The sequence below is a fragment of the Amblyomma maculatum genome, chromosome 3 (assembly GCF_055883805.1).
Source record: "Amblyomma maculatum isolate TAMU_Amacu chromosome 3, ASM5588380v1, whole genome shotgun sequence".
Taxonomy (NCBI): domain Eukaryota; kingdom Metazoa; phylum Arthropoda; class Arachnida; order Ixodida; family Ixodidae; genus Amblyomma; species Amblyomma maculatum.
The window spans coordinates 107,601,027-107,850,545 of NC_139346.1; the positions used below are offsets into that span (position 1 = coordinate 107,601,027).

General features: G+C 45.3%; 4 protein-coding genes and 1 pseudogene across 8 annotated transcripts; 2 read left to right on the forward strand and 3 right to left on the reverse strand.

Moving 5' to 3' along the window:
• Positions 1-25,524: 25,524 nt before the first annotated feature.
• Positions 25,525-36,157, reverse strand: LOC146195506 (uncharacterized; annotated as a pseudogene).
• A 42,026-nt stretch (positions 36,158-78,183) lies between these two features.
• On the forward strand, positions 78,184-102,943 carry LOC146195507 (evasin P1243-like). Of its 5 annotated transcripts, XM_084597836.1 has the most exons (8): positions 78,196-78,354; positions 82,919-82,990; positions 85,764-85,838; positions 88,742-88,777; positions 90,277-90,327; positions 97,625-97,674; positions 101,974-102,042; positions 102,658-102,943. In XM_084597836.1, the coding sequence occupies exons 3-8, from the start codon at positions 85,796-85,798 to the stop codon at positions 102,847-102,849; spliced, it is 441 nt and encodes a 146-aa protein (XP_084453962.1). In that variant the 5' UTR covers positions 78,196-78,354; positions 82,919-82,990; positions 85,764-85,795; the 3' UTR covers positions 102,850-102,943. The 5 variants fall into 5 exon arrangements, with proteins under 5 accessions (XP_084453965.1, XP_084453966.1, XP_084453964.1 ...); XM_084597840.1 differs by lacking the exon at positions 101,974-102,042 and having other exon boundaries at positions 78,188-78,354; XM_084597838.1 differs by lacking the exon at positions 82,919-82,990 and having other exon boundaries at positions 78,194-78,354; positions 85,773-85,838.
• Positions 102,944-121,995: 19,052 nt separating this feature from the next.
• LOC146195508 (uncharacterized) lies at positions 121,996-149,022 on the reverse strand. The gene is made up of 7 exons (XM_084596248.1): positions 148,886-149,022; positions 146,222-146,251; positions 141,542-141,583; positions 140,537-140,602; positions 135,340-135,395; positions 134,429-134,497; positions 121,996-122,348 (listed from the first exon to the last, which is right to left on the reverse strand). The coding sequence occupies exons 1-7, from the start codon at positions 148,926-148,928 to the stop codon at positions 122,085-122,087; spliced, it is 570 nt and encodes a 189-aa protein (XP_084452374.1). The 5' UTR covers positions 148,929-149,022; the 3' UTR covers positions 121,996-122,084.
• Positions 149,023-150,819: 1,797 nt separating this feature from the next.
• LOC146195509 (uncharacterized) lies at positions 150,820-182,665 on the forward strand. The gene is made up of 7 exons (XM_084596823.1): positions 150,820-150,853; positions 152,753-152,794; positions 156,323-156,427; positions 159,347-159,412; positions 165,827-165,879; positions 166,800-166,868; positions 182,450-182,665. Exons 1-7 carry the CDS (start codon positions 150,820-150,822, stop codon positions 182,567-182,569), a joined length of 489 nt encoding a protein of 162 aa, XP_084452949.1. The 3' UTR covers positions 182,570-182,665.
• A 19,298-nt stretch (positions 182,666-201,963) lies between these two features.
• LOC146195510 (evasin P1180-like) lies at positions 201,964-221,079 on the reverse strand. The gene is made up of 6 exons (XM_084597841.1): positions 221,004-221,079; positions 218,477-218,518; positions 211,436-211,501; positions 207,504-207,559; positions 203,445-203,513; positions 201,964-202,378 (listed from the first exon to the last, which is right to left on the reverse strand). Exons 4-6 carry the CDS (start codon positions 207,537-207,539, stop codon positions 202,115-202,117), a joined length of 369 nt encoding a protein of 122 aa, XP_084453967.1. The 5' UTR covers positions 207,540-207,559; positions 211,436-211,501; positions 218,477-218,518; positions 221,004-221,079; the 3' UTR covers positions 201,964-202,114.
• Between the last annotated feature and the right edge of the window lie 28,440 nt (positions 221,080-249,519).

The following is a 249,519-nucleotide window of genomic DNA, read 5'->3' on the forward strand; positions in this document are numbered from 1 at the left end:
GTCGCAAAAACAAGTTCACAGCATTCTGCTTGAAGTCCCCCCCGGTCTTCTGGCGCCACGGCTCCAATATCTACCAGTCCACCATGCAGGTTGCCTTCTTCGGAGCCATCGAGTGCGTTAGTAGTGCCGCAACCCTTGAAGGAGTGTGCTACTGTTTCTTCGGGCACAGCAGCCCACGCCTCAGAAACGAAGTCAAGGACATGCTGCCGCGACGGCTTCTTCAGGTTCCCTTTGGGTGTCCTCTCTTCTTCACGCATATATTCCTCGCACAAGCGCCGTAGGGTGGACTTGAAAGGCTTATTCCAGAACACATCGGCCGGCTGCAGGATGCTTGTGCACCCTGCAGGCACATAGAGCACGTCGGTATCGCGCTCCTGAAAAGCATTTTTGGCAGCTTGCGTTTTATGAATGGGCGCCTGGTCCAGTATCGGTAAACGCCGGACTTCATCGACGTTTGGGCCCCAGACTCTCGGCAGCCACTCCTGCATTTTTTCTGAAGTCATCCAGCCATTTCTCATGGCGGTGAGACGAACATTTGCTACGAGTGAAAGAAAAAAAAAAGTCAGCATTTTCATAGAATGAACTCAGACGACGTAATTTCTCGCCCCACTGAAGAAAAAGACGTAAACCTAAGTTCTGTATTGGGTCCAGTCGTTTTAACCCTTTCAGCCCTGGATTTTCTATTTTTTGCATATATATTTTGGCTTTGTATATTTTATATCACAAGGACTCAAGAAGCATGCCTGAACAAAAAGTAATTGTGTTATTATTTGCCGATTGAGAGTCATATCGTCAATAGTGCACATCAGGGCTCAATCGCAAGGCAGTGAAAAGCTAATTTATTCAGAGGTGGAAAACACAATCATTGCAAACACAAACTTCACTAATTGTTCACACGTGGAAGCCTCTGAAGCAGTTTTAGCCTTGGCAAGACACAGCTGGATGTTACATGTTTCGCACATGATAGGGGTTTGTCCTGTGCATCCCTCGAGCTTATAATGCTGTTCTCTGCTGTCGGTACGAAGAGGCCAGTGTCCCACTTTATCAAATCTGACGGCTTGTACAGGCCTATTTTCAGCATATCTTGCTTTTTTTCAGTCACCAGAGGGGAGAGTGATGGCCTTCCTCGCTTTCGCGTCCTTGGCAGGCTATCTGCTCGTGCAAGTGCTTCACTAATATGGAGGGGGAAGTCAAATAAGTCCAGCTGCTTGGCAGGCGTCAGCCTTCATGCAGCTGCATCACGTCTACACGCCGATTGATAACGTGAAATATCCTCAGTGTCCACTTTTGCGACCAGATTTTTGTATGGTACAAGGCTACAAGGTAGTCGGTTTTATCGACTCCACTCATGCTGTGGTTGTACATCGTTACGACAGCTGGGCATTTCACTTCAATGTAGCACTTATCTGTCTTGCTCCATCGCTTGGCGGTGTTCTTTTCATCAATGACCACAAAGTTCGATGTCATTGTCCCAGCTGTGTTGACATATCGTCGCGTCACTACTTTTCCGTCCTTGCTGGCCACGGAAACTGAAGTTTCGCGGCCTTTTTTTCTTTAGAGCCTTCTCCGACTGCAGTGGGCATTTTTCAAACCGGTTGGTTTGAACACTTCCTGCCGCAAATATTTTCTCATCTAGCAGCGCGTGCAGGAGAGGTAGCAATGTACAATAATTGTAAAAATATTGCTTGTCCCTTGTCGCAAGGAATTCGGTGAGCCAGCTGTTGCATTATAGCATTTGTCACACCATATTGTTGCTTGAAGGTTTCTTCTAATTGTGTTGCTGACCCCTGATACGGCAGCGAATACTTGATGCCAGACTCTCCACAAAGTATGAAGATTTTTATACTCCAGGTGTGGGGTTTCCCTTTCACGTACTGTTCTATATCCAGCTTTTCTTTGAAGGGAACAATTTATTCATAAGAGCATAACAGCCAAAGCAATACACCTGCAATGACAAAATGAAGACTAGAATTAGAGTAAGGATTGCAGCATCACACTATATTTTCTTTCATACCAGTGCCATACCTGCCAACACAGCAAGATCAAAAATCAGGAGATTTTATTCAGAACGTGAAAGGGGGGGGGGGAGGCAGCGTTAACTTTTCATGTAGTGCCAGAAGAGTCCTTCGCAGGGCTTTTGCGGTGGCAGATTTAGCGAGCTTCAAAAATTCATCAGAATAGTTTTGTTCAAAGCATGGCTCAGACTGCTTGGGCCCTTCACCAGCAGCAATTGTCCGAGCGTTGTGTTGCACATCGATGAATGGAATTCAGTTCTTGTTTTCCTCACTGTGCTAAAAATCCTCTCGCACTGTGCATTGCTGTGCGGTATTACAAGAAAATCAAGTACCACCTTTGCAACTCGGCCAAACAGGAGTTTTCCATCACTGTTTTGCATTTTACCGACTTTTGCCCACTGGACATCACACCTTTCTTCCTTCAGAATGTGCTCCGGAAGATTGTACGCCTGCAGCACAGCAAACTCAGCTTCCAGGGAATCCAACACATCTTCAGCAGTCTCACTGCAGCTGTGAGGCAGCAGCTGAGGGAAGCTTTGAACAAAAAAACGAAGACTTGAGAAAGATGCTTCAGAAATAAGATTCAGGTTGGCAACTTCAGCGTGCTTCGCAGCTTGGTTCTCAAAAGGAAATGTATGCCTGATGTAGTCGCACGCAGTGCTGAAATAACTGCGCACAGAAGCAAAAAATTCTGTCATCATTTAAATTAAGTTTCTCGACCAACGCTGTGGTGCGACTTCCGATGACCAGGTCATTGTCTCCTTTCTGGCAGCTAATATCTTGATGTAGAACATCAAGCGGAGAAGCAGCAGTCTTTACAGCTGTCGGCAGCACAAACCTTGCCAAAAGCTCTGTGAGGAGCTGCAGTAAAACAGGCTGTAGAATATGTATTTGTGGTGCCTGCGACTGCAGCTGGCAGTTAGCTTTCTCAAAAAGCGGGACCACACTTTTCAAAAAATATCCAAAAACCAAGTTGATGTCACATGTCAAAAAATGGAGCAGTCTTTCCTCACGAGATAAAGCAGCTTCTCTTGCAGTTTCAGATATAACTGGCTTTTTTTGCAGGTAGAACATCTTTCTTCTTTGTTATTGCTTTACGCTTGTGACTCGCACCATCGGGATTTTCACCTCCTGTTGATGTGGGCCTTCGAGGAATATGATAAGAATCTAAGAAGCATGGGCATCGCTTTTTTGTTTTTACCTCATTCAAGAAAAAACTGACCAGAGGTTTCCATTGGTCAAGCATTCTAGTGAGGCACTTGCCTAAAGACAACCAACGAGTTGGCACATGTTTCAAAATTTTTCGCACCTCCATATTGTGCATGTCCTGAAATTCTGAAAGTTTGTCTTTGCATTTGGCACTTTTCTCCAAGTAATAAAATACATCAACGAGGACCTCGTCGAACTTCACTGGCAAACACGTTGCTCCTTTCTCAGCAGCCAGATTAATCAGATGACACGGGCAGCCAACAACAACTAAGTTTTCTTGAGCTTCCTTTGAGACTGCAGCGACGCCGTTTTTTTTCCCTAACATAACGTTTGCATTGTCGGCGCAAAACGCAATGCAGTTGGATACAGGCACGTCAACATTTTTCAATGCCTCCAACACGAGGTTACCCATAGTTGCCTATGTGCCAAAAAACCCAACCCAACCCAACCCTATTTTTCGTCCAGTTGCCTTCCCATGAAGTTCTTGAAGGCTCATTAGCCTACTGTCGATCTTCGAGCATTCTTCTACTTAGTACGTCACTACAATCGGGTATATCTGTGCAGCACTGTCATTGCTACCGTCCACAGCAACAGCAAAAGCACGGTGTTTCAGGGCGTTTAACATCGTGCTTTGCACCTCTGAGGCCATTTCGCCCACGATTGCAGTCGCCTTGGTGCGTCCGCATCCATACCACTTTGCTTCCTCAGACCGCGGAAACATTTTTCGTAAAAGAGGCCCAACATGGTCGCTGACACTTAGCGGCAGGTTATGTTCGATTAGGAAACCTGTAAAAAGGCACTCCGCACGTATCACACTTTTGCCGCAGTCCTTTTGCAGAACATTTGCTATGTTCCCTTGCTGGTCAGTGGCGCGAACGTTGCTCACATGCTTCGCTGTGGAAACTTGATGTGTCAAGTCACCTTTGCCGCCGTGACACACACTGACGTCGCATCCACACGTTGTGCAAAATGAGAAATGTTTGCCTTTTCTTGACGTCACAAAACAAGGAAAGTCAGAAGTATACGATCTCAAAAACTTCTGCAAATATTTCTTTTTCGGCTTTGAGAGCGCCATGATGTCGCGAACAACATAAGGATGTCGATCGTCACACAGTTGACCGCAGACACGCTAAGCCTACACACAGAAAGCGACAGCAATGGTGCACTCAAGGGAAGACCTGAGAAAACATGTGCAGCCAAACGGCACCACTGGCTTTTGCTTTGATTTGGCTTTGGCTCGCTGCTAGCCAATGATGCTGATGGCGTTGCTGCTGCCGTTAACTTTGATGGGGGCGTTACGACACGGCTGCAGATTCTGCGCCGAGATGTTTGCAAAAATGATTTCCGCGCGGGCTGAGGCAACTTTTCAGGAGATTTAGGCTAGTGATCGTGCAATCGGAAGGTGCAGTGAAAAATCGGGAGTCTCCCGACTGAATCAGGAGAGTTGGCAGGTATGCAGTGCACATAAAATACATTTTCGCATGCAAAGAACAGAAGCCACAGAACGGTTGTGATAAACATGTAGTAAATTACTTTTGAATGGTTCTCTTTTGTCCCAAGTTCACTCATTTCTTGCACAAATGATTGCAAGAAGAGAGTCATGTCGGCATGAGTTTGTCCATGCCACATAGCTGGTATTAATATGTTTCTGCAGCGGAGGTGTGCTGGTAGCTCGTTGATGGCGACCTGAATAGGCCAGATAAGATACTTTGACGATTAGAAGATGGGCGCTCTATCGACATCAAGTGTCAACGTGGTCATACCTGGAAAGACTGGGTTGGGTTTTTTTGTATCGCTCATGCCCTCCACTCTATTTTCTGCAATATCTTAAGCCAGCCAAAAAAGGGCGTATGACATTTCTTTATTGTCGAGCAGAGATCAGCTACAACTTTAGCGGCAGCATTAAGAAATGGCCATCTTGAAGTAGCTTCCTGCCACATTAGTTTTTTTTTACATACTGTGCAGCATCCTTGCACGCTGCTCCTTTCCGAGAAGTTCCCCGACATTTCTTGCAATGACGTCATGCACTCTGCACAGTAAAAATGAAACCGCGCAGCCTGGACTCCGGAACTGACATACTTTTTTAACTGATATTTTATTCTAAGAAGGTCCTGCTGGCAAAGGACATGTGAGATTAAATTCGACGCCTTTCCACAGCAGCCTGATCTCAGTGGCAAAGTTGAGCGTTAGCGCCAGCAGATTGTGCAGCGAAACTATGTTTGCACCGGCACTACCTTCATCGATTTGGCGGTTTCATTGGAATTAGTCACAGGACTGACCAGGCTCCAAGTATATTGCTTCATGAGCACTGTTTGGGCACTGTTGGGGAGGGGGAAGATGGTTGAAGCTGTTTGATTTGTCTCAACGGGTAGCATCGCATCAATTTTAATTTAATGATTTTATTTGGTTTGTTTTAGACGGCCACCAGGGAAGTGATCATTTACCTACGGTATTAAAGCCAATTTCATCTACATCCATCATCGCAACAAGGCCACGACACTATAAACTTCACTTCGTTGATTGGTCAGTTTTTTAAATTAATGCCACACTTGAAAAAGAATACTGCAAAGTGTAGGATACAGAAGAAGTAAATGAAAGGCTTACTAGATGTATGATAGCAGCTTTACTAGCCATGCCCCAAATATCAGGACATGCAAAGAAAAAACACAAGGTATGATGGATGGAGGAATGTAAAACAGTGAAGAAGCAACAAAACAAAGCTTGGGCCTCCTTCGTAGATATCCGAGAACAGAGAACTTAGTTAATTATAAAAAGGCTAGAGCCAGAGCACGATATGTTCAGAGAAGCGCTGAGAAAATCTCATGGCAAAAATATGTCTTCTATTAACAGCTCAATACCCTCAAGAAAGATGTGGGAACAGGTCCGGAAATTAAGTGGAAATTATAACCCATTCACATTCCCAATGTTGACACCACTCGACACACAGACGTCATTAGAAGAACAGGCCAATATTTTGGGGGAGCATATTGCAGAAATATCAAGTTCATCCAACTTGCATGCACACATTCCAAAAGCACAAAACAATCGTAGAAAAAAAGCTTCCTTCTGCAGCAGGTTTACATGAAGAACACAACCGGCTTTTCACGATACACGAACTAAACAGAGTGTTAACCTCAGGAAAGAAAGCACCAGGCCCTGATAATGTGCACTGTGCAATGCTCGCCCATCTCTCAGGCTGCCGTAGAGACATTGCTAAAATTCTTTAATGAAATTTTGACAACTGGCAAAATACTGGAAACGTTGAAAAAGGCCATAATAGTACCCTTTCTTAAACCAGGTAAACCCCCCACAAATCCTAACAGTTATCAACCCATAGCCCTTACCAGCTGTATTGCTAACTCCTTTATAAGCATTGTAAACATCCTACTTTTTTCTCAAAACCCAACAACTTCTGGATGCATATCAGTGTGGCTTTAAAAATCATGTTAAACAACAGATCATCTTATCTGTCTTGAAAATACAATTCGGGAGGCGTTCACAGGCAACTCTGCATCGGGGTCTTCGACGTGGAGAAATCCGACATACGTGGAGGTTTGGTATCCTGCACGACCTAGCAGATCTGTCGACTTACCTTCCACGGGGTGTGCCCGCTGGACCAGGATCTGCCAGAGGTGTCATTAGAAACGGCTGGCAGGTGTACCCAGTGTTCCTCGTATAGGACAGGCACCTGGGAGTTGTCGAATATACGACTGACGTGCACGGACCCAGGCCAGCTATCTACTATGTCATAGAATTGCACCTGTGGTTCGATGATGGCCTGCATCAGATTAGCAATACGTTGATGAGCACAACCATTTCTACTTCCTAGCCCTATAAACTATCGTGTCGTAGGGTTGCTTCCTGTTACGTAACTCAACGTGAATGCGATATTTTCTTCAAGGAAGTGTTCTCTAACTTGAGAAACCTGCTATATCATGTGCCATTGTGAAAAACAAATATTGCAGATCAACAGCAGAAAGGCAGAAGCAGGCTGGTTAAGAGTGCAAATAGTGGTGCTATGTATAGCAAAGGAAAGTACTTTTCGAAGCAAACGCTGGGTTACATAGAAAATGCTTCATCTCGAGCACAGTCACAGAGACATAGAAGCACGGCGTTATACTTGCATTTAAATTTGACCCATCATTCACAAGCGAAAGTTTGCACGCATACATGCAAATAGCTTGCTGAATTCCAGAGGGCATCAGTGCATGCATGCACGTTAACAGAAAAGTATCCCTTTCTATTCCGGAATACCTCCGCATTCGGACCACTGGGGCTCTTTATGCGCACATGGGTGCAGTCTATGCACCCTGTGATGCTGGCGACTTCGCCAAATTCGTAGAATTCTCCCATTACCTCTCAAAGTTTGGAGGCATGTGGGCAGTTAACGAGCATTGGACGCAGATGTTTCGCAGTGAGGAGGGTCACCTTGCCCACGGCACACTGTTGATGTTTCGCAGTGAGGAGGGTCACCTTGCCCACGGCACACTGTTGATTGAGGGATCTTGACGAAGTCGCCTGTGACTGTCTGGAACGTCCCTGCCCTGTAGAACCATAGTGTCATCAACAGATGCAGCAGGGGAGGCACTGGCTGTCCCTCTGCTTTGTAGATGTGCTCCAAGCCCATTTGGGACTAATGGTTTCCATTCAGACTACAAATTTCCCCACACTTGGTTTCTAGCAAGATCAGTTGATCCCACTTTTCTTGCCAAGGGAGTAAAGGTTGGTCCCCTATTTGACTAAACACTCACTCAATGGGGCCATTTGATACCAGTAGGCTCACAGTTAGCACCCAATTGGGGCTCTAACTGGAACCACTTGCTTTCCCAATGGGGCCAGTTGGCTTCCATTGGGGACCCATTATGCCCCATTGAAACCAGTTGGTACCAGTTAATCCTAGTTGCATTCCCCACTGAAGATTTTTACCATGGTAGTTCCTTCAAACTGTTGAATGCACTTTGCTGTTCAGTGGTCCAGGCTCTTTCTGTGTTCTTGGCTGTGCGCCTTCCCAGGTGAAAATTTCCATTTGGGAATCTGATGGTCCCGCCACTGATGGTTTATTAGCAGAATCCCAACAGGTGTTGGGAAACCGGTAGATGTTGAGGCCAGCAAGTTTTGGGACCAACAGGTGCTGCTGGAACCAGTTCTGATCTTGAAATGTGCACTAAAATGCCGCCAGTAGAAGAAATACAAATACGACAAACCGCTGTCTGTACTCGTTCTACTGGTCTTAGCAGTTTTCGAGAAATCGACAAGCTTGCCACAGTTCTGATAATCCAATTTGGAGAAAACATATCTCTGTATACGTGCACCCAGTTTGCTGCTCTAAGGCATGTAATAGCATTTGCACTCAGCAGCAGGGCAGGGCAAGAGTTCATCTTCTGTGACTATACTTCTTTTATTAATATGTGGTGAACTGAGCCGACTTAGATCACAGTTGGTGCTGTTTTTCGCTGCTGAGGTTTAACTACATCTTGGATCTTCTTGACGAGGAATCTCCTGAGATTTCTGGCAACCAGGCCACATCTACACTTTTCTGTTGGCCCCAGTACCTTAGCGTGGCTGAAAAAAGTTTTGAGGTAGACTAAAAAATTAGACATGAAGGGAGGCAGTTGATGCATTATTAGTAGTGCTCTTGGAGGTGCTTGAATATATATTGTCCTACATTTGCAGTAGCATACAGAACTACTCTCTCAGATATATCTGTCACTTCAGTGTAGAAATATTTCTGGAGCATGCACAGTCATTTAAACTTATGCCATTCTGATGATATGCACTTTATAGCTGTTAAATTTGTACTGAGCTACAGGTCTTCCTGAGTGACACGAACATAATGAAGGTGCATTGACTTGCCAAAGTACTTCTAAATTGAGGCGTACCTTGAATGATGTCAACCTCTTCTGGAGTTAATGGCTGCTTCGGCTCCCCTCTGGGGGTCTTCTTTGTAGCAGCAACCACCCCTGTCATGCTCCGCGTCGCCAGGATGTCTGCACGCCAGATCACCTGAATGGCATCTTTGTAGACCAATGTCTTGTTCTTAGCAGCAGCTTTGCTGCCACAGCTGCACTAATTGTGATACCCCTTTGCAAGGGAAACTCTGAGGAAGTGTAGGGGTGAAATTTAAACTAAGCTTTAAAAAATGATGACAAACAAAAGCAAGCATACGATGCATAAACTTTCAACATGCAATGTAGCTCAAAACAGTGCACACACTACATACTCTTTTTTCACATTATACAACTTGCAAATAAAGTGAGAGCTTAGAAATTAACATAAAGGGAAAAAAAATAAAGAAGACAGCTTTTTATGAAACAAGTTCAGACAACAAACAGCACTGCCACCCACAGAGCAGTCTTCCAGGTATGAGAAATCTTGTTTCCCTGCTGCAGTGAAAAGCAGATATTTGTGAGCCATCATTTCCTTCAATTAATTTGCATGAGCCATGGTAATCTGTACAATGACATTACTGGAGAAGCTGCTGATTAGCACCGCGTAAAGCTGCTGCTTGTGATGCTGCCTGGCATGTCATCATCATTGCCTCGTCGTGCCACGAGCTTTTGCTGTGCCTCTACCACTGCGATCAACCCGCGCACATGATCCGTTGTAACAATTGTGTGCGAAATCAACATCTATTCTTAAGATTCATCTTTGCTCTCCAGTAGGGTCAAAAGGCAAGATTTCATGTTTATACCAAGCGTTTAATGAGTGCATGTGCCAGCAGTCGACAAAAGTATTCACTTCTTTTTCATTCATCCTCTATGCAGTCTGTATTGAATAATGTGTTTATGGATTGTCAGTTAAGCTTAGAAAAGGGTAAGCCATGTTATGTAGTGTACACAAAACAACAAGGTTGTGAATTGCAGTTGTGCTCTACTGCCTCCCATTCTGTATACCTGTCATGCATTGTGTGTAGCTACAAGACATTATTGCTGTGTATTTGTTATTTTGCTTTATGAAATGAATAATCTGTGAATTCAAGAAATTCAAGCTGCTTAGCATTTTTGGGACATGCTCGTGGTCTGTGGGCCATGTGCCCACACAGGGTAGGTTGGTCTCTGTCCATCAGTACCTTATCTGCGTCGTCGTCAAATGTGTAATTCTTTAGGAATTCCAGCAGATCAAGCTGCATTGTCTACTTGAGGTGCCTTGGACATGCTCATAGCTTATGAGCTACCAGCTGCCCATACACAGAAGCTTCATGCCTATCTTCTGTGATCAAGGAATCTACCTTGTCGATATCTTTTTCCCACCGTGACTTCCGAGCCTCCCTGGTGGTACAAGAATGCTGAATTTCATTGCAACGCTTGGCTCTGGGCTGCTTGCTGCTCATTTGATGTTGATGGAGCACTGGTAAGCTCATCTTGCTTGCTCTACCAGTGTGTCTGAAGAAAGAAAACAATGGCCAAGCTAAGGCACTGTAACTTTTTTATATTATGGTACAAATGCAGTTCAGGAGAGCAATATGACCCAAAGCTTCCTGTGCAATGTTTTTTCATAATGATGAAGCATGTATTTCTGAGCTGAGCCTACATTACTTTGGCTAACGTGGATTTCAGCAGTCAGTATTACAGTAGTATGCAGTTTTGTAATGTTTCTGCATGGTACTTAAGGAAGGCACTACATTTTGCATATGTGTGACGATTCACTGTTGGCTACTTCTGAACGAATATACACTTGTTTGCATCTGAAAAGCATTTTAACTGGAATGTACATTCTTACCTTCTGTGTCACTATAGATTGAATGCAGCATAAGCTTCAGCCTGACTGTGGCTGTTTGAGATTGTGCTGAAAAAAAAAAAAAAAAAGACATGTCACCTTGAACAGCACACACTGCTTTGCTTTTTACATCTCAGCTTTACAAATACTTCTCTTGCATGCTTGAGAGCACAGGAAGGACTCTTGTGGGAATGTGGAGTTATATAAGGTGTGCTTTGCCAGTTTTTATTTGGCCTTGTCATCTCAACAGTTGTGCATAAACGCTTGTTCAGTAACAAAGTTTCCTGCCTTTTCTCACGATGCAAAAAGCAAGGCAACCAAGCCTCCTGTTATGATTTTGAAAGGCGAGCATTGAGCAGTGAGAACTTAAATGCCAAAGTCCACCTGATCCTTTAGAAACATGTGGAAGTAAGCCACCGCACCCGTATGGCATCATTTGCACCTGATCCACTCAGTGCGCCATTTGTCCAGGCACGGTGTATTTTTGTGAATGTCACGTAGGCTCTTCCAGCATGCCTGGATGTTGGTGCCTGCAAGTTGTTTCACAGCATTAAACCCTTCACCATCATATATTCCATTATGCACGGCTGTCAGCCTTGAACACTGCCCTGTCACACAAAGGCAGTGAATTATTTAGATATTTACTCAGCTCTACAGATGATGGTTGCACTGCAGCAGAGGCAGAGAGAGTGGATTTGCCTTGGCAATTGCATGCTACCTGTTATAAAAGACCTAAGTATAGATTTGTCTTCCTGTGAGCCATTGCACACTACTGCACAAGAGGATTGTGCCAAGAACTATACAAAGATAAACACATTTTTGGTATAATTTTCAGCATTAGTTGCCACATTACTGCTAGCTCTACTGCCATTGCAATGAGAAAGAGAAATAGGGAAAAGGTACGCCCTTGTAAGCATAGTTGCTGCACTTATCTCCCAATGCTTCACCATTTCCATGATAAAATTTCTCCTCTTGCTGTCATCTGGCATGCCAACATTACTAAGCTTGTCTTTCGCAGCATTCTTTGTAGTCTGTGGCTTGTATGCTTTCACAAGCGATATTTGCACAACAGCTTTCCCCCGTCGTCGTATACCGCATAGGCTATTGTGGAGCTTCCATGCAATGCGACAAACTGCTTGCAGGCAGCGACTGGCAAATATGAAACAATGAATACTTGCATACAACTTGATGTCAGAGCACCGCACACAAACACCGCCATTATTGCAGACTCCCTTGACCACAGGAATGCCTAAAGTATTTAATGACTCTGGCTTCGTTCGATTTGCGATGTGGTGTTGTCTGCTAGTAAGTTATTGTCTTCAGGCAGCAAAACCGGTTAGTTCTGAGATTTGTCATGCAGTTTTTAACAGATAAACACTTGCTGCAATTTAAAGTAAAGAAAATTATCATTTTATTACTGATTTCCACTAAGGTCATATGGCCAAAGGAAACAGATATACACTGTCATAATGAAGGAGGTTCATAGTTATGTCAACATGACCATGCTTGCATGTTACCCCAATGTGCATTGGTGGAGGACGTGTTGCTTTTTAATGTGTGCATTCGTAGTAGCATACATACTACTGCTGTATTATATCGTGTGGTGCAAATTTTGCGCTATTAGAGTTTCTTTTTGTGGCCACCACATTACTGCGAAAGGGCGGAAGACTTGCCACCCGGCATAGAATAGGGCTGTCTTTTAACTTGAAGTAAGTCATCGAGTCTATTTTCTTAAGAAACCAGAATGTTAAGTGGGCAAGCACATTTGCAGGTGGGCCTGAAGCAATTATACCATATAGTTTATATATCTCGTTATTTTTTTCTTTTTACCCACCCTGTCTTTCTCTGTCGCTAGTTTTTGATTTCCTCTACCGCTTCTTCACTATCCCTTTATTTTCGCTGCCTCAGCCATGTGCTCAGATATTAGGTAGCAGATGCCAGGGCTAGCAAACATCTTTTCCTTCCTTTTTGGTATCTAATGATAAATAACCACATACTACTATTTAATCTTTATGGCACAGTATGTCGATTCAATGTCGTTACCAGCGTAATGTTGCAGTAGATCTAAGTGCCCTGGCATATGCTAAGTTCAGTATCCCTGCATTGAATGTACAGTCCAATATCATCACAGCCAAAATCGAGGGGTTGGTCCCCCGCTTGGCCTTCAGAATGGCGTAAGCTGTAACGAGGCCCGGCAACGAAGTGTTGTCGCGGTTCATGCCTTTCTATTGTAACGTAGATGCACGGATGTATTGCCGCGAAACCTTCAAAACTGTATTTGTTGTTTTTTTTAACAGCCGCCGGCATGCAGCCTTATCATTGTGATTCTGGCACGCGTATAAATTCTGTAACCCATGTTCATGCTCGTTGTCGCGATACGACGCGTCATCATTTTCTTTGTCGCGAAAGATGCGCCGAGATCTGTCTCGAAGATTTCGATCACTTGCTTATGTTTCCACAATGTTCCAGAGTGTACTAGTAGCAGTTTGCGACGTCATCTAGATTGTTCTGAGCAGCCTTTAAATTGAGCTTTGACGAGTTTGACGGGCATTATTTGTTCGACGATCAAGAGCACATTTGTTGCTATCGCGTCAGACCACTGGACTATGAAGTCATTCCCGACGGAACGTCGGCATCACAACGGCGACGCGCACGCCCAGAAATTGTACATGTTGTATGACTGAAGCCATATTACGCGCGTTAAAGAATCTGTGGTGTTTAAACTGTGCATTGTTTATGTTTAAGTTGCTTTGTTTTGGAACATCGAGGCGATGTTTTTCTAAGGGGGGAGTAATGCCGCAAAACCTTCAAAACTGTATTTGTTGTTTTATTAAAAGCCGCCGGCATGCGGCCTTATCACTGTGATTCTGGCACGCGTATAATTTCTGTATCCCGTGTTCATGCTCGTCGCGATACGACGCGTTATCATTTTCTTTGTCGCCAAAGATGCGCCGAGATCTGTCTCGAAGATTCTGATCACTCGCATATGTTTCCACAATGTTCGAGGGTGTACTAGTAGCAGTTTGCAAATGGGCAATCTGTGTTGGCAGCTCTTCCCAACTTCCGGATGTCTCGTTAGACCACACAAACCATCACAGGAGGTGTGTCCGGCCATGCCACCTGGCAGCTTCATGCTCATGATTGTTCGCTCATAATGCCTGCACCGACACCAGAGTTTAGAATAACGAGCCCTTTAACGCTACAGAGTTAAAATCAAAAGGTCAAGAAATGATGTGTCGTAGAACCATGCTTGAAAAGCCAGTTTTGCGATGCATTTTAATGCACAAGAGATCTGACACATTAGGCAATGTATGGAATACACTCCTCCGTGGTATTATTCAAGATGTGTGGAAAGCACACCACAGATTATCTACTCTACTCAAGGGGGGGGGGGGGGGGGTCAGGCTGTCGGATGTTGGTAGAGGGCCCATCAGCTGTGTGATGGATGTCGAGAGCTTTTGTAAAACTGCAGGCTGCCTCAATAAATTTGGAGTAATCCACTTTTGTGTCCCTCATAGCCGATGTATCACTGGGACTTAAACCCCCATACTATACCATCTTGAGGACATGTGTGTATGCACTTTTTTCACCCGTATTAGGCAGGAAGACAGTAGCCAAGTTACAGCAGTTTCTCAAAAGCCTCTGGCAGTACTTCAGTTAAAGAGGATTGTATGCACTGATCAGCTTACATTTTGGCTTAAAATGTGCATCCCAACACTTTTTGAGCCACACTTGCCAGGCTGACGCAGTTTCAGTAAAAGTTGTGCATTTCTTTCTCTTATGGCAAATTTCAGCCTACAGAGGAAAAAATGGCTTATGGCCTTTGATGCCACATTGTGGCATGAAGAGAAATTGACGGACTGAAATTTGGACTCTGCTGCCTTTTTCAGTCAATACTGCATTTAGACTCCAACAAAAACACCTCATTGGCACGGAAGAGCTGCTGACACCATAAAAATATAACCTTCCAGGCCCGAGAAGTTACGGCACAAGCGGGATGCAAAAATCAGCATTTTTAGTACCAAAACTGGAAAAACAGGCGCCATTACTGCTCACCGGAAGTGACGCTTGTTTGAGACAGGAAGTGTGCGTCGTCTGCTGGGGGTGGCTGTTGCAAAGCGCTGACAACGGTTGCGCGTGGTGCTTTTTGCTTTTATACGACTATTATATGTAAACGAACACGCGATGCCGCCTGTGAACACCTACATTCGGGTAAAATACCTGTGGTTTATGCACGACAGATTTGAAAGCATTTCACAGTGGCCAAAGTGCTCGCACTACACGTGTCACGCAGCTATATCACCTTATAGTTTTAATTGGAGCTTATGCGGAGTTCGGATCACATTTAGCAAATCAAGCATAATCCAGTACAACCCGAGAGCAAATAGCCGTTTGCTTCAAGCCATTTCTACAGGCAAACACGTCTATTGTGTGGCAAATCAGAGCAGGGGTAAAAAATGCGAGGCGATTCAGTGACAGTACGGTGCGTCCAGGCCGATTACATAAGAAGAATAGATGTCCTTTGTAAAGTGAACGAAGAAAGCAGGAAAGTTTTATGTGCTTCAAAATCAGAATCTCCTCTTTATTCCATGAGCACGAAATGAAGCTGGTGCCGTTGATGGGAAGGTGTTTTACTTCAGAGCATCATGCCGCTGTATAGAAATAAGTTTAGTAGGTACGGTACACAAAAACGTGCCATATATGAAGCGTGTTTATTAATGCAGTTACCTAGGACCACTTGAAGCCCGTGTACTCAACCGATGGGAATATTTTCCTTATCAGTGTTATGACACAGGTGGGCAAGATAACGCGGTTCCTGGAGCCTAGCCGACCATACGCCCACCACGCAAACTGTCGGTACGCTGTGTACCTGTATCGACTGAAAATAATGCTGAATATAGTAAAAATTACATTGTGTGCATTTGGAAATAATCACTGAAATAGCTTATGCATTCACTTCAACGTCGTCGTGAAACCGTGGGTGGTAATGTTGTAGTTTCTTGTACTTGACCTCGAGAATGAATGGCGTGAGGCAGTATGTCACAAATTCGGCGTTTTCAGTGACACTAGTCTAGCCATTCATTATTTTTAACAGGACCTGCATATCTTCGCTGGAGCACACACATTCCACGCAGGTTGGCATTACAATGCATTGGGTATATGCATTTCCAACGAAGCAGTCCAACATGCACATGCATGAATACGTACCATACCGTGCTCATAATCCTGTCTAAATTAGGGGGGCTTCAAGCTGAAGGCGGGCGCTGTGAACTACTGTTGTGCTCGGCGGAATTGCTTCTCGGCTCGAATTGATATGGAACGACCCCATATCTGGTTTCTTGATGCGGAGACACTTCGCCAGATTCGCGATCGGAGCTAATATCCAACATGTTTGCTTGTACAATGAAGCATATGTCACGTATATGGTAGGTTGTCATGTATCCCAAAAGCCGAAAGGCAAAACATGCGTTTCAGTTTCGTTTTCGCTGATAAAACTAATTGCCTAGCTTTGTTATGGCAAAAGTAATATCTAGAGCCATGAATCTTCGTCAAACAAGTTAAAATTTTTCCTCATTCGCGGAACGAACGGCCCGACGATGCACTAAACACGGCTGGCCAGTGGGCAGATGAACTGATCTAAATGTTTCTCTGTATACGCTACTATGCTTTATTTAAAGTGAGCCTGAAACAGTGGCTATCCAAACAAAAGGAACAATATGTAATATTGAAAAATAAACTTTGTCATAGTGTACAATAGCAGACGTGCCAATGTAGAGAAGTGCAACATCAGGTGCTAATGAGAAACTAGAGATGCCATTTTCCAGAACGTGGAGACAACTACAGGTAACAACAGCCTTTATTAGAATAAACAATGGACACACAAAATGTATAAACCGGTAGAAACAACAATTGAGTCTGTACAGCTAACAAAAGTGGTATTGCAGTAAGACCAATATAATGAAATGTGAACGAAACTACAAGCTCAGATAGGTGCTGGAAATCGAGGGGTCGAGATGCACTGTGACACTGAAGGGACCAGGAATGTGCCAGTAAACAATTTTTTTTAAATTTTTTCCATGTGTCACTTGACGATACATCACTAAATGTGCCATGGCCATTGTGGCCAATCTAAAGCTATTCCTTGTAAACAACTATTCACAAAAATTGAAAATGCTGCAACGAAAATGGCGGTGAGCTTTTCTTAATTCAACCATTCTTTTTCTCAAATAAATCTACCTTCAAGCAGCAAGTTCTAAAGCAAACATTGCTTATTCCAATGTACTGATATGAGTGACTGCTATTTTTTTAGCATGTTTTTCATTAGCAAATGCGTTAAACTTCTATAATTATTTGTTTTAAAGAGACCCAGTCATAAAAATATGCAGCGTAGATGCAAAAGTTTCATTTTCAGTCGATTCCTATGTCAACAGTTAAAATGGCAAAAAAAGCAAGTGTACAAAACACAGCCACAAAAAATGCTACATATTACTAATATTTTAATTATCCTTATCAATTAATCATCAACCAATAGGCAAGAGGGAACCAGTAGCAGAGGTACAGGTCATACAAACAGCAATGGTTGAACTCACATAAAGCAAAAAATCATATTCCAAGAATATTCTAAGCACTTCTAGGATCAACTTAAATTTTGGTAGTCTGTAGAAATACAATTTTATGCCTGTATGATAAGAAATCAACTGAAATATGGTTTTCATAAAGCACTGTTAACTGACCAAGATGGTATGCACCTAGACATTCTCTCCTTGTCACAGTTCGTGAGCACAAAAAAAAAAGTAATTGTGGTTTAGCTCTGGTTAGCCCTAGTTGAATTGCAAAAGCAGTGGTGGAAGCTTCTTTTGCCTGCTACATTATTCCCCTATCACGCCCTATCAGGTGCTACATTATTGGGGTACTTAAGCTCATTCTGACGCGAGAGCGTAAGCTCTCACATATAAATTCAAGCTTCAACTAAGCCGCATGGACGTGCCTGCGTGTCGTAGGGGTAACAAGAATGCAAACGGTACTGGCAGGCTGATTCTGCCTCCCGTATGAAAGGAGCGACCCGAGTTGGCAGCTCCTGCCCGTAGCATAGGGTAACGTGTATTCAATATCATGACAGGCTGTTTTTTTTTATAAGGAGGCCGTGGCTATGCCTCTTCCTGCATAGTTGCAGCCACCCAAGGTCTCGGTCTAGCTTTCGGAGTTTTGCTTTCACAACAAAATGAATACTTCTGGTCATGAGTGGCCTCACAGGCAGAGTGAAATGGCACAACAAATTGCAGTGAAACATAAGATGGCTAACAGAATGAACAAGCAACAGAATATTTGGTTTAGAAGGAAAGGAATTTAGCACTGAGCTATCTTCCACATTATCTCATAACACCTAAAAGCATAGCTGACTTTGGAATGGCTGCAATACACCTTCAAGTCGATGAATCCCTAACACCTCTCATCAGTAAGAAGCAATGACAGCAGATATGCATTGGAACAAAGCAAGAATGAAATAAGAACACCTAGCGCGGCGGTGCAGTGGTTATGGCGCTCAACTTTGTGCCCAAGGATGCGGGATTGAATCGCGGCCATGAGTGCCTGTGTGCTGTGTGGTGTCGACCCCACCCAGGTGGTCGAAACTTCGGAGCCCTCCCCTATGGCGTCTTTCATAGTCTTAGTCACTTTGGAACGTTAAACCCAACAACCGAATCCAAACCATAAAATAAGAACCTCTCTTTGCACTATGACAGAGATATTTTAAAGGTGAAACTAAACAAAGTAAAAACAATAAAAACATCACAATAAATGGTTACAAATTAAGAACTGAATTGAAGTTACTGTAACAGAAACACTGCAAATGAATATACAAAAGTGAAAGCTCCATCTAAGTGTACTCAACACGAAAACATACTGCTGGCAAAATAGGGAATACAAGGTGCAGTAGAATCACATTACATGATAGAGACCCCATGCGACAATCACCTGAAATCCTTCATTACATCACACTTCACACCCTGTCCACAAACAGGGACACAAAAGTTGACGTAATGGATTATATTACACCTGGTTGCACTGCCAAGTTAGCATTGATTAAACCTGGTGCGGTGCAATGTCAAGAGCTCATCCTGTGATGGCTTTTCACGCCCTGCCGTAGTTGCAGGAGGAGAAGGCTCAGAACCTCCGCTGGCTTGCAGGGTTTCCTTGTAGGTTTTGTGCAGTGGACACAACTCCAGTGCCTGCTCCAAGAGCAAACGCTCATAGCCTGAAAAAAAAAAAAGGAAAAGAATGAGAATGCACTCATATTAAACGTTTCTGCATAGGATGGTTTGTGGATCTGTGAACATGCACACAAGCACTGGATAACCTCTACTGATGCCTATAATACCAAGAGAAACCCTGCCCCAGCTATATGACAATGAGACCTTGCACTCTACTTAAAAAGAAGAAACAAGTAGTTTCAGTAATACCATGGTGAATTCACTTTTTATATTTGGTTTTAACTGGAAAAGGGTGTTCTTGTGATGCATGCCCCATCTTGCAGTTTTGAGTATAAGTTGCAGGAAGCTTTGAACAAATTAACCAAATCCAAGAACCAGTCATAGTGTCAGGTAATTGATCATTTGGTTGAGTGGTGCTATTATGTTACGAGACACTTTGTTTTGAAGGCCAGAGGAGCTATTTTCCTCAACCTTCTCAGAGATGTGCTTGTCTTGCAATGAGCTTTAACCAGCTAATGGTGACCAGAAATTGTTCTTCTCAGTAAACTTTGAAATGTGTGGGTCTAGCAGAGAGAATATGCTTTTAATAAAGACTAAAAGAGGATGTTATTGTTTCAGCTGATCTGTATTTAAAATAGATACAATTACCTTTATGTGTAATAACGAGCACTTACCATAAGATGACTTCACTTTCAAAGATGAAAGGCTAGCTTCTCCATTTCGGCCCTTTCGAAACCGCCTGGCAAACCGCTTTTGGCCATCAGCTCGGACTGCCTTAGGAGGCTCATGGTTCTCGTTGTAATGCAACGCTGCGATGCAGACTCTGCAAGCAACATTAATAATTTTTTTAGAAAAGCATTAGATGATACATGATAAAAAAATAACAATCTTATAGACATATGCACTTCTGCACTACAATATGAGAGTGTTATGACTTGCTTCAGTGAATAAAGCATGGCACTTACCTAGCTCGCATTCCAGCATAACTGTAGTGGTATGTCTTGGGTGCAAACTGGTTTATTAGGCTGTGAAAAGCCTCACAACCAATTCAAGAGTGATGGGGCCTGTACAATTTCACACAGCTTGCGGTGGGCATCCGATCCTTAAAAGCAAAGAAATTCAAATGAAAACCTGTCCAAAAACTACCAATCTTTTCTATTAGCTACCTTCAACCAGCCAGAGTCTTCCATCTTCACTGAGGTTGTCATGGGCACACTCTGGAAAAACTTCAGGCTCGTGCTGGTGTACATTTACCACATGTCTGGTCAGCGAACTCCACTTGGGAACAATTTGCTCTGGGTGCCCATCGCTTGAAGCAGCTGACCAATACAAGTGGTTTATAACAGCACGAGCCCAGTTTTCAAGCACCTCTGTGCCACGGCTCTTTGTGGCTGCAAGGAGCTGCTTTTTAATTCCAGAAATGACATTCAACAAAACAAAATTTATTTTGCCTCTAAGTGCCAGGTTATGACAAGGGTGACAGAAATGTTCTTCCCAAGCAGAAATTTTATGCTACTGCTTAGGCCAGCCACTTCCATCCGCACGCTGCTGCCAATTTCATTCACCTATATGACATAAACATGCTTTACTGAAGCTGACAACAAACATTTGAATCTTGCAAGGTATGAAATGAAACAAACCTGCACAAGCTTCGTGTGTAAAATTACATCCTGTTCGGCATCAGTCAGTCAGGAAGCAGGCTCAAGCATTTTGGAGCAGCTGTGGAGCAGTTTTGGAGCAGCAAAACGAGCGTTTTGGAGCGATTTGGAGCAAGTTTCTAAGGTCAAACACCTTTGATAATTGCAGTTTTTTCTTCCTGAAATACAAAATCTGTTATCTGATTCCTTTTTGTTTAAGTTCAATGCCTTTCCAACTTCGCATTCATCTCTGACAAGACAAGCAGCCGAAGCATGTAAAGATATATAACACAGGCTGGCTTTAGCAAGAACTTGGAAGAGACTAGCAGCAAACGAATGGCACGCTTCATAACTGAGCACTTACTGTGATCCTAAAGCGTTTGCCTATTTTGACTTCAAATGTCGAGTCTACCACTTGAATGTGCTCAAGCAGTGCCGTTAATTTAAAGTTCAGATTAATGGGCACGACGTTTGCGCTCTCTATCTTGTGCATATCCTTTTCGATCTTATGTCTGTACTGATAATTTCCTGAGCACTTGTCAGTAGTGCAGTGCATTCAGGAACTGTAGATGGCACTGAAGGGCAGCTTTTCATCCTTCAGCGTTTTTCACTTCACTGCCCTCTGCCAATAGTTCATCATTTTTCTCTTGAGCATACCTGGGGCTCATTTTTAGCACCTTGGCATAGGCCCTGTATGGCTTTTCAACACTCTTGAGAAGCTTCCTAGTGATTCACACTTTTGGCATACCAATGCATAATGCTTCAAGTATGATTTTATCTGCCGTAAGCCTGACAAGCTTTTCATTGACAAAGAGGCTCGATGGTGAAGTCTTCTTACAGCAGAACCATTAGAATAACTCATGCAGTTTTTGCAGTTGTACAACTTTCCTAGCAGCTCACAGTAGTTTGCGCTATCTCTTCGCTTGCTACTCTCGCATCTCTCTCCACCAGCAATTCAAAAGGTTGGGTAGAGGTGCTATGTCACATGCACAGTGCATTTTTTTTCGCAATTAATTCCCTCCAATTGCCAGTGGCTCATACTAAATTTGCTTGCAAGAAAATATTTATTATGCTCCATGCTTCCCTCCTTTACGAAAATTTAATTTGCATTAAGCCAGTGCAATATATGTTATATCCTTGCCCCCAGTGCAGTGACATTGTTCCCGTTTTCTGCTAAATTTGATGGCAAAACCTCGAGGCAGCCAGTTTGGAGCAGTATTGCATCTTGGAGCATGATGGAGCTGAAAAAGCAGTTTGGAGCAGAATGAAGCAATTGGAGCAGCACTTCCACCCCTGGTCAGTGTGTAGGTCATATATTTTGCATTGAATTCTGGGGAGTCAAATCTACCGTCCCCCGTCAGGCTCAGGCTTCTTTGAAGCTTTACTGAGGTGGGCACCCTGTGCATTGTTCCACACCTGTTTAAAAATATAGTTACCTTGCACTTTTTCTTTACAAATAAATAATTTCACTTACCTTTGCACAGAAGGGAATAATACACACTACTGAATTTTGAAGAATAGGTCCTCCCCCGGTGTTGCAACTCCAATGCACGAAAGGAGTTGCAGTGCCTTTTTTGGATTTTACCCTGTGAACAATATAGCACCTAGAGAGAATAAAGGACATTATATGATTTACAATAGGCATGCTGTAAATCAAGAGTATCTATGCAAGAAAAATGTGTGTTGGCAGGTAACAAATTAGTACAAATAAATGCTGCAACACGAGCAAATTTAGCCTTCAATAGTATACTGACTGAAATGCATGGTGCAGCTGCAGTGTAAAATATATTCCAGCAAGCCCGAAATGTTCATGATTATCGGAACCAACTGTTTTCTCCTTAACATAGTAAGATGGTATAATGTAGGGATGTACAAAACCAACCAGTGCTTCAGGCTTGTAATATTTCTTGCTGCCAGAAGAAGTGTAAGCAGAGAGGCATTATATGCTATACTGTGGCTGATGTGAGCAATCATGGTGCATGTCTATACATGAATTTCAGAAGGAATCAGTTGAATAGAGCAACTCTATACTAGCCTTTACAACTGTTGCCAAATCAAAGTACCGCATTTTTGTTATATTACACAATGATCTGGGAAATATAAAGTGCTTGCCCCATGTATGCACCTATTGTCATAAGAATTAGTGCATTACAGCTCATTCCAGTCACAGGGTACATGAACAAGAATTATACACCAATCAAAACAATCAAGAGTAATCCATTATACCTTTAAATAATTTGCAGTCATGAAAGTAAAGCTACCAGTTGAATTGAAGGGTATGCCCACTGATGTTTCACTTATTATAACCTAAAAATGAGCACTACAAAGCATTATGCACACAGTAGATACAATATTATATTAGCAAACTATCAAAAGATGCTGCCCCAAATGCTGTATTCAGCTAGAAGGATTTTTCCAATAGCCTTTCTGTGTAGAGATGGCTGACCCTCCCATGATCACACATGCCCACGTAGGCAGTTTGCTGTAGCTTGCACCAGGCTCCCAGACCTCTGGATTTCCGTAGTGCACTGGGCCAAGCATGTCCTGCAGGGTCCAAGGAGCTCTAACAGGCAGCTCTCAAAGACGATATAATTCGTCTCTGCAACAGCATCAGTAGTTGTAGCCCCAGTTGTGCTGCAAGAATGTAACAAAGTGCATATTAGTGAACAAGGAAAATGAAAAAGGTATTTGTCGCACAATCTACTCACTTGCTAGCTTCTGATAATGCAAAACTTTCACGTTTGCGTCGATCTCAGCCGTTCACACACTGTTAGTCACTTTCATCAGAAGCATCACTGCTGGAATCGCTGTCTCCTAGGTAAGATGCAGGCAAATAACGGTCCGGAACATGGTCTGTGATAGGCATAGAGCACTGATCAACCATCCCTAAGCTTGACTCTTCAATCTGCACACCTTCAACAAGAATAAAAAAAGTCACGCCTCGATGAAAAGTAGATAAACTGCCAACATATACCACAGCGCCTGAGCCGTCTGCCTGTCAGTGTTCATTTGTTGCATGTAGCCTTTGGTAAGTCCACCTGAATATATTTGGAAGACTTCGAGGTTGTTGAGTGGCCACAAGCAGAGCACCTGAAATTAGTGCCCATTTGGTCATATCCATCTGAAAACAAGCAAAAAAATGCAAATCGATGCATGATTACACACTGATGAAATTAATACTGTATGTGCTACTAGTCACACAAAAACTCGGGATACTCAGGATCAGTTCCTTCAACCTCATTGCTTATGAGGTATACACAAAAATATTTGACTATATTTCAGCTTACGCATTTCACCGATAACGAGAAATGTCATCACAGCCTAACTATGGCCGCACTAAGTCATACTCTGAAGCTACTGAGCTACATGAGTTAACTGAATTGAAACTCTTACACAATTCACCTAGAGGTATATTGAACAAGTGAATATGGAAGTATCGGAAACCTAGCTGCTTAAAATATCTGGCATCAAAACAGGCAAACAAAGTTCTAGTGAGGTTTCTGTCAAGCACCAAACGTCAGTGCTTTTGCGCGCCGCGGCCACTTATACAGCTGCAGTGTCCTATAGCTGTTATCAATATCACACTAAAGCGTCTTTTTTGAAGTAAGTTCATACGACTTACCATCACATGTTGACACTGCAGGGTTACTGCAAACATCGAGACAGAGATCTGGGTTGCTTTCAGGCGCTGCGATGATTGCCGCAGACGAGCCCACGCTCGCATTAGCAGACGCCGCTAAGGCGTAATTCACGATCTACAAAAATTCATACAAAATGATAAAGGCTGCTATGGTGCAACACTGTAATATCAACTGTAAAGAAGCATAATCACCTCCATACGATGGCGCTTCTCGAAGGCTGGCCGAAGGTTCTCGCGTTTGCAGTGTGCGAAAATTGAAGGCAACGCATCGGGCTTCAAGTCTTTTCAGCTGCTTGCACGGCAAACTTGCGGCGATGTCGGCGTCATGCACAAAGTCCTCAGTTTTGAAGTGCGCCAAACAAAGGACACTTGTCTTGCTCAGCTCCCAACGGTCTCGCTTCAATGCCAAGACCCATAACTTGCGCAGCTTACTGCTCTTCGGAAACCGGTGAAGGCTGATCCCCGGAACCGAGTGCGTATTGGAGCAACCAACTGCGATGCATTTTGTTCGCATGGCGTCAGAAATTCAGATATTGACATCACAGCAGCCAAGCCAGCATTCGCAGCGAGACTACCGAGATGCAGCAGTGCAAAAGGAACTGGCACGCGAAGGTAGAAAAGCGAAAGGGCTGCTCGCGCACGGGTAGTGGCAGTAGTAGCGGAGCCGCGGAGTGGAGCGGCGTCTCAAATGTACACAATTTCTGGCTTGATGCTTAGTTGCTTAGCACGCCGTTAGAGGGATGCGTCGTCTGCTACCGAAGCTTTTAATCACAAGCAACTATAATACCCAACACTTTACAGCGTTAAAATCGCAGTTTAGTAATGGTGGTTACATGGCCGATGCATTGGGAGCATAGTTAACCGGCGAGGATTTTTGGTCAAGTAGGCCTTTAAGGCCACCAGCTCAGGCACCTCCTTGTTCTTATCAATAATGCTGGCATGGCACTGCTGGCATAGCTTGTATTTGTGGATGACAGCATATGCAACATAACCAGCAAAATACTCAAGGCTGTCTTCTTCCTCTTTGCAGAGCTCTATAACTCCATCTAAACAACTCTTGTCGGTTTGCTATGAAGGCCAGAAGATCCTGCGTGTCGTCAGCAGAATATGAACTGTGGTGAGATGGCTGCGAAAACTGTATGAGCACAATTATCCTAAACGTTGACTTAAACTGTCTTGCCCTCAGCATGAGAAACCTGAAGTTATGTTTAACAATATAATACTCCCTGAGCTGCAGAGCACACAATGTTGACAGTACAATTCCTGTTTGCACTGGTTTCCAACACCCCTTACCCAGCTTGTCTGTGATCTGCAGGTCACTAAACATGCTAATAAACTCTGCGAGAAAGCCTTTTGCCTCACCTGCTTTCTGAGGGCAGATTTCACTCAGGGCAGATTTTCTTGAATGCGAGCTAATTATAGTGAGCCACTGGAACACCTACTAAATGAAAAATGCAGTTGCGAGGGCCTCCTTGGCCAAGTGGTCATTCTGCACCAGGTACCGCAGGCCCGGATGCCACATTCATTTTTTCGAATTGATTTGGATCCAGGTCTCGCAACTTCAAGTTAGGCATAAATTTGAGCTTGTGCCTCAATTTCGCAAGCCTGCTTGAGGTACTCCAGGGAGACCTGCAGGAACCATAGAACTTCTTCATAGTGCAGGCAAGTCATAAATTATGCATGCTTGTCCCCCATGCTGCTTTACTGAATAAACATTTCTTAAATTATGCTACTCATCTGCTCTCTTTACCTATTGTAAAAAGAAAAGGCTACTAGTTTGAGTAAGCATACAGTACAAAACTATTGCTACAAAACAAAAGCAAACATCCATAGCACAGAGAAAACATTTGCGCTTAAGTTAGAAGAATACAAAAAAAGTGCCTGAAGCTACTTGCTAATGTGCTATCACACTAGCAGGACGCAATGCCAATTGGGTCTGCCAACACCTTGTCTTTGTGATTTCTGTATCTATGTCAACACTGTGCCATTTCAATTGCAAGACTGCCGCTTACCGATGGTCCCCCATCCTGTGTCACATTAGCGAGACAGCCTGCATAACCCCAAGCCAACTTGGCCCTCTGTCATTCTCACTCTCCTTCTTTTGTCATTCCTTTTCTTTTTCTTCCCCGCAGGGGGCACCTGTTAAAGCAGGTGTTTGTGTGTTTTGTGCGACACCACGGACCCCGAGCACCCACGCTTAGCCGTGCGTGGCATCGTCGTGTCTGGGGAAAAGGGGATCCTGGTGGTTGAGCCGATGCCGAGTGTTTTGGACCTTTTAAGGCCCCTCGGCGGAGGCAACACACCACTTTGGCCCACGCTTCCCACAGACGGCACCTCCGGGCTGACCCACCCGGGGGATATCGGCAGTCGCCTTTTCCTGTCCTCCCCTCCATCTTTCACTTTCCTATCCCCTCTCTTACAACTTTCCTGTCTTCTCTTACCTTTCTTCGTTTCTTCCTACTTCCAGGCGGCGAGGGTTAACCTTGTGTGGCTAACCACCCTGAGTTACGCCATATTGGGTTATAGTTACGGTGTACAGCTGGCGTGGGCAGGACTTGATTGCCAATTCCTGTCCCGTCCCCTCGTTGGGCTCCATGGTGGGTGGCTGGCACCGCAGCCGAACAATATACATTTTTTATGGCTTCCTCTTCTTCTTCAACTGATCGCCCTCCTTCGAAACGAGGGCGCACCGACCAAACTGCCCAGTTCTTTTTGAAAACAAAGAGCACCTTCCCACACTTTCATGTAGTTCATAGTGAGCACTCAGAAAAGACAGCAAGACAAGCCTCACCGTTCATTGTTGCAAAGACACTGACTGAAGCTATAGGCAAGGGTTACAAAATCAAGAAGCTTGCAAATGGAGACCTGCTGTTAGAACTTTTATATCATCATCAGTATGAGAAACTCTCAGGAGTCAGCGCTTTTGGTGACATTCCTGTTGTGATTAGCCCACATCGTTCTTTGAATACTGTTCGCGGTGTTCTTTCTGACCAAGATTTAAAGTACATGACAGAGGAGGAATTGCTGGAAGGGCTGAAAGAGCAACACGTGACAAATGTATACCGAATAAAAATAAGACGTGACAACAAAGAAATCGAGACTAAACACTTTGTCCTTACCTTTGCACTGAGCGTACTCCCCGAGTCTGTGGAGGTGGGGTACACAAAACTCAACCTGAGACCATACATTCCGAACCCACGACGTTGCTTTAACTGCCAGAAGTACGGTCACGGTGCTCAGAGCTGCCGAGGCCGACTCACTTGTGCAAAGTGTGCTGCACATGAGCACCAAACCGATGACTGCCAAGCTCAACCCCATCTCTGTGCAAACTGTCAGGGCAACCATCCTGCTTATTCGCGTAGCTGTCCGGTGTGGAAGACTGAAAAGGACATAATCACTCTAAAGGTAACAGAAAACATCACGTTCACCGAAGCACGCAAACGATATTCAATCCAACACCCTTCCTATTCCTCTGTGGCGCAGCAGGGCGCGGCACCACAGGAGTCTTCAGCACCTACCCAGACCACGAAAAATGAGTCTGGGGTGGTGCCATCCGCGCCCCTGGTGGAAGCAGCTGGTGCTGCTCCACTACCCCCCAAAACAGGCTGCGCTGACCCCCAGGTCAGCGGGCCCGAAGGCCTTGTTCCAAGGGGCAAGGCCTAAAACAAGTGCACCCGTGCCTTCTGCACGAACGTCCAACACATCTGAGGATGTGATGGACACATCTCCCTCATCGCCGCCGCGTCAGCGGCGGCAAAGCTCTCTCGAGCGAAAACGAAGGGACAAAGTCCCAATAACAGGTCCAAAGGACCCAACTGCCTAGGTTTTTAAACCATCCTCAACTAATATTTTACTATGGCATTTTTAGTTCACTGGAACTGTCGTGGACTTTTAAACAATTACACTGACATAACAGATATATTAGGTTCTTTTTCCCCAGTCGCATTGTGTCTCCAGGAGACAAACCTTGGACCACAGAATAAAAACATCCTTAAAAAGCATCAAGTCTTTCGTTGCGATCGACAAAACCCAAGCAGACTCTCAGGTGGCACTGCTATTGTGGTCCAAGGTGGTTTTCCAACCCGAAAAATCGACCTTAAAACTACATACGAAGCAGTTGCAGTCACAGTGCTCCATTTTAAAGCCATAACAATATGCTCCATTTACATTGATCCTCATCAAACCGTTACACTTCATGACTTAGAAACTCTTTTAATACAACTACCAGAGCCATATCTTTTAGTTGGGGATTTTAATGCTCACTCCTATTTTTGGGGAAGCAGACAAACCGACGTCAGAGGTCAGGTTTTAGAAAATTTTATTCTGTGCAACAATGTCTGTTTGTTAAATACGGGGAAACACACATACTGCTCTCCAAGCACTGGCAAATTCAGCTGCCTAGATTTGTCTTTTTGTTCACCAAGTGTTTTTACCGATTTTAAATGGGACGTCCTTGACAACCCCTATGGAAGCGATCATCTTCCAGTCATTATCAGCCTAGCATCATCACCATCAATCACCCTAACAAAACCACGGCGCTGGAAGCTAAATTTGGCCGACTGGGCGCTCTTCCGCGAGGAAGCTGCCCTAGAAGAAATCTTTTCGGAGAGTTCTGATGTGGATAAATTAAATGAAACTTTCACAGCACGTATTATTGCCGCCGCTTACCTAGCCATTCCACGGACTTCTGGTGTGGTGAGACAAAATCGTAAAGCATGGTATACGCAAGAATGTAGAAAGGCAAAAAAAGAACAAAATAAAGCATGGGGAATTTTACGCCGCTACCCAACACATGAAAACCTGATAAATTTCAAGAAGGCAAAATCTAAAGCTCGGTATATCCGCCGCACAGCTGAAAAGCAATCATGGCAGAGGTATGTATCTTCTATCAACAGCTCAGTTACATCCAAGGACATGTGGGAAAAAGTACATAAACTAGATGGAAAGTACTCCCCCTTCACAGTTCCATTTTTCACAACCTCTGGTGCACAAACCAGTATAGAGGAACAAGCAGACATATTGGGAGAATATTTTGCTGCAGTTTCAAGCTCTACGCACTATACACAATCTTTTTTAAAGTATAAATCAACAGTTGAAAAACAAAAACTCCCAATGACTGGTAGCATAAATGAACCTTTTAATGCTTTAATTACACTAGAAGAAATACATAGAGTACTGTCAGCTGGCAAACACACTGCACCAGGACCTGATGATGTGCACTACGAAATGTTAGCCCATTTATCAGAAACCTCTGTAGAAGCATTGTTAAAACTGTTTAACAAAATCTGGATATCGGGGAAAATTCCTGAGTCCTGGAAAAAGGCCATTGTAGTGCCACTTTTGAAGCCTGGAAAGTCTCCAAATTCTCCAGGTAGTTACAGGCCAATAGCCCTGACGAGCTGTCTTGCAAAGTGCTTTGAAAGTATCCTAAATATAAGATTGATGTTTGTCCTCGAATCCCAAAAACTGCTTGACACTCACCAGTGTGGCTTCAGGAAAACATGTTCCACTACTGACCACCTTGTCCGCCTCGAAAATACAGTTCGAGAAGCGTTTCTACATAAGCAACACTGCCTTGCCGTCTTTTTTGACCTTGAAAAAGCCTACGACACCACATGGAGGTTTGGGATCCTGCGAGATTTGGGAGAGCTTGGAATTCGCGGCAGGATGCTAAAATGTCTAGCTGACTTTCTACATAATCGATCCTTCCAAGTACGTCTTGGTTCCGTACTTTCTAAAAACTTCACACAAGAAACTGGAGTGCCCCAAGGGTGCATTTTAAGTACCACACTTTTCATAGTAAAAATGAACTCTATAGCTAAAGTAATACCGAAATCCATTATGTATTCAGTTTACGTAGACGATTTGCAAATTGCGTGCACATCATCAAACGTAACTACATGTGAGAGGCAGATTCAGCTAACTGTAAATAAGCTGGCATCATGGGCAGATAAAAATGGTTTCAAGTTTTCCACGCAAAAGTCTGTGGCTGTTCTCTTTTCTCTCAGACGAGGACTGCACACTGACCCCACCATCTACCTAAATGAAATCACACTACCAGTAAAACACGAACACAAATTTCTAGGTTTAACATTTGATAGGAAGCTCTCTTTTCTTCCTCACATAAACGTCCTGAAAAAGAAAGCTTCCAAATCTCTGAATATACTCAAAGTCCTCTCACGCAAACACTGGGGGTCTGACCGGACGTGCCTTTTGCACATCTACCGCACAGTCATTCGCTCTTGCCTAGACTATGGCTGCATTGTATACGGATCAGCAAGACCTTCATATTTGAAGCGCTTGGACCCTGTACATAATTCAGGCTTGCGTCTTTCTACTGGTGCTTATAGGACATCACCTATCGCAAGCCTTTATGTAGACACCAACGAACCATCCCTAGAACTTAGAAGGACCATGCTCACATTTTCATATATCCTGAAAATACGCTCCCTACCAAAACATATATGCTACCCCATTGTCACTAAATGTGCCTCCAGAATATTGTCCAAAAATAGGCCTCAGTCAATCAAACCCTTGTTACTTCGATTTGAGGATAAATGCAAAGAATTAGGAATACTAAACGCCCTCCCCAATATTGCATCAAGACAAAATTCACTGCCACCATGGTACAGCCTTCCTGTTGTGTGCGATTTCACACTAACTCAGTTTTCTAAACATAAAACACCACCTGAACACATCCTGCAAGAATTTCTAGCTCTTAAAGGAAAGTATGACAATTGCACACAATTTTACACGGATGGATCCAAGACAACAAAACACGTAGGAAGTGCAATAGTGCATGGAAAATGGGAAAAAACTGTGAGATTACCTCAGTGTGCAAGTATTTTTACAGCTGAATGTTATGCTCTGGCAGTGGCTGTAAGCAAAATAGTAAATGAGAACATTACAAACAGTATTATATACACAGACTCCTTAAGTGTTCTCACAGCCCTTCACCACAAAAATGCAGTTGTACCACTACTCGGGGAAATCATACACAACATATCAACAGCCTCTGCTCGAGGACATAAAATAACGTTTTGTTGGGTCCCGAGTCATGTCGGCATTGGAGGCAATGAGAGAGCAGATTTTTGCGCTGCCCAGGCCCATGGAAAACGAATAAAGAACATAGACATGCCATACAGGGACTGTATGATGCTGGTGCACAACAAACTAAAGGACGAATGGCAGTCATCATGGAGTAAGGAGGTAAATAATAAACTGCAGTTGGTGAAGCCCACTTTAGGGGAATGGAAATCATGTCGCAATCAAGAACGTTTTATAGAAGTGATTTTATGCCGTCTCCGCATTGGCCACACGCATATGACGCACAATTTTTTGTTGAGAAAAGAAAACAAACCTCTGTGTGAAGAATGCGGACAGCAACTCACCATAAACCACGTTTTACTTTCATGCACAAGATTTGAAATGCTAAGGAAAAAGTATTTTACTCAATTTTATGATGAACACATTCCTTTCCATCCAGCTTTGATTTTAGGTGAAAGCGGACTTGTCGATCTAACATGTGTTTTTAGCTTTTTAAAGGAAGCAAATGTTTTACGGAAACTGTAGAATAAATAGTGTACGCCATTTACAACCTTGTGCTTGGCGCATGATAGCCTGAGCTGCTTATGCGCCATTAAACCCAACACAACACAACACAACACATTTTCTTTTTCTTCATCATTTTATTTTTACTGCTACGAAAAATTCTAGTTACAAGCTTCTCTCTTTCTCGGAGAATATGCACTGCCATGTAACAATTATACTTTAAGCAAAATATGCCTCACAGCTTTCTGAGTGAAGCAACAAATTTCTCTTCACAGCAAAATTATGTGCCTTTGTACAGAGAACCAAACGTACAAACATTCAAAGTACTCTCTTTCATCAGTCGGTAATTGCACAACATCCCAGTGGGCTTGCAGTTTGTGACTGTAATCCAACATATCTTGTGTACTGCAGCTCACACTGAGCCTGATATTACATTAGTATTGTTTATTGATATTATATCACCTCTTACTACAAAAATGATGCTTGCTTTATAGTGAGGCATATAAGCATTATATTGTACAAGCTTTAATTTCAATAAACTTGATGAGTGGTACTAATACTAGTTGACGTAATCTAAATTGGCAAATGATGAAAGTTGTAAGCACAGTTAAATTCAAATGCAAGGACATTAACAAAAAATGCACCCATGTATATGCAGTCCAGATGCATGTCAACAGCTTCTAATAGAGGCTTTACAAAAGTTAGCACCATCTAGTGAAAGAGACGGAAACTGTGCGCGGCGGCCATGTTTTGTTCAGTCTGCCCGCTTCTTCCATCGAATATGCTGTCAACGTGCGCCTTCGTAGAACCAGTGCTTGCACAGCAAGGTGTAATGGAATGATCACAAGCGATTGTTTCATTTTTTAACATTGCAGCAGTCGCTGCTTGCATCAAGCTCTATTCGGAATGATGCTAGCATATTGCTGCGTACCCTTCTGCACAAGCGCACCATCGTAGACGTGCATGGAAACAAGGTATACGCGTGTATGTGACCGCTCGTTTGCAATCCTAATCGGCTTTATAAGTGTCACTTGCATCATGTAAAGCATTACTTCACGTCCCTCTGACTGGGAGCTAGCTCACAGAACGTGCTATCACCTAAAACAGCAAGGTTGTTTTGCGTGCTATGGAGCCTTGGTAACTTGAAGGATAAGCTTATGCTTCGATGAAGGACATGGGAGGAGCAATGCATCTATTACGAACGCTATAGTTCAAATTCGTTCTTTGAAATCTTTTGTACATAGGTTGCATTTACCATTGTGTATTTAAGACAAGGGCATGATTACCGAAACTACTATTCACAGTCGTACGAAATGGTAGTGCTTGGTGTAGAGAGCAATACGACTGTCTGGTGCGCCCGAGGTGCGTGTTTCATGCTGCAAAAGCCGCTGCCAAACCCGCGGCGTCTAGTAAAGCAGGAAAAGATGACATCCCACTAGTGTGTTGTAATATGCTCACGTCCAGCCCGTTTCGAAAGATGTTATCACGTGATAATGCGTGCGAAGTCCGGTCCGCGTGTAGAGCGCGCAGCTCAGGTTTGCATTCTGTCCCTTCATAGCTGCCAGCGCGGCCGATAAAATAACGAAGCGTGCGCTTCACTTTTGTGTTTTGTCGAGTCACCCGATGGTTCGCTAATTGACAGCCACCTGAAATTCTGTTGATTTTTGTTTATTCTTTCTTGTTTATTCCTTCTGTCAGATAGTAGACATTTGAAGCCTTAGTCTCATATGAAAGCACTGTCATGGAAAGCTTCGAGGAACTCGCAGAAAGAGGAACTCTGTTGAAACGAAAATAAATTTGAAAAGTCAACTCATTACTGCGAAGTATCTGTGCTTGGTGCAACTGGCTGTGTTCATAAAGTCAGATTTATATTATTACGGACGGCATCAAGGAAGAAGAAGCGGGCAGTGGCGCGGACAGGAGCGCTCGCGCTAGGCCCGGCAACATTTTCATTAAACGCCATCTCACTGCCATCAACCATCTCTCTGTCCTCTGTTCTCCTGTTTTCATCGGCTTGCCGTATCGTAATATTTGGTTGGAGGTGCTGGTACTTCATCATCACCCCGCCCCATCCTGGTCCGGAGCATCAGCGCCCTGCGACTTCTTGCGCTGTCGGCGAAAGGGTAGGAGGCACTGCATGGCTGTTCCCCAGCCTGCCGGACCCAGCAAGACCTTGCCGTTCCTCCGCCCCGTCCCCCCCGCCCCGACCACAAGACACGACGAAGGAGAGACTGACCCGAGACGCCCCACAAGACACAAGGAGAGACCCGAATGCCCTAATGTAACCCCACTGACCTGATGTGCCGACCAAGAACCCTACGACCCAAGACACCGCTACACTTGAAGACATTCTCCCCTGCCTATGCCATGCGGTGCGTGCCTTGGCCTCCGCCATCGAGTCGTGGCAACGTGTGGCCCGAGAGTGTCCTGCCAAGGTTCATCGCGAATCATTATGCTGGCAAGCCATTCTATTCTTCCTTCTTCCTCTTCTTTTTCAAGCATCTAGACACGCCCATCATTATGCCATGGAATCATCAACATCGTGCATTTCCTCGTCCACGATCGGGACGATCGCTCGGTGGCCCCGGGTCATGTTACGGACGACATCAAGGAAGAAGAAGCGGGCAGTGGCGCGGACAGGAGCGCTCGCGCTAGGCCCGGCAACATTTTCATTAAACGTCATCTCACTGTCATCGACCATCTCTCTGTCCTCTGTTCTCCTGTTTTCATCGGCTTGCCGTATCGTAACAATATTATATTTTTATAATATAATAATATATTATATTATATTAATACTGTTATAAAAAATTAGGGGGACACTTAAGCTCCGCCGTTAAGGCTGTGACGCGATAGCGTCTCTTTCGCACACACACACACGATATTTTCTTCCTTCACGTTTTAAATTTTTAGCATTTATTTATATTTCTATCATTTGCTTCTTTATTTTATTTAATGTTTTATATTTTTGTACACCAATACTCAGGTCAGCAACAATTGCCTTTCCACTCTGAGTAATTTGACACCTCTGAATGCATTCTTCAATTATTTAAATTAATCAAATACACATTCTAAATTTTCTTCATTTGCATCACCAAGCACTGGTTTTTCATTCTAGCATTTTAACACCTTTAAACCCTCAATTTTCATTTTTTATTTCATCAATTGATCAATTAATTACAAATATTTTATTAACTCATCATCGCCTATCGCACACCAATCAATCTTCACTCACTGGAACCAGAAATTACCATGATATTTTTTTTTTACGCAGCCCCCGATTATTTCCGAGACCTGTGCCAACTACTGCATTGACGGCATAGGCAGGAAAGTGCTAAGCGCCATTCCAACTTATGTCAAATTACACACGATTCTTTCATCTCAAAATTGCATCCCCGCTCATTTCACCAACAAGAATCTACCAGTGGGATGAGCGACAGTAATGTGCAAATCAAGCAAACTCTCGATCATCTCTCATAGTCGTTCAAGTAAATAGCAAAGGCACAAAGACAAAAAATTGTGCACATTACAAAACTCTGGATACTGTACCTGGATAGGGATGACGCTGCTCGGATCGACGAGGGGCCCATGCAAGACTCGTAGAGCAGTTTGTAACTGCGGTGGGCCGCGCTACGCCTCGGCTGTCAAAATACGCCTCTTGGTGTCGCTAACAGACACCACCAGGGACAGAAGAGAGGTCCAAGCACAGCACACTAGGTTACAACGTGAAAAGCGCGGACAGAACTGCGGACGATTACGGACAGACACGAAGCGAACGGATGGAGCGAACAAAATATGGCAGCCAGCGCGGGATCAGCGTGCCGCTCATGGTTGCTAGACTTACTTTGTAAACCCTCTATTGGCTTGCTCTATTTTGAAGTTTGCACAAGCATGTGCAGAGCAAGTGTTCACAACAATAAAATCACAGTATAGATGGCACACAATCTGTGAGGCTTGCCTTGTTGCTGGGGAGGCTATGCTTTTTCACTGTGGATATGTCCAAAGTTATCTGCTGCCCTCGTACCAGTGACCTCTCAGGTTTTTAAGCAGATGTGGACAGTCAGCCAAGAAGTAGAGTTGCCTTCCTCCACCACAAGGGGGAGGGCATGACACACTTGGTTTCCTATATTTTGTCACTTGGATGCCACAGAGTCGCCAAATGGCCGTGTTGCCTGGTCCCATATCGGTTGGTTACTACTGCACCGATGGTAATGCCAATATCTTCCGCACGACGAATGATTGTGGAGGCAACTTTTCACCTCTGCATTGAATGAGGAATCTGCAAGGAACAAACTTCACAATGAATAATGTATCAGATAAAAAGTAACCTGCAAATAAAACTGGACACTAGACGAAGGAACAAAAACGACAACACGGGTGCAGTTTTTGTTCCTTCATCTAGTGTCCCACTTTATTCATGCAGTTTACCTTTTATCTGCAATGAATCAACTCTCCCACAGAAATATTCTACTCCAATAGTGTATCAGATAGCATATGACATTTTAAAATACCCTCACATCCCTATCGCAAAATGCAGCACCCTCCAGCATCTTCCAGTATGAAACCAGTATTTTTTCTCATTAGTTTTTACTACAAATGCTGGCACTCTGCGAGATTCACTGGAGCTGTGCTGTGAAGACACTGGTATGATGGGAGAAAATGCTGGGATTTGCTTTACAAACTGGGTGTGCCACTGGTACTTTTCACTTTTCATGACACTCGGAAGTGTGCTGTACGCGCATGCTTTAGCCACACTGCTCCCAGTATCATTATGAAAATAATCGGAAGTCCGAAATCTGGGGAGCCGAGACATATTTTCCTGCTAAGTGCTGTTTTCATGAAACACATTGGGCACCTGAGTTGAAAATGAAGGCAGATTTTTCTTCGTTCGAGTGTTTAGATGGGGGAGTCTACCTTTCTTAAGCAACCTCGATCGACGCAGCTGTGATCTGCTCGTCACTCACTGTGTCGAGCAATTAACTGACAACTGAAAAAAATAAACGATTAATGTAGGCTACTGTCAAAAACTTGATCATTTTTCGTGAAAGCGCTGGAACACTGTGATTACCGTCAAAATGCTTACTGTGGCTCAATCGTTGGCTTCAAACAAGGTCTAAGCATTGGCTAGCGTACCCTGTACCGGCCAAGTAAAAACAGCTGATTGAAAGAATGTAGCGGGGAAAAAATAGCCTGCCAAACGGTGAACAACTGGGTGAATAAAAGAACATACAACGCTTGCAATGTAAATCCAGTACGAGTTTTTAAGTTTTTTTGTGCTCTTTCCTGCACTACGTATGAAGCAGCTAGCCGAGCCCTCGGTCATTACCACGCTTTCTTTAATGTTGACATATGACTAAGATTTAGTACAACCAAAATATGACTCTCGCCGCTCCGTGTGCCAGTTGTGAAGCTTTTTTAGGCAATATTCCTTGAAATTTTGTGCTGGAGCTTAGTGTTTAGCAACAATTACGTGCATGGTAGCAGAGCATGACCAAACAACCGACGCTGTACAACACGACATTTTAAAATGTTTTGCATGCATATCATAGTGCACATAGACATCCAGAATATTACTGTCAAGTTTCGAGAGCTAGCAGCATGCTCCAGTGCTCAAGAAGTTGCAGTCGTTATAGCGGTGGCCATAGTCTCTACACTTCGAAACGTGGAAGTCCCAACCCCAAAATATCGAGGTGGACTTAAAATGAATGATATGCATTTCAGTTATCTCCATTGTGTAGTGGTTAGCGTCTATTGCTGGTAAACCCAGGGTCCCTGGTTCGAATCCTGTCAGCGCTTGGCACTGAAGTTTTTTATTACTAATTCATTTTTTTTTATTCTACATGAGCGACTTTATTGCTTTCAGTTTTTATTCAAGCTTTTTTTTTCCTGGGCGACCGCTGCCGCCCGTATGAGCGTGCCAGCAAACTGCGTGTCAGTTAAGCCGCGTCCAAGTATGCATCATCCCAGTCTCCAACGCCACACTGATCCAATAATCAGGTATGGCGCTGAGACGCTGGGCCCCAGTGGCAATGGGTTTTGCAATAGGGATATCAATGCACTGCTGGAATTGCATTAGAGAAAAGCATAACAGTTGGTCAATGCGGTCTGTCAACAGCGTGTTCGCGTAGTGTTGGCAACCCTGTCACATCGCGCCAACACGAACTATTCGAAAACATGTCATTGTCGCCCGCCAACAGCTGCCGCGAACTTGTTTGACAGTTGAGCGACATCGTGTCACACCGCGGAAACTTGTTGCTTGTTGCGACTGATTTCAGAGGCCGCTCGTCTCGCTACAATTTAGCTTCTTTTAGCTACTTCGAACTTGTTCTTCTAGGGGTTTTTAAATGTGGAGAGCAGGTTTTTTTTTCCTTGGCGACAAGCTTTTCAAGCAAACCGAAGTAGCGCTGCGAGCGCTGCAAGAGCATTCCGGAGTGTTGCCCTGTTTTTTCAGCAGAGATCTCGCGATGGAAGACGACAGTGAAACCTCAGTTGCCGCAGCTGCTGCTTTGATCCTTTTGTACGCAGTTGATTCAGTGGATAAGCCACCACAGAAAAAGCCCCGATCTAAGTGGGTGAGCGAGTGGTTTCACAAAGCTCCTCAACAAGGTGTGTATGAAAATCTTATGCGGGAGCTGGCACTTCAAGTTGGTGATCCCTACCGGAACTGGATTCGAATGGACACCGGCACTTTCGAAGAGTTGCTTGGAAGAGTGCAGCCACTGATTGAGAAGAAAGACACGAACTTCCGGCTGTGTATCCCTGCTGCCAAGCGACTGGCTGTCACTTTACGATATCTCTCAATGGGTGAGTTTGGCAAATGTTGCATGATCTTATGTTTTTCCTTGACTGAATGCTTGATTTCGTCTTTGCAAACAACCAAAATTTATTTTAGGATCGAATTAAGCGGCACATGAGCTTATGAATGGAAGAGAACCACTTGTACAAATAATATTTGAAGCGCAGATGTTATCTGACGCTGATTAAACGTGCTCCAAATTAGAGCTCTAGAATGGCATTTGATGTGTGTCAGCGCCGACAGTGGTGGTGCATGCAACTTTCTGAAATGGAACTTGTTTTTAATCTCAATTTGCAGGGGACAGCCAAGTGTGTCTTCAGTGGCTGTTTAGAAGAAAGAGCAATACAATTTCTGGGATCATATGGGAAGTATGTAAAGCAATTTATGTCACCCTGTAGCATCACAGGAACAAAACATGCAGAAGTAAAACGGACAGGCCAAAGTTCTTTCTGAAGTTAATACATAGCTGCATTGCTGTGTGAGCTGTGTAGCTTTAATATTTATCATAACAAATGGTTCATTGCAGGTGCCCAGCAGTCACGCTCAATGGAGAGCTATTGCTCAAAGCTTTCAAGACCTATGGCAGTTTCCCAACTATGTAGGAGCATTGGACGGGAAGCACCCTTTCAGATAAAGTATCACCCTATGTAATTGTAGGGGATGAAGGCTTTGGCCTAAAGACTTATTTGATGAGGCCATATCCCGTTACAGAATTGAGCAGAGAGAAACCGATCTTCAACTACAGGTACATAAAACAAAGTACTCACTGTCATCTGCTAGCATGTTCTTATTACCTACGTTATGAAGGGTACAAGCACATTCTGTGTTAAGTCAATAAATTAAATATGACTCATTAATCAACAATATCAGAACAACCAGTCAACAATTTGGTGTGCCACTATTTGATAGGTGTGGACAGGATGTCAATGACATAGTGTCTTTTGTGAGACATTTATTGGCTCAGTTTACTGAAGTTAACAGCACGAACTTCACACAGTCATTTTTGTAAGGAAGACTTGAATTGGAAACTTCATTACACGGGCATCAGCACACAATTTTGAATCTTCAGGATTAATCCTCCTACTGCTTGCTTTTCAATTTTTCGGACTCTCACGTGCTAGGCACACAGCTGAGAATGTGTTTGGCATACTGGCAAATCGCTGGTAAGTGTTCCGATCGCCACTGCGCCACGAGCCCGAACGAGCGATTGATGTGTTTGCAACTTTAGCGCTCCACAACTTCTTGAGGTCAAGAAAGACAACTCAACTTCTTTATTCCCTCACAGAGAGCTTGGATGTTGAGGACATCTTGACTGGTCAATAGATCTTGACTGCCATGTTAAACTTGCAAGCGCCTAATTTCCTTTTAGTATAATTGTAATGTATCAAAAGAAGTCTTTCCATGCGATAGCACATTCTTAGCTCTAAACATAAATAAAAGTCACCCATTGACATTCCCAGCATATTTTCGTTCCTAAAAGAAGCAAAGGTTTTAAATAAGCTATACAACCTGTAATGGTCTTTAAAGCCTTTTAGCTAAGTGGAGATTTTATACCTTGCTTTTGGCGAATGATGGCCTGAGTTCACCTGTGCGCCATAAGACACATCACGGGGGTTTGCATCTACTGCCCTCATCTAACTTGTAACATTTTGACATATTCAACCGAAATCCTAAATTACAGGAAATGTGCGTCCTGGCTCATGGAGAGAAGGTGTAAGTCCAAATGGAGCTATGAAGCAGTTCCGGAGACTTGGGGCAAACAGCAGTGCTGACCCCAATGCAGTCCGCAGCCTGTACACGGAGTATTTCATCAATGAAGGACAAGTGAGCTGGCAGTGGCGTGTTGTTGCATTAAACAGTTGGTGCCAGTCAACAGGCCTGTACAGTTTCATTCCCACTTATGCTTGTGAGGCCTCCAGCTTTGACCATGTTCATCATGCATTATGTCTAAATAAAAAGTTACCCCAGATCACTTTTCTGAAATACTTTGCTCATTTATTTATCAAATATTGCCGGCTGCCCATTAGACAATTATTATGCGGCATGGTCTTTCTGATTATTCTGATGATTGCGGGATTACTTCTACCTCTGTAAGATTGAGGTTCATGAGGTACTTCACGATAGCCTCGTATGCCAAGATGCTGGCCATCTGCCTGTGTTGGCCTTGCGGTATTTGTCGGAGAGCGTTGGCCACACTGACCCCAAAATCATCACATTCATCTCGGTCCCTTCGTGGCCGGCTGCATGATCTGTTTAAAACAGCTGATTCCAGCAGCTGCCTTTTTGGGCTGGGGGCGGTTTTTGCCGGCTTCGGCTTTGTTCCCTGGCTTTTACGAACATTGCTGCTGGCACTGGCATCGGCGCTGCTGCAAGAAGGTTGTGGATTATCCAGATCCAAGAGGTTTGGTGTTGGCGTGTTTATATTTCCTCCGTCTTGCAAAGTATCTTCATTGCACTGAATAGGCGAACAGTCAGTCTGGCTCAGCAGCTCCACAATTGTTCATAATTAGATATATTTTGGTTCACAAAAAACAACAGTGCTGCTTGGCAGAGAGTTTACATTTGTTAGACTGTAGGATCAGCTGACTTATTGTGCCGGGAATTCCTGCCTGGGAGGCGGCTGTGTAAACCTTGAACCACACGTGAGCATCCCGTGAGTGCGTCTGGGACCACGTAAACCGACAATCCCCACACCTGCAGCATGCCTCCGATGAGAATGCGTTTGGGACCATGTAAACCGACAACCCCCACACCTGCAGCGTGCCTCCGACTAATCGGCGCCACGGTGGCTGGCGTCGTCGTGCCATCTGTGTTTATTGTGAGCATCGGGTGACTGCATCTTGGATCATGTAAACCGACAACCCCCACCTGCAGCGTGTGTCCGATGGGTCGGCACCGCGGTGGCTGGTGCCATGACGTTCGTGTTTATTTACCTCATATTTCGTTTTGAATGGGCCTAGTGCGCAGCGAATACTGCAAGAGAGTGCGAGCACAAAAGTCGGGACTCCGAAGTCCGAACGGCAGTGCGCTGTGCTGCGTCAACAAGAGCGGACGCTCGACGAAGGAAATATGTGAAAGTGCGCGACGAAGAGTGAATTTGTAATCGAGTTATCGTTTTGTAACTTGATACGTTTTTTTTTAATGTGCGCCGAGTGTTTCCTTTCCATATTTTCTTTTTTTTTCTAACAATACACACTGTGCAAACTGTAGCAATTTATATTTAGAGGAGTTGTTTCTAACACTATTTTAAGTGCAGAAATGCTTCACCATAACAGGAGTATAATTATAGGAAGTATGTATTTGAAGTTACATTTGGAGACTCCGTATAATTAGAACGGCTGTCACTCTGTGATCATCGTAGTGTACCCAACGTGGCACGTACAAGTCTTTGGAACTGGCCCCAGACTTTTGCGAGGCCTTCACTTTTCTTGTCTCCGTTGAAACTGCGATCACAGATTGGAAAATTGTGCCTTGACATCCGCCACTGCACAAAAGACAAGACACAGCTTTACCAAATGACGAAGGGTGCGAATAGCCGCTTTATTTCCTGACCATTTTTTCTTGAGAGCTAGCTGTAGCTACTGCGATCAGTGGCAAAACGGCAGTGCGCGCTTTCCTCGAGACTGGCCGCGGCATATAAAGCCTCTCGCGCCTACCTCACAGTTTCCACGTAGAAATTTTTATGTGTGGTAGAGGTGGTATGTCGAGTTATAAGTGCGAAAGAGCGATAAAAGACGCAACACTCAACATGCATGTCAGTGAATGACGAATCATGCGGATTACCGCTTATTTAGCTTGACCCTTTCGTGACAGGTAGCTGTGACACCGCGATCAGTGGCAAAGTGGCGGCGCACGCGCTTTCCTCGAGACCGGCTGTGGCACAAGCAAGCCTCCCGCCGCCATCTATCTCACTGTCTCCTGGTAGGAATTTTAACATGTGGTAGAGCGAGTTAATCGTGTTACAATTGCGAAAGAGTAATAACAAAGCAACACTGAACATGCATGCCCACCTGTGACATCAGGTCCCAGCGCTGCTGCGATCTCGTCATAGGCCTTCTCTTTTAGGTCACTGCAGTGATAGCTGTTATCTACTACATCCCATAAATAGCGCAGCTTTTCGACCATGGCTATAAAATCTTTTTTATTGGCCAACTTGAAGTACGGCGAGTTAGAAGGCATCTTGATATGAATCGCAAACTACAGCAAACTGGTCTAGCCAAGGCAGCCAAACGACAATACAAGGGATGATCTCGATTGCAATGGGGCTCACCTAAGTTGCTCTGTTGTCGCCCAGAAATTCGCCCCGCCGGCGAACGGGCCAAACAGCGTTAACGGACACTGTTTCCTGCTTGTTTTGGTTGCCGAACACTGTCAAACCGAGGCAATACTGCAGCAACCTGTTCGGTTTCCCGGTTGTTCGTGCGGTGTGACATGCTGTTGGGGAACAAGTTGGTTTGAAAACTTGTTGGCGGCTTGTTTGGCGAACTTGTTCGGTTGAACACTGTCACACCGAGGCAACACTACAGCAGCCTGTTCGGCTTTCCGGCTGCTCGTGCAGTGTGACATGCTGTTGGGGAACAAGTTGGTTCGGAAACTTGTTGGTGGCTTGTTTGGTGAACTTGTTCGGTTGATGTCGCTGTTGTATTTCCGCAGTGTGACTCCGGCTTTATAGGACACAGCTGCACAATATAGTACATTGATAGCATCAGCAAAAATCTCCAGTCTTTATTATACGCCAATGTCCTGTACAAATTTCTGCCGGTTCATGACCCTGCTGTCCATGTTTTCCTCCAGGCTGACCTCAACATATGTCAGCATTGGACTGAGGAATTCAAATTTCCTGTCAATGCAAATAAGTCCTGAACAATGACACTCACTAGACTTTGCTCTCCTCCTGGCACGCTGATCCTTGCTCTTGAACATCATGAAATCAGAGTTGTAACATCTGTGCTCGATGTTGAGCTAGATGTGCAACTGTCATTCACAGCCGACGTCCACCAAAAGTTGGCAAGCCATGCCTTCCGCACAATTAATGGAATACCACTAAACATGTTTCAGCAGCTGTACACAGCTCTCGGTTTGCTGCTTCTCAATTATTTCATTATTGTATCATTGGTAAAGGTACTATAGAGTTGAAAGGAAGAAAATATGACTCTTTTTCAGTATGCTGATGCGCCAACTTACTAATAAAAATAAAGCAGCAATTTAGTTTGGCTAAGCATAGATGTACATGCAGAAGTATTTTTTTCACTCGTCTAGCTAAGTTTTGCATCGCTTAGCTTTGTTTTACACGACTTGCCACATTAGGCAAGTACTTACTGGGTGCTCTAGTCTTTTATCAAGATGAAGGAGAACTAATTAAAGGTCCACGGAAACAGCCCCCAAGAAGGCACTGACAAACGTGTTGAGTATGTAGAATACATCCTTTTGAGCACTAACGCAAAGTATAACTCCTTGGAACAAAGCCAGCGATTTATTAATTTTTAAAAACAGCGTTTTTTGAAATTCGCGGGCAAAGAGAATGTCGCTTGGCGGTGTCGCATGGAACTATTTCCTTTACCCTTGACGTCACGGGTAAGTTGACTGGCAAGGCTTGCTAGAAGCTGCCATTCGCTGCGGCCACTGCAGCCATGACATCACGGACACACTTCCGGTAGCTGCGAAAGTCGTCTGCTCATGTGCTGCTCGAACTCTGTGTGGGCTGTTACACAGCTCGCCGCCCTTATCGGTTAGGTGGCCATTAAGTACAACAACCGAAGCGATGCAGGAATCGGCAGAACGAAGCTGCATTTACAAATATCTTATTTATATAACGTAGTTTCAGGAGTACCGGAGTGTCGTCCGACGAGGCGTCAACAGCACGGTCAAGCACCGCATGATGGCAGCACCTCCTCGACCGCCGTAAACACTGCCGCTGTGGCCCCTCCTCCCGCATACCGTTTGTGAACGACACGGCAGATCGTTAGCACCGATGTCCGATATAAAGCGTGCTAAAATTTGTTGGCGTATGGAATACTGAGCCGAATATCAAGTATGAAGCCCTCGTGAGGATCGCTGACCAGCAGCAAATTGCTGGTAAGAGCGATAGCCGTGATACAAGCTAGTTTCTCCTCAAGCCAGCTGCCGCTGGTGCATTTCGGCTGATCCGATCTGCTCGTACTAGCTATGCGTCGGCAGAGTTAATCCTATAATTATTTTACTATGGCAGGAAATGATTCACTATAAGGCAGTTTCATAAGTAGACGATTTTCGACGGCGTTGATCATGTTCCAAAGCGTCGACCGCCGCGGCTTCGAAGCGAAACAATTTAGGCCTAGCGTTGACTAGGGACGGTCACGCACGGCGCCGTCGTTCGCCGCGCTCGCACGTTCCACCCCCGCGGTAATTGTGTAACGTACCTCAGCCTGCTCGCGGCATCCCGTGCTGCAAGCGTTGCAAACTTGTGTACTTTCATAGCTAAGGCCGCGTATTTTTTGACGTTCTGCTCAGTAACAAGCCGTTCAAACGATACTGTAGGCAAGACAAGGCTTCAGTACACAGTCGCTGCGCTGTCGGCCGTAATCGAAGACGTCGGGCGGCACATAATCTATGCATCGATCTTTAAGCGTGATACAGTGGGCAAATGAATAACTTTGTGAAGCAGACCCGCTCGTACGTTTCGCGCACTTGGGCGCCGACGAGTAGCTTCCGTCAACAGACGCCGTCATAACCTCAGTTAAACGACGCAAACCGAGGTCGATAACCGCGGTTAGTGGTGTAACCATGGTTTGGTCCGCCGTGTAACATCCCACACGGCATTTGATGTCCGACGGACGACCGTCGGTACGCCCGCTTCGGACGTTCGGACCTCCGTCGGTCGTCCGGTTTTTGTCCTGAAGCCACCTCTCGGACGTCCTAGGGACCATCCGATGCAAGACCGCAGAACATGTACAGTTCATCCAGCGGACGTCCGAGCGCGGACAAACGGACTATTCTTGGACGTTTCGTAGTAGCATGCATACCTAGCAAATCCGCGTGGTTTTTACATGCATTTGTTTATAAAACGGTGGCAGGCCACTATTTTTATTAAAAGAACTAGTCGTAAGTGAAATGAAGGTTTTATTTCACGATATGTACATACATCAAGAACGTGCTTAGTCAGATGTGCTCTTGCGGGTTGAGCTGACCGTTCCGATGAATGCCTCGGCCACGATTTCGCGACAGCCTCAGAGGTGCCCCTTGAGTCCGAGTGTAGGCTCCTCACTGCAGCTAGAAAAAATGCAGTTCAAAATACCACAATGAGAACTCGAAATTGTTTGGTTGCGCAAAACATTTGCACAGCGAATGACAATCATGGGATGAGATTACTACTACTATCTATCTAAAAAGATAAAAGCAGTGCCTCTGGGAGCAAACAGTAGGAACGTATGCGATTTTAACCAGAGCTGCGTTCTAACTGTTGCAACTTGTAATGCTAAACGCGAATCGTAACATCTTTCTATCAGTTAATCCGCTCGCTTATACGGCTGTTATTTGCCAGATAGTACATAACTATCGTTTTTTAATATCAGTTTCGGCAATTTACTTGCCTGATACGGTTAGAATCAAGCTGAAGCATGTGTCTGCAGCATCGGCGGTCGGCGACCCAGATAACGAGGCTTGGCTGCTTATGGGTCGCCGCGACAACGATGCTGCAGAAGGATTTCAAATGATTTGTGGTCGAATCAGGCAAGTACATAATCTAAACTGGTATTAAAAAAGACGGTTGTATGCTATACGTGTGCCGAATTTCAGCGTGAATAAGCGAGCGGTTTAACCGACAGAAGCAATTTGCGGTCCGTGTTGACCGTTGGAACACTTGTACCAAATGAACCACTCCCAAAACCAAAATTTGCGCTGTTAATTACTAGACAGATTGAAGAGCACTTAAATAACCCTGATGGGTGCCTTAAAAGATGTTTACTTACCCTGACACGGCTAGATGCACCGGATTGTGACTCGCACGCCGACGAGCGAAGCTACGGTGAGAACACGGCCACTCGTGCTGAGCGGATAGCGGCTATGGCTGGCGTAGGCTTAGGCTGGCTTAGCCGAGACTGGCCGAGCCGCCAGTAACGCATATTTGGCATGTTACCCCATTATGCCAAAATAAAACTTCCAGTTAAAATTTTAACGTGTCACAATAAATAATATGCAGCATTTTGTACTAAAACAATTTTTTAACAGCAGTTTATTATTATTATTTGTACACTTTGAGTCAAGACAAGCCGAAGCCATCTATGATATGTAAACAAACATCGCGAATAAAAGGTGGGTAATATGTAGTGCGTTCGAAGTGCTGGCTCAATGCATGTGCGATTGAAGTTAATGAACTGAGGACGTTTCTTTGCGGTTAGTGACATCATAAATGTTGTAATTAGGATCACAGCGCTGTGAGTGCGTCCAAGGAGCGGTGCGGAAAAGCCAGTGCACTGCTGAACACCGCAGAACTGCCCTGACAGCTTCTTAAATGGATAGCTTTTCGCGAGGAAACGCGACATTGATAACTTCATATAAATTGCAATGACTGGCAGGGACTATTGCTTTTTTACTGGTACATTGATGTTATAATGAGTGCGCTCAATTCCCTTGTAGCCCATTCCACTAATGAGTGCAAGTGCCCACACATGAACTGATGAGCGCGGGTTCTGTTGAGGTCTGTATCGAGACTATTTTTCTGAAATATATGTTTGAATGTTGATCCGAGAAAGATGATCCCTCGTAAATACTACGGACATCCCAATAGGGATGTCTGTTTTCGGCTGTGTTTCGTTCCTACCGGTTTATGTCCCAATTCGGATGATCCGTTTTCGGATGTGTTTCGTTCTTCCGGCGGACGTCCCGCTCCGGCTTTGGACGTGCGGACTTTAACCGGCCGTCCGACGGACATTACTGGCCGTGTGGGATAGGGTAACCACGGGTTCGCGGTTACACTAACCGTCGCTGCGCGAACTCCTAAGGTGTGTGCGAGCGAGGACGGGTTGACGCGAGTTGCGCCAGCGAGCGAGCGCACGGCAACCGGAAGTTCGTCGAAGTGACGTATGTCTGGGCAGAGCTTTGAACTTGCTTGTATTCTTTATTTTTTTTTATGGCTCCCTTCGCCGTACGAGTTGAGAGGGAAAATTGGAAGTCATTTTTAATCGCCGATATCTCTGGTGTTGCAGAAGCTAGATCGAAAAATTTTGCGGGAGAATGATGGGTGGTTCAATAACTAACAGTGTTATGGCGTTGTTTATCCTCCTTGGTGACCCCTTTCAGTGGACCTTTAAGGTCAATTGTGCAACTTTGTCACAGGAGAAGACACATAAGACAACTTTCAAAGTGCAGCATGAAATACTGGCAGCTTAGCATGTAAGGAAACGCTACCATGATGGCACAGTGGTCTAATGCAGTAGCCAGCAAAGCTGATCTTTCTGTTTTGATCCGAGTTGGAAACACACTGGCACCGAGTTTTTTTCGTGCAGTTGCACGAAGGAGGCTTTATAGCTACGCCAGCAAAATTCATGAATGTGGGTAGAAATGCTTCTCTGGTAAGTTTTTTAACTTGTCCAACCCTGCATGGCAACATGCTGTTGCTTTCAGCCTGACCATATGTAAAACCATTGATTGAAATAAAAAGCAACTATTCAGTCACATGTGAAGTGGTAGGCCACTGCCTGTTTCCATCTGCTTGGGATGCCAGCCAGCATAAATACCAGTGCATGTGTACCAAGTTCCTCTTTGGCAGATGGATTTGATGGGCCTATTGTTGGCTATCCTGAAAAATTCAAGCACAGTGTCATATCAAGGTGCGTGCATGCTAGAGACCAATTAAGGAGAGTATAAACTGAAAGCAATATTCTGTTTCAATTTAATGCATTTAGATGGTTCTTATTCTCACAAAACATAAATGCATTAAAAGTGCGACAAGACTGATGCATTCAAAGTGCAAAATGTCACTCTGAAAACGTAGTTCATTATATTCCATGACAAGCATTTTGTCCGAGCACCTTGGACTAGTCCCAGCATGCAAAGGACTTTTGAGGTTCCCAGTCTGTATACACAATACTGATCTGATGTACTATCAATGCAAAGATTCTGACAAATATTTGCCACACCTAAAATACATCCTGATGATGCATCATAATCCAATCCAGGCGAAATCTGCATTTCATCCATCAAAAGGCAGGCATGCCTTTCTTCTTGAGCCATGGCAGCCACCTTCTCATTCAGGGCAACAAAACCTCATCCAGAATCCCTGTGGAAGCAGTCATGGAGCAAATACAAGTGAGATTGTTGTGAGCTTTAAAGTTAAAAAACTGAAATTTACCTGGTCTGAACTTGATGTGCTCAGTGTGGTTCTTAAGGTCCTTACTGATGACAAGAGGACAACATTCTCCTTCACAAATTCGTACCCTTTGTTGCCACAAGCAACCTTCACGTGGAGAGCTTTTTGAAGTGTACCAGGAGACCACGAGCCTCCTCTCATTGAGCCCTTTTCTAAAGCCCTGATTTGATCATTTGAAACGATGTGGCCCAGGGACTCACGGAGCTTATCGTTTTCACTTTCTGCTTTTGGACGCCGCTTTTGCTCCAGGTTAAGTCGTCGCTCCAGCTCCAGCACCCAGTCTTCTTTCAAGGTTCCTGCACACAGATAAAAGTGTGCTGCCTGAAGACACACTTCATGCTTCATGCGGATTATTGCTCAATTTTTAATTAAATCATCACGTCAGAAAAGGTCAAAGCAATTACTATGAGCAGGCATGCACAAAAAATGGCACTTTTGGCAGTGAATCCGACACTTCACTGTGCATCCTTCACGATGGCAGCACTGCGAGTTCAGTGTGTTGACATGTTCTGGCAAGTGGTTGTAGCCATCATACCTAATGGTAGCATCAGTATCAAATGCGGTTTAGCCTCCATTGCGACAGGCACTGGGCATTCACTACATGGCCGACCGCACTATTTCTGAGGTGTCCTACTGCACGCAATTAGGCTGTTCGCGACGTCAGTTTGGAAGGCCGTCATGCCCAAAATAATTTACTGTGCAAGCTCCTCAGCACTTCCGTCTCACAGGTACTTGTTGCACAGCACAAAAGATAGAAAGTGAAAAAAATACCTTCACCGCCCACTTTCTAGTTTTTGACTGAAGAGGGTACAGCGACATAAAGAAGTTGAGTTTGGCTTGTTTTGAAAAATTCAAAATGGCACTTTTATTGCCTTTTTGCACAGCAGGGAGCACAAAGTAAGAGTGACGCCCAACCCTCAGAAAAAGGAGTGTTCTGGCAGAGGCAGTGTTGAAGTGCCCTGTCCCCGAACAGGGACGCTAACATTCGGAAGTGCATGCAAACTTGAATACGCCCGTAACAAGAATGATAGCCATTATTTCACAGTCACCTCCCCTTTCTTCGACAAATAATTGCTAATATTTTGGTCAGCAAAGATTCTTAAGTCCAAAATGACAAAAACAAAAAGCAATTGCTGTCAGCGGTATAGAACATAGCCGTGTTCATTTTTTGCCGCGCTTTTCAGGCAGGACGTTTTTTTACTTCGTGAAAGATAGTGCCAGTTGTTCAATAAAGTCCATTTCCCAAATAAGATAAATACCAAACCAGAAAAGTTTGTTGGTTACCATAACATTTAAAATTATCATTTTTGGACAGCTCACAAGGTATAGAAATCTTCCCCTGAGGCTCATTTGAATGTACTGATGAATGGAACAAAGGCTTCTCCATACTAAGCACTTAACCACATATACTACTAAGTCAAAACAGTAAATTTCTACCAGAAGTGCAAAGACTAAAATCTGAATTTACCTTCATCAACAGAAAAGCTGCTGGAACCCTTATCTGCAAATGGAAGAACAAGCAGCCAAACTGTAGCACTGAATGTATAAATTTCTTTATAAAACAAAAAAAATTGAAGCAAAATCCATCACTTTACATTTCACAATGTAACTATGCAAACTGCCAGCACAAACGGGCCAAGTGAGGTAGTGCAGAGTAGGGCTTAACCCCGGGTAGACGCTTGGCCAGCGTCACGACGCTTTAACCCGTCGTTTGCCGGCTCCCTAATAAAGTTATACATACATGGGTGGAAATGCGACTACATTGCAGTGCCTTTTACGCCAAAGTATGCAGTTAAACATGGGTGTAACACTATACTGGCCACTGTAACGCCTGCTTTTTTATACATGTTTCCGCTCTCAGGCCTCCCGTCGCAGTGCCTTTAGGAATGGACTCCTTTTGCATCATCAGTGCTGTCGGCCATCCCCGGTGCCCGTGCGTTAGGTTTTTGCACTGGATTCTCAGGATGAAATGTGCAGTGAAGATGGGTACACAGGCTCACATCTTTTTGTCATATTTTTGCTGCTTTTGAGCATTAACAGTAATAATTATTGCTAGTGCAAAAGGGAAAGCAGTGGAGACTACTGCATCTGCCATATAGATGTGGCAACCGTGCTGGAATGCGGTGCATTGGACCAATTTCAGTCCTTCCCTGATATTGCAGATGTTCCTCTCATTTTAATTCACGCCATACAGTGATGAAACTTCCACGTGGTTCTGCTAAATTTCCAGCAACTCAGTACTAGCTAACAGATAGTTGGCACACCAAACTTCTTATATCAAAGTCAAACATCGCAACACCTTCACTAGTTGGAGCTCTCAAATAAACATGCTTGAATAGAAGCGGTTATGGGAGATTTAGAAACATCATAATATCAAAGAATTCGCTAAATGGAGGTTCATTAAATTCAGGTTTAACTAGTTCACTGAAACATAGTGTACCTCTAGAGCAGTGTGATGACACCACAGCATCCGAAGAAGTACTCCAATAAACACTTCAGAAAAATCCTGGAACAGCGGCATTAACTCACCTTTATCTGAAGGATCACGGTCGCCAAAGGATACCAGCTGCAGGCAATCATCTGGAGAGCGAAAAAACAACTAGACATTACACCACTGTTTGGCTACACAACACCAGAAATTCTCCACAAATTTTACCCATATTCTGCACAATGGTGAAGCCTTGACCAAAACAACTTGCACACTTTTATGTCGGATTCATAATTGCTACCCATAACAATGCAAATGCTACATGCATTTCAAAAGCTGAAAAAATTCAAACTTCCTAGTGCTTATTGCCCAAGTGTAAATGAAATGCAAGCATGGTCATGAATTATACAAAGCTAAGCAAAGCAAAGTAATCTAATCTGTCCGAATCTTAGCCATATTCTTCTGCCACACTCACTTTGCTTTGCCACATCGACAACCTCTTCCATCTGCCTCAGATGAAGAGTGAAATGACCAATTTTTGAAGTTATCTTAGCTAATAAATCTGTGTAAACCTTTCATCTATGTATTTCACATTTAGTTCTACAATTATGCAAACACAATAGGGCCTTGCCAAAGACAAAAAGTTACTTAAGCAAATTAGCCTATCATATCATGATGCTGGTGTAAAAGTTTCACACATAATACGTCTATTTCTGCTCACGAAACACTGATTTGCATAGTATTTGGTATGTAATACGAGATATAACACCCCAAGCAATATGAAACATGCAGCATGCTATAGTGAAGTGCTTGGTATTAATATGAGCCACCTGGGGTTCTTCAATGTCTGCTAACATTGCACAAGGCATGAGCACCTTGCATTTCGCCTCCATCCACATGCATCCACTGCAGCCTGGATCACTGTTATGTATCACTGTTATGTATTCGGGTCCAGGAGTTAAGTGCCCTAACCTCCAAGCCATCACATCAGGATGCTATGTTTCAAGTGGCAAATTCTTCATTGACCTAGTCCTTCATTCATTAAAAAACAGAAGCCTAGGAAAGTACATACAAGCAGTTTCTGCCCTATGTGTGGTTGTTTCATCACCTGGATTAGTACAGAAAGAGTGTGTTCTTTTAAGTGGCTAACTATAATTTACCCGTTTCTGCCCTTATGCGAGTTGGGTAGGACAAATCAAAAAGGAAATAAATGAAAACAGATTCCCCACTTGCTTACCCTCACTGTGTGTGGCGTTCTGTACTGCACTCTGTGGTGCTTTGCACAGCACTCAGTCACGGTGCAAGGCAGACTAGAGGAGAGACCTGAAAAGAAAACAAAAATAATGTTGCCTATGATAACTATAACAATGCAGCCACTTAGCATTTTTCAAGTGAATGAACAATAACCTTGAGGAAAGTCATATGGCACTTATTGAACGTTCGTCACATGCTGCACTTTTACCTTGGGGTAGTCTGATTCTTCATCATCAGACCATGCCTGGGGTGGCCTTCTAATCCTCTCTTGTGGCACTTCAGTGTCACTACTAAGCTCAGAAAGACAGTACCCCCGGGCTGACCCACCCGGGGGAAATCGGCAGTCGCCTTTTCCTGTCCTCCACTTCATCTTTCACTTTCCTATCTCTTTTCTCAGCACTGTCCTGTCTCCTCCTCATTTCTTGTTTTTCCTTTTTTCTTGGCGGCGAGGGTTAACCTTGTGTGGAGTAGCTACCCTGAGTTGCCCATATTTGGTTATAGTAGCGGTGTACTGCTGGCGTGGGCAGGACTTCTTGCAAGTTCCTGTCCCGTCCCCTCGTTGGGCTCCATGGTGGGTGGCAGGCACAACTACCGAAAACACAAACCCTTTCATGGATTCTTTCTCCCAAACAAATGATCGCCCTCCAAACAAAAGAGGGCGGACCGATGCTACAAGCCATTTCTTTGTGAAAACAAAAGAGACTTTCCCAAAGTTCCATGTCATACATAGCGAGGAGCTAGAAAAACCCGCTCGAAAAATCTCCCCTTTCATAGTGTCAAAGTGTCTCACTAAAGACCTCGGCCCTGGATACAAAGTATCAAAACTTGCAAATGGTGACCTCTTGCTAGAAGTACAAACCAAGTGTCAGTCCTCCAACCTGAAAAACATTGTGTCGCTTGGGGACACATCCGTCGTCATCACCCCCCACCAATCCTTGAACATTGTAAAAGGAGTAATATCTGAGATAGACTTCATTGCTCTCACTGAAGATGAAATGGCAGAAGGACTAGCAGACCAAAACGTCATCGCGGTTCACAGAACAAAAATCCGAAAGGATAACAAGGAGATCCCTACAAAACACCTGGTTCTGACTTTCAATAGCTGCACCCTCCCAGAGTCAATTGAAGTCGGATACATCAAAATAAACGTCCGACCGTACATCCCAAATCCGAGGAGATGCTTCAACTGCCAGAAATACGGCCATGGCTCGCAAAGTTGCCGTGGCCGCAGAACTTGTGCGAAATGTGCTGCGAACGACCACAACTCTGATAACTGCACCGCAGACCCACGCTGTGCAAACTGTGAGGGGGATCACCCCGCATACTCTCGATCCTGCCAAAAATGGAAAGAAGAAAAGCAGATCATAACACTAAAAACAACAAAGAACATCACATACAAAGAAGCACGTACCCAGTACAACAAAACCAAGAACACATTTCAGTATTTCAGTTCACAGCGAAACCAAATCTCGCCGATGTGGTGCGACAGGGCGGGGCACCATAACGGCCTTCGGCACCTACCCAGACCTCAAATGAGGCTGAGGTAGTGCCATCCCCTGCCCCGGTGGAAGCAGCTCCCGCTCCTCCACCACCCCCAAAACAGGCTACGCGTCCCTCAGGGTCGGCGGGCCACAAGACCTCCGCCCACGAGGCAAGGTCTAAAAAGAAGGAACACGTGCCTCTGGCACGTTCGTCCAGCACCTCAGACGAGGTAATGGACATAAGCCAGAACAGCTCTTTGCCGTCTTCGTCACAGAGACGGCGGAGCTCCTTGGAACGAACCAAAACAGACAAGGCCCGAATCACGGGCCCTGGAAAAAACCTAACTTAATTTCCAAGCTTTCAACAAAATAAGATGGCATTCCTGGTACAGTGGAACTGTAGAGGACTTCTAAAGAATATTAATGACATAAAAGACATTCTAGATACAGTCTCGCCAGTTGCACTGTGCGTACAGGAAACAAATTTAGGTTGCACGCACTCGAATATACTGAAAAAATATCAAGTCTTCCGCCGAGATCGACAGCAAGCAAGCAGGCTTTCGGGTGGTGCGGCCATCATATTGCAAAGTAGAGTTCCAGCTCAAGAACTGAAATTAAACACCCCCTTAGAAGCTGTAGCAGCCACAATAATTGCCTTTAAAACTCTTACTGTGTGTTCTGTCTATCTTGAACCAAATCTTAAAATAACATTCCATGATCTAGAAAACCTTTTTTGCCAACTACCAGAGCCATACCTAGTAGTAGGAGATTTTAATGCACACTCTCCTTTGTGGGGAAGTGAAAAAAGTGATACACGTGGACAGCTTATCGAGGATTTTATTCTTAGTTCAGACATTTGCTTATTGAACTCCTGTAAGCCCACGTACTGTTCACCAAGGTCAGGAAAAATGAGTTTTTTAGATTTGGCTTTTAGTTCACCTTCCCTTTTTAATGATTTTAAATGGGATGTTCTGAACAACCCGTATAGTAGCGACCACCTGCCAGCAATAATCAGCTTATCATCCTCACCATCAGTCATGCCGACCAAACCGAAACGGTGGAAACTTCACTTAGCAGATTGGGAGCTTTTTAAAGTAGAGGCGAATCTAGGAGCAGTTTTTTCAGATGCCCTTAGTGTCAACAGACTAAATGAGTTGTTCACGACTTGCATTATCACTGCCGCTCACCTGACCATTCCACAGTCCTTAGGTGTGGTGCGACAAAAACACAAGACGTGGTGGTCTCTGGAATGTAAGGAGGCGAAAAAGCGGCAAAATAAAGCATGGGGTGTTTTCCGAAGGTACCCTACACACGAAAATCTTACAGCTTTTAAAAAGGCCAAAGCTAAAGCTCGATACATTCATCGCAACTCTGAAAAAGAATCCTGGCAGAAGTATGTCACGTCAATAAATAGCTCAATGACGTCTAAGAAAATGTGGGAACAAGTTCGTAAACTCAGTGGAAACTTTTCCCCGTTTACAATTCCCATCCTCACAGCCCCTGGTGTTCAGACTAGCATAGAAGAACAGGCCAATATACTAGGCGAACATTTCACACACGTTTCAAGTTCGTCACACTACACAGAAACATTCTTAAAATACAAAAACATAGCTGAGAAACAAAAACTCCCAACAAGTGGTGGCAGAAATGCATCATATAATAGTTTTATTACACTCCAAGAAGTAAAGAACGTCCTTGCTGCTGGAAAGCAGACTGCGCCTGGCCCTGACGAAATTCATTACGAAATGCTGGCTCATTTATCCGAATCCTCTGTAGAGGCACTTGTGAAATTCTTTAACAAAATTTGGACTCTGGGTAAACTCCCCGAGGCTTGGAAACAAGCCGTTATTGTTCCGTTTCTGAAAACAGGAAAGCCGCCGACCTCAGCGGGCAGTTACAGACCCATAGCTCTGACCAGCTGTTCAGCAAAATGTTTTGAAAGTGTTTTAAACATCAGACTAACTTTCACCTTAGAATCTCATAAACTTCTTAATGTTCATCAGTGTGGTTTTAAAAAAGGGTGCGCAACGACCGACCACTTAGTGCGTCTTGAAAATACTGTCAGGGAAGCGTTCATACATAAACAAAATTGCCTGGCCGTTTTCTTTGACATGGAAAAGGCATACGACACGACTTGGAGGTTCGGGATCCTACGCGATATAGCAGATTTGGGCATCCGAGGCCGGATGCTTAATGTTCTGAAGGACTTTCTATCAGGTCGTTCATTTCAAGTACGTCTCGGTACCACCTTTTCGAGGAACTTTATTCAAGAGAATAGGCTACCTCAGGGGTGCATTTTAAGTCCAACTTTGTTTATTGTAAAAATGAATTCTATTAGCTAGGTAATCCCAAAATCCATTATGTTCTCGCTGTATGTCGACGACCTTCAAATAGCCTGCACATCCTCAAACATATCAATTTGTGAAAGACAAGTACAATTAACACTAAATAAACTAGACTCATGGGCTTTTAAAAATGGGTTCAAATTTTCCCCGCAGAAAACAGTGGCAGTAATGTTCTCGCTGAAACGAGGTATACAGATCAATCCCAAGCTACACCTAAATGGGATTGAGTTGCCAGTAAAGAGCGAACATAAATTTTTGGGTGTAACGTTCGACAGAAAACTGACATTCCTGCCTCACATAAACATCCTAAAGAGGAAAGCCATAAAATCTCTAAACATACTGAAGGTTCTCTCTCAGAAACACTGGGGGTCTGATAGGGCGTGTCTTCTACATATATATCAATCTGTTGTGCGGTCTAGCTTGGACTATGGATCCATAGTCTACGGGTCAGCTAGACCATCATATCTAAGGAAATTGGACCCGGTACATAACCTAGGTTTACGCCTTTCTTGTGGCGCTTACAGAACATCCCCTGTTGATAGTCTGTATGCAGAGACGAACGAGCCTCCGCTGAAAGATAGAAGGGCTTCACTCACATGTGCTTATGTCCTTAGAATAAGGTCACAGAAAAAACACCTCTGCTATCCAATAGTCTCAACATGCCGCTCACGAGTAATTTTCACAAATAAACCACAAGCAACGAGGCCACTGATAATGCGTTTCGAAGACATTTGCAGTGAGCTAGAAATTCTGGACACCTTGGCCGACACTGCACCAAAAAACAGCCCCCTACCTCCATGGTACAAACTTCCAAATGTCTGTGATCTCACTCTAACACACTTCAACAAAAGCCGAACTCTTAAAGAGCATATAATACAAGAATTTCGCACAATAAAAGAAAAGTACAGTAATTGTATACAGAGTTTTACACAGATGGATCAAAAACTTCTACTTATGTTGGCTGTGCCGTAGTTGAAGAGAACTGGGAACAAATAATTAGGCTTCCTCAGTGCGCATCAATCTTTACAGCTGAATCTTATGCTATCCTGACAGCTGTAGAAAAAATAGTGAATGAAGACATTGGGAAAAGTGTCATCTACACCGATTCGTTGAGTGTACTGATGGCTTTAAATCACAGAAATGCTGTCATGTCTCTAATCGGTGACATAATACATAATGTAAAAATGATCACGACACAAGGACATAACATAGTGTTCTGTTGGGTCCCTAGTCACGTAGGCACTGACGGCAATGAAAGAGCAGACAAATGTGCTGCACTTGCCCACAACAAATTGATTCAGATGGTAAACATACCACATAGTGATTGCTTGAAATTAATAAAACATAAACAGATGAATAAATGGCAGTCCAGATGGAACAACCAAGAAAATAATAAGTTGCGTCTCATAAAGCCTGTACTAGGAGAATGGAAATCGAGCACACATCAACAACGTTTTATGGAAGTGATAGTATGCCGTCTTCGTATTGGACATACACATCCTACACATAACTTTCTGCCAATGAAACATAACAAACCGACCTGTGAAGAAGCGACGAGATACTCACTGTAAACCACATTCTAATTACATGCTCAAAACTTGAGGCACTACGGAGAAAACATTTTACTATATTTTACAATCATACCATCCCATTTCATCCCACCTTGCTTTTAGGAGAAAGAGCACTTGTAAACCTAGCATCTGTTCTCAGTTTCCTAGAAGAAGGAAACTTTTTAAATAAACTATAGATTTAACATTAACCTTGCTCTTGGCGCATGATAGCCTTAGTTGCTTATGCGCCATAAAACCCAACACAACACAACACACACTAAGCTCAGAAGTATATTGACTTCTGTCGAGCTTCTTTCTATCCAAATCATAAGTACCTGGAATAAATTTTCAAATATACAGTGCTGCAAGCTATGACAAGCAAAAGTGCTATGCCAACTGCATTTGCCAAACAGCCCCTTCAAAGATACGTCAAACAGTTGCCAAGATGAGTCCAATGGTGCTGCTTTTCGAACTAACGACACAATCCTGTCCCCTTTTACATGAAGAGGCCAAGCACACTGCCTGTCACTGATCCGTGAGTGAGTGAGTGAACTTTATTAACTGCTCGGGGATCTTTTTTTTCGCCTCTTCAACAGAGGCTGACGAGTGGTTGGTGCCCCCAGTCCAGGGCACCACTGGCTTTTGCCAGTTTGCGAGCTCTTGTGACCAGGTAGAGCTGAGCCTCCAGGTCAGAGCTGGCCAGCAAAGCCTCCCACTGTCTTTCATTTGGGTTTGCAATTTTTTGTAGTTGATGTGAGCTGCATTCCCATGTTATGTGGTACAGAGTAGGGGTCTTCCCGCACCACGGGCACTCGTCTCTGAATGTCGTAGGATGCATCATGTGTAACACGTGTAAATTATTGAAGATGCCCGTCTGTAGCCACCTCAGATCTATGGCCTCCTCGTTGCTGAGCTTTTTATGTGGCTCCGGATATACTTTCCGCAAGCCTCTGTAGTGTTGTAGTATTGTGGTGTAGTCAGGGTCAAGCAGAATCAGGTCCTCTGTCGCGAGACTGTTGGGTGCACGGTAGGTTGCATGTCCTCGGGCTACCCTGTCTGCGTACAAATTCCCCATGATCCCTGCATGCCCCAGAATCCACACTAGTGTTGAAGACAGAACAACCTCCACTTGGTCATGGTGCAAATATTCAACAATGGCATATGCCATCTGAAAATGAGAGAAAAAGAAAAGATAAACCTCACACACACATAAACAGAGAGACAACTGAGACTGCTTTTCAAATTGTTAAAACATGCACTAACCAATATTTGTCAAAGAAACAGGCAATAACAGTAGTGAAATATGGTTAAGTGGCATGTTAGTTGGCCGTGTGTAGCTCCGGCACCACTAAAAACTTGTCACCCATTGGCAGTTTCACCATCTTTTGCAACCTATGCATGTGTCGTATCTTTGGTGATGAGGGGGACGATACAAGACAGATGCCAATCCTGGAGGAACTGAAGGGCATGGTGTGCAAGTCCTTTTTAACCAAGAACTCATAGCCAATAATGCACAGCTCATTTGAGTCTTTCAGGTGTGCTATGTTTTTGGCTACAATGACATGGCCATCTTGCAGAAAGCAGCTGTCTTTGTCATTTAAAGATCCAGAACTTTTCAAATTTCACCGTTCTGTACTCAGGAGGGAAGCACTCTGGCAACAGCAGACATTGCGTGTGCTGATGGAGTGGAAGAAGTGTTTCACTACTCAATGGCTCCCAGTTGCATGGCTTGAGATCTGCCTCAGCCATCCTGTTCTGCCCCGCAGGGGGCATCTGTTAAAGCAGATGTTTGCGTGTACTGTGCGACACCACGGACCCCGAGCACCCACGCTTAGCCGTGCGTGGCATCGCCGTGTCTGGGGAAAAGGGGATCCTGGTGGTTGAGCCGATGCCGAGTGTTTGGACCTTTAAGGCCCCTCGGCGGAGGCAACACACCACTTTGGCCCACGCTTCCCACAGACGGCACCTCCGGGCTGACCCACCCGGGGGAAATCGGCAGTCGCCTTTTCCTGTCCTCCCCTCCATCTTTCACTTTCCTATCCTCTCTCTTACAACTGTCCTGTCTTCTCTTACCTTCTTCGTTTCTTCCTACTTCCAGGCGGCGAGGGTTAACCTTGTGTGGCTAACCACCCTGCGTTATGCCATATTTGGTTATAGTCGGGGTGTACGGCTGGCGCGGGCAGGTCTGCTTTGCGAGTCCCTGTCCCGTCCCCTCGTTGGGCTCCATGGTGGGTGGCCGCCACCCCGGCTGAACAAAAACTTACTGCATGGCTTCTTCTTTGCTCTCCAATGATCGTTCCCGAAAAAGGGGACGGACCGATGAAACTGCAAACTTCTTTCTAAAGAATGCAAACAGATTCCCACGCTTCCACGTGGTGCACAGTGAAGACCCTCAAAAAACAGCTAGGCAAATATCTCCTTTTGTCGTGACCAAGACATTGACTGAAGCAATAGGCCAAGGATACAATGTCAAAAAACTTCCAAATGGCGACCTACTCTTGGAAATTATGTACCATCATCAAAATGAAAAACTTCCTACAGTAACCAGCTTTGGGGAATGCCCAGTTAATGTCACCAAACACCGCTCTCTAAACATGGTGAGGGGAGTCATTTCAGATGACGACCTAAAGTACCTAAGTGAAGAAGAACTCCTTGAAGGACTAAGAGAACAAAATGTCATCAATGTGTTCAGAATTAAAATCAGACGGGATAACAAAGAGATACCGACCAGGCACTTAGTCCTTACCTTCGAATCGAGCACACTGCCCGAGGCTGTGGAGGTAGGGTACACGAAGATAAAACTGAAACCGTACATACCTAACCCGCGTCGCTGTTTCAAATGCCAAAGGTATGGCCACGGCTCACAGACTTGCCGAGGCCAACTTACATGTGCGAAGTGTGCCTCCCACGAGCATCCCACTGAGAACTGTGAATCCGAAACGCATCTTTGCATCAACTGTGAGGGCAGCCACGCTGCTTACTCACGAACCTGTCCAACATGGAAAGAAGAGAAAGATATCATCACACTGAAAGTCAAAGAAAACCTCACTTACAGGGAAGCACGTAAGAAACTCACGTCCACTCACACCCCAACTTATTCTGTTGTGACGCAAAAGGGGGCGGCGTCACAACAGTCTTTGGAACCTGCCCAGGTGACACACGGTGCACCTAAGGCAGGGACCTCTACGTCCCCGGTGGAAGTAGCTGGGGCTGCTCCACCACCCCCAAAGCAGGCTGCGCGGGCCTCTAGGTCAGCTGGCCCCAAGGTCTCTCCAGTAACGGCGAGATCTACCACAAATGTGTCTGTGCAGTCTGCACAATCGTCCAGCACGTCCGAGGACGCAATGGACACAACAAACGACGACCGTCCGGGGCCGTCAACATCTGACAGGCGACGGAGCTCCTTGGAGCGAACTAGAAAAGAAAAGGCCCGAATCACCGGGCCAGAAAAAACTTAGTCTCTCAACCTTCCTCATATAAAATGGCGTTCTTAGTTCATTGGAACTGTAGAGGACTTTTAAGAAACTACAGCGATATAAAAGACATTCTTGCTTCATTCTTACCCGCAGCACTGTGCGTTCAGGAAACCAATCTCGGTGCGCAGCATAAAAACATACTAAAAAAATATAAAGTTTTTCGCCGCGACCGAGAGCACGTTAGCAGGCTCTCGGGTGGTGTTGCTATCATTGTAAGGAATGATATTGCAGCTAGTGAATACAAACTTGACACTCAGTTTGAAGCAGTGGCAGCCACCTTGCTTACATTTAAAAGAATCACGGTGTGCTGCGTGTATGTTGAGCCACATCGAAAAATAGCTCTCAATGACTTAGAAAACCTTATAAATCAACTACCGGAACCTTATGTGGTAGTTGGTGATTTTAATGCACATTCTCCTTTCTGGGGAAGCGAAAAAATTGATGCGCGAGGCCTAATTATTGAAGATTTTATTCTATCTAACAACATTTGCTTACTAAACGCGGGTAAACCGACCTACTGCTCTCCGAGCACGGGAAAGATGAGTGTTTTAGACCTGTCATTTTGTTCACCTTCTCTCTTTAATGATTTTAAATGGGAAGTTTTAGAGAATCCATATGGGAGTGATCACCTACCAGTACTAATCCGCATGTCATCATCACCAAAAGTCACCCCAAGCAAACCGCGACGATGGAAGCTCCATTTAGCCGACTGGCCACTTTTCGAGTCCAAAGCCAATCTGGAAGAAGTTTTCTCAGAGGAGCTCACTGTAGATGAATTGAATGAAAGGTTTACTAATTGCATAATATGTGCAGCAAAACTAGCTATTCCACAGTCTTCGGGAGTTGTGCATAGCAGTAACAAAGCCTGGTACACGCAAGAATGCCGGGATGCAAAAAAGAAACAAAATAAGGCCTGGGGAACTTTCCGCAGGTACCCAACCCAAGGAAACCTTATAGCATTTAAAAAGGCAAGAGCAGAAGCACGATTTATTCGTCGAAAGGCTGAAAAAGAATCGTGGCAGAGGTATGTAACGTCAATAAATAGCTCAATGACGTCTAAGAAAATGTGGGAACAAGTTCGTAAACTCTGTGGAAACTTTTCCCCGTTTACAATTCCCATCCTCACAGCCCCTGGTGTTCAGACTAGCATAGAAGAACAGGCCAATATACTAGGCGAACATTTCGCACACGTTTCAAGTTCGTCACACTACACAGAAACATTCCTAAAATACAAAAACATAGCTGAGAAACAAAAACTCCCAACAAGTGGTGGCAGAAATGAATCATATAATAGTTTTATTACACTCCAAGAAGTAAAGAACGTCCTTGCTGCTGGAAAACAGACTGCGCCTAGTCCTGACGAAATTCATTACGAAATGCTGGCTCATTTATCCGAATCCTCTGTAGAGGCACTTGTGAAATTCTTTAACAAAATTTGGACTCTGGGTAAACTCCCGGAGGCTTGGAAACAAGCCGTTATTGTTCCGTTTCTGAAACCAGGAAAGCCGCCGACCTCAGCGGGCAGTTACAGACCCATAGCTCTGACCAGCTGTTTAGCAAAATGTTTTGAAAGTGTTTTAAACATCCGACTAACTTTCATCTTAGAATCTCATAAACTTCTTAATGTTCATCAGTGTGGTTTTAAAAAAGGGTGTGCAACGATCGACCACTTAGTGCGTCTTGAAAATACTGTCAGGGAAGCGTTCATACATAAACAAAATTGCCTCGCCGTTTTCTTTGACATGGAAAAGGCATACGATACGACTTGGAGGTTCGGGATCCTACGCGATATAGCAGATTTGGGCATCCGAGGCCGGATGCTAAATGTTCTGAAGGACTTTCTATCAGGTCGTTCATTTCAAGTACGTCTCGGTACCACCTTCTCGAGGAACTTTATTCAAGAGAATGGGGTACCTCAGGGGTGCATTTTAAGTACAACTTTGTTTATTGTAAAAATGAATTCTATCAGCAAGGTAATCCCAAAATCCATTATGTTCTCGCTGTATGTCGACGACCTTCAAATAGCCTGCACATCCTCAAACATATCAATTTGTGAAAGACAAGTACAATTAACACTAAATAAACTAGACTCATGGGCTTTTAAAAATGGGTTCAAATTTTCCCCACAGAAAACCGTGGCAGTAATGTTCTCGCTGAAACGAGGTATACAGATCAATCCCAAGTTACACTTAAATGGGATTGAGTTGCCAGTAAAGAGCGAACATAAATTTTTGGGTGTAACGTTCGACAGAAAACTAACATTCCTGCCTCACATAAACATCCTAAAGAGGAAAGCCATAAAATCTCTAAACATACTGAAGGTTCTCTCTCGGAAACACTGGGGGTCTGATAGGGCGTGTCTTCTACATATATATCGATCTGTTGTGCGGTCTAGCTTGGACTACGGGTCCATAGTCTACGGGTCAGCTAGACCATCATACCTAAGGAAATTGGACCCGGTACATAACTTAGGTTTACGCCTTTCTTGTGGCGCTTACAGAACATCCCCTGTTGATAGTCTATATGCAGAGACGAACGAGCCTCCGCTGAAAGATAGAAGGGCTTCACTTACATGTGCTTATGTCCTTAGAATAAGGTCACAGAAAAAACACCTCTGCTATCCAATAGTCTCAACATGCCGCTCACGAGTAATTTTCACAAATAAACCACAAGTGACGAGGCCACTGATAATGCGTTTCGAAAACATTTGCAGTGAGTTAGAAATTCTGGACACCTTGCCCGACACTGCACCAAAAAACAGCCCCCTACCCCCATGGTACAAACTTCCAAATGTCTGCGATCTCACTCTAACACACTTCAACAAAAGCCAAACTCCTAAAGAGCATATAATACAAGAATTTCGCACAATAAAAGAAAAGTACAGTAATTATACAGAGTTTTATACAGATGGATCAAAAACTTCTACTTATGTTGGCTGTGCCGTAGTTGAAGAGAACTGGGAACAAATAATTAGGCTTCCTCAGTGCGCATCAATCTTTACAGCTGAATCCTATGCTATCCTGACAGCTGTAGAAAAAATAGTGAATGAAGGCATTGGGAACAGTGTCATCTACACCGATTCGTTGAGTGTACTGATGGCTTTAAATCACAGAAATGCTGTCATGCCTCTAATCGGTGACATAATACATAATGTAAAAATGATCACGACACAAGGACATAACATAGTGTTCTGCTGGGTCCCTAGTCACGTAGGCATTGACGGCAATGAAAGAGCAGACAAATGTGCTGCACTTGCCCACAACAAATTGATTCAGAAAGTAAACATACCACATAGTGATTGCTTGAAATTAATAAAACATAAACAGATGAATAAATGGCAGTCCAGATGGAACAACCAAGAAAATAATAAGTTGCGTCTCATAAAGCCTGTACTAGGAGAATGGCAATCGAGCACACATCAACAACGTTTTATGGAAGTGATAGTATGCCGTCTTCGTATTGGACATACACATCTAACACATAACTTTCTGCTAATGAAACATAACAAACCGACCTGTGAAGAATGCGACGAGATACTCACTGTAAACCACATTCTAATTACATGCTCAAAACTTGAGGCACTACGGAGAAAACATTTTACTATATTTTACAATCATACCATCCCATTCCATCCCACCTTGCTTTTAGGAGAAAGAGCACTTGTAAACCTAGCATCTGTTCTCAGTTTCCTAGAAGAAGGAAGCTTTTTAAATAAACTATAGATTAAACATATCCATTTCCTCTTTTGCAACCAGAACATACATTAACCTCGCTCTTGGCGCATGATAGCCTTAGTTGCTTATGCGCCATAAAACCCAACACAACACAACACATCCTGTTCTGCAACTGCTCTAGTGGCTTCCCATATTTGCAAAGGCATTTCTTAATAGCCTGCGTGTTGTTCTCAAATGGAAATGCACTGAAGGAGTCCAGCTCACCATGTCTTTCAACATCAGAAGACAGATGTATTAAGCAATGTACATTGAAGGAAATATGCTCTCCATGTAGATCACCAAAATCTGAAACAAAGCACCTCAGAAGCTGACCAGCATATGCAGCATGATGGCGACAGAGAACCTTGTTAGCAAGGATGGAAAGGGAAGCATGACAAACAAAACTTCGGGATTACTGGGCCAGTGTAGAAGAAAAAAAGCCTGAATTCAGAAGCCTTCCAACGCACTAGATCTTCAAGCCCTCGTGATTTGCGAGGAAATTCTCAAGGTATGAAGCTACGCAACTGACTGCTCTGTTCACCGAAATTTTGACGATTAAATGGTACGAACACTGTTGACTGATTTTGTATTTTAAAAAATTGGCAGTGGCTTAGCTTGTTTAAGCCTGGTAATTGCGAAAGCAATAGCTATGGCTACGCCTAGGTTCAGCTGGTGGTGTAGCTGGTTGTGGTGCTTGTGGTTATGCTTATGGTTATGCAGTGATTCACTCTGGCCACGGCATATGGTTCAACTATTGTTTATTGCAGGGTGCTACCTGGTTATTCTATGTATAACTAGTAACGAGGCAAGGAGTGCTGTGGCTGCAACGATATACTTGGTTGTGGGTGAGGTTAAGACAGAATTTACAACTGCCGCTCCGGCACCGGCTGCAACAGCATTCTTTACGCCAGCAGAAATGAAAGCATCCCTGGAGACTATGTTGGTTCCACCTGCTGCTAGGCCACCTCCTATAGTATCCAACATTGCACCCCCGGCAGTAGCTGCGGTAGGAGCAGAAGTTAGGCCGTGGTTGGTAGCTACCGCCTCGCGAGTTGACGGAGCGAGTTGGGGGCCCTGTTTTTGCGGCAGATGGGATGACGTCACTCCGGCTGTAGCACTCCCTCATGGAGGGAGTGGGAGTTAGGCCGCATTTGGTAGCTACCGCCTCGCGAGCTGACAGCGCGAGTTGTGGCCCCTGTTTTTGCGCAACTGTGCTTGGCGGCGCACCAAAGGGCACGCTAAAGGTCAATGGTAGCTACCGCCTCGCTACGCGAAGGGCTGAAAAGTGAAATATTGCTTTCACAATAAAAAGGTCCATGTGCAACAGGTGATGCACAGTGTAATCATGGTTGGTTTGTGAGGTTTAACGTCCCATAGCGACTCAGGTTATGAGAGATGCCACAGTGCAATCATGAATTCATGGCCAATTTCTTATGACCGCCGCAATGGGAGTATAAAAAAAATAGCAGTAGTTATGCATTACCACATACCGCGCGATTTTCCACCGTTCTCACAGGTGAATTTACGACCAGAACTTTTACCACAGCTTTGCGGTGAAGTTAACTGTAGTACACTGGTGAATAAACGGCACCAATGACACGCAACTGAACCGCAAGAAAGAAGATCGAGACATTAAAATTACGGCAAAGGATGCAGTTTATACCTGTTAAAACCACAGTTGACCAGAGAAAAAGCCAGCACAACAGGTAGTTTTCATGCAAGTTATGAACCAAGTTGTTTAGTTACCTTCAGACGTACATTAGCTTCACATTAAATTCTGCACTTCACTGTCGTTCATGACCCCCTTCATTAAACGGCAATGCCAGAGTGAAAACAGCCGTACAGCAGCGGAAAGTTAGGGGGAAATATAAGGAAGGCCAGTAAAATATTGCACCAGAAGTAATAACGTGGTTAACTAAATGATGAGACTACAGTCAGTAAAAGCAGGAGATGCAGCATTATATACCGCCAGCTAACTTGACACTTAAGCCACAGAAATGCCACTTTGGCTACCGAGAGCTTAAATTTCTCGGCCATGTCGTCAGCGCCGCCGGCGTGAAGCCCGACGCTGACAAGATTGCTGCTGTTGCGGAATTTGCGATTCCACGTGACAAGAAAGCTGTTCGCCGATTTCTCGGCTTGTGCAGTTACTACCGGCGTTTTATCGATAACTTCGCTGATCTCGTTGAACCGCTGACTCAGCTCACCCGGGGAGACACCCCTTTTGTTTGGACGCACGAACAAGAAGCTGCTTTTGCCGAGCTGCGTCTCCGTCTCCAATCGCTGCCTGTTCTAGCCCATTTCGATGAGCAGGGGGAGACAGAAATACACACCGACGCCAGTAACATTGGCCTTGGGGCGGTTCTCGTGCAACGTCAAGAGGGTGTTGAACGAGTCATCGCCTATGCCAGCCGTACTTTATCCCGCGCCGAGACGAACGAGACGAGACGCCGAAAGGGGGAAATCAGCTGGAGAGGATCGGATAACTACAGATTTGCTGAAGGACGGGGGGGATATCGTGCTAGAAAAACTGGCCACCCTGTATACGCAGTGCCTGGTGTCATCGACGGTACCGGAAGCATGGAAGAATGCAAACATTATCCTCATTCACAAGAAACATGGCAAGCTCGCAAACGAAAGTGTCGTCGGTGCGGCGAAGTGGGCTATTTGGAATCTGTCTGCAAGTCGTCTGATCGTTCTAGTGAAGTGCAGAAAGTCGAAGATGGACCTTAAAAATTACAGACCAATCAGCTTACTGTCTGTTACGTATAAGGTATTTACTAAGGTAATCGCTAATAGAATCAGGACAACCTTAGACTGCAATCAAGCAAAGGATCAAGCAGGGTTTCGGAAACGGTACTCTACTATCGATCGTATCCATGCCATCAATCAGGTGATAGAAAAATGCTCGGAATATAATCAGCCCTTATACATAGCATTCATTGATTACGAAAAAGCATTTGACTCAGTTGAAACCTCGGCGGTGATGCAGGCATTGCGAAATCAGGGGGTAGACGAGCCGTATGTGAAAGTGCTGGAAGATATATATAGTGGCTGCACAGCAACCATAGTTCTGCATAAAGAAAGTAACAAAATTCCCATAAAGGAAGGTGTTAGGCAAGGAGACACAATCTCCCCAGTACTATTCACAGCTTGTTTAGAGGAAGTATTCAGAGACTTGGAATGGGAGCAGTTAGGGATAAGGTTAGATGGAGAATACCTCAGTAATCTGCGATTTGCTGATGACATTGGCCTTGCTAAGCAACTCGGGAGATGAACTGCAAATAATAATTGATGACCTAGACAGGAAAAGTAGAAAGGTAGGCTTGAAAATCAATATGCAGAAGACTAAGGTAATGTTCAACAGCCTCTGGAAGGAACAGGAGTTTACATTAGGTAGCGAAATACTGGAAGTAGTAGGCGAATATAACTACTTAGGACAGGTAGTAACCGCAGATCCGGACCATGAAAAGGAAGCTTACCGGTATCGCTCAAGAGGAAAGTATACAACAGTTGCATCTTGCCTGTACTCACCTATGGGGCTGAAACGTGGAAGCTAACCAAGAGAGTTCTACTTAAGTTAAGGACAACCCAGAAGGCTATGGAACGAAAAATGGTAGGGGTAACAAGAGATAGAAAACGTGCAGAGTGGGTCAGAGAAATAACGCAAGTTAACGACGTTCTAGTGGAAATTAAGAAGAAGAAATGGACATGGGCAGGACATGTAGTGCGAAGAGAGGATAACCGATGGTCGCTGAGGGTAACAAACTGGATTCCAAGGGAAGGAAAGCGTAGCAGGGGGCGGCAGAAAGTTAGGTGGGCGGATGAGATTAAGAAGTTCGCAGGGGTCAAGTGGATGCAGCTAGCACAGAACCGGGTTAAGTGGAGAGATATGGGAGAGGCCTTCACCCTGCAGTGGGTATAATCAGGCTGATGATGATGATGAGACGAACTATTCAACTACTGAAAAGGAATGCCTCGCCATTATTTGGGCTGCTGCGAAATTTCGCCCCTATCTTTATGGTCGCCCATTTAAAGTTGTCACTGACCACCATTCTTTGTGTTGGCTGGCCAACCTGCGTGACCCATGCGGCCGCCTGGCGCGATGGAGCCTTCGCCTACAGGAGTTCGATCTCACTATTGTTTATAAGTCCGGACATAAGCATGCAGATGCTGACACGCTCTCCCACGCGCCTGTCGAGCTCGCTCCACCAGACACGGATGACGCTGACAGTTTCCTCGGAGCTGTTGATGCTTCAGATATGTCACATCAGCAGCGTGCAGATCCAGATTTACGAGCACTGATTGATTATTTAGAAGGTCAGCCAGCCACCATACCTAAGTGCTTTTCTCGGAGCCTCTCAACTTTCTGCCTGAGAGGTGGTGTGCTTTATAAGCAGAACTCTAGATCCGAGTCAAGAACCTACCTTCTCGTGGTACCCACAGCTCTGAGAGAGGAAATCCTTTCCGCGTGCCACGATGAACCAACATCTGGCCACTTGGGCTATTCTCGCACACTTGCTAGGATACGACAGACATTCTACTGGCCCAACCTTGCCACTGTTGTTAAGCGCTATGTCAAGAGCTGTCGGCAATGTCAGCGTCGGAAGGTTCCGCAATCAAAGCCTGCGGGCCTCCTCATGCCCATAATACCACCACGAACACCATTTGATCAAGTCGGCATGGACCTTCTCGGTCCTTTCCCTCGGTCCTCTGGTGGCAACCGTTGGATAATCATCGCCAAAGACTATCTGACTCGCGTCGGGACAATTCAATGTCGACGGCAGGTCGGAGTGAAGCAAGCGGTGCGGCGGCGGAAGCTGGGCGGCAGTTGTGTGGTCTGCGTCCGGGCGATTTATGCGACACGGTGGTGATAACTGGTCGGCGATGCGGACGACGTCGGGGCGATTTGGTCTGTGCGGCGAAAACTGGACAGGAATTCGTCGTTCGACGTCGCGGCGAATCGAGCGGTTTGGCGGTGGAAGCTTTGCGGCGAATCGGTGTGCGGCGGCCTCGCCCCCAAAGGTCGCCGGAACTAGTTTTCCCGATGAGGGCTCGAAGAACCATGGCGTCCAGCGGTATACCGTGGCCTAGAGGGCGAAGAGCGACGAGGCGAAGGCGAGCGCGACTCGCGACGAGGAGAATGTGGCAGACTACGCTGGCGGGTGACGTACTCGGCGATGTTCTGAGGCCGCTGACCAGGCCGTGGACGAGGGCTGTCGGGGGAAAATCCTCTAAGGCCCATCTGACGATAAGGGCACTGTCGGTAGAGGTGACCTGCCTCGCCACAGTGGTACCAGAGAGTGCGGTTATCTGGAGCGTGCCAGAGATCAGTCTTCCGGGGCGCCTGGCGCCGATCTGCCAAAAGGGGCAGCGGTTCCGCAGCGTGCACAGCGACCTGAGGCGGCGTGTAAGGCAAAGGGGTAGGTAGCAGGCCTGGGCGGCGTGTGACATCAGCATAAGTCATCCGCTGGGTGAGGCCTGGGGGTGGTGGCGGAACGACTGTACTTGTGTAATCAAGAGTTCGACGAAACATCGTCTGGTCAGGTGGTGACATAAAGAAAATTATAGGGTCACTGACCAAGTCAAAGTTTAATAAAAAAATTACCGACGATTACGTTACTTCCTAATGCGAAATTTGAGCGCAGCAAATAAGCTGTTTCACCTTTTCGATGGATTGAGGCAAAGAAATCGAGCAACACATGTATGCGCTATCACAGAATTTTTTTCTCTGGCAGCTCGTTTAGCAGCAGCAGCAGCAGCAGCAGCAGCAGCAGCGGCAGCGGCAGCGGCGGCGGGCAGCGGCGGCGGCAGCGGCAGCGGCAGCAGCAGCAGCAGCAGCGGCCGCCGCCGCCGCCGCCGCCGCGGACTTCCACCGGTCGTCTCGCTCATGGCTCAGAAAGAACTGGCAGATAATTTCGCAGTGGCGAACGGTAGCGGCAATTTCGGCTCGGGCGGTGCACATATACAGATCATCCGCCGCCGCCGATCTGGCTCTCTGATTGCCACCGCACAGGGGCTGCATTGGAGGAGGAGCGAAGAAAGGAATTAAGTTCGATCCGGCGCTTTGACAACCGGAGACTCGCAGGAAGAGGGGGGAGGGGGGCAGCGTGTACACCCAGCGGCAAACGATGGGGGCAGAAGCGCGTGCAGCAAGCGGACAACGCGATAAAGGGAGGAGGGAAGAGATAGCAGCGACTGACTGATGCTGCTGACGCCGATAGTGAGTCAACCCCAGCTGCGGAGTTGGTTTCAGGGACAACGCCGCCGATGCCGACGCAAACAATATGATACCCTCGATTCCGCAACGCCAAGAACCAGGTCTAGCCGTGGGAAGGTGGTCACGTATTCGTCGACGTGCCGGGGCCTACGTGAAATAACCGGCGCGTCGGCAACTGAAGAGCACCCTATCCGCCACACAGGAACAGGGGGGGGGGGGACCCTCCCTTCCTCTTTCTGCATGGCGGCGACGGTGTTCTATGCAGTCACGTTATCTTGATTCTCTAGCGGCGTCAGCGGCATCCAGCGGTATCAGTCGGTCGCTGCTAGCGCTGGGGGGATGAAAGGGGGGCGGAGCTGGTTACGAGGCCGACGCCGACTCGAAACCCAAGAACGGACGCCAAAGAGCTGCGCTCTAAAACGAAATGACGTTTCGGAAGCCCTACGGCTTCCTTGTTCACAATGGGGAAACCAGACATAAAGCATGCGTTTATAGCTTCTTTAAAACGCATCATAATGATCTAGCATAATCAGATGGCAGATTCCCCTGCGTCCGATTGAGCGTGCCATGAGAGGTCTGAATCATCAAAGACTGTAGATACAATCGTCTTGCAGCGATCCGTTCTCTGGCAAGCACACGCGCCCCGTCCCAACTGATGGCGTGTCCAGTTTCTTGCACATCCCTATTGCAAAAACCAGCGTCTCCAGTGCGAAACCAGTAAGATTTTCGCGCTGGTTTTGCACTGGATCTGCTGGGCACGCTGGAGGTCTGCGATATTCACTGGAGCAGTAACGGGAAGACATTGGCTGCACTTGCACTGGATCTGCTGGGCACGCTGGAGGTCTGCGATATTCACTGGAGCAGTAACGGGAAGACATTGGCTGCACTGGTGCGATGGGAGAAAAACGCTGGGATTAGACTTTTGACGCTGGGTGTGTCGCTGGCATCCGCGATGCACTGGGAGAAGCGCTGTATGTGCGCTGGGCCGCACTGGTCCCAGTGCCCCAGTATAGCCGGTGCGGCCTGCGGCGTCAGCCGGAGTAGCATCCCTCAGGGGCCAAAAGGGCAACAGGGTACTTTCAATCGACCATCGGGGGGCATATGAAAAATATGGTTCAAGCAAGCGCTTTTTGCTGCGAAGTCGTTGCGCATTTGTAAGAAAACAAAGGCAGTATCTTTTTTCTAGAGTTTCCATGTTTCGATAGGTCGTTTCGAGCGTTTCGAGAGCGACAACGATCGCCGCACCTCGATCTCATGACAGACTGACGATTAACGCACTACTAAATCTGGAATTGAATAATGTGGGCTCCCATGCATAACCAACTTCACAGCTGATCTTAAGGGCACTCTAACACAATGATTACTGCCAAAATGTTCAATGCGGGCTCAATCGCAGGCGAGCGTAGCCTGCACCACGGCCCAGTATCAACAGCAGAAAGAAAAACTAAAACGAGGAAGAGAGTAGTTCACCGAGCGATGGGTCCATGAGAGAAAAAGCAACAACATACAGCGCCTGTAATACATAATATTTGGCGTGTTTCTCAAGCTTTTGCGCTCCTTCTTACTCTGCGTATCATGCAGCATCGCAACGCTTCCTGCAATGTTTACATACAAATAAGGTTTAGTTACACGCAATTACGGTCATCGCTGCGGCGCTTGCCGGTATTGAAGCTTGGTCGCACGTTTTTCCTTGAAGGCTTCTACTAAAGCTCCGTGTTCAGCGAAAATTACGCCCACGGTAGCAGAGCACCACCCAAGAGCCGGCGTTGGTAAATTTGCCAGCGATGTCAAACTCCACATGTTAAAATGATTCCAGTGCACAAAATAGCGCGCATATGCACCCAGAACATTAGTTCCAAGTCGTGAGAGCAGACAGCAAGCTAAAATGATCAAGAAGTTGCAATTGTTAGAGCGGTAGCAATGGCCTGTAGACTGCAAAACATGAAGTCCCAACCTTATAAATGTGGGTCATGACATAAAAGGCAAAAATGTTTACAGAAAATACAGTTTTCGGCGTGGCCGAGTGGTTAGCGTGCTGAGCTAGTGATTGGTATGTACTTAGGGACTTAGTTCGAGGCGCGCTTGGTGCATTAATTTTTTTTTCTTTTTTTCTTTTTTTTTTACGTTTTTTTTTTTGTTTTTTTATGTGCGTAACTTGTTTCGTTCCTTTTTAGTTTTTATCCCACGCCTTTTTTTCTCCGGACGAACAGTGCCGCCAGTGCGGAGCGTCCCAGTATGCCGCGTCCCAGTCCGCCCAGTGTCCAGCGTCATACTGGGACCATAATCAGGTATGGCGCTGGGGCGCTGGCTCCCAGTGGCACTGGTTTTTGCAATAGGGATGTTCGGCCAGAGCGTTAGTAGCACTGTGTCCTTTCGCCACATCATTTTTGTGCTGCTGTATCCGTTTGCACCAGTTTCCTGTTTCTCCGACTGTACTTGTCGGTGGCGTGAGTGCGTTCTGGACCTCCTCACGGATGATGCTGGCCAGGGAAGCCGCACCAGGAGTAAATGATCCATGAAGTTGCTGGAGCTCCTCGCGAACCACGGTGCGAATGAGGTCGCGAAGGGAGCTCATATATCTGCCCCAGGATTGTAGTCTGTTCGGTCAGACGGCGGTAGTGGGGAGATGGAATTCAGCGGCCGAGCGTACTAGCTGCATCGCTGCTGTAGCAGTTTCTCCATGATCACAGCTTCAGCCAGAAACGCCGCGACAGTGGTGGGCGGGTTCCGCACGAGGCCGGAAAAAAGCTAGTCTTTGACGCCGTGCATCAGGTGCCGCACCTTCTCCTCACTCATGGACGGGTCGGCGTGATGGCAAAGGCGCATGACGTCTTCAACGTACATTGCGACCCCTTCGTTCTGACGCTGAACTCGAGAGGTCAGGGCACGCTCGGCGTTCTCTCGGAGGTCACTGTTGGCGTACGTACCGAGGAGCTGGCTTCGGAAGGCCGGCCACGTAGAGAACGTTCCGCATTTTCGCAGCGTCGTCCCAGCCGTTAAACGTCGCGACCCTTTCGTAGTGAGCTAGGCAGTCCTCGGCGTGTTCAAACTGCTCACCGTGAAATGGTTTAGGGGTACGTGGGGTCTGAAGGATGAGACAGGACGAAGGGGTGGAAGGGACAGTCATGGTACGGGCGGGCGGTGTCGTTGCCACAGCTAGGGTCTCTTCGTCAAGAGGGAAGGCCTCGGGGGGCAAGCCTCGGAGTCGTCGGCTGGTACGATAAACAGGAGTGGTCACGAGAGGCGGCCGCCTAGGGTCGTCCGCAGGAGAAGGGATCATCGATGGCACCTCCACCAGTGTCACGACTCAAGTCACAGGGAGCCGTGAAGGTACACGTAGCCGAGGACCCGAGAATAAGGTCGGCTTGTAGTTCCGATCACAGAGTCCAGCACCAGGGCGCCGCTCGTGCCAACAACCACTTCGTCGTCGTCGGCACCAAGCGCGGTTGTCGCGCGGCGCTAGGCACGTGGCAATATAACCTGGAATTCAGGGATTCGAGGATTGCTTGCAGAAACACGGTCAGTGACCCTCTTGGGCTGTATATTTCTGATCCAGTCTGTACACGCAGCGGATACACGCCGTTATAGTCCTGTGTTCACATACAAATCACGGTGCAGAGGTCTTTCTGAAGGTAAATACTGGGTGCCTATTAAAAACGGTAATAAAAGTTTTTTTGCAGTGTAGAAATTTACGCTGCATACGCGCTTGCGATAAGCCTTAATATGTATTTACTACTGGACCTCTTCAGCCTAAGTTTAAATACTTCGATTTTGTTGCTGCGGACTGGATCAAATAACAGCGTAGGCGATACATTCTATGCATAGTGCCTGTGCCGAAGCCGGATGTGCGTCTATGCCACGTCGTTGCCTCTAATACTTAATAAGTGTAGCTTCGATAATCACTTTCCTTGCTCACGTGGTTCTTTACAAATGAATTTTGAACAGAATAAGGTTACTGCATTACCTTCCTTGGCTTTCCGAATCCACAATACTGACAATTGCTTTCCCTGGTTTCACTGCTGAGGTTCACTCCCTAAACTGCAATGAGTCTCAATGGCCCACGGAAGCGATAAATGAAAAAAAAAAAAAAAACGCACCGCAGTGTTCAGAATCGTTAACGGTACTCTTTTTGGTTCCGCGATAGGGATATTACATATAGCTAATCGAATTGAAAACCTTTTTCCATATTTTGTGCCATTCACACCCCACAACCACGGGACTCATAGCCGCCGAAGTTGCGGGGATATTCGAAGAGTTTCCCATTGGTGCGTTTAAATTTTTTCGGTTCTCTAAGTTGAATTATGTGTAAAATGGACACTTGTAAATTTAAAATGTTAACTTGTACGTCCTGTTACACTATTTTTTTTTTTGGCGCCCCTTCTTGATCGCTCGCTGTACTAAGCAACAATAGTTATTTCTGTGCCCCCGTAGCCGTGGTAAACCCAATAGGAACGGCAGGTCATCTTCCTGGTTTGTAACTCGGTTTGTGTTCTACTGCGCTGTTTGATTTTTCGTCCATTATTGCTTTCATAACGTGAGATAGATTCGTGTGCTGCTCTTATTAGAGAGCACCTGCACGCGTGGCGGTTCACGTCAATGTGCTATCATACTCCATTTTATTTATTTCAGGCGTCATATTTGGACCAGTTGTTGGCGGTTAACTGGCTGTGTGCGTGCCTAAACTGTGTTAAACCTCTCTGTGAATTCTCCTTACAGGAGGGGCGACTAAGCTGGGCTCATAAGATGCCCCTGTACGATATCTTGCTGATCGGCCGCCGCAAACTCCATTTATAGCAAGCGGTGTAAACTCTAATATATGATAAGTGGCGGAAAAAGCGTCGCCTGACTAGTTTATTAGAAATGCGTTGTTTTCTTCGGTGCCGTCTGGTCGAGCGCTAATATTTTCTGTTTATGGCAACAAGTTATCTTTGTGTTTTCAAGTATACCGCCATGACAGAAATGGCCTTTTACGTTTAGGAGTTAATGTTCTATGATACTGATGAGGAAGTAGTTTTTGTATTGTATTGTTTAAAATAATAACATAACAAAGTGTTACGCGTGAGAACTACACTGCCAAGTTGATAACCTAAGCTAAGCCTTTACTTGGCTTGCATAATGACCCATGTTACAGAATACAGATTAAACTACACACTGTGGTCCTTGAACATATAGACAGATGACAAATGTAATAAAGAACATGACAAAGGTTGCTACGTTTATTAAAGAGCTGAAAAATGTCTAATATACCGAGGCTAAATTTGTTTCAGCGATCACAATATTTATGCTTCAATAATAATTTCAGATTGCCTTTGGATGTGCAGAAGATGTCATCCAGTAGCTTTTGAGCATCAGCGGAACATAAGCAGAGCAAGTGGTCACGCGTTGCCGTGCGCGTAGTAGGAACCAAATAATGCATGCGTTCTAAGCTCCTCCTTCGCGATATCTTTCTGTTCTAAACTCATTATTGCAAAAAAAAAATCGGTATTGCAAAAATGCATAACAAAAGTTTAAATTCTTGAAGTCTTTGTTAAATGATGATATTTGCAGCTAGCAGTCATGCAGAAACCTATGCATGTTAAAAAAAAATATTTTGACAATGCCATCGACCCGGTGCCTCCAACGTTCCAAACAGAAGCGAAAGACCTTGATGCCATATCTTAACGCACTCCAAATAAAGCCTGCGCTCTCATTTTCATCTCAATGTGTTACGTAATACTATGGATTTTGTACACGAGTCTTGCTACTGAGCTCAGTTTCGGGAAAACAAATGATGAGTGATGTTGCCAACCATTTCTAAGATAGACACTCTAGCTTAGATAATTAAATATACATGTCAGCGAAGAGGGAGGGATTGCGGTTGTGTTTTAGGGAATTAGCATTCGGAATCTCGCTGAATCAGCACATGGTATTCTACATGGCGTTTGCAGCATAAAATTTTCTTAACAGTGCCCATTACACCTTAGATGGGCTAAAAACGATATATGGTAAATTACTTGCTTCAAAATAAAACAAAAGCTATGCTACTTTTCCCTGCAACCCACGTGCCAGGTCACCTGCTGAGAATGTCATGCGTTGGTTTTTCTATGAAGCATAAATGAAATTTATTTTAGATGCCCATATAGCTTGGGGTTCTGCTTGCACAGCTTTGTACGCAGAAACTTTGGACGCACATTAAAGCTACCATTTTCTTTTTATTAGCTCGATTTGTCGCCACAGCGGTAGCATCATTCACTTCTACAGCTTAAGTTTACCTCTAACCTTCAAGCGATTAAAAACTTAAGCTCCTAACCACGAAAGGTCGCTCGCAGATCTTGTACGGCGACATACTGTTGTCGTCGGCTGCTTGCACCTGAAAATGAATGTATAATAAAAAGTTGGAAAAGGTATTTGTTTTCGACATCTATCAAGACGGCATCGTCGCTCAGGGTGAGTGATTTCTCAAGTACAAGATCTGCTGAATTCCGAATTCTTTTTTCATCGCTGTCATTTCAATGGAAATAATGTGTCTATGCACGTGGCGTCGGCACAAGAACGTTTTTAAAAACAAAAATCACAAAGCTAAGACACAATAAATGCCCGTCGCACTTTTGCTATTTTTTGTTGCCTTCCAGTCGGGAGCTCGTAGGCGTCAAACGCAAATTGATTTTACTCTCGATTACAGCGAATTTAGCGCGTCAGCCGTTCCCACCTCTCGCTAGTGCATGGGAACGTATAAACACGCCTATTCCTAATTGTATTTGAAGTGTATGCATCTGTGCTGTTTCCGATACGGTGAGTAAGATCTTTTTGTGCGTGTCATCACTAAAAGGAATGCTCTTAGCAAAATGCACGAAATCGGAACTTTAGCTGCGGAGACATTAACTATGCGTTATCCCTGTGGTATGAATCCTTGTCAGTTTAATTAAAGCGCTACCAGGAATCCTCGTTAAAGTTTATCATTGGTTACTCAACCAAGCCCGTTAGTGAAAGCCATTCTACCGCAGTTTCTGTTCGCAACAAAATTGGCATGGTCAGGATGGTGTTTTTCCCTGGTTGGACTCAAGGACAGAGGTACTGATGAGCCCAAGATTGGTTAATATGGTAGTAGGAGACTTGTTTCTACCTGCAGCATTGAGCGCAGTGCTGCATGCCGTAAGCCCACACATGTCTAGAGAAACTTGGATGAACGTTCTGCTTTACGTAATAGGGTGTGCAAAAATTTGGTATTATACACATAGCCTGACGAAGCTATCGCATTGGGTGACTAAGGATAATGGCCGCATAATAAAAGTACATTGGAAAAAAAGTACTACGGCGTTTTATTTCCTTCATCCCTGTTTCATAGTATATTTTCTGCTTCTATTCAACATGGTGACTTTCTTGCTCGGGCCGTTTCTTCCTTGCTATAATTCTCGCATGGTCCAGATAAATATGTACTGAAATGATCAACAACAGAAATCAACACCTCCTACATTGTGGGGCCGTTTTTACAGCAATAGGCTATATCCGTGAAGCGCGAATTTTTGTGCGGTTCATGAAATTCAATACTTTTTTACCAGTTACGAGAAGCGCATTCGCCTTAAGCGGTAACCGCTTGAGGCGACAGCCCCTAGCGATCTGTCGCGCGACGCCGCCGCCAACGCCTGTCGTTGTCGCTGGTGCATACCGCACGGAGCGACGGGGCTCAGCGACAGAGAGGCGCGTTTTCAGCGTTGCTCTGTTACCGCCGCCTCGTCATTCGGTCAAGGGGAATGCAATCTGGCTATATTCCATTTCTTACACTAAACTGCATGAAGTACGATAAAACAGTGATGAAATTTCTTGTAACTCATCGCATTTTAAAGGGTCACAGCGCAGCGGGGCGCTACTACACTGTGATGCCGACTTGCATTACAAGCAGTGACTTTCTCCTGCTCCTTTCGAAAATTGACAATACCTAGCAAATAGCCCTGCATGCACAAACTGTGAGTGCGAGACTATAGGCCACATTCTTTATGAGTGCCCCATATACAGCGAGGAAAGACAGTGCCTATGCCGTGCGCTGGAGCGTCTAGATGGACGCCCACTAACTGAAATTAAGATCCTAGATCCCTGGCCACGGCGATCGTCTGCGGTGAAGGCCTCCCAGGCACTGCTCCGCTTTATGAAAAGCACAGGACTGATCAAAAGGCTATGATTTTTATTTTACGTGATATGTGATTTGACATGTCTGTGATGTAACTGTACTGTCATCACCCATCCCTCTCTCACCCACAACTTTTATACCCATCTACCCCTCTCCGCCAGTGAAGGGTAGCAAACCAGTTCCTTTATCGGTTAACCTCCCTGCCTTTCCCCCTCATCTTCCTCCTCCTCCTCTAGCCACACTAGACTGTGTTTTTACTACCCTTCTAAGGTTTTACTGATTTGTCTCGATGCACTCATATATACATCGATCAGTCGAAATGAGCTCGTGCAGGCACCAGGGTCTTCGCCCAAACCGGACTACGAAAACAAACTTCATACGCAAAAAAAAAAAAAACACAAAAAAAGAAAGCCAGAACGGAAGTTGAGCAGCGCAAAGCCTTCTGCGATTGGCTGCCTCGCGAGCTGCTTCCGGGCGACACGCAAAGTTTTCTACAAACCCAGAAACTGAGCGACAGCAACGAGCGGCAATTCTTTGGCGGCCCTCAGCCCGTCGCGCGATGGCGTTGCTGCGCGGCATGCCGCCGCGAATTGTTGCCTCATGCGGTTAGCGCTTTAGTTCGGAATGTTATTTATTTCTTACTAATCTTAATTATTACCTGACATGCATTTCAACCTCTTGCGCAGCACATTCGCATCTATGTCTGAAACGCCTGTATTTTTGCACTGGCAAAATAATCACTCAAAATTACATTAACGCAGAAGAACAGGGGAACCGAGAGTAGTTAGCGAGCCTTGACACAATGACGTCAATACCATGCCTCTAGCTTCTACAACATCAGTGCCTAACTTATTCCTGCAGTAGGCGACCAAGCGTTACAAGAGGTTTAAGAGCATCCGTAAACTATTCTTTGAAATACGCACAAGATATTTGATAACTTTTATGCGTTGTCTTTGCTTCGTGAGCCAATAGCAGTTTTCGTTTTTATAGAAGGCGCATTTTTGGCACAGAAAGTTTAAACGAATTTTTTTAAGAAATGCCATCTGGCTTAGGTTGAGCCGCGCACCCCAACGCGACCAAGTTTTGAAGATGCAATAATATCAGAGATATACACTTAAGACTGCTTACGCGTGGGAAGGCGAAAGCATCATGCTTTCGTGGCAGCATTCTCGCTGCCAATGAGTCTAAATTCAATAGCCATTTCGTATGTGTTTCGCGTCTTTGTTGCACACTATACAGGAAATTTTAGGATATGCAGGACGTTGTCATTAGAAAGAGATGAGAGTGTTCAAGTTGGCTTTACTTAAGTAGCAAGGCGTAGCCAACGCGCATTGTGTAGACGGTATTACGTAGACTCTACCACATCCACAGAATAAAGTGGACACCTGAATTCGAAGGAGTAGAAGGAAATGGGGCAGCAAATTATCTAGCTTGAGCTCCCACGACCGCGCGCGTCTCCCTCTTACCCCACCCCATCCCATCCCAGGACTGTACAGACGTAGCCAAAGCGCATTGAGTAGACGGTATTACGTAGACCATACCACATCCACAGAATAAAGTGGACACCTGAATTCGAAGGAGTAGAAGGAAACGGGGCAGCAAATGATCTAGCTTGAGCTCCCATAACCGCGCGCGTCTCTCTCTTACCCCACCCCATCCCATCCCAGGACTGTACAGACGTAGCCAAAGCGCATTGAGTAGACGGTATTACGTAGACTCTACCACATCCACAGAATAAAGTGGACACCTGAATTCGTAGGAGTAGAAGGAAACGGCCGGGGCAGCAAATGATCTAGCTTGAGCTCCCACAACCGCGCGTCTCTCTCTTACCCCACCCCATCCCATCCCAGGACTGTACAGACGTAGCCAAAGCGCATTGAGTAGACGGTATTACGTAGACCATACCACATCCACAGAATAAAGTGGACACCTTAATTCGAAGGAGTAGAAGGAAACGGGGCAGCAAATGATCTAGCTTGAGCTCCCATAACCGCGCGCGTCTCTCTCTTACCCCACCCCATCCCATCCCAGGACTGTACAGACGTAGCCAAAGCGCATTGAGTAGACGGTATTACGTAGGCTCTACCACATCCACAAAATAAAGTGGACACCTGAATTCGAAGGAGTAGAAGGAAACGGGGCAACAAATGATCTAGCTTGAGCTCCCACAACCGCGCGCGTCTCTCTCTTACCTCACCCCACCCCATCCCATCCCAGGACTGTACAGACGTAGCCAAAGCGCATTGAGTAGACGGTATTACGTAGACTCTACCAAATCCACAGAATAAAGTGGACACCTGAATTCGAAAGAGTAGAAGAAAACGGGGCAGCAAATGATCTAGCTTGAGCTCCCACAACCGCGCGCGTCTCTCTCTTACCCCACCCCATCCCATCCCAGGACTGTACAGTGAGACACTAGAACACCTTATGCTAGAAAGAAGGCGTTTTTGAGTATCACGTGAACAACTATCTACCTCTGGCGCTATGCAGTGAAGGACTGTAACTAACTCCTACACAAGGAAGTGGCCTTTGCAAAGCAAAGCCCGCGCTCTATTATACTTCTGCATGATGCCAGGGCGGTAAGACCAAACGGTAAATATGCGAAGACCAAAAAACGTGCAGTAGGAGAGGCGGCCCCTATCCAGAGGCAATCTGTACCAGCAAGCCTGGATCATCAAGATAGTTCGAAAGTCAGCTGCCGCCACAGGAGACGTGGTAGGGCCGCCAAGCCGCTCCTAAAAATTCTGGTTTGATTTATGAGGTTTAGCGTCCCAAAACGACTGAGGCTATGAGAGACGCCGTAGTGCAGGACTGCGGAAATTTCGATCCCCTGGGGTTTTATAACGTGCACTGACATTGCACAGAACACAGGCGCCTGGCTTTCGGCCGCAGCCGAAAAGCGGCCGCCCAGGCGGGAATTCGATCTCGCATCCATGGGCATAGTAGTCGAACGCCCTAGACACTGCGCCGCCCCTGCGGGTTTGAAAAGTTTTCTACTAGCTTAGGAAAATTTCATTTTTTCTGTCTCCCTCCCATGCACGCGTAGAAATAAAATGTGCACGTGTGATATGTTTTTTTTCTTTTATATTCGCCATTTGACGCACGTAAAAGTTTGTTCGTATTCGCCCCTTTTGGTATCGCTGATGCATAAACAGTACGGAGAATAGACGACTGCTAAAGTTAATGACTTCCATGACAGGATTACTAATTTGAACTCTCTTTTTTACGCAGTATTTGGCAGGAGGTCGGCGCTGCTCTTGCTTTGAATCAAGTATTTGCAGTATTGCGTTTCCTTCTCGTGTGGTATGCAGTATTTTGGATTTCCAATGTTTTTAAGCCTTCTTTTTCACCAATTTTAATCGGCGGTGAAAGCGTTTGTCACTAAATCACTCGTTTTAACTGCGATCCACTAAGGCATAGACTAGAGTTTTGCTTTTTTCTTAAATACGCGAGAGGGATGATTTATGATCTGATATTAATGTAATATTTCCGCACTTGAAAAAGATGAATAAGCTGGATTTGCTATGCAATGAGGAAAACGAAAAAAAAAAAAGAAATTGAAGGGACTCTCACTTTTGTGAAAATGCAAGTATCAATGGTTACTCGCACTCTAACCAATCAAAGTGGCACATTCCAACAATATCACTCACGACGTGGATGTGTCATGAACAAGTAGTCGTTGTAGCGCGCTGCACCTGTCGTGTAATGACGACGCCGAAGTAGAAGCGGAAATCATGGCATAAACAGCTCTCTTTTTATAAAAGTACAGTCGATGGCTTTAAGTCTCCCCTTTTGCGTGAACTTGCCTCGCCCTCGTTGTCGGCGTACCCCACGAGAATTCGTAGCGTGCCTCCGCAGACGACAGTTCATCATCATCATCATCAGCCTGATTATACCCACTGCAGGGCGAAGGCCTCTCCCATATTTCTCCACTTAACCCGGTTCTGTGCTAGCTGCATCCACTTGACCCCTGCGAACTTCTTAATCTCATCCGCCCACCTAACTTTCTGCCGCCCCCTGCTACGCTTTCCTTCCCTTGGAATCCAGTTTGTTACCCTCAGCGACCATCGGTTATCCTCTCTTCGCACTACATGTCCTGCCCATGTCCTTTTCTTCTTCTTAATTTCTACTAGAATGTCGGTAACTTGAGTTATTTCTCTGACCCACTCTGCACGCTTTCTATCTCTTAATGTTACCCCTACCATTTTTCGTTCCATAGCCCTCTGGGTTGTCCTCAACTTAAGTAGAGCTCTCTTGGTTAGCCTCCACGTTTCAGCCCCATAGCCGAGTACAGGCAAGATGCAACTGTTGTATACTTTCCTCTTGAGCGATACCGGCAAGCTGCTAGTCATAATCTGAAGTGCTTGCCAAATGCGCTCCATCCCAATCGTATTCTTCTTGTTATTTCCTTTTCGTGGTCCGGATCTGCGGTTACTACCTGTCCGAATTGGCCGAGATATCAAAGCTAATCAATAAGCGCAAGGTGGCCGATATAAGGAAGTATAACATGGAGAAAATTGAGCATGCTGTAAAGAACGGGGGAAGCCTTAAAGCGGTAAAGAAGAAATTGGGCATAGGCAAAAACCAGATGTATGCGAGAAGGGACAAGGCGGGCAACGTCATCACTAATATGGAAAAGATAGTCAAAGTAGCCGAGGAGTTCTATACAGATCTCTACAGTAGCCAAAGTAGTCAGGACCGTAATGAGATTGCTGGTAGGGAAAAACAGTCAGACGTTCCGCCAGTGACGAAGGACGAGGTCAAGAAAGCACTAGAAACTATGAAAAGGGGGAAGTCAGCTGGAGAGGATCAGATAACTGCAGATTTGCTGAAGGACGGGGGGGATATCGTGCTAGAAAAACTGGCCACCCTGCATACGCAGTGCCTGGTGTCATCGACGGTACCGGAACCATGGAAGAATGCAAACATTATCCTCATTCACAAGAAAGGGGACTCTAAGGACCTTAAAAATTACAGACCAATCAGCTTACTGTCTGTTACGTATAAGGTATTTACTAAGGTAATCGCTAATAGAATCAGGACAACCTTAGACTGCAATCAAGCAAAGGATCAAGCAGGGTTTCGGAAACGGTACTCTACTATCGATCATATCCATACCATCAATCAGGTGATAGAAAAATGCTCGGAATATAACCAGCCCTTACACATAGCATTCATTGATTACGAAAAAGCATTCGACTCAGTTGAAACCTCGGCGGTGATGCAGGCATTGCGAAATCAGGGTGTAGACGAGCCGTACGTGAAAGTGCTGGAAGATATATAGTGGCTGCACAGCAACCATAGTTCTGCATAAAGAAAGTAACAAAATTCCCATAAAGAAAGGTGTTAGGCAAGGAGACACATTCTCCCCAGTACTATTCACGGCTTGTTTAGAGGAAGCATTCAGAGACTTGGAATGGGAGCAGTTAGGGATAAGGGTAGATGGAGAACACCTCAGTAATCTGCGATTTGCTGATGACATTGCCTTGCTAAGCAACTCGGGGGATGAACTGCAAATAATGATTGATGACCTAGACAGGAAAAGTAGAAAGGGAGGCTTGAAAATCAATATGAGAAGACTAAGGTAATGTTCAACAGCCTCGGGAAGGAACAGCAGTTTACATTAGGTAGCGAAATACTGGAAATAGTAGGCGAATATGTCTACTTAGGACAGGTAGTAACCGCAGACGACAGTTGGCAGATGACAAAGCCGGATGCTGCTTGGTCGGCGGATTGTCTTATGTCACGAGACCTCATGACATGGCCGAACTGCCTACTCAGGCAGCTCTTGTGAGTTAAGGGTGGAATGGGAATCGAAAATTCCAGGATTTCTTGATGCCACTACCCTTTGTACTTGTCAAAGCAGGTTTTATATGTATATCGGTGGTTTTTAACATAGCGAGTATTTGCGGATAGAGTTGTAAGAAATTAGGAGATTATTGAATAAGGGAGTAGCACGTAGGTAATCTAGAATCCATAGAGGGAACCGCCGAAAGGAACAACTGATGTGGTCGGGTACTTGGCCCTTACAGGCAAATTTTAAGAGTATCCTGTAATTTTTTTCCGTCACTCCAAGGTGCTCCAGAATAATAGAGCCAGCTGAATGCAATGACCACCACAACATCAGCAACCCTCATCTTTCTCCTTTACTGTAAGTTATCATCTCCTTCCGTGAGAAGTTTCCGCAGACTGTTTCTATATTGTGCGAGTAGACGTGCGCCTATTGCAAGTAACTGCACTTTGTATGTTTGAATAGTACGAGCGACCCTCCGATGTGAAGAGATTTTGCGATAACGAACACTAACGTTAATAACGCATGTGTCAAAAAATTAGGTATGATCCAAGTATTGCGCTGACAGAAGAGCTGTCGTTGCATGCATCGTAAAAATATTGTCGCTTTAGTCATGGAATACTGCGGCCGGGCGAGCTTTCAAATGCTGTATAAACGGTGTTGTCGATAAGAAATCTTTTCTTCGCTGTCGAATGTGAGATATAGGAATGTAAAATACAGACATACACATTGACGTGTAGTTCTTGAAGTCACTCGTCATTGTTTCGAACATTGCGGGAAAATGTATTAAGAGAATAAGACACCTATATACTCGGCACAGAATAAAATATTGTTTTGGGGTCCTTGTGCAAAAACAAAAAAAAAAGTGGGCCCTTTTTCCTAAATTCTTAAGAAAAGACGGAAGCGAAGTGCATTCTCATGACTGTTTTTCAGTCAGTGAAAAGCAGGTGATGCGCCCCTTGAAGTTGTTTTGTTTTCGTAGACGATTAAAATGAGGTCATTGCTAATAATTGCCATGCAATAAAGCGCAATTTTGAAGCAGATATGATCCTTTTCTTTCTGATTTCAATTTGAAATCCTCCTCAGCTTATCACCTGTGAAATATTTCCTATCAGTGGAATGTAATTGTACTGCTGTGTCGCAGTGCTCCCTAGAGTCCCTAGAGACCGACATGTTGTTTCTTCTTATGAAATTCTGATCTACCAGTATGCTAGTGGTACAACATCAAAGTTATCTACAAGGACCCCGCTGCACCAATTGCAACGCTTCGTTTTCATTTTTAGCAGAGCTTATGGGACAAGGCCAACCTTCGCTGGATCATGGAAAAAGCAAGAGAGTTCCAGAAACCCATTTACTTCTGCTTTATTGATTATGCGAAAGCGTTTGACTGCGTAGATCACAGCAGATTGTGGCAAGCTCTCCGAGAGATGGGAGTTCCAATTCACCTCATCTGTCTCCTCAGGAACCTGTATGAAGGGCAAGAGGCCACAGTCAGAACTGGGCATGGTCTTACTGATTGGTTTCCGATTGAGAAAGGGGTGAGGCAAGGCTGCATACTGTCGCCCTGCCTATTCAACCTATATGCAGAGTGCATCATGAGGAAGGCCGGTCTGGACGAGTCTTCAGCTGGAGTGAAGATTGCTGGAAAACGTATCAACAACCTTAGATATGCGGATGATACCACTTTAATGGCAGAAAGTGAAGTGGAACTCAAGAGACTTCTGATGCGCGTACAAGAAGAGAGTGAGAAGTTTGGGCTTAAACTGAACATTAAAAAGACGAAGATCAAGGCGTCTTGCCCTATCAAGTCCTGGAGCATCAATGGACAAGAAGTGGAAGCTGTGACAGATTTTCTGTTCTTGGGCGCCAAGATTACCTCGGAAGGAGACTGCAGCCATGAAATTAGGAGACGCCTGCTTCTGGGAAAGAGAGCAATGGTTAGCCTTGACCGCCTAGTAAAGAGCAGAGACATTAGTCTGCCAACCAAGATCCGTATAACCCGTACTATGGTCTTTCCAGTTGTGATGTATGGATGCGAGAGTTGGACTGTGAAAAAGGCTGACCGCCGAAGAATTGACGCGTTTGAATTGTGGTGCTGGCGAAGACTCTTAAGAGTTCCTTGGACTGCCAGAAGATCAAATCAGTCGATATTGTCGACCATAAACCCTGACTGCTCATTGGAGGGTCAAATTCTAAAGTTAAAGCTCAGCTACTTTGGTCATCTGATGAGAAGAGAGGAGTCGCTGGAGAAAGATTTGATGTTGGGAAAGGTTGAGGGTCGCCGGAGAAGGGGTAGGCAGCGAACGCGATGGTTAGATGGCATTCTCGAGGCATTGCAGATGAAGCTATGTGATGTTAAGAAGATAGTGAGAGACCGGAAAGCGTGGCGTGACATGGTCCATAGGGTCACGAAGAGTCGGACACGACTGAACGCCTGAACTGAACTGATGGGACAAGGCTTGACATATTTTTTAATCAGAAGTAAATCGATGTAGTGTTCAGACGCGTAGTTCCTCCATCACAGATGCATGCATTGTTGATAGTTTTCTAGAATCACGGTATTCGTTTTCAGTGCGCTTAAAGAGACGTTTAGAACAATTCCATATATTTAATTCTTTCAGCAAAAAATGTATACCGGGCTTTCGAGGCCTTTGTTGAAATGTATCCGATTGCAGAATACAAATTCATCGCTGAGAAAAATTGATTAAATTATTCGTATAGGTCAATTAAAAATCTCAGTTGTTTTTAGGGAAGAAAAGGTGGTTTTGACCATCTCGTGGGTCCTGACAGTGTAAGCTATCGTGGCCTCCTGGATAGCGCTCGTAATTGTTGTCGACTTTTAATTGCGAAACTGGTCGGTGAGTGCGATGCCAGCATTTAGTTTGTTATTGTTATTTAGAATCGTTGAGCCTTCTATTTTTTTTAAATATAACTGAGTGCTATTTACCCAGGCCTCCTTACATTAGTCCTCTATGACCCTCCAACGCCTTTATGCGCGCGCCATATTCCCGGTTATCTCGTGGTTGAGTTTGTGTTCACGCTGCGGTTCAGCCACTTGCTCCTGAATAAACAATAAGAATCTTTCAGAGATGTGAGTGCTTTGCGTGTGCAGCTCAAATACACGCATACTGAATTCTGCAATTTCTGTTCGCACCCGCGAGGCTATTTTAAACCTTTTGAGCATTACTGACTACATACATGGATAACGCTTAGCGCGAATTTGTTAATAATAATGTACTTCGGCACCGGCTCCTTTTTTTCAGTATCCCAATTACTGGTTGGCTTTTCTCGAAATGAAGGTAAGTAGTTTCAAGCTCTGACCTAAAACGTTGTCGGAAAACAGTTTGCCCTCTCTGATTTCTGAGCTGCTTCTCGCGAAATGAGTAAAACGTTCTACCTTCATTTCGTTATAACTTGACTCACTAAGTCAGGTTAGCATATACACCGCCTTTGCTAAAACTAACCAAGCAACGCGGTGTCTTAAGTGTAGCTTAGTATTTAAGGATCTCTTTAGGTACTATACATACGTCAGATAAAGACATCATTCGACCTACCCTTTCGAAAGTTTTTGGGCTTAGGGTTGCCATAAGAGCTGCAGCGCAGGCATCAGAAGCAAACATCATATCCTGTTTGCTTTTCGCAAAAGCAGTACCGCGTGATGCGTGCACTGATTTCAGGCTTTTGCCAACCGTAAGACTCAAAAATTTAAATCTTTAGGCGAAAAAAAGCGCGCCTTTTTAAGAATAATTAAAAAAGAAAACACAAATTAAAATAAGGTAAGAAAAAGGATTAAGTTTTTATAGGTTGAAAATACAATCTGGGTTTTAGCCTTCATACATTATCGCACCATGTGTGCACATAACCAATTTAGGACGACACGCCGAGGGCGACAAAATACGGCTTGAGGGATGTCATCATCATCGTCGTGATCATCAGCCAGATTATACTTACGGCAAAACGAAGGACTCTTCCGTACTTGTCCGGTTTACCCGGCCCTGTGCTAGTTGCATCCACTTGACTGAGGGATGTGAAAGCCACAAAAGCATCACACCTCCACGGTCGTGCTGCGGTTAGGGCGCTCGACCGCTATGCCCAATGATGCGGGATCGAATCCCGGCCGCTTTCTGATGCAGGCGCCCGTGTGCTGTCCGATGTCAGTGCAGGTTAAGAGCCTCAGGAGGTCGAAATTTCCGGAGCTGTCCACTGTGGTATATCTCTCATAGCCGCATTCCCTTTGGGATTGTCAACTATATAAACCAAACCAAACTAAAACATCAATTCAGACTTGTATAGCACAGTGCTTATTCTAAAATTGGGAAGCAAAAACTATGCCTGTTAAAAAGCTCTTTACCATCTGAAGTGATCTTCAAGCAATGAAAAAAATTGAACTTTTATGCGCTAATTTAAATTTCGTCGGCTCGAATGAGGCGCCTGATTACCGTAAGAATAATTCAGTTTCAGAGGTTTGGCTTTTCCGTTTTGTTAATAGCTTATCTTTCAAATTGGCTTTTTCTTCTTTCAGCAGGCAAATGCAAGGAAAATAAGGAGCGTAGTTATGGCATACATAAGAAGGGATGAGCCTCAGCTGCATGCGCTGTTTTCCCATTTCTAATCATTAACCTCCACAATTAATTAATACTTCAAATCGATAAAAAGGACTTCCCCTCTGCTTTCCTTAGTGTCATTGGCTGTTGGCTCCCTTCTTATGAACTCTTTTCGTTTTGTCTTTACCGAAAAAGGTATCAAATGTGGTTCCTTGAGATAAAAAAACAATTATGTGTGTGTTTCTCGTTATCAGCATCGGATTCACCACAAACAGACGAAGATTGTGAATACTACGACCCTTCCGGTGAGTGCAACGTTCCGAAAAAAAAAATTTGCCTCTTTATTTTTAGCAGATAACTTCTTTCTGTCCAGTTAGCTTTCATCCTTTCTCTCTTTGGGCTCTTTGAACATAATGATGAGGAACAGGACGAGGGTCACACCCTAAGGGTAACGTCCCAATATATTACTCCAGAGGCTCACGTACAAATGCTTCGAGGACGAAGTCAAAGCTACCTCCTGCCATCTGTGGAAGTGAACTGATGTAAACGCCCACAAACATGACATCAATAAGTATAAATCGAATTCTCAACGGCCTAGATTCTTGCATCCCTGATCGCAGGTTAATATGCTTAAACAGTAGAAACATATGCGTTTTTTGCCTGCATTTAAAAATGGTGATGATCGGTTGTCTCCTCTCCAGAAGCACCTCTTTATCGTTACGTGCTAATGTTTTGCAAATGCTGTCGTTTCACGTACCTGGCCCTTACTATTCATAGCGCTAGGCACAGTCGTTTAGATAAGAAGCTTTAAGCACCTTACGAGTGGGGTCAGTTATTCCGAGGTAGCTTTGGAGGTGGTCAGAAACTTTATAAATGGAGTGGCTACTATTGGATTGCGAACCAAGCATGGCTTAAAAGGGAATAACGGAAACAGGACAAACAAAGGATAGAAAACAATCGTTTTTTTTTCCTGAGTACGGAGAGTTCCTTTTAAGCAATGTTACAGCAAAAAAAGTTAGGCAAGGCTGTTTCTCGTTGGTAGAGTTTACTCATTTTGGCGAAGCCTGAAGCGCAAAAAAAAAAAAGGCAGATACGGACGTGAGAGACACAGGACAAAGCACTAACTTGCAATAGAATTTTATTTGAAGCACGGAAGCATATATACAAAATAAGGCGCTCTAAAAAGGAAGCAAGATGAGACTCATCGCACGCTCATGCCATCAGCACCGAGGATCGCGATTTTCTTTCCTGACAGATTCACCGATGAGGTCCCGACGCACACAGCTGCAACCAAGGAAAGGCAACTTATCAGAACACTGCTATGACTGCCGTAGTAAAATCTGCAAGCCATTGTTCGGGGAGTGCACTGATTAGGCGAAGAACAGAGATCGATGCATCCGTGAAACAATATAGGTAGTTTTGATTCGCTAGAATGCAGCTCTGTGCGTCGGGACGTCTGTCGGTGAGTCTGTCAGAAGAGGAAATCACGTTCCTCAATGGTCATAACGTGACCGTGCGATGAGTCTCATATTTCCTTTTCGGAGCGCTTTCTTCTGTATATATGCGTCCGTGCTCCAAATAAAACTCAGTTGCAAGTTAGAGCTTTGTCCTTTGTCCCTCTCACGTCTATATCGTTTTTGCGCTTCAGGCTTTGCCAAAATAATTTACATCAAGTAGCCGCAGCCACACCCTCGCGAAAGAACCTAGCAGACTCAGACCACTCGGTCGGAACTTTATTAAGACAGCCTAGGAATACTCGTTATATGAATTATTTCAACCAGGTTTCGCATGGGCGGATCCTGGTTGGAGCTGTGAAAGAGCAACTCGTTCGTATATTGAAAGAAAGAATGGTACCATCGGATGGAGCGTCAAGAAAAGGTAGGCAAGTGATAATATTCTTGATGCGAGTTAATTAGGTAAATATTTAGAGGCAATTAAGCGTGTAATTGAGAGCCAAGATGGCCGCAGCCAACTTCCGGTTTCGATTATCAGCTTTCGGTCACAGAGGAACGCCCCTTCTCGTTCCTCTGAACGCATCAAAGTTCACCGGTGTTCTATAAGAAAGGAAAGACGCCGTATACGTCACTCGCGGAATCCCGCGGCCACATCTACTGGCCAGAAGCCTTGCCGCTTCCGTCGAGACCCTACCCTTTACAAAATTCCAAATAGCCGTTTTGCTATCGCTGATTATGAAATTGGCTTGTGTTCCGACGCAAGCGAGCGCTATTGCAACTTCTTCAGTCGTTTCGGCGTTGCGGCTTCTAATGGCGGCGGCTGATACCGGGGCACCTCGGCCGTCGACCACCGAGGCGACCGCCGCCCCCGTTTTGCCACTTGCCGCATCCACGTACGCAACCGACTTGCTGTCCATCGAATCGAAGCGTCTGATTAGTGCTTCTGCTCTCTTCTCCCTCCTCTCTGTGTTGAATATGGGATGCATGTTACGAGGGAGGGGGGGAATGATTAGATTTTCTCGGCAGTCCTGTGGGATACTTGATTTTTCTCGTAGTCCCCTATCTGTCTGCAGGCCTACCATTTCGAGTATTGTTCTGCCCGTGGTCGTTCGACTTAATCTTTACAGCTGCGAAACTCTGACAGCCTCCGCTATTTCGTCCCAGCTATTGTGCACTCCCATAGAAAGGAGCTTCTCTGTGGATGTGGTAATTGGTAAGCCTAGGGCCCTCTTTATGCATCGTTGAATGAGAGAGTCTAACCTCTTCTTCTCCTCCGACCTAATATTTAAGAACTAAACAGGAAAATTCGCCTAATTTGGACCCCTGCACACACGTCCGTTCCTGGCAACGAAGCGGCCCACGAGTTAGCCCGAGCTCTCTACTTCCGGGTAACTGTGGAGCCGCCCGATTGCCGGAACATGGACGAGCGTCTGCAAAATTATACGGAGATTCTTCAAAATTACAGGTTAAGCAGGAGACTGGTGCCACCACCGGATAAAAGTCTAAACAATAAGGAGGCAGTCGCATGGCGGCGCCTGCAAGCTGGGAACTTTGCACACCCGGTCTGGGCATATTATATCCAAATGGAAGATAGGAGAAACGATAAATGCAAGCACTGTGGGGAGAGACGGACCCTCGACCATATAATCTGGGAATGTACTAGCTCCCCAGGGGCTAAAGAAATATAAATTGTAGAGAAGCCTGGGAAGACCTGCTGCAGAGCGAGGTTCCTGCTCCACAGCTACAAGCCATCCGCCTGGCGGAAGAAGCCGCGAAGAGCCAAGACCTCTTTGCCTGCTTCTGATCGCGGAGGTCTCTGCTCCCGTCCCTTAGGCCTGCGTGCCGGGGGCGGGAATCGAGGGCCTCCTAATCTGGTGGAAAATAAAGTTGTTATCATCATCATCATCATCATCATCCCGCGGCCACATCTCGCAGACAACACTGCAACATTCAGGCTTACACATTTCTCCAGTGCAGATTCGGTAGTGACCTTGGAATATTTTTTTATATGCATACGGCCGTTCAAAGCTATCAGGACGATATGAAAAGTTATGGTCACTGCCTAGTAATAGCTGTGCGGATGCCCAGTCATAATTATTCATTACTGGGATCTCACAGAAGTTGAGATTGATGAAAAAGAAATTGGACAGTACTTAAGCTTCGCTTTTAAATATATGATGCGACGGCGTCTATGGCTCCGGTTTGCCACTCCTTGTACGAATTCTCGTTCGCGCACGTGCATTTCGCTATTCTCTTAATCAGTACTGGCTTAATTTGGGAGTCTTATCTCACACGTGCTCGTTACCACAGGGTTGTAAGTTAAAATATTATGTGAACTACCATCCAACATGTGTATAAAACACTGCGTTAATCACATCGTTCGAAAAGCCTGACATCCTTGGGTCCTGCATTTCGGTTCCGCCCTTCTATCTCAAAGGCGCAGCTTGAGGTACGAGCGTGTACCAAATTGCCCTAAACATATGATCTCGTAACGTCATACAACCCGATGACCGTGTCAGTGCGCTTCCATGCCACTTGCCAGATAAAGGCTGCCAAAGCGATTCCCGTGGTATTCCGCCCACAGTGCCTGCAGGACCCTGGCATTCACGTTACCCCTATAGGTCACTAAGACACGTTCATACGGCTTAGTTAAAGAAGGGCTTTATATGTGGGCGAAGGAAGAAGAAAAGGAGAAGAAGAAGAACGCTAGGTCCCCCGCAGCTAACGCTTTCACTCAATGTTTGGTTCAGCAGCGTTGAACACTTGTAATTTTTTTCCTTATTGCCGGTCGACAATGTACATACAGGCGTAAAAAGTGTTAGTCTACCCCTGGCTAAAGCAAGGTATAAAAATGTTTTCACTTTGATCAATCTGTCTACCACATCTATCCACTGAGTCTTCTCAGGCTATGAGGAACATATCTGAGTAATGTTACACTTTCAATGAAGTTGTCCCTGACCGATCGTACACTTTCTTCTGCGTGCCTAAATGCCATCCACGTTTTCCAAATGCTGTGGAGGCCCAGCACCATAATCATGTCTTACGGAACCTCGTCACTTTGTGCGGGTAGAAACCGAATACCGCAAGGTTTTTGTATTATATCCCAGTGAAAAACAGGATGCCAGCAGTCTATAAAAACGTGATCGATCATCTCTGCCTTTTGTTTTTGCAGATTGTGCAGTTAAGCGTCAAAGGTACAAATATACCCTTATCATAAAGGCACGTTTTTACGGGAATAATACCAGTGTGAAGCTTGAAGAAAATCGATTTGACGGTCGGCTTAGCCTGTATCTTCCTAACTCTCTTTAGGACATCTTGTCCTCGGCCTCCACAATAGATGGATTTTTATAGGGGGACGGGTACAGGCAGATTGAGTAAGTGCTTATACAATATCTTCCTGGGTACATTACTAGATATTCCACCGAAAAATGGGCACGCAAAATTTGTAAGGCAAAAACAACTTCTCTTAAAAATCCAGCGAGAGCGCGATTTCTGGCCAGATAACTAGGCACAACAAAGTCCAGTATCACATTACCTAAGCTCATCTGCATCATTGTGCATGCGTAGGGAGTCATTCCTGTACAGACATAGGTTTCATTCAGTCGTCATATGCGCCGAAGTTGTTGAAACCGCAACTAGCGAGTGTTTCCTGCCCGTGACTGCGTTCTTCCGACACTCCGGAGCCGGCGCTGTGAGCACCAAATCACAATCATGCCTGAGGCAGGTAGTAGTTGGCAAGTGAGGTGCCACGGTACTGATTGGTTGATGCGCTGAGTGGCATCACGAGAGCACATGACTTGGTCGGGCGGGCAAGAGCTACCAACCCGGCCAGCTCGCATAGGTGGTAAGAACAAATGGTGGCCGAAATCGCTGACCCTAATCCCGAGTCAGATAGGCTAGCCTAAGGCCACGGAGCCATTCGTATGGCTTGGATAAAGCAAGGACGTCATATCTGTGTGGAGTTTCTTTTCCCATAATGTGGTAGCGTACAAGTGCATGCTAATGGCCGTGTGTGATACGTAAGTATGGATAAAGGGATCGGTGGCAGAAAGGGGAACAAAATTCTCGTACGCCAACGAGTGTGCAGATGGCAGCATTAACACTGTCACCTCATATCCTTGGAGACGGAGCTTAAGTTTCCTCGCTGTTTCTCTCAGTAACGAAAACTGCGAAAACTCAGCTCGTCGTCATGATTACGTGATTCCAGTGTGAATGAACCAAAAAGAGTGGTGGGTTACGGGCAGTGGGAAAATATGCAACTTTGTTAATCAGTGTTAAGTATTGCTAAAATGTCTTAAAGTCTGAGGATCGTTGCACGTTTCGAAAACGTTGAAAGAAAGAGGTGAAATGCGGAGAAAATATATGGAATCAACTTCAGGTTGTCCTTTAATACAGTGCTTTTGATGTACGGGAGGTAAAATTTAACTGCATCAGCTCGAGGCTGAAAAAACACAGTTGTCAAAGTATCAGGATATAAAGCTGACGCGCGAAGAGAGAGAAGTTTGGGCTCAAACTAAACATTAAAAAGACAAAGAAAATGGCGTCTTGCCCTATCAAGTCCTGGAGCATCAAGGGACAAGAAGTGGAAGCCGTGACAGATTTTCTCTTCTTGGGCTCCAAGATTACCCCAGAAGGTTACTGCAGCCATGAAATTAGGAGACGCCTGCTTTTGGGAAAGAGAGCCATGGCTAGCCTTGACCACCTAGTGAAGAGCAGAGACATCGGACTACCAACCAAGATCCGTATAACTCGTGCTATGGTCTTTCCAGTTGTGATGTATGGAGGCGAGAGTTGGACTGGGAAGAAGGCTGACCGCCGAAAAATTGACGCGTTTGAATTGTGGTGCTGGCGGAAACTCTTGAGAGTTCCTTGGACTGCCAGAAGATCAAATCAGTCGATATTGTCGACCATAAACGCTGACTGCTCATTGGAGGGTCAAATTCTAAAGTTAAAGCTTAGCTACTTTGGTCATCTAATAAGAAGAGAGGAGTCGCTGGAGAAAGCTTTGATGTTGGGAAAGGTTGAGGGTTACCGGAGGAGGGTAGGCCGCGAACGCGATGGTTAGATGGCATCCTCGAGGCGCTGCAGATGAAGTTATGTGATGTTAGGAAGATAGTGGCAGACCGGAAAGCGTGGCGTGATATGGTCCATAGGGTCACGAAGAGTCACATACCACTGAACGACTAAACTGAACTGAAAGCCTTGTAAATACGTAAGCGCTATGCGACATTTCATGCTCTTTTTCCTGGACTGCTTTTATCTCATTCATTCAAATTAGCTTAAACTACTAACCTGGTTATGCATATTTTGCTGGTCGTCTAAACAACAATCCGGAAGCGAACACTGGAGATTATCTACGCTCTTCGCAGTTAGTATTGTTGTTAAAAAAAGGCTAATGTGCCGAAGCCTAACAGTGAAAATTTCAATGCACAAGTGTTACACAACCGCTTAAGGTATCGCCTTTGTGCATACCATGGGTAACTTTGCCGCTGAGAAATGTATATTCGAATGGGGACTTTGCGTATGAAACCTTCTAAAACAGACTTTCCAGTGATTTCAGAATTGCAATTTCGTTTATTACCGTTAATGTACTGTTGCTTTTTCTAAAAATCACATCGAAAAACTGGTACTTTTTAAAGTGTAGCCTGCTGTGCATAAGCGCGACATGAAGTTGGTATGCGAGTTCTGAGATGAGTGAACTGGCTCGTTCTGAGTTTATTTCGGTCATTGTTCTATTCCCGAGTCCGGTTTTGCGATAACTTTAACGTACCACGAATTGTAGAAATCACTGGTACTGAAAGGATTCCACAAAAAAAAAAAGTGAGAATGCGGTTTGTTTCCCTTTCTGACCGCCCCTCTTGCAAAGTAAGACCTAAAGAGCGCTTACAAAAGGAACAGGAGGAAAGGCAGACACACGCGTTCTCTTTCCGACGGATCATTCGCGCATGAAGACAGCATGTGAATCATCTTGTGCACCATTCTGTGTTGTCTTTAAGCGATTTTTCACTTTTGTGTCTTAGGCGGAAACCTGCTAGCCAACATCAAAGGTTTATCGCACTTTTACTTGCATTAAGGGACACTAACTTTTGTAATTTATCCCATGATGCCCTGTACTAATCTGTTTTGCTTTTCTCTATAAATTCACCAGTGGACAACATCACATGCACCATACAAAGCCTAAACACGACAGGAGACCCGGTAGGTTTCTGTTGGTACAGCATGGAGGCTGCAGTAAAAACTGCCTATATATAAATATATAACGCGTCTTTACCAGTGTTGCCAAATGTTGCAAGCGGAAAAAACTGGGAGAACGCTTCGCCCCTAAGGCTAAATACGATAGTGCCTTTAAAACAGGCTCTTTTAATTGCGTGAATACTTTTTAGCTGGCTTGCTTTTAGGGGAAAGGAATATGTACGAACTGTCCTACTTCTCGGTGTACATCTGTGTTTACTATTAAGGCATACAATTGGAGGTACGTATGTCGCTCGTTCTAATCCCTGCCACAATTTTGACTCGAACGGGACCAACAGGTGGGCGCTAAATGGGAAGCAGTATTGTATCACACCATCCTAAATTCTGTGTCGCAACTTCCTTAAGATATCACGCCCGTATGTTTCTAAGACATGTTTTTCAATTCTGCGACATATCTCTTCTAGGGTGCGGGGACGGCTTTCCGCTTGAACGAGCCCTTTATGCTTTCGCGTAAAATCAATCCGGAGTCACTTGTCCTCTTATTTTGCATTGGCGGCTAGTTGACAGAAAAAGGATGAAATAACACAAAGTCCCAATTATAGCTTGTTTTGTATAACCTCACAGCAACGGGAAAGAGACAAAAACTTGGAGAAACCTGCGCTTCGATGAAGCTGCTCCTTTAAAGTGAATTTCCTGTGCCAGAAGGAATTCTATTATGGACGTCATTTGACGGGGGCGGTGTTTTTTCTTGCAACTGAAACAAGCGTTTTTACAGCGAGGTTCGGCTCCATAATTTAATCATTTAGGCTTCCATGTTGAAGATACAGGACACTGCTAGTGCTGTGCATTGAGCCATCTGGTGCGGAGGCAGTTAGAGTCACTCGATAATTTTCAGAGTACTGCGATTCTTGTCCCCGCGCTACTGTGCCACCGATTGGTCAGCATGGGTCACATGGTGCGCCGTGGCCCGCACTCGCCATCAAGCTTCCAAACAGTCTCAGCGTTGACGCCTTTCACCACAGTGTGTGTGCAGAGATTGCTGTATTTCGCGTCTGGGGTTTGTTGCTCGGGTTTTTTTTTTTATGTAAGAAGTACTTAGCAGCAGAATGCCGGGCTACAGCGACTTCGCCTGCACAATCTGCATAAGTCCGGAAAAATTTTTCAAGCGAAAGTCTTTCTAGGCTACCTCGTTTAGCGAAAATGTGTTCGTGTGTTCTGTGTGTCGTATCTGTGCGCTAATGTCGCTTGCGAATATCGAACGTGTGCGAGAGAAATTAAGAATGAAAAGAATTAATGGTGATAGGTAATGAATAAAAGTTTAAATAGACTACGATATATTTGATGACTATTGCTAATGGCTAATAATGATGATAGATAATGACTTGTAATGACCAATATGTCAAACGACGAATTGTAATGAACGCAATTGATTGAAAATGAATAAAAAGGCTTAGCGATGAGTGGCAATGACTACAATGACTAGCCATGACTCATCATGACTGCTAATGATTACAAAAGAACCAATATGTCAAACATTGACTTGTAATGACTGCAGCTGATTGGAAACGAGCAAAATGCTTACCTATGTGTAGTAATGACTAGAATGAGTAAGTATGACTCACCATGATTACGAAACAATAAATATGTCAAACGACGACTTGAAATGATCGGCACTCATTAGAAATGAGTAAAATGACTAGGCCTAACTCAACATGACTGCTAATGCCTATGAAATGACCAATATGACAAGCGATGACTTTTAGCGACCACAACTGATTGGAAATGAGTAAAAATGCTTAGTTATGACTAGACATGACTCATCATGACTATAAAGGACCAATATGTCAAACTACGACTTGAACGGCGCAATGACTGGAAATGAGTAACAATGCTTAGGGATGAGTGGTAATGATTAATGATAACGATTTTGACTGCATCAATAAAAATGTTTAACAAGCAAAAGCAAGCAGAAGTGAGCTGGCATCGAAGATTATGCGCGCATGTGCGATGGCGTACAGTTAGTTGGCATCTGCATAGCCATTCATAATCGCTCAATGTGGTAATTTACGGTGCTAACCGAAGAAGGCAAGGAAGTGCGAGTGATTAGAATACCACAAAGATCACAACAGAATACCAAGGTGTAGAATTATTCTATAGGGCTCTTTGGCAGGACTGGAATAATCCTAATGCAGACCGACGCTCAGCCTTCTGTACAGGCTTACCGTTCACAATTGGCAAATTCTACTCTTTCTAGAGTAGCTGCGGTACACTTCAAGGTAATGCACAGGCTAATTTTGCCCATGTTGCTTTCAAAATATGCTCTACATTTGACTGAATATAGCCGCGCCAGAAGCGCGCCTCGAGCAGTTGGAAGCTTTATGGCCACACCGGTCATGGTTTCCAGCACGCGATTGGATCTTCTCGGTACTCTGAGAATTATCGAGTGACTATAGAAGCAGCCGGATAAAGGCGGCGCCCTGGGAATGAATGAATGCTGTTCCGGAATTGTGATTTGTGTTAGAGTTTGGTGTGGAGTGTTTGCTCCTTAGGCGTATTGGATACGACAAAGTCGGGTGGCGCGCCACCAGACTGGTTTTGAGCAAATCTTCTTAAACCTGTTATGGCCACACTAACATGCTGCTGATAAAAGTTGTTACGTTGCAAGTTTCATTCACACGTGGTTTCTTAACATCAAAACTATCAAAAGAGATGTGATGAACTAGTATTTATTAGTTAAAAAATCGCGTCACATATGATACAAGCTGCATATGGAAAAATAGCTTCGCCTTTCGATAGCTTCTACTTGCACGTGGTTGTCTCCTGGTTCGCCAAAGGTCATGTTTCATTTTTTGGTTCGTCATCTTTTGTCACTTGATTTTAAGATCACATGTGTCACCTCGTTTATACAAGTCATCAATATTTTCAATCAAATTTCAGTCCCAAGTACCGCCCTGTGTCGTCGTCTCTCTCTGCCCTGAGTCTGCTCCTGGTTTTATTTTTGCAATGCCTCATCAACTGGCCTACCTACGCACTCTCCCATAAACTAAACTAATCTAAACTTTAAGGGCGAGGTACCCTAACCTTATACTGTTTATATGGCCTTCATCCACAGCTACAACTATTTGGAGAAACACGATCTCATTTCGATGTAATGCAGAGTAGCGCAGTCAGCAGTCGCACAAGGTTCGAAGATATAGATTCGCTGAAGATTAAATTTTTTGATATTCGCCAGAAAACGTCAGATTGTCTGAACAAATGGTCAAGGATGCCATTCTGTGCTCGAGCCGAGAAGACTCTCGACTGCTTATTTCAGCATTTCTATTCTTTTCCCACTGCATCAGGCCTACAGCGGTCACATTGGTGTAGCTTAGCTGTTCAGCTGAATCATGCGAGCCATCTACGTAAAATATTAAGCGTCCAGTTTAATGCAGCGAAAGAAACACCCGATCAGGATTGGTGATCAATGCAAAAAGGCGAATTTCGATAGACTAATAAAAGTTATTTTTTGTGGGACGATATTTGTAGTATGTCAGGCTAAATTGACTTAGAGGTGGGAACGGAACGACTTGAGGCTGATTCTCTATTCGTGAAGTTGGTTTGCTTCGCCGCATTCGTGACCCCACGAGTAAAAAGGGCAGCCGGAGGACGCTTGAAATGATATATGCTTCAATAGGCTAGCAAGAATCTGAGCTTTAGGTGTGGTTTGCAACAAAACGAATGTCTGAAAGCACTTTTCAACGCCTGTGAAAAGTTTTGAGAGGCGAGTCGACCTTATGGAGGGCTCATGCCCTTTAAGCCCTTCTGCTATGGTAATTTCAGTTGAACATGTTTTTGAGCAGGCTTCCAATGCACATCGATGGGTAAAAGAGCCAGCTTGCGCTTGTTTAGCAGCGTGCGGTTCCTGGGTGCTCAAAGCAGTGCTCAATAAAAGGCTTGCGTTTAAGTACTTGCGGCGGGAGATTGTTTTGAAAAGCATTATTTTAATTGATGCCTAGGTTTATAATAAAAACTCGTCGCTGATGCTCTGCATGAGAGCAGAAAGTGGTTATTGAGTAAATTTTTCTGGAACAGAACTACGGCCTATTATAGTGGTAAACTTGGTCGCTACTATGTATAACGGTTTACACTCATCATTCTTATGACAAAGTTTATTGCGATGAAAGGTGTAGCTTAAAAAACTAAATAATATGGCCTTTTTTTGCTTGCGGCTCTACGAAGCTAAGGCTGCACTGCACGCCCTTGTGCTCATATACTTGTTTCGCGCAGTCCGGATTACCTCCACATAAATGATCTCTCTTTTAACAGATTCCTGTTGGGTGTTTAGCCATGTGCGAGAATTCTACACGACACTTACCTAACGAAACAGAATGCTTAGTAAGTCCTATTTTTGTTTACTGCAATGAGAATACGTAGCGTTAGAAGTGCGTCATGCACGCTCCGGTCATTGCTAGCGCTAGCGCTCGCCAAAGATTTCAAACGTGATGCAGTGAGCATTCTAGAGCTTCCAAACCTACCGTAGTGCACATCAGTAAAAACGTAAAGCTGTACAAACGCCTCTACTCTTGCAAAGTTGTGATGAATTCATAAAGCACTGCCACAGACCATGGGATTACGTCAGTGTTCGGACGCGTAAAGTTTCAGTGCCTCTGTCGTGCCTTTTCAGTGCCTTTTTGTGGCTCTTCCGCTATCTTCTCATGTTTGTTATGCCCTCGCATTCCCATATCCTACCTTACAGTTGCGGATGTTTGAGAGCGTAGGAAAATGACCATATTTTTTGCCATAAACGTATAGATAAGAAGAACAAGGTTACGTGGAGGATAATACAATTTAAGAAATATTTCTAACTCATTTTGTAAACGCAGTGGTGTTTTCCTTCTCTCTCTCTACCAAATGCATCTGGAAACAGCGTTTTTTTTTTTTAAGGAGCAAGGAGCAATTAGACAAGGAAAGATGCTTTAAATCACTTTGTTTTCTCTCACTTCTTTATAGGGAATTTCACAGCACGTTGCAAACCGCATGCAGGGAAACGTTAACTACACCTGCCCTGTCGGTTTGTGCTATCGAGGTGTTTGCCAGCGCAATGGTCTTATGATTGACTGCTGGCATGATACGTCGCCACCAAATTCTACAAATGTGACCACAAAAGCTCCAACAACACTTACGAGCGGCCGTGATCTTTGACGAAAATTTCCGGATCAGTGATCTGTTACCAGGAAACGTGGCTGCAACCTTTCTTGAATCTGCATCTGAATAAAATCTTTTATTTTTGTTGGTCTAGGGTGCAGTTTTTTTTTTTCATATCGTTTTCATGTTTCTGGGTTGCTTCTTTTTTAGTAATTTTGACATGTAAAACCGCTTCCTCCTCTTTTAAATCGTGCTAAAATTGCGGCGATCGAGTTACTGTAAACAATCGCAGATAAGTGTAAAATCGAAATGTGCAACCATACTCCTACCGGTATCTCCTCTTTCAGTAGTACTCACATCCTTGAGTCCAGGGAGGCGAAATTTGTATTGTGCAAAGAATGACAAATGGATGACTAATTTAAACTCCGATATTTCGACGTATTTTTGTTTACTGTGTAGTTTAGCTAAAATCACTAATTCGGATAGTATGGTGCCACAAATCTCATTCACCCCAACACGCATTATTATGCAGCTATCATTAGTTTTCGGCACGTTTTATAACTTGAAAAGCTGTTCGTGAAGCCTGAGATCACGCTTGCTCCCTCCCCATACTTATTAGCCGAATATTTAGGGGAACTGCCCAAGGCGGAGTAGACTTGTAATAAGGGCGTAATTGTACTCAGCATAATAAGTACAATTATTTCCTTATTACATACTTGTTGGCACGTAGCTACTGCATTCTTGCACTCGACCTTGTTCTGTTCACTAAAACTGTTGACGATCCTTGTCCACCACTCTCTTCAAAGAAAAAAAACGAAAGCAGGAAACATTGCGGTTACGGAAAGGGTATCTTCACGCATGTTTCACCCTTGGTAGGCGAGAGTAGCAGATAACACATCAGTAGAATTTAACTGACGTGTTATCTGCTACTGCCGCCTACCAATGAGAATGATATTTCAGTAGATGAACCCCCCCCCCCCCCCCCTCCCCCTCCTGAATATTGCAGGATTAAGTGTGACATGTACTCCACCCATTCTAATCTCATGATATTTTGTTTTGCGCGCTGATAGTGACAACAATCTTTTAAGTGTTGTATATTTCTTTCTTTGTGCAAAATATTAAGATGCATGACCTAAGCGTAACACGTGTCATTCTGTCTATATACCTTGCACCGCCATTACATCACTCGTGTGAAGTTTTGTTTTTGATATTTTGATGTTTATTTGTTGATAGTGGCTGGTAACGTGTTCTACGATTGTGCATGTATATAAGAAATGGGAACCGACAGCTTCTTTCTACAATCCTTGACAAAGGCCGAACCCCGGCCAAAACGTCGGAATAAAGTGTTGTTTTTTCTACCATGTGTCACCTACTTTAAGTTTATATATATATATAACGAGCTTAAGGCTTCTCCGGTAAAAAATTAAACACCTTGATCAATGTTACGTCACCATTCATTGTGCTCGTAGCCCTGCATTTTCTGTAGACAGTTAAGTCTTCCTCCAAAGCATGGAACATCCCAAAACGGACGTCACCCAGACTAGCAGAGATCTTAGCGCGGTGGTTGTACACTGTGAAAATTACCAACGCAAGGATGGGTTGAAAAAAACAACAGAATATTGTGCTGAATACAGAGCCGCGTTCATACAGGAGACTCTGGCTGGAATCATAGTAGGCGCAAGGAAACCTAAAACTATATACAGGATACTTCCATGCCCCCTCCCCCCCCCCCACCTCCCCATTCTATTCCATATACGGGCTACGTTCGATGACCTGGCGGATGACTAATCGCGGGAGCATGAAAGCACCCCCAATGGCAAGTCCGTACCAAGCCACACAAAAACCCGGTTGTGCCTCGAAGATTAACACGCATGTGACGACCAATTGTGCGTTATGGCATTTATGATTAGCAAAAAGGTTGGGTTGTGTAACACGGCCCTGTATTTCCATCAGCATCGCTTATCATCCACACAAACACACAACCCATGTTCATCACCCTATAAAAGGGGGACTTCATCAACAAATTTAGTTCCACCCTGGCATCCGCCTTATACACAACACAATGTAACGTAACATTGCTGCTTTGAAAATAAAATCCCAGTAATTGCGTGCGAATGCAATCTTTGGCCTTTTCATCTCGAATCAAACACGATACACTGAGGCTATTCAGGTATGTTTGTTTGCCTTGGCTAACTTGAGTTCTTTTCCTTGTAATAAATAAACATATTAATTATGCCTTTGTTGGTCACCTAACTTACATAGAGGGTCCCCAGGGCATTAACGGGCTCACTAAGGATGACGCATCCCACCTGTATTGCGTAGTGTACGTTTCCTCGATTTCTGTTTGTCATTTTTGCCTAGTTGTAATTCATAAAGAGCCCATTGCATGAAACCGTTTACGTGTGTAGTTCCTGCTTTTTTACAGTAAACTCTGAAAGATAAGCAGCTCTATATGTTATCCTGGTACATGTAATCCCAACCCTGCTGGGCTAGTTGGCGCATTGGTTAGTCAAACGAACCAGGAAACGACACATTCATATCACAAATAGTAGGCATGAGGTCTGTCGAAGCAACTTGGTCTGAAGGAGATTTTACAGAGGCTGAGCAATCCCTTGTTCAGTGCTGTTACGCCCGGGTGCTTGCAGTATCGCCATGTCTAATTGTTTTATTCCTTAACCCGGGCTTATCCACGTGTGGAGCACGAATTAGAACAACGGCAACTGTTCTTGAAAGGAAGCGCCGAAGAAGCTCAAATGGAAAGGAAATCGCGTAAGCCACGGTGGTCTGGCTGTGGCTGCGACCCAAGACTTCGTATTTAAAATGTTACGGAAAGATTTGAAAACAGGCTTCTTTAGTCATGTAATCCGCAAGCACAACATTGCGGCGCCTTATAGTGCACGTATTAGTACGTGTGCTAAATGTTTTCCTCCTGCACGAAGTTTTCCTCCTTCAGTGGTAAACAAAATTTCGATTATGTTTATATTTTGCTAGCGCTGCTCATGAGAAAACTCATCTCTCCCGTTTTCCTGCTTCTTGGTGTAGTGGTAAGACGCCCGACTACTGTGCCGGAGTTCCCGGGATCGAATCCCGGCCTCGGAGGCTGCGTTTCCATGGAGGCGAAACGAAGTGGCGTCCGTGTGCTGTGCGATGTCAGCGCACGTTAAAGATCCCCAGGTGGTCGAAATTACTCCGTAGCCCTTCACTACGGCCTCCCTTTCTCTCTATCCACTTTCACTCCCACCTTCATCCCTTCCCTTACGGCGCGGTTCAGGTGTCCACAGAGCAAGTGTGACAGATACTGCGCCTTTCCCTTCCTATGAACCAACCAACCAACCAACACAGAAATAGAGAAGTCTAGATTTTCAATTTTTGTGAATTCATTACATGATTCGCTAAATAAGTCTTTCGTACTCTGTAAGCCTTTACTGCTTTCTGTAAACACGTGCTTCAGTGCCTGGCTACAGGAAAAGATCTCTTAAGAGGAATAAGTGGAAAGCTTTTGAGACTGCTTCTACTGTAGTGTTTATTTGACAGAACGCCGCCGATCACAGAGTGCAGGACAACGGCTTCTCCCGTTCCGGATTCGACTTGTGTAGCTCCGCTCGACAGTGATGGCTCGCGACCTTAGCATCGCTTGGTTTTTATAGCTGGAATCTGATGGCGTGCGCCCCGCTCACTCCTGGAGTCCGGGTTTAAGGCGTCTTCGTCGTGCCCCTACATTGCCATAGAGACGGCGGGAATGCTGTACAAGGAGCAGTGAGATATGTTTCTCACTTGCTCGGCGTGGTATAGTCGGTTATCGTGCTGTTGATGATCGGAGGCTTAGGAGTTCGTTTCCCTTTAAGGGACATTTTTTTTTTGTTGAAAGGTTAGACATAAACCCGCCGATATCCAGCGAATTGCGGACATATGTCGCGGACAGATGTCACCTACGCGAGATTTTCACCATTAGTAATTAAGGAGTTCGCCTTAAAAAAAACAAAACAAAAACAAGTAGTGCCTTATGCTGTGGATGAAAATTATCATGGTAAGTATTATTTTATGGGTTTAGGGGAAACGCTGTGCTATAACATATCAACATGGAATTACCTATACTTCATTGCCTCTTTGGTAGGCACATGCAGCCTCACGCCAGGAGCTGCCATTTATATTAAGTTTTCCCTCGATGCACGTGTGGAAATAAAAAGTGCACGCATGGCTACATGTTTCACATGTTCGTCTTTTCGTCCTTTGACGCATTTACATTTCATTGACATTAGCCCTTTTTTCGCTGCCGACGTATAAACAAGACGGACAGTAGATGGCAAATGTGGCTAAGTGGTTGCCATTACAAAATTAGGGATCTCAGGCCTGTTATTTTAATTTATTCTCATAAAGGTTGACATTCTTCTAGTCTGGCGTGAGTCGTAGTGACGTTGGTTTTCTTTCTGGTGTTGTAAAGAAAAGAGCTATTTGTATACGTTATTTTGAAGACATATCACAGAGTCTTGGCCAAGAATTTCAAGCGCTTGGTACCAGATCCCTTTTTTACCACTGCGCTTTGCTTGTATGTTGTCAATATTGAACATTCAAGCGAAGTCAATTCTGACTCTTAGGCAGGTCAGCAGCTTTCGCTGTAACGTTGTCATTATAGAGGGACTCTGTAATTCAAGGAATTATATAAGAGTTGAATACGATCCATTTGTTCTATTGAAAAGAAAAATTGAAGGGACGTTTATTCCTTTTAAAATGAGAATTCCAATGATGCCTCACATTTGGACGAGTCGATGTGGCATGTTTCAGTGGTATACAGCTCACGATGTTGCTATGTGCATACCAATAGACATGGAGCATTGCAGCCTTCGTGTAAAGCCGACTTATTTAAAGAAAGAAGGACATTGCGATGATTGGACTCATAATAAAAGTGCACCTTATAATGGGACTCATTCAACGAAAAATCCGGTGTCCGCGTAGTTGGCGAAAATTCCAAGCATAACTCTTGCAGTCAGATACTAGATGGCGGGTCGCATGTGTGGGCACTGATATATCGATGGGCCGAATAATATCACAAGACCACACGCAATGACGAAGTTGCCAGGAGGTGCCTGGTCGTGTAGCTCCCGTTAACCACAATGGTGTAATGGGGCCCGAACACACAGAGATGGGACCTGCCGCGGCGGCTGCTTGCCTGCGCTGCTTCCTTTTGTAATCAAGGTTTTGCCCAAGGGCTTAGAATAATTCCCTGTGTAAGAGAATGAGCGTCCAAGCGACGGAGTGTAGCAGCAGGGAGGTCAAGCTCTCGCTCAAACCGTGGGCAGTCACAAAATATGTGTCCGATGGTTTACTAACACTCACGTCGTTCGCACTCTGGACAGTTTGCCTTGGCGATGAGATGGAGATATGTGTTAGTAAACCCATATTCCCCCCATATTCATAACTAGCCACTTGTGGAAGTCGGCACATACCGTACGACAGCCAGGAGACACCAGCTTTTGTGCTGCCGATGATCCGAGCCACGCACTGGATGGCTTGAGACAGATCTCTGCCGGGGGAGGTGGTCTGTACTGGAACTTCGACAGGAAAGACACCTCGATGCGGGAAGTCTGTAAACAGGTGGCGCAGAAGATATGGCTGGTACATTGAATGGCATCGATGTATGCCATGAGCCATCTTCTCTGCTTCCGCAGCTCCAGGATTAGATCGCTTATGCAAGTCGACACAATTGCTGTGCTGCTTGACGCTCAGCGATCACTATTGTAACCGGATAGGAAAAACTTGCATAGCACCAACAATGCAGGAAGCACAGCGCCTGCCAGCAGCTACGGCCGCTACTTAGAAACTGATGATTGGTTTCTCGTGCGGTATATACCCGCTGTGAAGACAGAAAGTAGTGCGTCGCCATTCCGTGTTGTTGCTTCGAAGAGCCTCCGCAGGTTCTTTTTAGAGTACTTTCATGAAACACACCTCACAGGGCACAAAGATGACAACAAAACTTGCAACATATTGTGTCATGCCGTGACATGGCCCCGCGTGAGAAAAGGTGTCCTGACATACTTCCGTACTTCTCTTGCATGTCATACTGTGAAGCAGCAGAGAGGAAAACGGCCGGGCTTTATATAGACCACAAAGAGGAGATACCATTGGGAGATTGTTGCCTGAGATGTGACAGGTCCCTATCTTATGTTAGTGAAAGGGAATTGGTGCTTGTTAGAGGTCACTGATCGTTTCTCGAAACGGGTAGAATTATAAGCGCTGCGTAAACTTGGCTCAAAGTAGTCTGAATAAGCTACTAGAAACATTCATTCGGTTCTGCTTCCCCGCTCAGCTGATCAATGAAAATGAGACGTATTTCACAGGCAGGATATTTGCTAACACCTGCAAAGCTCTTTGCAAGCAGCAGAAAAATACTATGCCCTGCCACCCTCAGACCAACATCACAGAGCGGGTCAACCGAAGCCCTAAAAATATGATCATGGTTTTCAAGGAGTGTCAGAAAGGCCGAGATACCCGTGTGCAGGAGATGGTCTTCGCCGCAAGTACTACGGTAAACCGGTCAACTAGTCTTGCGCCAGCGACTATTCTTAGTCGTGAGCTCCATTTTTTCATTGAGCATGCCTTTGCACATGCCTCTGAATTACAGGAAGGCGTCTTTTGCAGTTCGAGGTTGGGGATAAAGTACGCTGCCGCTAGCACCCAATAAATGATGATGCAAGTGTGCCACCTCTCCCGCTAATCGGTGGACTGGCCTTTTCGTGGTAATAAAGCGCCGATCGCAGCTCGTTTACGTACTTCGTCGTGTGCAGGGTGGTCGAGAGAGCGGACCAGTGAACATCACCGACCTCAGAAAGTACCTCGAGCGGGCAGAAAATGCGTTGAGGCAATCGGGCTACCAGATGTGAGCCATATTGACCATCGATTGACCGGAATTTCCCCAACATGGCGGATGCGTTCAAGTGGGCACACCGTCTTCAGCAGCAGCATAGTTTTATGTATTCCTACCCCTCCCCTTCTTTCTTTCGTTGTTTGACGCCTCCGGAGGTGTCCCGTCTTGAGAAGGGACAGTGTGGGGTCCCTCAGCCCCTCTTAGTGTTTCAAACCGCGCGTGCTTTTAGCTTTTTATATTGATGCTTGCCCGGGCAGAGTGAGTGCGCATGTGCGAGCTGCCAATTGCAGGGGCGCCGTGCTATCGGCGCGGAAAGAGGGCATATAAAGGCGTCGGACAAAGGAGGCTTGTACAGCAGGAGCCCGGCGAGGAGAATGCGCGGCCATCGAGCACCTCATGCCAGAGGGATGTGCATAGACGATAGAACGGAGACCTGCCTCGACGGAGGCAATAGCCAGGCTCCTACAGATCGCTTAGGCGTATTTGCGTGATAGGCTGCTACGTAAGGAGCAAAGTTTCTTGAACCGCCCTAATGCTTTGGCATCGCGCTATTCTCGCCCCAGTGTGTTTTATCTTGCCGCGTTAAAGCCCTGACCTTTGTTCTGTTTTATTCTTGGTATTTCGTTGTCGTGAGTCTCGTCGACAGGTTTGCAGTCCAGTGCCGCTCGGTGTTGTTTCCTTTTTGAACGTTTTTCTTGGTTTATCAGAAATAAACCGGTGCTTTTAATACAGGCTGGATTTGTCACTCGTCAGACGAAACCATGGCTCGCAAAACTGTTTTCTAGAAGGCGAGGCCTTCAAACCAAACAAAGCTACGCTAAGCAAGCAAAATAGCAATTCGCAGTGTCCAACCAAAGTCGCAAATTAAGCATGCGCCATTACCATGACAACCGGTTGCTGCACGGAGTCACTTCGGTCTCATTGCGGCGCACGCGCGAGACGCCACCATCATTGTACCATCGTAATTGGGATGATCACGCGAAGCAGCGCAGCTAAGAATATAGGCCGCGGCTCGTGCGCTCGTTAAATAAACGTGCAATGGATGAAGAGGCTGACGACGATCGAGCGCACGTACTGTGAATTTTTCTGTACGGATCCCTGATTACACATCAATATTTACTGCTGAATTGCTTGTAATTGGTTTGGTCTTTCAATAAGCGCCCGGTAACGTTACTCACGCAGTTATACTCTCTGACTGCCTGTCAGTCTTAGCAGCATTAGAAAGCCCGAAAATTCGTCCTTTGAAACAAACCCTGATATTTTTCCTTCCTTTACATTTACTGTAAGTACGTTTTCAGGGGGTTCTGGCACACTGCGGCATCGCTTCTAATACAATGGCGGATAATTTAGCAAATTCTTGTCTCAGTGGGCCGGTTGCCGATGTTGTACCGAATAATATTTTGCTAAATATATCCCGTTTCGAACGGTTTTTAACAAACCCCTTGAGCTATGAGCCACTGCTTGCGACTACGTACTTTAACCACTTAAATTTCCTTCTGTCTCTTTTACGCTCGTAGCGGCGGCGCGCCCTCACGGACTCCCCGCCGCCGCTCAGCTCTCATCGAGAACAGTTGAAGCTTATGCACGTCTCCGTTGTCTCGTCCTGTCCCGGGAATAGCACTGCACCCTACACGTTTATTGTTTTTTCTTATAGAAAAAGACGTATGGTCGCTAACTGCAGAACATGATTACACTGAACATTCTAGTTCACAGTAACATGGCGGTAGTGCAGGCAAAACGCCGGTCAGCAGAAGCAATTACACACGAGGCCATTTTGAAGAACATATCTTTCGCTTCTGTGCAAAATTGCCGTTACATCCCCCATGGGAATCACCTTCTTAGAACTGACCGTTGAAGAAATATCCAAAACATGCTTTTCATTTTGACATTTGTAAATGCCGTCATGTTAAAAAATTTCAGCCAACAACGTCGTAAAATTCTAATGCCTACAAAAACTGGTAGAAAAAGCTGAAAAGCTGAAAGTCAACAAGAACAGGTTAGAACAATCCAAGAAGAAGCGAAAACAAAACTTCGACAGTCATTCCTACCATGTCATCGTCGTTAAAAATGCGATGAACTTTCGTCTATCTGAGAAATTTAGGAGGAAAATGAACGCAACTTATGGCTCACAAGTGTTACCCAGAAGAAACTAAGAACACGTGTACAAGGGCCAGCATTTGGTTTTGTCTCATGGCTTACTAGAGGGAAAGTGATGAACTTTGAATAACCCCGATTTCAGAAAAGAAATAGAAGGCGTTGACATCTAAACACTGGAATATAGGTTCAAAATGCAGAAATATGTACGACACTTATTTCTGCATGATTGATATGGAGGAAAATGGGGTAAACATAGAAATGAACATTAAAGTTCACTAAAAAGTGAATACGCAAGGAAAAAAATAAATAGGAACACAGAAGCGACATACGAAAATGTGGCTTGTATACTTCGTCTGTGATCGACGCAAAGAAAGATGCGATAAGTCTCAAATAGCACAATAGAGTTGGCTTTAATATTGTCACGAACACAGGGATTTATGGGTATCGGCAACAGGGGCAGATACAGTCAAGACAGAGGTTCCCGGGAAATGGTAACACGAAGACACAAGCTCAAGAGTCCACAGTCTTAGCTAGCCGAAGCGCGCGAGCGTCTCCAACTTCTTTGTCGTTCAAGCGCTACCTCGAACCGTCAGGTGGCAATATATAAAAGCATATTTGAATGTAAATATAAAATAATTACAAGAAACTAGGAAGAGGAGAGCACAGAACGTGGGAAGAATCTATTGCGACGTGACTTATTGCGAAAAAAATGAGATATGAATTTAACAGCACTTACTTCGCAACAAAAAAAAAAAATAATAATAGATATCACACTGAAAATCATGGGAGCCGAAAAAGGAAAATGCAGCAAAGATACGGAGGCAGTATTAAGGCCAAAATTTGTTCACTCGCACTAATCAGAATAACTGCTGCGGTCATTGCCGACACTGCTAGTAGAACTAGAGACTTTAAGCTGTATAATGCTTAATGTGTCTTGAGCCTATTCGTCCTTTTGCTGTGTACAGAGCTGAACATTCACCAGGGTCCGTTTTCCAAGTTTGCGTTGTTATCAAAAGTTTCGCTATCTCACGCGGCCTCGAGTCATCTGATTGGTGCAAAAGCAGGAACGTAATGTTTCCATCACTTTCGGCGTTTTCACCAGTCAGATGACTCGAGGTCACGGTAGATAGCGAAACTTTTGAAAATGACGCAAACTCGGAATACGAACCTAATTCCTCTCTCACGGGACATGTGCAGGACGCAGCAGCTATGGCAGAACATAACAGAACCATGAAAAGTGTAATTTATGTCGTTTTATGACCACGTAAAATTGGTGCAACATATCTACTATAAGAACAATTGTAGAAAAAAAAAAACGTTCAATGGAGCTAGATATCTTGATTAATATAAATAATTATTAGATTTTAAAATTTTCCAATATCTTCAGCAAAAACTTGTTTCCGTCATGTCTTTTGTTTTAACCTTCCACAATTCCTGATATTTTACATCCCTAACCCTACCCCGAGTCAGTTCGCGACCATATCAGCTGCCAGCTACCGCCTGCCAGCGCCATGCATGCTTGTTATCTTTTCACCCGCAACTTCGAATTTTCTGGTGAACGGGGTCTATACTCCTATTGCGTTAAAATTGCGGCACTGCAGCCACTGCAATACATAGCACATAAGTGTTATAACAATGGAGGTAATCGCGAGATACGACATTGTTTTAAAAACACCGGATGATTTCACGTCATTTCTGCAGGAGCAAGCCTGTAAAGATGAAGTTTAGTGAGTGAAAAGAGCATGTAATTGACGAGACCATCGTGTGAACACTTCAGCAAATAAGAAAAAAAGCTGAACTTTAACTACAGTTCAGAACTTTGACTACACCACACCTCCAGAGTCAGTAGAAGTACGGTACCTTAAAATAAATGTTCACCCTTACTTTCAAAACACTTCTGGGTGTTTTAACTATCAGAGATTTGGTCAAGCGTTGCAGAGGTACTTTGGCCGCCAAACGTGCGCGAAATGCGCTTCAAAGGAACACCGTTCTGAGAACTGTCAAGCTAAGCCACACCGGGAAAGCTTAGAAAACGAATACGCTGCCTAGTCAGTGGAAAACCAAAACAAATAATTACCTTTACAACAAAGGAAGCATGTATTTTAAAGAAGCTCGTCAACGGCTCTCTCAGACCAACAGAATATTCACCTTCACTGCGAAACCAAGTTTAGCTGATGTGCTGTGATCGCTGCCCAGATCGCCTTTAGCGGGTCTCTGAGGCCATCCATCCCACAGGCTGGGACAGCAACAGCTGCCCAGCCATCTCCAAATGATGCTCAGCTGGCTGTAAAGCCTGGCGGCCGCAAATCTTGCCGCATGTGGAGCCTTGCAAGTTGCAAACCGATGGCTTCTTCGCTGGACTCCTGAGCCTTTAGGGAGCGGTGGGCACTATTCCAAGCTCACCCCCCCCCCCCCCCCCCCTCCTCCCCCTTGCAGTGGTAGAACAACTCACCTGAGCGGACAAAAACAAAAAAAGCTAGTAAGGGGTTCCAAGAAGCTCTAAATGTATGTTTTAACTTGTTCCCTCGGCATAAAACATGGTGTTCCTAGTGCACGGGAAAGGCTGTGGATTTAGGAAAAATTGGATTTATGTAACGAATATGTTAAACCTATTTTCCCTAACTTTGTTAATGCCTGCAGGAGGCCAACCTTTGTATTAGAGACAAATACATTTTAAGGAAGTGCAAAGTCTTTGACTGCGACCAAGAACAACCAAATAGGCTTTCTGGAGATGACGCGATTGTATTTCTGAGTGGAGCTGCAACTCCCGAAAGCAGCCTGAAAACTAAATATGAAGCGGCTGCCCTTATCATCGTTTTGAAACACACATTATCCACCGTATATTTCCAGCCTCATCTAAATGTAACACACGATGACAGAAGATTTTTTAAAGGAGCTAGCAGAACTTTATTTGTCGTGGGAGATATTATTGTCCACCCTCTTTCTGTGGTACTGAACAAATTGACATCAGTGGCAGAATTTTAGAAGATTTTGTTCTCTGTAAAAATTTCTGCCTGCTGAATGAAGGAAAACTTGCGTATTGCTCAACAAGAACTGGGAAAATGAGCTGCTTAGATTTAGTTCACCTTTTCATTTTAACGATTTTAAATTGGAGGGTTTAGACATTCCATATGGAAGCAAATACCTATCTGAATTGATCAGCCTGTCATCATCATCAGTCATTCCGACAAAGCCACGTCGGTGGACGCTTTCATTAGCTGACTGGCCACCGTTTCAATTTGTAGCCAGACTAGACAAAATAGATTCAGATGACCTCAGCGTCAACGAAATCAATGCGAAATTCAGTGCATGTATCGTTTCTGAGGCACACTTGGTCATACCGCGGTCATCAGGAGTTGTGCGACAAACTCATATGGCATTGTACACAGGGGTGTGCAGAGAAGAAAAAAAAAAGAACAATAGAAAGCCAGGGGAATTTTTCGAAGTCATCCAACGCATAAAAATATAAACTTTAAAAAGGCAAGAGAAATTGCGATATATTAGGTATGATATAGAAATACTTGTCAATAATTAGCAGCTGAATCACATCTCAAGAAAAGTGGGAACTCGATGATGAACTTAATTACAGGTAATTACTCTTAGCAATCCCTTTTCTCAAAGCTTGAGGCATACGAGAAACCATAGAAGAACAAGCAAACATATTGGGAGAACACATTTAGCGTGTTTTAGCTCACTTTATTACAGAGACTCTTTATTTTCGCAAAACAAAAACACGGCCGAAAAGCAAAAACTATCTGCAAGTGCCAGCTTGAACGAGCCTTACAATAAACTATATGCACACCAAGAAATCCATGCAGTACTCTCTCTTGTTGAGTAGACTGCACCCGGACCTGACCAAACTTGTTATGAGATGTTCGCCCATCTTTCAGCGCCTGACACCGAAGCACGTTTAAGATGTTTTGAGAAAGTTTGGCTATCTGGTAAAATATCTGGCGGTCGAACAAAAAAAGATGTTTATAGCTATTATGCGATTCCTCAAGCCAGGAAAACCATCAACCTCTGTAGGCAGCTACAGAGCTCTCACAAGTTGTCTTTCTAAATCTTGAGACAGCGTACTAGGTATGAGGTTAATGCAAACTCCGGAATCTCGCAACCTTGATATACACCAAAGCGCTTTCAAAAACATATGCTCATCACTAGGTCACTTTGGTCGCCTTGAAAACATGTTCGAGAAGTGTTAATACATACTGAGCATTGTGCAGCAGTCTTTGTTGATATGGAGAAGGAATGTGATGCTACATGGTGGTTTGATATTCTCCAACACCTAGCCGATCTGTACATCCGTGTAAGAATGCTGAGCTACCCAACGACTTCCCATCTAATCATCCTTTCAAGTACAGCTAGGCTGTGCATTCTCAAGGAACTTTATTCAGGAAGCTTTTGTACCAAAAAAGTATATTATGCATAACACTGTTCATAAAGTAGTGAAATTTGTGTGCTCCGTTTATGTTGACGACCTCCAAAGTACATGTAGATGGTACATCATCCAACTGTGTGGAAAAAAATACAACTCGCATAAAAATGAAACTTGGTGATTGGGCAGAAAAAAAATGGATTTCGCTTCTCCACCACGCTCACCTCCACACGCACACACACACACACACGCACGCACGCACGCACACGCACACGCGCACGCACGCACGCACACACACACACACACACACACACACACACACACACACACACACACACACACACACACACACACACACACACACACACACACACACACACACACACACACACACACACACACACACACACACACACACACACACACACACACACACACACACACACACACACACACACACACACACACACACACACACACACACACACACACACACACACACACACAGCCCATAATCTCGGTCTGCGCCCGTCATGCGGAGCGTATAGAACCTCCCCTGTTGTCAGCGCAGTCGAAAAAAACTACGGAACTGTCAAAAATACGACAAAAATTTCTGTAGTTTTTTCGTAACCATCGAATGTTTCTATAGTTCTGTAGTACTTTTCTGTAATTGTGTAGTTTTTCTGTAGTATATTTCTGTTACCTGTAGTTCTGTAGCACTTTTCTGTCGTAAATACAGAAATTTCTGATGTTACTGCAGAATGTTCTGTTGTCATAACAGGTTTCCCGTCAAATACCGCACTGAAATTCTGTCGTAACATCAGAACATTTTCTGTAGTTTTTTCCGTCTGGGAGCCTTTATGTTCAGGTAGATGAGCCCGCACTGGAAGATAAGAAAAGTGCTTACGTGTGCTTATGTTCTCAGAATAAGTTCACTAAAGAAACACCTCTGCTACCAAATACTCAAAACGTGTCCTTAGATAATAATATGCACCAATGCGCCCCAAGCGACGAAGCCCTTGTTACCACGGCTTTAAGACATACGTCATGATCATGGTATATTGTATAGACTACCTGAAGGTCCTCAATGCAGCAGCCCCCTGCTCCTATGCTAACCTTTGAACAGTCTTTTCTTCATTCTAATACCGTTCAACAAAACCCAAATCACTAAAGGGCATATCATATATACAAGAATATCGCTCACTGAAAGTGAAATACCGTAATTGTACAGTGCGTAGAGAGTGTTACACGTACGATTTAAAAACTACCTTTTTGTGTTGCCTGCGCAGTGGAGGAGAGGAGCTTCGAAAAATAATTAGACTTCATCAGTGCGCATCAGTTATACGGATAGGAGCGCGACGAGAAGAAATTTGAACAGTGGAGCACGTTCTTGCCACGGTGTTCACTACTCTTTTCCATCCCGTTAGTAGTACCCGACAGCTTGCACATGTTGGCAGCTGTGGAAGCTCATCTAGTCCTCTTGCACTGTCAGTGCACGTTAAAAAACCCCAGGTGGTCGAAATTTCCGGAGTCCTCCACTACGGCGTCCCAAAGCCTGAGTTTAACGTGCCAAAGCCTGAGTTGCTTTGGGACGTTAAACCCCACGAACCAACCAACCAACCATCTGCACTGCTTTGAATGCAATGAACCACTCCATGTTTGCAATGTGACGTCAGGGAGGCACGTGGCGAGGGGGGGGGGGGGGAGCGCAGAAGAAAAAGCGGCTTGAGGGGCAAGAGCATCCTTTCCAGCCCAGTCTCTCTGCTGTAGGAAGCGTCGGGGAACTGCCTGTTACTGTGCAGTTTTCGCATCAAGTTGTGCGTTCGCCGTATTAATATCCGTCACAATATGCAGCACTCCTTAGTATAAGTACCCACTAAGAATTCGCATCTTGAAGAAGTTAACACTCTCGGCAAGCATGCAATTATTCATCGATTCCATTAACTCGCTTGCTACATTGCGGACGAATTGAAGTCTTGCCAAACAATTGAAACGCATAGGAATTAGGCATGTAGAAAAAGTGTCAATGCAGGCCTATTACATGCATGTTTTTTTTTTTTTTGTTCTCAATATGTCCTTCACCAAAGCGATTGCTTAGCCTCACGAAACGTAGGCAGTTTTGAGTGATAACAGCAGCGTACTCGCGAGCTTCATGCATGGCTGGGTGATGTCTTTCCCAAGTACACACATTTAGCTTGTGTTACGTTATGCAAGACAAACAAAATATCTTATTGCAACATCATGCAACTCAATGCATTTCCGTCTAGTCGTGTAATTCAGTCACCTAAACTGTGCAACGAGGAAGCTTGAATTTTCTCCGCTGCTATAGCAGTACCACGCGAATGGGTCCCTCGGTATAGAGAGTGACAAAGCGCGTTTTATACCACATAATATTATTCCTTCCGTGCGTACAAAAATCATAAGTGAACTTAAATGATTCTAGTAAGGCCACTTTTCTTGAGACGCGAAAGCCTCTGAACGCGCTATATTACGATTCGGTCTAGCGATGGGGTTGTACATGAGCTACCATGCCGCTGGCATGCCCTTGGTAGTCGTCGTGTGACACAGGCTAGCTTCTTCAACATGGCCTGCTGGATTGGAATAAATTCAATGCAGAGCAAGTATCTCTAAAAGCGCTGCCATTGATCACATGTCGTCCGGTCCTTTCAGAGCGCGACCGGACAGCATTCAAGCACGATTCGTTCGGAAGGGCAATATAGCAAACTAGTCAGTGCTTGTTCGTTCTCCCAGAAATACGTGACCACACGAGTATACCAGAGAAAACGTGCTTACTGTCGAGTTTGATATCGAGGCCTGCCAGCGCATGGCGTCTGTCGCTTCAATTTTTGCAGAGCTGCAAAATACATTTCGGGTCGCTTTAAGAATGGAAGAAACACAAGCCGTTGGTTATCTTCAATCGATCGCATTCCATCAAGCGAGCGCGTGACGCGTTGAGAAAAAGACTGCGATTAATCACCAGACGAGCCAGAATCCTCCGCACCGCGTCACCAGCTACGGAATGTTTTGCCCACCAAGCCAAGCCACGTGGCGGCCGCACTCTTCGCGCCTCCTCCGATGCGTCATTCGTGACGTAGGCGAGGAGAGGTCTATGCACGGGGCGCTCACTTGAGTCCTTTCAGTAAAAAGACTATTACCGTTGCGTATAATACACCTAAAAGCCGCATATCGATTAAGCGGTCATTCATGCGGTCTCTACTCAAAGCTATAATCTAGAATTGGACAGAAATACAGATGTATCACCTTCTAAATAATAATATTTCTTTCAATCAATTTAATGTCGTATGTGCGGCGAAATGAAACGCCAGTGCTACGTGCGCCTATAGAAGGGCCAGCTAAACGAGTGGCGAGAAATACCATGGGGCTCAAGTGCGGAGGGGAGGCTTTGCTACACTCACGTAGGGCCATGACGGTATACTCACATTAATTATTTTTATTTTACTCGCGCGAAAGACTGTAAAAGATAAATCTATACAACATTAAAGACAAAAAAATTTCTTTGCTATTTCTTTGTTTTACAGTAGTTAAATTTGAGCGATATAAAGGCTGAAAAAGGTGCACTTGCAAAAGTTTCGTATCGTTTCGCCTGCTGCACGCAGTGGTACGCGTTCCGGTCCTTATATACCCGAAGCATGTACTACAAGAGTCGTTTTCTGTGCACCCTATGGTTGGCAATATTCCTTGTACGCGCATTGATCGATCGCGCGCGAGTAACTTGATTCTCGCAGCCGTCGGAAGTTTAGCGACCCGTTCCCGGCGCCCAAGCGGACCCCCGAATCCTCCAGAGAAGCCAACGCTCGCACTAGATAGTGAGTGTGCCGTGCAACAGAGGACTTACCTTCGCTCGAAAGCTAAAATACAAAGCCAGCGCAACCGTCTACTTCTACATGACATCCCCTTAGTTGTTTTGTCCAGTAGGTACAGTACGCAAGCAATGCGCTGGAGCGCGATCCCTGACATGCGATCTACCATTGGAATGCATCATGAAACCGCGCAAAAATGACAAGAGACGGAGAACGCGGTTTCATGATGAATTCCAATACTAGCCACTAACTAGCCCGTCTCTCACTATTATACCTGCGATCTCCCGCTGTTTTAGGCACCGAGTTTTAGCGCAATGCCACCGCCGTGTGCAAGGTATATATATATATATGATGCCGAAAGGGATCAGGTATTTCGCTTCATGTGTGAGTACCGTTTCTTTTTTCGCTTTAAAAGAGCATATCACCTGCGTTTCTTTACCGGCTGCATTTATACAGATTTTCACGTCTCGTTCGTAAGGGCTCGTCACCACCTTTACTAACCTTCTAACATACAAGCCTAGTCTTCTCGAACGAACTGGTAAATTACTGAATTGCGCCACAGCATTGTTCCACGTCACGCACTGCAGCGCAGTGCGATCTGCGAGAGACTGTGACGCAAGCGGACTTCATGGTTCCCGCTTTGTCAACGTTGTCAGGTTGGTACGCTGTAGTTTGCGCTAGATCTGGTCCAAACGTCTTGTAGAAAATGCTGGCTACCATGCTAGAAGTACCATCATGGCTGCGAGCACAATTAGCAAAGGAGTAGAAAGAGTTTACATGGGAGTGCCGCAGTCGCTTTCACTCTAGTCTTGGTTGTATTTACTCTGTGCAAAGGACACCAGTACCAGTGCTGCCACCAGCGGTCACAGTGTGCGCAACAGTCACAGTAAGGTGCCGCCCCTAGCGGCACTCTCGGATTACTTCTTCCATCGTGTTTTGAAGAGCAGGCAGAGGTTGCGGTGGTAATGTTGCTGTGGCTACCACAGGACAGGATTGAAATATAAATATCGTAATCTAATAACTGGCACAATAATCTATATAACTGGAAAATTTTAGTTCATCATTCGCAGTTATTATTGAACCAGTGGTTAGATATATTTTTCTCAGTGGAACACTACCTAATTAAGTTTTTTTTTGTTTTGGAAAAGTTTGACACATTTGGTGCCGAAACTAATATCAGTTTTCATCCCATATAGTGACTTTCCTTGGGAAAATGCTTGCTTTTATAGTGGAAGCACAAGGAAAAAAAAGGGCAGCCTAATCAGCTGACTGCTGCCAGAGGAGGCTGGTGGCTGTTTCCACAAACGTATTACTCACAAAGCAAAACTTGCTAAGAAACTGTTTAAGAGCTTTTGAACCTGACCTATAATTGTGAAGCTTTTAGACTAACTGCTCGTATAATTGTGTCCTACAATGAGAACAGTAGGCACCCAAATGTGAATTAGAAAGATATGCATATAGCTTTATCCTGCATTCAACACATTTTTGTTCAATAAGACGCTGATGAGTAGTCAAATTAGCAGACACGTCGTTACCGGGAAAGGAAAGCATACATGCTTTTAATATGAAAGGCGATGTATACTTTTTGCCCGTTTCCTGTCAAGAAATTGGCTGTGGTGTGACCAATGGCCATCCCGAATAGAATTGCGGAAGCAAGATTTGTGGTGAACGCAGTGGCAGCGGCACTTCTGAGTCACCGCGCCGTGGAGGAGTCAGCGGTGGCCCCGGCGCTCCAGCTGGGTACCGTATGACGTCACTCCCTTTAGGCGCATTCGTAGCTGGCGCGGCGGCGGCGGCACCTCTGAGTCACCCGCGCAGCGGAGGAGTCGGCGGCGGCTCCGACACGGCTCTCCAACTGGTCTCCGTATGATGTCATTCGCTCCTCGCTTTTGTGCAGTTTGGCTCATCGAGGGCTCCACGAAATGGCTCAGCGCCTAGCGTAGTGCTATTTCCGCAACAAAAAGGAAATGAAAAAATGTTAACTGTGCTTTCCTTGGTCTTTGGGGAAAGAAGGCGTCCACAGAGGAAGTGAGACAATTTTCGCGGATTCGGCATTTTACTTGTATTTTTTTTTAACAAATGGTACAGCTCGCTTATAGTTGGCTTCTATATCTTCATCTTCCACAGGCTATATGAATTACAACAACGCCGCGTCTCGTGAAGTAGTATTTATAGCTTCTTCTAAACTTGAAGTTATTTTCGCAAGATCAGTTGTAGTTGGCGCCGCGGTCGTAGTTTTTCTTCGAAGTGGTCCAAAGATGTCTTCAAGAAGTTTTGGATATGACTTCCAACATTGCAGTTCAAGACCGCTGTCTTCACAAGTGCCATTTCTGCACATACCAATGGGGCAACGGTAGTAGAGCTCAGGTTGCATAAAAAGCAGCGCATCTCGAATAACATTCTGAAAAAGAAAGCAAAGATGCACTATTAAGCCATGGCGACGGTATTAGAACTTCTGAAACAGAGAGTAAAAGCACGGTTTTATTCTGGCATGTATATATAAGCAATGCGTTCGAATGCGTTTTGATAAAGGGGCGATTGGAGCGGTGCCAAGATCTTCACGGGCAGACGATTTTATTCTGGCTCTAAATTGTTTTTCAGTAATATTTAATATTTTAGTCTTTCGGCTGCTCATGCTCCGAAAGTCGGAACTAAAGGCTTTCTTTACACCACATCAAAAATGGTTTTGGAGGGTCTTCTTCGATATGTGCGCTTCGGATTACTAGGGTGCCCGCTGTGCTTCAATGTTGTGCCGCAATTAAACGGAATGCTGGATAGAAGAGTAGCGTTTGGGTAAGAGATCGTGTCACTTGGCGACAGGTTTGCCTCATTGTGAGAAATTGGGGATGAAAACGCTAACTCTGATACGATTGCTGTAACGTATGTCCACTTCAACTGGCTATCGTCAAAGTCAGTCTTGTTACGAAGAGAAACCGTTGTTTCTCCCGAGAAGTTGCTCCGCGTTTGCTATTGCTCATCCGCCATACACAAAAGTAAAGCGGATGATATATCCTGCCACCTAATGCACGTTTTTTATAATAGTCTAAAAATGGCAAGTATGTCTGGAATCATAAAGGCAGCAACCGAGATGTAACATTAAATCAGACGTACGCTTTTGTAGTCTCGGAGTATTTTAAGGACTGCCAATGCTGGTCACTTGTAAAAAACCTAAACTTTTGGTACAATAACGACAATACCAGACCTGAAATATATTTGGAAGTAGAGCCCTGTTGTTAAGCCAATGTCTATTTTTTTCCTTGGCACCTGTGGGACATTGTTTTTATATTGAAGCACGAACTGGGTTTCAACAATATGTCAATTACCAGTTTTACAGTGCCTTTATTTGCCTACGCAGTCGCTAGTTGGTATATACGTCTATTTCCGACGTTTTTAACGTCATATTGTTCCAACAATTACCCGTAAATACGCTGCCAACCATGTACGCGAGCAGAAATTACTAAAAAAAACATTGTCTTGTGTTCTGACATTTTATATTTTTAGTTTGTAGAATGCGGCTACTAAGGTAGTAATAGACCAAGTGGCCCCGCGTTTTTGAAAGTATTTATATTTAGTTATAATATAGTCCGAACGTTCCCAGTCACGTCCAGCTTACTAATTCGTGTTAACTTTGCGTGTGTAGTCGCATTTCATCCTAACAGAATGATATTTGGCAGCAATCTCGTACAAGCATGCCACACTGGGGCGCTCTTCGTTGCGCGCGTATACGAGAACACACTCATGCCCTAATATAAACAACGTTTAACGCGATTCTGGTTAATTGCTTGTATGAAGATCACTCTTCGGCCGTCACTCCAGCCCCACATCCTCTCGATCCTTCTAACAGACTGACCATTTTCTTCTTCGCCAGACTGCGTAACGTACCTGTAAATTCACCGCTACCAAAAGCTTAAGAAGCGGCGCTGAGGCTCTACACTGCGTTTTTATTGTAATTTGCTTAGATTCGTCATTGTGCTTACCCGCCATGACGAAATACCTCGAAGAGCGCAATGATTCGAGAGGTGAGTACGTAGAAGGTTTTTTCTATTGGAATCATTGCAGTTGCCGGCGAAATGCATACTTTTCTACTGTAGTCCTCAGGCATCTTTATTTCATATTTATTTCATTACTTGCCGCTGGCTCTAAGAAAGTGTGTACATTTTTAAATATACGTATATTCGTTTTACTGTGCTATATAGAACATGGCGAGATTTTTATGCCGTAGGCTGTTTTGGCCTGCTATTCTTATATTTTTTATATTCACTGTAACAGATATTCATGTCACTTTTATAGACTCCTCGCACAAAGAATGATCAGCTGGATGACTACAAAATACTGCATGACACCAGGCAAACGTCTAACGTCAGAGGTCATTAACATCTAGGAGATGGTCTAGGAGAGATCTAGGAGAGAATGCCCAAGTGCTTATCGCCGGAGATTCTAACATGAGCAGGTGCAAGCAAGATATCTTGGAACTTGTAAAGGATGATAAGCGAGTGTTAGTTGCATCCTTCCCAGGGAAGACAATGAGGGCAGTGTTGAAAGAGAGTAAAAATAGGCTGTTGAAAACTTCCGCAGAGCGCAGTATGGTGATAGTAGCCGCGGGGCTAATCGATGTCCTAAATGGTGACGCTGTAGGAGTGGTGGGAAGTTTAGCTAAGGGAGTTGACGATATCAGGGAGATAACACAGCAAGCGCAGATAATTGTATGCACAGTACCGGAGGTGCTAGGATCGAACGGAAAGCGGGAAAAGGACGTGGTGACAGTTAATGAGGACATAAGAAAGTTAAGCCTGGAGAAGCGTTTCGAAGTGGTTGAGGTAAACAGGGAGGTGCATAAAGCAGGTTTTGGTAGGGCTTTTCACCGAGATGGCATTCATTTTAACAGAAGGGTGGGAGCAGAGATCGGCTCGCGCCTGGCAGGTAGGGCTGTAGCTTTTTTAGGGGGTCCGCGAGGACTCCGTGCACAGAGGTAGTTAGAAGTGAAGTAGAAGGAAGTGTAATAACGGAGGCTGAGCCCCAAAAAATGGCAAGGAGGAGGTCGGGAAAGAAAAGTACAAAAAAGAAATTTAACACTTGGATCAGCTACATAAACATGCAAGAAGGTAGAAAAAGAGCGAAATGGCTAGCGATAGAACAGCAGTTGAAGGATGACAGAATAGGTGTGTACGCTCTTTGCGAGACTCATCTCAGGGATCTAGAAGATCCGCCGTTTATAGAAGGCTACGTCTGGGAAGGGTGCAACAGAACGAGAACGGAAAAAAAGGGTGGAGGGGTGGTATGTTTATACACCAAGGAACAAATTGACAAAGAATTAAATCTCCTTGTAAAGAACATATCTGGGTTTCAGGAACAATTGCCGGCATAAGGACATGGCTAGGGGTAGTTTAGTTAGGAACAGGACACCAATGCAGCCAAGAAAACAATGATCTTGTAGGATGTCTCAGTGCCGATATAAGCCAGTTTGGAGACGGGGCCGATGTTATTCTCCTGGGCGACATGAACGGCCACATCGACGATCAGGATGGATACACGGATTGTAACCGGAAGCTAATGATAGATTTCTGTGAGAGACACAACCTAGTTATAGTAAATAGAGAAACAAAATGGTGTAGGCCAAATCACGTGGGATTTCCGCAACAGGCAGACGACCACTGACTACTGTCTAATGTCGCAGGGAATTTATAGCAAGATCACAATAATGGAATTAGACGAAGAAGGGGAGTTTAGTCTGGGAAGTGGTCATAAACGTATTAGTCTGCAGATGGGGCCCTTGATGAAAAGAGAAATGGAACTTAGACAAAAAGTAAACGCAAAATTAAACGACGATCAAATAGCACAGATAGCAGCAGACATAGAGGAAGCAATAGAGAAAATCTCCATGGAAGACTGGGATTATGAACAGGTAGAACTACTCATAAGGAGAAAAATTAAGGAGGTTAAAGTAGCAAACCGCTGGAATGGAAAGAGGAAGCCACGGAGCTGGTGGAATAAGGAAATCAGGGAAGCTATTGAACAACGACGGGCTGCTTCAAGGAAACACCGAGTGGCAACAAAAGCACAGGTATCTCAGGAAGAAATCGACCAAAAATTGGAATCATATCGACAAAAGAAACTTGAGGTACAGGCCCTCGTCCAAAGTAAAATAAAGCAGTCCACCGATCGCTGGATGGCTGACATACACGATGCCTCTAAGGCAGAGCAAGAAAATTCTGGAACCATATAAGCTGGCTAGGGAAGAAAAATCAAAGAAAGCAGGATCGGATTCAAGATAACGAGGGAAATTGTTTAAAGGGAGACAACGCAGTGAACAATATTACATCAGTTATAGTCGAGTCATTTAGGAGCGGCGATAGGATAATCTCCGCAAATTAGTAAGCAACACAAGGTAGCAGAATACAAAGCAGCTTAGAACTGACCAATCTAAACTGGAAAAAGCCAGAAAAAAATATTCCTAAAAAAACATCTACAGGAATAGATGGAAGTCCGATCAAGCTGATTATAGAACTTGGTCCAAAAAGTAAGGAAACGTTTTAAAAGTCCTGGAAACAGTCATAACGAATAAGCAATAATTCCGGACAGCTGGCGGCAGAGTAAAATGAAATTGATTTATAACGAGAAAGGAAAAAGGATGCACACAAAATCATACAGGATGATTACCATAACACTTGTTATGTACAGGTTGGCCATGCAGGCGGTGAAATTAAAGGTACAAGCATGGGTAGAAAGTAACATGATACTCGGAGAACTTCAGAACGGCTTTAGAAATGGTAAGCGCTTAGATGATAGCCTGTTCGTGCTTACCCAATGTATCGAAATATCTAGAGTGGAAAATAGACCTTTGTATTTGGCCTTCCTGGTCATAAACGGGGTGCACGACAACGTAGACAGGGAACTCCTGTGGAACATATTAAAAGAAGAAGGTATCGGTTATGAGATAATAGAGTTCCTACAGGAAATATACCGGGATAACAAAGTAGAAATTACGTGGGAAGGGATAAGAAGTACGGAGGATGTCAAAGTATGCAAAGGATTAAGACAAGGCTGTCCCCTATCACCGGTGCTGTTCATGCTTTATATGATAAACCTGGAACGGAGGATACAAGAGAGTCATCATCATCATCATCATCAGCCTGATTATACCCACTGCAGGGCGAAGGCCTCTCCCATATCTCTCCACTTAACCCGGTTCAGTGCTAGCTGCATCCACTTGACCCCTGCGGACTTCTTAATCTTCTTTCTTCTTAATCTTCTTAATCAAACTTTCTGCCGCCCCCTGCTACGCTTTCCTTCCCTAGGAATCCAGTTTGTTATCCTCAGCGACCATCGGTTATCCTCTCTTCGCACTACATGTCCTGCCCATGTCCATTTCTTCTTAATTTCCACTAGAATGTCGTTAACTTGAGTTATTTCTCTGACCCACTCTGCACGCTTTCTATCTCTTAATGTTACCCCTACCATTTTTCGTTCCATAGCCCTCTGGGTTGTCCTAAACTTAAGTAGAACTCTCTTGGTTAGCCTCCACGTTTCAGCCCCATAGGTGAGTACAGGCAAGATGCAACTGTTGTATACTTTCCTCTTGAGCGATACCGGTAAGCTGCTAGTCATAATCTGCGAGTGCTTGCCAAATGCGCTCCATCCCAATCTTATTCTTCTTGTTATTTCCTTTTCATGGTCCGGATCTGCGGTTACTACCTGTCCTAAGTAGATATATTCGCCTACTACTTCCAGTATTTCGCTACCTAATGTAAACTCCTGTTCCTTCCCGAGGCTGTTGAACATTACCTTAGTCTTCTGCATATTGATTTTCAAGCCTACCTTTCTACTTTTCCTGTCTAGGTCATCAATCATTATTTGCAGTTCATCTCCCGAGTTGCTTAGCAAGGCAATGTCATCAGCAAATCGCAGATTACTGAGGTATTCTCCATCTAGCCTTATCCCTAACTGCTCCCATTCCAAGTCTCTGAATACTTCCTCTAAACAAGCTGTGAATAGTACTGGGGAGATTGTGTCTCCTTGCCTAACGGTGGGAATTTTGTTACTTTCTTTATGCAGAACTATAGTTGCTGTGCAGCCACTATATATATCTTCCAGCACTTTCACGTACGGCTCGTGTACCCCCTGATTTTGCAATGCCTGCATCACCGCCGAGGTTTCAACTGAGTCAAATGCTTTCTCGTAATCAATGAATGCTATGTATAAGGGCTGGTTATATTCCGCGCATTTTTCTATGACCTGATTGATGGTATGGATATGATCGATATCGATATATCGATCATATCGATCACAAGAGAGTAGCCTAGGTTTTAACCTGTCATATAGATTAGGTTGAAATGCGGTAGAGCAGCGCCTCCCCGGTTTGATGTATGCAGACGATATTGTGCTGCTAGCTGAGAGTCTGAAAGAATTGCACACTCTAGTTAAGTATTGCGGAGAAGAAGGGGACGCTCTAGGCTTCAGGTTTAGCGCATTTAGGTCAGGTCTGATGATTTTCAACGGCTCAACTAGTAAGGGTCTTAAAATACAAGGCCATGAAATACCCAGAGTAGCAGAATATAAATATCTCGGGGTATGGTTAAACGAAGGATTGCATATATTGGAAAGCATGAGCAATCACTTAAGGCCAAAGGGCGAAGAAATGCCGGGGTAATGAAGCATAGGGCATTGTGGGGATACAACAGGTATGAGGTTTTGAGGGGTATTTGGAAAGGAATTATGGTGCCCGGAATCTTTCGGAAATGCGGTTTTGTGCCTAAAATCAGAGGTACAGTCGACATTAGAAATAAATCAGAGAGCCGTTGGACGATTAGCACTAGGTGCCCACGGCAAAATCACAAATGAGGAGGTACAGGGAGATATGGGCTGGGCATCTTTCGAAGTACGGAATGCTCAGAGTAAAATATTATATGAGGAACGCCTGAGGAAATTGGACAGTAGCAGATGGGCAGCTAAAGTATTTAAATACCTGTACTTAAAAAGCTTTGACTCACAATGGAGGAAAAGAACTAGGAAACTAACTAGTAAGTATGCTAGTGACAAGGACGGAGAAATAAAGAGCATTAAGCAACAGGTGAAAAACACATAAGATAAAAATTGAATAAATTCGACGGAAAAGAAACAGAGTGGAATTATACCGAAAGTGGAAAATGCAGGTCAGGAAGGAAGCTTTCTTTTATAACTCAAGAGGCAGTGCCCTACTATTTGAAGCTAGATCAAAGTGCCTTAGAACACGCAGCTACAAAAAGAAATTTAACAATAAAGATGATGCATGTGCTGTATGTGGTAACTCAAGTGAAACAATTGACCATATTATACTCAAATATAATGGTATCCATCCGGAAGTCGATGCAGGCGCAGTCACTCTTCCTGAAGGTCTGGGGTTTAGAGATACCAGTGGCCGGCGGTAGAAGCTAGCAAAAAACGATTGGAAAATTGCTGGCTTAAAAGCAGAAAAGTGACATATTGTTAGTAAAGTAGGAACAAAAATTTAATAAATAGAATAATGGTTTAGTTAACCAATCTAATTCAATAATTAAGATATGGGGAGAAAAATGAGTATGATAGCTACTGCTATCCACCCCGTTTCAAAGGGGACGCTCCTATATTCCATCCATCCATCCATGGTTCCTGCAGAAAACTTTAAGAGCGGTAGAAAACAGCTTCCTACACTTATTTAGGCGAAATCGTAGTGGATGCAAACATTGCACACACACAAAAAAAATTTGAAATCCAGTATTCCAGTAAGCATTATTCCAGTAATAAAAACTTCCGAAGTAAACAAGTAAAGATAATAAAAGGGGTGAAGGGGAAAAGGGGAACGTATGAGCCCTCCCCCCCCCCCTCCCTTCACCCCATTTTATTATCTTTACTGGTCTACTTTGGACATTTTGTTTGAGTTTAGGAATGTTATTATCATATTTTTCATCCCAAAATCCAGTTTAACAAACTGAATGTGTTTTATTTCTGTCAGGTGTGGAGTTCTCCACAGGGTACGGGTTTTGCCGAGTGCCCTTTATGTAGTTGTTGCGAACCGTTCCGCTGTGGCTGCTTACACATTGCTATCATCATTTGCATGCAACAGCCGAACAAACTGCGGTAAAAGTGTATCTGCAGATCCGCTATTTTGTAAGACGAAACTAATATTTCGAATCGGGAACTCTATTCCTCAGCGTAAACTAAGAGGCTGGGATATGGCGCTTTTGATGTATTGCGCGCCACCCTGTAACGCCCCAAACTTCAGCTATGTATAGTATTTTTTTCGTTATTCGCATTGTTAAGGAAACTCCAGTTTTTACGATATTATTGGCATAGTATAATCGTATAAGAGAGCGATTGCAGAGCACCTTGCTACCACCTTATCAATGAACACAAGCAGGAGCGCACTTCGCACATTTGCGGATTATATGAACTCCAACTTTGAAATATCCTCCTAAGAGAAATTATTGATAATTGTTTTGAAGCGAAAAGCTTCAATGGGATAGTCAACCCCGAGTCTTGCGTGTGCGCCGTCGTTACAAACACATATAAAGCCCCGCTTTAACCAAGTTGTATGAACGTGCCTTAGTAGCCTATAGGGGTAACGTGAATGCAAGGATCCTGGTAGGCTGAGTCTGACATAACCGTCCCATGTGAAACGAGAGACCCAAGTTGGCAGCTCCTGCCAGGGGACCATGGTCATGGACACGGACATGGCACACAGCCACGAGCTATAGTGCCTAGAATATACTGGCTAGTGTGCCGTGCGGAGGGCTCTCTCAATGGGAGGAGGTGTCCGCGCCGGCGATGCCTTCCAACTTTGGCCGCCAGGGGCGCTGCTCATCGTAAAGGTGCCGTCGACGCCGTCGGCCGCCGGCGCGCCCTTGATTTGCCGCAGCTGCGCTGGCCGAGCCATCAGTGGGTTCGAGCGCTTTGGACGCGTCTACGCTGTTCTTTTGTTTTAGTCGTTCTGTTCCTTGCATTCATATGAGATAATTAAATTTGCAACGACTAATGATGCTAAAAATAAAGCATCAGGGCAGGGAAAGACATGTTTCGCGTCGCTCTGTCGGAGTGGCTACCGCTCGAATCAGGACTAGGTTTCTATGTTCGGTGTGCCATCGGACCCTGCGCAGCTTGCTGAGTGGAAGTGGCTGATTAAAAGACAGGACCGCAAGTTGACTTCAACGTGTGTTGTCTGCGAAAAATATTTTGAGGAGAGCTACATCGAGAGAACGTTCAAAGTGACAGTAAACGGCATCGTCAACGAGCTCGCTAGAGATAGACCACGAATTAAGCCCGAAACCGTGCCAACGCTATTCGACCATTATCCGAACCATCTTCTGCCTAAGAAGACATCGAAAAGAAAGTTGAGGAACCTCTGAGACCGACCGGCCGCTAAACGACTGCAGACGACACAGCCATGCACGCACCGTCAAGGATGTTTGACAATGCTTCCAAGGAGGAGAGCCGAGCGAGAACTCATGCCCGCAGCAGCAGACGTGCAGCTTTGAGCCTCGGGATCCGTTTGACTCAATTTACATACCTGCGACTTGGACCAAATTAACCGAAGCACCTGCTGGATCTGTAGCCTAAGCGCGTTATCGAGCCTAAAAAAAGAAAAAGAACTTTGTCACTTTGTACATAGAAAAAGTGATAACTTTTGGAAGCCTGAACGCAGTTCTGTGGACACTACAGTGCATATTCTCGGAAAAGAAAAAAACAAGCGCGTACAATACAACAATATCTAAAGCTGAAGATAGAGCTATATAGGTAGAGTGCACTGGAGGGTCTTTGTTCCGAATGTGGCCTGCCACCAGCTGATTCAGGAAGCACATATCATTCATGGGAATATATTTTGCAGAAAAAGTGTCGCTTGACCGTCAACTCTGAAGGGGTTAGCTGCGCCTAATGCAAATACCAGCGGAGGCTTACACAAGATGCGCAGAAAGAAGGAAAATTAAAGCATGCAACTAGCCAAATAAATGCTGCAACATTTCTCGCGCTCTGAGAAGAGCTAAGAGAAAACTGGCATGGAGCGCAGAACAAGTGGCTCTATTGAAAGCGCAAAATGAGGAGCTAATAAGTGAGTCTGTGGTTAAAGCTTGTTTTTTTTTTTTTTTTTTTTTAATCACGCGCGTGACCTGGACAATTGTGACCGTACAACAAGCGCTCGGCTGCTGAAACCGCGAAGCCGAAACTGGTGAAGAAAGTAAAATTATATATAAATTACTTAGCGGTGGTAAGCGAGAAACCACGTGGAGAATTATACAGGAATACCTAGCGCATCATTAGCAAGTAAAAAAAAAAAATACCACCAAAAATTGGTATCAGACTACTTTAAAATTATTGCGGTGTCATATGTGCGGCCTTTCTCCAAAACCTTTAGTGGTGCATTTCTATATTTTTACTTGTTTATTGTTGCTGCGCCTTTTTGCTCAAATTTTACTATATTGTAGACTTTGTAAAAAAAAAAGAATCAGTGATACAATCACCACTTTTGTTTCGTGCCTTTCCTTCTGTTACATAAGAAAGCACACCGCATAATAATCATTTATGTATGAAGCAACAATTAAGTGACTTCCTAATAAAACAAATGAATAAAGAGTAAGAACAAAAACTGAATTCAGATTCAGACTGCTTGTGTTTATTGTCGCATGCGATCTTTGAAAAGACCGAAGAGTAAATAAAATTCAAAGTTGGATTAATGAACAGTGTAAAATATTAAGGGTATTTTCTGATACCTGTGTCACACGGACAATAACAGTCGTCGTCGATCCGTTCCGGGTTAGATCGCGATTGAGAGTATATAGTTCCCATAATTCGGGACAACCACCTGGGCTGACTGAGCGCTCACTCAGAAGGAAGATGCATACGATACCTTAAATCCGCAATCGCGATGCGTGGATCGCAATCGAGTGGCTCTAGATCAAATAAAGTCGTCATCGGAATATTTCATAGCAATATATTGAATCTGGCCCGGACTCGATCGTTTAATCAAAGATTAACAAACTATTGCAACCAACGTGTCAACTTTAGGTGGTTTTCTCAAATTTCTTCTCTCGCTGGATATCAGGAAGTCAATATGTGTTCTGCTTAAGACCTTATCCGGTTCAGCTGAATAAATAAAGCAGATATATAGAAGACATGGACCAGACAGTATTTGTTAAACGCTTCCTCGAGCGCTATTTGAGCGTATGATTTTCTCCGCACAGTACTAGGACGGTATGAATGTCTTCCACCAAGACTGTTTTTAAACACAAAGTGCGCTTAAACCGTCAAGAGACAGGTTTCGCAGTGAAAAGCGCAGCGCGCTATCCGGACCTATATGCCGCCTATGCTGCCGAGGCGGCGAACGCGGAGCGATAGCACCTTAGCTATTGGTAGCGCCGCCCCGCGGTGGCGGCGGGAAGGCATCACCGCGGCGGACACGCCAGCGCGCGCCCTCGGCACACTAGCCAGTATATTCTAGGCACTATACACGAGCGGTTAGACCTGACGTAGTATTGCTTTCGCAATAAAAGTCACAGCTGCGCATGCGCAAACCAAGTGACATCACAGGAGAGGTGCAGGTGGTCGGAGCCGCCGCTGCCGCCGCAAACGCCTCTGCGACACCGCCGGTTGACCTTTAGCCGGTGCCGCGCGCTTTCCCCGGACTGTGTTTATGTATATACTGAAGAGTAACGGTGATGATGTGGAATCAAAATAAAGTTTAATTTTATGTGATGTACGGCTGTAATGAATGTTTGACTGTGATGATAAGCCATGGAATGTCTATAACGTTCAACCATAAACAACAAGGTAAGCCACAAGTACGCCAAGGAAACACAAGCTAAGCCATGGCATCGCCAAAGCTTTTCGCTTCTGATATCCAGGCTTTACCAAGCTAAGCCACCACCAATGTTTTATCATTTCGCGCTTGTTTAGATAAAACTTGCTGGTTAACAAAGGAGGCTGCAAGCATGGAACGTTAAAAGCAAAAATCGCGTGCAACAGAGGGAGGTAGGGAAACAAAATCGGGGTGGCGTTGAGAGATAGGAAGACAAGCATGAATTAGGAAATAAACACGAGTATGTTATTAGTTACCTAAAATCAGGCGGGTTGTATGATCGGTTACCTAAAATGTAGTCTTGAAAACTGATAAATGATTATTTATGTTAATATATTATATTGCAAGGCAAGCAGAACTTGAGAAGGGACTGTAGACTGTCAGGTAGGTAAATGAGGTTACAATTCCACTACACTATCACCGTATATGTAGTATACGAATGACAGGGGCAGCTACGTCCTGAAATGCGGTGAAGAGGGCTACGATTCCATGAATTGTTTAGGATTGTAGTTTAAATATTTTATGCAGCAGAAGATATCAGCCAGTAGTGATAGGGTGCTTGGTTCCAATATTGAATGTTTTCCTGTTTTCTAGGCTGCGTCAGCTGAGGTGAACAAAGTAGGGCTCAAAAAAGTTAGGATATATGACATGTAAGCAATAAAAGCAGAACACATTCTTACTATGCACTCCCTGTCGTCCGCCAAAGGCTTTTTAATCCTTCCGCACTCTTGAAGACATCCAATCTGCATCTGGATATACACCAAAATGTAAGAAAAATATTGTATATTTTGATGAAAAACGGTTTGAGATATGCAGCGCATGTGGGGATCAGTTTTAGTGGAAAGGTACGTATAATCTTTCACACGGCCAACAACAATGACCATTCATGTTTGAGAGGGCCACTCATGCACGCTGCTGGCACATGACAAATTCTCAGTGGGAAATGTTTATATGCTCCAGCAGGTAGTCCTTCGTACACATAAATTAATTTAACCACGTCCAGCAATAATTGTAGGTACGAGACCACATTTCAAAATATGGAAATTGAAGTAAAGACTACTCAGTAAGCATTTAGATTCAATGAAAAAGCTGGTATATTGTGCAGATGTCCTTGAAAGGTTTTAAAAGAGGCCATATTCAGAGCAAATAGATAAAGCAGATATGCATTCGGAAGCATTTGTATTTGTTAGGAAGCTATACCAGCATCCGCGACACAGGCAAAGTCAACATGCAGGCTCTGTGCTTCTAGGCGTCGTCGTTGCAGCTTGCTTCCTATTTTTAACTGTAGACGAGAATTTTGGCCAGCACCATACTATTTTTCTGCAGGCCTCCTGCATCTTATGTTTTCTACTTCATGCAAAATAAACATTATTATTATATTATTATTATTATGATTATTGTTATTATTATTATTATTATTATTATTCTTGTGCAAGCAACATCATGATACCCTGTTACGCTTAAACATATTATGGTATTCCACCGTAAAGAGCCCTTACGCTATCAGTGAACAGTTGTTTAAATATCCTTAAAGATAATTATTCTACCATAATGAATGGCATCAGAAGAGATAATAAAACAGAATACCCACCGGTTTCTTGGGCGTGTTTAGCACTGCTGTGTAGTAGCAACGTGGAGCTTTTGTTGCTGAAAACGCGAAAACAAAAGGGGGGTCGTTGAAGCCAAGGAAATAGATTTGTATTCACAGAGCTCGTTTAAAGTTACATGAATGATCTCGGAATCAGTGGCCAATCGGCACTGTATACGGTATACGAAATAATGTTGGAAAGGGACGTTGGCTATCAGGAGCACTGCATGGAAGCCTTCTGTTTCGCCTCCTATGGACATCCTATGGACTTCCCTACCTCACCCTGCTCCGAAGAGATCTCAACACAGTCAATGCAATGATACGTGCAGCTTACAAGAACGTGTTAGGCCTCACATCCTTACACCTCCAACGTAACATTGGAAGCTCTTGGACTGCACAACACATTTGAAGAGATTCGAGAGGCTGTCCTTTTGGTCCGCAGGGAAAGCCTTCTGTCAACTGAGACAGGCCGGCTCATTCTCTAGCGCGTTGGCTATCCGGCGAACCCACAAGCCATTCAGTCAACGAATAATATTCCTGTTTCATACCTGGCTAGAGTACATGCGGCCCCTCTCCCAAAGAACATGTTTCCAGTCCACAACGAAGGCAGAAGAAACGCCTGAGTGAATTACCTTAAGCGCGCAATGGAACGCAGTCCGAAAACTGTCTATGTGCAATCCCGCTCTATAAGCGTACATCGACCGCAGCAGCAGCCGTGGTGGTAGACTCGTCTTACACAGAAGTCTCCCGCGCTGTACAATCACAGAAGCGGAATTCGCGGCGATCGTGCTGGCCATTACCTACGGAGACGCGACCAACCGCAAACCGAGCGGCCACCATCCCCGATCTCACAACTAACCTTCCTTTCCTCTACCCGTGGCGTACGGCGCGCGACTTAGGTACCTGAGCAAACAACGTCGGATTTACCCTCCTCCACACAAGGGGCTAAATGCACAGGAAATGCAGGAGTGGAGACAGCTCCAGACTAACATTTCCCCAACCTACATCAACACAGCATAATTTTCCCAGAACGCTACGCAGACATATGCCCTTGGTGCAACGACCAGCCCATGGCCTACCACATCACATGGGGGTGCACGAGTCCGAAACCAGCAGGCATAAACACACATCATTCGGAGGCGCAGTGGTAGGGGACTCTGCTAGGCTTACACTTAGCGACCCAGCGTAGATGGGTAACCCAGGCAAGAGCGGAAGCCCAGGTCACTGGGGTCTTGAATTGAAGACTCCACTCACTGCCCCCACCTCTTTCTTTTCTTTTTTTGAAATAAAGTTCTCTCTCTCTCTCTGTTTCGCCTCCATCGAAATGAAGCTGCGGCATCAGAAGTTAAAGCGGCCTGACCGTAAAACTACCGCTGTGGTCGATCTATGGCAAACGGCTAGAATGCTTGTGGTTACTGACGAAAAAAAGAACAAAAACGTAGCAAGAAATACTGCCCGTATTACGCGCGATGTCAGTGAATGTTAAGAAACCCCAGCTGGTCGAATTTTAGTCTGTAGCCCTCCATACGGTGTCTCTCATGACCTGGGTCAGTGTGGGGTGTTAAACCCCATAAACCAAACCAAACCAACCCAGAAACACTTGCCGGCGAGAGATATGTTAAAAGATAATGACACTAGTACAAATACGTTAAAAGAATTGAAACTAGGCATCATACCATACACAGCTGGGACTTATGCCGTCTGCGAGAGAGATAAGTACAGCCATGCCTTAAAACGGGGCGTTTTGTTTAAGAAAAATAAACTGCTTGTTTTCTTCTAAGGTCGAATCTCCAACTTCTTATCACAAAATTTTCCTTGATTGCAACTTCGTAACCCATGATCATTTCTAGATTCGGACCGCGGTTAGCAAAGATGCACGTGTTTACAAGTAAACAGGCTAGCTCCCTCATTTTTATGTACCAAAATTGAGCGGGGTTGTGTGTGAAAGAGGGCTATACGTTTCTGCTATTGATTTCTATGCTGCTAGTAATTATCTATGTCGCTCCTTCCGCCTCTCTTATATTAGGGGTGATAGCCTACGCTATCACTTCATACCCTTAAGTTTGGAGCTTACGCGCTCTTTATAATTATAATTATTTGTATTGTCATCTGCATCTCTTCAGGCTAAACCGAGTCGTTTTAAGGGGTATCATGGCGCAACCAGTTAGGCAAGAACAACTGACGAAATGATGCCTGAAGCATTCCAGAGTGAGAGCGGGTGCGCCCCTAGTACGCAAGTAGAGCTGGATCGATGCGTCTCTGTTACACGCCTAGTGTGGAGAGTAGTTGAAAATCTCTTCTCCGCGTCAATGGACTAAGGCCTTCACTCCACGCCCTTCGCTACACCGGTGCACACGCTGGCAACTTGTCAACCAAGTGCCGGCGGCTGCATGGCGGCTTTCACGGAATTTCTACATGTTTACATAGTGGTTAGCGTTCGAAGACAGGGGTCGATGGTCCACATTCTAGTCGGCCTTCTTTCTCGAGAGCCGAGAAGAAAATTCATCGAACCCAGCGTCTTGTCCAGCGGCTCCAAGGAGCCCCTCGCCGTTCGTCACTCAGCACTACCCCGCAAAGGGCTCCTGACCGCAGTTCTCAGTATACAAGGCTGCGGGTTTCCAGGCGGTCTTTATTTTTTTAAGCAGGTCACCGCGACGACCTCGTGTTTCTTGCGCGCTACAGCCCGGAAAGGCATCACAACAAGGCTTGGACCTCTTTTTCAGTCTCTCAGTGAACCTCCTTTCTCGAAGTTGCAGTCGCGTGAAGTTACGAAGTCATTTGGAGGTTCACCCTGCGGAGCGCGCAGGAATCCAAGTCGCATGTTACAAAAGCCCCTAAATGGGGGAAAAAAATTCAGATCGTTCGGCGAATAAATGTCAGACAGCTCACGCTCACTGATGTGGTATGCTGAGAAGGTTAGCTCTGAATGCAATTCTTGGCGGTTGCCAGATACCGGAAAGAGACACCACAGGCGGGCTATCTGTTTCCTCTGAGAATTCTCATCAAGCGCGGGTTGCCAGTTACCGCGTGCGTCTTCATAGAATTGAAAACCACCGCACCCTTCGACATTGCCCAACTTCGACTTTGTCATTTCCGTAAACAAAGCAGCCATGTTGAAAGTTGAATTCTATGCGTCTCGGCGATGGCATTTTGTGCCAGATCAAAGTTCACGTGTCGTATGCTGGCGATTTTTCTTTTTCGGCTCAGATAGAGCAGCTGCCGAGACGGGCGAGAAAGCGGCCCGACCGGCATGCTGCAGCCGACCGCGCTGAGGGGTAGGCTATAAGCTCCCTAAAAAATACGTGAAAACAACACATTTTAAAATAATTTTTTATTTAGCACAGTGTCGTAACTGTCGGCCCGTTACTGTGGTCTCTATGAATATTCTAGCAGATATTGGAAAATTGGGAACAGTCATTACAAAGGCTGACTGTTTTTTTTTTTTTTAAACTTCGCGAATTGTATGGGGATGCGTGTCGGGAGCTCGAATCATACAAAGGCGTATAAGCCAAACTTACTGAAGTATAGGTACATAAAATAGTCTTGGTGCGCGTGTTGAGAAAGAGTATGACAAAGTATGATGTGCTACTCCGTAATCCAGCATATTTTAGACGCCAAAAGAAATACGTCTTTTGGCCCCAAACATACTCACTCTCGAAAGACTCTCCAGCCCTCTGAATGTTTCCTCGAGTCACGCAAATCTCGTACAATCTTCGATGCTGCCGCAGGCGCTAAATTTGGCTGCAATGCTGTCATTCCACCTATTCAGCTTAACCAGGATTACAATATCTCACAGAATTCTTAGAAACCATTTAAGTAGAACATAAGAGAACTGCGCACTGTAGCAAACGGCGCCGCAGACGACCATTGAACGCAGACGGCATTGGAGACACAGCTCCAGTGGCCGAGAGGCGTAATTACGTTTTCGCAACGGTAGGGTCCCGGAACTTCCTTCTCCACCCTGGTAGTCTCTCAGCTAGTTGAACAGTGATTGTTGCTGAGAAACTAATATACACTCGCTGAAGGCAGGGAATGATTTTGGTGAAGGTAATTGCATAGCGTAACCGTCGCGATGCCGTCATCTCCTGGCTCTGTTCACGGCTAGTTCTATGGCTAGCAAGCATTAAAAATAGCACATAATTTAACCTAAAAGAGAACGAACTCCAGGAAAGATGTTGATAACATATTTTAACGCTGCTAAATCAAAAAAGAAATATTTAGAAAAAAATGTACCACAGGATTCGAACCGAAGTTTCAGGGGTATCAGTGCTGAGATAAGTATATATAGTGTTAATTCATGGCCTCACACAGCTTTTTTTTCTTTATTAAATGCAATTACGTGAAGCGTGATTTAACCAGGTCGCATCCCACAACCTGTCATACACACTGATACCAGCGTCGAGCTCTCCGTTTGTCACTCCGGGATGCATATAATTGCATCGAGTAAAGGTAACCAGCTAGGAGAGCGCTCCTATGCAGCATTTACCCTCCGCACAATAACAAACGGTTCTCTCAACGGATACTTCGACGAACGTGGTGGCTCTACGTGGCTATCTGTCATACGGCTTTTCCAAAGGCTAAAGGATTTTGGTACCATGAGCCATGAGCCCAAAAAGATCGCATGGCACCTCAGAAGCTTGCATTGTAGGTAAAAATCTTATAATATAGGGCATAATATCGATCTCCTTTTCGAGAGTCCATTGAGAAACGACGGGAACAGTAGGCTTTAAATACACTATTACTTGTTTTCACAATATTTTCACCAGTTGTCGATAGGTGACGCTGCTCAGAGGACTATAGCGTTGAGATAACGGAAGAACAAAGGCGCAGGCATGCACGCGGAGAAACAGCAGGAGCTCTTGCTTCCGCGGAAACGAGTTGCACCTGTGGCGGTGGGTGCTGCAGCTTCCCATGCATGGCTTGTCATTGCTCCACACCTGCAAAAAATTTCCGCCGCCAGATCTGGCACCGCCAGATTCCTGCCTCTTTCAGCGTCGCCTCCACTTCAAGAGCAAAACTGCGCCTCCGTCGACGCCGATAGCCGAGACGATGACACGGTGCCGAAGAAACGCTGTCATGTGATTCGGCCTTTATTTGTTTTTGATAGCTATTGTTGTCAAGCATTGATCTCTAGTCGCATTAGTTCTTTTCGGTAGATATATCCCGTGCAGTCGTATGTATGATTATCAAAAACACTTACTGCGCATAGTAGATGTTGCTTCAGTGGGCGTAGTCTTCAGCGTTGTCGGTTCTGTTGATATGAGCTCTGTAAGCGAGCACAGTGGGTTATGGCAAGGTAGCTCGAAGGGCGTAGATAAAATAGTTAAACTAGCTTTAAAGTAGTTTTGTTTCTTGCGCTGGGGGGGGGGGGGGGGTGACACGGGGTTATGGCGGTGACAGAGAGGTCTAAATATTATTTTCTGCAAGAATCGCAACAACAGGCTTTTAGGGCAGTGACAAGTATTTCCAAGGAATTCACTAGAAATAACAGAAGTGGAGCAAAACACTTGGCTACTTCTGAAGCGACATAGTCAACAAAACAATATAAGCGGTTTGGCGAGGAATATAGAACATCGTGCTAATAAATGAAACAATAGATCTGATACAAATAAAATTGCGTTTAAATATTTCTGGGTGGCATGCTATCACTTCGGTAAACATGGACATCATTTTTTCAATGGAGCTTATTTGGAGCAGTATACAGACTGTCCCGCCTCGCGAAGCGGGATCATCGAAGCTCAGTAAATGCATTCAATTGATAGCAGACCGGTATTTTTAAACACCCTGAAATGTAGCTAGGCGAATCGCTTTTCCTGTACCCTAAATAAGAACGGTGTTGAAGGCGCCGGATTCAACCTCACCTGTCTTTATTTGAAAGTATCTAGATTGCGAATCTTTTGAGCGGTCAAGTTTCAAAGTGTAAAGTTTCGTGAAAAGTCATATAAAACTTTTATTTAATTTATTAAATGTGTGAGTGAGGCTTTCTTTTTGGCGACAGCCAACAATGATATTTTACTTTGCCGATTCAGTACTCCCTAGACTCTCATTATACTGCCTCAAACGCACTCTCTCGAAGGGATGTGTGAAATCCCATAAGCCTAGCTGCGCCAGGCGCCTGCTAATAAAGCCGTGACTCACGCCTGAAAGTAAAAAAAAAAGAAGAAAAGTTGGGGGTGCTTTCAATTTGGACAAATACAACACTTACCAACACCACTATGCGTCGAAGTAATGCATTCGGTAGTTGATTCTGCAACCGAAAATTATAAACGAGTTAGCAAATTTTCTGTTATTTGATGCCATACAAAAAAGAATGCATACGGCCGATGTACGCGCCACAGGCTGCAGCGAGCAAAGTGTGCACAGTGAGGGCGCAAGTTGCGTTATGATTCTGCTGTTCAATATATAGAATTTTTGTTTTAGAGGGTCAGCAACCGACTCGTGATTGCAGTTTATGCGCTGAGACTAGCACGCGCTCATTCTTTGAATATGAATCCTTGACCTTGTACGTCTGACTTTTATGTCCAGCTGATATAACTTAGGATATAACTAGCAGGTCTCCCAAAAACAAGTCTGAAGATTGGTTGTGTCGTTATTTGCCTTTTCTTCTATTTCTGTGATGGAAGTGCGCCAGCTACCCCTCTACTATGCCCTTCAGCTCAGCTATTGCGCTGCGTGTCATGAAGATCTCCGCCTGTTCTGATCGTTGCATCGACACAGGTACGAAATAGTAACCCTTCGTGTTTTTCCCGATTTCTCATTTTAGGTATATGTGCGAAGTGTCTGCAGGACAATTACTTTTATATGGTAGAAAGGAGGTCCAAGGTCAATGTACAACTGGTCGCGCAACTTGGAAGAAAACGCGTGCAGCTGCCTACTGCCAGCGGCATCAACTCGATGATGAGGGCTCCTGCGAACTGTGAGGCAAATTACTAGCACACAGAAAATAAGATCTGCCAGAATTCCAAAGAACTAGAAAGCAAACATAATATTCGCGCTCAGGAATGAATGCAGTTTTTGTTTCTTGCGTAAGAAAAACGTGTCAGATTTTTAATAATATTTTAACTTGTTTCTAACGGCCTCTCTCGGCCACTTATTATCCGCTGCGTAGTTGCCCAAAGCTCAGAAATGGCTCAGACCAAAGCTTTTTTCATCCGCGGATGGGTGCGTCATCGGCCCCGGTTCAACGTTCATCGTTGCGTGCTGCGTACTGAGTGGGTTATCTGTACCAAACAGTCAGTATTTCATTCTGCTGGTTGTGGTAGAGCTTTACAGCAAGGCGAAGACTGTCTGTGCTCGATGAGAAACTGATTGCCGCTACATGTGCGCATTTCTGGACGATGGGACAATGCTGCGTCACAGCTCGGCGGCTCGGCTCGGCCTCCCAGGCACGTCGCAAAAGTGGTGGCTTGGTTTACGGATACACGTCTGCATGAGCGGCGTATCGCTGCATGTTTTAATTGAGCGGTGAAGGTGAGATTTTATTGCCCCCAAGACGCGTGTCGCATTGCTCAAAGCCTTCCGTTCCGCTCCCTTTGCTGCGTGTTTTGCTTACTGCGTCGTATTACCGCACCAACGTTCGCTGAACGTGCTTTAGCTATTATTACAGTGATGTTCCTATTGTCAATGGGATCTTTCTCATGAACATGTTAAATGCTTAAGTTGTAAATTTCTAACCTCACATTGACTCCTTTCAGTGGCAAATGAAGCGCGAGTAAAATATGGGAATCATGAACAGGGCGAGATTTATTGGAGCGAAGCTATATCGTAGATATTTTCACTTCTCAGACGCAATAACTTCTAAATACTAGCAATCCCAATTTGAAGTGCTTACCTAAGCGCTTACAGGTTGGCGTTCTAGCGCTAGCGTTAGTTATGCCGTTCGTTTGTTTTTGTTGTTCTTTGACGCTGATATGTACTTTGTTAGCAAGATCTTTTACCCTTTTATAATCTCACCGCGTCTCGTTTGGAGACCTACGCTCAGGTCATTTTATCACGAGGATTTCATGAAGACCGTGACGAATGAGCGGTGGTCGCTCTCCTACACTTATTTTTCATTGTCGTGAAGCGTCATGTAAGTAATCGTGAATTAATAAAGCCTGGCTTTCTATGCAGCACAGCTTCACTCGTTTATGCCCTTAGTGAAATGCCTCAAACCATGTGGTTCTATCCATGTGCTTGCCGAATTCACTTGAAGGCCCTTGTTCGCAAACGTGCCCGAAGAAATAAGCCCCAGAATGCGTTTACATGACGCGCGACGAAAGACTAGGCTAACGACGACGGAGACAGAACGATGCCATGATAAGGTGGTTAAAGATGCCGTAACATTTCAGTTAACGTAAAACGACAGTAGAAATCCATGTCAAGTAAAGTTGACTGAACAGTTACGGTGTCCATTTTTTCTGCCTTATCCGAGCATCGTTCTGTCTCCGTCGTTGCCTTGTGTTTCGTTCATAAGTAAAAAAGACAAATTCCCCGCCAAAAGCACGTCACTGCGACGTCACAGGCAACGTCACGTGTTTGTTGTGCCTCACAGTTCGCAGGGGGCGCTGGGAAACTAAAGCCTCGCTCAGAGTCGACACGCAGGCTTCTATGGGAGTTACGCTACCATTTGTTCTTCTACCATGGGAGGTCTTCGTTAACATACCTTCATAGAAACGAGAAATTCCGCTACAGGTATTTGCTGAGACAAATTAAATTCGCAACGCTTGATGTTGAAAAAAACATTTTCTTACATAGTTTAACACATAAAAAAAAAAATATTCGGTCTCCTTCATTATTCTCGAAACGTGACACTACCAGTATAAAGATTTGAAATCAACCTACGTTATCAGGGCGTCTTGGTACACGCCGCATTATTTCATACTTATTTATGCACAGTATACATATTAAAATAAGGATGGAGGCAATGAAACCGCTGCACGTAACTTTAAGGACCAGTGTACGCCCTATAACTCGTTGCACAATTAAGCGAATGAGCAGCTATGCTGTCAGCTTCTATTAAGGTTTTAGCCTTGCATTACCGGACTCTTCAGTAAAATGTATGAAACCTGCAGCATCTGTCCGCCTGAGGTGCTGCTGTATGCAGACCGTAAAGTGCACTCCCTCCTTGAAGAGGCATCATACGTAAATAACATGGACGTTCCTTTTCCTCGTTCAGATTGCCGCCTCCAGACTATTGTGATATCGACAGCGCTTCGTGAAAGCAGCTTTTATCAAATGATTCAAGGATTGAGTTTGCGTTATCGTCCGTCTATGAAACAAATTTACGGACGATCTTCTTATCAAAAATAATCAGAAATTGTTCACTGTCCAATAAATATGACTTATCAATTTGTGGAATCCAGATTAGACGGCTGTATGCTGGGTGCAGTTTAGCGCCTTTTAGCGTAATGCTCGTGTTCGTGGTTTACCCTAGATGCTGCAGTGTCAGCGTCTAGCCGCTTTTTACTTGTCATAAACAGTTTTAAGGGGGTTCTTTGGGACCATGCAAGGTGAAAGTAGATGCGTAAATGTTCAACAATCGGAAGGAAGAAGCAATTTTGCCGCAATAGTTAGAATACGTCCGAGTGGAGGTTTCTTTCATAGATCGCCCTAAATGTTTTGACTTGATGGCATTAGGCGAACCACTTCATGTTGTGTTGACGCATTAATTCCCAACATCTCGAACGTGTCGCAGAAAGAGTAAACAGCCGTTCTCGCTGGCACAGAAATTTTGAGGAAAACAGTTGTCCCAGAGCCAGTTGGTGTTTCATGTAGATGTCCGTACCCGAGTGAGGCTATCCAGTTCATTGATCCTGGTCAAGTAAACGGAGGTGTAACCAGAGCGCTTGGGGTGCATTGGTTAATTAATTGGCTTTCTCTCCCTTTCGCTCATAAATTGTCCCCTGGAAAATGTGGAGATCAGATAGATCACGCCTAAACAGGTATGGAATCATCCGCTATCCTTTAAGTAGTCTATGTATGTATCTGTACTGATACCTGTCAAGGGAATGCGTGTGTTTGTTTTCACCTCTCTATATGCTTAGCTGTATATACACAGTAAGTTGCCGCGGCATCAGATGCGTCAAGTCGTCACAACATAGTACGTGTCTGTGGTTGCTGGTAAGTGCTGTTGTGCCTTCGTGTGCTGCCTGTATTTGGGAATATTTTACACTTGAATATAGTGACGTTATAAACGAAGGAAGAAAGGCGTTTACGCTCTGATATACGCTGCCCATAAGGCGCACAGTGGAAAAGTACACAGAAAAAAAGAAAATCATGAAGTTTCATCAAGTCTATTGGTTGGTTCGATTCGTGTTATTATTGCTAAACTACAAAAGGTTACAACCAAATGAGAACAAACTCTCGTATGTAGTGTAGGGCTGCCAATTCATATGTAAGCTGAAATTTCTCGCCTAGCAATTGGATGAAGGCTAGCTTCGCCGTATCAAGTAGAGCAAAAGTGCATCCACGTGCACAATTAAAAACATCGCCGGTGAAAAAGGAGGAGCTGCGCTTCTTAGTGCCTCGGGCTATTCGACCACCGCTGAAGTTTCTCCCGCTGCAATCATGGGTAGGCATTCTGTCCATCTTTTAACCTTAGTAAACTTACAGTCCCCATGAGCTTAGAAGTAAAGGAAACCGACACTAACTATCTACCACTGGTTAAACGACAAAATAGATACTGCCAGTTTTCAATTGCTGCAGTATTTGCAGTACTTTTTTACTGTTTTAAACTTGCAATATATCTGGCGGTGGTCCTTGGGTTTGCATGGTTATATTAGATATCACATATACCTGCTGCATTTAGAAACTGAACGAAATTAAGAAAGCGACACTTCACTCTAAGTCCGAAAAAGTTCCAGTGTGAAATCCGCATTGTAAAATCAAAATTTGTCCTGCTCACCACTGCGTAAGCCAAGCACCAGCAACGCCACTGTAAGAAATGCAAGTGTACAGCACAGGAATTAAATGCGCGTGTGGTCACGAAGGCCTGTTTTGAAAATTTAAATGTACAGCTAATTTACTCAAGATACCAAATAAACGCAAAGCGGCAAAACTAATATTTTCAAATACACAGTTGTAACCCCCAAGTTGCAAACACACAGACTTACCTCGACATTTTTTTATACACGCTGTGGGCTTCAACAAGGCGCACAAAGAAACATTGGCGGTGGCTTAGCTCAGCTAGGCCAGCATATACGTAGCGATAGCTTGTGTGCTTGGCGCTGGGCTGCTTACTCCTCTACAATTCGATCTAATCCTATTCAATCCAGTGTAATCCAATCCAAACCAATCCAGTCTAATCCGATTCAGTCCAATCAGGTACAGTACATTGCAGTAAAATACTATCCAATCCAATCCTCTCCTATTCATTCCAAACCTGACCAATTGAAACCAGTCCAATCCAATTCTCTCCAATCTAATGTTGTCCAATCCAATCCTGTCCAATGCTGAGTACACTCTAGCCCGAAATTCACCGCTGACTAGTCAATCATCACTACTACCAGCATAAAATTAGCAGTGGCTTAGCTCGGCTAATGCCATTTATTTTTGTTCAGGTTAGTCTGGTTATCTATCTATGCTGTTGCATTAAAGACGAACATTACTTATTCTTCTGGTTGCTTCTTGTTTGCTAGGTGGTGCGGTGAGCGTGGCATGTGCCAGCTGTGGCGGTTGCTAGGCAACAGCTCTGTGCCTCCCTACGCGCACCGCCACAGCGAAATCGCAAGTTGGTAGCCAATGTAACTTTCGCTACAATAATGTATTTAAGCTCTTGCGCTGATAAAAAAAGGGCTGAATAATTACCCAGAGACGCCCTAATGACCTCATGACTAACAGCCACTATTCATTTCTGGCGCCATTTGTATGCGCCATTGTACAATAACATATTCTATATTAACTTGAAAGCATTGCAGTTCCAAAATGAGCAAATCTCTCTTCGGCTCTGTTTAGAGCTGTGGAAGGTACCATGTGTAAAACGTGCACATATGAGGTATAAATGGGGACGGGATAAAGAGAATATGTCGAAGAGTGGGAATGTGGGCCAGTTGGTGTATAGTGTTTTACGAGGGAAACCAGTCAAAGAAACGAGGACGAAAGAAAGAGATGTGTTGTGCGTGCATCTCTCTCTTTCGTCTTCGTATCTTTGACTGGTTTTCCTCGTTAAAAAAAAAAGAGAATATGTCAGGTGTCAAATATGCATAATAATGATGACTAAAACCAAAATTCAGTCAGTATACCTGAGATCAATTAGACTAAGGATAACTCAATAAATTAAATGCGGCAGAGATAAGTATAATAATCACGAATAAAGCCAGACATGACTTACGACATTAAGGCTACACATGACTAAAGAAAATAAAGACGACAACTAACCAAGCTTACGTGACAAAGAATCACCCGGCCCCATTGAAAAAGTTTGACATTGTACTGAAATGTAGGTAAGTATGATGCTGTGGCCAGCTACAGTGGAGAGTCAAAAGCCGTCCTCTAATATTTGTTTAATGTGCTCTTCAGTGCTGCACAAACGAAGTCGAAAAGGGGCTTGGTTGTTCACTGCCTCCATATGAATCACATTCTTCTACACTTTGTTTAAGTAAACTAGTTCGTGCTATTTACCCTGCTATAAACTGAGGAAGCACCAGCACCTACAGCCTCACAAAGAAGCTTGGAAAATTTCACTTATTGATTGGGGCACTTCCGGACAGCCTATAAATGGTCGCTGTGCGAGAAGCTGAATGAAGAAAGAAAATACAACGCCTGTCATTTTCCCGCTTGAAGGAAGTGCGTGTTTGACGACCCGCAAATAAGTGGCTTGATGTGCGGCATTTTGTTGCGTCCACCTCAAATAATTGGTGGTGAATAAATGCGCTGTGAATCGCAACCGACGAATTACTCCCTGTTCCAAATGAACTTCAGACAGAGGATGATTACTATACAGGGAGATTAATGTTTCCTGCGTTTGGGACGGCCCAAAGTGCGAAATAATTTTGCAGAAGAATTCGCTTCAGGTAATGGTATATATTAACATCATTATCTGTACAATTACTTCTAACGCAGAGCTAAGGCTTTTGCGTGTTAGCTCTGGTTAGTCCTACTCTTTTTCGTGCGGCTTTTCTGTTCCCCCAAATTATTTGATCTCATTCTGCGCTTGAACCTCTGTCACCCTCTGGTGCGCTTTCCTTCAATGGGCGTGCACTCAGTTGCTTGATTGCTCATCTAGTTATCTACTCTCAACATTGCTTGCGTGCCCATTTCTAGACTGTTTCACCAGCTTCTTTGTACCTATAGTAAAGTTAATTTGACTATTTCTGTTATTGACGATGCTGTCTTCCCCTCTGTTAACGACTCCGCGAACATCTAACTCCAAACTTTCAAGAAGGCAAACACATGGACTGCCAATGAAGTAATTACAGCAGCAGTGCATGTGCAGGAGCTACTTTTGCAGTTGTAAAATACTAGCTGTAGAACAGACGAATTTTCAAATCTCCGTAATTAAATTTTCTGGAGTGCAGCTATTAAGTAGATTTGATATGACGCGAAAAGGAAATATAACAAATTTACTTACTGCAAAGGAAAACAAGAAAGGCGAAACTTCTTCCAGCGAACATCGTGTGGCATGTGGATGAGTTTTGTCACTACAGAAACAAGCTAAATGCATACCTCTGAGAAGTCATATGTCGTGAACTGAAAAAGCAAAGAACAGAGAAAGTGCAATACGGGTACGTGTATGTTGTAGAATCGACATTAAATATATTTGCAATGGGATAAAGAATGAACTAAGAAAAAATATTTCGATCTTGCCGGGTTACACGGAGTTTTCCTAAAACAATCATCTTAGTCATCGACTCGCAGGTTGGGTGTCATTTTCTCTCCGAAACTGAAAAATGTCAGCGGCAAAAAAACAGCAAAGAAGTGTCTTCCAAAGAAAATACGAAATTGAACAAAGCGCAGTGTTCCCGAAAACCCGAATTACGCATCTGTTTTGACATTTGGCGAGCATGACCTGAGCTGTTCTTTCTCTGAAAAAGAAAAAAAAAAGCCGATATGCATATAAGTTAGCGGAATCGTTCAAACCTTTTTTCAAACGCCTACTAAACCCCATGTTCACTTTTGCACAATTTTATGAGGAGGCAGTGCCGTTGAGTTAAAATATGCTCCTTTTCTTCATTGGCATGATTTATCACCACAGCCGCGTAGCGCCGTTTTATTTCTACAGCTGACATTTACCTTCAACCTTCATGCGTTTCAAAAACCAAGATTTTGAAAAACATAAGGTGGCTTATTATCACGGTGGTAGCATGTTGATGCTAACAGCTGTTATCCAAGAAGAAAATGCACAGAAACAAGTGAAAAAAAAAAGCGATTATTTCTCTTTGAATATCCGCCACGACGACCTTCATGGTGCAGTTCTAACGTAGTTGTCAAGTGGAAGAGGGGCTGCCTCTGGCATTACACTTTCAGCACTCACTCCAATCAAGATCAGATATATATCTTGTTGTATTACACTAACATTTTGTAAAGCAAAAAAAAAAAAAAGAAAAAAGCCGCAGGCACAACAAACGTGTGCGCTATGCTTTGTTCTTGCTAAATTTTGTTGGTTTCTAAACGCGATCTGAGAAGTGAGAAATTCGCATTTCATTTGCCTGCCTACTACCTGATATAATGTGTCAGGCGTTCACATATCACGCTGCACAAATACAGGAGAAGTTATAAACGCCTGTAACCTCGATGGCCTTCGCAACTCACAGCATCTTAGCTTTTTGTCTGTATGGTAAGTAGCATTTTTTCGTCTATATGTCAGACTAAAAAGGAATGTTTCAGAAGGTGTTCCAAACACGTTTTTATTGCAGAAACCTTGAAGAAATATTGGCGCTGTTGGTACAAAATTAGCACAGGTTTCATGAAGCATGAAAATTGAATGTTCTAGAGGCAATATTATTAGAGAGCAGTGGTGACTAATCAAATATACTCGATAATGAAAGCCCTACTATTTCAGCTTCTGTCCCCAACGAAACCGACATGGCCAGGGTTGACTAATTAAGCTGTCGGATCACAGGCTACAGCTGGCAAAGCCCCCAAAATTGCTAGTATTCATCGCTTTTCCCACGGCTGGAAACATGCTATATTAAGCGAAACGTACCATGCGTTAAGCCAATAAGCATGATGAGACATGCTATGGTCACAGAAAATATTTACCGTATATTGTAAGAGGCACGAAGATTCGTTATTCTGCCGCCGCGCTCTCCACAGAATGGCGTTGGCTAATGAGTTGATATGGCTGCTTATCAAAATTGTTTGCGAAAAATGCACTGGGAGGAATGTACGTAGTTCTGGAGATGTTTGTTGTATATTTTTTCTCGGCTATACAATTACAATCGCTTCTTTGTCCAGGCTTCTTCCTCCACACTAAATGTTTTTGGCCAATACGCTGTTTTTGTGTTAGGCACATCATTTTCTCTCTTCCACTCTTCCGCCATGAAAGAAACGCTCTCTTTCACTATGGAAGAGGGTGGCGCTGGTGAACACCCTCAAGGTTGGGTTACAGGCAACTAATAATTAATACCCAATATAATAGAGGTTCGACACCAGGCTCAGTTGGTAAGAGCATCGGACGCAATATTCGGAAGTCGTAGCTTCAGGTTACACAGCGACGCATTGTTTTTCTTCTACACTGCATTCATTTATCTTCCTCCTTAAAACGTCTTCAGTACTAATTCAGGTCAACAGCTAAACATTTGGTAAACAACCGTTTTCTATGCTTTCCCCCGGCCTTGCCGAATGTTGGCTTATATTTGTGTATCACAACTAGCCCCGAATTTCTCAATTTTCGTCTTTATATATATATGGATATATATATCCATCAAATCTTTTTCGCGGAAGACAAAATTTCCTGATATTTTTGCAGGTAACGTTTACCACAGTTGTCTTTTATCAACGGAGCTACATACTGCATATTTTCGGGTCAATATTAGCAGTGCTGGGTGTTGTGCGGGTTTTCCCTTCTGTTATTACGAAGAATATGGAATGACACTATTCAAAAGCGACGAGCAGTAGCAGGAAAAATAATCCCAATTATGTTCATGCTGCTATTCGCCGCCTTTGAATTTTTCATTTTATATTACTCGTCATATTTTAAAGAAAAAGCACTCCATTTTCCGCAAACGTTTTAGGTTGGCGGAACAAGCGGTTCTCCATATTATAAGGGGAATGCATAGCCTCAAGCTAGAGAAAATGGTGGTGGTTGTAGTGGTTAATTATTGTATATACAAAAGGAAGGAAAATGTGTTTGTCAACCCCGGTATCTGCTATCTGATATCTGAAGCACCTGAACTAGGGCGGCGGAAATAAAGGGATAGCGAGGAAGAAGAGGTAGAGGAAATCAAAGAGGTGAGCGATAGGGAGAAAGAAAAGGGTGGGTAAAAATAAAAGATTATATACAATATTGTGCAATATACAGTAGTTTGCTTGATGCCCACCCGCAAATGTCTTAGGTCACTGAGCACTCGGCACATCGGGCGGGCCTCCGTAATAGCTCTGCGTCCAGGCGACTGTTCACGACGCACGCACGTGCACACTGTACAAAACCCTGACGGCCAACAACCTCTGTTTTCGCGCTCATAGTAAGGTTGTTTGCATTCTTCTTGGAACATATATGAGCAAGAACTAGTTTATTGTCGCCACTTGTTTTACAACATTTCTCGAAATCTGATACCCCAGTGTCTTTTTTTTAGAGGGGGGGAGGGGGGGGTTACAATGTCCCTTCTTTCACTTGACAAGGGGCACTTCGCGTCGTCCGATCCCTCGAACGCCTTTATTCATTGGCCTTGGAGCAGAACGGTTTTCAATGTGTAAACCTTGAGCGTAGCGGCACGCCAAAGCTCGTAGCCATAGCCAGTGTCATGGTACAAAAAATCGCTCTATATGTTTTGCTTATCCGCTATTCTCCGAAGTGGAGATGGAAGTGATGGCTGTAGATTGAGAGCCGAAAACAGACGCAGAAGGTGTGAGAGTATAGTACCGACTAATAGGAATGCAGACGTCACTGGAAGGGAAAGACTTGATGACCGCGTGCGCGAGTGGAAAAGCGTCTTCCTCTCTCTCTCTCTCACACACACACACAGAGAAAACGCTCACCGAATACATTTCACCCGCAGGATATAATCTCGCATTCGTGCATGTAAGCAGATTTTAGTGCCTGTACTCAAGTATTAATGGCATGACTTGGTATTTTAATTATTAGCGGCCGACGTTAAAGCCCTGATGATATAGTTAATTGAGAGTTGTGGTGAGGCGTAAACCCGTAGATAGAGAGAGATGTTTGAGTAGTATACATATTTCTTAGAGTATGTACGTGCAGTAATGACTTTATTATGAACACTTAGAGGACACTGCTGGAAATACTTCGTTGTTAATCATGGAATTTAATTTGCAGCGTCCACGACAGTATTCACATTGAGTGATGGCAAAGAACAAGGTAAGAATGACTGACGCTCATTTGCGTTTACAAAGTTCATAACCTTTTTGTCAACTTAAGTTGCGCTCATAATTCGCATATTGTTGAGCTCGAGTCAAGATAACAATGTGCAACTGTAGGTAAATGTAATGAAATATTGAAAACTTTTACTTGCGTACGCTGCAATGGAAGGTGCAAACGAAGGGCATTATTTAACAGGAAAATGAAAGAGGTTGATTTGAAACGGACATTAAAGCACTATAATACTGTGAATAGTGTCGTATAGGTTGGTTGGATATTTATAGGGTATCTCCCAAAGGAGAGCAGATTTGTAAAAAAACTAGTAATTACTCATTGACAACCACCCTAGCGCAGTCATACGGCTACAAAGGAAAGCTATACAGCTTTCTCAGAAACTTCACGCAGTTAAAGAAAAATTAGTCCCGGTCTGGGGACCACCTTACTGCGGCAATCTCTCTACCAACTGAGCTAAACGGGACGGTCAGCAGACCAGATGGTAGGGCGAGAGGAAATTTATCAATAACTAGAAGTGCTATCAATATTGTAGTAGCGCTATCAATTGGAATGTCGTGTGCTGCTAGTGCATGCCACTATCAGGTCACGGGCAGATGGTTCCGGGGCACAAGGTGCCCCACAACGTGCGCATGTCCTGTTAGTAGCTGGCGATACCTGTGCAGGATAGCGGTAGACGGCACCGATATGGTAAAGCGTTCTGTACAAAAAAATGTTTACAGCGTCATAAAGCGTTTGGCGGAAACGGCATTAAAGAAGCGTGTAAACCGCATATACAATACCAATAATTAGCATACCGGTACTGCATTACCGTTACCAAAGTACCATGAGGCCGTTCGCCTCATAAAAAAGAAGCTTGTGTGAGCTTGTATTCCACTCCGTAGAAAGAGAGTTCACACTAGTGAGCCCGTGCTGGTTGGTCCCAACGCGGTAAGCTCACACTCAGTTGCCGGGCGCCTAGCGCAATCGTCTCCCTCGAGACCTGCGCAGGAAAACGGGTTCTCGGTACTCCGGTAGTGTAAAAGGTAAAATGGCACGCCAAAGGCGTGTAGTAGCAAGTACCGTTCACTTATGATATCAACCAAATTAAAAGAAAAAGCTGCTAAATCTTTAAAGGTTAACTTTTTGGGCTGTTTCTTTCGCTCATCGAAAACAATTCCTTTTGCGTTGGTGAAAACGACTGCATTTAGTGTCTCCTGGTTGTATTGTAATGAAGGGCAATTTATAGTTCAACTAGCTGGTAATTATGATTTCTCAATCAGGCAGTATGGCGCTTTAACTTCCACGCTATATGTGGAGTTAACGAAGGGGCAGGTGTACTCAGCGGCTCACGTCAATTTTTCAGTGGCAGATACTTATGATCCTAAACGCAGAGCGCTTGGTACTTCACATGCCCACTCATTTCTTCGACAGTCTATTATTGTTCAACATTTATCCATATGCATTGTAACTTATTTTTTAAGGGCCCCTATGTAGTACGAACTGGGCTCTAAAGTGATGACTCCAGTGAGACCGATGTGGAATAGTGGTATGTGCCCCGGTGGGTTCAATGCGCGTTCTACGACAGGGGACGACGTGTGCTAAACATCATGAATGGCCCCTCTTAGGACGTATGAAAGTATACGTTTTGTTTATTTATTCACATACCTACAGCGTCCAGAGTGCGTTATTGCTAGAGCGAAACATAATATTTCTGCAGACAGCACATTTACAACTAAACATACAATAAAAAAAAGTAGAAGACAATAAAAATATATTGTCCAACAAAAACGTGGATGCGACGCTGGAAACAAAAAATGTTGGAAAAATCGCACAACGTTAATACAGCAATGTGGACAATAAAAATATACATTTTTCGGCAACATAGAAGACGCACTTAAGAAAGCCGCATAGTACTTAATGAAGCAAAAGCTTTGCTAAAGCATTATAAAAAGAAGAGGGTGGTACAGGAGCTATTTCGTCCGGTAAGCTGTTGTGAAAAAGCTTTAACCGAATGTATCTCCTTCTGCGCTCCTTTCTCCCGCATTGAAAAGTAAAGGCATGCCGTCCATTCCTCCCGAGGTTTTTACTTTAGAAAGACAAGGGGATCCGCTCAGGCAAAGACTTTTTTTTTTTTAATTTTGGTTAGCTACCCTCATATGACAAGGGACCGACACGGTTCCATAGGGACAAGCACAATTTTGTATGCTCCGTATAGGGCGCTGGCGTAGGCATGGTGAGGGGTATTCCCAGTCCCGTTTCCTCCATTACCGTTAGTGCCTAACATCATCCTTTTATCTGTCTCATGTCTGCCCTTCCAAGCTGCTCACCTTTTAATTTATTACATATGATTTCATACAGGCATATGAGCTGTCCTCACTTACTTCACTCTAGGCCTACTTCAGGAAGTGCATTTGTCTGTTCTGAAGCATATTAATGAATGCAGAGCCGTAGGTGGTCCACTGCGACCTGGTGAGGAGGTGCAATTATGCTTGTACAAGGTCCTGCCTTTGTGCGCAATTCACGCAGGCGCAAGATCCAGTCTAAAGTAATTTTTGTAATCTGGCAAGGTGGTTATTAGGTATCGTAGGTTACGGCAGTGCGTAAAAAACGACAGGTGGAAAAAATGTATTCCCAATCGTCTTAGGCGCACCTGTAATTCACCCCGCTACAGCCGATGTAGACTGGACTGCTGCATTAAACTAGTAAACTGGCAGCACCACTTGAGCAACGGGATTAGTTGTTGCATATTTATGCTTCATCAGCCCTGATGCGGACACGCGTTTTCGCATCCTGCCAAGACGAGTGTGGGGCCTGCTATGGTTATGTGTGGACAACCACAAATGGACTGGATTATGTTTTCTCCACTTGAAGCCCAGATTTCTGCTGCACATGCCAGCTTTTCCAGCTACGCCGATGCGAGGCCACCAATCAGCTTCTTGTGTGCCTGACGACCTTTTGCATTTATAGAGCTATCATGCATATTGCACTTGCTGCCAAGTAATCTAAAAGGGATCGACTTTGGCACCACGCGGGAGAACCGATTTTCTAGCCGCGCTATATGGACCGTATGGGACCCACCGAAATGTATTGTATGAGGCCACATTACGTGTTGGTGTGACCATTTAGGGCTAATCTGTCCACTGTTATCCGAAGAATGCGGATAACTGAATCGTAGTGAAAGTGAATCGTGCGTGTAGAAGTGCGGTCTGCCTTATCCCAAGCAACGCTGATATGGGACCCATGTGACATCCACACGAGCAAGCCTATATATTCTCCATCGAGGCCAACGTTGTTGATATGGGTTACTTCAGCCTCACTAACCTACCTGAGGCCCACTGGGACCCGCCGTTCAGTGGCTCCTTGGGTTTTTAATGTTTTTTTGTTTTGACAGCAAGAGGAAATAGCATCAAATTGTGCAAATATGTGAGGTGCTTTAGATCACTATGATAGTACCTTAGTTGGCGGCAGGCCATATTTGAAAAAGGATGTTTTGCATGGAAGGCAACAAACAATTTTTCTTTCTTACATTTGCAGAGCCTACCACAACATGTAGCACAACTGCGAATACCTCCGGCCAAGATGGAGTTGAAGCCACAACTTCCGGAACTAGCCTCAGTATAGATCAGGTTGAAGGCAACGGTAAGTATTGTTAGTTGTAATACAAATATTTTAGATGTTGTTTATTGCTCTCTACTTGGATGAATTAGGTCGATTATAACGTGAGCGTCTTAAGCGGCATTCATTCCACCTAGTTAGGAGGAGCGAACTGAGATGGCATTTCAGCTCTAACTGAAAGCAGATAAAGAGAGTTCCCTGCGTGTTGAAACCCGCTCCTGTCCTTTTGTTCAACGTTGTGCGCCGCTTAGTTTCACCCTTGCCCGTAGCTATATGGTGCAGGGCCGTCATATAGGCCGAGGGCCAGAGGGTATGGACGAGTGTCGATTTAGGTATTTCAGTTTTAAACACACCGCAATTCTTAGGCTAAACTCACTGAGCGGAATACGTAAATTCAACTCCTGCCACGCTCTCCTAAATACATAGTCAAAGAGTGCTCTTGCTTTCCAATAGGTCTGCGTAAACGTAGTGACTTCGCTGAACCCTCGGAGGAGCACATTTATATCGCTATAACGTGATTCTTGTGTCAGCTTGAAGCTAGCAATGATGAATCATCAAAATCAACCCTTATTTCTCATGCCGCTTGTCTCGGAGATCCACTGGCCCTGATTGCTTCTGCTTTTGAAGTGCGCTGATTCAAAGCGTAAAGAGATAGAATTTCCTATCCTTCAGAAGCCAGAATAAATTAGAAGCCAGGCCGATGAAGTTAAGAGCGTTGCAATTAATTTGCTGCTCAAAGCAGTAGATGCCACCACTAAATTTTGCTCGATTTCTGCGCCTAGCATAGTGAGCCGCTCAGGTAAGCGTTTACTTGCCTAGGCAAGGAATTGTTACGAGAGGCTTTCATTCTCTCACCGCTCTCTGAACAGGAATAGTCAGCGCCTATGATCTGCGGCACGTGCCCCCCTTAGTCGTGACCTTTCTTTCATTGTTGGTTATGTGTACCACGCCGACTTCGCGTTGCTTTGTTGGTGCGATGTGCGGCAAGCTAGTTATCTTCGTGACTTAAGATGACCCGATAACGATGGAACACTCTGACGAATGGTACAAAGGAACGGTGAACACCTTGAGGCTGATGACAATGGATTCGCAAGTCATTTTCGCCAACTCAACGTAGACAAATTGCCATCATTTGATATGGTGCTTCGAAGAAACCTTTTGTGCAGTTTGTTCAGCTATTCACTATGCAGTACCATTGGGACTTCGTTGTAGAGATAATTAGCGTGATGATCCGCACCACGACGAGGAAAACAGGTTGCACAGCCATTTAGATAAGGAGGAGATCTCTTTCGCTATCGACTGCACGGTGCTCGAGGATTTCTCAAAGAAGCGATTACCAGGGGTTCTACAGTTGCCACATAAAGCCTGAAGCTCTGTTCTAAGTGTCGCGAACACAAAAGAAAGGCACAAATGACGCAAACTTTCTTTAGAGACGTAGAAAGAATGTCCAAATTACGCCTTTGAGCTTTGTCAAACGAGAGGATCCACTGGAGCACACCATGCGTCTCCAGAAGCATCGACAATATGCTGGCTCAGATTCTACCGCTGTGTGCCAGCAATCACTTAGACTGTGTAGTTCCGTCAGTTCCGTGAGAAATTCATCGAATTTCAGAAAATTTTACTACTAATTTTGTGCTATGTTGACGAGCTGTGTTTTATACAGCCGAGCCTATGCGGGTCTAATGGATCGCGTTCGTTGTATCCAGAGTTAGTCGGAAGTGAACTTGCGGTATTGCATTCAAAAATAATAATAATAAATGCAAACTTGGAAAAAAGTGGTGCTTATTCCTTTAGAATGTCTCTCGAGACCGGGCGAGCTCCTGCCGAGAACATGGCGCCGATGAACAGCAATAAGGACGCCATAATAGACAGAGTATAAGATGATGTCATGGCTGCTGCTGGCAGGTCGGCATCTTCGTTTTCGAATCTTTACAAGGCTACATTGGCGATGCTACCGCGATGACTGTGCATGCAGAATGAATATACAGTGTGCGCTACTCATGACTAAATCACTCCGTTAGCAGATGGAGCTAAAAGTAAAGCGACACCACGCCGTACCTGCTAGGACAGATGCGAAGTGGTGTCGTTTTATTATGAGCCAGCGTAAACCACGAAGAAGACAAAAATTTCCGACGTTAGCAAAATAGGCAGGCTACTGTGTGATTTCGCGATATGCGGGGCATCAATAAAAGCGCCTTTCGCCAGATAATCTAGCATTGTTGGACCGGTGACGAAGAAATCGAGAGCATGGCTCTGGCATGTGGAAGTTAGAATGCAACCAGGCAGGACACTGACTGCCCCATTTTTTGTGCTGTAACATATACAATGATAAGAGCGGCGAAGTCGGTAGCTCGTCTTCGAGATTAAAATTGAAGTCACCAGGACCGTTGGACGGCTAATCAGATGCATTATCAAAAGAAAACACTGCCCCATTTAACCGGCCAAAAGATATTATTTTTGTTGCTATATATATCAGGTTATCTTTCATGTAAAGTTGTAGGTAATTCGTTGTGCGAGATATTACATTATTAAGAGAGTAGTTAAATGCACGTGTTCTACAAGGGTTCCAAATGGGAGCCTCAGACGGAGCCGTCAAGACTGTCAGGTCATGCCATTAAAGGCGAAGCTAAAGTGTCCCTTTTCTTCCGGAGATTATGGGATATCTTAGCTCCGCGCTGGTGGGACGCGATAATTTTTGATACCGGGGAGTTTTCTGTGCCACATGATTTGTAACTTTGCAATTTTGTAACAATGTGCCACGACTACTCGTTCTTCATTGAGGCGCAGTATCATGGCCCGAATGAATATGTTGGCTACATGGTTACCCTTATTTGTAATAGGCGACCATGCATTATACATGGTCACGATTGTGTTGGCCCCATATCGCATAACTCTGCCCAATAACAAGGTTTCACTATCGTGCTTTTTTTTTCTTCTGCTTAGAAACCACTACTACTACTGCACCGGCCACCAATGAGACGACAAGAGGACACCGCGAAAGAACGACAGGTGACCTCTGCTAATGTCATGAAACCAAACTGAACTAATCAGAATACATATAATTGTTGATCTGGATTTACTGTATGGTTAGTGTGGAAATAGTGGCTATATACAGGGAGTCCAAACTCAAGTTTGCCTGAGCGAATGCAGCGCGCTGCTCCGCTAGCGGCGAAATTCTGCGGCGCTCACCTGGCGCGGCGTCGACGCGCCGCCCTGGCTAGCAACACGGGCTGCGCGCGTTTCTCTCTCTCTCTCAGCGCGCTGCTCGCGTTCGTTGCGCTCGTCTTCTCCGACTCTTCTCTCGAACGCGGGGGATGCTAACAGACGCCCGGCGGCAGCAGTTAGGTTGGCCGAACGCGGGGGATGCTAACAGACGCCCGGCGGCAGCATGGCGCTCCAGTTAGGTTGGCCGGTGGGCAGCTTTGTGATGCTTGAAGCGGCGTCGCGGCTGCCTAAGAACGGAGATGCGTCTTGCTTGCTTCCCTTGCGTGTTGGTTTCCTCACATGACGCGTTCGCCTACTGGCTCGTGCGTTATGCAGTGTAACTCCAGAGAGAGAGAGAACTTTTATTCGTCCAACTCCAGGCAGCTGGCACGAATTGTATATGCAAGTGAAATTTCAAAGCAGTAGGTCGCGACTTTACAGATGTAATTGGGAGGTAATTGGAATTATACATTAGCTGCGACAACGAGAGAGAGCATGCCAGCTGTCCTTCGCTATACAGTTTGCACGTAATCGACCCTGTAAACCGGCAGTACCAATAATTTCAAAGGTGAAAGTGGCAAACGACATCACGTATGCAAAATTCTGTCATACACATGAGGTAGCAAGAAGCGCAGCTCTGCAATACGTTTACAACCCTTGCGGTCATGCGCAAAAGCAGCGCTGCATTATTCGCACGAAAACAATGTAGTGGTATAGTAGTTTTTGAGATTAACGACCCAAGAATGATTGCAGCGGGAGGGGCAAAATCGCATTGGAGGGCCCCGGATCAGTAGACATTTGTGAGAACACCCCATTTGTTAAATACCATATGGGGGCCACGACCATGGATGGTGGCAGCACCGGATAAGATTACAAGTCAGCCAGGTGCTGGCTAAGTTTCTGTCAGCTTCAGGCTCTCTTGCATAGATAGGGTGGTGGACGCAGGATCAGATACGGACCGTAATTTAGAAAGAATTTAAGAGGTTTATTTTGTATGATGAGCATCGATGCAGAGAACTTTGGGCTTCTCTTTAAAATGGTTCTTTGTTCACATGCTCTTGGTAGGAGAACGTAGTATTTATATATGTTTAGTCAGTAATCACTTCGGTTTAGTCACGCGCTCGGCCTTAACGAAACACTCAACACGGACGTCTTTGGCGCATTCCCTCCTTTTCCGGCAAGATGCTGATCCGGCAATAGTGATGAAGGGCTCATAAATAAGTATGGTTATTGCTCAAGATTGGTCACCCCCCATATCGCATTATCCACGCGACCTACCGCTGCACAGCGATGCCGAGGGGACTTTGTGTGTGGTTTGGGAGACATAGCTGTGCCCAGTCATCGGAGCTAGCGTAGCCGGTTCCACAAAAAAAACAAATGGGGACACTCTTATTGAAACTCATCGCCACGCGGCAGAATGCCGTCGAGCCGTGGATGATTCATGCGGCGCGAACTCAAAGGATGTCGAAGTCTTCTGTCAATCTCGCCCGAGCCTTCCCCCGAAAACAGCTGGGAAGTTCTTAGCTGGTGCCATCGAATTGCGACGCCGCCTCCTGAGTTGTTCATACGACGCGAACTCAGGCGGTCGCGTTGAACTTTCTAAGGCCGTCGGACGCGTACAACTCAGCACCACTGTCCCTATGTGTGCAAACGGTTAATACGTCACTCCCAAATTTCGGCCACCTGTGCACGTGCAGCGAAATAAAAAAAAAAGTTTTCATACTTTGCCCAGATCAAAAATCGCAGTGTCAGTCAGTGACGTTCGGGACAGTAGCCTGGAGCCAAAGCGAAAAAAGCACCGCGGAAACAAAAGAGCTTAAGGTAACAGACAATGTAACCAGAACAATGATACGGAGGAAATAACCACAGGGAGTCGAGCAAGTGCGGTATGAAGACACGAAATAGCGGAACGCGTTCGTTCCGTTGATTCGTTTAGGGTAGCCTTTTAATTTCACTTCTTATGCCACGCGACAATTCTCTCACGAAAAAATATTGCTGACGAGATAAACGCAAAATACCAACTCTCTAAACCACGGAAGCGCGCACTAAGGAAGACTTCCACAGCGGAATCACAGCACGAGAGAGAAAGCGCGCACACGAGCGAGCGAGGCACCTTTTTTCATGTGCAGACGTAGGAGACAGTGGGAGAGAGAGCCGCCTGCCGGACAGGTTATTCGGGGACGATCAGAGATGGCGCTGTTTGCTGGCGCCCGAACCGTCATGCTGAGAAGTTAGGGTCGCCTATACAGCCTAATACGAAACTTCAAAAGCACCAAGCTTGCCTGCAGTGTCGAAGTGAGCTCGATGATAGCCTTTTCCGGAGCATTTCGTTTACTTTTGCATTATTGCTGAGGACTTTGAGACTGCTGCTGTTATGCAAACAGGCTGCAATTCCATGACAGGAACACATTTTGTAGCCTGAAATAAGCACTATAGAACGTGCCTGTCTATCGCACGCACGCACGCACGCACGCAAGCGCGCGCGCACACACACACACACACACACACACACACACACACACACACACACACACACACACACACACACACACACACACACACACACACACACACACACACACACACACACACACACACACACACACACACACACACACACACACACACACACACACACACACACACACGCGCGCGCGCGCGCGCGCGCGCGCGCACGCACGCACGCACGCACACACAACACGCACATGCAAACGGGACTAAGAGAGAAAGAGAGAGAGAGGAAATACTGCAAAAAGACATGTCGCAGTAAAAACATTATGAAGTTCGCTCTAACTCTTGTAAGAAACACTCGTTTATTGCGTTCAAGTTTGCAGGGGATTTGCAGGATCTGAACCTGTACTAATTAGATGACAATGTTAATAATTAATTTCCATAAACCAATCCCGGTCTCAATAAGCTCGACCCGATTTATAGAGTCATGGATTGCAAAATAGCCAAAGCATCTCTGCTGCCCATTACATAGGAAACGGATCAAGAACACTTCTTATCAACAGATGTTAACAGCCGGATCACTGATTATCTAATCTAAAGAGATGTGCCAGGAAATAAGCATACAAGAATTTCTTCCAGATAATTGCCTGGAGCAGTCGGTTTTGCCACTTTCATAGACTTTCTTGCCTGTATAGGGACGTGGCCTGGAATGGGCACACTTTCGAAAACAATACAACAGGTGCCATATATTTCACAAGCTTTTAGGATTAAATGTCAAATAGATGGTAAATTGCATTTAATACAGTTGGTTACAAAAGAGCACCTAATGTTGGTAGTGCTGCAGCAAAAGACAAACCGCCAAGTAGGTTATTTCAGTGACAATGAGTACTAAATGCAGAATTTTAGGCATTTTATTGGCCTAAAATTAGGTGCTCGAGAAAATTCTAAAGGTTGGTTGATTGGTTTGGCGGTTTAACGTCCCAAAGCGACTAAAGCTATGACCGACGCCGTAGTGGAGGACTCCGGAACATTTGACCACATGGGGTTTTTTAACGTGCACTGACATCATACAGCACACGGACGCCACTCCGTTTCACCTCCATCGAAACGCAGCCGCCAAGGTCGGGTTCGAACCCGGGTACTCCGGCACAGTAGTCGGGCGTCTTACCACTGCACCACTCCGGCGGGGCAAAATTCTAAAGGTTAATATTAAAAGCGGTATAATGTACGCGGGCTCCCTAGGCTTAGTATCATCACTACACCCAAAAAATGTAAGCAAGGAAGCCTGTAGGAAGCATAATAGATAACCCATGAGCAGATGAAGCCCAACGACTCGAGATGAAATAGTGATGGGTAGCAAGTATGAAAGAGAACTGTACAAGGGTCTACAGGGAGCCTCAGTTCGCCTCAGTTCACAAGATAAGCGAACATATCGACAAGGAAACTCGTCTTCGTGTGGGCAGCGCGATTATCATTTGCGTGGTTTAAATACGGTTCGGCGTCCCAATAAGGAAAGTGAGGGAAGGGGCAAAGGAGCAGGGAACAAAGGCAAATAATATGTTCATGAGTATGAAATTTCATGAACCTGCAACCGATTGTCCCGTTAGAACTTTTGAGAAGTAGTGGTAGCAAAAGAGGTTATGTAAGTGGAGCGACCGCTCACACTGATTAAATACAAAAGGCGTATTAAGGATACCATTACATTAAGAAAACTAAAGACTAAAGAAAATAGGTTTCATGTGGTAACCAAGCAAATAAGCTATATTGAGGCAAGTGATAAAAGAATAGAAAACATTCATTTAAGGGAGTTTCACCGAAGTAAACTTATGTTGCCTTCGTATCGGACATCAAAAATAAACGTTTTTGCCACCGCTACAAAAAATTAACTGACAATTTCAATTCTGAAGAAAAAAAACAAGCGTAAACGTGGACTGTGAAGAGGTGTTGACTGCAAATAAAATCTTAAAACTTGTTCACGAACGTTCAGACGTTAAGGAAAAAGTGGCTCCGACAATTTCACAAGGGATGATTCAAATACATTCCAGATTATCGTAAGCTCAAGGCGCGAAAACACACACGGACACAAGAAAGGTAACGCGAAAGGTAACGGGCATGATCGCATTAGTGCCCGTTACCTATATTCTATATTATTCTGAGAAGAAAATTCATTAGTCAAAAATGTCTTCGTTGCTTCATTCCCAAAAGAGTGTAAACCTTCTAAGGTACAGCCTTTGTCAAAAGTATAGAGCCCAGGGGGTCTGCTTTTGAGCAGTGTAGTGGCGCTGATTTAGCATTATGGGAGCTACTTCCAACTGAAGAGGGTAGGGCAAAAAATCTTTTTACCATTAAGAGATTGAGAACATCGTTAATGTATTACAAGCTGCGCGATGTAGCTTAGAAGCAGAACCCCTGGGCTCTACACTTTTGACAAAGGCTGTACGTGTCACAAACCACTCTGGCCAATGGCTTCCAGGCTGAAACCGTGTAAGCATAGGGGACGCTTTACGCTAGCTCAGAGCCAGCGGTAAACAGAATTTACTAAGGCCAGTTCCCGGGGGAAGGTTCACGCATATCTGTGCGCTGGTGGAAAGAAAGAATTAGACGAGTGCAGAGAATACGCAAAACATTTAATTTATATCAGGGAAGACACAAGGTAAGAATGAAAACATGGAACAGTGAGATACAAAGCTTATTCAAACCAAGAACGCGACAAGACATGTGTAGACACACAAGCGAACTGATCCAATTTGGCAAGCAAATAATGAAAGCGTAAAAACTATGACAGGCAGCAAAATGCGACAAGAAAATAAATAATCATACGAACAGTCCAACACAGTGAAAGATTGTCTTAGACTGGCTCAAAGGCTTCCGACTCGATGTGATGAGAATCGTGCACCCGGCGCCTGTACTTCGGCCCCTAGCGCGCCGCAGTGCGCGCTTTAGTGCGTGCTTGTTTAGTGCGTGCTTCTAAACAACGGTCTCAGACTGTGTTCGATGCGCTCGCGTTGTTCACTAGCACTCCGCGCTAGCGGCTCTTGTGGGGCATAGGCTTCACCTGCGAGCAAAGCCGGAAATATAAGGAACTCTGATTGCTAGAAGCCTACTCCGCTCCCCTCCCCATGACTTCATCGCATACCAAACGTGAGTGGCCCGAGCTGAGCGCTCACGTGCAATCTCCAGCACATGGCGGCAAAATGAAGTTTTTGGCATTGGTCAGTTATATAAGCCAATTACAGTATTGTTAAATATTTTATACGCGCCCACCAGAAATTGTAGAACTTGCGTTTGGCGCATGATCGCCTTAGGTGCCTGCTAACGCACTGTTTACGGTTGCTCAACATGCCTCCCTCATTAAAAGTTCTTATTCTATCCACGTTCTTTTATCGTTCGTCTAGCAGTTCTCACCCCTATTTCTCATTTTCTTTCATGTTCACTTCACAGAAACGAGGGATCTATTGTTTATCTAAGAGGCAAATGCATGCTATATTCATCAGAGCCCGCCAATGTGCAGTGTTAGCTAAAAAAGACATCGGTATGCTTCGTCGTTGACTCGTTGCCCAACCGCGGTGGTCTTTGTTAGACAGTTGGTTAGATGCAATGAATGGGTAGTCACAATACTGCCGACTGGACATAGTGTAAATATACGCTCGCATTGCGTTGGCGCATGACTGAATATATAAATCAATCAATATTTGGCAGCAAAACACTGCTAACCGTCTCCAAAAATCTCGATATAAATCCTTGTGGCTTGTCTTTTTTTACTTTCAGAACCACCTGATCAAACTTGTGGAGTGTATACTGCCAATACGGAAGGAGATAAGGTTTGCTGCCCTTTTTGTTTACAGTCAGGGAGCCATCCTAGTAGCCGCTTTGAAAATGACTGTGTGTGAATATTTATTCACATTGGTAAAAGAGTATCAAACTACTGATCACGGTGCATCCTCTTAAATATAGCGGAGTTCACGTATTAGTATTATGAAACAAATATATTTATGCAATTATTTTAGGTTGAGGACAACGCAGAAGGCTATGGAAATAACAATGGTCGGGGTAACTTTAATAGTTCGGAAGTGTGCAGAGTGAGTCAGAGAATTAACCCAAGTTACTGACATTGTAGTGGAAATCATGAAGAAGAAATTGGCATGGGCAGGACATGTAGTGCAAAGAGAGGATAACTGATGGTCGCTTAGGGTAACAAACTGGATTCCAAGGGAAGGAAAGCGTAGCAGGGGGCGGCAGAAAGTTAGGTGGGCGGATGAGGTTAAGAAGTTCGCAGTGGTCAAGTGGATGCAGCTAGCACAGAACTGGCTTAATCGGAAGAATATGGGAGAGGGCTTCGCACCCGCATTGGGTATAGTCAGGCTGATGATGATGACTTATTTAAAAACAAAGCTTCTACGTACACCCCGAGGTTTAAAGCCGCTGAGGCTCATAGTCACTGCAAGTGAATGAAATAACCAGTTAGAAGGCCTGGGTTTTAGTCTCCAGATTTCACACCAGCACTTGGTATGAATACACTCTGTTGTGTACTGACCGTGGAGATAATATTTTTTTAAATGCAAAGCGCTTGGTTCACAAGCTAGAGAACCGCAGGTGTGCATGTCTAGCTAAAGTGATTTCCTTGGACTCGACACTATTACCAGTATGAGGCGCAGTGCCGCATTTACAGTCGGTCATTTCGCCTGGAAGAGGGTTGATCATGTGTCAGGCTCTCGCACTGATTCTACATTTGTCTTAACAGGTCCTCATAGGATGCACGATGTACTGCGAAAATTATACCAAGCCCTATCCACGCCAACAAGAGTGCGTGGTAAGTTATTGTATTCAGAAGCCCACTGGCAGCATGCTTTCGGAGCAAAGGACTCCATCATCATGGTATTTCGTAAGCGAAAACTCTCGGGTCTACTTCCCGGCTGATGAGGACGTTGTCCAGTTATGCAATGGTCGAGGGAACCTTATTAATCCATGCATTATCTCGGGAATTCAAAACTGATTGCATAAGCTGTTGATTTTTGAACTCTTTCTACTTGTCATTTAGGATCAGCATTGGTTCCACATGCTGCATTTATGTCCGTGATGCCTTGATATCCAATACAGCATTAAAGCCAATAACGTTTATTTGATAGGTGCAGTAAGCCTTCCTTGTATTGATGTAGGTATTTGTGTGTATGTACAGTTTTGTTTGAAGTCTAAGGCCCTGTTAATTAGATTTCCTTGCTGGTGTCCCCGATATTCATACCCATTGATAGTGAGATAAATATAAATCTCACCACAGTGGCACTTTGGCTAGTAGTAATATCCGTGGACTTTAGGTTTGCAGCTGGCAGCGATGGCCGAGACAAATTCGCAGCTGATGTTCTGCGGTTTTAGCTGCTGAAAATAATAAGTAAAATAATATTGAAGGCACTTTGCTAACTGGTTCCATGATTCGTTAACCCCCTTTTCAGTGATCATTCTTCGCCTACTCTCAGCTGACGACGACCTGAGCACTTTCAGCTTCCTTGAGCGCTCCATAATCTCTGCGGTTCTCCGCAAGAGCTGATCGAGCGCTGCCCTATCCTTATCGTCCAATCCGGGCAACAGGCGGCTCGCTCTACATTCGTTTAGAATGCATAGCGCATCGAGCGTTGCTTCGACGTCAGCAAACAAGCCCGAAACAAGCGCCTTCGGAGCTGAAATATCTAACACCACTGTCTTTAACATGTTTGTGTACGTCAGTCTCGTCTTCCTTCGCGCTCAGTGAAGCCACCAGCCTATTGCCCGCACTGCCATCGTTGCGAAATCTTGTGTTCTATAATTCAGTTTCCGCCATTTCGATCTCTATGTGCAACTATTACATGTGATAGCGACAGACATTACTGACCTTTCCCTGACGCCTACCACCTCAACACTCGCCACCAGTACCAATTGCTTGTCCCCTTCTTCGCTGCGGGCCACTACGCCCTCGCGACTACGTATATAATAGTCCATGGTTGCTATTGTCACCTTTTGGTGACGAAGCCGTTGGCACCAATACAAGAGACTGCGATTTCACTGAAAGAAACTCCGTATTGAGCTGACCTTCGCCTGCAAAAGAACTAAGCAAATATGCGGCGGCGATAACAGCAAGAGTGCTCTGCGGTCATCGAACTACGAAAGCCCATTTAAATCGGCCATGGTCAATTTAAATCTGCGCAGAAACGTCTAGATAAACCGGGTAAGGGATTATGTAAATGCCTGGAATAATGCGGCAATAGTCCTGTTTGTCTGTGATAATTCAAGGCTAACCTCGGCGCATCTGGTGCTACAAAGAAGGAGATAAAGACACGTTTTCGGCGACACAGAGCATGGACAAATAAAGAGCACAAGGTCTTTCCGCACGCTAATTATTCACAGTGCTAAACGATGAAGACTGCACACCGGTGGGTGTTAAAAAAAATCAATATTTTAATGGTTCGTGGCACTAAGGTGCCCTAGAAGCAGAGGCAAAAAGACACACACCTGTTTAACATCGTGCTGCCGGGGAACGCAAATTTGTCGACGCCTGAGGTGCCCACAATGTTGTTGTCCCACATTTTATGTCTAGTGCCGGATCGGTTCCGCTTAAGCTTAAAGATCGTGTGGTCTGCGCTAGTTAAGCAGCTGTTTTTTTTTTCTCTCCTCAAAGTTCTCTTTTTCCTATTCGCTCCGACTAACACTCTAATTGAGGAGTACAGAACTTATTTATAGCTAATTATAAACTGCAGAGCTCCTCGTTCCAAATGGAGCTTCTCTCCTCGGCACCTGAATCCAGCTTTCCCTCCAGGAACTTTTTGAAGCGACCCTCTCCCTCGATGCCCCTCTCTCCAGGGTATTTGAAAACCCATATTCATCCTTTATTTTTTTTTTTTAATTTCTCTTACAAATGCCCCGGCTGCTTCGGTGAACCTGGCGATTGCATAAAGTGATAAAAAGTTATATTGTCCACCATAAATGGAGGCCCTTACTCCCCACCCCCTGCACGCAGGCCTAGGGGATGGGGGATGGAGCCTCCGCGACTAAAGGCTAACAAAAAGATTTTGTCTCTTCGCCGTATCGGCCTCCAGACGGACGGCTTGTTGCTGCCAAGCGGGGTCTTTGTTCCGCAGCAAGCTTTCTCAGCTCTCTTTGCTATTGATACGTTCCTCGACTCCAGGGGAGTCGACACATTCCCATATATTACGGTCTAGAGTACCCCTCTCCCACATGCCTTACAAAAACCATTTACATGTTCCTCTGGTAGGACGTGAAGGCCCATACTGGGTTATCAAAATTTCCAGCTTGCAGTCGCCGGCATGCGGTCGCCTTTCTATTATTTAGTATCTTGGCAGGCATTTGACGTGGCTCCGAACCGCGGCCTGTTCAGATTACATCCCTCCACTGGGCGGTGAGCTGTCTTGGAGCCCGTGTTTCTATCGTCCTTGCCGCCGTCCAGGTGTTGATCTTGCTGTTCCACCACCGCTTAGCGCCCTCGTTCTTAGGATACCTCGTCCATCGCCACTTGGTGGGACGCGCGGCACAAGCACTCACACAGAAAAAGCCCATATTTCATTTTGTCGTTACTGGCGCAAGCCACACCCCGTACAAAACCTGCACGCTCACCAAGATTTCTTCCACGGTAACCATCATCTTGGTGCCTGTTGTAGTCGCTACACCGGCACAAATTTCTAGTCATGACATCATCCTTCAATGTTAATCACTCTTAGAGTTCTTCCCGTGGCATATCCAGTTTGATTGCGCCTAAGTTACTCTCTAGGTATGCCCCCTGTTTCGTCAGTAGCCCCTTTCTGGATGGTTTACATAGGAACCGCACTCCAGTGACGAATTCCTTCTTTTGCCACACTCTTTTTACCCCCGGTGAGTACCCTCCGATTGGCTGCAATCGGTGGCATCCACATTCCGCTTATTCCAACTTCTACTACAACTACACAGATAAAAAAAAAACTGTTAAACGGCGCCTAACGGGTGTCAGTACAAAATGAACATAAAACTGGAGAACCTTAAGCTCCGACTTTAAAGGCAGTACGTGGCAGCTTTCGTAGCTCGCACCTGCAGGATACTTTTTCGGGCCATAGTTCACATATTTGCAGTTTGCTGCTCGCTTATCACTAATATGTTAATTTTGCAGCGTCAGCTGCATCTGTCAAGATTTAAGGGGGTCTTCGCGGACAACCAATAAGGCAAGAGAATATGACGGGCAGAACTCAGGAACCCACACTTGAGGAGAGTTTCAGCTCACAAGGTATACGTAGATGTGAATTTTCGGCGGCTGGCGCGGAGAACAGATGAAAAAGAACACAAAACAAATCCCTCTATGACCAAAACAGCGGTAAGGGCGGCAAGTTTTCCAATCCGGGCTTTGCTCGCGACCATCTCAGATTTCTTTTTAAAAAGTCGAGAGATATTGTGTTACAGTGACACACATTGTGCGAACCTGGTTTGTCGAAAAATGATTTTTCGGCCCGTTGCCGCCATCTTCCATCTGAAGCTTGCAAAGCCGTAGTCACACGAAAATTTTTCTAAAAATAAAATTTCTGTCGTGTAACCACCAAAATTGTTTCATTCACGCAAAATACATTCCACTTTCATACGCAATGATTTAAACTAACTCTTCATTGATATATGTGAAAATAAATCATAGAAGAATGTACAAGAAAAAAATTTCAAATGTTAATAACATATTTTTTTATATGGTAAATTCAACTATTTTTTGAAGTTTTTTTAAGCAAAAAGCCGATAAAAATACCACACAGATAACACAATGTTAGATGCCTATGCAAAAAAAAAACAACTAAATTAAAAAATTTAGTCGTTTGAGGCATATTCCGCTTTCAATCACCTAATCATGTGTTCTTAGTTAATAGATGAAAGATACTAACTTACGTACCATTCAGTGCCATGTATTTCGAAAAGTTTGATTAGGTTACTTTTTGTTTTAAGCGAGAAAATTATTGTTCAATTAGAGTCCTTGCAGGAAATCACGGTACAGATAGAGCACTCTATCACACTTTCCACTAGCTGCATATATATACCGAACCAGCACTGAACCGTTTAGTACAATGCTAGGACAGGACTGAACACTTCCAGCTTCGAAAACACAGGAATCTGCTAGAGTACACGGATACAAAAATAAATATGAAGAGGCAGTATGGCATAGGGATTAGGATACACCGCAAGGTAGGTAACAGGAGATGCATGAAGAGTGCTGCAGAGACCGTTCTTAGCCTGCAACTGGCGAAAAGGCTATGAAATGCAGCTGCCGCTGTCGGTCCTAGCTCCAGTAGACTTAATAGACTCAAGAGCACAGAGCTGGTGTTTTGCCGGGCAGCACGTTTCGCTTTCTGTTGTAAGATACTTCTTGGATATTTATTTTGGTCTCAGCATTTGGAGTAACTACTTATCTAAGATACGTCGCGTGTTCTTCTATGTACGCCATTTCCGTTCGTCAAGCAAATAATTGCGGCGATAGAGAAGACCGTCACAAATGGAGGAGTGGTGGGCTTGCCGGACGAGTGCCTTGGATTAATGACCGGGAGTGGGACTTGAAAATCCAAAAGTGCACTTATCCACGGGTCATTCCGCTGCTCGGTGGCCATGTCGACAGTAGCAACAGTCGACAAATAGTAAGCACAGACGTGGTCAGACGAGGAATGACTTGGCAATGACGAGCGGGAAAGAGTGCCCGCGTCCGTATGCTTCAGACGTGATCGATAAATGACATGAATGTCATACTCCTAGAGACGGAGAGCCCAGCGAGCAAGGCGGCCGGATGGGTCTTTAGAGAGGCCAGCCAGCACAAAGCGGGGTGATCGGTCACGACATAAAACGGCCGACCATACACAAAGGGACAAAGTTTTCCGATGGCCCAAATAATAGCCAGACATTCTCTTTCTGTTACAGAATAATTAGACTCTGCTTTCATCAATGTTCGGCTGGCGTATGCCACAACGTACTCGCTGAAACCAGGCTTACGTTGGGTAAGGACGGCACCTAGCCCAACATCACTCTCGTCAGTGTAAAACTCCGTAAGCGCAGTCGGATCAAAGTGGCGGAGAATGGGAGGCGAAACCAAAAGGCGGCGTAAAGTGTCGAAGGCTTTACCGCAAGGTGGAGTCCAGGCGGCAAGGTCGGAGCTGCCGACAAGGAGCCGGGTCAGAGAAGTGATGATAGAGACGAAGTTCAAGATGATACACCGGAAGTAGGAGCAGAGGCCGATAAAGCTATAAAGCTGCTTCAGTGAGGTTGGCTTCGGAAACGCTGCTATTTCGTCAAGTTTGGTAGTGTCGGGAAGAATGCCGTCCTTAGAAACTACGTGGCCTAAAATTGTGAGTTTTCGAGCGGCAAAGTTGCATTTCAAATTCGAATGAAGCCCTGTGTCGGCGAGGCACACGAGGACATGCTTCAGGCAGAGAAGGTGAGAAGAGAAGTCGGTAGAAAAAAACTACAATGTCTTCCAGATAACAAAGACAGGTCTGCCACTTGAGTCCACTAAGAACAGTATCCATCAGGCGCTCGAAAGTAGCCGGGGCATTGCAAAGGCCAAAGGGCATAACGTGGAACTCGTATAAGCCCTCCGGTGTTATAAAGGCAGTTTTCGAGCGGTCATCGGCAGCCATCGGCACCTGCCAGTAGCCAGAGCGCAAATCCAAAGAGGAGAAATATTCGGCTCCCTGTAAACAGTCCAAGGCGTCGTCGATTCGTGGCAGAGGATAGACGTCTTTGCACGTGATCTTATTTAGCCTACCGTAACAAACGCAAAACCGAACGAAATCATCTTTCTTAGTGACCGAAACAACCGGAGAAGCCCATGGGCTGTATGATGGCTGTATGACGCCCCGGCGAAGCATATGGTCCACGTTATCAGCAATGAATTGGCACTCAGAGGCTGACACGCGATAAGGACGCTGCCGCAAAGGTGCGTTTGTACCAGTGTCAATTATGCGCTTAACAACAGACGTGCGACCCAGAGCAGTGTGAGGAAGGTCGAAGGTAGAAGCGAAGCTCTGTAGGAAGGCAGTGAGTTGAGCGCATTGCGCGGGTGGAAGATCTGCGTCAATAGCTTGTTCAAAAATATCGGGTGGTGTCGAAGCGGTCGCTATATCGCAAGAGCTGATAACATTACCGTCGAATGAAGTAGGCGTAGCCGGAAGGGTATTTACAAGAGCGAGAACAAGTTCTTCAATACGACCCAGACACTCGCCGTGTAGCAGGACGGACGGGCACGAAAATGTGTTCGAGACGTACATTGTACTGACGCCATCTTTGAACTTGAGAACAGCAAATGGAAGCAGGAGGTAGGAATGGCATGAAGCGGCATCGGAAGGTGTGAAGAAGACAGTCGAAGTAGTAATGCTTTCACAGGAGAGTGGAACGAGGGCAGCAGAAAATGGAGGAATGTCTGTGTGACTTGCGACAAGGAGTTTTGCAGACCGGGTAGGGACGTTACGCAAGACGGTATCACAAAAAGAAAAAAAGGCAATTTTCGTGCGGGCGCCGTCAATAACGGCACGATGATTGATAAGGAAATCTTAACCCAGGGTGATGTCGTGTGAACAGTGAGGCAGTACAATAAACTCGATGCTGTATAAGATGCCTTCGATGAAAACAGGGGCCGTGCAAGGCGCTGAAGGATGAATGCGCTGTGATGAGGTGGTGAGAAGCGCAAAGTCGGACAGCGCGGTGGTCACCTTGCGAACACGACGGCAAAAAGCTTCAATGATGACGGATACGGCAGCGCCCGTGTCAAAAAGAGCGAGTATTGCGACGCTGTCGTCAAACCCTTGTATTACGTTAGCAGGAGAACAAGGAGGACTTGAATAGTTTGAACCAAGCGCAGTTTTTGCACCGGGAGGTGCGACTGTTAGTTTCCCTCAACAGCGCCGCGCGAGTGGTATAAGTTTGAGCGTCGCGAGATACAAAGTCGGAACCGGGTGGAATTCTCGGCGAGGGTTGGTCGGTATCGTACGAGTAGTTCCAGGGATCACACCAAGAAGGTGGAAGGCGTTGGCGGCAAAGGCGTGCAAAATGGCCCGGTAGCCCACAAGAGTAGCAGATTGGCCGGTTGTCCGCAGTACGCCAAGGGTCCGTTGGAACAGGGACATGGAATGCAGACCTCAGGCAAAGGATGGTTGGAAGGTGCGACCTGGTAGGAAACAGGCGCGGTTGGCATTAGCGGCCTGGCCGCAACTTGGGCGTACGTCAGTGGTGCCGTTACTTGCGCCTGCACAGAGCTGGACGGCGGCACAGGGCTGGGCGGGAGCACGGGGCTGAGCGGAAGGACATCAGCGATATGGTCTTAGACGACACGCCGTATGGTAGGGACCAAATATGGAGCCATGTCAGGAACAAGTTGGCCAGTATCTTGCAATTAATTCTGCGTGCTCACGCTGGCTGCATCGCTGGTAAAAGCATATGTTTCGTTATCTAGAGTTAAATCAGAAAATAATTGCTTGCACAACAATGTATAAATGTTACAACTGCTAAAGGTGACATGCTGGCCTAGTCAGGCAACGAGACCAAATATCGACAGCGGAGTGGTAAGCACTCGCCGTGGTTCTAGAAACTTTCATTTAGCAGAAATGGCAGCGGAGAAAATTGTTCAGTACTTATATATCATATCACGCTGTACTGACGGAGGCCAAACAACACAATTTGCGAACCCTGTGAAGCCGTGGAACGACCGCTCGCTGCTACCGTCATCATGCGAAAACAGCTGTAGCGCATAACCAAAATCGCCTGAGTGAAAACTTAGTGCTCTTGAACGAGAGCAAACAACCTACTTCACAAAAGTTTCTAGCTTTCAGAGTGCTATTCAACACTTACCATTGATAAAATACTCTAAATAAAGCCTTGTGTTCCATGTGCAGCTCGCCGTCGATGGTCAGCCAGCGGATCGCAACGGCCAACTAGTTTTCGCCGCTCACAGCTCCACGGCACTCGAAACATCTCGTATCACATTCTAGTCGAGTTGTCGTAGTTGGAAGCCGAGCACAACACCACATTCCTAGAAAATTGAGTGCAAATATCAAGAGAATGAAGGTTAAAACCGCACGCCTGCAAGCAATGCCAGCAGAAACCAAACCACAAAAACCAGCCGGAAGTCAAAATTCCCATGACAAATCCTCGCCGTGACGCAATGTCCGCCAAAACTTGAAACGTGGAAACCACCTATAGACCGATCCCACCGACCGATCTGAGCATGCGCCGGTTTTCCGGAAGTTGCACTACCACCAAGTTTGTTGTAGTCGGCTGTTGGCTGGTAGCGCGCGCACATGCGACTGCACTATTGCAATCTCCGCTCAACAGGAACTCAACGCACATCAACCATACCTCACTGCCGAGAAAAAGTTGTCATAATTTCACAAATTTACAGTGACTGTTACATGCACATGAAGCGTTCCAAGGGTGTTAAATTTGTTTTTTTAACCAGTAACCTCGTTCGGTTGTAAGAGCTTGTTGGAAATAATCGAGGGCTGCGTACTAAAAATTGTGTAATGGTCCTTTGTAGTCCTGGTTATGAATGGGTGACTGGTGTGTGATAGGCGATTGCGAAGGAAAACTGATTGTAATTGAATTTAAAAAATTAAAAATGGATGAATTTTATCCAATTACTCCATTTTTATATTTTTATTTCTTTAAATGAAAGGGGATTCAACGGTGTCAAAATGCTCGGAACGAAAAGCCGATGCATGAGGATGCTAATAGAAAAAAGATAGAATACAATTGATCAATTATTTAGTTGAACTAATCGAAAAATGGGATATTGCAAAAAAGGGTTTCAATGGTGGCAAAATGTTCACAGTTAAAAACCAATGCTTGATGATCTAATAAAAAAAATAAAGCGTGTTTAATAACATAACTGAAATAACAAAAAAAAAAAAAACAAATAAATAAGAAATCGGGGTTCAAAGGTGCAAATATACATACAACGAAATGTCAGTGTTTGATATACTAATCAATAAAATTTAGACGATGAAACTGAGCAATCATTTATTCGAAATAAAGGAAAAACTGAAAAATTATGAAGAGGGGTTAAATACACGCCATAAAAGAAAAATATTTGAGGAAAATTAAAAATTAAACTGTATTAGTGATCGACTGAAAATTTCAATAATTGTATAAAATGAGAAAGTGCATTTATCTTAGTCAAATTAATTTTGACACCTTTGAACTGCAATTTCTAATAACACAAGATTATCAAATATTTCAAATAATTATTTTATCAATTACAAACACTAAACTTTCTTATTTAGCACCATCTAGCATTAATTTTTCATCCCTGGCATTTTGACAACTTTGAACTCCCTTTTTAGGATTGTTACTTATTTCAATTCTTTCAGTTATTTACCCAATTACGCACTTTAAAAATTCTTAATTAGTATCATCACGCGTTGGCTTTCCATTCCGAGAATTTTGGCACCTTTCAACCCCCTGTTTTTAATTCTAAATTTCTGAAATAGTTCAATCAATTAATTGATCAATTACACACTCTAAAGTTTCTTTCTTACAATCATCAAGAATTGGCTTTTTGGTCTCAGAATTTTAGCACCTTCGAACCCTGTTTTTGTTTCCAGTTTTTCACTTTTGAATTGTTAAAAAATTATTTAAACAATACACACAAAATTGTCTTAATTCGCATGATCAAGCATTGGCTCTTCATTGTTACAATTTTGACATCTTTAAAGTCTCATTTTTCAAAATTTAAATTTCTTTTGTATTTATTACGTATTCTAAATTCTATTAAACAGCACCATCTACACTGGATTTTCATTCTGATAATAGGACACATAAGTTTTCATTTTTCAAATTATTTCAACTATTTAAGTAGGAAATTACACAAAGTTTTCAAAGTTAGCATCATCAAATTGGCTTTTATTCTGAGCGTTTTGAGACTATTGAACCACCGATTTTACATTTTCTTATTTCCTTATTTAATCGATTGATTACACTGATTCCATTAGCTCGTCGTCGCCTATCAAACACCAATCAATTATCAGTAGAAGGACAAATTACCATGACACATCTTTTATGCAGGCCTTCTTATTTTCCACATGCGATGGCGACAACTATTGCTTATACTACTGCAACAACGCCGATGGCTTTTCGGCCGAGCAAGCTGTATAAGTTATTGCCTAAATACATAAAACTAAAAAAATATATGTGCCATGGGCTGTTATAGTGCCCAGGAACGAGACAGGCGAATTTTCCTAATGCACGCCGGCATACACACGAGCTAAAAATTGTTTGGAAACACGGCGCGCTGGCTCTCCGGGCGGCTATAGTATAGCTATAGCGGCCAGTTGACACGTACCAGCATGCAACGCGACAGCAGTGGCGTCGTGAAACTGGCCGGTGGGATCGCTGCCGGTCTCGAGGGAGAGATCGCGCTCTTGCCTACGGCCTTCTCAATCGCCGCGGAAGCAATGCGAACTTTTCTTTGAATAAAACCTGTTTTCTTTTGAATAAAACCCCAGTAGTCTGTTCAGCGCAACGTGTATTTTTCAGGCGAACATCGGGAAAGAGTATTCATCAGTGTGCGCCAGAGACCAAAATCTGGCCACTTGCCGAGTACCTTGAAGTAGAAATGAAGTAGAAATGAGTACCTTGAAGTAGAAATGAGTACCTTGAAGCGAAATTCACCTCTCTAGTACCTCAAGTAGAGTCGGGGTAGAGAAACCGGGCTGGGGGGACGGAGAACCTCAAAAGTGGCTTCATTAAGGGAACTTGTGTCAGACGCCGGAAGCCCGGCAAACGCCTTGTGGTGGTGGAATGATCTTGTGGCCGAGGGCCGCACATTCGCAAGAGAGAGTGCTCGCCTTCTACGGAGGCCCGGAAGGGAGCTCGAATGTAATTAATTGTCTATCAGTCAAAATCCTACGCTGCCCACATTCCCTTCCAAATTCAAATAACCCTATCCTCATTCCTACTTCCCCTTCCCCAACAACCTATGCTTTCCGCTACGTTTCAGGGGAGATACGTGGGGTATCCCCGGGCCTGCTCCCTAGGCTGTGGGTCGCTGAGTAGAATTCCAACCTTTCATTTATTACCTCCCAATCAAAAACTTTGTTCGGATGGACCTGTTCATTTACATCGCCGATTCTGGAACTTTTTATACCCGCGATACATTAGCGGGGCGGGAGGAGTCTGTCTTTGGACTCCATCTTACCCAATGTATTCCTATCTGCCCGTGTTTCTAGCGCTGTTTTAACGTAAGGCCCAACTAACTTGCCCAAAAATACACTTTGCTCGAGCTTTTCTCTTTGAGTTACGCTCTCCGTCGCCGCAAGGGGCGCGACCTCAGCGGTGGCAGCTGGCTTTTGCTTGGTTTCGTGCTGTCGCCTGCGGGTTTCTTGGGGAGTGCAGCCCCAAAATGAAAGAACACAGAAGATGCTGCAGCGGCATGTCGTCAGCGTACTACACACGTGAACGGAGTCTTTATATAAAAAACACTGGCGCTCAGGAAATGTTCGACGAGAATATGACCTGCACTGCGGCATAGCAGCAACGTTTGTTGATTTTTATCCGAATTTTTTCGCAAGCCTGTACAAAAATAGGAAAAACAAAATTGAAGTAACAGTGATTACATCGAAGTTCTTTCAGGACTAACATGACAGCAACTCGTCTGCAACGGCAAGGGCGTCTTTCAGCCCTAAATTCGAAACCATCCAGGTAGCACCGAAGATTAAAATAATTTTCTAAAAATGTATGGTAAGTTCCATAATGCTTGCGTGACAAAGTATTAGTGCAACAGTCAAAGTAAACGCTGTAAGGTCGAGCTTTCAGTGTTATTATATAAATGAGAAAATCTGTTGTATTATAAACAATATTTTATTTTCAAATAAACTTTGGTTTAATGAAATCTTTACTTATTATAAAAACTATCAAAACAATGGTTTATATTCACGACACCACTTGTCCTGGAAGCGGTAAAAAGAGGCCAAAAATGACACAGGTGATACTCGATTGCTGTGGCTAACAAATGAGTTCGCCTGCTATATTGAAATCATCCAAGAAACTTCTAAAGCGTTCAAGAAGTGCACTTTCACTGAAGAAACATTTCAAGCACTGCTGTTCGCCACGAAGTCTACTGTAAAAGCGGTAGAATACCTCCGCTGGAGAGGCTCCGTCCTCAACAGGAAACTAAATAGCGACCCCATTGCGGCTCTCTTCGGGAAGGTAAGGCTAATGTGCAGAGGGAACGACATGCTAGACGTGAGGGCCGTAACTGCGGCACTTGGCCACATTGTCAAAAGAGACGCTTCATCTAGGAGTAAAATCAAGGCACCTTGCGTCGATGCCGAAGAAATCATTTCTGCTCTGCTGAAATCAGTAACCGAGGAACTGAAGGAAGTGATGGCATCTCCTGTCATCCCATTAGCCACTATCATATATTCCTGTTTAGCTTACGTCACAGGATACATTATTAAGTTAAGCGCTGATTCGTGTGTGACGCTTGCGCTATCCTTCTTGAAACTAGCGAAAGAAGCAGCCCCATGTTCTCTTGTACGAGCACAAGATTCTAGCGGACTGTTTTATCCGAAGCCAGAGTTTGTTGACCTATTGGAAAAAGTTTTTCTTTTTTCGAAAAAGCCGTCGTGCATCTACCACGCACAAATCCTCTCGATGCACATCAAAACCAGCACTTCAGAATTCACCATTGCTGAGTTGCCCGGAAGGAATTGACAACAGCCATGGTATAAATAAGGTCGGCTTCTTTGATACCTGAAAAATTTATCCGAATCCTTCTTGTAAATTATGCCAAGAAAATGACAGACAGAAACGAGAGGCTAGATCCTTAAGTGCACAAACCGTCCAGGAAGATTTTGAGACGGTGAATTTTATAGCCGCAGGTCGCGTTTTGATGAATTGATGAATATGTTACAATGTGTAACTTGAAGGACATTTTTTTATTGTTTCCCGCTCCTTGCAATTATGCATAATTGTTTATGTCAATTTCCTTGATTAAGAATTGTTCATCCTAAACCGACTGCGTCTGTCATGCATCTGCGTCAGCCGCGAGAGAACATCAATTGTTAAGAAAAACAGCGCGAACAGCGTGAACAGGAAGACACAAGAGAAGATAAAAGGAATCTACCGGACAAGCGCTGACTCAAAAATCTCAGCCTCAGTCCAACAATGTATCTTGGTGAGACAACATATAAACCTTCGGTCTTTCAACCGACTGATTTGTTTTGAACGAAGCTAGAACAACCCACTCCACTAGACAACTGAAAATTTAAATGTATGAGCAAATTTTTGTTCCTTACTCGGAATTTCAGACGCGCCATGAATTTTCGCTGATGCCTCTCTTGCTCTAAAAGAAAACGGCAGCTGTTGACAGAATCTCTACCCATCAGTTTGCCACGCACTCGCGTTAGGTCGCGCTACACCTGCTTACAACTTTAAAATGCACACTGCATAGCCTGGTACATTTATTTTTGTACAAAATTTAGGAGCAAAAAGTGTTCAGTTAAGTGTACCCGAAGCTTCATTCGATCGTGCTCGGCCGTACGGACGAGGGCGCACGCGCGCGTGGGCGGAATATTGACTGTGTTTTATTCCTCATAAGCAGTAAATCTTAGACACTGATTACGACGTCTTTGTGTAAATATGAGGAGTGAAATGTCTGGACCTGCCGGTTGCAATTGATGCGGGCGGAGCGAAGAGCGAGAGCTCGTTTCCCTTGCTCGCGAACGGCGGTAGCAGAAGCGTAGCAGTGGGGCGGTGGCGACACCACCGAGGCGCGGCAGGAGGTAGAAACAGACCCCATTGGTGAGGTCGTAAGAGAAGAGAAGCACGCTCTCCCTCGAGACCGGCCTTGGTGGAACAGGTCTATATCGTCGCTTCTGTGGCGCAATGGATTAACAGTTCTTGACTAAGCACTAAACATGTGTTCGAATCCTGTGAGTGCATTTCATTAATATTTTTTTAATCACGACATTCAAATAAATTATGAAGATCTTTCCTGGGATGTACTCTTTTTTCGGTTACATAATGCGATGTTTCTGATTCTTAGTAGCCTGAAAACAAGTCGTGAATGCTGCCAGCTGCGGCAACGATTACACGATGCGATCTTTAGACTATTCAATTCCTGCCTTCAGTGAGTGTATGTTACTTTTAGGTCGCGTTCAGAGACAGCTCTCAGCAACAATCGCAACTTAACACGCTGAGAGACAACCAATGAGAAAAAAGAAGTCGCGGAACCCTACCGTTTAGAAAACGCAATTACGACGCGCCGATATCCAAACTTATTCAACGTACCAAAGATGGCGCGACAGACGCAACCGATGTATTAGGCTCAGTACTGTAAGTAATTGTAATTTAGAAAACTATTTTCTTAATAGTGCATTTCTGGTTGCGTACTGTGCTGTATGGTCGAATAAAGCGTAAGGTTGTCTTTTATATTTTAGTGACGTACTCGGCACTTTCGTTGTTGGATTTTTCTGGAAACGGCAATAGGCTTCCCTTAGTCTTGGCTGCATAGCCAGTAGAACTCCGGAAGTATAGTCGGCCTGATGCGACAACGCTGAGCGTGAGCATAAAAGAAGTGCCATAAAGCCTGAAAAAATGCGAGTTGCCGCTGTGTGAATTCCATCTGTAACAATATGTGATCTTGCACGTATTGTGATATCTTACGACTGCATGTTAATGAGCGTTCTTTGGGTGCTACAAGGGAGGATTAATGATTGCTGAATAAGTGAGTAGCAAAGTGAATGCCTGTAAATGGTTATCAGTGATGCGAGGTTGGAACTTGGAGGGAATAACGCTTTCACGTCTGCCATTGTTTTAATAATTTCTATGACTATTACCGCGCTAGCGAAGAGGAAAAAGACCTCTGGTGGAGAAGCAAGCGGCGTGGGCACGTCCGTTTGGAGTTGATCGCCATTTTGGCTTAGTGTCTTTGTTAGCAATAAAGGTGATTACCTGGTAAACGTCCTTAACATCAGTCTTCGGCTACACATGGTGGTCTATCTTGAACGTAATCAAAGACGGAGCTCAAGTGTGCTGCCAGTTTCTTTTTTTTTTTTTTCAGTTATCCTGAGCCTCAAAATGAGCTCAGGCTTGAGGCGAATCGCAAGCTGTTTGAAGTTCTGCTGTGCAGTAAACATGAGGAAACGTTCCATCTTCCACATTGCTCTTATTCTGAAACAACTGTGCCAGTTCCTATGTCGGAAAACCATGAAAAGAAAGTATGGGCGCGTAAAAGAGTTCGGGCAGGCCTAAGAGTTCAAAGCCGAGGCCGCTTGCGTGACATATCACGGGGGTTACAGATCTTACACAATTTTTTATGATCAATGTTTGCAACGTTCTTAATGCGTAAATGGTCAGCTAGTCCGCTATTGCTAAAATTATTAGGCCGCTCTTAAATATCTCTCCAATGTTATTTCTTTCCAGAACATTACACTTGATGCAGCAAACGCCATGCAAGAAGGAGTACCCTACTGGTGTCCCGTGGGCATCTGTGTAACAGGTTATTGCTACAGAACAGGACTGAAACTTCCTTGTTGGACATAGTTTTATTTCTTTGTTGGCGTTTGCTTGGAGACATTGGTGTTGCGAATTTCGCGACTACCATCATTCGAGAGCGTGAATAAAAGAGCCGCATTTCACATCGGAACTAAATTTAGCAAATTGCTTAAATGACGAATGTATGCTTTTTACTCATTTAGGTGTCAGAAACCGGCATACGAATTACGCGCGAAGGCATTCGGGAGCGCTTGTAACTTCAAGATTCTTCCGCAAAATGCGTTTCGCGGAGATGACGAACTTGTATGCTTAACATTGGGGCCGATAAGAGAGTACCAGGGCGTAAAGTACCCATGTTCCTGCCTCAGGGCCGCGATGGCGTCCATGCCAAATATTGCCGACTTGCCTATGTGCATAACGATGGACTAAATGATTCACGTAAATGGTATGACGAAGATAGCTTGAAGACGTTTTGAAGATAGCTGATGCAGGGGAGTGATGGATGGTCCGGAAAACCATGTGCAGGCTGATGTCAGATGACGGAAAGATAATCGGCCTTACGTTGCCGAAATTCTTGCAGTGTGAACAGATATCGAGAGTTTACCTCGCAGTTGAGGGAACGATTACATGCTAAGCTGGGTTGTGGTATCGACTGTAAAATTGAAAAATTGTCGAAAGAGCCGGGTAAAGCAGCCGGGATCTGATTGCGCGGCTCGGGGAAACAGAACGGCCTTTTCAGCTAAGGTTTAAGCTGTAAGGGTCGCAAAGGGCGGAGAAGCAGTCGTGGTGGTCGCTGCATGCAGGATAAACCGTAGGACGGTGCACGCGGGGACCGGCTTTTTTCTTCACTATCCTAAGCGCTGGTCGCATTCACGGAAAAGAAGGTAAGCAGGTAAGAAGGTAAAATATGAATAGTGTGTTTTGGCTAAGTAGATTGATGCCATCACTGCATATAGAAACTTACTTTTTTTGGCGCCTTTTATTTGTTTGTGGTTTAGATTGTTCGGAGAGCATTTTACCTTTAAAAGCACAGTATAACTATGAACAAAAAGTGCTGCCAAGAGCCACGTCTTGAATATTTCACAATCGACGTGAGCGTGCAGTAAAAAGCTGGAGTTGAGTAAATGTAAGTACGCAGGGAAACAGCTATTCTATGTTCTTTAGAAGTCTCATCATGCAGGGCCCGTCAGAGCTAAATTTTAATCGGCAACACGGTTTTAACGCTGCAGCATTTCTCAGCTCATGGTTGACTCAGACAGAGCCTGTTGGCAGCCCGGGTCGGCAAGTGTCCGCACGAACTGTCATCAATGGTATGGACAATTTACGCAAAAGTTGATTAATGATATATGTACGTAGTACGAATAATGATTACGTGAGTGAAAATTTTTAAGAAACAATAATTGAACCAATTATCTCTGGAAGGGATTTGTGGGCAGAGAGTGCACGCAGGAACTGTTATCAGATGGTGCCCGCACGAATAACAACGTAATATTACCAAAGTTGGACCCTAGTATGATTCGAATATGGCTGCTTCGACGGGGACCTCGAAATTGGTATCTCTCCTCCACCTTGCTGAAATAAAATTTGTTCCGCTGGATCTTCAAAAGGTGACCTCGTTAGAACTGCGCGGAAATTGATGTCTAAGCTAAGTCGAGTATGGCCGATTCAGTGGTGACCTTCATATTTGGATAGGCCATCCACAGAGTTTAAAAATTTGACTTTGCCAGAATTTAACTCATATTAATGTATAAAGTATTTCCGGTATGACCAATTCAGTCATCATCATCATCAGCCTGAATATACCCACTGCAGGGCGAAAACCTCTGCCATATTCCTAGAATTAACCCGGTACTGTGCTAGCTGCATCCACTTGACCCCTGCGAACGTCTTTGCTCCGTCCGCCCACGTAACTTTCTGCTGCCCCAAGCAACGCCTTCCCTTTCTTGGAATCCGATTAGTTACTCTTGGAGACCGTCGGTTATCCTCTCTTTGCACATGTCCTGCCCATGCCGATTTCTTTTTCTTGATTTCCGTTAGAACGTCATTAACTCCAGTTATTTTTCTGACCCAGCCTGCAAGCTTCCCGTCTTTTAAGGTTACATCCACCATGCTTCGTTGCATAGACCTCTGCGTTGTCCTCAATTTAAAAAGAACCATTTTTGTTAACTTCCACGTTTCAGCTTTCTAGTTGAATACAGGTAATATGCAAACTTTCTAAATTTTTTTGACTGATACTGGTAAGCTGGTAGTCATAATCTGCGAGAATTTGTCCAATGCGCTCCATCCCAATCTTATTCTCCTAGTTATCTCCCTTTCCTGGTCCGGATCTGGAGTTACTACCTGTCCTAAGTAGACATGTTCCCCTACCACTTCCAGTGCTTCGCTACTTATTGTAAGCTGCGTTCCTTCCCGAGGCTGTTCAAGATTATTTTAGTCTTCAGGTGAATGATTTTCAAGCCTACCTTTCTGCTATTCCTGTTAGGTCATCAATCATTCTTTGCTGTTCTTCCCCTGGGTTATCTAGCAAGGCAATGTTATCAGCGAATTGAAGATTACTGATGTACTCTCTGCCTACCCTTATCCTTAACTGTCCGCATTCCAAATCTCTCATTACTTCTAAGGAAGTTATGAATTGTTCTATGGAGGTCGTGTCTTCTTGTCAAACACATTGTTAAATGGCTGCTGTGCAGCCACTGTAGATATCTTCCAGTACTTTCACGTGCGGCTCGTCTACACCCTGATTTCGCAATGCCTGCATCACCGCCGAGTTTTGTACTGAGTCAAATGCTTTTTCGTAATCAATGAATGCTATTGTGAGCCTTCCACGGATCTTCTTTCATTTGTACATACCATAATCTTCTTCTTTCTTTTGTACATACCATCGTCATCGTCCCGCGGCGCCGGCTCCAGCACGCGCCTGGGTTCTCCATCAGATTAAAACGCTGACACGGCGTACCTTGCCTTGCCGTCACGACTTTGGCGTCTCGACCTGGCCTTCTTTCACACGTGGTAGAGGTGAAATTTGATCCCCTTACTGCCTTGTGCCCTGCCTTTCGCTGGAGCTACGTTCCGGTCGCCGTTTGGCAACAACCACCATCGTTATGTCAACCGAGAGCAGTCCCGACCCAGCCGGACCCTCTACCTCGGCTACACCGCCGCCTCCCATTGTGCCCACTGTGCCCACACGACAACGCGACCCGCCGCTGTTCGCCGGTCGTCGCGACGAGGACGTGGATGACTGGCTTGACACTTATGAACGCTGCAGTGCCTACAACCGGTGGGATGGCGCTTTAAAATTCCTCAACGTTTCCTTCTACCTAATTGAGGTCGCCAGGAATTGGTTTATCAACCGCGAGCCCCACACCACTAACTGGCCCACCTTCAAACAGCAGTTCCGCCAATACTTCGCCGACCCCGCAGTTCGGACTGAGATCGCGAGGAACAAGCTCGCTTCCCGTCGTCAAGGTCCCGATGAGTCGTATGCCTCTTACATAGAGGCCATACTTGCACTTTGCCGGCGTATTAGCCCCACCATGCCTGAACCTGAACGCGTGCACCATGTCATGAAAGGAATCAATTCTGTGGCTTATAACACCCTACTTGCCCAGAATCCATCAAGTGTTGATTCCATTATTACGACCTGTCAACGACTCGAACAGCTGCATCCTCCAGATTGCAGCCCGACTTCTCTACTGGCCCCCCCTCTACTGACTTCGATCTACGAACCCTAATTCGAGCGATAATCCGCGAAGAGCTCCAAGCCTTGAGCCCTTTCTGCCGGCACGGGTGTGATCACTCTTTTTCTAATGACGCCAGCCTCCGCACCATCATTAAAGAAGAATTGGCAACTATCACCTACCCTGTCGCACCTGACCCTCCTGCACCTCGTACAGCGCCGACTTATGCTCACGTTGCTGCATCCCCTCCTCCTTTTGTCCCCCCCCCCCCCACGACAAGCCCCGCCCTACAACCACATCAACGCCGTGACGACGGCTCAGCCGACGCCGCCCTATTACGCACCTTGGCGCCCCTCTCGCCCAGTGTGCTACTACTGTGGAATCAGAGGACATATTTCCCGCTTCTGTCGTCGACGCATTCAGAACGAGCGGCGTGCTTGCGACGCCTTCGAAAGTGACGTACCCGCATATTATCAGCGACGATCTATTCACAGCCCACCTCGTCGATCCTCTCCACCACCGGTATCCTCGTCTGAACCAAGTGGCGCCCATGTTTCCCGACGCCGGTCCCTTTCCCCATACCGCCGGTCTGTTTCTCCACTTCGACCAGCAACAACTGTTCCTGTCCGTCATTCGGAAAACTAAGCGATGCAGTTTCCGGAAGTGAAACTGCACTCTGCGAACTTACCAAAAGTCCTCCTCATCTCCCGCACAATATGATTTCCGTTTTAGCTGAAGGATTACCGGTCGAAGCTTTGATTGACACAGGGGCTGCAATTTCTGTTATTCGCGCTGATTTATGCCACCGTTTGCGGAAAGTAACGACACCATATGATGGACCTGAACTTCGTGGAGCAAATGACGTCCCTCTACATCCTTCAGCAAAGTGTACAGTTCGAATTGTTATAGACGGCGTCCGCCACCATGTGCAGTTTGCTGTGCTTTCACCGTGTGCGCATCAGATGACTTTTGGTTGGGATTTTTTGTCGACCGCGTCAGCGTTAATTTCTTGTGGCGACCGTGTCATTCATATGACAGACAGTGATTTTTCATTTGACATGTCTGAAGGACGTCATTTCCTCATTGCCGCAGTTGACACTGTATTGCCTCCACAGTGCGAAAAACTTGTTACCGTTGTTTCGGAACGCATCGCTGACGGGGATGTACTTATCGCACCATCTCATCGTCATCTTGCACGTGGAATCGCCTTCCCATCAAGTCTTGTACGATTCCGCAGCGGCTCAGCGATAGTAGCTGCCACGAACGCATCCCGTGAATCCATCGTCCTGACTGAAGGAACTTCCCTGCCATGCATAGTGGATGCTCACCCTAAGTCCATTATGGTGCTCACCACCCCGCTACCTCAGCAACGTGATTCATCGCACGTCTCTCTTCCGATGCTGTCGAAGACAATCAGTCCGGACCTCACGCCGCACCAACGCAAAGAATTGCTGAAATTGCTTCAAGCAAATCAAGCCATTTTTGATGCCACTTCCCCTCCACTGGAACGGACTAGTGTTGCACACCACCGCATCATTACTGAAGGTAACTCGATCGTACGCCGACGACCTTATCGGGTTTCTCTCTCGGAACGAAAAGTAATCGAAGAAAATGTGAATGACATGCTCCGTCGCGATATTATTCGTCCATCAACAAGCCCATGGTCTTCCCCAGTAGTATTAGTTAAAAAAAAGGACGGATCCGTACGATTTTGTGTTGATTATCGCGCACTAAACAAAATTACCCGTAAAGATGTCTACCCGATGCCGCGAATAGATGACGCCCTTGACTCTCTCCAAGGCGCCGAATATTTCTCGACCTTGGATCTCCGCTCAGGTTATTGGCAGATACCATTGTATGAGGGCGACACAGAGAAAACCGCTTTCGCAACTCCCGATGGACTTTACGAGTTTAATGTTATGCCCTTTGGCCTGTGTAACGCACCAGCGACATTTGAAAGAATGATTGATACGGTACTTCGTGGCCTAAAATGGAGAACCTGTTTATGTTACTTGGACGACATTGTTATCTTTTCGGCAACTTTTAACGACCATCTCACGCGCCTGAATGAAGTCCTGACGTGTCTTTCTTCAGCGGGCCTTCAGCTCAACACCAAGAAGTGCCACTTGGCACAAAAGGAAATTAAAATATTGGGACATCTGGTTAGCAGTGACGGCATTCGTCCAGACCCAAATAAAATCAGCGCGGTCTTGAACTTTCCTCGTCCGCAACGGACTGCAGATTTGCGCAGTTTCCTCGGCCTGGCGTCATATTTCCGGCGTTACATAAGGCATTTTGCAACTATTGCTGCGCCACTTCATGAACTACTTAAAGCGCGCAGCTCTTTCGTGTGGACTGAACAGTGCAACACTGCTTTTACCGACCTAAAGCACGCCCTCACATCAGATCCCGTTCTTGGCCACTTCAGCGACAGCACTCCTACCATCCTGCACACTGATGCCAGTGGTCACGGTCTTGGCGCTGTCCTTCTGCAGCGCGATGCAGCTTCGCGTGAGAAAGTCATTGCCTTCGCCAGTCGGACCTTGACTCCAGCTGAGAAAAACTACACCATTACCGAGCAGGAATGTCTTGCAGTCGTCTGAGCTGTTCAAAAGTTTCGCCCCTACCTCTATGGTCGGCACTTCACAGTTGTGACCGATCACCATGCTCTTTGCTGGTTGTCTTAACTGAAAAATTTAACAGGCCGACTTGGCCGCTGGATTCTACGCCTGCAAGAATATAATTTCGACGTCGTTTATAAATCGGGTCGCCAACACCAAGACGCCGACGCTCTTTCTCGCTGCCCATTTACGGAATCAGCCTGCTGTTTTTCTTCGAAACGAATTTCCACCTCTGACCATAGCCGAACATCTCTTCCCCCGACGCATATCACAAGTTTCTTTTGACGATTCTGAGCACAAACACGCACTCCGCTCGCAGCAATTCGCTGATGCCTACTGTCGGCCCATCATCGACCGCCTTAACGGCGCTTCGAACCCGCCCAATGCTAGGCTTCGCCGACAGCTTCGCAATTTCAAACTCGAAGATGGCATACTACGACGCTACGTGTATTGCCCTGATGGAACTCGTTGGCTCCCTGTCGTGCCGCGTGCGCTTCGCCCACGTATACTGGCGGCTTTCCACGATGACGCTACTGCAGGTCACCTTGGTTTTGACAAAACATATGACCGCGTGAAAAGACGATTCTTTTGGCTTGGCTTATCTTCTACCGTAGCTAAATACGTCGCTTCCTGCCATCTGTGCCAACGCCGCAAGCGGCCGACTTATTCGCCCGCTGGCCTCCTACATCCTCTTCCATGTCCCGCCACGCCATTCGACGTAGTCGGTATCGACTTATATGGTCCCCTACCTCTCTCCGATGGGGGTAACCATTGGATTATAACAGCCGTTGACCACCTTATACGCTACGCTGAAACAGCCCCTGTACCGACTGGTTCTGCCGAAGAGGTAGCTAATTTTTTTTTGCGATCAATTGTCCTGCGTCATGGCGCTCCTCGGGTGCTTCTAAGTGACCGCGGGACGGCCTTCTTATCAACAGTCGTTGCCGAAGTTCTTCATGCGTCATCCACTCTTCATAAGACAACCTCAAGCTACCATCCCCAGACTAACGGTCTTACTGAGCGATTTCATCGCACTCTATCCGATATGATATCCATGTACATCACACCGGATCACCGAAATTGGGACACTATTCTACCATTCGTCACATTCGCCTACAATACAGCAGTACAGCGGACTACCGGTTACTCTCCGTTTTTCCTCGTTTTTGGCCGTCCTCCCACTACAATGCTCGACACTTTTTTCTTCTCTACGCCCGACTTCTCCTCATCAGTACCAGCCCAGTTCTTATCCCGTGTGGCCAGATGCCGTCATCTTGCCCGCCTCAACACAGAAGCGCGCCAGGAAGACCGCAAGAGTCGCTACGATTCTACGCATCGTGCGGTCTCTTTTCGTCCCGGTGACGAAGTCCTGCTTTACACACCACTGCGCGCCCCGGGCCTTAGTGATAAATTTCAGCGTCGCTATCTTGGTCCCTACAAGATCATAAACCAAACTTCCCCCGTGAACTACCAAGTCACACCTGTTGATCCCCCAGCCGATCGACGCTATCGTGGAACTGAAATTGTTCATGTCTCCCGCTTGAAGCTGTCTGTGCGCCGCGGTGCATCGGTTGGTTAGGAGCGGCCAGGCTGGCCGCTTCCGACCCCCCGGGATGATTGTGTGAGCCTTCCACGGATCTTCTTTCATTTGTACATACCATAATCTTCTTCTTTCTTTTGTACATACCATCGTCATCGTCCCGCGGCGCCGGCTCCAGCACGCGCCTGGGTTCTCCATCAGATTAAAACGCTGACACGGCGTACCTTGCCTTGCCGTCACGACTTTGGCGTCTCGACCTAGCCTTCTTTCACACTATGTATAAGGGCTGGTTATACTCCGAGCGTTTTCTATCACCTGGTTGATGGAATGGATATGATCGATAGTAGTACCGTTTCTTAAACCCTGCTTGATCGTCTGCTTGATTGCAGTCTAAGGTTGTTCTGATTCGATTAGCGATTACCTTAGTAAATACCTTATACGTACCGGGCAGGCACAGACATACACGGCGATATAGGGAACCTGCACTGGCTAGGCGAAGCTGAATTTTTGCGCAGCGCGCCTAAAATATTAACGCTGCAGAATCAAATACTGAGCGAAAGCATTAGCTGCGGTTGATCAAGCGTTCTTCTCTTTTTCTTCTTCCTCAGCCCACATATAAAGCCCCGCTTTAACCAAGCCGTATGAACGTGCCTTAGTGGCCTATAGGGGTAACGTGAATACCTGTGTCCTAGCACGCTGATTCTGACATAAACGCCCCATGTGAAACGAGAGACCCAAGTTGGCAGCTGCTGCCAACTGAGCCGCGGCTCCGACTGCGCCACGCCGACCGCTTGAGTTAGGAGCCCATGTCTCGCTTTTGTGTCACGTGGGGTGTGACGTCACAGCGTCACGTTGGCAAGACGTGGCCACTGCCACACTACGCCGACCGCTTGAGTTGGTAGGCCAACTCTCTCCCTAGTGTCACGTGGTGTGTGACGTCACAGCGTCACGTGGGTAAGAGGTACGTGGCTACTGCCGCGCTACGTTGAAGGCTCGAAATCGAAAGTAGTATTGCTTTCGCAATAAAAATGTTGCTGTTAGCCGCTTGGTTCGCGATAAACTACCGAGCATATTCATCACCTATAGATACGCATGTGGCAGATAACGTCCTTGCCTAGGCGTTCTCTATGTAGCCCAGTTATCTGACACACCAAGCGAAGCTTCGACAGAGCGTGCAATCGGATCCCTGTAAGCTGATGCAGTGGCGCGAAGACGCCATACGAAAGCGCCTTAAAAGCATTTCCTGTTCTCGCTCGGGTATGTGTTACGGCGCGGAAATTGACACAGCAAACGTCACTGCAGGCTGCCTATAGCGAGACTGTGGCCAATGTAGCTCTGGCTACCTCCCCTCTTTCCGTCTAATGCGTTCTCAGAATCAAAATACATACATTTTCTGTGTTGAGTGAAATTCACGTGATAGTGTGGTTACTCTCTGTTTCCATGTATGTACCTTTTATAATTTCTATTTAAAAGTTTGAAACATGGTAGCTATTGCAGTAGTTTGGTATATGGAGTTTATACCGAATTAAAAGTGTCTTACCCTATGACAGCCGTCTTAGGCGACGACTCCGTAAAATTTCACCACTTGTGGCTTTTTAACGTGCACTGATCTCGCACAGCACACAGGCGCCTGCCGTTTCACCTCCATTAAAAAGCTATCGCCGCGGCTCGGAATCAATCCTGCATCCTTAGGAACAGAAGTAGAGTATCCTAACTACTGCACCAGCACGGCAGGACCGTATTTTGAATAAATAAAGCGTTTGGGTGATGTAAACGTATTTTGGTTTGTACTATGATCATGCCTTCATATTTATACCATGAGCTTGTGGCTGCCTGTGGCATGTTCGAGCGGGATTGTGCTTAAGCGACGCAGAACAAAATGCATATAAATGAAAGCAGAAAAAAATATTTATAGTTATTATTGGGCTTCATGTGCTTAGGAGGTTTTCAAAAAATTAGAAAAATAAAGAAACATGTACTCCGAGATTACTATTATGTCCGCTCCAATGATGTTCCGCACTGCCGCCTTGATAATGAAGTTTCACAGAATAGATTACATAACTCAAGTGTTGTTGGTTTTTCTACTACATTTCTATTGTTCGCGGTTAATTATAGAAGGTTATAAATTTTCTTTTCGATCGCCAAGTGGAAAATGATATGTGCATTTTTAGTGATTCAGGATGTGACATTCCAAACAATCATAGCCTAGTGTAAAGACCACTGCTCCTCTTCTTGTGCTTCCCAGTCAACACACCAACATCGCTCCAACCCCGGCCCAACGTCGACAAAAATTGTTACCAACATTGGCGTAATGCTGGATTTTTGCGAAATTACATTTTTATATTTATTGGTCCGGCTTATATGCCAACACTGCACCTGTCTTGGCACTGCTAACATAGGCGATAAGCTGGCCTTGCCGCTAGTGTTACATATTGGCATTTATTGGCATGCCACTAGTATTCATTGGCACACGTGACACTGGCAATAGGCCAGTCATGTCGCTAGTATCACATATTGGTATTTATTAGCATGCAACGAGTATTCATCGGCACACGTGGCAGTGGCGCTGCCACTGTTAAGCCACCTTTAGCCATGCAGCTATTTCACCCTTGCCCTTACTGCTGCCATCTGCTTAACTGTCAGTCTGATAATTGTGGTTATTTTATGCAGTCCTTTCCCAATATCATCTTGCATGTCATCTCCCTTAGGAGCCATAAAAACCATGCAATTAAATGAGGCAAGAAACATTTTCCAAAAACATTTTATTCAGAACTCATATACATGTAAATGCCAGAAGGACATCAGTGGGCCAAAATGCAATGCAGGAGGCATTAGGTACAGGGTTAATAGGGGAAGGTCAGTACGTGGACTTGGGAACACGGCACTAAGTAGCACATGACCAGGTAATGCAGGGAGAGGTGATGGGGTGCACTGTGCATTTGGTCATGATGGAAGGGGTTGCCATGGGGAGCAGGGTTGATGCACTATAGCTTTGTAGTGCGAGAGGTGTTGCAGGAATAGGACGTTGAGCATGGGTGCACTCCAGGGCATTGTCCATCATGGATGGAAAATGGCAGTGGACTGTGTTGAGCACGGTAGTTGGCAGTGAAGGGTCGATGGATCAAGTGATGAGGTTCAGAGGGCGGAGGAAGCGCATGGCCCAGACAGTAAGCTGGACACCCCGCAGAAGCAACCATTCAGGAACAGTTTTTTGAGGAGATTGGCCAGTGGGTCTTACAAATGACATCTGCACATAAAACAAGCATATATCACCATAAGAGCCAAACTCACCTTCTGAACACTTGTCCAAACACAGATTTGAAGTCTGGGTGCCCTATATGATTGAGTACAAAATACAGAATACCGCTATAGTAAACTCTGATATAGTAAAGTCAAACTGAAGTCCCAGCTCATCCTTCATTGGCAACTGTACATTTTTCCTCCTTTATAGTAAATATATTTTTGGTAAAAATCGTAAAGTGTTTCTGGCCTCGACGACGACTCCCATGATGATATCGCCACCCGCGAACTACCTAGAATCGCGAGGACAATACATTTTCTATTTGAAAAAAAAAAAAAAAATAACCCCGAGTGTTCGTTTAGGTGGCTTTACCACTAAGCGCAACAGCAGTCAGAAGAAGCGTACTTTACAAAAACCTTGGAGCCGTGAGGGAAAGCGCGCAGCGCGAAGAAAAAAAAAGTAAAGCTGTCTACAAACAGCAACAAGGTGGCATGGTCCATTCAGAAAGTAAAGGAGAATAAAAGTGAAGCAAGAAATAGGGAAGGGGAAGAAATGGGTGAACATTCACTCCAATGTGCAGCTCAAAGCATGAGGCAACGGAGGCAGAAAGTGGAGGTGCAGCGAGTACGGTCTTAGAGGATTTGAGTGCCACGCGTATTTATCATTTATTGCCTTTTAAAAGACAGAAAGAGCAAAAAGGGACACCATGTTCATGCAAGGCTTTAGTTTTTAAATGAAATTGAACTTGGTTGCATTCGTAATCACGTCCTCATGCTTAAGAGGTACTTCCACAAGATGTACAGAAATTTTATAATGAAAAAAATCACACAGAGACGATAAATTTGAGATGGGAGGTATTTCAGTTCTTTTTTTCATTAAGCAGCAAAAGGTGTTCAGTAAGTGCCTATTTAACTACTAGACAGCATTTTCAGGACCATGTCATCACAGACGACTGATATAGTAAATATTTTTGCTGGCCCCAATGGCTTTACTATAAAAGGGTTCTACTGTATGCATTGAAGGTCTGTTGCCACACATTCTTCTTTTAGAGCGTTTTGCGACAGGTCTCTGGGCCTGCAAGAACATGCAGCATCTTATGACGTAGGGATGATAAAAATACATGCAAAATAATTTGCATCCCACATACAAAAGGAAGATATTTGGAAGGAAAAACCTGCTTTTAGCAAACCGATAACTTCAGGTGGATGCTTAGTGTTCATATAGAATTACAGTTCCTGAAAATATGATGGTTCAGGCTCCAGAACTTATCAATTTTTAAAAAATGCCTAATAAATCCTGCAAAAAACAATATAGATTACTAAGCATGCAAAACCGGATGATATTAAAGAACACATTAAAGAATATTTTTCTGCAGTACACCAGTTACAGGTACACATACATTAGTGCGGTCAGAATAAAGAAAATATTGCCCTGCCAGAATCAATCAAGCCATCTTCAATCAGCTGAGAGAGATGTGTACATTGCAGATAATCTCAAGGCTGTGTATGCATATTATATTCTCTAGATCAGTGATGAATGAGACACCTGTTTTGTTTACAAGAACCATACCATTTCAAGTTCCAGCTTTTTAGTTTTCACAGCGTTTTTGCCTGCTACATTCTACTATAAACAACTGCCTTATTTGTAATGTGGCTAGGAAGAGTTTTCACACAGTGCTCATATAAATGAAAGGCACCAGAACAACATGCACACACACAAGAAAAGAACAGGACAGAGCGCCACTCTCAATTGATTTATTGTGCAGAATAAAGTGCATATATATCTCACTGCAGGCGCATGCGCAAGGAGCACATTCAGCATCATGTAGTTTAAGATATGTTCAAGAAACGCTTTCTCAGCAATATACAGATTGATCGACGTGTCTCTGACACACAAATTACCTTGCTTTCCGATATAAAACACTTTAATTAGCTCTCTGGCCATCGTATTGCCACTCCTTGCAAGAGTGCACACATCAGAAAAACATGGTTCACCAGTGCCTGAAGGGCAGGATTTGATATGCTTCGGAATATTGGGGCCATCTTTATTTTGCTCTATGTTACGTTCATGTTCCCGGATTCGCTCAATAACACATCGGCCGGTTTGTCCGATGTAGGACCAACCAAAAAACAGAGGAACTTTATATACAACCCCTTCGGCACCGTTTATAAATTGTCACCCTTGCCTCATACCACAGTGGCGTTTCCTGAACATAGCTTATCTTAAACTACATGATGCTGAATGTGTTCCTTGCGCATGTGGCGGCAGTGAGATATATATGTATGTTGTGCTCCACAATAAATCAGTTGAGTGGCACTCAGTCCCATTCTTTTCTTGTGTGTGTGCGTGTTGTTTTGGCACCTTCAATTTATCAACAATCAATCAACACCAACTAGCCCAACAAGAAGATCTCTAATCATACAGTGCTGCTTGTTCGCTTGTTCAGCTAAAATTACTACAGTCAGCCTGCAATGAGCAAGTACTAGAAATTTACTGTGCATCAGCAGGAAAATATGCTAGATATGAGTACAATGATATCATACTTCCTTATCAGCTAGCAGCCTACCAGGTGTGCACTTTCTCTCATCACAGCTAATCATAAGGGCATGCCATCGGCAACGTTCCATGAGCAAAATTATTTTCAGTTAGGCATACATGGGTCATTTTATATCCAGGTACCAAGTGTGGTGCTCGGGCACCTGATTTCTTCAAACCAATTCATTGTAGTTGTTGGTATAGAGAACGGTATCTGCCTGAATATCTGAGGCGAAATATTATTTTCATTGATGAAGCACACCTTAATATACAATGCTTGATGTGATTATGGGATCACAAAAAAAGATACGTCTAGCAAGACAGCGATTTTTCATTTTCACCCTATCACAAGTTCCTTAACCAGTTTAATCCGGAGCGGAAAAGTTGTTTCGCACATATTTTATATCTTAAGATCTGTACAATGTTGCTCTTTTGTGAATTTATTTCAAAACCAAAATTTCTTAACAGCCTCACAAATTATTTTTTTCACAAAATTGACATTTTGTACGAAAATTAAAATAAGATTGTGTCTGGAGAAAGAGTATTGTTTACAGAACAAAACAGCACATATGCAAAAAAGCACCAATATCGCTCAAATTTAATGTGAAATGCATGAACTGAGAGTTCACCTAAAATTACATGTACAGTAGCCTTATATACATGGACTCGACAGCACAGGGTTGAATCAGCGTTGAGTAAGCAAGGTCACCATTCCTCGACCTGGTTGTGGTCTATATGAATTTGTTTTCTAGTGAGTAAGCATCGCAGCGGAGCGTAGCATCGAGATTCGAAGTTACTGTGTAAGTTTCTTACTCGTATTTGATCCCATTGCCTTTTACTACTGAGAACTTCGGTTATTTTTATCGTTGATGAGCGCTAAAAAGCATTCAATTTGAGTGACGCTCGTCGCCGCTCTAGAGGCTTTCTCATATCCCAGAGTTCCCCATAGCTCGACTCCCTGATTGGACAGCGTCTACATGCGGCCTTTAGATAAGCGGGTCAAGCGAGTTAGCCTACCCCCTGCAAGCGAGTTAACGCGACCCGCTTCGCCGCTTATTTTACTCGACCCGACTGTGTATACATGAACCCCACAACAGATTTTTTACCCGACAGACGCACTCGACCCAATTCTGCCGAGTTCATGCATACAGGGGTGGAACGCAGGAGTAACAAGCAACAATGCTGCTAAGAATTCAATCTATTGTCTTCCGGCTCATCCAGTTTTCTAAAAATATATCTTGTCTGACAAAGCAGAATATTTGGAGTTAAGCAGCTGAGCAACAGAAGATCCATATGCGTGCTCCAACGCATAACTTCTCAATGCACTTACAGTTGCAATTTGCTTGGTCATGTGGCAGTTGACTAAACCGTCTGACCAGACATGACAATCGCACAAAAAAATCGGGGGGTCATTTCTACTTCTATTAAGACATACAAAAATCGTCTGACATGATTTTTGTTGGCATAGCATTCAGAGACTGCAGGAGTTCGGCAAAGCTTTATACGTCGTATTTCGTTTGGCAGTAGCAAGTGGATGCAGAAAAAAAAATGTAAGTAGGGAATATAAGTGGTGACAACATCCCGAAATGAACCTAATGCACCAGTGATGCAAACTGCGCAACTTAAATGGCGTCACTGGTCACATCAAACACAGAAAATCGTCCTTGAGTATGACAAAATTAAAGCCCAGGAGGTGGGTTTCTTGTGGGCAGGTAGTTGGAAATGGGCAGTCCCCCTGAGAGGTGGACGGCACAATCACTGCCACCCATTATGGGGAAAGCCCTGACAAGCATTCAGGCAAAGCTGCACATATATAAGAGCAATAAAAAGACAAGCAACGCACCCCTGAATGAGCAGCTGCACTAATAATTTCCTTTTGTCTTGAAGCCCACCCCTCCTGCACTGTAAGCAAGTCTGCTTTGTTTTCCGAACGCAGAAGCATATGCAAAAACAAACAGAATATTCTCTAAAATTTACAAAATTTGAACGAGTATTTCATGATGATCTGCTTTGTGTAAATATATTGCTCTAGGGTTACAGAATAAATTCATTGCAGCTGCGAATAAAGCGAGTTGGGAGCTAATGGCGAATCTCAATGGCTTGGAGAGAGAACTATTTATAATTGTCGCTTTGAGCAAAGTAAATAACCTGGTTTAGGCTAAAGTAATATTATATCTACATGGCTGAAGCCGGTGTAAGCAACCAGCAATGTATAATCAATCACTAATTCCGGTAGTTTTCTTTCTTTACCAAAGTTTTGTAACTAATTCTCTGGCCATTCTTAGGCATTTTTGTTGAGTCATTTTCACCATTGTTTAGGTATTACTGATATTCCAAAATAATCTCTTTGGCATTGTCTTGTGCCAAAAACAATTCAGCTCCTCCTCCTCGCCTACAAGTAGACAGCGGGAGTTTTCGCTACACTGGCGACAGGCTACTTTTCTCTATGCGCTATATTACGCTGCTCGAAATCGGTTTCTTGGCTTCCAGTTTGAACGCTTTAAAATTTCACGACTGAAGCAAATGCTTCTACCTAGCTGGTCGTCATGTATAGCGACTTACATTCCCCTGAGGGGTAATATTTTTGGGTTGCCTTACCACAGTATATGTATAATGGCGCTGTTCACGAGATATAATGATTAACTTTTCATGACTTGCTTAGACGTTTACTTGGTCGAATACACCATAAAAATAATATTAGGCTTTTAATTTGATGATTAGTACTTTAGACTGGGAACTAGTTTCTGTCGCGCAAGGACGTCCGCAAAATTTTCATTGAAGTTCTGCTCTGGCATTCTTCCGCAGGCCCAACTCTGGAAAAGATGAACCAAGAGTACTCAACTTGATTGCTACTGAAACCAGGTGACGCAAGAGCAATAGATTGAGGCTACGTGCTCAGATGTATTCATACGTCAGGCACTGTCGATGAAGACAGTTAATGGTCATAACCATAGCTCAGGATGCAGATTCGTACGAAGAGGCGCGTGTGTATTTCAAGTTTACGGCGCACTCGATATGCGGTAACTTCAGGGCCCTTCGGAGTCTAACCCTACAAGAGGGGATCGGGGACCGTGCCCCGCAAAGCGGCTTCGAAAAATTCTGCTCTTTTTCGGCGAGCACCACCTTGACCGAACAGACGCTTTGTCTATTGTGATTTTCAGCTACTCGAAAATGGCTATTGTAGCAACCAATTCTCTACAATGTGGTTGTTATTGTCGCCATAGGCGACTATTAATTTTTTCGTTTACATGAACTCTCTCCAACTCTTGTTTAACTTGATTGGTTTTGAGGTCTGTTCTTAGAAATGCATCTGTATGCTTCAATAATGTCAAAATTTGGCCTTGTTGGTTCATACTTCCAAGTTCCAGGTTCATACTTCCGCCGACAAAGAAGGTGGTTTTGCAATTTAACATCTGAGCTTTTTAAGACGAAAGCTGATAGCGCTTTGTCGTCCGTGTTCGCTTGCAATGAAGACATTGTGATAGCTAAAGTGAAGAGCCAAGCAAAAAAATTATGTAGCAAGCTTAACCTCACTAGCTTATCGAAGCGCATTTCTGAATCCAAAAAAGATTTTCTAGACGTATTTTTCAGCGCTAAAACCCACAAACCTGAAAAGCCTTTTCGTTCTATTATTTCGGAGAAAGGCACTTGGCAAAGACAGATCTCACTTTTTTTGCAAAGCACCCTCAATCTGCTTAAAGTAGATGATCCGTTTATAGTCAGAAATTCCAGTGAAGTTCTTGATTTTGTGCAATCAGGCAGCAGTGACAACCTGTGCGCGTTCTCTGTCGACATCAAAGGCCTGTACTATTCACTATCCCATGACATGTTACTAGACTGTGTAGAAGAATGCATTGACCTGTTTGGAAATGTGGCTTTTGAAAACTCAGCAGGAATATCAGCCAGTAGCTTTTTAGGTCGTTTATCGTTTTACCTGAAGTCTACCTATGTCGTGTGGAATGACAAGCCCCACCTTCAAAAGGAGGGGATATGTATCGGCTCTTGTATCGCCCCCATACTAAGTGACCTCTTTTTAGCAAAACTTGACAAGTCCGTTAAGGATATCTTAGACAGTATGCAGGTAGCTAAAGTTTTTAGATACGTTGACGATTTCTACATTTTTATTGACAATGACCAGGATTCTTTCTAATCCAGAGCTTTTAATATACTTACATTGCTGAGACAAAGCTTTAATCCACTGCTTTAATCCACCATTCGAACTACCTTCTAACAGCAAACTCAGCTTTCTGGATGCTAGTTTCATTTTTCATCCCGGTCATACCTGTTGGGCCTACGAACCACGCAGTAATAAGCCACTGTTACCCTTCAATTCAGCCCATTCAAAACTGGTCAAAAGAGCGATTGCTAATCTTTGTCTTCACAATTCCCTTCAGAAATCGTGTCCACATTTGATGTCCAAAAGTTTCCAGCAACAGTGCACTAGGTTATCGCTTTCCGGCTATCTTGTTCATCTGCAGGTATCTGTTGCTGAAGCATTGCTAAGAAAATTGAATACCCAAGACAAAGCATGTACTCCAGTGCCGGTTGAAAAACAGAAAAAAGTGGGTGTGATCCCTTACATGCTTACTGTGCCTCATAATTTGAAACGAGTAGCACAACGGGTAGACGTTTCAGTTGTTTTTTCAGCCGCAGAGAAGTTAGACAGGCTAGGCAAAATGAGCAGTCGAAAACACAACCTGTCAGTTGCATGTACAAAGAAACATCAAGTGCCTTTTGCAGATTGCAAAGCAGGAGTCGTTTGTCAGATTCCACTCTCGTGAGGACAACAGCATGTAGGCCAAGCGGGTCGCTGCTTGAATGATCGCCTTCGTGAGCATAATCGCAATGTTAAACATAAATATGATAGAGATGGACAACTAGTAGCACCTTGTAACACCTGCAAAGATTGTATGCCGCTCCTTGACAAGTGTTTTGTTATTGGGAAAAGTAAGGATAGGCGCTCCCGAGAAATAATCGAAGCGGAAAAGATAGCCAGATTAGGAAGTGCATGCGTGCGTACCCCCTCTGTTATTCTTTCAAAAAAAATAAAATAACTTACCTTCGTTCCCGCTGATTCCGTGCATTACTTGTGAGATCACGACGATGTACTGTGTATATAGAGGTGCCGTTTTTCCAAATATTGTTTGAAGTTAGCGCTGTGTGTGACAGCTTGGAAGCATGTATATGCCGCTGCGTTTGATCGGTGCGGAAGATGTGGAATTTCATCTTTAAAATTCAGCTGCTAACCGTAGTAATTGTTACTGCAAATATAATGTCTATCGATTCCCCCTGAAAAGGGTAATGACGCTGGATAGGAGTTGTATGGAATCTCTATCAATGCTTCGCGTCCTTATACAAAGTCTAGTTTACTCATTTCAAAAAACCTATTGATACTCAGAACTTTACATACACATTTAGGAAGAGGGGACAGATAACATTTGCTGCTGCATTAAAGTTTTCGAATCTTATACAAGTTTCAGACGGCGCAATGCATCTTTTGTCGCAAGTGGAATGCGTTTTTGGCTTGCTCACACATTTAGCTCTTCACGATGTATGATGCTATATGACGAATAATTCTCGCCTGCATGAGAAAACCTATGTGGAAATCCAGCGTTGAAAATCGCCTCTCTTCTTTACTGTACATACCTGAGAGCTTAGAAGCAGTGCCTCAAACCTGTTCCGGGATTTGTTAGTGAATAACGGCTCCAACTGAAACATAATATTTTACTGCAAAAGAAGGCCGACACGTTCGTCAAAGTAAAGTATTATGTAACAACGCTTTAACGTCCATATAAGGATAAGTGATTAGCGCAGCAGGAGTAGGATTTCACAAAGAATCGAGGAGAGAGCAGAGTAAGTGCGATATGCTTATATTTCTTTACAGCTGTTCACAGGCACATTTTATTGAGATGTTTGTAAGAAACTGTCTATATAGAGAGCATGTAACCTGTCACGCCTTGGCGTTTGTATCTTCAACAGTCACGAATGCTGCGGGTCTCCGACAGTAGCATTTGTAACTGCTGCTGAGCTTAACGTAGAGGTTGGGGATTGTGTTGCACTTGTTGTTGAGGTCCCAGTTTTCCTTCGAAGTGGCCCAAATATTTTTTCAAAAAGTTTTGGATATGTTTTCCAGCACGTCAGGTAAAGGCCGTTCTCTATGCAAGTGCCGTTCAGGCACAGGCCCATGGGGCAGAGGTAATCGAGTTCAGGCTGCATATAAAGCAGCGAATCGCGAAGAACATTCTGAAACACAAAGGAAAAAGAATTATTTACAAATATGTGGATGATGTGAGAGCTTCTAAAAGAGATAGCGTAAAGAGCTGCTTTCATTTCGGCACTTACATTTAAAGACGTGCGGATATTCTGTAATTAGGGTGTTATATTGCTTCAACCTGCCACATTTACTACTGCTCTGAGCCATTTGACAAAAAAAAAAAAAAAACGACTAGCCTACAAGTATATGATCTGTGAGAAGCAGGCTTAGAACGTTCATTATGCTACTGGGTGGCAAGCCGATGAAGAAATGAGACTGAACATGACCGATGGCGATACGGTAGATGACGTTTAAAGAAAGATGGCTGACCCAGCGCGAGCGTGCCTGCCCACGCCAGTGCCCGCTTCTTCTTTATCGCCCGTAACACTATATATATATATGGAGACACCTTCTAAAATGTTGTCTTTGGCTAAGATGGCCGTACTGCCCTATTTTGCGAAACAGACAATTTACTCCTGGAAATTCCTGCTAGTGTCATTATCTGAAATCAAACACTGGCGTTGTGGCCTCTGTCGTGATAAACGATACTTATGAACGACTATTGTGTAGTCGACATATTATTCCACTTCGCTTCAACTAGCGCAGAAATTAGCGGGTGCGTAGAAGAGCTAAAAAAAAGGAAAGCCATTATCCAACGCATTTTTTATGGCTGTAAAGTGCCAACCATCTATACGTTGATGCCGTTGCAATGCTGTGGAACACTTCGGGAAATTTGAGGCGTACTCTTAAGGAACTAATCGCCGAAACTTGAGCGATTTTTTGCTCTCACTTGTGCGCCATACACAAAAGCAAAAGTCGCCTGTGCTTTGCAACAGCTGAAGGCCTAAAAGTTTGTCGCAAAGCTCGTGACTAAGTCTACCGCAACGGGCGGATGGTCAATTGCATAGTTAAAGTGTGCAGTTGAAGTTCCAATGCCGTTTAGACGTCAGTTTTTTATGGCCCGAGTTACGTAATGTAGTGTGGAATGACCAAAGTGATACCGAAAATTCGTTATTTTGACAGCAACCGGCCTCAAAAACAAGGAATTATTCTTACTATGCACTCTATGTCGTCCTTTAGGTTCTTTCTGTCAGTCCCACACTCCAATAGGCATCCAATTTGGACCTGTTTATAAAAAAAAACAATTACAGGACGATGAGCCATGTTATTTGGCGATTCTTTTATTATCCATGTTATTATGCTCCATGATTACTCTGAACCGCTATTTATAGTTGAGGTCTTTAGCCGACGTTCCACACTCAACAAAATGTTAACACGTAGGCGTTAGCATCCACATGTAGGGAAACAATGCCGGATGAGCTGGCGGCTTAGCCAATATGAAGCTTCTCAGCCTGTAAAATTCACCAGCTTGCCTCTGATAGGTGATGGTTGGTATCTAGATGATAAGCATGAAAAATGTTTGGTGAGCGGGTCAGGTGATGTCCGGAGACCAGATGGTACAGCTGAGTTGAATGGAGCTGCCAAGTACGGCTATTCTTCTCAGATGGGGAATAGAAATAACAATACCTTTGTAATCAGATCAGGCATTCCACGGCCAAACTGACCGGTTGATGCGCGGCTTCATACCTGCGCCATTTCCCCATTTTCCTACCACAATTCTACAAATTCATTATTCAGTTTGAAACCTGAACTGAAAAGAAAGGGCGACGACTACTCCACATCACCTAAATCTAAGTCGCCTAAAAGAAGTTGCTATAACATGAATGAAACGCCAATGTCTGTGATATCTTCATATAGCTCATAACATAATCAGGTAGCAAGCTGCACAATGATAATGCCCACGCCTACTTGCTACATGAATCTTATTGATAGTTTTCGATTTTTTTAGGAAGGAGACGGTTACAGGTGTGGGATTGGAAGATAACCTGTTTGCAAGGTGGCAGCAGAGGCCGCCGGCGAAACCAAACCGGCCAGCATATAATGCGACTATCCCGTGCGGCTGGGCCGCTAAGTCCCCTCCCCCTTACAGGGGGGTGAGACAGAGCGGCCCAGGCGGTGTGGTCCTTCTCTGTTGGACAAGAAAAGTTTTCAACAACAACAAGGTGGGCGGGAGGGGAATGTGTCTGCTGGGAGCGTGTACATTGGGCATGTGGCATTTGTGCCTGTTCGCATGGTCTTCTCTACAAGGCTACAGATAGGAGTGAAATTTTTCGCTATAACGATAACACTGCTCTCGGAAAGTAGTTACAGCATTTCATTAATTAAAGCCACATCGATGAACTTTGAAGATTTCCGAATGAGTCATAGCTGAGCAATGCTTAGTACCTGGCACACAAGGAAGGTATAAGCTGGTGAATGCCGCAAATTTGAACGCCCCTGCCAGCCGGCAAACGTTGGATGTTACTGAAAAACTAACTCTACTTGAATAATATTGAGAGACTACGTTTTTGTAGTTGACTGGTAGCATAAGAAAGCATAATGTATAAGGAATGGTCATTTCGAAACAACCATCTTCAGCGGCATCGATGCAAATCATGTTATGCTTAGTAGCCGCCTATCGAGAGATGCGTTATTAGCCCGTTGGAGGGCTGCATGTCGACTTAAGTGTCGCTTCGTTTCCATGGGAACCGTGTACTCTTGCTTACAGATCACAGATAAGCTTGCTTGTTGTCATTCTTGTGTATAAATTTTCATACGTGGAAACATTCGCACTGCAACTGGCTTCGATATATATGCGGTGTAACTGCACTTATGTCAAGTTTTCCTACACGAAAAGGCTTGAATGCCGCTTCTGAGCAGGCAATTAATAACAGCAGCACGCTCGCCTCTACTTATGATTCGTATTTGATAACTCTACTTCTGCAGCAATAAGATCTTGCCTTGCGCCATCTAGGTGAAAAAAATTTTGCTAGCTCTACTAGTCTCGATGCAGAGGAGTCTTTTGGGAGGCCAGAACGTTTTGCGTTGTTCCTCGCGACGTTCAGCTATATCGTACTCATTGGGGATTATCTATGAGGAACTGTTGGGCAAAAGGTAAATACTACTTCAACCTATGGCTTATGTACTGAACCATAGGTCGGCCGTTCCTGCTCGTTCCTGTTGTTGCCATGAATCTGTTGGTTTGTGAGACTGAGGAAGATGTCTTGAGTATTTTATTCTTATGTGTCTAATAGAGATTCCCGTCTACCACAGAACCAAGTAATCAACATGACTACATAAGCAGGACCTGTCCACCTGAGAGCGACTAGCATTTGACATTTATTTTCTTCGCGATAGTCATGACACCACTCTTTTCTGGCCAGAGATAGAGACCTCGAAGAATCAGATATTTGGGGATGCTCAGAAACGCTCTTCGAAGATACTGCTCAGTGATAGGGTGCATTTTTAACCTGCTCTGGAAACAGATGTTACAAGCTCACATTTTAATGCGTGCTCCTTGATGTTGGTTCCGTGTTAAGTGTATCAGTGTTATATTTCAACGGAAACGGTGGAGCGCTGATCCCTTAGGTAGACCTTTTCTACTTTGTAAAACAATGGTGGACAATTAGTAGCACAGACGAATATTTGCTGCTTTGTAAACTCGCTTGCAGTCTACACGTATATCTGAATTTCAAGGCCGCGACTACAAGTCCAACACGACTTTCTCCAAAAAGAAACCTGTCGGGATATGCCTAGTTGGAAGGTCCGCCGTAAGTGAAGAAATGGGGATGGCGACATTACCAGTTTGAAACCTGTTCTAGGAAAACCCGTTAATATTTTTTTTGCAAGACACTATTTCTAGCTGTCAAGCAGCACTGCAGCTCGTTTGTAGATAATGTGTTTCATAAGCTGCCCTACTGAGTTCAGTAAGCCTCAGTATAGCCAGCTTCTTGGCTGCATTCCATGTTTCAAAATTGTCCCAATTCCTGCCAGCTTTCTCTTCATGGTAACCTCCTGAAGTGTTGTAATATTTCAGAATGTGGAGGCGAACGTTGCTCAGTAACTTTGCTGTAACTTCATGGCCTACTTTGCCTTCTCCTTTCCCATCTCCTTGTTAAATATCAATGGTTACATTCTATGCGCTTCAAGGTAAATACTATACACACCATCTGTAAATGTTGTTTAAAGGCGTTAACGAAATCTGCATTTTAATCGGAGGCATATTACAAGCGTGCCAGAGTTTCAGAAAAAGCAGTTTTTGCGTATTCAGTGCATATGACCTTTTCGTCTTATACAGTCCCTCATTAGCTGGTACGTTAGTGTATGAATTATATGATTGCATTAACCTATACTTGTGTCCGTCGAGTACCGTCTAAATGTGGGCAATCATCAATCTTATCGGAAATTATATCTACGTTGAATGTCTTTTTATTACTGTATATTGTAGTTTTTTGCTAAACGTAGGTATGCAGATCCAGACTCAAACAACAGTTAGGGACATACTCTCGCATAATTCACGACATTGTCAAAAGCAGGCCTTGGAAGAAAAAAAAAGAGTTTTATATTGGCTGCTCAGCAAAAACCTGGCATGGATGGCATTGTTTGGTGTGCCTGGCAGCGTTTACCGCTCTACAAGAAGATTCCTTTCTCTGATAGATCTTCTATCCCGACTGAGTAGTTGTGAGAATCCAGTTTTATTTGAACGAATGGCGTGCGAGGCAAGCCTGAAAATAAACGGATTCAGTAGTGCTGTAGCTCTAAATACGCAAGTACATTAGGAACAAAATTAGTTTTGTGTACACTTGCAGCTCTTATCGCAAGGTCATGTTCTGCTTTGAACAGTACGGTCAAATGGGACGAGTTGAAAAATTTGGTATTAAATGAATATAGATTTTTTACTTTATGTTGCATGCTGAGGTAAAAAAAAAAAAAGAGCATTAAGAGAAACACCTTGGAAATTAATTTTTGATTATTTACTTTTGTTCTGAACCTGTCAGAGCCCTGGTTCACACTGAAATGCACAATCGGGTCGGCGTCGAACAAGGAACTGAATACAACAAGTAATGAAGCTGAACCGAACAAGAAACATTCTTTTAGTCAGTTTGTGAACCTGAAATTCGCCAACTTACAGTCTCGGGTTCCCAGTAACTTTACGTGCGCAAAGAAATATCCTATTGGCGTAGAGGCTGTGTCTACCGCCTTTAACTTCGAAAAACGTGAAAGCACATTACCCACCGTTCTTTTGGGCGTGTTAAGCACCGCTGTATACATGCAGGGTGGACGTGTCGGTACTGTAAAAGCACAAATAGATGGCAGTCGTTATTCTGCATAAATTAACACTATATTCTGAGCAGTTATTTCGAAACTGAATACATAATGTCATGTAATCAGCAACGAATCCCTTGTAATTAATGAGAAGAGATAAAAAAAAAACTTCAGGTTTAAAGTCCGGTTAGATCGAGCGATAGCCGAATGATATTACATGTTTGCAGATTCTACTACTGGAAACCTCTTCAACGATGATCTCACGTTGTAGCGCCAGGTTCAAATTTTATTCATGGTTTACCAATAACAGTAAATATATAACGCCCTGCAATTAATGTAGTTAAATCATTTCGATATGGGCTATACATGGAAATGAATTGATGGCGTAGCGGAAATTTTAATATTTAGTAACAATTAACTGATTACAAATATTAATTAGGCTTGCAATTACTACAGTGCACTCAAAGTCGATTTATATTATCCAGCAACTTACCTGATGATAGCGTAGAATTAAAGTTTTAGTCACACCGAGAAAACGTATTATTAGTAATTACAATACATTGAATGAAATTGTGCTCCGATATATGTTATCTAAAGATAGATAACTTAATTCTATGGCATGAATTTCAATTTTTATTCATAAATAACTAATAATGGTGATAATGTAATAATGACGACCTATAATTCGTCCCGTGCAGCAATTATTATATTCTACATAGGTTATACAAAGATATGTACGAATTGATGCTACGTAAAGATCAATTTTTATGCACAATTAAACAATAAAATGTGGATAATCACAACACATATCTAATAAATCGCTCAGTTAGTCATATTGTCACGCACTACTTCACCATAGCACACTATATTAAAAACATCTTGAAACTGGCGAGTCGCGGTGGTCGCGCAACATATTAGCCCGATTCTTCATAGTGGAGGAGCCCCGAACGAGTCGCTATGCTCCGTTTCATACATCAGGTGCAATACTGTCAAAGCTAGAGCGCTCCCCATATCGGCAGTGAAAAATAGTGCGTGCTCTTGACGAGCAGAAACAATAATTGCTTTGTCCGCAAGCTTAATAAATGTTACATTTGCGACCAACTGGATATAAAAACACCTTTTTTGCAGGGAAAGTATTGGAACTGCCCTGCGACCCTGCCAGCTGTGCCCTCCGCGCTGCAGCGCTGCGCTGCTTGCGCATTTGTTGTTCAGAAAATGACGTCGAACGCAGCGACCGCGACTACTTATTTCGAGCGCTTTATTTCGAGGATTCGTGTTTCAAAGATGCCCAAGAGTGCGAAGCAAGTTATTTCAAACGTGTATGCTCGAAATAGAGCCCATTTCTTTAGAAATCCGCCCAAGGTATTCCAAGTGTTGTGAGCGATGATAGGGGAGTGTCTAGGTGTGCAGTCGCCTTCGTCGTATATAGATTGGATTTCAGTGACAGTCTTATGCACATTAGAGAAAATAAGTAACCGTTTACAACAATAATTGCTCCATTGGAATATTGAATAATAACCGTTTTTTTACAGCTCCATCAAAGTAATCGAGAAATTACAGAAAAGCAATCGATTACTAGTCTGATAAGATTCTTCCAACTGAATTCTATAACACGAACCCGCGCTAGCTGCAGTCAACTTTAGCATAGCTTGCTTGAAATTTTTTTCAGCATTATATGGTTTCCAAATTTATCGCACTTGAATTTGCAACATTTCTTGGTGAAAACATGAGCCGCTACAGTGAACATTCTCTCAATGTAAGCGCTAGAGGATAAGGTGGTAAGAACACTGGCTGCAAGTCGTGCAAGGATTCGATGCAGTTCCTGCGTCGTCTATGAAGCGGCACGCTTCGTTGCAAGGGATGCAAAAGTAACGCCGCTGAAAACAAGAAACGTTCTTCTGTATGTAGTTTCTTTGGAACATCAGACGTGGCTTCGGATGTGAAACCATAGCCAGCTAGGTCGTTTAACTTTTTCGATCAAAAACTGGTGGAGCCCTTCTGAAGCAAAGTAGCAATGTGCAAAGTCGTGAGACCGAACAATTCGGCGCAAGCGCATTCTACCAGATGCCTCACCATATGACCTTTTTTACAGTGCAGTATTTGGCTGCCGATACTCTCCGCTCCGGCAGGGAGCAAACTCCAGCTTGGGTTCCCTATCAGGCATGAGAGACAGCTGGCGAAGCGAGCAGAGGCGAGGGCGACGACGAGGCAAGGGTTGTGACGTCATACCAAGCAATGGCGGCGGCTCCGCGGCATTATGATTCAAAACGTTTTATTTCCACCGAACTGAGACTTCTTTTTGGACCCCCAGGCACGCAGGCGTAAGGGAGCCATATTCAGGAGCCTCGCAAACTAAGGTCTGGTGAAGACACATTGTTGCTTCACGGCCTCAGCCGCCAGGCGGATGGCTTGCTGCTGTTGAGCGCGGTTCTCGCTCCGCAGCAAGGGATCCCAGGCTTCTCTATCTATATTTTGCTCGGCGCCAGGGCTGCGAGCACATTCCCAAATTATATGGTCTAGAGTGCCCCTCTCCACGCATGTTATGCAATACTGGCCTTTCTCCTCTTTACAAATTGCCACGTATACCCAGAAGGGGCTTATATGATTACCCCCTTGATCTTCTCCACGCAATTGCCTCCTCGTTTCCGAGGGAACGGTCTGGCGGCGAATAGACCCTCCTGATTAGCTTATAGTGTTCCATGATCTCGTTGTATGAAATCAAGCTATCTTTCATGTCGCGGCTCCGCGGCGAGGCACGCGGTGTGACGTCATGCTAGATGGCGCGCCGAGCCGAACACGTGGCGTCCGCCAGCTGTGGCGGTTGATAGACAACGGCTCAAGGTCGGTCTTTGTGCCTCCCCGGAGCACCGCCACAAAGAAATCGCAGGTTCGTGGCCAGTGTAGCTTTTGCTACAAAAAGGATCATTTACAAAGTCACACAATAATTTAATTATCTACAAATAATCAATATCTAAATCTCTGGGCCATAATATTAGAAGGTCAATAAAATACTGCAAAGCGACGTTGCAACATGTGATTTTTTGCAGGCGTATGACCTAGACTGAATGCGATCACAGCGTTGTTGTATACCCTTGTGCAAACGTTAAGATACCACGCGTTTTGACAGAACTACAAGCCAGCTTTTTCTGATGGCGAAGCGGTTATTGCTAGGTTATGCATAGGGAAGCCTCTCTAATATACTTCCCAACTTGCCCAAGCAACTTGGTCAGGCTCATTATTTATAAACAAAAGTAATAATTGCAGCGTTTCGCGTGGCCTCTCCTATTTTTCCCGGGGAACTCCGTCCCACGCAGCCGCGCCAGCGGATGGGCCGCGCAGCTGATATACTACTCTAAAGCACGGGTCGTGAGATGGTGTATAGCGTGGTGTATGGCTGTATTGTACATACTAGGAACCTAAAGCTGATGCTAGTCCGGCCAGGAAATTCTGCACGCTTCTAGCCGCCAGCTGCGACCAACTTTGTGCGTAAGTACACATTAGGCAAGATGCTTCTCCCATTCTCTCTGCCGCACAACTATTCTCTAAACACTGGCTATCGGTTCTGATAAATATTCATTGAACAGTCAATTCTTGCCACACATTTGATGGAATTTCGCAGTCCTCCTGAGTCACGTACTCGACAGCAAAAAGCACATGATTGGTCACTAATCTTCAACAACTCATTGCCTTACGGCGCTCAAAATACCTTCTTTCAACGCCAGAGTTCTCGTTTCCTTAACCTAAATATCTTTAACAATTCTTCATAGTCTTACGTTTTTTCCTACTTTTCTGAAATTCAGGTGTTTATATTCACTGTGACGAATCGGCTGGAAAAGGATGAAGAATATTTCGGCAGTTAATTTTTCAACGCAGTGATACCCTTCACTGCGACAATCACTTACTGCGTAGAGTAGTCGTTGTTGGCACCGATGTAGTGTTCGGTGTAGTCGGTTCTGTTGACTGCAATTCTGTAAGAGTGGAATGGATGTGCGGGCGAGGTAGGTAAAAAACGTTTGGGCAAAATAACACAATTTTGTGTAATTGGGCTTCTCATACTTTTATGGAGCTCCGTAGCAGCACCAAATAAATGTTACTTTTTATGACAAGCGCGAACAGAAATAGTGGGCAAGCAAAAATTGCCAGTGCACCAACTGTAATTAACACAGTACAGAAGCGGAGGCCCCGGGTAAGATCATAGTGATATCAAAAGAGAGCGGCCGTCTTCAGCAGGCTCACTGTTTTCGCAACTGCAGCAAGAGGAAAGCCGTGCAAGCTACAAAAGACATGCAGACCTATCCGGCTAAGCCATCCGGGGTTTTAAATTATTCAGCTCTATAGGTATCAGCTGCCTGGAACAAGGCAGCAGAGCACATTTGTAGGCAACAATTACCCACTTTTATGTATTGTCACGGTGTTGGTGACGGGAGCTAGCATAATAGAGGCGGTACAGGTGGAATTACACAGTCCGCGGTTTTGGTACGTCCTGCGAGTGCGGAGCCGATTCACTTCATCGTCTTTTCGCTTCGAGCGCCCCCTGACATTCCTCCCTCCTTAATCGCAACGCACACAGTCGCACGTGCACACAAGTGGACAAATGCAAACAAAAAAAAGTTTGCAGATGGAGTTTGTCAGTCACCACGCAAAATAGGGCTTCATCCGCAAGACATGAACTGTCTCTGGATGATTTAGCCGACGGCTTCTGTGCTCTGGTCCATCCGGGAGCACCTCGTAGATGACATTGCTGAAGCGCCGCAATATTTCATATGGTCTGAAGTAGCGGCAAATTAGCTTTTTTGATAGGCCGCGGCGTCGAACAGGTGTCCACACCCGCACCTGGTCTCCGGTGTTATAGGAAGCTTGCCTGCGGCGGAAGTTGTACCGGCGTGAATCCTTGTCCTGTTGCTGGGTGATGTGGATGCGTGCTAGTTGGCGTGCTTGCTCAGCATCTTAGGCAAACTGCTAGGCGTCAAAACAAAGCTCGCTATTTGTTTCGCAAGGGAGCACTGCGTCGAGCATCCTTCGAACCTCCGTGCCGTAAACGAGGTGAAACGGCCTGAAAGGTGTCGTCTCTTGGACCGCCGTATTGTACGCGAATGTCACACAGGGTAGGATCACATCCCAAGTCTTGTGCTGGCCGTCGACATACATCGCCAGCATGTCCGGGATGGTCTTATTGAATCTTTCCGTCAGCCTGTTGGTCTGCGGATGGTAAGCAGTAGCTTTTCGATGCGCCGTACCACTGAGATGAAAAACTTCGGTCACCATTTGCGAAGTAAAGGCATTCCCTCTATCAGTAATATTACAGGTAGGAGCACCGTGCCGCAGTATGATCTGGTGTACAAAGAAATGAGCAAACTTCAGATGCTGTACCACTAGGTAATGCTTTGGTCTCGGCATAGTGAGTCAGATAGTCTGTGGCGATGATTATCCAACGGTTGCCACCGGAGGACCAAGGGAAAGGACAGAGAAGGTCCATGCTGACATGATCAAACTGTGCGCGTAGTAGTATTTTGGGCATGAGAAGGCCTGCAGGTTTTGATTGCGGAACCTTCCGACGCTGACATTGCCGACAGCTCTCGACATAGCGCTTAACAACAGTGGCAAGGTTGGGCCAGTAGAATGTCTGTCGTATTCTAGCAAGTGGGCGAGAATAGCCCAAGTTGCCGGAAGTTGGTTTATCGTGGCACGCGGATCGAATTTCCTCTCTCAGAGCTGTGGGTACCACGAGGAGGTAGGTTCTCGACTCGGATCTAGAGTTGTGCTTATAGATCACACCACCTCTCAAGCAGAAAGTTGAGAGGCTCTGAGAAAAGCATTTGGGTATGGTGGCTGGCTGACCTTCTAAATAATCGATCAGGGCTCGTAACACTGGATTGGCGCGCTGTTGCTGATACATATCTGAAGCATCGACAGCTCCGAGAAAACTGCTAGCATCGTCCGTGTCTGGTGAAGCGAGCATCGGCGGGCGCACGAGGGAGCGTGTCAGCCTCTTCATGCTTATGTCCGGACTTATAGACTACAGTGAGGACGAACTCCTGTAGGCAAAGGCTCCATCGCGCCAGGCGGCCGCATGGGTCACGCAGGTTGGCCAGCCAACACAAGGAATGGTGGTCAGTGACCACTTTAAATGGGTGACCATAAAGGTAGGGGCGAAAGTTCGCAGCAGCCCAAATAATGGCGAGGCATTCCTTTTCAGTAGTTCAATAATTCGACTGTGCGCGGGATAAAGTACGGCTGGCAGATAACTCGTTCAATACCCTCTTGACGTTGCACGAGAACCGCCCCAAGACCAATGATACTGGCATCGGTGTGTATTTCTGTCTCACCCTGCTCGTCGAAATGGGCTAGAACAGGCGGCGATTGGAGACGGAGACGCAGCTCGGCAAAAGTAGCTTCTTGCCCGTGAGTCCAAATAAAAGGGGTGCCTCCCCGGGTGAGCCGAGTCAGCGGTTCAGCGAGATCAGCGAAATTATCGGATAAAACGCCGGTAGTAAATGCACAAGCCAAGAAATCGGCGAGCAGCTTTCTTGTCACGTGGGATCGGAAATTCCGCTACAGCAGCAAGCTTGTCCGGGTCGTGCTTCACGCCAGTGGCGCTGCCGACATAGCCGAGAAATGTAAGCTCTTGGTAGCTAAAGTAGCATTTTTGTGGCTTAAGTGTCAGGTTAGCGGATAGAAGGGCTTCGAGTACTGACCGCAGGCTGTTGTTGTGCAAGATGTTGTGCAAACAATTCAGTGAAAACCACTATGTCATCGAGGTAGACTAGGTAACACTGCCATTTAAGGCCGGCGAGGACAGTGTCCATCATCCGCTGGAATGTGGCCGGCGCTGAACACATGCCACAAGGTAGAACTTTAAATTCGTAAAGGCCATCGGATGTGACAAAGGCCGTCTTCTCACGATCTCGCTCATCTACCTCAATCTGCCAGTATCCACTTTTTAGTTTTAGATCGATGGACGAAAAATACTTTGCACGCTGAAGGCAGTCGAGAGAGTCGTCAATTTGCGGCAAGGGGTAAACATCCTTTTTGGTTACGGTGTTCAGTTTGCGGTTATCGACGCAAAGACGTAACGTGCCGTCTTTCGTTCTATCTAGAGCGACGGGGGATTACCATGGGCCATTTGAAGGCTGGATAACATCATCTTCGAGCATTTCCTTAACTTGTGACTTAATAGCTTCGCGCTCAGTAGAAGAGACGCGGTAGGGGTGCTGGCAGATTGGGCGTACATCATCGAACGTCACGATCTGATGCTTGGCGATGTGTGTTTGATTCACTTTTGATTACGATGCAAAACACTTCCTGAAATCGAGTAACAATGAAACCAGCTGTTCACGCTGGCTTACCGATAGCTCTGAGCTGACATCGGGATTGTCGAGGGATGTGGGCGGTATCACGTTTTCAGTGGACAAGCACTCGGATACATCAAAGATGCGTTCGGCGAAAGATACGGAAGTGTCACAAAAAGGTGCCGATACTCGCGCAAAACATTGGTAACAAGTACCTTTGACTGACGACGGTGAATATAGATCAAACTGTGGGCCACGCAGACTCCTTACGTCAACAGTAATGAGACGTTAATTTCGGCTATTGCGTCCCCATCGTGAAGTGCATTGCATTTGACATTAACGAAGGTGCTGGTTTCGGGTGGCAGCGTGACTCTCTACGCATAAACTTGAAGCACATTGTGGGGTCGCTTTGCACTGCTAAGGGCCACTGCTTTCTCAGTTGAAAACGAGACCTTAACATCCCGGAGGTCCATAATTGCGCATATTCACGCAGAAAATCTACGCCCAGAATCAGGTCACGCGAAAAGCTTTTCAGAACAAGGCAGCTTACCACAAATGCTGACTCTTGAATTTGGCCTCTGGCCGTGCACATGCCCAGAGTAGTAATTAGATCACCACCCGCAGTGCGAACGTGTGTGCCAGCCCATGGAGTCAAAACCTTTTTCAGAACTGCGGCAAACTGGCTGCTCAAAATAGAATAATAAGCGCCACTATCCAACAAAGCTCGAACATGCCGACCATGGCGACCGTCCAGTATTACGGGTATGTCCAAAAAAGCTGCTCGCGAATATCAGGCTTCTCAGTCTGAGTGCTCTGCGTCGGTGTACGCGGTCTGCTTTACCTGCAATTTGTAGTCGTTGCAGGTGTGTTATTGCAGCGTCCGTTCCACCGGCGATTCGTCGTCGTTGCAGGTGCGTTGTTGCGTCATCTGTCCCACCGGCAATTCGTTGTCGTTGCGGGTGCGTTGTTGCGCCGTCGGTTCCACCGGCGTCGTGGTGCGTCGTGCGTCGTGGTGGCGTCGAGGTGGCTTTATGATCGATAACCGGAGACGTTTCCAATGTCGATGCGTCGTCTTTCCTGGATCCGCGTCGATGGGGGATCTCCCGCGCAACGATGTCAAGCGAGCCTACCCCCGAAGGTCGCTGTTTTCAATTTTGCCGCTGGGGACTGGGCGACCGACCCTGCGCTGCCCATGAAGAGCTCGCAGCAGATGGCGAAGGGCGAGCCTGGTTGAAGGTGATCTAGATTGCCGCAGACTATACGGAACAACCCAGCTCTGGTCATTCACAAAATCGTTCGGGGGTACGCCATTCGTCTGCTTTCCGTGTAGACGGTCGGGAATCTGTGACGTACTGGATCACGGGGGCTGCTGTTTTCGGCACAGCTACGTTCGCAAGAATCAGGAACGGCGAAGAGGGCGGCGCGTAATGCAGAACCTCGGCGTATGTGGGGCGGTGACCGTCAGGTGGCGTAAGAGGAGGAGTAGGGCGAGGTTCACCGCTTAGAAACGGAGGCCGGAGCGCTTGCTGCACCTCGTCGCGGACAACGCTCGCAATGAAGGTTGGAGCTGGTTGAGGTGTGCCATACAGCAGTCGTAGTTCGTCGCGCAGAATCGAACGCACGAGCTCCCGTAGCGCCGATGTGTCCAGGCCATGCGATGGGAACTCAGCAGAGATGGAGGCGGCGGGGAGGGTAGGATCCTGTGCCGAAGCTCGCTGCTGAAGGCCTTTCTCTAATGTGGATGTTTCCGCAAGGAATTCTGCGACAGTTTTCGGCGGGCTGCTCACCAGGCCAGCAAAAAGCTGTTCTTCGATGCCACGCATGGGGTAGCGCAGTTTTTGTCCTCGGACATCGTAGGATCCGCACGCTTGAAGAGGCACGTCATGTCTTCGATGTACACAGCGACGGTTTCGTTAGGCATTTGGACCCGAGATTGGAGAGCGCGTTCGGCCCGTTCACGGCGATCTGAGCTACCTTAAGTGTCCGCAAGATGACGCTTGAACTCACTGCAAGAAGGCAGCTGCTCTTCATGGTTCTCGAACCACGTCAGAGCGCCATCCTCAAGGCTGAAGTAGATATTTCGAAGCCGGGCGGCATCATCCCCGAGGGTGAACGTAGCTACCCTTTCGTAGTGCTGCAACCAGTCTTCAACCTCTTCGTAGATGTCCCCGTGAAAGGTGTTTGGGACGCGGGGATTCTGAAATGTCATGTAGGTGGGGGTCGCGCCAGGCATTGTGACGACGTCGTGGTTGCCGTTAGTCATGCCTGATGGGGAAAACGCAGGTGGTAGGCCTCGTTGCCTGCGGCTGGTGCGGTGAACAGGCGTTTCTTCGAATCTATGACTAGCACTTCTGCTTAGCGTAGGGGTACGGGACATCAGACCTCACCTCCACCAGATTTGTCACGGTGGTGGCGACGGGGGCTAGCTTAATAGAGGCGGTACAGGTGGATATACACGGTTTGAGGTTTTCGTACGTTTTCGAGCGCCCCCTGGCAATATTTATTTACGTACTGTTTATTGATACTGCGGTTTTGTTTCAATGACCTTAATAGGGTGGGTGCAAAACGAAATAAGAAACGAAGCGTACGAAATTCAGCGGTAAATACCTAATGCACGGGATTTCATTGCGCAAATACAAGGGCAAGAGAGACGAGGCAGACACACACTTTTACCTATCATGTCCTTGATTTGGCGAGTCCAATAAATCACCTATATCAAGATGAACCACCAACTCGGCCAACAAGAGATTTCAATGAAATTACTGATTACACATAACGTCGCAATCTACGGTCAAACGCAAGCAATGGCTAAAATAAAACACTGCCCACAAAAGGCAACGGCGAGATTACACTAACGTCAGTCCCTACATAATGAAAAATGTGCCTGAAACAAACGTAATTTTATTAATAATGTGATTTCATAAACTAAACATCTAAGGGAACAGGGAATTGTCTAGCAATTTTCACTTGTAATAATGACCCTTTCAATGTTCCTTAGGGTATCACAGACCGATGTGCTTATATACTATACAATCAAGCGGCAAACGCTCTTTAGCGGCTAAGCATTCTTAACCTGTAACAAAGCTTCACAGACAACACAACACAATTTTGTTAAAGAAGGAGGCTAAAATAACAGACCGACGTAATTAAAGATGCTCCTGATGAACCCTATGCCAAGTGATTCTACTTAGATGTGGCGGTACAATAGAGGAACCTAAATTGTTAGCGTGCCTACTTAAACCATCGGCTACATTTTGTTTGAGGCGTTGTGATTCTGGCAACGACAAACTCTTTAAACAGATGTAGTATAATAAAGAATAATTATTACAAAGTAATTTGTTACGGGACGAGCGGTACTTTGTTTATGGCGACCGCCAAAATGCTATTTCTTTTTTTTAACGGGCACCTTTCACTGCTGTTCTATAAACTCGTAGCCTGTATGGGTTAATTATTTCAGACGTTCTGTGGCTACGAACATGCTATGAGCATGTGACACCTATGAACACGCATATTTAAAGCATACGAGGCCTATTCTCCTTTCTCACTCTGCGTCGCGTATACAAGTCATCCGCGTATTTATAAACCGCTGTTTCATTCCGCCTTATACAGAAAAATTGTGGTCTTCGCCCAGCCGTCGCCCAATGCAACACTTACCACTGTCAGTAGGCACCAAGGTGGTATATAATGAACTCGATTCTGAAACCCCACGTGATAAAAAGTTAGCAAGTCAGCTAGGAAAAGATGGCAAGAACAATTACGCATCATGAATGTTGGAATCAGAGACTTTGCGGGCTGAGTAAGCTCCGGTTATATCATAGAGATAGCTTTGAAGGCAGCATTCCAAGGAAATTCGGCGCTGTCGGAGCTGCCGAAGCTCTCTGCGTTGGGAGCAAAGCCACCGGCATGGCTATGATAGGTGGAAATCGGTAGGTGGCAATGCAGAGTACTGGTCAGTTGGTGCTATTTGTGACGTTACGAGGACATGTGACATGAAATGGGCAGCCAAGTAAGGCTTATCTTTTTAGATGTTTAGATGGGTTGTGAGTTGCCAATCTTTCTGAGATTCCTAAGCGAAGAGTAAGGCAAGCTGATCTTAAGCCACACCGGTATGCCTGCACGGTTTGGCTAAAGCAAGGCTTCTAAGCTTCTTCTGTCAGGTTGCCTTTCACATATGAGTAGGTCGCGTAAAACTGTGTGCTAATGTAAGTGCACGAGATGATAAAAGCATAAATTGAGGCACTAGAGAATAAGTGAGTAGCCAATAGCATATATGCGAACCAGAAACGACAAGATTAGCTATGAATAATTTATATTAATAGATTGTTTAGATATGAATGTAAAGATTGTTTTAATTGATTTGACTTAGATGGGAGCCATTATCGCTATTACGTGGTAATCTTAAATGCGGAGCATAAGTGCCTCTCAATTGTTTGTTTTGGAAATTAAAAATATATTTCTTGAGGACTGCACCTTGGAGTGACTGCAAATTGTTTTGCTTCTGAACAGTACCTTGGATTGATTGAAAAAGAATATTTAATTGGTCATTGAACGCTGGAACTCCTATATATTGATGTTCACGAACCGAAAACGTTAAACGAATTATTTCAACCCGAAATTGATTGAACATGGAGGTTGCCCAATGAAAACATAATAGCACAGAGCTTAAATGTGTCATTAATCTTATATCGTGTCCTTTTGTTTCGCCCCTACATGCAGTGACGAGGCAAAACTGTTAGTACTGTACTGCTCTAATTACCTTACGTATGGCGTCATTTTTCTCTGTATTATATTGTCAATCTAATCAACGGAGACGCTATGTAAAGTACATCTTCTGCAATGTCCAGAATGGTGCTGCTGAATAAGAGCAAGGTAAACACTTTTTCACCCTCAATTGAGGAAATCTTGAAAGACAACTCAAAAACCAACTAAACATCTACGGTCCTCAAAAGTGCGATCTGAGGCCCTAAGCAGCCTGTGGGAGGTCAGAAAAACTATGTTCGATGATAATGGAAACATAAGCTGTACCTTATCTTCTTTTCGAGTGATCTTACTATTTTTTATTTATTTTGACGCTCTCAGTAGCAGCCACCGGTCTTTTAAAGTGATGCATTCAATGCAATAAAAGAGAAAAAAAAATAAATGAACAGCAATGCAAACAATGCTGGAAAAGATTCATGCAGAAAGGTTGTAATATAGCTACATCGTAGTGTCTGTGAGCATAGCAGGTTTCATTCGAAAAGTTCAAAATACCAAATAAATCAATAAGGCCCATATAGTGCCATAGATTCAAATGTTCACATCCTTCGCTCAATGCATTAATTTTATTCATTTATTCGCGATGCTATCAGTCCGGTCAGGACAAAGATAGGAGTGATATAACGGTAGTACAGACTACAAAGCGAGAACAGAATGAACAAAACACAAGCACCGTTCAGTCGGTGTCAAGGTTTCAAAAATGAAACTGATCGGTACGCAACAAACAAACATGCGCAAAAATCTCGATGCAATCAAACAGAGAACCATGCGAAAAGACTATGTTTAACACAAATGCAAGGTGCATTGTATCAAGCACTATCCTAACAATTGATGAACTGCAGCAGAGAACATATCTATAGTTGATGCGATACTTCATTCCCACTTGACACCATGAATTTACACATGCGTATCATTCGCTTAATAGGGCTTATTTAACCCTTTGGATAACCCAATCCCTTTCTCGTAAAGACCGTCCAAGCATCCGAAGCCTGATCGACGAGGCTAAATGCATACAGCCGATAATTTAAAAGGTGCGGTGAAACCAACAAGAACAGTCTCGAGGGAGCTGGCTTTGAACGTCCCCTGTCTCGCTTTTGGCGCGCTAATTTTTTTTTCACTGTAAACGTTTCGAGCAGCAGTAGTAGCTGAAATGTTTAATTGAACCCCTTCGTATAATGAATCTTTTGGGGAAGGAGTGGTTCTTTGTTCGTGGCAATGCGATACAATGCTATTTCAGTTTGAACAGGCAACATTCACCGCCACTCTCTTAACACTGCTCACAGATTACTTCACACACCTCAACCTACGCATGGCAGCAATCGATATCTCATTTGCCTGTGCCAGGCTTCTACTACAATGACTAACAGTTCCTCGCGTAGAAAATATATCTTGGTTTGTTCCAATAGTTGACCAATAGAACACTTACCATGATCAGTATACGGAGAGGTGGTGCATTCGGTAGTTGATTCTGCAACCCCAAACTATACGTGTTATCAAATGAGCTAGAAAGCGATGGCAAACAGGCAACAATGCATTCGCATCGACATACGCAACATCGACTCTAGTAAGCATCGTGTACACATGGAGAGCCGTGTAAGTTGCGGTTATGACTTACGATTGAAAATACTAACCCTGTGCTTTCGGTGCATATAAGCAAACAATTCATTGTATTTCAGCTCGAATCCTGAAATGAAATGAATTAGCTCCCATTTTGGAAGTTGAAAAATATTCCTTTAACACAACCCATGAGGATGGTCGTGTTCTGAAGGAGCTGCATAGAAGCGGCAGTTTTTATGCGTAAACATACAGTACGCGGGTCAGAGCCGAGTTTCGTGTGAGCGTGCCCGTCAGTTATGCGCATGCGTGAGAGCCACCACATTTGAAGCGACGAAGAAGAAGTCCTATGCCCAATCACCATTGAATCAATATAAATGAATTAACCTCGCCTTCCTCCAGGGAACCGAACCTCCATACTTTCGAACCCCAACCTAGCGCTGTGCAACTGCGCCACGCCCCGGATCATGAAACGGTCGCCATAATTCCCTAGTCTACAGTGAGAATGATAGTTAGGTTGGTTGGTTAGGTAGGTTCATAGGAAGGGAAAGGCGCAGTATCTGTCACACTTGCTCTGTGGACACCTGAACCGCGCCGTAAGGGAAGGGATGAAGGTGGGAGTGAAAGTGGATAGAGAGAAAGGGGGGCCGTAGTGGAGGGCTACGGAGTAATTTCGACCACCTGGGGATCTTTAACGTGCGCTGACATCGCACAGCACACGACGCCTCTTCGTTTCGCCTCCATCGAAACGCAGCCGCCGTGGCCGGGATTCGATCCCGGGAACTCCGGCACAGTAGTCGGGCGTCTTACCACTGCACCACCCCGGCGGGGCGAGAATGATAGCGAGATTCCGCTATATGTCAGATACTGCGCCTTTCCTTTCCTCTATACGAATTATAGAACGCCGGTGAACTTCAATGCATTCAATGAAATGATGGTTGAACGAATGAATGAAAACTTTATTTCCACCGGAAAGGAGCCCTTCATCTCCAGCCCCCGGCACGCAGAGATTCCGCTATATGTCAGATACTGCGCCTTTCCTTTCCTCTATACGAATTATAGAACGCCGGTGAACTTCAATGCATTCAATGAAATGATGGTTGAACGAATGAATGAAAACTTTATTTCCACCGGAAAGGAGCCCTTCATCTCCCGCCCCCGGCACGCTATTCGGGGGGCGGGTCAGGAGGGCCCCGCAGGCTGAGGCCAGGTGAGGTTACAAGCTCTCTTCACGGCCTCAGCCGCCGGGCGGGTCGCGTGCCGCTGAACGGTGGGATCTCCGCTCCGCAGCCCAACCTCCCAGGCTTGTCTACTATAAATGTTAATGCCGGCGCCTGGGGAATCGGCGTATTGCCATATTATATGATCTAGCGTACCTTTTTGTCCGCAATTTTTACATTTAGAATCTTCTTCCTCCCCGGTCTGTGTTAAGAAAACCCAGACAGGACAGATGTAGTTATCGGCTTGTAATCGCCTCCAGATGCGTGCTTCATTGTTAGTGAGAGACCTATCTGGGGGAGGGTATACTTTTCGATCTAGTTTGTAAGATTCTGTGATCTCATTGTATGTGATAGCGCAATCTTTAATTCCCTTGCATTCGGGCTGTTCTACCGCTGCCCGGTGGTAGGGATCTCGGGCTAGCAGGTGCGCAGCTTCGTTGCCAGGGACAGACTCGTGTGCTGGTATCCATATGGTGAATATGGTTATAGTAATGGGATTTATGAGAAGGATCTTTTTGGCCTCCTCTGTGATCCGTCCTTTTGCAAAATTCCAGAGAGCCGTTTTGCTGTCGCTGATTATAGTTTTGGCCTGTGTACCAGTGCATGCGAGCGCTATTGCGACCTCTTCAGCTGTACTAATGTCACGGGTGCGTGTTGAGGCCGCAATTTTAGGTGCACCTTCTCGATTTACTACTGCCGAGACAGCTTCTCCGTGTCGTCCGCATGATGCGTCTACATCAGCAACTTCATCGACTGCTTTGCGTTTCATTCTTTTAGCGATGGCTTTGGCTCTGTGTTCTCTGCGTTCTTTGTTGTAGTCTGGGTGCATGTTTCGAGGTAAGGGTGGCACCAGTATGTGTTCCCTTATGTTGGGTGGGATAGATGTTTTCGTCTGTGAGCCTCGGTCTGATTGGAGTCCAACCCAGTCTAGGATGGTTCTGCCTGTCTCCGTCTGACTTAGTCTTTCCAGTTGAGAGATTCTGACAGCTTCAGTGAGCTGCCATGTATTATGAATCCCCATTTTCTCCAGCTTCTTTGTTGATGTGGAGACAGGTGAGGCCTAGTGCCCGTTTGACGCATTTTCGAATTATGACCTCGATTTTTTCACGTTCCGTCTTTGAGATTGAGAAAAGGCGTGGCATAACATATGCGACTGACGATGTAGGCCTGTGTCATTTTCAGTAGACTGCGCTCCCCGAGACCGTGTCCTCTAACCGCTACTCTTCTGAATATGCCCGCAACTTAGGCTGCGCAGTTCTCCAATTTTTTGATGGTGGTTGTGTTCTGCCCTCTTGCTTGGAGGATCATTCCTAAGATTCTAATTTCCTCTACTTGTGGAAACGGGTAGTTTTCTACATTTATCTTTATGTCTGCTTTATTTTTCTTTTATTTGGGGTTCTAGATGAATAGTTCTGACTTTTGCGATGAGCAGGATAGAGCGCGCTCCGCAGCGTACTCAACCACCTTATTTTCGACAGCCTGGAGTTTGTTCTCTATCTCTGCGTCGCTACCTTTATTTATCCAGAGATATATGTCATCTGCGTACATGCTAAATTTCAAGTCCGGTATTTGCTTTAGTTGTGCTGGTAGCCCCCTCATAGCAATGTTAAATAGAAAGGGAGACAAGACAGAGCCTTGTGGCGTTCCCTTGCTACCCAAGGTGACTGTGGGTTATTTGGCGCTTTGAAAGCTCGTGGTGACTTCTCTGTTAGTGAGAAAATCTTTGATATAGTTGTAGGTTCTGATTCCAACTCCAACTTCTTGGAGACCTTCGGGCACTGCCTTATACTTGCCATTGTCGAAGGCTTTGGTTAGGTCAAGTCCGAGAATAGTCTTTGTATCTGAAGATTTATGTGTTATGATATCGTATCTAAGTCTGAGCATCACGTCCTGTGTGCTTAGCCCCGGCCTGCAGCCCACCATTTTGTGTGGCCAGAGGTTCTCTTGCTCCATGTATTTGGTTAGTCTCGTCTGAATAACGCGTTCCATTAGCTTTCCCACGCACGAGGTGAGTGATATGGGTCTTAGGTTTTCTAGTTTTGGCGGCTTCCCCGGTTTGGGTATGAGGACTATACTGGCATTTTTCCATGCCTGCGGTAGTTGTCCAGTCTCCCATGCCTTATTCATGTATTCTGTCACGGCTGTGATTGACTCGTCGTCTAGATTTCTGATAATAGTGTTCGTGATACCGTCAGGTCCGGGGATGATCTTGTCTTTAATCCAATAATCTCAGCTCGGACTTCAGCCCTAGTGATGGGAGCGTCTAAGTCTAGGTTATGTTTCCCCTCATATGCGGGCAACGTTTCGGTTTCCGTTTGTCCGATGTAGATTTCGATTAATTTACTCATCAATTGTTCGTCCGAGCCATCGAAGGCATGCTTAACTTTAGTTTGATTTACGTTGGCTTGTGCTTTAGATTTTTCCGGATCGAGTATGTTTCGTAGAATGTTCCATGTTTTTGAGAGGCTCATGCCTTGTTCCATTTCATCACATCTGCCACACAAGTTTTGTTCAGTTAGTTTGATGGCGTATGTCCTCATCTCTTTATTATGTCGAGCTAGTGCTCTCCTAATATTACGGTTCCATCTTTGTGTTTTTAGGCTTCTCTCGGTCCTGTTTCTTGTTTCACATGTTTAGGAGTTTGCTATCGATACTCGGCGGTGCATCTTCGTCTTCTAGAGTGACTGTTGCTTCCTCCACGTGTTTCTTTAGCGTTTCTGACCACTTGTCGATATCGTCGATTTTCTCTATTCCCTCGGTCTCTCGTATTTGCCTAAATCTTTCCCATTCCGTGATTTTGGGTTGTTTGGGTTTTCTAATTTTGATTCCTTTTCCTAATGTGAGTGCAATAATTTAGTGGTCACTACCTAGGTTTTGCTCGGTGTTTTTCCAGTCCGCAGTACTTACATTCTTGCTTAAGATCAGGTCGGGGGTGGTGTCCCTGCTGACGCTATTACTCGTGCGTGTGGGTGCATTTGGATCAGTGTGTAGGGTGAGTCCTAGTGTTTGCATGTCTTCCCATAATTGTCTGCCCTTAGGATCCTGCCGATCGTACCCCATTCCTGATGGGCTGCATTAAAGTCACCCGCTATGATAAGCAGGAGTGCGCAATATACCGTCACGACTAGACCCTTTCCCAGAGCGGCCGCGAGAGAGGACCGGAAGACTGAATCTATTGCCGAATCTCGGGGAGGTCGCGGGATCTGCAATCTAATCACAGATCCCCCCCCCCCCCCCCCAATCGAGAATCGGTAATAGCGAGGGCACGGACACTTGTTACGTTGTTGTGGCTGTAGGAAGAAGGAAAAGAAAATGCACGGGCCTGCTAGTGGCTCTGTAGCTGAGCCACCTCCACTGTCTCGTGCAGGCAGAAGAGAAAATAGAGAAGGAAGAAAAGGAAGAGGGAGAGAAAGACGTGCGCCGCAACAACAGCCGTCGTCTACCACCGAAACGGCGGCGGGTGCTATGATGGCCTACAACAGCTAAAATTGCTGTGACAGGCTAGCCCCCGTCGTTGCGGCGGTTACCTACCTGTTCCAGCCCCATCAGGAAGGTACGGACACTTGCCCGAACCTCACAATCCTAAGGAAGAGCAGGAAGTCACAGTGGACATGACCAGAACCTGCAAACTTCTAAGAGCACTAATTGATACTACCAAAATCAAATCAGAAAACACTAAAACATCCACAGATTCATCAACACCTTCGAGGGTTCAGACACCGACCTTTTAAAAAAGGCACGAAAAAAATGTTTCGGTGATCACAAACCCTCACAATATCAAGGAACCTATCGCCGAGCCGAAAATGAGAGACTCGACTTCCCAATAACTCCGGAAGTTTACGCGACCATAAACAATACGACCAGAAACACGGCAGCCGGAGCGGACAGAATCGACAACACCCTGATCCGCAACCTGAGTGACGACCTCATACAAGAGCTCGTAATCTTTCTAAACAAACAGTGGGAGGCGGTGACGGTTCCCGAAGGCTGGAAACACGCCGAAGTTATGATGATCATTAAACCTGGCAAATAGCTCTAAATTGAATATTTCAGGCTCATCTCGCTCACGTCGTGCCTTGGCAAGCTTTACGAGCGGGTGGTGATGCTCAGACTGCTAAATTACATGGAAGATAATGACCGTGTATCCGATACCATGTTCGGCTTCAAAGCAAAACTCTCAACGCAGGACGTGCTCCTACAAATATAAGATGTTCTCGGCAACATACCCCAAACGGATAAAAATGTCACAATGGCCCTCGACATTAAGGGAACATTTGATAACGTCAGTCACGAAGCGCTCCTTAGAGGCCTAGACGACCTGGACTGCGGAAGAAGAATCCACGGGTAGGTCAAAGCCTTTCTGTCATAAAGAACTGCCACCATCGGCATGGGAGACATTCGATCGAACAAAATTCACGCGACAAACAAAGGAACACACCAAGTGTCAGTCATCTCACCTATTCTCTTCAATATAGCTATGATAGGTCTAGCACCAAAACTAGAGAAGATCGAAGGCATCAGGCACGCCATGTATGCAGATGACATAACAATCTAGAGGGAGCGACCTAATCTGTACAGAAATATCTCCCAGAAAAAGGACTCGCATGTTCGACCGAGAAATCGGAACTGCTTCGAGTGTGGAGGGGCAAACAAAACCGGACCGTCCCAACCAGTGAGGACCTGGAACTCAACATCTAGCTGGAAGGAATGCCCATCCCGGAAAAGACAAGATATATGAATATTGGGTATGTGGGTTCAATCCAGCCAACGCAGTACTCACACTTTTAACCCCCTCAATGCAACAACGCTACAAGTAACAAGCATCATCACCCGCATCACCAACAGGCGGCACGGCATGCGCGAAGAGGACACACTAAACCTACCCAGGTAGCACAAAGTGGGCTATGAAGGATGGGCCCCGGTGGGATCGATGTAGGCAATGCAGGACAGCCCCGATGGGCTCAATGTGGGTGCTGCAAGAGGGGCCGACGTACGCCCAAAGGGGGCTGTCGACAAAGCCCCAATGGGCCCCACTAGGGGCCGATGCAGGCAGACCTTTCGGGGCTGCCCATAATTTTCCGGCATTGTTAAAAGGGCACATCCCGCCAACTCCCAGCGATGGTCCTACTTTGGACCGATGTGGGCAGCCGCTTTGGAGGAACATTTTTTTTTATTTCAGTTAGCCCCTCAGATAATGACATAGGACCAATGCGGGTCCTATAGCCCTAGCCGCACTTGGGCTTGCCCATATTATTCTCATAGGGGTCCGACGCAGAAAATTGATGGAAAGCCCTAGTCAAAGTTTTCCCAATCAATATTTATGCACATAATTAAGTAATTATTTTATACATGTCTGCACTTTCTAAACAGCCACAATATTAAATTTTACAATAATTCATAACATCCATCTAGCCGAAATGACTTCATGTACATCTTGTTCAGGCTATGGAGATGTGTGTTCTAAACAGTAATATTGTGCTGGGAGTTGCAGGCTCTCCAAAGCAACCACATCAGAGGCAACAGTTAGCAATCAGTTTGTTTTAGTATTTGTAGCGCAGTTTGCATGAGCGCGAGAACTAAAGCCGTGTAAATTTCTAATCAACTAAACATGGCAACAACTGTTATACAAATCATCTATAATAGTAATTTAGAGCAACATCTAATGCAAATAAAGGTTGGAAACAATGACTACGCAATTGCACGCACGCCTTCTAGCCCCATTACGGCCGATGTGGGACCTACAGCGGTTTTGTGTGGGAAGCCCCAATTGGGCTGAGTGTTGGTTTTGAACCTAAAGCCCACTTGCTGTTGCACGTGCCTTCAAATTCCCCACAAAGAACCAATTTTGGTATCATGCGGGCCCTCCCGCCTTCCAGCCCCATTACGGCACATGTGGGATATAAAGCAGTTTTATGTGGGCAGCCCCAATTGGGCTGGACGTTGTGTTTGAACCTAGAGCCCACCTGCTGTTGCACGGGCCTTCAATGTCCCCACAAAGGACCGATTTTGGTACCATGCGGGCACGCCCGCCTTCCTGCCCAATTACAGCCTATGTGGGACCTAAAGCGGTTTAGCTAAGGCTGCCTCATTTGGGCTTGACGAGGGCTTGCCCAAATTGAGCCCTTATTCATAATTCACCTGCCCTCAAGTAACCTACATGGGGCCGATTGGGGCAGCATGTGGGTATGTCCGTTTTCTTGCCCCACTACGGCCGATGTTGGTCCTACAAAGATTTAATGGAGGCGGCCTCATTTCGGATCTATGAGGGCTTTCCCACAAAAAGCCCACATTTAGGTTGGATTGCCCTCAAATATCCGGCAAGGCACCCTTGTCGTCTGGATGCAGGAATGTGCTCTGCATTAGCCCAAGAAACGCTGCTATGGGACCCATGCGGGAGGAGCAGGGGCAAGTCCAAATGGGACTTGCCCACTTTTACCCCATCGCGGACCGATGCAGGTTTTATGATGGTTGCCCCAGCCCCACTTGCCTACATCGAACCTACTGGGGCCCCACATTGTGTGCTACCTGGGTACTCAGAAACCTGGTAGCGAGCAGAATTACGTACAGCCTGCCCTACCAGTGCCCCAGCAAGAGCGAAACACAACACGCGGATGCCCTGCTATGCAAAGCGTAGAAGACAGCGGTCCGACTACCGCGCAACACGTCGACAGAAAAACTAATGGCTCTTGGATTGCAAAACACCTTCAAAGAGCTACGCGAGGCGCAGCTTGAGTTGCAAAAACTCAGGCTGAAGCAGACAACGACTGGAAAAGCGCTCTTACAGAGACTCGGATACCTCGAGCAGATTCGAGAAATAGCAAGGACGCAAACGATCCCCGACGAAGTTTGCAAGTCCTTTAAGGTAGCTCCAATCCTGAGAAACAGTAACCCCAACCTCCACCGAGGCAGAAGAGAAGCAAGGGCGAATTCATTCAGAACACATACGCGCCTAAATACACGATCGTGCATGGAGACGCGTCCTCGAGAAGAGAACAAACAAAATTGCAGTGGCCACGGTGGTCGATTCGTCTCTACGCGAAGTGGTAAGCGCCTCTATACGACACTGCACGGTAGCAGAGGCAGAGGAAGTAGCCGTTGCTCTAGCGGTAGTGGAGGGCTATATAAACGATACTCACGGACTCTCAAACAGCCTGTAAAAATTACATGAAAGGTAGGATAGGTCATCACGCCCTCCGTATACTCCTCGAAGCGAGCGCCAAAATTAAAAACCATGAATAAAACAAGACTACACACTAAATTATGTGGGTACCGGGGCACATGGGGGTGGCAGGGAACCAAGAGCCTGACAGAATAGCACGGGCATACACTACTTTCTGAGCATGAAACAATTCCACGGAACTTTTGCCAGCACTCAAGGTAAGCTCGGCCATACTAGAAAACTATAGAGGCAGAAGAATGCGATGTCCCCCACCGCACAGTTCTGTCAACAGAGAGGAAGCTGTCATTTCGAGACAATTACAGACAGGTTCATACCCAAAGCTACACATACTAAATAAAATGCTCCCTAAAATATACGCGGACAGATGTTCGTGGTGCGACGGAAAACCCACACTATATCACATCGCATGGACCTGTCAAAACATAGACGTGGTCCCCAAAATTCAAAACACGAGTGCGGAGCAATAAGAGACTCTGCTGTCCAGCGACCACCGCTAAGATCAGCAAGGTCTTGTACAGCGAGCTCAATGGGCGGCAGTGGACAGCGGAGCCCTGGACTGAGGACAGCCGACCATTGGATAGAAGTGGTCGAGTTCGACGTAAAAGACTTCTGTGGATACACCAAGGACGCACCTCTGAAGACTCTCCAAAAAGCGCCAAAATATTATAGGGCTAAACAAAAGTTTTTGCTCCCTTCCTTCCCAGAACGAGAAGAACGCCTAGCGAAAAGACGTCGCCAGGAAGCTCTGACGACGTGCTATGGCCGCCGCTAAACAACAGCAACAGCAGGCGGAGGAAGAGGACGAGGAGGATGAAGAAAGTGATTCCAAGACTCGTAGGTGCATTGAACGCATGACAAAATTCAGTGAAAGTGTAAACTCAGTGCCAAGCATAACAGTAACTTTAAGCTACGTATATCCAGGCATAGCAGAGGTATGCCACTGCCAATTTTTTCCCACTTGCACTGATGTAAAACATTGAAATGTTAGATTTTTTTATTAATTTTAGGTTTTTTCAGTGCAGATGTAAGGATTACAAATATTTGTGCGATAAATTTATCTCGATACTTCTATTGCCTTACACTTGTCCATAATCTGCAGCTTGCAAACTGTATGCTGTGTTGGAGACAATAACGTCAGCGATTTTAAGGTTCAGGGCGACCGTATGTCTAATCACTAGTGAAATAATTGAGCTGATGTTAATATATGTCCTGCGTGGATAATAAACTTGTAGCGTTGCATAGCTGAACTCCTTGAGAAAATGCATCGGAAATTCAGTATCTGTCCTGGGGTTTCTTGTGAGGCGTAAAACGTGCTTATCCCTGAAAAGGTTTCCCAGGTGAATACTGTTCGTGTTTCTTTCTCACCTGATCTCGTCCCTTCAGTCTTATACCTCTGTCACACGAGCAGATTTAATGTCATTCGATGCATCGAATGTCATTCGGTTTCTTTCGGGGCTACACGGTAAAATATAATGTTATTCGCAGATGGTGGCAATTACGGTCAGCTATAAAACAAATACTGCACTTAAGGAACATCAGTGCTCATAAAAGGCACCTGAAATCACTTTGTGACATTTTAAGCTGATCAAAACATTTCTGTACGATAATTCAAGCGAAAGCCATAACTTTTGGCTGTGCTGTAGCACTTCAGCCATAAAAATCCAAGTCAAGTATTCAGTCACCCACAATTTCGATAAATATAAACAAACAATATGGCTGAACACAGCGGAGCGCGGATACACAGTGCAGAGACGCACGGAGATACGTAGAGCATGCAATTGACATCCAAACTGTGAGAAGCTCAGTCACAACTTTAAATAGTTCCGAGATAAACATAAAGGGAGATACGGCCACCGAGGAATAGAGCCCAAAATGATCGTGAGTCGCTGCCATGACTGGACCATTGCTGTGACCGAGAGTAATGCCTTTCCGCGAAAGCGTGCAGTGCGAATAATTTTACACTAAATTAACAGGTTCTAAAACAAAACTCTAGAAACAATTTTTCAATTTCGCTGTGCGCAGAAGCTGTTGTTGCATTGTTTCTGCTGAGTATCTAGCGTCAAGAGTACACATTCGGTTCGCGATCGCATGAGTTCCCCAAACTCATTCGATGAAGAATGTCATTCGAACCTAATGACATTAAATTTTCTCGTGTAGCAGGAGAATAATGACATTAGATGCTAATCTCATTTGATACGAATGACATTAAATTTGCTCGTGTGACAGCGGTATTATGTGATATTGATATTGTTACGTATGAAGGGGGAAGAAGAGGGAATTGGCGCGGGAGGAGCGCTCGCGCTAGGCCCGCTAACAATGTATTAAACGTCATCTCACGCTCATCAAACATCCTCTCTCTGTCCTCTGTTTTGTTTTCATCGCTTGCCGCTTCGTAACATTTTGGTTGGAGGTGCTGGGTACTTCATCATCACCCCCTCCTCCTGATCCGGAGCTTCGGCGCCCTACGACTTCTTGCACCGTTGGCGAAATGTTAGGAGGCATCGCATGGCTGTTCCTCAGCCTGCCTGATCCAGCAAGACCTTGCCGTTCCTCCGCCCCGTCCTCCCGCCCCGACCTAAGACACGATCGAAGGAGAGACTGTCCCGAGACGCCACACATGACCACAAGACAAGAAAAGAACCAAACGACCATACGTGACCCCACTGACCAAGTGTGCCGACCAAAGACGCCACGACCCAAGACACCGCTAGACTTAAAGACATCCTCCCCTGCCCGTGCCATGCGGTGCGTGCCTTTGGCCTTCGCCATCGAGTCGTGGGAACGTGTGGCCCGAGAGTGTCCTGGGCCAAGGTTCATCGGGAATCGTCGTGCCGGCAAGCCGTTCTATTCTTCCTCTTCTTCAAGCATCCAGACACGTCCATCATCATGGCATGGAAATACCATCGATAAACTTCCTCGTCTACGATCGGGACGATCGCTCGGTGGCCCCGGGTCAAGTTACAGATGAAGGAGGAAGAAGAGGGCAGTGGCGCGGGAGGAGCGCTCGAGCTAGGCCCGCTAACAATTTATTAAACGTCATCTCACGGTCATCAAACATCCTCTCTTTCTCCTCTGTTCTTCTGTTTCCATCGGCTTGCCGCTTCGTAATAATATTTTCAGAAAATAGCTATCACCTGCTGACTCGGTGCCTGAGGTTTATGATTTTTCCTTATGTATGCAACCGATATATGTATGGACAAGATTCTAAAAAGAATTAGAACATTGCTTCCACTGCCGTAAAAAGATATCTAATTATTTGTAGAATTCAGATTTGGAAGGTCGCACACTGGATACGACAAGGCGATTCTTCAACTAAGTGTGGGTATTCGTAGTGTACTAAGGCCATGGTAGGGCTAATAACGTGCTGCTGTTTGCCGGTGTTAGGCAGTATGTAACCTATTGACCTTCAATAATGGAATACGCCAGCACTGGTGCCAAGGGGGGAAATGTATTTAAGAGTCAGCAATAGTTCAGATTTGTTTAATTTGTTTTAGATAACTAAATGCCCTTACTACAATGCTGATGACATTGTTTAAAGCCATTTATGCAATGTGTTGCGGCCTTGCCTTGACAGGATTGTGAAAAATGCCGCTAGAAACGCAACAAGACGTCCTCGCAATTGCAGAATGCTTGTAATTGAGAGTTGCTCCTAAGCCAGCTTTTATATAATAGCGATGTTTGCACCGGAGTCCTGATAATCACTTCAGTCATGCCATTAAAAATAAACGCTTTGATTTACTTAGTGCTTGAGCAGTGTACTTTAGTTATTGGGCTTTCTTTCAAGCTTTGTTCTCTTGCATACGCAGACATAAAATTGCATAGAGCTGAACGGGTACAAAACCTTCGTCTGCCTTATAGTCGCTTCCGCTTAGCAAAACAGCCGTTTCTTAATCTGATTTTATGCTCAGCAGCGTTATTATATGTTGAAGATGTTGTTTTAGGCGGCCTACATCTTTTATGCGCCAAGGCATCACAAGGTGGCGGTCGCTGCTAAGTGCTGCTAAGTCGTAGATCCGCTGCCTGCCAACATCTGCTACACGTTTACGTCTATGCAAAGTGAACCTCCGACGAAAATGAGATCGTGTTCATCGGTACATACTCTTATTTGTCACCATTTAGGATAATAGTATGTTGGTAATAATTTGTAAGTAAACAATGATGTACAGAGAGATATTTCACTGTGAGTTGAAAAAACTTGCAAAGTGTATAATATACTTTCTGAACGCATAGTTCAGCCCACTCACCTCTGACCAGGCCAAGCGCCAGCCGGGCCACTGTATGAAGTAGTAAAGGTGAACAGCACAGTCATTAGTTACACAGGGTTATGGTATCATGATATGCAGGCTGGTGGCTACACTCGGTACACGAGGTGAATTCAAAATTTCTGATATCATGAAAACTACGTTTGCCTCCATTAAGCCCGAGTTGCAGTCCCGCCACGTGCATCACCTTCCTCGTCTTGAACAACTACTGTTTGGTGCTTTCGATACATTGTGTACTTCCTCAGGTGCAAAAAATACATGACGTTTTGTAGCGACAGCCCCAGTTTACTGGTCAGCGCCGCATTTCGAATAAGCGTCGCAAGTCACTACAGCGTATGCGCCGTAACCATGCGACTAGTTGCTGCGAGCCACCAAAGAAGAACAATAAGAAGAAGGGAATAAAGAAAGGGCGAAGAAGAGGAAGAAGCCGGTTAAATGGAGCAAGAGGATTGAAGGATGCGAAGATGGAGAAGGTGGATGGTGAAGAGAGAGAAGAGGGAGTGGAAGAGGAAGCCAGTCAAACGGATTAAGAAGATTCGGTATGTGCAACTTCCCAAGGTAGCAGGAGAAGTTGCGGAACACGCCAAGAAGACGCGCCGGATCGCTGACCACTCCATACGGTTTGCAGCAGCCAGAGCATTGGCGGCGAGAACGTTCGAGTCGCACTTTGTGAATAATTCGTTTAGTAGCTTTCGCTACATATATCCAGGCTTAACCGAGTTGAGACGCCATCAATGTTTTTGCGCTGATGGAGAAAATATTCAAGGACGACACGGGCTGAGCCGAATAACTTTACTGCTAATGACAGGTCTTTAGTCATGGCAATGGCAAGTATAGTGGAGCTTACGGGCATCCAGAGTAACATCAGCACACAGGAGACACAGTGCATGGCTGTTATCAGAAAAGTATAGTAATTAGGACTAAACCCACCGCTTAATCATGGTATCATGACTAATAACTCAGTAGACTAAACTTGGCTTAGTGAAGTATTTTGGTGACGACTAAAGTGAACGATGACTCATGGCATCATCACTAAGCATGACTGGGAAAAATTAAGGATAACAAAATGGCTCATTAAGCTACAGATGGCTATCCAAGACTCAGAGAAGGGAGAGATTACATAGGAATTACAATGCACTTTAAATATTACCAGTGCCTGCCCCCCCCCCCTCCCCATAGTGGCACGCGCAAAAAAAAAATGCTGACTGCAACAATGCAGATTCCAATTAATTTGTATAATATCTCTTTATTGTACTCGTCAATTAAACATAATCGGAGGCGAAAGGCAACAAACGGCAACAACCCAGTTTAAAGTCCCTTAACGTTTAGTACAAAAGTTAACTCTATGGATGATGTAAAAAAAACTGGCAGCAAGAACAAAGCACCTGCAGCCTCGCAGACAAATCTACTATAATTCGCTTACTAGGTAGGGTACACTCGTTCAGTTCAGTTCAGGCGTTCAGTCGTGTCCGACTCTTCGTGACCCTATGGACCATGTCACGCCACGCTTTCCGGTCTCTCACTATCTTCTTAACATCACATAGCTTCATCTGCAATGCCTCGAGAATGCCATCTAACCATCGCGTTCGCTGCCTACCCCTTCTCCGGCGACCCTCAACCTTTCCCAACATCAAATCTTTCTCCAGCGACTCCTCTCTTCTCATCAGATGACCAAAGTAGCTGAGCTTTAACTTTAGAATTTGACCCTCCAATGAGCAGTCAGGGTTTATGGTCGACAATATCGACTGATTTGATCTTCTGGCAGTCCAAGGAACTCGTAAGAGTTCCTTGGACTGCCGGAAATCCGGACTTGCCGTGGGACTGCAGTGATCTCTGAGAAGTGAACTTCATCAGTGACAGTGAACCTTTACGTCTTTCGACACGCTGGCTTAAAGCGTTTCGCACTTGAAACAAGGCATTTTCTGAGTTTTCGCGTGTGCAGGACACGACTCGTTTTCAGTTTTGAACCCCGTGAAACACGGTAACTCGAACCACCTTTGCAGGCTGAAGTGTTCGAAACTATTTTGCCCCAGAGGGAGCGCAGCGGGGTAACGCCCATTAATTAAGTGGTCACGTTGCGGATAACCGAATTGAGAGAAAGTGTGAGGAGGAAAGGGAGGACAGCAAATGAAGCCTACACCTCTGTCTGAACATATGCTGCGAGATTTACAACAAGCGTCTCTAAACCAGCAATTTTCTTTGATATTATCTTTAATAATTGCCAGTGAAATAAAATGAGGGAAAGAACAATTGTTATCTTGCGAACTTGGATTAGTGTTGAGTATGGATATCATTCAAATTTCAATTACCGCCTACTAGATGTAGATTATTTTTCTTTTGTGAGGGCAGCATGAACGGAAGGTTTTGGAAGATGGTAACGTCTCATGTAATGCTACACATTTTATTATTAGTTCAGTTCCTTCTGACACTGGGCGAAAGGTTTTCTCTGAGTGAAACTGAGTTAGTCATATTCAGCATTAGGCGGTTACTCCGTACGCACAAACCGTCTTTTTTACATTTTGCTACCCATCATTCTCGGAAACGCCTTTCTTACTTCAAAATTCCCTTGATAACTTGAGCCGTCCCCCATTTGTCTTTTTGCAACCTGATATGGAGCTACTTGGTGTATTTTCCTTCTTTCCATTCCGAGTAATGTTAACTCGAATTTGTCTCTGATGGACGTTGCTTCTTCCTCTCTGGTAACGTTCGTCTATGATTTCGGGTTACCGCTGTGGGCTTTCATCAATAGAATTAAAAGCTTGATTCGCTAGCATTCAATTCACCGGGGAGGGAGAGGGGGGGTGCGCAGCGGGGTTTACGGAGATTCTTCCAAGCGCACGCCTCTACCAACAACGTGTGCAAAAATATTACACTTCCTCGTTCTTGATTCTATACATTGCCAATTGGGGGGTCTTGGCATGCTGGCATTGCTTTCCTAAACATATATGCTGCCTTATAGTGCCCCGCATGCTATCATCCGTACTGACACTTTCAAATGCGGGAACTCTGAACTAGCAAACAGAAAAGGCATCAGCTCAACGATATTTTTACTGCGTCAAATTCAAACGGTGGTGCTAAAATTGTGCTACCGCCGCTAACATTTGAGAAATTGATGACGTACGTGGTTTGCTAAAATTGATTTTTGTCCTTTTTGTGCAGCTAGTTGGAGGTTTGTAAAGTACAATACGAATTCACTGAGTCCTCTCTAGGGCCTAAGCATGTTGACACCTGTTTTTATCGCACAAATATCTTTACTAAACATTTCAGGAAATTAGAAGGTGAGGTACTGCTAGACATTAAAAATCGCACAATTTACGCGCGATATTGCTTCACAAAGCTTTCCCCGCATGCAACTATATATTTCGACAAGAATATGCTCGCTACTGAGAACATCAAAATAGGAAATCCTTTATATCATCTTGCTTTGTTATTAATTAAACGGCATGGAGACAATGATTGGAACATTTGCCACGCTACCTTTTAACGGCTTAATTGGGTTTTTCTTACTCTGCTGCTCGTTAATTACCTTCACATTTCCTCCTAGGCTTCGTCTTAAATTTTTGACAAGGTCCTTCAGTCATGTGCTGGAAATACTCCGCTGATAGTAAGCTTAGCGCACTTATTTCGAGCGATGACCGGAAAAGATGTTGTTGACAGGTTTCCATAGAATTTCACATTTAGTTCTTCTCAATCTAGCCTTCAGAATACTCCTTATTTACAGCAAAAACTTTATTACGATGCGATCTGTTATTATTGCTAGCTGAAGTTATAACTGCTCGCATATAGTGTATGCTCCTCATTTATTGACAGTACGTACAGTTTTTAGAGAACTGCATTGTTAAAACATTCAACGCATTTGATGCTTTAATTAGAATTGAATAAAAGAAACTCTTGCATTACCAAAAGTGCCGTTTTTGTAGTGAATATTTTATCTTGAGCAGAGTGAACGTATGCAAAGCGTAGCTAAAACAGAGACCAACACCGGGGCTTCCTGCCTCCCATCAAGGGTAGTCATGCTGAATTTCCGGCAGCGCTCTCTACAGCGCGTGACAGTTGGTAATGGGGGTATGTAACCTGAGACACGATATCTTGCGTAGTTCCTCTTATTGTATGTGCTGAAGCGTTGAAGGGGAGAAATATCAAGCCGAATTTATTTCCCATCTCTGTAGAATCATGTTGAAAATATGAGATGTAGAAGAGAAGGAGTGCTCCTGCAATACATGGTCCTTCCAGTACTCCGTGAGGGATTCTGTGTGTTGTATATAGTCGTTTTAGTGCTAAAATGATATCGGTGCTGAAGGACAGCAAGGGACTGACTTAATTCTGACCACCTGGGAATATTTAACGTGCTCTAACATCGCAATGCACGAGGGCGCCTTGATGTTCGCCGCTGTCGAAACGCGGCCACCGCGGCCGGGATCAAATCGGCATCCTTATACTCAACAGCCGAGCGCATTAGCAGTGTAGCCACTCTTGAGGTTTCGCTGCGAGACGTGAACGAAATGTTCAGCGCAATAGGGTGCGCGCCTAACGCGTTTAAACATAGGTGTGCAAAGCGCTTCGTTTTACTCAGTTCCGCTACTCTCTCCTCGGAACAGCATGCCTTCCTGCTTAGGTGACATATTCTAGAAATTCACCGCTGCTGAGTGTTTGGCACTTTTCGTTCATATGAATAATAAGGTGTTGTTCAAGCGGAACTCTATGTCTCGCTGCTGAAATTGGTTTTACGGTGAATGCTGTTAGTGATATTGCGACGTGCCTAGCGCCGTGAGACTGCCGTGCTTGGTGCCGACGACGACGAAGTGGTTGTTGGCCCGAGAGGCGCGCTGGTGCTAGATGCTGTCATCGGAACTAGAAGCCGGACTTATTCTCGGGTCCTCGTCTACGTGTACCTTCACGGCTCCCTGTGGCTTGCGTCGTGACACTGGTGGAGGTGCCATCGATGATCCCTTCTCTTGCGGACGACCCGACGCGGCCGCCTCTCGTGACCACTCCTGTTCATCGTACAAGCCGGCGGCTCAGATGCTTGCCACCTGAGGCCTTCCCTCTTGATGAAGAGACCCTAGCTATGGAAACGACACCACCCACCCGTACCACGACTACTATCCGGGGGGGGGGGGGGGGGGGGGGCAAATTCGATCTGGCGACCTGCACGAGGTCCCCCCTGCCAGCTGGATGGGCCGAAGCGGTTAAGGCTGCTAGGCTTTGTCCAGTTGCAGCGGCCAGCGGTCAGTATGGGGGCAGCCGGAACCCATACTGAGGGGTTGCGAACCCCGGGGAGGTTTGGCAGCATATTCCCTGCGGCATTGTGACCGTGCCGCGCCCACGTAGCCCGATGCCTAACACGGGGGCAAGTCTGAAGGGGTTCGGGCTGGGCACGTGGAATCCGGTTAAAAGCAGAACAAAATTCCCAATGTACGGGGCGGTCGGTAGGCCGAGGGAAAGCCCTGTCCGCCGCCTAGGGAACGGTGGCGTAGCTGCACAGTACTAAAGGAAATGCAGTTAGCTGACTCCGTATGTTGGATAAAAAGTACCCCTCGGTGCGAGAGAGCGCATCTCCCAGGCGCAGACGCGTTGGTTTCCGCTGCCGGGGAGAGCGGGTCCTCTTGGGGCCGCGGCTGGGGAGAACCAAATCCAGGTTCTGGGGAACTTGCCTTTAGGCTCGAAAAGGCGAAAAAGACAGTGTCAAAGTAGCCTACATGATCTCTAGTAAGCCAGAAACTTGGGAAAAGATCAGTGGTCGCACAAGGTGCTAAAGCACATGTGTCCCTCACTGTCAGTATCTTCAACGAACACGCAGAACTACTCAGGGGAGTCAGACCCCCCAATGATATGAGTCAGTTGGCTGGCCGCGGGAAAGCCCAGCCGGCTGTTAAGGGAACAATGGCTCAGCCGCGTAGTACGCGAGGAACCGCGGCTGACTGGTTCATATTGTCAAGACTCAAGTCAAAGGGAGCCGTGAAGGTACACGTAGCCGAGGACCTGAGAATAAGGTCGGCTTGTAGTTCCGATCACAGAGTCCAGCACCAGCGCGCCGCTCGTGCCAACAACCGCTTCGTCATCGTCGGCACCAAGCACGGCTGTCGCGCGGCGCTAGGCACGTGGCATTATTCCCCCCCGTGAAAGAAAACATTGTCCCGATGACAAGGTGAGAGGAGAACAAAAATTAGGCGTGAGGTGAACTGTACAATAACGCAAGGTTTCACTTTCAGGAAGCACTCAGTCACGCGAAAAGTACGGCTTTAAGCGCACCACATGCACAATTTCAGGCCGCTGGCATCGAACACTGACGGTCACAGTTCCATCTGGAATAACTTCGTAATTAACGCTGTTTAAGTGGCGCAGGACTTAATATGGTCCAAAATAGCGGTGGAGTAGTTTCTTGCTCAAGCCTTTGTGGCGCACGGGGGTCCACAACCACACTTGGTCCCCTGGTTCGTAGTGGACTTCCCTGTGTCGAAGGTTATAGTGTCGAGCGTTGGTGGCATGCTGCTCCTTGATGTGCAAGAGTGCCAGCTGACGGGCTTGCTCGACCTGTTCTGCGAAATGGGCGGCATCGGGTTCGACCGCTTCTTCCCCGCATAGGAGCAACGCGTCTAACATCGTGCGGGCCTCTCTGCCATGTACGAGACGGAATGGCGTAAACTTCGTGGTTTCCTGCAGCGCTGTATTGTAGGCGAAGGTGACATACGCCAGGATTTCGTCTCACATTTTATGTTCAACGTCGATGTACATTGAGATCATGTCCGCCAAAGTTTTGTTTAGTCGTTCCGTTAATCCATTTGTCTGAGGGTGATACGCTGTTGTTGTGCGATGCTCGGTATGGCTGAGAGTTAAGGTGTCCCGCTGTAGCCGAGCTGTAAACGCCTTTCCTCGGTCAGTAACGATTGTCGACGGTGCACCGTGTCTGAGCACAATGTCGTTCATAAAGAATCGAGCAACTTCGCTGGCAGTACCTCGGGCAAGGGCCTTCGTTTCAGCGTAGAGTGTTAAGTAGTCTGTGGCGACTACGATCCACTTGTGTCCGTTCGAGGATAAAGGAAATGAGCCTAAAAGGTCCATGCCCACTTGCTCGAAGGGTGTGAGGGGTGGTTCAATAGATTGTAACATACCGGATGGCTTGAGCGTGGGTTTTTTTCGCCGCAGGCATTGTCGACAAGTCTGTACGTAACGTCTAACGCTGGGAGAAAGATGTGGCCAGTAATAGTTCTGCCGGACTCGGTTTAGGGTTCGTGTAAAGCCAAGATTCCCTGAAGTTGGTTCGTCGTGGCAAGCCAGGAGGATTTCGTGCCTTAGATCAGCCGTTATGACTAGCAGGTATGTTTTTGCACTCGACGTAGAATTCTTCTTATAAAGCACCCCATTGCGGAGGCAATACGACGACAACCCCCGAGCAAGATACCGGAGTATTGTAGGATGCCCACCTTCAAGGTGGTCAATAATCAGTCGCAGCTCGTCGTCGGCACGCTGTTTGGAAACGAGATCGGACGTAGTGACTGCTCGGAGGAAGCTATCGTCGTCGGTGGCATCTAATGAAGGAGGGCCGACGGGCGCGCGGGACAGGCTATCGGCATCGGTGTACTTCCGGCCAGACTTATAGATAACATCGAAATCGAACTCCCGCAGGCGCAATGCCCAACGTGCTAAGCGGCCACAAGGATCCGTTAAGTTTTTAAGCCAACACAACGAGTGATGGTCAGTGATGACATGAAACGGTCGGCCATAAAGGTACGTGCGGAACTTGGCAGCGGCCCATACTACTGCCAAACATTCTTTTTCAGTGGTGGAATAGTTACACTCAGCACGGGAAAGTGCACGGCTGGAGTAGGCAATTACTTTCTCGACCCCGTCTTGGTGCTGAACTAGAACGGCGCCAAGGTCGACGCTGCTCGCATCCGTGTGTAACTCTGCGGTGGCATCATCGAGGAAATGTGCCAGGATCGGGGGTGACTGGAGCCGGCGTCCTAACTTGTCGAAAGCCATCTGCTGCTCGGCGCCCCAGAAAAATGATGCGTCATCTCGAGTCAGGAGAGTCAGAGGGCTGGCCATCTGTGCAAAGTTTTTGATAAAGCGACGATAATAGGAGCACAGCCCCCAAAACCGTCGGACTGCTTTTTTGTGGGCGGGGACGGGAAAGGCAGCAACGGCAGCAAGTTTCTCAGGGTCTGCTCGGATGCCATAAGCACTCACGATGTGCTCAAGAAACTTCAATTCGGTGAACCCGAAGTGGCACTTTTGAGGCTTGAGAGAAAGGTTGGCAGACTGGACAGCTTCGAAAACAGTTCTCAGGCGGCGCAGATGTTCCGTGAACGTCGATGAAAACATTATCACGTCGTCGAGATAAACAAGGCATGTCTGCCACTTAAGACCTGTGAGCACAGTGTCCATCATTCGCTGCAAGGTGGCAGGAGCACAGCAGAGCCCGAATGGGAGGACGCGGAATTCATAGAGCCCATCTGGTGTTACGAAGGCAGTTTTTCACGGTCCCTCTCATCAACTTCAATTTGCCAATAACCACTCCTGAGGTCAATGGAGAAGAAGTACTTGGCTCGGCGAAGTCGGTCGAGAGAGTCGTCAATCCGTGGCAGCGGATAGACGTCCTTCTTTGTCATGCTGTTAAGTTTCCGATAGTCAACGCAGAAACGAAGTGTTCCGTCTTTCTTTTTAACGAGGACTACAGGCGACGACCATGGGCTGCTTGAATGTTGAATGACGCCATCGGCGAGCTTCTCCTTGACTTGCTGTTGGATAGCGTCTCTCTCCCGAGGAGACACACGATAGGGCTGCTGATGGATGGGTCGAGTGCCTTCATGCGTGATAATCCGGTGTTTAATGACCGACGTTTGCTGCACTAGATGAAGCCGTGAAGCACACACGAAACTCCAGCAATAGATCTTGGAGGTGCCTCTTTTCAACGGAGGAAAGGCTAGAATTGATGTCGACAGCGTGTACGTCATCATCCGGTTCAGTGCTAGGCGTAGCTTCCTCTGAAGCAAAACATTCGGCGAATTCGTGCAGATGGTCGACGTAAGCAATGACAGTTCCACGGAACAGATGTCGATGTTCATTGGAGAAATTGGTGACAAGCACCTCCGTCTCTCTTCCACGAAGGAAACAAAGACCTCTTGCCACAGAAACTCCCAAGGCGAGTGAGAGGGAGACATTAGGCTCAACAACCCGGAGGCCGTGATGTGGCTCGTCAAAGGTAATTCTGGCGAGGATGCTGGCGCGTGGTGGCACTGTGAGGCTATCATCGGCGACTCACAGCGTGGAGTGGGACCCACGGTACTCATGCTTTTCAGTGGCCAGTTTGGCGGAAAACGTCACCAAGCGGTTCGGGAGATCTGTAGTGGCACCGTGCTCAAGAAGGAAGTCGATGCCAAGAATAATATCACGAGTGCATTCGCGTAGAACAAGAAAAGTCACAGCAAATGGGCAGCCTCGCACCGTAAACCGGGCTGTACACATACCCAGTGGTGCAACCACATGTCCGCCTGCCGTCCGTATGTCTCGTCCGTTCCATGGCGTCATCACCTTTTTCAGTGTCCTTGTAAGCTGCCCGCTAAGGGTAGAATAATCGGCTACCGTATCAACTAAAGCGCTGACCTCCGTGTCGACGATAACAGGGATGTCCAGGGAGACCCGGCCAAGACCAGGGCCTGTCGACGTCGGTTCGGAGTGAAGTGAGCGGTGTGGCGGCGGAAGCTGGACGGCAGTTGGGTGGTGGGCTTCGTGACAATTCAATGTCGACGGCAGGTCGGAGTGAAGCAAGCGGTGCGGCGGCGAAAGCTGGGCGGCAGTTGTGTGGTCTGCGTCGGGGCGATTTAGGCGACACGGCGGTGATAACTGGTCGGCGATGCGGACGACGTCGGGGCGATCTGGTCTGTGCTGCGAAAACTGGACAGGAATTCGGCGGTCGATGTCGGGGCGAATCGAGCGGTGCGGCGGTGGAAGCTTCGCGGCGTATCGGTGTGTGGCGGCCTCGCCCCCAAATGTCGCCGGAGCTAGTTTTCCCGAAGAGGGCTCGAGGAACCATGGTGTCCAGTGCTATACCGTGGCCCAGAGGGCGACGAGCGACAAGGAGAATGTGGCAGACTGCGCTGGCGGGTGACGTACTCCTCGATGTCCTGAGGCCTCTGACCAGGCCGTGGACGAGGGCTGTCGGGGAAAAATCCTCTAAGGCCCATCTGACGATAAGGGCACTGCCGGTAGAGGGGACCTGCCTCGCCACAGTGGTAGCAGAGAGGACGGTTATCTGGAGCGCGCCAGAGATCAGTCTTCCGGGGCGCCTGGCGCCGATCTGCACAAAGGGGCAGTGGTTCCGCAGCGTGCACAGCGACTTGAGGTGGTGTGTAAGGCGAAGGGGTAGGTAGCAGGGCTGGGCGGCGTATGACATCAGCATAAGTCATCCGCTGGGTGAGGCCCCGGGTGGTGGTGGAACGACTGCACTTATCGATGGCGTGAGTGCGTTCTGGACCTCCTCACGAATGACGCTGGCCAGAGAAGCCGCGCCAGGAGTAAATGTCTCATGAAGTTGCTGGAGCTCCTCGCGAACCACGGTGCGAATGAGGTCGCGAAGGAAGCTCATGTCTGCCCCGGGATTGTAGTCGGTTGGGTCAGACGGCGGTAGTGTGGAGATGGAATTCAGCGGCAGAGCGTACTGGCTGCATCGCTGCTGTAGCAGTTTCTCCATGATCACAGCTTCAGCCAGAAACGCCTCGACGGTGGTGGGCGGGTTCCGCACGAGGCCGGAAAAAAGCTGGTCTTTGACGCCGTGCATCAGGTGCCGCACCTTCTCCTCACTCATAGACGGGTCGGTGCGATGACAAAAGCGCATGACGTCTTCAACGTACATTGCGACCCCTTCGTTCTGATGCTGATCTCGAGAGGTCAGGGCACGCTCGGCGTTCTCTCGGCGGTCACTGCTCGCGTACGTACCGAGGAGCTGGCCTCGGAAGGCCGGACACGTAGAGAATGTGGCCTCGCGGTTCTCGAACCATGTCCGAGCAGCGTCTTCAAGGCTGAAGTAGACGTTCCGCATTTTCGCAGAGTCGGCCCAGCCGTTAAACGTCGCGACCCTTTCGTAGTGGGCTAGCCAGTCCTCGGCGTCTTCAAACTGCTCACCGTGAAATGGTTAGGGGTACGTGGGGTCTGAAGGATGAGACAGGACGAAGGGGTGGAAGGGACAGTCATGGTACGGGTGGGCGGTGTCGTTGCCACAGCTAGGGCCTCTTCGTCAAGAGGGAAGGCCTCGGGGGGCAAGCCTCGGAGCCGTCGGCTGGCACGATGAACAGGAGTGGTCACGAGAGGCGGCCGCGTAGGGTCGTCTGCAGGAGAAGGGATCATCGATGTCACCTCCACCAGTGTCACGACTCAAGTCACAGGGAGCCGTGAAGGTACACGTAGCCGAGGACCCGAGAATAAGGTCGGCTTGTAGTTCCAAGCACAGAGTCCAGCACCAGCGCGCCACTCGTGCCAACAACCGCTTCGTCGTCGTCGGCACCAAGCACGGCTGTCGCGCGGCGCTAGGCACGTGGCAATATGCTTACAAGCAAGGGGAAGGAAAGACCCCTCGTGAGGAATCGAGTCAGTATGTCTGACCGAGGGAAAGCTCAGCCGGCCATCAAGGGAACAATGGCACTGCTCGCGTAGTACGAGAGGAACCGCGGCTCGCTGACTTGCACCTCCTCCAGGGGGCAAACCCTCGCAGAACCGAGGTTGGTAGAGCTGGCCAGGGAAAGCCCAGCCGCCCACCTAAATGTGGCTTTGCACGCGCAGTACGCAAGGAACCGCGGCTTGCTAACTAAGGTCTCAGGCGGGGGGTTCGAGACCCCTTGGTCTTGGGCGGTAGTGCTGGCCGAGGGAAAGCCCAACCCGCTGCCAAGGGCCCGGTGGTGCTGCTCGTGAAGTACTAAGGGAACCGCGGCTCGCTGACTCAGGGCCAAAAAAAAGGGAGTGGAGACCCCTTAGTGCCGTACCTCTGTAGGTGCGCGCACGAGTATCTTTGCGGACATAATCAGACCAGTGAACCTGGATGAGGCCAGGTATCCCAGCCTGGCGAAGTAGCCGTGAAACATACTATGTTGGAGAAAAATCGGCGAAAGGAAACCACTGAGTGATACAACAGGGTCACTCTGGGCACCTCTTCTTATTACCTTGGAGTAGGGCTGAAAGAATCATAGTACGGCGAAAGGCGCCCCTCCAGTAGCCCTAGTACAGTCGGGGCGAGGGAGCCTGACTTGGGGGACAGGGAACCCCAATTTGGCCCAGCAGCCTGTCTCATGCGGCGGAGACCCGGCGAACGTGATGTGGATGTGAATGCGCTTGAAGGCCGAGGGCCGTGCATTGGCTAAAGCGAGTGCTCGCCCTCAACTGAGGCCAAGGAATTGGAGCTCGAATCGAATCAGGATCATTTGAGAAAATCCCTAAGCTGCCCCGATCCCTCCCACAATCCCATACCCCTTTCCTAATATTCCGTTTCCCTTTCCCTTGTCCCATCCCTTTCCTCTACTTCCCAGGGGAGATCACGGGGGATCTCCCCGGGCCCGCTCTCCAGGCTGCGGGTCGCTGCGTAGAGATTCCCGCATTTTTTTTGGAATCTTCGGGTTCTTTCGCCTACGGGTGCAAACGCAGACCAAACTTGTCCTTCGGGACCAATTCTTTTATATTCGATTGGATTGAGCCTGTTATGGAGTGGCACGGGCAGAGGCATATTATTTTATTCTCTTTTTGGCTGCCTCACCATATTATATGTCCCTTCTATCCAAGCCCGTTATACTTTGTGGCACGGGTAGAGGCTCTTTATTTTTCTTTCCTTTTGCATGCCTCGGCATAATATATGTCCCTTCTATCCCTTAGCCCGTTATACTTTGTGGCACGGGCAGAGGCTCTTTATTTTTCTTTCCTTTTGCATGCCTCAGCATAATACATGCCCCTTCTATCCTTTCGTCTTGTCTCATTCTTCAGACACCACGTACCCCTAAGCCATTTCACGATGAGGAGTTCGAAGATGCCGAGGACTGGCTAGCTCACTATGAAAAAGTCGCGACGTTAAATGGCTGGGACGAAGCTGCGAAAATACGGAAAGTCTATTTCAGCCTTGAAGACGCTGTCGGACATGATTCGAGAACCGCAAGACCACATTCTCTACGTGGCCGCGGCCTTCCGAAGCTAGCTCCTCGGTACGTACGCCAACAGTGACCGCCGAGAGAACGCCGAGCGGGCCTTGACCTCTCGACTTCAGCGTCCGAACGAAGGGTTCGCAATGTACGTTGAAGGCGTCATGGGTCTCTGCCATCGCGCCGACCCATCCATGAGTGAGGAGAAGAAGGTGGGGCACATGATGCATGGAGTTAAAGACCAGCTTTTTTCCGGCCTCGTGCGGAACCCGCCTACCACCGTCGCGGCGTTTCTGGCTGAAGCTGTGATTATCGAGAAATTGCTACAGCAGAGATGCAGCCAGTACGCTCGGCCACTGAATTCCATCTCCACGCTACCGCCGACTGACCGCACCGACTACAATCACGGGGCAGATCTGAGCTCCCTTCGCGACCTCATTCGCACCGTGGTTCGCGAGGAGCTCCAGCAACTTCATGGGACATTTACTCCTGGCGCGGCTTCTCTGGCCAGCGTCATTCGTGAGGAGGTCCAGAACGCACTCACGCCACCGATAAGTGCAGTCGTTCCACCGCCACCCCCGGGCCTCACCTAGCCGATGACTTATGCTGATGTCACACGTCGTCCAGCCCTGCTTCCTACCCCTTCGCCTTACTCGCCACCTCAGGTCTCTGTGCACGCTACGGAACCGCTGCCCCTCTGGGCAGATCGGCGCCAGGCGCCCCGGTAGACTGATCTCTGGCGCCCTCTGGGTACGGGCAAGGGCCTTCGTTTCGCTGAAACGAAGGCCCTTGCCCGAGGTACTGCAAGCGAAGTTGCTCGATTCTTTATGAACGACATTGTGCTCAACACGTTGCACCGTCGACCACCATTAATGACCGAGGAAAGGCCTTTACAGTTCAGCTACTGCGGGGCACATTAACTCTCAGCCATACCGAGCATCGCACAACAACAGCGTATCACCCTCAGACAAATGGCCTAACGGAACGACTCAACAACACTTGGGCGGACATGATCTCAATGTACATCGACGTTGAATATAAAATGTGGGACGAGATCCTGCCGTATGTCACCTTCGCCTACAGTACGGCGCCGCAGGAAACCACGAAGTTTACGCCGTTCCATCTCGTATATGGCAGGGAGGCCCGCACGATGTTGGACGCGGTGCTCCCGTGCCAGGATGAAGCGGTCGAACCCGATGCCGCCAATTGCGCAGAACAGGCCGAGCAAGCCCGTCAGCTGGCACTCTTGCACATCAATCAGCAGCATGCCACCGGCGCTCGACACTATAACCTTCGGCACACGGAAGTTCACTGTGAACCAGGGGACCAAGTGTGGGTGTGGACCCCCGTGCGCCACAAAGGCTTGTGCGAAAAACTGCTCCACCGGTATTTCGGACCCTATAAAGTCCCGCGCCGCTTAAACAGTGTTAATTACGAAGTCATTCCAGATGGAATCTTCAGTGTTCGGCGTCAGCGGCCTGAAATTGTGCATGTGGTGCGTTTAAAGCCGTACTTTTCGCGTGACTGAGCGCTTCCTGCAAGTGAGACCTTCAGTTATTGTACAGTTCACCTCACATCTATTTTTTTTCTCCTCTCACCTTGTCATCGGGACGATGTTTTTCTTTCACACGGGGGGGGGGGGGGGATAATGCCGCGTGCCTAGCGCCGCGCGACTGCCGTGCTTGGGGCCGACGACGATGAAGAGGTTGTTGGCTCGAGAGGCGCCCTGGTGCTAGACTGTGTTCGGAACTAGAAGCCGGCCTTATTCTCGGGTCCTCGTCTTCGTGAACCTTCACGGCTCCCTGTTTCTTGAGTCGTGACAATATTAAGGCGATAAAGAACTACTACGAGTGCGGCTTTCATTGTCACTAACCAAATGGTTTGCTTTCATTCATTGTCATTTATTTGCTCCTATACCATGCGAACGACCTTAACTATATTTCCCGCAATAAGCACTTTGAATAACAACTGTGGAGCTGTTCTCCTGGTGGCCATGCTGATCTCCTCAGCTCCCCTGACATTATGCCGGTATCTGCTGCGCTTCCATTCCTTTGCAATCCATTCCATTAATTTCTGCCTGCCATCAATTACCTTGCCTTCGCATTACACGCTCTGCCATTGCCCATGTCTCGTTTTTCTTGTTCTTGTCCTTTGTTAGAGTATCGCCTTTTGTTAGTATCTGTAATATACTTGAGGGCCCGGACCCCGACGCTTATATTTTTGGAAAAGTTCTTTATCACCCGGACCTTTCACAGAATAAATGCTTGGAAAACAAATTTTTTGAACTGCCTTTTAACACGATAGCCTGGCATCAGTGCTTTCTAAAGCGTAAATTATAACGGTGCTGGAACATAAACCTTAGAAAGAATCTTTCTCGATACACCACGATCAATTTTTCGCTTTCGCACATTCTAAATCACAATTCTGGAGAAAATAAACTATTCACATTATACTTACTGGAAAGTAAAGCAAGGGACGCAAAAGTTCTTCCATCGAGCATCGTGTAAAGAGGCATTCGAGTTTTCTGACTACAGAAGTAAGTTAAATAAGCAGTTTTAGTAGTCATATAAACTGATGCACTTTATCAAATAAATTGTACACTATAAAA

Excerpts from the sequence above, each read along its gene's own strand:
- LOC146195508 (XM_084596248.1), bottom strand. The coding sequence starts at position 148,928 with ATGTTCGCTGGAAGAAGTTTCGCCTTTCTTGTTTTCCTTTGCA. Across the intron at positions 140,603-141,541 it reads TTCGACGCATAGTGGTGTTG|AGCTCATATCAACAGAACCG; the intron begins GTAAGTGTTGTA and ends GCTCGCTTACAG. Across the intron at positions 135,396-140,536 it reads AGCAACATCTACTATGCGCA|CAACAAAAGCTCCACGTTGC; the intron begins GTAAGTGTTTTT and ends TCGCGTTTTCAG.
- LOC146195510 (XM_084597841.1), bottom strand. The coding sequence starts at position 207,539 with ATGTATACAGCGGTGCTTAACACGCCCAAAAGAACG. Across the intron at positions 203,514-207,503 it reads TTAACACGCCCAAAAGAACG|GTCCAAATTGGATGCCTATT; the intron begins GTGGGTAATGTG and ends TTTTATAAACAG. Across the intron at positions 202,379-203,444 it reads AGGACGACATAGAGTGCATA|AATGTTCTTCGCGATTCGCT; the intron begins GTAAGAATAATT and ends TTTGTGTTTCAG.
- LOC146195509 (XM_084596823.1), top strand. The coding sequence starts at position 150,820 with ATGGAAGAGGGTGGCGCTGGTGAACACCCTCAAG. Across the intron at positions 150,854-152,752 it reads CGCTGGTGAACACCCTCAAG|CGTCCACGACAGTATTCACA; the intron begins GTTGGGTTACAG and ends TTTAATTTGCAG. Across the intron at positions 156,428-159,346 it reads AGATCAGGTTGAAGGCAACG|AAACCACTACTACTACTGCA; the intron begins GTAAGTATTGTT and ends TCTTCTGCTTAG.
- LOC146195507 (XM_084597838.1), top strand. The coding sequence starts at position 85,796 with ATGACCACCACAACATCAGCAACCCTCATCTTTCTCCTTTACT. Across the intron at positions 85,839-88,741 it reads CCTCATCTTTCTCCTTTACT|TATCCCAATTACTGGTTGGC; the intron begins GTAAGTTATCAT and ends CCTTTTTTTCAG. Across the intron at positions 90,328-97,624 it reads TGAATACTACGACCCTTCCG|TGGACAACATCACATGCACC; the intron begins GTGAGTGCAACG and ends TAAATTCACCAG.